General features: G+C 39.1%; 6 protein-coding genes across 10 annotated transcripts in view; 2 read left to right on the plus strand and 4 right to left on the minus strand.

Annotated features, from left to right (window-relative positions):
• The first annotated feature begins 16319 nt into the window (after positions 1–16319).
• Positions 16320–55918, plus strand: LOC139173949 (uncharacterized). The gene is made up of 10 exons (XM_070763924.1): positions 16320–16648; positions 23023–23373; positions 31717–32043; positions 33247–33351; positions 34287–34712; positions 45551–45859; positions 47322–47636; positions 50380–50691; positions 53897–54192; positions 55048–55918. The coding sequence occupies exons 1-10, from the start codon at positions 16501–16503 to the stop codon at positions 55048–55050; spliced, it is 2592 nt and encodes an 863-aa protein (XP_070620025.1). The 5' UTR covers positions 16320–16500; the 3' UTR covers positions 55051–55918.
• A 12886-nt stretch (positions 55919–68804) lies between these two features.
• KCNJ11 (potassium inwardly rectifying channel subfamily J member 11) lies at positions 68805–70032 on the minus strand. Its single transcript, XM_070735612.1, has one exon. It carries the CDS (start codon positions 70030–70032, stop codon positions 68827–68829), a length of 1206 nt encoding a protein of 401 aa, XP_070591713.1. The 3' UTR covers positions 68805–68826.
• Positions 70033–73410: 3378 nt separating this feature from the next.
• ABCC8 (ATP binding cassette subfamily C member 8) lies at positions 73411–152513 on the minus strand. 2 transcript variants are annotated; one of them, XM_070764169.1, is made up of 39 exons: positions 152091–152513; positions 149785–149926; positions 148732–148853; positions 145520–145686; positions 144313–144555; positions 143318–143500; positions 138107–138271; positions 133907–134062; positions 133457–133591; positions 132784–132946; positions 127749–127789; positions 126017–126162; positions 123239–123344; positions 122263–122373; positions 118486–118561; positions 118105–118210; positions 117645–117680; positions 117311–117346; positions 112703–112801; positions 111101–111185; positions 109546–109626; positions 108680–108817; positions 105764–105889; positions 98806–98905; positions 98447–98682; positions 97911–98071; positions 96836–96905; positions 93961–94118; positions 92782–92874; positions 86402–86504; positions 84402–84515; positions 83608–83728; positions 83328–83458; positions 80735–80813; positions 77254–77362; positions 76461–76564; positions 74417–74550; positions 74208–74270; positions 73411–73643 (listed from the first exon to the last, which is right to left on the minus strand). In XM_070764169.1, the coding sequence occupies exons 1-39, from the start codon at positions 152236–152238 to the stop codon at positions 73506–73508; spliced, it is 4725 nt and encodes a 1574-aa protein (XP_070620270.1). In that variant the 5' UTR covers positions 152239–152513; the 3' UTR covers positions 73411–73505. The 2 variants fall into 2 exon arrangements, with proteins under 2 accessions (XP_070620270.1, XP_070620278.1); XM_070764177.1 differs by lacking the exon at positions 122263–122373 and having other exon boundaries at positions 152091–152314.
• Positions 152514–163749: 11236 nt separating this feature from the next.
• On the minus strand, positions 163750–232992 carry LOC139174171 (harmonin-like). 4 transcript variants are annotated; one of them, XM_070764342.1, is made up of 21 exons: positions 232747–232992; positions 227519–227586; positions 223355–223498; positions 222359–222497; positions 215508–215616; positions 215158–215182; positions 214719–214776; positions 212052–212155; positions 211007–211091; positions 208416–208475; positions 206584–206640; positions 205002–205144; positions 202856–202921; positions 200307–200431; positions 199674–199747; positions 181145–181186; positions 180535–180588; positions 179401–179500; positions 177996–178105; positions 173347–173402; positions 163750–165886 (listed from the first exon to the last, which is right to left on the minus strand). In XM_070764342.1, the coding sequence occupies exons 1-21, from the start codon at positions 232780–232782 to the stop codon at positions 165874–165876; spliced, it is 1668 nt and encodes a 555-aa protein (XP_070620443.1). In that variant the 5' UTR covers positions 232783–232992; the 3' UTR covers positions 163750–165873. The 4 variants fall into 4 exon arrangements, with proteins under 4 accessions (XP_070620443.1, XP_070620436.1, XP_070620459.1 ...); XM_070764335.1 differs by having other exon boundaries at positions 199674–199750; XM_070764358.1 differs by lacking the exon at positions 202856–202921 and having other exon boundaries at positions 199674–199750.
• Positions 185176–197110, minus strand: LOC139156913 (harmonin-like). The gene is made up of 5 exons (XM_070733090.1): positions 196726–197110; positions 194587–194703; positions 192368–192889; positions 191222–191341; positions 185176–185196 (listed from the first exon to the last, which is right to left on the minus strand). Exons 1-5 carry the CDS (start codon positions 196816–196818, stop codon positions 185176–185178), a joined length of 873 nt encoding a protein of 290 aa, XP_070589191.1. The 5' UTR covers positions 196819–197110.
• A 5708-nt stretch (positions 232993–238700) lies between the features above and the next one.
• The window catches only part of OTOG (otogelin), a 114686-nt gene continuing 65028 nt past the window's right edge, over positions 238701–288358 (plus strand). The window contains exons 1-24 of the mRNA XM_070744041.1: positions 238701–238720; positions 240682–240736; positions 245650–245740; positions 247385–247483; positions 247802–247956; positions 248681–248799; positions 250133–250338; positions 250928–251061; positions 252274–252380; positions 254032–254141; positions 255069–255194; positions 257076–257184; positions 258590–258636; positions 260300–260445; positions 264739–264871; positions 265709–265886; positions 267895–268019; positions 269391–269603; positions 271596–271761; positions 277904–277978; positions 279929–279969; positions 280269–280419; positions 284900–285007; positions 285675–285813. Of these exons, the coding sequence (XP_070600142.1) occupies positions 238701–238720; positions 240682–240736; positions 245650–245740; positions 247385–247483; positions 247802–247956; positions 248681–248799; positions 250133–250338; positions 250928–251061; positions 252274–252380; positions 254032–254141; positions 255069–255194; positions 257076–257184; positions 258590–258636; positions 260300–260445; positions 264739–264871; positions 265709–265886; positions 267895–268019; positions 269391–269603; positions 271596–271761; positions 277904–277978; positions 279929–279969; positions 280269–280419; positions 284900–285007; positions 285675–285813 (2853 nt within the window). The remainder of the gene's footprint in view (positions 238721–240681; positions 240737–245649; positions 245741–247384; positions 247484–247801; positions 247957–248680; positions 248800–250132; positions 250339–250927; positions 251062–252273; positions 252381–254031; positions 254142–255068; positions 255195–257075; positions 257185–258589; positions 258637–260299; positions 260446–264738; positions 264872–265708; positions 265887–267894; positions 268020–269390; positions 269604–271595; positions 271762–277903; positions 277979–279928; positions 279970–280268; positions 280420–284899; positions 285008–285674; positions 285814–288358) is intronic.

Consider the following 288358-nt stretch of genomic DNA (forward strand, 5'->3'; position numbering starts at 1 on the left):
ATATAAAAAAGCACTGCTACAACCTTTTGCATTGCAAGACAGACTTGGAATAAAGTCTTAATGCAACACCCCGCAATCTTATGTGGTTTACTTTCAAGGGAATGGACGATTACCTCCCAAGGAATTATTTGTATTTTTAGGATTTAGGGGTGAAATGCTACCAGTTTGACCCAGTTCAGGCGTACCAGTAGCAGTGGCTAATGGTTGGTTTGGAGAACCGGTAGTGGTGACAGTGCAATGCTCTGTCCACCCACCCAGACATTGCCATTTTCTTCTTTTTAACTCCCTGTGCATGCACAAACTGTTCTACGCTTGCACAAAGGGTGAAAAAGCATATGCGGTAGTGGCACACACACACGCAAAGCGCATGCTTCCAAACCAGTAGAGAAGCTAAGTAGATTCAAACCCTCATATTGTTCTGAACAGTTGAAAACTATTTTTGAAAAATTGTACATTTGCTTACTGAATATTGTGTTTCCTCACTGTCTTTTGGGCCTTGTTAATAACCCCTATTTTATTCCCAAAAAATCATAAACTGCAGAGTTTGAAAAAGGCAGACAAAGTTAAGATATACTGGAAAATGATAGAAAAAATGTTCAAAGAGATTGTACTACAAGAAATAGAAAAAAACCCAGAATTTTATTTGTTAGGCATAACTAAGCGGAATTATAAAAAAGATATTTTGTATTTAGCAGTCCATATTTTAACAGCGGCCAGGATAGTTTATGCACAAAATTGGAAGGGGGAAAATATCCCCCAAAAAGAAGAGGTAATAAAAAAAAATTTAGACTGTGCAGAGATGGATATGATGACAAGAAGGTTGAATGACCAAGAAGAATCTGAATTTTATACTATTTGGAATAAAGTTTATAAGTGGACAGATAAAAATAAAAATTGAACAATATGAGAAATGTATGAATACATCAAAATGATTTTATATTTTCTTTTTTATTAACTTAACTTTTATATTATTATAATGTTTGAACAATATTCTTTTTTTCATTTAGATTAATATGTTGACTTAATGTATTAAGAACATATTCTTTTTCTGTATTAAAAATTAATCTTCTAAGATGAGAGGGGTAACTGTAACCCTTATTATGTGTTAAATGTTTGTATGTCTGTGTGTGAATTTAAAGAAAATTAATAAAGTTTTATTTATTTTTTAAATGAAAAGGGCAGATCATCTGTCTAAATCTCTGACCAGAGCAGAAATGCGTTATTATAGCATCCCAAAACTTTGAACCCCCAGCCTCCAATTAAGCAGAGCCCATCTCCCCCATTTCTAAACAACTTTTGCAGTGTTAAATATTACATTACTATTCACTTGGCATTAGGCCCTTACATTAATGGGACCTATTTAAATGTATTTGAATCTTAGCCATCTTTTAATATCCGTGGCCAGCCAAGATTATAATTTATAGCATGTGTATTGATTTTCTAATTGATTAACAAGGCATTAAGGTAAAAACAATTCCTCTGTTCTCTCGGAAATCTATTGTCTAGGAGTGAGGAATATTTTACCGCATCCATCTTGCTTCTCCAGATGGCAGGTGATTCCTGAATTTAGGGAATTCCAAATTCAGGTAATTAATAGGAGTTGACTTGGAGTCTACAGGAGCTTCGAATCTCGCATTTCTCAGCTAAGGAGAAATTATAGTTTAGATCCCTGCTAGGCACATGGTCTGTGGTGTCATATGGCCCTTGGGGTGCTTAATTTTGGCCCATAGGGCCGACCTTGAAATAGCATAGGACCGCCCATGGTGCCTCTGCCAGCAAAAATGGAGCTGTGGCGGTCATGTACAGCACCCCTGGGCTCCATTTTTACTAGCAGAGGGCTGCAGGAGGCTGTCCAGGCCAAAAAACCAAGTGCAGGGGAACGTGCATGGCGGAGAGCTATCAAAAGGAAGATTATTATGAGAGTGAAGGAGGGTCTCAGGGAAGCCCTGCCTTAGTACTTGGCCACCACAGATGTACCCAACTTTGAACCAGACTTTCACTCTCAACCATAGTTTCAGAAATCCATTAAACCACATTGAACCAAGCTGGTAGATTACATTTATAAGGTTCACTAAAAAGATGTTAATCCTGAAGTGGATTGATTACATTGATCCAACATAAAATTTATATGTTATCTACATTCTGTGTAATGGTGTTAATATTTATTCATTATGTTTTCATATCTTTGGTCTCAGGAAATGTCTCCCAACAGTTTACAACATCTAAACAATAAAAGACACCATAATCAAACCAAAACTATACTGCTCAAAAAAATAAAGGGAACACTCAAATAACACATCATACATCTGAATGAATGAAATATTCTCATTGAATACTTTGTTCTGTACAAAGTTGAATGTACACAAGAGCATGTGAAGTTGTCAAACAGGGTTGCTTCCTAAGTGGACAGTTTGATTTCACAGATGTTTGATTTACTTGGAGTTATGTTGTGTTGTTTTTATTTTTTTGAGCAGTGCATTTCAAACAATTCAATTTAGATCAGATTTACCGGTAAGTTTTAGATTCAAGACAACCACAAGGATGAACTGATCTATATAAGCATTATTTCTGCTCTGTTTGTTGGACAGTTCTTATTTTGGAACTAAAGCCTCAAAGTTGTTAGGATTGCTAGTAGAACAGATATAGTTATAAAGGCATCCCATTGATAACAGTACAATGCTGTTTTGAATTTGAACTAATGTTGGGCCCATGTCAACCAAATCACTTTTAATAGAGTGGGTGATAGCATTTCGTCATTATCCACAGAACTGTCAACAGGGAAAAAAGCAAAACATTGTTTTCTGCTGACCAGGTGGATTAGGAAAAACTGAAGATTAGGAAAAAATATTGTGATTATGATGAAAACAATAATGGAGTCACAAAACAAGATATGGCATTCAAACAGAATCTCGGCAATCATTTGTAGGGAAGCTCTGAATGTCCTATCCCCTGGTGGGATAGAAATCCTCCAAACCATGTCCATTTGATTATTGTATGTTTTGTTCTTATTCTGATTAAAAGAGAAAGGTTTAAGAATGGAAGAGCAGGCAGGAAAAAAAATGACCATCTTACATAGAACTGGAAGTATGGATGTGCATCCTAAATTTGTAAGCGATCAAACCATAATTTGAACGTATGTTAAAGAAAAATTAACTACCTTCTGCTGCACACCTCCCAGTGACCAATAAGAACCCTCAGAGTTGCCCTTCTCCAGGTCCCATCAGCCAATGTTGACTGGCAGGCTCTTTGTGGTGGCTCTGGCTCTATGGAATCAACTTCCTCCAGAGATTTGCATCCTCCCCACCTTACCAGCCTTCTGCAAAGCTGTAAGCTCTTCCGGCAGGCCTAGGGGACGTTGATTGAATGAGTTATTACCTAGATCCTCCATGAATGATGAATGATAGTGACAGCATGAGTGTTTTAGTAGGGTTCTTAATTAATGTTTTTATGTCATTTTTAAGAATTGTTTTTATATGTTGGAAGCCGCCTAGAGTCCTTCAGGAGTTGGGCGGCATATAAACACAGCTAATAAATAAATAAATATGTATGTTGAGTGAACAAATGCAATCACAATCTTAACTATAGAAGATCCCCTCATATAGGTTGGCAGAATATGTCAACCAAGATTCTCAGTCTTCTAAGTAGTGTTGCCTGAAAGTTTAGTCATGACAACAGGACTTATTTTCTTTTTGGGTTTGAAAAGTTTTGCTGCTTATCCAAGTAGCTTCCTTTCATGGTAGAAATTTTGTGTAAAAAAATTGCCACATGAAAGCATGCAACAGATGTTGAACATGACAGTTCCTACGGCTTAGATGACAGTTAATGAAGGTTGAAGAGAAGGAAACCACCTGCTATATTATTTGAAGATACCATCTGATGCAGCAGCACCAAGAGCAGGTTAACAGAGTTTGAGTGACAATTCCGATTACTGTATTTGTTTTTGTTCTGGTAAAGGTGGAGCAGTAGTTTGAAACTCAAGCAAGCCTGGAATCAGACTTCAGAATCACCTCAGACAAAATGATGATTATCTCTGTCTAAAATGAAGCCTCCAGAGATTTCCATGTGCCAGCTCTTAGTCTAGGACAATGTTTCCCAACCTTGGCAACTTGAAGATATCTGGACTTCAACTCCCAGAATTCCCCAGTCAGCATTCGCTGGCTGGGCAATTCTGGGAGTTGAAGTCCAAAAATATCTTCAAGTTGCCAAGGTTGGGAAACACTGGTCTAGGAGACTTATTCTGGATGATGTTCATAGTCCCCAACTACACAACTTACAAAAAAATAAACAAAAACACAACCCTTTAGCTGTATAAGAAGGAGGTGTAATCTGGGGATGGCTTTGATATATTTCCTGGGTGGAAAGATAAAAAAAATACAGGCCTAAGAGTGAAAAGATTTTCCATGCATACCCGTTCTGTTTATTTCTGGATTGCTACTCTTCACACTTCATCTGCTCTAAAGCTTCCCAGAGTTTTTGGAATTGGACAACTGCCATGTAGCAGGAAATCTCTGAAGAGGATCCCGAAGTTACTTTTGTCTTTGAATCTTTTCCTCAGATATTATTTCTGAGGACCATCTATAGCTAATAAAGATTGAAACTTCATCCTCCTGACCTCAGGAATGACGGAGAAAAGATTTATGAAGGAAGCAGAGCTGGTTTTTCCAAAATAAACACGAATGTTAGAACTTGTGACTTGCCTGTTTTCTTTCTTTTTTATATCACAAACAACTCCTGTGTCTAATTATACCTTTTAATAAAGGGTAAAATATATACCACCAGGATTGGCTAGTTAATTATTTAAACTTATTCAGCCTCTAGAATAAGGGGAGTTTGCTAGTAGAAATGTTCTTATTTTATGTGGTTTGAGATATGGAAAGGGAGCATGAGTTTAATTATCTACCTTTTATAAAATCCATTACATTAACCAATAATGTAAGTAATTCTATACAATTGTGTTCCGAAAGAAGTAGAATTAATATGTGGCCATTGCTAGAGCTTGGAATTCAAAAATAAAAGCACATCTATTACCTTTTGATTAAAGTTCTCAAATTCCTTAACCACAACAAACAAACCACAAAGTTGAGTATGAACCTACTATCTTTCCCTGAAAATAAGGCCATGTCTTTTTTTTTTAACCCTGACATAAGCACTTGGCCTTATTGTCATGCACTCAAAAGCCCGATTCAGCTTATTATCAGGGGATGTTTTATTTTGGAGAAAACCAGGTATTTAACAATAACTAAATAGAGGAATATTGTAGAAAGGATCAGCTGGGAAATTAAGAGTGCATATATCCCTAGAGCAAAAGGACACAAATGCAGAAATTGTAAACATGACATATAAATATAGTCAATTATACTAAACAACATGATCTTAATAGTACGCATTTTAGTATTTTTTAAATAAAATCACTTTTTATTTTGAGGTTATTGGTCTATAAAATTAACATGGTTTTGCCATTTTATTCCATGTTACAGACATTCCTGATTTACTGATGACATAAAAATATTGCCTGATGACATAAAAATATTACAAGTAAAAATGAAGGCATGCAATTTGTTAAATATATACATGCTAATTTAAATACATTAAGACTTTATCTTTGGAGTTCAATGCATATAGTATGCCGTTTAGTAAATAAAGTAACATCTTTTTAAAAAAATAACATCACCATGCCTAATCTTTAACTGCATACTTGCAATAAATTATGGAATTTAATGTCTCTAACTTTTGTACATCTTTTAGATTAATTACATTCCTGACCTATTCTGGTACATTGGTTAGTTGTCCCACCCCACCCCAATTTATCCTCATTCTGTACTAATTAATATAACATATATTTATTTTATTTCTAACATGCTTTCACTCCAAAGAGACAAGGCAGCGTAGATAGAACTCAGTGAGGTAGGTATGGCTACAGCAAAAGTCACTGGCCCAAGGTTAGCAGGGAGTTTCATGGTTGAGTATAATTTGAATCTTGGTTCTCCCTCATCCAAGTCCAACACTACAACAATAAGACATTGCAAGGTTTTGTTTTGTTTTTTTTAAAAAACACCTGTCAATTAAAATAAGTAAAATTTGATGATGCCATTTGATTAAATCATTAAATGATGCCATTTGATAGAGATGGGAATTCATCTGACAGTTAGGATTACAATGTAACCCGTAAATTGTCAGCACTACTGCTTCTATTTGTCAATGAATATTATTGGAACTGAAAGTCAAAGCAAGTAGGCAGATCAAACTAATTTCCTTAAAAAATGTCCATATTATTTTCAAATGTTATCCTTTTTTTAAAAAACTGGAAAGATCAGTTTTCGGTTATAACATTCAAACAGAAGAGTCTGCTTCTGCAGTTAAGTTACATAAAAGTGTCCCACATTAATTCAATATTATTCATATAAATAATATACAGCATTTAAGTAAAGAAAACATTGGGATAGCAGCAAGGGGTAACTATGACACTCAAAACCCACTGAAGTTAAAATCCTATATTCATTGATCACTTTGAACTCAGTGGAACTTACTGTTGAGTAGATCTGGATAGGATTGTACTACTCAGAAATTTTTTTCTTTTTTCCCCCAGACCACAACTGTGTGCTTTCCCTTCTAATTATCTATTTTTTTAAAAAATTCCCCAGATATCCCAACAAAACATGTGGAATTAACTTTATTATATATTCAATTGCATCCCATAAGCCAATATACCTCCTAATTCATTGGCAGCAAAAGAAAGCATGCAGTTATCATTTATGAATTGAATGGATACATTTATTCATTCAATATAGCATCACCACGTGGGGCACTCTTGCACCTATTCTGTTCAAAAGTATAAATAGCTGATTACAGTATTAGTGCCTTTTCATTGTGGGAAAAGAAATAATTCAATCCCAAACATAGAAAATAATTTCTCAAGAAAAAAAAGATGTTTATCTTCTTGAGAGGTTTATCTATCTCAAGTGCAAATACAGTACCTAAGAAAGCTCAGTTTTCCTTACGTTACCCTGAGTCGCACCACTCACATTAAAAATAGTCCATATTCCGATGGGGAACATGATTCTCTGGTCTGATGAAACTAAGATTGATTTGTTTGGCTTCAATTGAAAACATTACGTTTGGAGGAAATTAGGCAGCGCTCATCTGCCACCATAATCCCAATAGTGAAGCATGGTGGTAGTATCAGCATGCCGTGGCGGTGTTTTTAAGCCACAGGGACTGGGAGATCGCCAGGGTTAAGGGAAAGTTGTATGGAGCAAAGTGCAGGGATATCCTCAATGAAAACCTGTTCTGCAGCTCTTGGGACCAATTATAGTTTTGAAAAGTAAATGATTAAACACTGCAAACATAGAAACATAGAAACATATAAACATAGAAGACTGACGGCAGAAAAAGACCTCATGGTCCATCTAGTCTGCCCTTATACTATTTCCTGTATTTTATCTTACAATGGATATGTTCATCCCAGGCATGTTTAAATTCAGTTACTGTGGATTTACCAACCACGTCTGCTGGAAGTTTGTTCTAAGCATCTACTACTCTTTCAGTAAAGTAATATTTTCTCACATTACTTCTAATCTTTCCCCCAACTAACCTCAGATTGTGCCCCCCTTGTTCCTGTGTTCACTTTCCTATTAAAAACACTTCTCCCTTTAAACTTATTTAACCCTTTAACATATTTAAATGTTTCGATTATGTCCCCCCTTTCCCTTCTGTCCTGCAGGCTATACAGAATGAGTTCATTAAGTCTTTCCTGATAAATTTTATGCTTAAGATCTTCCACCATTTTTGTAGCCTGCTTTTGGACCCGTTCAATTTTATCAATATCTTTTTGTAGGTGAGGTCTCCAGAACTGAACACAGCATTCCAAATATGGTTTCACCAGTGCTCTATACCAGAGGTCCCCAACCTTTTTAGCACCAGGGACCGGCTTTAAGTTAGACGAGTTTTCCACGGCCCGGTGGGTGGGTGGGGGGCTTTGGTCATATGGGGGTGGGGTTATGGAGGGGTGGAGCTTAGTGACGCAGCCCTCCACACTTCTCCACAGGGCGGGGAGAATCAGGAGGCTCCTTTGGCGGCTGGGGGCTGCCTGGCTTTGTGATTTTGGCTGGGGGGGGGGAGTTAGGAAGGTCCTACTTCTCCCCCCCCAGCCAAAAATTCAAAGCCTATCTGCTGGATACGGGCGATGAGTGGGACAGAGCGGCGCGGAAGCCTCTTGCAGCAGCTGCCACAGCCACCGGCTTCGGCGCCGTTCGTCCCGCCCATCGCCCGTATCCAGCAGAAGCTGCTGCCCGAGTGCTCTTGGCCGGTGGGATTTAAAGTGCTGGGGTGGGGGGTGTCCCAGCAGGAGGCGAAGCACTGGGGTGGGGGGGCTGTCAGGACACCCCCCACCCCAGCACTTTGAATCCCGCCGGCCAAGAGCACTCGGGCAGCAGCTTCTGCTGGATACGGGTGATGGGTGGGACGAACGGCGCCGAAGCCGGTGGCTGTGGCAGCTGCTGCAAGAGGCTTCCGCGCCGCTCTGTCCCACTCATCGCCCGTATCCAGCAGATAGGCTTTGAATTTTTGGCTGGGGGGGGAGAAGTAGGACCTTCCTAACTCCCCCCCCAGCCAAAATCACAAAGCCAGGCAGCCCCCAGCCGCCAAAGGAGCCTCCTGATTCTCCCCGCCCTGTGGAGAAGTGTGGAGGGCTGCGTCACCGCCCGACGCCCCACCCCGTCCTGCATAATGTTCTCTGCCGGGAGGGCAGCGCCGCCGCGGACCGGCTGAAAACCCCCAACGGCCCGGTCCTGGTCCGCGGACCGGCGGTTGGGGACCTCTGCTCTATACAGCGGGATCACAATCTCCCTCTTCCTGCTTGTTATACCTCTAAGCTATGCAGCCAAGCATCCTACTTGCTTTCCCTACCGCCTAACTGCACTGTTCACCCATTTTGAGACTGTCAGAAATCACTACCCCTAAATCCTTCTCTTCTGAAGGTTTTGCTAACATAGAATTGCCAATACAATACTCAGATTGAGGATTCCTTTTGCCCAAGTGAATTATTTTACATTTGGAAACATTAAACTGCAGTTTCCATTGCTTTGACCATTTATCTAGTAAAGCTAAATCATTTGCTGTATTACAGACACCTCCAGGAATAACAACCCTATTGCACACTTTAGAGTCATCGGCAAATAGGCAAACCTTCCCTACCAAACCTTCCCCTATGTCACTCATAAAGATATTAAAAAGAATAGGACCCAGAACAGACCCTTGTGGCACACCGCTTATAACCTGTCTCTGCTCAGAATACTCGCCATTAAGAACAACCCTCTGATATCTACGCTTCAGCTAGCTGCAAATCCAGTAGCAATCACATATCTGAGTTCTTTAAGAACTTGGGTGGATGCCATCTGGACCCATTGCCTTATTTGTCTTTAATTGTTCAAGTTCTTCTAAGACATCAGCTTCTGAGATCACTGGAGCTGAATCCCTACAGCTGGAAGCAATGGTATATCCACCCATAGTATTATATTGTAAGATGCCTTCTGAGAAAACTGAACAGAAGTAGCTATTCAAATGGCCAGCGACCTCCTTATTCCCATCGATGTATGTATTATCTCCAGCACTAAGCTTTGTTTTTCTTCTTCCTATCACTAATTCTTCTGCCGGCGTGTTTCAATTGCCTGTAATTACAGGCTAATTAGTCCAGGAAGACACACACCACACAATAAAAGGAAAACCCAAATGTCTTTATAAACAGAAAAACAGAAATAGCTCCCTTTTTAAATGCCAAAGGGATTTTCTGGTACACACAAGGCACAGGTTAAATGTAATCCAATTACCCACCCAATAACTGGGAAATTGAGTCCAATTCTAAAGTCCAGAGAGTCCATACACAATCTTGAACAGCACAAAAACCACGATCTTGACGAAACAATGAATCAGATAAACTGCCATGAGGCTAAAACACCAGGCTGCGCTTTTATCTGTAGCACTAATTACAGCAGCCCCACCCAACCACAGGTGGCCTCATTTTCTCTTGTAATAATCCTTCAGTTGTTGTCTCCTATGCATCACTCTACGCATGCGTGGATGTGTCATTAATTCTGGTTCAGAATCCAGGGATGATACAGATGATTGATCTCCTCCTGGGCTGTCTGCCAAACTCCCCTCCTCCGTGTCACTCACGCCTCCTTGGTCAGAGGAGACTTCGTCGGCAGATTCCACTGGGAGCAAAACAGGCCTGCGGCATGTGGATGTCTCCTCCACATCCACCTCCACATTCCTTGGGGCAGGAGCTGGGCCAGAGCTAACCACAACAACCAGGGCTGCCGATAGGGCGGTACTACTGGGAGTGGTGTACCGGGCCCGGCCATGAGGGGGGGGGGCGGTTTTGCCCACCGTCGCACATGCACAGTACCGGCCCTCTCTTGCCGGCTGCCTGCCTCACCAATGAAAAAGGCGGGCCCTCTGGCCCTCGCGAGGCAGGACTCAAAAAAGCCCTGACGGAGCCTTTGGCAGCGCGGTCCTCCAGTCCCAGAGTAAAGCGTGCGGCGAAGGTAGGAGCCCCTTCGGGGTGGCGGTTGCAACTTGCGCTTGTGTTAAATTTTGTTTCTTTCCTAAGCAGCCTTCTGTGTAAAAAAATCCATTTGGGAACGAGTCGTTCCCAAATGGATTTTTTTACACAGAAGGCTGCTTAGGAAAGAAACAAAATTTAACACAAGCACAAGTTGTAGGCTTCGCACGCGTGCGCCAGCGTCCCCCAAAAGGCCCCTCCGCGCACCCTTTTCCCCGGGCCTCCCCCCGCGCCTCTAGCCCCCTCACGCCCCCCTGGCTACTCGCCGCTGCCCTCGCCCGCCCGCCCGCTCTGCCTCTCTTTCTTCTCTGCAGGCATTCTTACAGTGGGGGCCGCCAGCCGGCGAAGGCAATTTTCAATGTCGGGCGTGCGGACTGATGCGCGCTCTCTCCATCTCCCTGCTAGCCTGCCCGGAACATTCAAAGTAAGAGCGAAGGTTTTTCTTACTTTGAATTTTCCCGGTTGGGCTGGCAGCAGGGGGGTGGAGAGAGCGCGCGTCAGCCCACCTGCCCGACATTCCAGACGCCGTCCCCTGACCCCGGTTTCCTGGATTCCTGGTGGCGGCGACCGAGCCCTGACCAGCGGGCTCCCGACCGAGCCCTGCTGCGGGAACGAAGCGAGTGGGGCGCTCCCCGCCCGGCTGCGGCTCTTGTAACTTGGCCCGGGATGGGTGTGACTCTACGGGCTGCCCTCGTCGGGGAAAGGGAGGGGAAGGGAGGGGAAGAGAGGGCCAGGAAGACACAGAAGGGAATGAAGGAAGGAAAAATAGGGAGGGAAGGAAGGGAAAGACGGAGGGGAAGGAAGGGGAAGAGGGAGGAGAAGGAAACAGGAAGAAGAGATAGGTTGGTTGGAATGAAGGAAGAAGGGGAAGAAGGAGAAAGGGGAAGGGAAGGAAGGAAAGGAAAAGAGGGAGGGGGGAAAGGAAGGAAGGAGAGATAGGTTGATTGTAATTGAAAATTACAATTGAAAGTAATTGAAAATTACTTTCGCCAGCCTCCGGAGAACGAGAGAGAGTGAGAGCGACGAGAGAACAAGATAGAGAGAAAGTGAGAGAGAGAGAGAGAGAGAGAGAGAAATAGGGGGAGAGAAAGAGATAGCAAGAGAAAGAGAACGAGAGAGAGAAAGAGTGTGAGAGAGAAAGCAAGAGAGAGAGAGAAAGAAAACAAGAGAGGGAAAGTGAGAAAAAGAGAGAGAGAGAAAGAAGGGGAGAGATAGAGAAAGAGAGAAAGAAAAGAGAGAGAGATCAGAGAGGAAGGAAGAGTGAGAGACAGGAAGAAAGCAAGATAGAGAAAGAGAGAGAGAGAAAGAAAGTAAGAGATGAGAGAGGAAGGAAGAGAGAGAGAGAGGAAGAAAGCAAGATAGAGAAAGAGAGAGAGAGAGAGAGATGAGAGAGGAAGGAAGAGAGTGAGAGAGGAAGAAAGCAAGATAGAGAGAGAGAGAGAGAGAGAAAGAAAGAGAGAGAGGGGAAGAAAGCAAGATAGAGAAAGAGAGATAGAGATAGAAAGAGAGAGAGAGAAATGAGAGAGGAAGGAAGAGAGTGAGAGAGAGGAAGAAAGCAAGATAGAGAAAGAAAGAAAGAGATGAGAGAGAAAGGAAGAGAGTAAGAGAGAGGAAGAAAGCAAGATAGAGAAAGAAAGAGATGAGAGAGGAAGGAAGAGAGTGAGAGAAAGAGAAAGAAAGCAAGAGAGAGAAAGAGAAAGAAAGAAAGAGATGAGAGAGGAAGAAAGAGAGTGAAAGAGAGGAAGAAAGAGAGAGAGAGAAGAGTGGAAGGAAGAGAGAGAGAAATGATAGAAAAAGGGGAGAAAAAAAGAGAAATTAGAAAATGATTGAGGCAGAGAATGACAGAAAAGAGAGAGAAACAGAGAGAGAAGTGATTCTTGATTTAAAGCATATGGTAAAAGCACTTAAATAATAACAGAGAAAAAAACCCAGCCCTCACCTGTTTTTATTAATAGTTTTGCTGGTTGTTTTAGTTTTAATAGTAATGGATTTTGGTTTTTTAAAATTATTATTGACAAAATTGAACAGGTCCAAAGACGGGCTACAAGAATGGTGGAAGGTCTTAAGCATAAAACGTATCAGGAAAGACTTAATGAACTCAATCTGTAGAGTCTGGAGGACAGAATGAAAAGGGGGGACATGATCGAAACATTTAAATATGTTAAAGGGTTAAATAAGGTCCAGGAGAGAAGTGTTTTTAATAGGAAAGTGAACACAAGGACAAGGGGACACAATCTGAAGTTAGTTGGGGAAAAGATCAAAAGCAACCTGAGAAAACATTATTTCACTGAAAGAGTAGTAGATGCTTGGAACAAACTTCCAGCAGACGTGGTTGGTAAATCCACAGTAACTGAATTTAAACATGCCTGGGATAAACATATATCCATCCTAAGATAAAACACAGGAAATAGTATAAGGGCAGACTAGATGGACCATGAGGTCTTTTTCTGCCATCAGTCTTCTATGTTTCTAAGAGTTGGGAATGTGGAAAACTTCTCTGTTTCTATGTTTCTATTAATTTCTTTTAATAAAAAAGAAGGGATTTATTTATTTATTTATTTATTATTTCTATGCCGCCCAGTCCCAAGTTTTTCCTTATTTCCAGATTGCATTTCTTCTTGGTGAGGTTCCGCCCATTGCTTCTTGTACTACCTTCAGGTGGCATGGAGAATAAATAGATGCCATCTGCTCTGTGGCAGCCCTTTAAGGATTGGGAAACTACTATTATATTCCCCCTCAGTTTTCTATTTATTGAGCTAAACATACTCATTCTCTTAGCCCTTGTTCATAGGATTTAGCCTCTAGGCCAGGGGTGTCAAACTCAATTTCATTGAGGGCCACATCAGGGCTGTGTTTGACCTCAGAGGGCCGGGGGAGGGCTTGCCCAGGGTGTGTGGCCATGGTGGGCATGGCATCGGATTTGGGGGGCAGTAGTTTTAAAATGGCCGGGGGGGGGGCAGACACTTAGGCTGTATGGGGCCCCAAAATTCCTGATGGTGGCCCTGACAACAACTGATATATCTGAAAAAGATTTTACAGATTTGGCAATTTCTTCCTCTTTTGAGGCTTTAGCAGCATTTATTATCTGTTTCGCTTCCTTCTGTCTCATTTTATTCACCTCTCTGTCAGCTATACTGTCATGGGTCTTTAACCCTCCACAGTACTTCTGGTGTTCATTCTAATGTAAGAGAGCCAAATCTGGCCTATTCCATTCTGTTCCAGCTTTTATTCTACATACAGTTTATGGGTAAAGAATGGATCCACAGTGGAAACTCTTCAGGTCAGAGAAACAAACGATTATTGTACTATAAGGTGAAGAACATGCATGTTCTCCAGGAAGAAAAGGCCCAGTTTTAAAATTGATTTTGGTTTGCCCTTTTTCTCCCCAACCCATAATCCCTAGCAAAAGATGGGTATTCTCCACAGAATAGACAGACAATCCCCTGTCAGAATTCCTTGCCTCAGCAGTTACAAAGACAGGCAACAAAGGCCTATTGAAACAGTAAATTTGTACATACTGTCAAATCAGAACAATTCATGGTGGATTTACAAGTGAATCAAAACAAAACGCAACAAACACTGATCAGGTGTTAGGCTCCACCTCAAAGGCCCTATGAAAAAGTTTTTATTTTGCCCCTCATGCAAAATAATGCAAGGTAGAATCTGCAAATGAGGCTTCTAACAGATATTGTCCCACAAGATGGCAATTACTATTGTACTTCTGATGTTGAATGCTGCTACTGATTATAGTGTCTAAATTGATTACACTCAGGGAATTTGGCAGGAATTATGGAAAAGGTAGATTTTGAACTTTGAAGGTTGTTCAAGAATCTAAATGCCTCTGTCTTAAAAAAATCATTTTGACCCAGTAAAACATAGAACTTAGAGCAGAGAATAACATAATTGTATGGGACCTTGGAGGCCTTCTAGTCTAACCCCCTGCTTCAGCAGGAGATTATTATTTATTATTATTATTATTATTTATTAGATTTGTATGCCGCCCCTCTCCATAGACTCACAACAATGATAAAAACAATAAACAATGACAAATCTAATAGTTAGAATCTAAAATAACAATAATACATTTAAAAAGTCTAAAAAACAAGAAACCCCAATATATAAAAAAGCATACATACAGTCATGTCATACACAAACACCAAAAAAAAAAACCCCTACATAGGCAGGAGGAGATGTTTCAGTTCCCCCATGCTTGACGACAGAGGTGGGTTTTAAGGAGTTTACGAAAGGCAAGGAGGGTGGGGGCAGTTCTAATTTCTGGAGGGAGCTGATTCCAGAGGGTCGGAGCCGCCACAGAGAAGGCTTTTCCTCTGGGTCCCGCCAAACGACATTGTTTAGTTGACGGGACCCGGAGGAGACCAACTCTGTGGACCTAACCGGTTGCTGGGATTTGTGCGGCAGAAGGCGGTCTTGTAGATAACCTAGTCCGGTGCCATGAAGGGCTTTATAGGTGATGACCAACACTTTGAATTGTGACCGGAAACTGATCGGCAACCAACGCAGACTGCGGAGTGTTGGAGTAACATGAGCATACTTGGGAAAGCCCATGATTGCTCTCGCAGCTGCATTCTGCACAATTTGAAGTTTCCGAACACTCTTCAAAGGTAGCCCCATGTAGAGAGCGTTACAGTAGTTGAGCCTCGAGGTGATGAGGGCATGAGTGACAGAGAGCAGTGACTCCCGGTCCAAATAGGGCTGCAAGTGGTACACCAGGCGAACCTGGCCAAACGCCCCCCTCGCCACAGCTGAAAGATGTTTCTCTAATGTGAGCTGTGGATCGAGGAGGACGCCCAAGTTGCAGACCCTCTCCGAGGAGGTCAATAATTTCCCCCCCAGGGTGATGGACGGACAGATGGAATTGTCCTTGGGAGGCAAAACCCACAGCCACTCCGTCTTATCAGGGTTGAGTTTGAGTCTGTTGACACCCATCCAGACCCCAACAGCCTCCAAACACTGGCACATCACTTCCACTGCTTATAGCAAGAGATCCTATAGCCATGCTGGCGAACCTATGTCATGCGTGCCCAAAGTGGCACATGGAGCCATGTGGCCTGGCATGTGCAGTGTCAGCCATTCCTCTTCTGGGTTTCTGGCACACATGCATACGACGATCAGCTGGGCTTTGTGTGTGCGGCAATGCTGGAAACTGGAAGAGCTGGTCTTCCGTTTTCTGGCAGGAGCATGCATGCTGGCCAGCTTGCGCATGTGCGGCAGTAACTGGAAGACTTGCTGCACACTGAAAATGGGAATTCAGTTTCCGGGGTGCTCATGCCTCCTGGGCAGCTCCTCTTCTGGGTTGCAGCCAGTGAAGGGCTACCAAAATTTTTACTACCACACTGTGGGCATGACTTATGCAGGATGTCCTGCATTTTCTTTCAACTTCTTTCAATGCAAATTCTGGGGTGGAGCTCCATTTTCACTATCTCACTGCGTTCCTCCCCATCCGGGCAATAATTCACCCCTGATTGCAGCCCAAATGAGCACATACAAAGCCTATACGCATGTTCCCTTTTCGGCATTGGTTACCTGCACATCCATGTAATGTGTGCTCCCTTTTCGACACTTGGTGCCAAAAAAAAGGTTGCCATCACTGTCCTATACGTTCTGGACAAATGACTGTTTAATCTCTCCTTACAAATCTGCAATAATGGAGCACCCACAATTTCTGAAGGCAATCTGTTAACACTGATTACTTGTTTTTACTGATTGGTCCTCCTTTACTAAGCAGGTGCCTGGGTTTGCTGCCTTCAGGGTGTGAAGTTCAGACGGCACAAGTTAATTATTTTCTTACCCAGTTTTTCCGCAACTGAAAATCATTGGAAGATCAGAAGTGAAAATGGAAGTTTAGTCGTTCAAGCAAGAGATATAAAAAGCTGGGTACGGTCGGTTCTGCTTACTCTTTTGAGCGCCATTATCTGAAAACTATGGAAATCAGAATGGCGACTAACTCTGATCTCCCGCTGAGAAAACTGCCTCGATGTCTCCTCATAAATTTCCAGGAATTGAGCTCCCTTCGAAGACATTTTTTCTTTATCCTCTGGGCGTGTCTCATCTCCGCTCCTGGGCCGGCAGGTAAGGAAGCAAAAACCGAGCTCAAAAGCAGCCCCGCGCCTGTTATATAGCTTGTTATATATTATATTCACACACCACACACACACATATCATATAGTATAATACGCCTGCTATACATTGAAGGTGGCCGGGTCGCAAGTGGCAGAGCGAGGAGGGCGAAAATGCTTTGCTATCTTCTCGCTACTGTTTTGAGTGACGGACGAGGCGATGGCGCCTCAAGGGCAAATGCGATAGAAAGATGTCTGGCGTGAGAATTACTGAGGCGTCGGGGTACAGAGGATCTGGGGGCTCTTTGAGGAGGAACGGGGCCGACCTCCCAAGGCAGGTGGACACAACTTTAGGTCATAGATCGATCGGTTTCTGGAGGGGAGAAATTTTCCAACTAGGACCCTTTATATAGCGCTGACGCGTTTTGCAAACGGCGTTTCTCGCCCAGAGCAAAGGTAAACTCCTTAAGTCGTTCCTCACAGGAACGAGCGCTCTTACTAGGTAAACTAGGTAAATATATTATTCAGCTGTTATTTATACTGCATTAATTCCTTGTTTAGACTAACAATAGCCTGGTCTACCGATAACCCTGAACAGTAAACCGCGATTTACAATCTCAGTGGTTATGTTCATCTAAATATAATTCTAATCTAATAAATTCATCATTTAACAAAACCCAGCTTCAAAATGCAAGCATTATATTGATCTTTCCTTTAGTACTGACAAAAAGCCACATTCATTCATTAATTATAGAAAATTTTATAGAGAAATTTAAACTCCCCAACTTTGGACATTTTCAAGAGGAGATTGGACTGTTGTTTGGCTGGGGTGCTGTAGGATTTCCTGCTTAAGCAGGGGGTTGGACTTGATGACCTTCAAGGTCCCTTTCAACTCAGCTCAGCTCAGCTCAACTCAACAAATAAATGAATAAATAAATAAATAAATAAATAATATATAGAAGTTATAGAAATATAACTTTATATATATAATTATATATATAATTTATATATAGAAATTATATAGAATAGAATAGAATTTTTATTGGCCGAGTGTGATTGGACACACAAGGAATTTGTCTTGGTGCAGATGCTCTCAGCGTACATAAAATAAAATATACATTTGTCAAGAATCATGTGGTACAACACTTAATGATTGTCATAGGGGTCAAATAAGCAATGAAGAAGCAATATTAATAAAAATCTTAGGATATAAGTTTTTTTTTAAAAAATAAATTTTATTGATTTTATAAGTTTACAAAAAACAAACGTATAACAGTGCACAGTGCATGTGCCCATCACCAAACAACACACGCCCCCCATCACCCCCACCACCCCTATAGAAGGATTCAAAGACTTTTAAATTATTTGTCTATCTATTGATCTATCTTGAACGCTTTTTTTTTACTAAAAGAGTGATTGTAGTTTATTTTTCGTATTTACATCACAGATTCTACTTAACATATAATCTTTTACCTTGTTCCATCGCACCATCAGCTTCTCTAGTTTATTCTCATCAAAATTATTTAATCTTATTTCCATAATTTCAAAGTGTATGTAATCCACCATGTACCAATACCAATTCTGTAGTGTCCATTTTGTAGAGTCTTTCCATCCTAATACTATCACCGCTTGAGCACTTTCCAATGCTACAGTTTTAATTTCTTTAGATTCTCCTAGTTCCCTATATTTAATTAAGATTGCTGTTTCTTTTGTAATTATCCAATTAATATTTAACATTTTATTAATTTCATTCTGGACTACCTTCCAGAATTTCTGTATTTCTATACATTCCCAGATCATGTGCATAAAGATTCCTTTTTTCTGGCATCCATGCCAGCATTTACCTTTCTCTTTCCCCTGGTAGTATGCAAGTTGTGCAGGTGTATAATACCACTTATGTAAGATTTTTCTTCTCATCTCTTTAACTCTCGTGTTTTTAATCTTATATATGTTTACTATTATTTCTTCCATTTCTCTTTCGTCTATTTGTAAGTCATCCTGCCAACATCTTGTTAGACTTTTAACTACCTCTTCTTGCCTCTGCAATAGCATTCTATATATGTTACTGGGTTGTCCTTTACTTTCATTTATCTTTACCCTTATTATTTTTTCCAAGTTATTTTCTTCTCGTAAGAAGGCTTCTTTATTCTCACTTTTATTTAAACATGTACATATTGCATTAATCTGCAACCATTGCTGTTTACCGATCAGCCATTCCAATCTAGTTCTACTAACTCTTCCATCTTTCTCATATAGCTGTTCCATTCTCATTACCCCTTTACTATTTAATATTTTAATGATTCTAATTAAATTAGCCTCATCCCCTATATTCAGTGCATGCAACGTTGATAGCTTGGATAACTTTATTCCACTTGTCCTCTGCCATTTAAGCCATATTTCTAAACATGCTTTAAAAGAATCACTTAGGGTACTGATTTCAATTCTATTCCAATTTTTAAATAATAATTCTTTATTATTTATATTATTAATTTCTCTTTCTAATTCTACCCATTTCTTTTCCCCCCATAGCTGTAGCTCGATTAACCTTTCAATTTGAAATGCATTTCTATATATTACTAGAGATGGGCTTCCCCAACCTCCTTCTTTTTCTTGTGCATACTGCCAATGCTTCCTTATTCTAGATTTTTTCTCTCCTTCAATCCAAAAGTTTAGTCTATTATCCCATTCTCTTAATTTTGCCTCAGGAAAACTGCCCGGTAAAATTTGAAACAAATACATCATCTTTGGTATTATCATCATCTTAAGGGCCCTTATCTTAGCCATTCTTCCTAAATTTTTTCCCTTCCAATTTTTGATCTGCTTCTGGATTTTTTTCCATATTAAGTTATAATTGGCCGTTGTTATTTTGGATGGATTTTTAAATAACCAAATTCCCAAATATTTCATTTTTTTACAACCTAGTTTCAATCCTGAAATTTTTGAATTTCAATTTGCTCTTTGGGGCCAGTATTTAAGCATATTATCTCTGACTTTTCTATATTAACCTTAAGCCCAGATTGATCTTTAAATTCTTGAAGTAATATCATTATTTTTTTCATCATTTCAATTGGGGTTTCAGACATTACTATAGCATCATCTGCAAATAACTTTAATTTCAATTCAAGTTCCCATATTTGATAGCCTCTCCATTCCTTATCATTTCTAATTTTATTTGCTAAGGTCTCAATTGCTAATGCAAATAGCATTGGGGATAATGGGCATCCCTGTTTAGTTCCATTTTGAATTTTAATCATTTCTGTTCTATTGCCATTTACTCTAATTTGAGCTACATTATCCTTATATATTGTTTCTATAACTTTACAAAATTTATTTCCCATATTTAAATCTTTACATAGTTGAAATAGGTATTCATGATTAACTTTATCAGCGTACATAAAATAAAATATACATTTGTCAAGAATCATGTGGTACAACACTTAATGATTGTCATAGGGGTCAAATAAGCAATGAAGAAGCAATATTAATAAAAATCTTAGGATATAAGCAACAAGTTACAGTCATACAGTCAACATGGGAGGAAGTGGGTGATAGGAATGATGAGAAAAACTAATAGAATAGAAGTGGAGATTTAGTAGAAAGTCTGACAGTGTTGAGGGAATTATTTGTTTAGTAGAGTGATGGCATTCGGAAAAAGACTGTTTGTGTCTACTTGTCTTGGTGTGCAGTGCTCTGTAGCGACATTTTGAGGGTAGGAATTGAAACAGTTTGTGTCCAGGATGTGAGGGGTCAGTAGATATTTTCCCCACCCTCTTTTTGACGCTTGCAGTATACAGGTCCTCAATGGAAGGCAAGTTGGCAGCAATTGCTTTTTCTGCAGTTCTGATTGTCCTCTGAAGTCTGTGTCGGTCCTGTTGGGTTGCAGCACCAAACCAGACAGTTATAGAGGTGCAGATGACAGACTCAATGATTCCTCTGTAGAACTGTATCAGCAGCTCCTTGGGCAGTTTGAGCTTCCTGAGCTGGCGCAGAAAGAACATTCTTTGTTGTGCTTTTTTGATGATGTTTTTGATGTTAGGTGACCATTTTAGGTCTTGAGATATGATAGAACCTATAAATTTGAAGGTCTCTACTGTTGATACTGTGTTGTCTAGTATTGTGAGAGGTGGAAGGGTTTCTCCTAAAGTCTACCACCATTTCTACGGTTTTGAGTGTGTTCAGTTCTAGATTGTTCTGGTCACACCACAAGGATAGTTGTTCAACTTCCCGTCTGTATGCGGATTCATCATTGTCTCAAATGAGTCCAATCATTGTTATATCATCTGCAAACTTCAGCAGTTTAGCAGATGGATTGTTTGAGATGCAGTCATTAGTGTATAGAGAGAAGAGAAGTGGTGAGAGTACACAGCCTTGGGGGACACCTGTGCTAATTGTACATGTATCTGATGTGATTTTTCCTAGCTTCATCTGCTGCTTCCTGTCTGTTAGGAAGCTTGTGATCCACTTACAAGTGTGTTCAGGTACCGCTAGCTGATTTAGTTTGGTTAAGAGAATGTCCGGTACGATGGTATTGAATGCTGAACTGAAGTCCACAAAGAGAACCCTAGCGTAGGTCATTGGAGATTCAAGATGTTGAAGGATCTAGTGTAGAGCCATATATATATATAATTTTACACATATATATTATATATATAACACACACACACATGTGTGTGTGTCACATGTTTTTGCTGAATTTGAATATTAAGGGAGACTAGGATAGATCTATTTTGGCCTTATTTTGGCCTCATCAGCTAGCCATACCCTCACTGGGGCTTGAACTTGCAACCTTGGCCTTGTAAGGCAGAGAATTAACATATATATGTTGCCCAACTCCCTAGTGACTCAAGGGGCTCACAACAAACATGAGTCAGTATAAAAACATTTAAATGTAAAATAATTGCAGCCATCCATACATCCATGGCCCAACCTGCTAGTCATTCCCCCCTTCAATGGCCCCAGGCCTGTCAGAAAAGCGAGGTCTTTTTTTTTTAATAGAAAATTTTTATTTATAAATACGTATAACAAACAAAAAAACATTTAAAAACAGTGGATGTTATGTGACAGGTCAGTTTATATTTCTCATGATATTCATTAATACCTATTCATTCTTGTGTAGCTAATATTAACAATTCATTTACAGTTTGTCTACATCCTTTCAAGTAGTTCTTTTCTTCTTGGGTATAATATTAATCTAAATGAATGGCAGCAAATCTGGGACGGAAATAAAAAATGAACCCTAGCGACATCCTACCAGGAGAACAGGTACAAGATGTGTTTTAGGTGGCACCCGTCCAATTGGCAAAAACTGATAAAAAATATACAACAAAATGTTGTAAATGCAAGAAAGAACGGGGCTCGTATTATCATATAAGGTGGGGCTGTGAAAAAGTTAAATTATACTGGAAAGAATTAATATGTGGTTAGAAGAGATGCTAGACAAGAACATAGAAAAAAACAGAACCTTTTCTATTGGGAATAGCATAGGAGAAGCTAGAAAAAAGTCAATTATTGCATATAACTACAGCCGTGAGGTTAACTTTCGCAGAAGCATGGAAAAATGATGATATACTGAAAGAAGAAGAGGTAATCGAAAATATAATGGTGTGCACTGAAATGGATAAATTAACATACGAATTAAAAATAGAAGTTTAAATATCGGGGGGTAGGGGGGTGGAGAGAAAGAAGAAAAGCCAGGTCTTTATGATTTTCCAGAAGCCAAGAAGGTGGGGGGCTGTGCAGATCTCAGGAGATAGCTGATTCCAGAGAGTCGGGGCAACCACAGAGAAGGCTCTCCCCTGTGGACCCACCAGCAGACAAGGGATACTATATAGGGGAAGAATTAGTGTAATGAGCATTATAAGATTTACAGACTGCAAATGAAATGTTACAAACTGCTGATTATTGGTTTAAATTTAGTAAATTGCTCCATCTTGCCCTCTGATTCTTCACAGGGGCTGGGTTCATACATTCGATTAAGCCAGAACTGGGTGCTCCAGATTAGAGTTTTTTGTGTGTTTTTTATTGTCATACTGCATTGATGACAATTGACTCCTTACTGAAACATTCTAGCTGGACCACAGATGAACTGTAATTACCTAGGGAAAAACAACTAGCCATTGTAGTAATTTGCTTCTAATTATATATTCACAATTGTGACTGTGTAACTGCATTGTGCAACTCCTTCCCAAATTGTGGCTTACTCCAAAAGGAGTCAATTTTCCGCTTCATCTTTATGATCTCTCATTGTTCTCTGCCTCTTGCCCTTCCACCACTGCTCTTTCGCAATACTTCCTATGAAATGTGAGAACTGGGGGTGGTGAGGGTGGTGATAAGATACAATTAATCATAATAATTCTGCAATCCAATTTTTTTCATTTTTTTGCGAAGAAGCCTTGAAAGTAAGCATGCCAGCTCGGAAGACAGCAATCATGGGTACAACTGTGACACTTCCGTGTCAAATTTCTGACTACCATCCTGCAGAACTGGATATCAAAAAAACAATTTTCATCTGGTATTTGGAGACACCTGACGGGAATAAAAAAGAAAAACTTTATACAGTTGTTGCTGGAGAACATTCTTCAAATAGAGGTGGTTCAAGAATGGATACAACTCAATTAAAAAATGGAAATGTCTCCCTTTTACTTCCACAAATACAGCTTAATGAAGAGGGCAGATATATATTTGTTGTGATTGGTACTTCTGTTAGAGTTGAAGGAGCCACCATTTTAGATCTCGTTGGTAAGTGACATTTGTGGTATACCTTTCCAAGGAACAAACTTGTTCTTTTGGAATTCTTAAACTGTATTTAAGATTAAGCTGAATGCCAGTTGCATAAGATTGCATTCAAAATGGGGCGTGCATAAGTGAACCAGCATGCCTACCGTCCCTGTCCAATTGTTCCCTCTTATCAGTACCCATCTTGTATATATAAACAATGTTATATCTATGTATATTACAAATATGTACTTGACAAAATAAATAAAATAAAAAAATAACTTATGAAGAAGGCCCCCTCCAACTAGATCCCTGTAAGAAAGGGAAACCCTGAAAAGAGGGAGGTAGAAAAAAGTCCCTCCCCCATTTCTTCATTTTATATTCTCAAGAATCCCTGTGGTGTAATGGTTAAAGCATCAGATTAGAAACCAGGAGACTGTAATTTGTAGTCCTGCTTTAGGCACAAAGTCAGATAGACCAGTCACTCTCGGCCCTAGGAAGGAGGCAATGAAAACTTGCCAAGAAAATACTGTGGATTTCTCCCGGCAATTGCCAAGTGTCAAAACTGTCCATTCTCCACTGCACTGCTTCGGACAGTCCAACGTGGGTTATTATTTAGCCTTATTGGCAGGGACTGAGTTAAAAATTAACATATATAAAATTATGTCCCGCCCACTAGCTGCCCTTCCAGGCCAGTCAATAAAAAACGAAGGAACAGTGTAAAAACAGCCAAACTTTATTAACAGTAAAACCAACTGGATATCTTTGCATTAAACAGGGATTACAACCACAATCATCCTCGGTCATCCATGTCCTAGAATTTCTACAGAACGGTCTGGACAAGGGGTTGGCGCCAAATACCTTGCACAGGCAGGTGGTGGCCATAGCCACGGTTCTGCAGCCTGACCCCATGTGTTCCATTTCGCGTCACCCATGGGCGAGGGACTTTCTCCGAGGCATAGCAAATTTGTCTCCACCTGCTGTTCATCGTTTTCCATCCTGGGATCTCCCCTTGGTTCTACAGGCAATGACAGAACCTCCATTTGAGCCTTTAGTGGAAGTTTCTATGAGAATCTTATCATTTAAGGTTGTTTTTCTAGTGGCCATTACTTCGGCTCGCAGGGTCTCGGAGTTGGCGGCATTGTCAGTCAGTCCAGACTTGTATAAACAGGGTAATACTGAGGTTGGACCCTTGTTTCTTACCTAAGGTTAACACCACATTTCACAGGTCTCAGGACATTGTTCTCCCAGATTTCTGTACACAAGGTACTCAACCACTAGAGATAAAAGGACACATGGTAGATGTTCAGAGAGCTTTGGAGATATATGTGATACCTGATGAAGTGACAAGGCCATTGGAGCTGTGAGTTCCGCCACCTGTTTACTAGATCCGTGTCCCTCCTGGCTGGTTTCTGCCAGCAGGGGGGTGACACTGAGCTGTGTCCAGGAGATTGTCAATGCTTCTTTGCGGAGGGGATCCTTCCTGGATCCCTACAAGGAGACACTTGTGCGCCCCCTCCTCAAGAAGCCTTGCCTGGACCCAGCCATTCTTAATAACTATCGGCCAGTCTCCAACCTTCCCTTTATGGGGAAGGTTGTTGAGAAGGTGGTGGTGCTCCAACTCCAACGGACCTTGGAAGAAGCCAACAGTCAGGATTCAGGTCCGGCTACAACATTGAAACTGCTTTGGTTGCGTTGATGGATGATCTCTGGTGGGCCTGGGACAGGGGTTTATCCTCTGTCCTGGTGCTTCTTGACCTCTCGGGCTTTTGATACCATCGACCATGATATCCTTCTGCGCCGGCTGGAGGGGTTGGGAGTGGGAGGCACTGTTCTTCAGTGGTTCTCCTCCTACATCTCCGGTCGGTCGCAGTCAGTGTTAGTGGGGGTTCAGAGGTTGACCTCAAGGTTACTCCCTTGTGGGGTGCCTCAGGGGTCAGTCCTCTCCCCCCTGCTATTCAATATCTACATGAAACCGCTGGGTGAGATCATCCAAGGGCATGGGCTGAGGTATCATCAATATGCAGATGATACCCAGCTATACATCTCCACCCCATGTCCACTCAACGAAGCAGTGGAAGTGGAGGCTGTTGGGGTTTGGATGAGTGCCAACAGACTCAAACTCAACCTGGATAAGACGGAGTGGATGTGGGTTCTGCCCTCCAAGGACAATCCCATCTGTCCATCTATAACCCTGGGGGGGATTATTGACCCCCTCAGAGAGGGACCGCAACTTGGGCTTCCTCTTTGATCCACAGCTCACATTAGAGAACCATCTTTCAGCTGTGGCGAGGGGGACGTTTGCCCAGTTCGCCTGGTGCTCCAGTTGCGGCCCTATCTTGACCGGGACTCACTGCTCACAGTCACACATGCCCTCGTCACCTCGAGATTTGACTACTGTAACACTCCTTACATGGGGCTACTTTTGAAAAGTGTTCGGAAACTTCAGATCATGCAGAATGCATCTGCGACAGCAATCATGGGCTTCCCTAGGTATGCCCATGTTACACCAACACTCCGCAGTCTGCATTGGTTGCTGATCAATTTCCGGTCACAGTTCAAAGTGTTGGTTATGACCTATAAAGCCCTTCATGGCATCGGACCAGAATATCTCCGGGACCGCTTTCTGCTGCACGAATCCCAGCGACCAATTAGGTCCCACAGAGTTGGCCTTCTCCAGGTCCCATCGACTAAACAATGTCATTTGGTGGGTCCCAGGGGAAGAGCCTTCTCTGTGGTGGCCCTGACTCTCTGGAACCAGTTCCCCCCGGAGATTAGAACTTCCCCCACCCTCCTTGCCTTCCGTAAACTCCTTAAAATCCACCTTTGCCGCCAGGCATGGGGGAATTGAGATATCTCCCCCGGGCCTATACAATTTATGTATGGTATGTTTGTATGTATGTTTGATTAATAATGGGTTTTTTAAAATGGTTTAAATTATTAGATTTGTTATGAATTGTTCTATTGCTGTTGTGAGCCGCCTCGAGTCTATGGAGAGGGGCATCATACAAATCAAATAAACAAACAAACAAACAAACGTTAATCGCACTAAGACATTCAGGAGATCTGAGACCTTATTTGTCTCATTTCTCCCATCTTCCATGGGTGCAAAGGTTTCTGCAAGAGCTATTAGCAGATGGATACGATCTTGTATTATGGAGGCCTATAGAGTGAGTGGAACCCCCTTGCCAACTGGGGTCACGGCTCACTCTACTAGAAGCGCAGCTACTTCCACTGCTTGGACTACTCAGATTCCAATTGAGGACATTTGTAGTGCTGTGACCTGGTCAGCGCCCACAACGTTTATATGACATTATCGTTTGGACTCCTTTGTCTCAGCTGAAGCTGAATTTGGACGTAGAGTGTTGCAAGGGGTGTGTGGTTTGGCGCCCTTGGTCCAGCCTGTCCCGCCCTAATTCACTGGCTTGGGTATATCCTACATTGGACTCTCCGAAGCAGTGCAGTAGAGAAGAACCATTGAACTTACCTGAACGGTCTTCTCGATGCACTACAAGGAGAGTCCAAACCCTCCCGGCCTAATTTGGCCCAGGGGCGCAGGTTCTGGTTAGAGTGTACATTATTCAGTTGGTTTTACTGTTAATAAAGTTTGGCTGGTTTTACACTATTCCTTCGTTTTTTATTGACTGGCCTGGAAGGGCAGCTAGTGGGCGGGACGTAATTTTATATATGCTAATTTTTAACTCAGTCCCTGCCAATAAGGCTGAAGAATAACCCACGTTGGACTCTCCTTGCAGTGCATCGAGAAGACCGTTCAGGTAAGTTCAACGGTTCTTCTTGTTCACTTTCCTCATTTTATTAAACCACAATATAAAGATGACTTGGTAACACTTGTTATTAGAGCAACTAATTAGTTGCAGTCAGGCAATGCCAACGTTAAATTAAACAGATATATTTTCTATGTCATACCTCCATGCTATTGCCTTTACCCAAAGAATGAGACACATGTAGGTTATTCTTAGCCTTACAGGTACAGTATTTAAAAATAAATTTTCTTCAAGCTGAAGGTATGTACAAGTCATAATGAGGCTTTGTTACGTGCTGTCTTGTTGGCAAGGTTGGGTGATCAGCAAGAATCGAAAAGGTATTTATTAGCTGTTTCAAGGTAATCTAGGCATGTCTTCTTCCATCCTAATTGGGCCCTGCTTGGTCTTGTCTGTCACTGTTCTGCTATTTTGTACCTGAAGAGTTATTTATTAATTAATTAGATTTGTATGCCATCCCTCTCCGTAGACTCAGGGAGTTAGATATAATGGCACATGAAACACAATACAATTAAAAATATTTGGTGGGGTTTGAATGGTGTAACAATGAAATTGCAAAACAGGCTGAAGTAACATAACATTAGGGACCTACTTCTCCTGAGTAAAAGCTGGAGGAATGTGGAATTAACATATTAAAAAGAGAGAAAGATTTTGCATACAAATGTTGCTTGTGATTCTGCTTCATTGTGGCTTTGTAATTTATTTATTGTTACATTTTAAAGTTAAATTTGTATAGGAAGGAGCCTAGAGATGATGATGAATCATATAGACATTTCTTCTGCTCTGTTGTCATGTGGTTGTTTGTCAGTTGTATAAATTAGACTAGACTTAGAAATTGACACTTTGAGGCCCAAAGCTACTTTTAACAGGATGTTGCAGATTCTGAATTTCTTCCCTTCCTCTGTCTTTAATCTTCATATGAATAAGGTGAGAGGAGGCTCTTCAGAGCCTTTTCAAAAATATTAATTAAAAAATACTTCACAGGTTTTTTTCCCTATGCCACGTTTTTTCCCACGTTTTTGTCATATGTCATCGCCAAACTTTCGTCTGCTTTTAATAAATCTTTTTTAAAATAAACTTTAATAAATAAACATGGTGAGTAATAATCTAAATGGTTGCTAACACAATGGAAAATTGCAATTTAGGGGTTTAAAGTATTAAGTGAATGTTTGTGATGCTGTTCATAGCCAAAAATAGTGTATTTACTTCCGCATCTCTACTTCGCGGAAATTCGACTTTCGCGGGCGATCTCGGAACGCATCCACTGCGAAAAGTTTATGTTTATGTTTATGTTAATTTAGATTTGTATGCCGCCCCTCTCCGCAGACTCGGGGCGGCTCACAACAAAGTGAAAAAACAGTTTACAACAAATCTAAATTTCTACTAAAAACATTTAAAAAACCCCATTTTCTAAACACACATACATACACACATACCATTCGTAAATTGTATATGCCCGGGGGAGATGTCTCAGTTCCCCCATGCCTGACGACACAGGTGGGTCTTAAGGAGCTTACAAAAGGCAAGGAGAGTAGGTGCAGTTCTAATCTCCGGGGGGAGTTGGTTCCAGAGGGCCGGGGCCGCCATAGCGAAGGCTCTTCCCCTGGGGCCCGCCAACCGACATTGTTTAATTGACGGGACACGGAGAAGGCCCACTCTGTGGGACCTAATCGGTCGCTGGGATTCGTGCGGCAGCAGGTGGTCTCGGAGATATTCTGGTCCAGTGCCATGAAGGGCTTTAAAGGTCATAACCAACACTTTGAATTGTGACCGGAAGTTGATTGGCAACCAATGCAGACTGCGGAGTGTTGGTGAAAAATGGGCATACCTAGGTAGGCCCATGACTGCTCTCGCAGCTGCATTTTGCACGATCTGAAGTTTCCGAACACTTTTCAAAGGTAGCCCCATGTAGAGAGCATTACAGTAGTCGAACCTTGAGGTGATGAGGGCATGAGTGACTGTGAGCAGTGAGTCCCTGTCCAGATAGGGTCGCAACTGGTGCACCAGGCGAACCTGGGCAAATGCCCCCCTCGCCACAGCTGAAAGATGGTTCTCTAGTGTGAGCTGTGGATCGAGGAGGACGCCCAAGTTGCGGACCTTCTCCGAGGGGGTCAATAATTCCCCCCCCCCAGGGTAATGGAAGGACAGATGGAGTTGTCCTTGGGAGGCAAAACCCACAGCCACTCCGTCTTATCCGGGTTGAGTTTGAGTCTGTTGACACCCATCCAGGCCCCAACAGCCTCCAGACACCGGCACATCACTTCCACAGCTTCATTGACTGGACATGGGGTGGAGATGTAGAGCTGGGTATCATCAGCGTACTGATGATACCTCACCCCATGCCCTTGGATGATCTCACTCAGCGGTTTCATATAGATATTAAATAGCAGGGGGGAGAGGACTGACCCCTGAGGCACCCCACAAGGGAGAGACCTCGGAGTCGACCTCTGACCCCCCACTAACACCGACTGCGACCGACCGGAGAGGTAGGAGGAGAACCACTGAAGAACAGTGCCTCCCACCCCCAACCCCTCCAGCCAGTGCAGAAGGATACCATGGTCGATGGTATCGAAAGCCGCTGAGAGGTCAGGAAGCACCAGGATAGAGGATAAACCCGTCCCGGGCCCGCCAGAGATCATCCATCAATGCGACCAAAGCAGTTTCCGTGCTGTAACCGGGCCTGAAACCCAACTGCTGGGGACCTAGATAATCGGCTTCTTCCAAGGATCGCTGGAGCTGGAGTGCCACCACCTTCTTGACAACCTTCCCCATGTTGTGAGCCGCCCCGAGTCTTCGGAGAGGGGCGACATACAAATCTAAGTAATAAATAAATAAATAAATAAATAAATAAATAAATAAATAAAGGGAAGGTTGGAGACTGGCCGGTAGTTATTAAGTACGGCTGGGTCCAGGGAAGGCTTCTTGAGGAGGGGGCGCACGAGCGCCTCTTTATAGGATGATGGAAAGGATCCCCTCCCCAAGGAAGCGTTGATAATCTCCTGGACCCAGCTCCGTGTCACCTCCCTGCTGGCCGAAACAAGCCAGGAGGGACACGGATCCAGTAAACAGGTGGCGGAACTCACAGTTCCAATGGCCTTGTCCACTTCATCAGGTGTCACCAGATCAAACTCTTCCCAGACAGATGGACAAGTACGGGCCCCAGTCATCTCAACTGACTCGTTGTCAGCCGACTCTGTTTTCCAATTGGAGTCAAGGTCCGCCCGGATCTGAGCGGTTTTATCAGTGAAAAACATGTTAAAATCCTCAGCACTACTCTGTAAGGGCTCCCCAACTCCCCTCTGATTAAGAAGGGAGCGGGTCACCCTAAACAGAGCGGCCGGGCGGGATTCCGCTGATGCAATCAAGGCGGCATGATACGTGCATCTTGCCACCTTGAGCGCCACTTTGTAAGTCTTAATAAAAGTTCTTACAAGTGTTCGATCAGATTCAGACTTACTCTTCCTCCATCGCTTCTCTAGACGTCTCTTCTGGCGTTTCAACTCCCGGAGCTCCTCATTGAACCATGGAGCTCTACGGGGTCTAGCGCCACGGAGAGGTCGCAAAGGTGCAATCCGATCAAGAGCCTCCGCTGCAGCCTTGTTCCAGGCTTCCGCAAGAGACTCCGCCGAACTGTGGACAAGTGCATCTGGAATAACCCCAAGCGCCGTCTGAAAGCCCTCTGGGTCCATCAGGCGCCTGGGGCGGAACATCTTAATTGGTTCCGCCTCCCTGCGGGGAAGGATTGGAGCCAGGAAGTAAAGCCGTAGTAGAAAATGGTCTGACCATGACAAAGGCAGTGCTTCTAAGCCCCTTAGTCTCAGACCATTACTCAGTTGCTCGGAGAGGAATACCATGTCAGGCGCGTGTCCTCCCTCGTGAGTCGGACCCTGAACTACTTGAGTCAGGTCCATAGCTGTCATGGTGGCCATGAACTCCTGTGCCAACCCAGAGGTTTCGCCGAGTGACGGCAGGTTGAAGTCCCCCAGGACAATAAGTCCGGGGAACTCCACCGCCAACCTGGCTACCTCCTCGAGTAGCACAGGCAGGGCTTTTGACACGCAGCTGGGAGGCAGGTACGTGAGAAATAAGCCCACCTGAACCCCTAAGTCCAACTTCATCAAGAGAGACTCGCAACCCGCAATTTCCGAAAAGTGAGGGAACATTGTACTGTGAAAAGTACAGGGGGGGAAATAACACACAAAAGAGTATTGTAAATGCATGAAAATAATAAAGAGATATGTCTAAAACTAATTTATACCAAACCATTCACTATGTCTCTCCATATTATTCTACCCTTTCAAAACAACCTTGTTTACACCACATTCCTACACTTTCATAATTTGCCTTTTCCTCTTCCTTCCTTCCTTCCTTCCTTCCTTCCTTCCTTCCATCCATCCATCCATCCATCCATCCTTTTTCCATAGTTTTTGGAAAATATGTGGGGTTTTTTTTCTTTTTCCTTTAACTGTTATTTGAAATTGGATGTTAAATGCAAATGTTGTTTGGGAGGGTGAAAGGCAAAATAAAATACAACGTATGTAGAAAAATCAATAACTAATTCCATTTTTATTCAAATTCAATATAGTTGAACCAACTGTCCAACTGTTTCCCAAGGAACTTGAGATTGAAAAAGGAAATGTAAAGACACTGACATGTAGAGTGAATAAATTCTATCCTGATTCAATTGTCATTCTTTGGCAAAAACATTCTCAGTACATGTTGGATAAAAGCATACTTGAGGAGGATATTTATACAGGAACTTCTGTGAGAAATGGTGATGGCACTTACAACGCCACCAGTAAACTGAGACTTCAACCATCTGCACAAGATCAAGGAAACGTCTATAGTTGTATTGCGAAGCTTAAGTCATTTGCCAGATATCCAGTCTCCAATGTAACTTTAACAGTAACAGGTACTCTTTATGAAAAAATTAACATCTCTTTTGCTTTGCAACAGAAATGTTGGGCTCAATTGTGGTTGTAGGTTGAGGACGAACTGTACTTAAAAGTATTATATTACATAAATTATCCTCTTGACTTCTCAGCAGGGTTGATCTCAGTGGTGTACAACTTTTGCCTATAAATTTACAGTCTGAGGTAGAATCATATGCCCCTTCACCAAATAATTATGAAAATGTCTACAATATTTTATCTAAAAAGGAAGTGTTTATGAAAAAATGAGATAAGTAATAGATGAGAAATAGAAAGATAAAGTAAAGTGCATTGGAACAACAAGGCCTAGAATTCCAAGGTGGTTTGACTATTTTTCCACATGACCTCAAATTGTTCATGATGATAAAACATTCCACAAAATAAAACTTAAAGCATAGAGCATTAATAGGCAATAAAATGGCATCTGTGCTTCAGAGTAAGGAAATATTTATTATTTAGTACATTATTGGGGGCAACCCCCACCCCCAAATATATTGTATGCACTGATAGGCTTGTGGTGGCTGACTAGAATTGGTCCACATCTCATAAATTCTAGACATATTTTAAGATCCTGCTTTTAAAATCTACTGATGAAATATGAGATTAGATTATGCCCCAGACTCAACTAGATTGTGCTATTAGATGGTGCAATAATTTATTTTCATAACTTAATCCAGGGGTGACAAACTTGATTTCATTGGGGGCCACATCATGGTTGTGTTTGACTTCGGGGGGTTGAGATGGACGTGGCCAGCTTGACATCACTCATGTTGGGGATGCGTGTGGTGGCCCAAGCACTCTGCTAGTGAAAACAGGCTCCTGGGCATCTTTTTCAGTTGCAATAGCCTCCTGCAAAACTCTGCCAGTGAAAATGGAGCTTAGGAGGGCTGCTCAAGGGGGGGCATCCATTTTTACCCGCAGAGGCACTGTGATCCAGTCCTTCACTGTTTCCAGGCAGCCCTGCAGGCCAGATTTAAGCACCCCGTGGCCCGAATCCAGCACCTGGGCCTCAAGTTTGACACCCCTGACTTAGTATTTTGCTTATGACAGTCTACCCTGTTTCAGCATTATTTCTTATTATGTAATTACATGTAAAATGCTTGCTTATTAAAAGCAACAAGAGCAATAAATATTTTGAGTTTATCAGAAACAACATAATTTCTTTTCTTATTGTCTTTCTACAGAACCGAACTCAACTACTGGATTAATAATTGGGCTGGTTTTAGGTTTCCTTCTGATTTTTTCCCCTATAGTTGGATCATTTCTGTACATTCACTTTTTAAAGAAATGTAAGTCATTCTAAATATGTCTTTATCAGTACTGTTATTTGTCTATAAAATTGCAGCCAAAATTTCCATTTGTGAAAGTTAATTTTAAAGTATCATTATTGGAAAATTCTCAGAGCCACACAGAGGCAAAGACCAATAGAGGAAAATGGAAAATAGACTAAATATGTTGCATTTATTAAATTACAGGTAGTCATCGTTTAGTGATCACATTTGGGTCTGGTAACTCAGCCATTAAGTGAAGCATTCACTAAGTAAAATGGCATTTATGATCTTACTTTATCCTTCCTTTTACTTTATAGATCTGTGAAGGTCATGTATGTAAGAACTGATTACAAAATTATTTTCTTACCAGCATTGTAACTGTGAACGATCACTAAACAAGGCTATTACTAAATCAAGATTTGCTATATAATCTTTTTAGACACCATTTTTCCAGAACAGCATTAAACTGTTGTCCAAAAGAAGTCCAATTATTAGCTGGAACAAGACTCTAGCACCTGTACAGAACACAAGTACAAAATCAGAGCAAATTTTGGCAGATGAGTAAACTTGCCGGTCTGGCCACTTGTGTGAACTCACCTTCACTCTGCTCCCTCTGTCCAGTATTAAAAAAGAATGATGGAGGGATGTCTGTTCTTGGTGAAAATGAAAATAAAGCCAGAGAACCCAACAATCAGATTTCTTAACTTCTCTCCCCATCTTTTGTCTCATTTATGAGCCAGAGTAGGGTTTAGTTATTGGAGCAGGGCAAAGTGTCCCTGAATTTTTTGTTTGCCAATCTAAGAAATGCACACAGCAGTGAAATGCACTGGATAGATATGCATACTGTTTTTAATAATAGAATAATGCTTTGTAAAATGTTGAAAGAATAATTCTAAAAAATTGATGCAACATTTCAAACAACAGGGTTTCTTTTTCCATTATTTTTTTCATAGATCCGCCATCTGTGGAAATGGTTGGAAGTGAGGAACTGAAGGATTTGGAAGAAACAGAGTTGCATTGCTTGATTTCACACTTTCGACCCAAGCCTTTGCAAATAGACCTCTTCTTAGTAACTGAACTTCAGAATCCAAAACAGAAAATAGCCTCTTGGTCTTCAACTGCCAGCTCCCCTTCTTCAAATGAAGTTGAAGAACCTACGGAAGATGATGAAAATATTCCTCTCCTTGGGAACATGGAGCACATATTTAAAGTTTATCCAGTGTTAAAATCAAAACCAATGAACTTTTATGACTTCCAGTGGAAAATCTGCATGAATCCAGATATACAGAAGCTGAAAAAATTTGAACTTTTATTAGAAGTTAAACATAAGGGCTTTCAGCATGGATTGTGTACTAAAAGAAAATCATATAAAGTCATAGGTAAGTGTGGATAATGGCAGAATACTAAATGATGTTGAAATTTTAAAGTTATTTCATGGTTTTCTTATGAGAACTGCTCTGTTTCAAATTGTATGGAAATAGAGGAGGCTTAGCTAATTTTGGTCCAGCCAGGATCCCAGAAGATACCTTTGACTACAATCCATGCATTGAATATTAATTGTGACGTGGCAACCCACTGTTCAATGTCTGGGTCCAATCCTGGCCACCACAAGTGGCTTCTAGCTAGACTTTTCATTCTCACTATCCCTGGATGACCCTTGTGAAGAATTTCCATTACTCTTTTTCTTAGGACTGGGGGAATAACCACTATTTCCCCTTAGGATTGATAGTTCCAATTGTGTTGGAGTGCTCTATTCAAGATTGATTTGTAGTCGGCGCACACTCTTATTGACCCATCTGGCTTAAGGGGGGTCATGATAGGGGTCTCCCAGGGCACATAATCTACTGGAACTAGGATTCCTTGGCCTATAAGTTTGTCTACTTGGGCGTCGAGCTTCGGGAGGAGTGGCAGGGGCACTCTGTAGGGTTTCAGTCTCAGTAGGGTTATTGTCGGGTCTAGGTTAAGATATTGGGGGCCCTTTGTACGTTCCCAACCCAGCAACGAAAATGTCTGGAAATTCCTTAAAGTTGGTACTGTTGACTTCCTGTATCTTATGGAGCCCCATTACCCTTATATACAACGGTCTCTTCCATTCCATCCCCAATAGTGTATTTCTAGTCCCATCAACCACAACCAATGACAACGTTAATACCTTATTCTTAAAAGTTATTGGTACCCCACTCTCCCTAATACCGGAATCCCATTTCCCTGGAAGTCCCGTATAATTGTGGAAATAGGATCTAATTGTTCTCTTTTTAAGTTTGGTATATACAGGGGGTGGACAATAAAATGGAAACACCTTGCAGCTCTTCCGTAGAATCCAGATTTGTGAAGCTCCCTTCGAACAGTTTTTGTGGAAACTGGGTTCTGTACATGTCTATTGAGCTCTGCAGTGATTTTAGGAGCTGCAGTCTAACAATTCGCTTTAGAGTCCGACGGTCTCTCTCAGACAACTTCGACCAGACCTGTGCTTAGCTGAGGACGTTTTCCCTTCTCTTTCAAAAGCAGCCAATACTTTTGAGACATTACCTCTTGAAATGCCAAACATTCGGGCACTTTCTGTTACACTAGGCCTGCCATTTGAGCACCAACCATTTGGTCTGAGAGGTCTGCCATTTCTAGAAGGTTATAACCAATTTCCTTAAATTTCTGTAAAAAAAAAAGGTAGTTTTAAAAAACATATCAAATAACAGAATTTTTTAAAAAATTCAAATATGTCAAGTTTTGATTGATTTGAACATGTTCAAACATTATGATGCCATTTTTTTGTCCACCCCTGTATATTTTTAGTTTGTGCCAGGGCATGATGCTGTATCTGTATGTCGTGTTTTTCAGTGTGGCCCATGAAACAGAATTTACTGGGTCTGGATCTGTTAATGTCTATGCCAGATCATAGATATGTGAGCCGCAGTGATTTAAGAAGTTGGCCCTTTGCCTATTGCTTTCGGCATTCTGAAGACCGGATATATCAAATTTCTCCATATACGTTTGCCAGCTGCCCTTCTCTGGATCGAAGAATTCAGGGGCTTTTGCGACCAATGAGGCTTCCATTGTTCTTTGTGCGTTGGTTCTCATCTCTCGTTGCCAGTTGTTAGATCAGAATAAGGCAATAGACACGTTGTAGCCTGATTCGTTTTATTAGGAATTGGCTGTAATGGTAACAAACTTACAACAGAACAAAAATGGTGCAGTGAAGTAAAAAGATGAAGGCACGCGGCTGTGTTGTCCTTTTTAAATTTTTTTCCTGTGGAGGCGTGGCTTGACAGCCCCTTGAATTTTCTGGCCGCGGCTTACCCAGTCTGTGGCCGGTATGCAAATCCAGTGTATCTACATAAAATTGGACTTGATCACCTTCTTTCAGAAGGAGTTTAGTGGCATCTTTTATTTTATTGAAAGCCAAAAGGTTTTATGATTAGCACAGTCCTCATATAAACCCCTTCCTCATAATATGAACTCACGGTTCTGAAACATGAAGCAAATCCATTTGTTCTTTAAAGACTTGAAGACAAAGATTCCATTGCTTCTTATTGTTCCTTCTCCTGGCTCAGGTGTCTGCAACCTTAAACACTCCTTCTCATCTCTCTCTTCTTTTTCTCTCTCCCTCTCTCCTTCCCCCTTTCCTTCCTCCCATCTCTTTCTTTTTTCTCTCCCTCTATTTCCCTCTCTCCCTCTCTCCCCCTCATCCTTCTCTCCCTCTTCATTTCTCTCTTTCTTTCTCTCAGTCTCCTCCCCCCAATCTCTGTGTCTGTTCTCACTCTCTCAAAAAGACATGCATGTTTGCCTTGGGGATTGTTGAATGGGAGTGTGTGCATGAGAGGAAGAGGAGGAGGAGATGGGAAGCCTCTGCTGTTCATTCCTCAGCAAACTTGGATTTCTAAAAGGAAGAAAGAAAAATGGGTAGTGAAAAGAACACAAGGTTTCTGAGTGAGCAAGAAAGAGCGACACACACACACACGGATGAGCGTCTTTGGTGAATCTGTCTCTTTATAATAATAATAATTAATAATAATTTATTAGATTTGTATGCCGCCCCTCTCCGAAGAGACTTTATCCTCTACTCTCTCTGCCTGACTGGTGGGAAATGGTGGGCAGCTATAACCGGATCTTCTATCAGCCTCAGAGAGAGAGGGAGAGGAAGAGGGGAGAGAGAGAGAGAGAGAGAGAGTTGCCAGGGATGTTTGTGGCAGGGAAAGAGCTCCCAAAGGAGGAGGGGATCCAGTCTCCCTTATTGTTAAGCATGCTAGCTTTCGCTGTGCAAGGCACTTGAAGAACAATAGGCAGGCACAGAAGCTGGTGCTTGCCCGCAACTCTTTGGACTCTTCCAGACCCAGCTTGGTTGGGTGGGGGAAGCAGCCCTGACGCCTCTGCTCCCCCCTCAGGGCCCCAGACATCGCTGCTCGGGGAAGGCAAGGAAAAGAAAGGGATAATTGAGTGTGTCTCCCTCTCCTGTCATTTGCGGGCACTGCGATGAGCTTTACAAGCCCTGTGGGCTGGAAGATGAAGCTGATGGCACTCACTCTCTCCCCCAGCCCACATCTTCACCCAAACTCTCCACAGAACAGCATCTGGGGCAGCCAGGGATCACATGATTGCACTGCCAGCATCGCCTCATCAGCTGTCCCTCACCCGCCCACCCGTGCCTTTCAGCTTTATCTTAGCAGGGAGCAGACCCCCATGAGCTGGAAGATAACAGCAATGGCAGAATGGAGGCGGGGCTTAACCACTACTGTGGGTGGGCCAGATAGAATGTGTGGGTAGGCAATATCTGTCCCACGGGCCATAGTCTTGTAAGTGTGCTTTGTACGTTTTGGCCTCCAGCCCCCTAATCATTTTTATTGCTCTTCTCTGAACTCTTTCCAGAGTCGCGACATCTTTTTTGTATTGTAGTGGCCAGAATTGGATGCAGTATTTCAAGTGTGGTCTTACTTTGTAAGGCAGTACAAGGATTACATTAATAAAGGGACAGAATCAAGATCCCACGACACTCTGGTACTAGTATCAGATCTGAATACTGATAGAGATCCAGATCAGATACATTTCCTAACATTGAGCAACTGAAGATTATTGGAAAAATATTGTGGGTGATTTTCAGTTTAGTTTGCACACAGTAAATTCCAGGCAATCTCTTTACAGTGATCCCCCGGGTATTGCGAGCCCGATCATTGCGAAATGGCTATATGGCGATTTTTGAACCCAGAAGTAAAAACACCATCTGCGCATGCGCGCCCTTTTTTTCTATGGGCACGCATGCGTAGATGGCGTCAGGCAGATCAGCTGCTGGGCGGCTTCCCTGGGTCTTCTCCCTCTTTCTGGCGGGAGGGCGAAGCCCCCCCAGCACCCGTTCGCCCGCCCTTCGCCCGGCCACCCGCCCTTCGCCGCTCGCCCGCCCTTCGCCCGGCCACCCGCCCTTCACCCGCCCTTCGCCCGGCTCGCCCGCCGTTCGCCGCTCGCCCGCCCTTCGCCCGGCCACCCGCCATTCGCCCGCCCTTCGCCCGGCTCGCCCGCCGTTCGCCGCTCGCCCACCCTTCGCCCAGCCACCCGCCGTTCGCTCGCTGCTCGCCCGGCCACCCGGGTTCGTTTGGCTTTGGGACATGCCGGCGGCGGCGTTTTAAAACAGCCGCGCGGCTTCCCAACTGAGTCCCGAAGTCAAAGGCGAACTTCGGGACTCAGTTGGGAAGCCGTGCGGCTGTTTTAAAACGTCGCCGCCGGCATGTCCCGAAGCCAAACGAACCCGGGTGGCCGGGCGAGCAGCGAGCGGACGGCGGGTGGCCGCCGAAGGGCGGGCGAGCGGCGGGCGCTGTAGCAGCGAGGAGTTTGCGTGGGTGGGGGGGAAACCCCAATCTTCGGCTCCTCGCTGCTGGGAAGTAAAAACACCATCTGCGCATGCGCAGATGGTGTTTTTACTTCCGCAGCGCTACTTCACGCAAAACCGATCATTGCGAGGGGTCCTGGAACGGAACCCTCGCAATGATCGGGGGATCACTCAGTGATCCCTCGAGTTTCGCGATCTCGATCTTTGCGAAACGCTATATCGCGATTTTTCCACCCGATGACGTCACTCCCTTCCTTTCTCATCTTTCTTTCTCTCTCTCTTTCTCTATCTTGCTTCTTCCTCTCTCACACTCTCTTCCTCCCTCTCTCATCTCTTTCTTTCCTTCTCTCTCTTTCTCTATCTCTCCCCCTCTTGCTCTTGAGCGGCGGGCGGCACCCCGGCGTGGGCAACGGGGAAACCCCATCTTCGGCTCCTCGCTGCTACTGCGCTGCCGAGCAGATCAGCTGCGGCGGGCGGACAAGCGGACAAGCGGCGGACAAGCGGCGGGCCGGACAAGCGGCGGCCGGACAAGCGGCGGCCGGACAAGCGGCGGCCGGACAAGCGGCGGCCGGACAAGCGGAAAAGCGGCAGCCAAGCGGCGGAAAAGCGGCGGCCGGACAAGCCGAAAAGCGGCGGCGGAAAAGCGGCGGCCGGACAAGCGGCGGAAAAGCGGCGGCCAGACAAGCAGACAAGCGGCGGACAAGCGGCGGCCGGACAAGCGGACAAGTGGCAGACAAGCGGGCAGGCAGGCAGCTCCTCAGCTGCTGGGTCTTCCCAGCTGCGGATGTAAAAACACCATCTGCGCATGCGCGGCCATGGAAAAAGGGGCACGCATGCACAGATGGTGTTTTTACTTCCGCACCACTACATCCTGAAAAATCGATTATCGCGAGGGGTCTTGGAACGGAACTCTCGCGATAATAGAGGGATCACTGTATTCCTATAAACTGTCTAAAGTCATATCCATAATAGTCAGAATAACAATCCAAATATTATCAGGTACATAGTCTTTCTTACCAGTTGTCTTTGTCATAATCAACACAAACATATAATGAAAATAATGTTCTTCGGGTAATGTGCACGAATGCTCGAAGCTTGAGCAACAAGCTCTGTGAGTTAATGGCCATAATATCTAGAGATAATTTGGATCTGGTTGCCATAACTGAGACATGGTTTAAGGATTCTAATGAATGGGAAATATCCATACCAGGATATACATTGTATAGGAAGGATAGAATAGAGAGAAGGGGAGGTGGAGTAGCCATTTATATTAAGGAAAGTCTAAAAACAACACTAATTCAAAATACATGTAAAGATCTGGAGAGTCTCTGGATTAGCATGCAAAATAAAGAAGGTTCTGTCATTAGAATTGGGGTGGTCTATAGGCCTCCAGGGCAATCTGAGGACTATGACAACAAAATGGTGGATGAAATTACCCATATGGCAGTCAAGGGAGATATTGTGGTTATGGGTGATTTCAACATGCAAGGTAGGAGCCCCTTTGGGGTGGCGGCGGCGCGGCGTTGGTAATTGGAATTTGGAAACGAGGCTTTTGGGCGGCAGGGCGTTCGCCTCATCCGGGCCCTGGCCGGCACGCGCGGCATGAGTTGGGCGTCCCTGCTTTCCACCACCACCCATAGGCATATCTGCTGCTATACTTGATGCAGTGTTCCCTGTAGGCTGTGCGCGTGAGCGCGCGCGCACCCCAAAATACTGCCCCGCATGCCCTTTTCCATGGGCATGCAGTCCCCATCCCCCTGCCAGCCCGCGGGGGGCGGGGGCGGGGAGGCACCGGCAGTAGAAGGCGCTGCCCCCGTCTGATCCGCTCCCTCTCCTCCTCTTCCTGCCTGCTTCAGCCTTGCATTGCTCCACCCCGCTTTGTCCTGCCTGTCATCATCCGTTGTGTTTTTGGGGGAGAGTGGCGGGAAAGCCAGGAAAGCCGGGTTTCTTTCCTGCACCTCTTTCCGGGGGGGGGGAGTGGCCTCCTCCCCCCCCACAGGAAAGAGTTGCAAGAAAGCAGCGTGTTTAAAAGGCGCACTGCTTTCACGGAAAGCAAACCCGGCTTTCCTGGCCGGCACAGGGCTTTCCTGACGCTCTCCCCTTAAAACACAACGGAGGTCCAGGATGACAGGTGAAGCGGGGTGGAGCAACGCAAGGCTCAAGCCAAGCTGGTGGCGGAAGACCTCCGTTGTGTTTTTGGCTGAGGGGGGGCAGGAGGACCTTCCTGGCTTTCCTGGGCAGCTGGCAGCCTGGCTTGAGCCTTTTGCCGGTCAGCAAAGCCGGAGACGTGGAGAGAAAGGAAAGAGAGGGAGGAAAAGAGGAGAGGAAAGAAGGAGGGAGGGAAGGGAGAGAAAAGTGAACAAGAGGGAGAGAGGAAGGAAGGAAGAGATAAATATAAAGGGAGAGAGGGAGAAAGAGAGGGAGGGGAAGAGGGGAAGGAAGGAAAAGAGGGAGAGAAAGAGAAAAAAGTGGAAGAGAGAAGGAAAGAAAGAGAGAGAGAAAGAAAGAGAGAAGATAGGAAGGAAAAGAGAATGAGAGAGGGAAAGAAAGAGTGAGAGAGGAGAGAGGAAGGAAGAGAGTGAGAGAGAGGAAGAAAGCAAGAGAGAAAGAGAGAAAGAAAGAAAGAAAGAGATGAGAGAGGAAGGTAGATATTGAGAGAGAGGAAGAAAGTTTAAGTTTAAGTTTAATCAGATTTGTATGCCGCCCCTCTCCGGAGACTCGGGGCGGCTCACAGCAATAGCAATACAATATAAGACAAATCCAATATTTAAATTAATTTAAAAAACACCACAAATTAAAACCAATCATACACACTAGCGTACCATGCATAAATTTTATAAGCCTAGGGGGAGGGAACATGTCAATTCCCCCATGCCTGATGACAGAGGTGGGTTTTAAGGAGCTTACGAAAGGCTAGGAGGGTGGGGGCAACTCTGATATCTGGGGGGAGTTGGTTCCAAAGGGTCGGGGCCACCACAGAGAAGGCTCTTCCCCTGGGTCCCGCCAAACGACATTGTTTAGTTGACGGGACCCGGAGAAGGCCAACTCTGTGGGACCTGACTGGTCGCTGGGATTCGTGCGGCAGAAGGCGGTCCCAGAGATATTCTGGTCCAGTGCCATGAAGGGCTTTATAGGTCATAACCAACACTTTGAATTGTGACCGGAAACTGATCGGCAACCAATGCAGACTGCGGAGTGTTGGTGTGACATGGGCAAATTTAGGAAAGCCCATGATAGCTCTCGCAGCTGCATTCTGCACAATCTGAAGTTTCCGAACACTTTTCAAAGGTAGCCCCATGTAGAGAGCATTACAGTAGTTGAGCCTCGAGGTGATGAGGGCATGAGTGACTGTGAGCAGTGACTCCCGGTCCAAATAGGGCCGCAACTGGTGCACCAGGCGAACCTGGGCAAACGCCCCCCTTGTCACAGCTGAAAGATGTTTCTCTAATGTGAGCTGTGGATCGAGGAGGACGCCCAAGTTGCGAACCCTCTCTGAGGGGGTTAGTGACTCCCCCCCCAGGGTGATGGACGGACAGATGGAATTGTCCTTGGGAGGCAAAAGCCACAGCCACTCCGTCTTATCCGGGTTGAGCTTGAGTCTGTTGACACCCATCCAGATCCCAACAGCCTCCAGGCACCGGCACATCACTTCCACTGCTTCGCCAACTGGACAAGGGGTGGAGATGTAAAGCTGGGTATCATCTGCATACTGATGATACCTCACCCCATGCCCTTGGATGATCTCACCCAGCGGTTTCATGTAGATATTAAATAGTAGGGGGGAGAGGACCGACCCCTGAGGCACCCCACAAGGCAGTAACCTAGAGGTCGACCTCTGACCCCCCACTAACACCGACTGCGACCGACCAGAGAGGTAGGAAGAGAACCACTGAAGAACAGTGCCTCCCACTCCCAACCCCTCCAGCCGGCGCAGAAGGATACCATGGTCGATGGTATCGAAAACCGCTGAGAGGTCAAGAAGCACCAGGACAGAGGATAAACCCCTGTCCCGGGCCCGCCAGAGATCATCCATCAGCGCAACCAAAGCAGTGCTGTAGCCGGGCCTGAATCTTGACTGCTGAGGACCTAGATAATCGGCTTCTTCCAAGGACCGCTGGAGCTGGAGCGCCACCACCTTCTCAACAACCTTCCCCATAAAGAGAAGGTTGGAGACTGGTCGATAGTTATTGAGAATGGCTGGGTCCAGGGAAGGCTTCTTGAGGAGGGGGCACACAAGTGCCTCCTTGTAGGGATCCGGGAAGGACCCCCTCCCCAAAGAAGCGTTGACAATCTCCTGGACCCAGCTCCGTGTCACCTCCCTGCTGGCCGAAACCAGCCAGGAGGGACACGGATCCAGTAAACAGGTGGCGGAACTCACAGCTCCAATGGCCTTGTCCACTTCATCAGGTGTCACCAGATCAAACTCTTCCCAGACAGGTGGACAAATACGTGCCCCAGTCACCTCAACTGACTCGTTGTCAGTCAACTCTGTATTCCAATTAGAGTCGAGGTCCGCTCGGATCCGAGCGATTTTATCAGCAAAAAACGTGTTAAAATCCTCGGCACTACTCTGCAAGGGCTCCCCAACTCCCCCCTGATTAAGAAGGGAGCAGGTCACCCTAAACAGAGCGGCCGGGCGGGATTCCGCTGATGCAATCAAGGCGGAATGATATGCGCATCTTGCCGCCTTGAGCACCACTTTGTAAGTCTTAACATGTGCTCTTACAAGTATTCGATCGGATTCGGACTTACTCTTCCTCCATCGCTTCTCTAGACGTCTCTTCTGGCGTTTCAACTCCCGGAGCTCCTCATTGAACCATGGAGCTCTACAGGGTCTAGTGCCGCGGAGAGGTCGCAACGGCGCAATTCGGTCAAGAGCCTCCGCTGCAGCCTTGTTCCAGGCCTCAGCCAGAGACTCTGCCGAACTGTGTACGAATGTATCTGGAATAATCCCAAGCGCCTTCTGAAAGCCCTCTGGATCCATCAGGCATCTGGGGTGGAACAGCTTAATTAAGAAAGCAAGATAGAGAAAGAGAAAGAAAGAAAGAAAGAGAGATGAGAGAGGAAGGAAGAGAGTGAGAGAGGAAGAAAGCAAGATAGAGAAAGAGAAAGAGAAAGAAAGAAAGAGATGAGAGAGGAAGGAAGAGAGAGAGAGGAAGAAAGCAAGATAGAGAAAGAGAAAGAAAGAGATGAGAGGAAGGAAGAGAGAGAGAAATGATAGAATAAAGGGGAGAAAAAAAGAGAAATGAGAAAATGATTGAGGCAGAGAATGACAGGAAAGAGAGCGGTGACTCTTGATTTAAAACATATGGTAAAAGCACTTAAATAATAACAGAAAAAACCCCCAGCCCTCACCTGTTTTTATTAATAGTTTTGCTGGTTGTTTTAGTTTTAATAGTAATGGATTTTGGCTTTTTTTAATTATTAATTTCTTTTAATAAAAATGAAGGGATTTATTTATTTATTTATTGACATATTGACATATTGACATATTGATATATTGATATATTGATATATTGATATATTGATATATATATGCCGCCCAGTCCCAAGTTTTTTCTTATTTCCAGATTGCATTTCCTCTTGGTGAGGTTCCGCCCATTGCTTCTTGTACTACCTTCAGGTGGCATGGAGAATAAATAGATGCCATCTGCTCTGTGGCAGCCCTTTAAAGATTGGGAAACTACTATTATATTCCCCCTCAGTTTTCTATTTGTTGAGCTAAACATACTCGTTCTCTTAGCCCTTGGTCATAGGATTTAGCCTCTAGGCCAGGGGTGTCAAACTCAATTTCATTGAGGGCCACATCAGGGCTGTGTTTGACCTCAGAGGGCCGGGGGAGGCCCTGCCCAGGGTGTGTGGCCATGGTGGCATTGCACGGTATTTGGGGGCAGTAGTTTTAAAATGGCGGGGTGGGGGCAGACACTTAGGCTGTATGGGGTCCCAAAATTCCTGATTGCAGCCCTGAGTATAATAGTAAACTAGATGGACCATCAGTCTTCTATGTTTCTATGTTTCTAAGATATCAAGCCTAAACACATTTTAGCTGATATACATAACTACAAACAGTGAATAGCCATTAACAGTGAGTAGCCAGACAAAGAAAAACAGAGAGGGTGACTCAGAGAAATAAGCTATAATCTCTAGCTCCCTCTTGTGGCAGTCTGCAATATCTGCAGTCAATATATTGCCAATCCAACAGTTATGGACAGCGTCCTAACATACACCTTGCTTGTGTAAATAATCAGCTATGGAATAGCAGGCAAGGAAAAATAGTAAGAGATGTCATCAAAGCTTTGGAAGACTCATGAAATGGCTTTGAAGGCTCTTTACTAGTATCTGGGCATATCTCTGCACATCACATTTTTGCTGCTTGAACTGAAACCTTTTTGGTTTTCTTCCTAGCCTTACTAGTGCTTCATGAAATTCATTGTTCCACAAATGTGCCAAGATCAAATGAACTTCTCACACTTAGTTGCCAACTTCATTCTTATTTTCCGGAAACTCTGGAAGTCTGTTGGAATAATGACGATGGAATTCTAGAGAGTTCCTTTTCAACTTCACCCACAAAAGGTGATGATGGGCTTTACTCTTGTATCAGCAAGATCAACTATTGTCCTCAAGTGAAAGATTCTGGAAAGAGGTTCATCTGCAGAGCTAAGCTTGAAGGATCACAGGTATACAAAGAATCTTCGTGGCAGATGAATTCTGTGGGTAAGTGGAGCATAAAAACTACAATTTTGTTATTATCCTATATTGTATATTGCATATTTTTACTCTTAAGGGCTAAGGCAGTGATGGTGAACCTATGGCACGGGTGCCACAGATGGCACACGGAGCAATATCTGCTAGCACGTGAGCCATTGCCCTAGCTCAGCTCCAACATGCATGTATGTCCCGGCTAGCTGATTTTTGGCTCACACAGGCTCTGGGAGGGCATTTTTGGCTTCCAAAGGGCCTCCAGGGGGTGGGGGTGGGGTTTTTTTGGAGCATGGGAGGGCAAAACCCGAGTTTACTAGGTCCACCAGAAGTTGGGAAACAGAGCGTTTCCAGTCTCCAAAGGACCTCCGGGGGCTGGGGGAAGCTGTTTTTGCCCCACGCATTGAATTATGGGTATGGGCACTCGGGCATGCACGCTAGCACACACACATGCTCTTTTGGCATCCGAGGAAAACCAGGTTTGCCATCACTGGGCTAAGGTATAGGGTAGTTCAAGTAAAGTGCTGCTCCTTTTTGCAAAAATAAATAAATAAATAATCCTGTTCCTGATATAATTCCACTCTTTTAACAACTGATACTTCTAAACTTTTACTGCTGCTGTACTTTAATAGTCACAATCCCTTCAATCCCTTATATTTTACCTTGTTGCTCTGTCTTTCAATTATTCTCTTCCTACATTGCCACAAGGTTTGAATTCAATTAAATTTTTCTTTCTCAGAATAATATTCCCTACATCTAAGTAAGAATAAGACTCCTCTTACAATATATGTGTAAAAAATACATCTATCAATATTTAGGTTACAAAATTCCTTCCTTCCTTCCTTCCTTTCCCCCTATACAATTGGGCAGATGTTAGATTTCTGAAAGCTATAAACACCCACAGCAGAATTCTGAGCTATCACAAGGACCTACCTGGTAATAGAAGGGAAAGACATACATTCTCTCAAGATAGTGTTTGACTTTGGTATCTGAAATCAACTCAATTCTTTCATGCAATATTCTTCTGAAGCAGAAAGAGATATTACTGAGCAGGTTATTTTTTATGACTTATGGTGTGACTTTACTTCATTTGCCACTGCCAAATAGCTAGAATTTGGATGTGCAAAATGGGCAAATATATGCTAATAACATTAGTTGCATCTATATGCAGATTACAGGATCTCCTTTTTTAAAGTGTGTACATGTCCTCTTTCTGCAATGTTCCATAAATAACCAAAAATCTAATTCCTCACCAAATTAGAAATTTTCATCTGATATTATTTTATCATTGAGGCCATTTTCTATTTCATTTTTTTTCACCAGATTATATTCATTTGACACTTTATTGTGTTTGCATGATGACTTTAACACAGTTGTGTAAGCTAAACAGTTATGTGGAAAGAGAAGTTTGTGCTTTGACTTCACATCTCTGTATTGAATACTAACTCTGTCATTTGCTGTTGTGTTTTATTTACAGTTCTGACCCCCAAAATTTACAAAATTGAATGTAAGCCCCCTGTACCTGAGTGTGGGAAACCCCTCACACTGAGATGCTTATTGACAGAATACCATCCACCTGAGTGTGACATTTGTTGGACAAAGGGCTTTGAAAAGCTCACGGATGCTACAATTAAAACAGAGCCACCACAGTTGGACAGAGTATCAAAGTGGTACTCCAGGGCAAGTGAAATAACCTTTACACCCAGTGCAGAAGACCATGAAATGGACTTCTTTGTTGAAATACATCATTGCAACATAATTTTACGGAATGGGTATACAGTCCTGCTGAAAGGTGATTGCTATCATTGTTTCAAATAATCTATGTCCCTTGTAGTATCTATGGATATTCTCAGTCATCTAGGTCATGGTTGTCCAAAAGGTACTTTTTTCAACAGGCAACTGGGCTTTCTGGTTTTTCTTTGAACACATTTTGTTTTTCATTCAAGAAGCTTCTTCACTTCTGACAGGATGCTTGGAAATGGATTTATACTCCTTGCAGACAGTGGATTGTTAAGGTCACCTGGAGGTTTATCTGTATCATCAGAGTCACCTGACTGGTGCAAATAGGTGTGGAGCTGCCTTGGAACTGTTGAAATAACTTTGTTGTAGAAAGGAGATAGATGATGTCATATCCATCCCCCTCTGTCGAGAGAGGGCTGTTCAGTAAATAGCCTTTTTAAGTCTTCTTTCAAACTAGTGTTCCTCTCTGTCCAAAATATGTTGTCTTCAAATGAATGGCCTGTGTCTTTTAAATGCAGATGGACTGCTGAATCTAGTCCTGGTGTGTTTGTTCTCTTATGTTGTGCCATGCGTTTATGAAGTGTTTGTTTTGTTTCCCCAATGTACAACAACCACTTGTATAACTAAATCTTCTGTGCACAAAATCCAACCGTGCCTTCTGCAACTTCATAAATAACAAACTCAAGGACTTGAGATCCTTCCCATCATTAAAAAGACTGAACAACAAAGAATGCTACGATAAAACAGTCAAAGTTAACCTCTTCAACATGTTCTTTGGCTCAGTCTTTGTAAACAGCAACGGTTCATGCCCCAAATTCCCTGATGATTTAACCCAAATAGACTTCACTGAAGACAACATTGAAAAAGCATTGTGCAGCGTAAAACCTTCTCTGTCAATCGGACCTGATGCATTATGTGTATACTTCCTAAAAAAGCTCTTCATAGCCATAGGTGAACCACTAAGCATAATCTTTGAAAAATCTAATAGGACCTGTTCCAGTATTGGGTTCCTACCTGGACATGTGTGTGTAGTTTCAGTAGCAAAAATGGAGCTGCGCGCCCAGCTCCAGATGACCGGTGGGCGGGCACTTGCATCGGAGCAAGATTTGGCTTCTGTATATGCGCAGGAAGCAAAATTTTGTGAGAAGATGCATGACTACGAGAGATTTTGGTGATTTTTGGCAATATTTGCACAGAAGCAAAAAAATTGCTGAAATCATATGTGCCCATGTGTCTTCTCGCAAGATTTGCTAACTGTGCATGCTCAGAAGCCAAATCCCGCTCTGATGTGTGTGTGCACGCCTGTAACCCAGAACTGCATGCACATCAGCACCACTAGTAGAAGTAAGTTGCAACCCCCACCTGACCAATTCCCTACCAAACTTATGGTCACTAGCCATGGTCATCCCCATCTTCAAAAAGGGAGATCCCAGTCTAGTAGAAAACTACAGACCAATATCTCTATGCTGCATCGCATGCAAAGTCATGGAATCAATCATAAACCAATCCATTACCCTCCACCTAGAAACAACAACCTACTTTCAAACAAGCAATTCAGTTTCAGGAAAAAATTATCCTGCAATCTGCAACTACTACACTGCAAAAACATATGGACCTCAAAACCTGACCAGGACAAAACCATAGACGCAATTTACATAGACTTCTGTAAAGCCTTCGATTCAGTAGTTCATGATAAACTACTTCTGAAACTGAAATCCTGTGGCATCTTTGGACCCCTATATGACTGGATTACTGTGTTCCTGTCAAACAGATGACAAGTGGTTAAAATAGGGAGCACCCTATCTAATCCCATTCCTGTTAACAGTGGTATACCCCAAGGCAGCGTAATATGACCAACCATGACCTAGATGACTGTGAATCTCCATAGACAGTTGTTAAGGTAGTAACCTGATTGTTAAATCTGGATTTCCCATTAACTTTACTTGTCAAAAGGTCACAAAAACTGATCACATCACACTGGGATTCTGCAACTGTCATAAATAGGAACCAGTTGTCAAGATAGATAGATGACAGAGAGCAATAGCAATAGCACGTGGACAGTTATACTGCTTTACAGTGCTTTATAGCCCTCTCTTAAGTGATTTACAGAGTCAGCATATTGCCCCCAACAATCTGGGGCCTCATTTTACTGATCTCGTAAAGATGGAAGGCTGAGTCAATTTTGAGCCTGGTGAGATTTGAACTGCCAAACTACTGGCAACAGAAGTAGCTTGCAGTACTGCAGTCTAATTTCTGTACTACCACAGCTGTAGCAAGGAAGGAAGGAAGGAAGGAAGGAAAGATGACAGATAGATAGATAGATAGATAGATAGATAGATAGATAGATAGATAGATAGATTTATCAAATAGATGATAAATAGATAAACAAACTTTATGGTATTGTTACACATATTTAACTTCTAAGTTCATATCAATATACAATAACATGCCATCTATTAATGGGTGGAAACATACCAAATAGTGAGAAGCACTGATATCTTACTGCATGACCAACATATGTACACCAGAAGCAGGGAAACAGAAATAATTGCTATTTGCCTAAATCAATTGAGAGCTGATTTCATGTATTAGCACTGTTCTATGGGAAATAGTGTTGTTAATCATTTATAACAGCACAAGTTCTGGTTGAATGATGATTCCTTCTTTGTTGCGGTAACAATATAATGTTAACAATTATTCTTATCACATTTGATGCTCTGTATATTAGGGTATTGTTTGCATTTAACAGTGATTCCTTGTCTAATGTTGATTTCTCTGTTTTGTCACATTTATAGATTTTCCCAAACTTTCAAATATTGTTATTGAACCAAGTGATGCAGATTATGGAGAACGTGTAACTTTAACTTGTGATGTCACAGATTTCAATTCTAAAAAAATTGGTACTCAGTGGTTCCTGGGAGATAATTCAAAACTGAATGGTGTAATCACAGAGGATTTAACCATGATTTGTAAAGGAAGTTACAAATTAACTTCTATATTTGAATTTAAAGCTACTGCTTCAGTTTGTGATAAGGTCATTTGTTTCAAGGTGCACCATGCAAGTTTGACAAAACCTATTACAAGAGAAGTGTATGTAAAACTTCCAGGTATGTACCATTTTTAAAAAAATTAGTTTTGTTTCTGATGTTAATTGGTGAAGCTAGGTTCCTTTTATGCTTTTTAGGCTTTATTAAAAGGAATAGAATTTTAACAGGGGAGGAGTGTAGCACAGCCTCATTTCTTATAAGCTACCTTTGAAGAGTGTTCAGAGACTTCAGCTGGTTCAAAATGCAGCGGCGTGTGTAATAACGTGTATACCAAGGTATGCCCATATTACTCCAATTTTACGCGAGCTACATTGGTTTCCAGTTGGTCTCTGAACGCAATTCAAGGTGTTGGTTATTACCTTTAAAGCCCTAAATGGCTCAGGGCCAGACTATTTATGGGACTGCCTCCTCCCTCATACCTTGCTGCGGTCAATAAGGACTCACAGAGGGGGCCTTCTCCAGGTTTCATCCTCCAAACAATGTCGGTTAGTGGGGCCTTGGTGAAGAGCCTTTTCTGTGGTAGCTCCGACCCTTTGGAATCAACTGCCCCCAGAGATCCGCACTAAGACCTGGCTTTTCTGGCATGCCTGGAATTAGGTTGATTGTAAGTATGTATGGTTTTTTATGACGTTGCCGTTTTTATTGTATTGTTGATTTTATTACTAGATTTTAACTGTTTTTTATTGCTGTGGTATTTATTTCTGCTGTTAGCCACTCTGAGTCCATTTTGGAGTGAGCAGCATATATCTATGTCTATCTGTCTGTCTGTCGGTCTTGGCATATGTGGGTTTCTTCCCGTGTATGTTTCAGAGATTCCTGGCAACGTTTCGACAAGGTCCCACTCGTCATCTTTAGGCTGATGTTTTCAGCTTTATGCTCGGGCAAATGAAGTGTGATCTGAGCTGCCATCCCTCTATAAATACTGGTGGGTGGGTGTGGAGTGCTGGCTCAGCTGCTGTAGGCTGTGTTGAAACCTCCGGGTTAGTTGGTACTGGTAACACCTTGAGTAATTGATGCAATTGATGTATGCAGATTAGTTGAAGTTTACAGATTAGGTGTGACATCCTGAGTAGTTGTGGCAGTTGGAGCCTGCAGATTAGTCAGCTGTTTTTTGATGTCTGTGGTGTAACATCCTAGGTTTTGGTTTGGTTGCAAGTTTGTGGTCTGGTCATGTGTTTATGGTATGTGTCAGTTTGCTTTGTGTGTGTGTGTCAGAGGGGGGTGCAGCAGTTGGAGGCGCTGCTGGGGTTTGGCTTCTGGGTGGTGGTTGTATTTTGTCTGTAGGGTGGGTGTGGGTTTAGGTCTGGCGAGGGTGATTGGTGGTGGTGTCCTGTGTTGTTCTGGATCTGGTGTCAGTTTTTATGGCTGGGATATGTTTGTTGATGAAGGCTAGTTTCAAGATGTCCACAGTGGCCCAGATGTGACATCTCTGGAAACAGAGATGCTCAACATCACTCTGTGAATTTGTCTCATTTTCTTTGACCCTGCCACCTGGATCCCCTGGCTTTTTATCACATGTGGAAAAATATTTATGGGATAAGATTATCTTACTTACTAGTAAGATGATAGACAACCATTTCCAACCGCAATGGCACCCAAATAATGAAACATGATGACACAACACAACCCTTGTCCTTTCATACTCAAATTGCACATCCCAATACAAACCTACATTCTCCTTCCACTGCAGATGCCTATATTACTGTATGTAATACTGTTACTGAATTTCAATGAAGTGCTGGAAACACAAAGAAAACTGTAGAATAAGCCATAACAACATGTATATGTTTGTTTTTACTTCCTGCATATTTTTTGGTGTGGTCTTATTTAGCTTTATTTTGCCTTTGTATTTTTTCTTTTTTCCACAGTTCGTATTTTAATGTTTTTAATAAAATAAAAATTGAGACATCAACAACAAAAACAACAACAAAAACGTTTGCTATGTCCATCTTAAATGGTCAGTCATAGAGAAGGTTGCAGACATGATTTCCATTCTTTGGGTTTTGTTACAAATGGTGTAGAAAGTGTCTTCACTTTATGGTTGGTAAAAATTGTGCAGTTGGTCTTATGCCAAGTTCACATGCGATCGTTCCATTATGCAAGATTCCAGAGGATCAACCCTTAAAGTGTTTTCTTAAATTAAAAATTGTTCTTTCATTAATCATATTAAGCCAAGTCCTGGAAGCATACCGTGTTTCCCCGATAGTAAGACCCCCCCGATTGTAAGACATATGGGGGGTTTCAGGGGGGTCGGCTAATATAAGTCATACCCCGAAAGTAAGACATATGTCTTACTTTCGGGGAAACACGGTACGATATGCCGGAGAGCCGGAGAAGGGGGCGTCCGGACCCCCCCACCCCCAGCAGAAGCCAAGGGGGGGGGGTTTCCTTTCAAGCGACGTTGGGCGAAAGGGCGGGCAGCCAGCAGCAGAAGGCGAGAGGTGCCTCCTTCTCCGGCTCTCCGGCAGATCGAGCGCGCGAAGAGGCACCTCTCACCTTCCGCCGCTGCTGGCCGCCCTCTTTCGCCCAGCGTCGCTTCGGAAGCCGCCGAATGCCGTCAGGGGGGCGCTTGGTGACCGCCTCTCCGTTCGCCAAGTGCCGCTCGCCAAGCACCCCCCTGACGGCGTTCGGCGGCTTCCGAAGCGACGCTGGGCGAAAGAGGGCGGCCAGCAGTGGCGGAGGTGAGAGGTGCCTCTTCTATATGCCGGAGAGCTGGAGAAGGGGGCACCTCTCGCCTTCTGCTGCTGGCCGCCCGTCCTCTTTCGCCCAGCGCCGCTTGAAAGGACCCCCCTCCCTTGGCTTCTGCTGGGGGTGGGGGGGTCCGGACGCCCCCTTCTCCGGCTCTCCGGCATATCGCAGAAGCCAAGGGGGGGGGTCCTTTCAAGCGGCGCTGGGCGAAAGAGGGCGGGCGGCCAGCAGCGGCGGAAGGTGAGAGGTGCCACTTCGCGCGCTCGATCTGCCAGAGAAGGAGAAAGAAAGAGGTCGGGTTGTGTGAAAGAGGCCGGGGTTGGGGGAAGGGGAGACGTAAGATGTGTTGTTGTTTTTTTGCAACGCCGCTCAAAAGGTGCCTTGGCTGGAAGAGTAGCTGGTTTCCAGGGCATAAACTGGCTCGCTTCCGGGGATGGTAATGTAAGACATACCCCGAAAGTAAGACATAGTGGGGCTTTTGGGGGTAAAAAGAAAGTAAGACATGGCCTTACTATCGGGGAAACACGGTATTATTTACATTGTCATTTCTGCTCCATTGTTTTTCCTTCTCATTTAGACAAACGGCCTGTTTTGTCTGAAATAAAGGTGATTCCAGATCATCAGCATATCCTCCTTGAAATTTCTATATCACAATTTGCCCCTTGTGATGTACAAGTCAGATGGTATCACGGCTGGAGACAAATATCTGAAAATATCAATCCCAAGAATATTGAGATTGGAGAAGATCACTTATGTTACTTTGTTAGTAAAGTACACTTACATCCAAAAAACCTGGGCTCTGTGAAGACAATACGATGTGAAGTTAAACATTCAACATCTATTGAAGAAAAAAGCTTAACACTAAATGAAAAGGTAGGTTGGTTAGATTCATACATAAATAGTCTATTTATTGGAGTAGTATCCAGACCAGTGACTATTTTCCAAAAACTGAATAGTCAGTTGTCTCCCAATTGTTGTAATGAACCCAAAATTCTCACTAAATAATAACAATGGAAAGAGAAAACTGTAGTGTAAGCAGTGTTAGCTGTATAAAGAAAAGGGCTCTGTAGTGCTTATTAGTCACTCCATCATTAACATTACAGTATTCTGGTGAAGTCTCTAGTCCATAAATTTTTGTACCATGTTAATTTCTAACAATCAGAAGATTCTTAGTATGCTTGCTAGAATGGATTCTACTCAGAAGCAGTGGCATCTGCAATGATGCTCAAACCAATCCATACAGGGGCGGATTCCCATTACAGTGTTCCCTCGATTATCGCAGGGGATGCGTTCCGTCACCCTGAGTCTGTCAGGAGAGGGGTGGCTTATAAGAAAGAAAGAAAGAAAGAAAGAAAGAAAGAAAGAAAAAAGAAAGAAAGAAAGAGTGGATGGGTGGGTGGGTGGGTGGGTAGATAGATAGATAGATAGATAGATAGATAGATAGATAGATAGATAGATAGATAGATAGATAGATAGATAGATAGATAGATAGATAGATTTTAGACTTGGTTTGGCACAGAGAATTCCTTTTCTGGAAAGGTACCACCTGGGCTTTCAATATAGTCACAGCTGCTACCCCAGAGCAGAAGCAATGAGTCCAATGGCTAGAGTTGATTTCAGAGACCTCAGCTGTGTGGTTGAGCCAAGATAGGAATTCTTGAAGGCATTAGTTTGTGGCAAGAAGAGGAGCAAAACACAATTATTTTCCCACTGTTATTGCATCTGCAGTGAGCTGTCCAGCCACCTGACTTAGAATAGTTCAATCTTCCCTGGAGAAGGAAGAACCTACAAACATCTACAAAGGCCATTGCAACCATCTGTTGGATAAAATGTTTTGAATTCACTTTGAGTTAGACTTCAGCTGTGCAAGATCCTTGGACTGGGCTAATGTAGTTATATTGTGAAGAATTTGAACTTGCTGGATCACAGGAAATGGATAAAGTCTTCAGTACTGTAAGTGTAGCCAACTGTATACTAGATCCACGTTTACCTGGTTGGATTACGTCTTCCAAGTGGGGATATATAATTTTTCCCAGCAACAATAAATGTTTTTATTACCTTTAAAATAATAGAAGTTTTAAAGAGGTGGTAGTCCATCCCCTCAGCAGGCTGAACTTTACTGGGTGGAGCAGTATTGGACAATCATAGTTTACATTCCTTTTACTCTTAATCCCAGTTCGATGACGTGTGGGCTACTGCTTGGACGGGGTGGGGGAACTCAGTGGGGTAGTGAAAATGGAGCTCTACCCCAGAGCACCCAATTTGCACTGAAAGATATTGAAAGAAAATGCAGGGCGTCCTGCCTAAGCCACGCACGCAGTGAGGTAGTAAAAATTTTGGTAGCCCTACAAATTTTATGTTACGTTTGTATTCTAGTAAAACCAGAGACAATTTATTGAAATAGCTCCTTTTAAGTTTTTTTATTTTTAACTGATTATTGTACTTTTTTGTATATACCATTTTTCAAATCATTTGAAAAGATATGAATATGTTTTGTTTACAGAATGCTATCAATTTAAAATTTTGAAAAAAATTGAAAAGTAATTATATTTGTACTTTAAAAAAATTAAAAAATTAAATTTATACATTTATTTAAAAATTGCCACTTTTGTCCTCCATTCTTTTTTAATGGGCAGTTTTATACTTGTTTCAAGTACAGGTCATTTAATTAAAATTGTAAACTCTGTAATACAGTGCAAGATTTTAAATAGGAAGTACCAGTCAAGTGTCAGTCCTGGAGGCCATCTTTTTCTTTGGAACTTCAGGGCTGCCACACTTAATGCTGTGGGAAACTGGGAGGGGGAGTGCATGGAGTTGTGGGGATATCTAGTCATAACAACATTTCTGTCTCTGAGAGCCAAGGACATTTGGCCTGCACTTGGAGTGGCATGACTGTGAGGCATCTCCAGTTGGGATGGTGGCTTGATTGGACTATGTGATGGACATGTGGGTGCAGGGGAAGGGACTTGGGCTTTTGGGTGGGGAAAACCTGGAATCTTTCAGATTCAGGTTTTCCCAGATGTGCCAATATGACATCTCTAATAAAATGGAGGAACTTCTAACTTTGGAGTCTTCTTTCATTGGGGGTGTTACTTGGAACCCGCACATTAACCCAATCTCCATTAAAACTTTAACTTGCTCCTTGATTTCTGGGGTGCTGTCCAGGGTACTGAGTCCTAAGCACTGACCCGACACCGGGCGGCATTAAGACTCGGAGAAGATGGAAGAGAGAATTGCAATCATAGAGAGACCACCAAGACTAGTTCAATGATCTACATCAAGTCCCTTCATCTGTGGTGAAGACAGCAGAGGCTGCCAAAGCAGAACACCAACATATAAAGCTAATCAAAATTCTGCAAATTATCTAATTAGAACAGGAATAGCAGATGCTTTTTATCAAGCATCCATCCCAGCCTTGCCGATCCAGCCATCTTACTTAAAAAACACACATAGAGGAGAGGGGTGGGGTCAATGGCCGCAGCAACATGGAGCTGCCCTCGCCCTCTTGAGGGCAGCTCTGAATCCCCACCGTCCGGGGGTCTCGGTTCTGCTGAACCAGGCCCGATCCTCCCCAAAGGGTAGGTGATGTAGGGGATGCTATCAGGTGCCTGCTAGGGGGTCGGCAAATCCCCACCAGGTGAACCAACCTGGTTTCACGCCGGTGGTGGTGCAAGGTCGACCAGGCTGCCATGCCTGTGCCAACACCAGCCACGGGAGACAATGCAACACAGGAGATTGAAGAAGAGCAATAATATCTGGGAAGAGAAGAAAACTATAAGCATTGTGCTGGAGAGGTTGGAGCGCTAAGACATTTGAAAAGGATATTTTGAATATTTTTTACAAACGGAAACAGAATGCCGGAAATGAGATATAGCGGAAGCGTGGAAATTTTAGCATAATTGCCCGATATATTTTCTCTTCTTTTTCGAAGAGTTTTAAAGGCTTAAAATATCAAACTTGAATCTGGGCTCTATTCGGATATTATTTGGATTATGTTTCTTCTTTGTTTCTCGAAACTATTTCCCTTTGTACTTAAGGAAGAGAGGTAAGCTTTGTGTATGGTCTGCCATCTTCTGGATCTGAGGAGACATTACATCGAGACTTGAGATTTGTATTTGTAAAAGAACACAACACATGGTTTCGGCTTTGGAAGGATCGGCTTTCATTGTTATGTACTTTCCCTTCAAGAATGATATCAGCATTGTTTTGGAACAGAGGAACTTTGAGAAGGAACTTTGCAGAGATGTGGTTACATAATTTGGCAAGAGAATAAAACTTTACATAGTGTTCTTTTTTCCCTCTATAAAAAAACAGATTGGAGCACAAAATAACAGCAGAAAGACTTAAAGAAAAAAAATTGAAAGGATGATAAATTACTATTACGTACAGAAATTAAGAATTTTAAATATATGAAAAGAAGTAATGATATAAGGATGTAAAGGATTTATAAATATATTAATTATGTTATAAGGATGTAGTGATATATATTTAGGTGGGGAACAAAGGTATCTTGCAGAAATAGGCTTACATAAGAGGATAAGAGAATAAATTTTTATATATTGTTTTCTTTTACATCAGAGATAGCTTGAAATTATGTTTGGAGTTAAATTTAGAAAAAGAACTATGGGGTGAAATATGTCTGACAATATATAACAGCAATTTTAAGGAAAAAGTTTTAAGGATGTTACAATATGGTTTCTTATAAGAATTAAAAATATAAGTATAAAAAGATGTAATGATATTAAGAGGCAATGAGGTAAAGATGATAATTCAACAGGTTTTTATAATAAGGGTTTTTAGTTGTTTTATTAAATTGGATTGTTACATGTTGTTTTTTATCAAAATCCAATAAATAAATAAAATAAATCATTGTTGTTAGCCACCCTGAGTCTGCGGAGAGGGGCGGCATACAAATCCAATAAATAATAATAATAATAATAATAATAATAATAATAATAATAATAATAATAATAAATTTAATTTTCAATTGATTTTGACTACAAAACATTATAATGTCAAAGGGTCTTCTTTTCTTTTCCTCACTATTTGGGTTTTCTCTATTTTTTCCACAATTTTCCCTTTTTTTAAAAAAAAATCCTTACCTTAAATTTTTTTCTTTTACTTTTTCCTTTCATAATTCCTTTATAAAGGAATTATTTTTAATTAGGTTTAGTAATTTGGTTAATTTGGCAAACCGGCGGCAAGGGAAGTTAGAACCCACCCCTGCACTGTGGTTTGTTCAAGAAACCGTGGTTAAAATAACCCACTGGTTAGAGCAGTGTTTCCCAACCTTGGCAACTTGAAGATATTTGGACTTCAACTCCCAGAATTCCCCAGCCAGCGAATGCTGGCTGGGGAATTCTGGGAGTTGAAGTTCAAATATCTTCAAGTTGCCAAGGTTGGGAAACACTGGGTTAGAGCAATGGGTGACTTCAGCACCCAATAAACCTGGTATTTTGACTTTTTTCTAAAGAAGTTTTCTTGAATTATAAGCTTCAAACAGTATAGGACAGTGATGGCAAACCTTTTAGGTTTGGGTTGCAGTTTGGGTGTGACATTTGTTCTGGTCAGTGGCTTGCCTAGATAGAACACCTTTGTTTCTCTGATCGCTTCTCTCTTTCAAGGCTGAAGGAAAGCAGTTGAGCTTTTCTAGTAGGAGCAAGGTGAGCAGCAGGTAACATGAATTATTGCTGCAATATTTCATAATGAGGGGGAAAAAATCCAGAATGGAAGGTAACAGACTGGGAATCCAATTACGTAAAATATCCATGTGGTGACTTCTGAGGAGAAATTATTTTTGCTTTGCTACCGAAAATAAATCTGTTTAATGTTTAATGAAGGAGTTGAGTCAAGTTTAAATTTAAACGTTTAATAAAGGAGGCAGGAGTTTAGGATTATTTTCCTCAACCTCCTTATTGAGGAGTGTGTGCTTGTTTATCCCACCTTAGTTATGACGTGACTCAGAAGTCCATCAAGAAACAGCTGCTGGAATGCCCCCTGTGTGGTGAGGGCTCCTCTGACTAGAGGCCATGTCTTGAGGACATGCCAAAGTGTTTACTCACTCCACTGCTTTGAGCAACTCTGCTCCTATTACACCAACTCTGGATTCTTTGCATTTGCACCCATGAAGCACCAAGGGACTGTCTAGCCTGTGGCCTTCTAATACGTGCTACCTTTAACAGAAGGAAAACATAAGCAAGAAAACTTACCTTACCGAGGCAAACAAACTCTGCATCTCACCTTTTATTTGTGTTAACGTTTTAGTCAATTCTTCCTCCCTCACAAACTTTCATCTGTTTCTCACATGGCTGTAATTGTGTCACCTAATTTGATGCAGAGGGCCGTTGGATCATGTGGTGATGCTCTCAATAACTACCTAGTAAATGAGGCACCGTGTTTGGTTCTTATGGTTCACACATCCCTGCAGCTTCTTTCAGGAGTTGTCCAATGATCAGGTTGGCCATGGTGAGAGAGCATCTCCTTCACAAAGATCTCTCCCAAACATGCATAAGAAGACAAGAGTGCCCACTGCAATTCTCTGCCTCGGAGCTCAGCCAGAAACTCACACACAATAACTAACAAGTGAGAACAACAGAGATGCTATTGTGTGAGATCCCTCTCCCACCTTTGTATTCAGTTCCAAGCATACAAGTTGTTATCTTAACAGCCTGTCAGGCCTCCCTATTAGGGGACATCAGCTGTGCTGAACTTCCAAATATGGGAGGGTTTCTGGATTCCTGCATGACAAACCAGGTACTTACATGTTTCAGGCTCAGCCTTATTCAGCCCAGGAGGAATAGCAATAGCAATAGCATTTAGACTTATATATCGCTTCACAGTGCTTTACAGCCCTTTCTAAGCAGTTTACAGAGTCAGCATATTGCCCCGAACAATCTGGGTCCCAATTTTACTGACCTTGGAAGGATGGAAGGATGAGTCAACATTGAGGCTACTGAGATTCTGCCAAACTGCTGGCAGCTGGTGGTCAGCAGAAGTAGCCTGCAGTACTGCACGCTAACCACTGCACCGCCGAAGCTCTTTTTAAGTTGATGCCTACCTAGTAAAGGAGACAGGAAGTTTCAACCATGCCTCCTTCTCCATTCCATGACGCTCTCTGGATATGTCAAACTGCTATCCCAACAATTCAATGTGCTCAGACTGGTGTGGAGTGATGAGAGAAGTGATCCAATCGGCCTGAATGATTTTAGGTTGGGGAAGGCTGATTTCAACATTAATGGATATGCTGTGCCAGATGTAACGATCTTTCTCCAGGCAAAACTGAATCAGCGGATGGTGCTGTCACTAAGAAAGAATGCTGGTCTAGATAGCGCCTCCTACACTCCAGATAGATTAGTTCTGTCCAAGTGGATACGCCTGATCATCTTCTTGGCACTGTTTTAGGTGTTAGATTTCTATATATAAAAAAGCACTGCTACAACCTTTTGCATTGCAAGACAGACTTGGAATAAAGTCTTAATGCAACACCCCGCAATCTTATGTGGTTTACTTTCAAGGGAATGGACGATTACCTCCCAAGGAATTATTTGTATTTTTAGGATTTAGGGGTGAAATGCTACCAGTTTGACCCAGTTCAGGCGTACCAGTAGCAGTGGCTAATGGTTGGTTTGGAGAACCGGTAGTGGTGACAGTGCAATGCTCTGTCCACCCACCCAGACATTGCCATTTTCTTGTTTTTAACTCCCTGTGCATGCACAAACTGTTCTTCGCTTGCACAAAGGGTGAAAAAGCATATGCGGTAGTGGCACACACACACGCAAAGCGCATGCTTCCAAACCAGTAGAGAAGCTAAGTAGATTCAAACCCTCATATTGTTCTGAACAGTTGAAAACTATTTTTGAAAAATTGTACATTTGCTTACTGAATATTGTTTCCTCACTGTCTTTTGGGCCTTGTTAATAACCCCTATTTTATTCCCAAAAAATCATAAACTGCAGAGTTTGAAAAAGGCAGACAAAGTTAAGATATACTGGAAAATGATAGAAAAAATGTTCAAAGAGATTGTACTACAAGAAATAGAAAAAACCCCAGAATTTTATTTGTTAGGCATAACTAAGCGGAATTATAAAAAAGATATTTTGTATTTAGCAGTCCATATTTTAACAGCGGCCAGGATAGTTTATGCACAAAATTGGAAGGGGGAAAATATCCCCCAAAAAGAAGAGGTAATAAAAAAAAATTTAGACTGTGCAGAGATGGATATGATGACAAGAAGGTTGAATGACCAAGAAGAATCTGAATTTTATACTATTTGGAATAAAGTTTATAAGTGGATAGATAAAAATAAAAATTGAACAATATGAGAAATGTATGAATACATCAAAATGATTTTATATTTTCTTTTTTATTAACTTAACTTTTATATTATTATAATGTTTGAACAATATTCTTTTTTTCATTTAGATTAATATGTTGACTTAATGTATTAAGAACATATTCTTTTTCTGTATTAAAAATTAATCTTCTAAGATGAGAGGGGTAACTGTAACCCTTATTATGTGTTAAATATTTGTATGTCTGTGTGTGAATTTAAAGAAAATTAATAAAGTTTTATTTATTTTTTAAATGAAAAGGGCAGATCATCTGTCTAAATCTCTGACCAGAGCAGAAATGCGTTATTATAGCATCCCAAAACTTTGAACCCCCAGCCTCCAATTAAGCAGAGCCCATCTCCCCCATTTCTAAACAACTTTTGCAGTGTTAAATATTACATTACTATTCACTTGGCATTAGGCCCTTACATTAATGGGACCTATTTAAATGTATTTGAATCTTAGCCATCTTTTAATATCCGTGGCCAGCCAAGATTATAATTTATAGCATGTGTATTGATTTTCTAATTGATTAACAAGGCATTAAGGTAAAAACAATTCCTCTGTTCTCTCGGAAATCTATTGTCTAGGAGTGAGGAATATTTTACCGCATCCATCTTGCTTCTCCAGATGGCAGGTGATTCCTGAATTTAGGGAATTCCAAATTCAGGTAATTAATAGGAGTTGACTTGGAGTCTACAGGAGCTTCGAATCTCGCATTTCTCAGCTAAGGAGAAATTATAGTTTAGATCCCTGCTAGGCACATGGTCTGTGGTGTCATATGGCCTTGGGGTGCTTAATTTTGGCCCATAGGGCCGACCTTGAAATAGCATAGGACCGCCCATGGTGCCTCTGCCAGCAAAAATGGAGCTGTGGCGGTTATGTACAGCACCCCTGGGCTCCATTTTTACTAGCAGAGGGCTGCAGGAGGCTGTCCAGGCCAAAAAACCAAGTGCAGGGGAACGTGCATGGCGGAGAGCTATCAAAAGGAAGATTATTATGAGAGTGAAGGAGGGTCTCAGGGAAGCCCTGCCTTAGTACTTGGCCACCACAGATGTACCCAACTTTGAACCAGACTTTCACTCTCAACCATAGTTTCAGAAATCCATTAAACCACATTGAACCAAGCTGGTAGATTACATTTATAAGGTTCACTAAAAAGATGTTAATCCTGAAGTGGATTGATTACATTGATCCAACATAAAATTTATATGTTATCTACATTCTGTGTAATGGTGTTAATATTTATTCATTATGTTTTCATATCTTTGGTCTCAGGAAATGTCTCCCAACAGTTTACAACATCTAACCAATAAAAGACACCATAATCAAACCAAAACTATACTGCTCAAAAAAATAAAGGGAACACTCAAATAACACATCATACATCTGAATGAATGAAATATTCTCATTGAATACTTTGTTCTGTACAAAGTTGAATGTACACAAGAGCATGTGAAGTTGTCAAACAGGGTTGCTTCCTAAGTGGACAGTTTGATTTCACAGATGTTTGATTTACTTGGAGTTATGTTGTGTTGTTTTTATTTTTTTGAGCAGTGCATTTCAAACAATTCAATTTAGATCAGATTTACCGGTAAGTTTTAGATTCAAGACAACCACAAGGATGAACTGATCTATACAAGCATTATTTCTGCTCTGTTTGTTGGACAGTTCTTATTTTGGAACTAAAGCCTCAAAGTTGTTAGGATTGCTAGTAGAACAGATATACAGTGGAACCCCGACATAAGAGCTGCTCTACTTAAGAGCAACTCGAGATAAGAGCTGGGAGGGGAGAGATATTTTTGTTCTACTTACAAGCCCAAATTCGAGATACAAGTGCCAAGGAGCTGTCTCCTGAAGCCAAACGCTAACTTCCGCGTTCGGCTTCAGGAGACAGCTGCGAAGCGGCGCGCGTGTTTTAAAAGGTTGCAGCCGGCCTGGGGGGCTCGGGGGGGTGCTTGCAGCTTTCTTTCTTGCTCTTTTTCTTTCTCTCTTTTACCTTCCCTTCCTCTATTTCTTCTTTTCTTTCTCCTTCCCACCTTCTTCCCTCCCTCCCTCCCTTCACTCATTCCTCTCTTACTCTCCCCTTTCATAAGTTTCCTTGCTTCCTTCCTCTGTTCCTGTCCCTTCCCCCTTTCTTTCTTTCTTTCTTTCTTGCTTTCTTTCTTGCTCTTTTTCTTTCTCTCTTTTACCTTCCCTTCCTCTATTTCTTCTTTTCTTTCTCCTTCCCACCTTCTTCCCTTCCTCCCTCCCTTCACTCATTCCTCTCTTACTCTCCCCTTTCACAAGTTTCCTTGCTTCCTTCCTCTGTTCCTGTCCCTTCCCTCTTTCTTTCCTTCCTTCCTTCCCACCCTCCGTCCATTCATTCACCCATTCCTCTCTTGATCGCTTAAAGCCGGTCCCTGGTGCAAAAAGGGTTGGGGACCTCTGTCCTACAGGATTGGGTGGCAGAGAAGTTGAACATATGTAAATTTAAAAGTTTAAGAAAGTTTACAAGTTAAGTGAAAGAAACTTCATTATTCATTTATATGTACATGTACATTTCTTCATTAAAAACATGTCTTTCTGCATAATTTAGACTAACTTTGTGAGTTTTTTGAGGGCTGGAACCAATTAAAATTATTTACATTAATTCCTATGGGGAAAAGTCGTTCGAGATAAGAGCTGCTCGACTTAAGAGCCCAGGTCCGGAACGAATTAAACTCGTATCTCGAGGTACCACTGTAGTTATAAAGGCATCCCATTGATAACAGTACAATGCTGTTTTGAATTTGAACTAATGTTGGGCCCATGTCAACCAAATCAGTTTTAATAGAGTGGGTGATAGCATTTCATCATTATCCACAGAACTGTCAACAGGGAAAAAAGCAAAACATTGTTTTCTGCTGACCAGGTGGATTAGGAAAAACTGAAGATTAGGAAAAAATATTGTGATTATGATGAAGACAATAATGGAGTCACAAAACAAGATATGGCATTCAAACAGAATCTCGGCAATCATTTGTAGGGAAGCTCTGAATGTCCTATCCCCTGGTGGGATAGAAATCCTCCAAACCATGTACATTTGATTATTGTATGTTTTGTTCTTATTCTGATTAAAAGAGAAAGGTTTAAGAATGGAAGAGCAGGCAGGAAAAAAAATGACCATCTTACATAGAACTGGAAGTATGGATGTGCATCCTAAATTTGTAAGCGATCAAACCATAATTTGAACGTATGTTAAAGAAAAATTAACTACCTTCTGCTGCACACCTCCCAGTGACCAATAAGAACCCTCAGAGTTGCCCTTCTCCGGGTCCCATCAGCCAATGTTGACTGGCAGGCTCTTTGTGGTGGCTCTGGCTCTATGGAATCAACTTCCTCCAGAGATTTGCATCCTCCCCACCTTACCAGCCTTCTGCAAAGCTGTAAGCTCTTCCAGCAGGCCTAGGGGATGTTGATTGAATGAGTTATTACCTAGATCCTCCATGAATGATGAATGATAGTGACAGCATGTGTGTTTTAGTAGGGTTCTTAATTAATGTTTTTATGTCATTTTTAAGAATTGTTTTTATATGTTGGAAGCCGCCTAGAGTCCTTCAGGAGTTGGGCGGCATATAAACACAGCTAATAAATAAATAAATATGTATGTTGAGTGAACAAATGCAATCACAATCTTAACTATAGAAGATCCCCTCATATAGGTTGGCAGAACATGTCAACCAAGATTCTCAGTCTTCTAAGTAGTGTTGCCTGAAAGTTTAGTCATCACAACAGGACTTATTTTCTTTTTGGGTTTGAAACGTTTTGCTGCTTATCCAAGTAGCTTCCTCAGTCTTTCATGGTAGAAATTTTGTGTAAAAAAATTGCCACATGAAAGCATGCAACAGATGTTGAACATGACAGTTCCTACGGCTTAGATGACAGTTAATGAAGGTTGAAGAGAAGGAAACCACCTGCTATATTATTTGAAGATACCATCTGATGCAGCAGCACCAAGAGCAGGTTAACAGAGTTTGAGTGACAATTCCGATTACTGTATTTGTTTTTGTTCTGGTAAAGGTGGAGCAGTAGTTTGAAACTCAAGCAAGCCTGGAATCAGACTTCAGAATCACCTCAGACAAAATGATGATTATCTCTGTCTAAAATGAAGCCTCCAGAGATTTCCATGTGCCAGCTCTTAGTCTAGGACAATGTTTCCCAACCTTGGCAACTTGAAGATATCTGGACTTCAACTCCCAGAATTCCCTAGTCAGCATTCGCTGGCTGGGCAATTCTGGGAGTTGAAGTCCAAAAATATCTTCAAGTTGCCAAGGTTGGGAAACACTGGTCTAGGAGACTTATTCTGGATGATGTTCATAGTCCCCAACTACACAACTTACAAAAAAATAAACAAAAACACAACCCTTTAGCTGTATAAGAAGGAGGTGTAATCTGGGGATGGCTTTGATATATTTCCTGGGTGGAAAGATAAAAAAAATACAGGCCTAAGAGTGAAAAGATTTTCCACGCATACCCGTTCTGTTCAGTTTTATTTCTGGATTGCTACTCTTCACACTTCATCTGCTCTAAAGCTTCCCAGAGTTTTTGGAATTGGACAACTGCCATGTAGCAGGAAATCTCTGAAGAGGATCCCGAAGTTACTTTTGTCTTTGAATCTTTTCCTCAGATATTATTTCTGAGGACCATCTATAGCTAATAAAGATTGAAACTTCATCTTCCTGACCTCAGGAATGACGGAGAAAAGATTTATGAAGGAAGCAGAGCTGGTTTTTCCAAAATAAACTCGAATGTTAGGACTTGTGACTTGCCTGTTTTCTTTCTTTTTTATATCACAAACAACTCCTGTGTCTAATTATACCTTTTAATAAAGGGTAAAATATATACCACCAGGATTGGCTAGTTAATTATTTAAACTTATTCAGCCTCTAGAATAAGGGGAGTTTGCTAGTAGAAATGTTCTTATTTTATGTGGTTTGAGATATGGAAAGGGAGCATGAGTTTAATTATCTACCTTTTATAAAATCCATTACATTAACCAATAATGTAAGTAATTCTATACAATTGTGTTCCGAAAGAAGTAGAATTAATATGTGGCCATTGCTAGAGCTTGGAATTCAAAAATAAAAGCACATCTATTACCTTTTGATTAAAGTTCTCAAATTCCTTAACCACAACAAACAAACCACAAAGTTGAGTATGAACCTACTATCTTTCCCTGAAAATAAGGCCATGTCTTTTTTTTTTAACCCTGACATAAGCACTTGGCCTTATTGTCATGCACTCAAAAGCCCGATTCAGCTTATTATCAGGGGATGTTTTATTTTGGAGAAAACAAGGTATTTAACAATAACTAAATAGAGGCATATTGTAGAAAGGATCAGCTGGGAAATTAAGAGTGCACATATCCCTAGAGCAAAAGGACACAAATGCAGAAATTGTAAACATGACATATAAATATAGTCAATTACACTAAACAACATGATCTTAATAGTACGCATTTTAGTATTTTTTAAATAAAATCACTTTTTATTTTGAGGTTATTGGTCTATAAAATTAACATGGTTTTGCCATTTTATTCCATGTTACAGACATTCCTGATTTACTGATGACATAAAAATATTGCCTGATGACATAAAAATATTACAAGTAAAAATTAAGGCATGCAATTTGTTAAATATATACATGCTAATTTAAATACATTAAGACTTTATCTTTGGAGTTCAATGCATATAGTATGCTGTTTAGTAAATAAAGTAACATCTTTTTAAAAAAATAACATCACCATGCCTAATCTTTAACTGCATACTTGCAATAAATTATGGAATTTAATGTCTCTAACTTTTGTACATCTTTTAGATTAATTACATTCCTGACCTATTCTGGTACATTGGTTAGTTGTCCCACCCCACCCCAATTTATCCTCATTCTGTACTAATTAATATAACATATATTTATTTTATTTCTAACATGCTTTCACTCCAAAGAGACAAGGCAGCGTAGATAGAACTCAGTGAGGTAGGTATGGCTACAGCAAAAGTCACTGGCCCAAGGTTAGCAGGGAGTTTCATGGTTGAGTAAAATTTGAATCTTGGTTCTCCCTCATCCAAGTCCAACACTACAACAATAAGACATTGCAAGGTTTTGTTTTGTTTTTTTTAAAAAACACCTGTCAGTTAAAATAAGTAAAATTTGATGCAAGCTTATTAAATGATGCCATTTGATAGAGATGGGAATTCCGTAAATTGTCAGCACTACTGCTTCTATTTGTCAATGAATATTATTGGAACTGGAAGTCAAAGCAAGTAGGCAGATCAAACTAGTTTCCTTAAAAAATGTCCATATTATTTTCAAATGTTATCCTTTTTTTAAAAAACTGGAAAGATCAGTTTTCGGTTATAATATTCAAACAGAAGAGTCTGCTTCTGCAGTTAAGTTACATAAAAGTGTCCCACATTAATTCAATATTATTCATATAAATAATATACAGCATTTAAGTAAAGAAAACATTGGGATAGCAGCAAGGGGTACCTATGACACTCTAAACCCGCTGAAGTTAAAATTCTATATTCATTGATCACTCTGAACTCAGTGGAACTTACTGTTGAGTAGATCTGGATAGGATTGTACTACTCAGAAATTTTTTTATTTTTTCCCCCTGACCACAACTGTATGCTTTCCCTTCTAATTATCTAATTTCTTTTTAAATTCCCCATATATCCCAACACAACATGTGGAATTAACTTTATTATATTGCATCCCATAAGCCAATATACCTCCTAATTCACTGGCAGCAAAAGAAAGCATGCAGTTATCATTTATGAATTGAATGGATACATTTATTCATTCAATATAGTATCGCCACATCAATGGGCACTCTTGCACCTGTTCTGTTCAAAAGTATAAATAGCTGATTACAGTATTAGTGCCTTTTCATTGTGTGAAAGGAAATAATTCAATCCCAAGCATAGAAAATAATTTCTCAAGAAAAAAAAGAGACATTAATCTTCTTGAGAGGCTTATCTATCTCAAGTGCAAATACAGTACCTAAGAAAGCTCAGTTTTCCTTACGTTACCCTGAGTCGCACCACTCACATTAAAAATAGTCCATATTCCGATGGAACCAACCTGAAAAAATGAAACAGAGGCTGCCTCCAAGTCTCTACTGCCTGCCATCCCAGGCAAGTCCACAGAGTTGTCATGAGGTCTCCTCAGATATGGTAAATTTGGGCTTTAACCTAACAGACCTTTTCCTGATGGTGCCTTTGGGTGACAAGGCAATAGTGTTCATGATACTCCGGTCTTCTTCCAGCTGTTTGGCTGTGCAGTTTGGTGTGGGCACCTTCACCGTGTTGCCAAACTTGGAATAGTCTACGGAGTACTGTCCATCCTCCTCCGTCACAATAGGCACAAACCTCTGGCCCCAAAGTATCTCATCGGCCAAGTAGGAGGTCCTGGCTTGGGTGGTGATGCCGGTGGTTTCCACCACCCCTTCCAGGATGACAATCACCTCCAGGTCCTCGTGGTGGGTGAAGCTGCTGGGGGCCACGTCGTAGAGGGGGCTATTCTTGTCTATGATGTGGTAGATGATGAGCGGGGAGACCAGGAAGATGCTGTTGCCCCCCACCGGGTTCTCCATCTGGATCTCGATCTGGTTGAGGGGCATCACCTCGCCCTCCTGGCTGGTGGTCTTCTTCACCACCTGCATGCGGATGGTGGCACTGATGATCATGCTCTTGCGCAGGTCACCCACCCGGAGCATGAAGCAGAGCTTCCCACCACGGAGGGCAACCACGGCGTGCTTGCTGAAGATTAGTGTCTCGGCGCGGTGGTGGGCCTGAGAGGTCTTCATGAAGATGCAGCCCAGCATGATGGCGTTGATGAGCAATCCCACGATGTTCTGCAGGATGAGGACCAGGATGGCCAGCGGGCACTCCTCGGTCACCATGCGGCCCCCGAAGCCTATGGTCACCTGCACCTCGATGGAGAAGAGGAAGGCGGAGGTGAAGGACTGGATGTCGGTCACGCAGGGCACGAAGTGGGCCGGCGGCTCCCGAGCCTCCAGACCGGCCGCCAGGCGGAGCCGCTGGGCGTTGTGGTCCAGGTCTCCGTGGGCAAAGGCGATGAGCCACCAGATCATGGCGAAGAGGAGCCAGCTGCACAGGAAGGTCATGGTGAAGATGATGAGCGTGTGAGGCCACTTGAGGTCCACCAGGGTGGTGAAGACGTCCTGTAGGAAGCGGCCCTGCTCCCGGATGTTCTTGTGCGCCACATTGCACGCCCCGTTCTTGCCCACGAACCGGGCCCGGCGCTCTCGGGACCGGTGGCGCGTGTGGTCCGGGACGTCCTCCGCCAGTCGGGTCAACACGTATTCCTCCGGGATGATCCCCTTCCTCGACAGCATGGTCGGCGCGGGTTACCCCCCCCCCTCCGCCGCCGCTTTCTCCGGCTACGGCCAGGTGCCTGCCACCGCCGCGAGGAGGGGGGAGGACGCCCAGGCAGCGGAGCCCCCCAAGGCCTCTCTCGCCGGCGCTGGCGCTGCCCTGGCCCCGGCTCCCCTCTCTCTCAGTCCCGGCGAGCGCCCGTCCGCTTCTCCCGCCCCCCCCCCCTCCGTCCTTTCCCTCAGCTGCGCACGCCAATCACCGCGCGCTTCGACTTTGGTGAGGCGGCGGCGGCCTTTCGTGACTTCGCTCCCTGACAGCTTCGGGCGACGAGCCAAACGAAAGGGGGTCGTCCGGCTTTCGGAGGAAACCCCCGCGCGAAGAGCCGGCAGGTGGCGGCGGCCGCCGCCCTCGCTCGACCGCCCGGTCTCTCAAGCCAGAGACAAATTAAGAGTCGGCAGGGGGCGCTCTCGTGCAGGGAAATCCCCGCGCGAAGGTGCAATCCCCCCCCCCCCCAATTCCGCCCCATGGCGTAGTGCCGGCTCGCCGCTAACAGTCGGGTGGGTTGGAGAAGGTTTTTCATTCTTCTCCTCAGAAGCAACTTCGGCGGCCGAACGTTACATGCATGGTCGAATAAAGGGAAGCGACTTAGAACTAAGGAGAAATTTCCTGACAGAACAATTAATCAGTGGAATGGCGTTTGCCTCCAGAAATTGTGACTGCTCCAACACTGGAGCCGTGAGATTGGACAATTATTTGACTGAAAGGGTATAGAGTTTCCTGCTTAAGCAGGGGGTTGGACTAGAAGACCTCCAAGGTCCCTTCCAACTCTTGTTATTCTATTCCATTCCATTCCATGTGTTTAATGTGTAAAGTTTCAGTTTGCAGAATCCTATCCTACCACCTCTCACAATGCTAGACAACAGAGTATCAACAGTAGAGACCTTCAAATTCCTAGGTTCTATCATATCTCAAGACCTAAAATGGTCACCTGACATCAATAATATCATCCAAAAAGCATAACAAAGAATGTTCTTTCTGTGCCAACTCAGGAAGCTCAAACTGCCCAATGAGCTGCTGATACAGTTCTACTTTATTTATAGGATTATTTATAGGATTATTTATTTATATTTATAAATTTATAGGACAATAAGAAGACATTTTGGAAAGAACACTCAAGTATCAAAGCTTCAGTGAAGATCAGGTTGGAGCAGTCAAAACATTTTGCCCGGTACTTTTTTTTTTCTGCCCAAAGCCCAATTTTTGGCTCAAAGCAACAGCTACCCAGATCACATTAGCCACCTTCTATAGAGGAATCATTGAGTCTGCATTCCTGACCATTCCCGTAGGAGCCCATCACTGCTTCTATCCTTTTTCTCTGCAATGGCCACCCTGTGAGATGGGTTGGGGTAGTTGAAGGATCCTAGAAACAGAGTGATTCTGGAAGAATACAGAATATTTATTCTTCACCCTTTGTTATCCTTCTGACAGCTGATGGGTTTTAAAATCAGCATCTTTTCCCCTTGGCCTTTCTACTGCTTGACAGAATCCTACTTTATATTTTTCTGTGCTAGGCAGCAGGTGAGTTTTGACAGGCCAAGCGTGTTCTCTCCCTCAGGCATGCAGAATGTCCCCCAACATGCGCCTGGTTCTTGACCAAGTTTAATATGGGATACAATGAAAATCTTTCTGTCACATTTAGGGCATAATGTACTATGCTGGCTGAGAAAAGTGTGTATAAATAGCATAGAAATTTGTGGTTGGACAACAGAGCATTCAGGATGAATGGCTCATGTGTCTATGGAAAATGAATGAACCTTGAAGAGAACTTAAAGAGGAAGGATAGATAAGACATTAAAGGATAGATAATCCTTTCATCCATTAAGGATAGATAATACAATAAAGGATCAGCTTCCAATCTTCTTTGAAACCAGTCAAATAAAATGGCTTCAAAGAAAATTGGAAGCTGGTCCTTTACTTTTTTTTCTTTTTTCTTTGCTGTTGTTCTTGTATGCTAATTTTTTACTATTGTATAGTATTTGTAATATAAATTATTTTTAAAAATGGATGAATCTTCTGTCCATATTAATGGCACCTTTCTACATACTTAGGAACTATAAAGGTTTGGATAGAATTTAAAATTGAAATACAAGTGTGAGGACTGATATTTAACATGCCATATGATTACCACTGGTCAATTATGCAAAATATTAATAAGCTGTAGAATGCATATTTGACAGTTATAATCTGTAGTTTTATCACATGAGCTAAATTGTTAATAGGAGCTAATTGTTCACTTTTTGGCATATCATGTCTGCTTCTGGGTACCAGATTTTGCATTACATATTCATTCAACTACTTTTGACAAGTAAAGTTTGTCTCAATAATTTGGAAAATTGTTTTATGTTAAAATTGTCTTATTATCCTGCCAACATGTACAGGTAGTCCTCAAACTTTGTACAGTAATTCAAAGTTACAAGGCACTGAAAAAAGTGACTTATGACCGGGGTGACGCAGCAGGTAGAGTGCGGTACTGCAAGCCACTGAAGCTGACTGTAGATCTGTAGGTCAGCGGTTCAAATCTCAACACCGGCTCAAGGTAGACTCAGCCTTCCATCCTTCCAAGGGGGGTAAAATGAGGATTGTGGGGGAAATATGCTGGCTCTGTTAAAAAGTGCTAACATGTTGTAAGCCACCCTGAATCTAATGAGAAGGGCGGCATAAAAAAATGAATTAATAAAATAAATAATAAATAATAAATCTTCATGATCATTGCAGCATCCTCATGATCACAAGATCAAAATTCAGAGTCTTGGCAACTGTTTTGTATTTATGACTGTTGCTGGGTCCCAAGGTTATGTGATCACCATTTGTGACCTTCTGACAAGCAAAATCAATAGGGCATCCAGATTCACTTAACAACTAATGTTACTAATTTAACAACTACAGTGATTCCCTTAAGAACTGTGGCAAGAAAGGTCGTAAAACTCACTTAACAAGTGTCTCACTTAGCAAGAGAAATTTTGGGCTTGATTGGGGTTGTAACTCAATGATTACTTGTATTCCATATCCATGTGACATGGAAATATATATAATGTATATGACTACAGATATAGTTACAGAATTATTTTGCTGGTGTAGTTTTTGCCTGTTAGAGATAGACATGGCTTAATGTAAGGTGTTAACTTTTAAAATCTGTCAGAACATTAATTTAAATATCATACAAACTTGATTATATTTATTTTTAAATTTTTGATCCATTATGAAAGTTTCATATAAATCGGGGGGGAGGGGAAAATTTATGTAACTCAATAGCTACTACTGGAAAAGTAAGATGCTCATACTTAAAAGGTAAAACAATTGTACTTTATTTCTCAAGAACTTGTAGACTAAGCTTTTTATTATTAAATTTTTTTTTTATTTACAGAAATTTTACATAATTAGAAAATTGATAATAAAAATGTCCTTTCAAATGGTTTAATCACATATATTGCATCTATTTGTCTGCTTGAACAAAAGAAGCAAACACACTGTCTTCTCTTTCCAGCAAAACTTCTGGTTTGTCATATTCCAGAATAACTCCTCTCTTCATGACAATAATCATATCAGCATTTAGAATAGTGTGCACGCGGTGCTGTAAGACAAACAGGTATGGTTAAAATTTTAATTGCAACATATAACTATTTCTGAAAGATACTAAGTCTTCTCCAATATCTTTCACATATTTTGGAATGCAGGCCCCATAACTGCCCAATATACTATTTTGGCTGAAAATATTTTGCACGCTGGCATTCAAGTTGTTATCACTTTGTTTCATCAAACTACATAATATACCCACTTCACAGAATCTTATACTAGCTTTGATTTAGAAATTTTAAAAGGCAGCCTTGTTTGTCATTGTTAAGGAACAAGATAATTTAATCTCTATAGTGTTATGTTAATTTTATTTTCATATTAATTTGCTTGTTGACTTTATATTATTTTATTGGCTGCATTGCTGGAAAGATATAAAATCAGTCAGCCATATTCCATTGCTGTTGTCCATTTACAGAAAATTATGGATAATTTGGTTTCTTATTGATTTGCAAATGTGTCTATATAAATTGCAATAAAATGGAAACTGCTTTTAAAGCAAGAAATAAATAGGCTCAGAGTTACAAATCAATAACATTTCAGCAGTAAAATATAATATACTTACTGCAATTGTCACTACTGTACGATCAGCAAAGGCAGTCATTACAACTTTCTGAAGAATGTTTTCCTACATTAAAGTAGATAACAAATGTTTATATTAATGAAATCCTTTATATTCATGGAAACACTGAGCAGTATTTTGATAATTAGTAAAGAATTTTGCCTCCATATAAAACCATTATGTATCAGGAACATTTGAATCCCTGAACTTACAGTTGCCATATCAATAGACGCTGTGGCTTCATCCATGATTAAGATACTTGTTTTCCGTACAAAAGCTCTGGCTAAGCAGAACAGCTGTCTTTGTCCTTGGCTGAAATTTTCTCCACCTTCTGTGACTATTGCATCTGATTAAAACAAATATTTAGAAATGGAAGGTTGCATGGAAACTCATGGATATCTTCCTTATACCAATTCATCACTCTAAGTGTCACTTTTTCATATGCAAGCATTACTTATATTATGCAATCCTGTATTCCTTAATACATTATTTCCATCTAATTTTCAAATGTATGTATTATGTTTCTCTGTCCCTTACATACATGCCCATACACAATTACACTATTTGTGCAGATACAGATCTCTTCTACCACACCTAACAGACACATGACTGAGATTACAAAAATCAGTTTTGCCTCCTTTGTTTTGTTTTTTTCCTATCCCTACAAGTATTTTTTAAATTTATGTCTTATAAAGGGAGAAATGACTCCAAACTTCAGCTGACTGGATAGGCTTGAAATGCAGTAATAGATATCTTACTTGAATGCTTCCTGCACCATTGGGGATACTGTTGTCCCATTGCATCATGGCAAATGCAATGGATAGAGCAGTGATAGTGAACCATTTTTTGGCTCAGTTGCCAATGCCACATTCATGCCCTACCCCCTGTGCATGTGCACAGCTCCTGCACTGTCTCCTGCACATGTGCACAGGCCTCACCTCCAGACTTCTGAACCCTAGGGACGGCAAAAAATGGCCAAACAGGCCAACCAGAAGTTCAGAAGTCTAGAGTTCAGGAGGTTTTCCTGGTCTGGGAAGAGCGAAAATGGTTGAAAAGAAGGTCGAATATAAGCTGGCCAGTGTACGCATGCACACTGGAGCTGAAATATGGCAATATTTCATGTGCCCACAGTAACATTTTAATTTAATGGCTGCTATTTATTCTTCATGGGTCTAAGCTTCAAGGAAGTCAGAGAGCCATTGCAGATATAATTGCTAGGATTCTGAGGAGAAGCAAAGGAGCACTGATCTTCAGGTTTGGCTACCTACAAGCTCACAGATCCAATTCATGATAATTGCCTATGAATTACCAGATGCAACTAAATGCATGGATCCTTGGGTATTTCACCCTTAAATGCTTTTAAGCCCTAGTATTTAAGAAGGGGAATGGCCTATGATGTAGTAAACTTGAGACAGGAACTTCTTGATGGCAGCTCTCTGACTATTGTAGAAAGTTAGCATTCACCCCTATCCTAGAAGAATGAAATATTTTGAGAAATATTAAAAAGGCAGAATATTATATTTCCCTAAAGGAGAAACATACTCTTGGAAAGTAGCCTGCATCTTTCTTAATAGCTCCAGCAGGACTGGGCCAGTCTATCTACAAAACAAAAGACCTTCAGCTCCAGGGTGATGGGATTAAGACATGACCTCTCAGGACATAATAGAACCAGCTCTCTACCATCTAGCAGCAGAGGCATGGCACAACAAGCTCCTTCACTGCATCACCCAGCAAGCTTCAACCAAGCCTGGGACTCAGACAATCTACAAAGTTAGCAGTGACCCCTACAGCAACCAATAGTTTTCACAGGAACAGGTAGTTCAAAGGCAAGGCCCAAGAGAGGGTATAAATAACCCACACTCTCCACTCCATGTGTTCAACTGCACTAGAACCATGTGCTTGAAGGTTCTGCTTCATTAAACCATCTTTCCAATCAGCTTCCATGTTTCCAGTGTCTTTCTCCCTATTTGGAACTGTTTTTCTTCCAACATTATGAAGCTTCTTCCTTTCAGAAACATAGTGCCTCCTCAAAAAGTAAACCTTCAGATAAAACCGAACAATGGTAATATGAGAATATAGCTTGATCACTTGACTGTATTACTTTGAAATTATGTCTACAGTATCAACCATTCTCGGGAGAAAGACATTGAGTAAATTATAAATACAGTTAGCATTTTTAGTCTCTATCTAAAATAGATAAAATTCAAGTAGAAATGTTTTAAGTGCAGGGCTCTCCACAATTAAAGGAATTATTACCTAGCCCGCCAGGTAAGGCTTTCACCACATGTTTCAGTTGTGCTATTTCCAATGCTTCCCATAAGGTGCTGTCAGTGCATTTCTTTTCTGGATCCAAGTTAAATCTGCAAAAATAAAAATGTCCAAAGTGACTCAAGCTTGTCTGCATTTTTGTTAATCTATAGTGAGGAGGCACTATATTATTACTACCGATATATCTTATTTTAATGCAAGGTATGGGTCTAACAAATGAAACACTTTTTAAATGTAGTCACTTAACCGCCATATAGATACATTCTTCATTTCTGGAGAGGTTGTAGTGGGATACGATTAACAAAAGCCTAAAAACAACATCATCAAACGAAGAAAGCCATTGATAAAAATGAACAAAAAATAAACATACCACTGTGTTTATTTTATCGGCTGTAGAAACTGCTTCTTTGGATAGGAACTAAGAATATTCATTTTGTATTATAAATTATAAGTATATATTCAGATAAGCATAAGAAACAATTAGACTCATATTATATAGTAACATTTAGCAGAAATCATTTAAAATAAATTTCAAGAAGAGGCACATATAGAAAAATTAAAACACCCTTTTTGAGCAACTTGTGAATTATGGAACCAGGGGTTGATAAATCACAGTCTCAACCAAAAATGCATCAAAGCATTAAAATCTTCTCCCATTTCCTCCATGTTGTTCTTTATCTATTGATATTAATGGAAGAGCAACTTCCATCAACAATTAAATGTGTTTTTGTATATTATTCTTTATCCTAACTGGGACAAATTTGATCACTGAAACAGTTACCTGATCGTGCCACTGAACAAAATGGGGTCTTGAAGAATAATTGACAATCTGGATCTCAGAGTTTGTAAAGGAAGCTTGGCAATGTCTATGCCATCTATAATGATCCTTCCTGTTGTTATTTAAAAAAACACAAAAAAAAGTTAATACCGTTAATCATATTTTCTATTGATATGAGATTACACCAATGGTAAATACATACATATCACAGAACAATAATTCATTCAATTGACATGGAATGCTCTTATAGCTATAATTATTTTGATTATTCTCTATGCCATTGAGCCCTATTACAAAAAATAGAGAAATGAAAGCATGACACATCTTTTATCTAGAGAGCTATAGATTGCTTAATATAAACCAATGCATGATCCAGCCAAATTAAATGTTTTTAAAGCTTGCATAGTCTCAGAAACAGAAAATTCTGTTTTGGATCAATGCAATGAGAAAAGTTTCATTCAAAGTGAATGGTGATTCAAGGTTGTTGATGATGTTTGTTTAATCCTGAAAATACTGATGCTTGCATTATTTATGTATAAACATCTGAAGGATGAATCAAATCAATTTTTTAAGAAAATGAAAACCAAGATTTTCAGGATAGGAAGGTGTGCATGCAATGTCAAAGATGGACCCAAAGGTGAATGAATGTCATGATGCTAAAATAAGTGGATTATGTAATAAAAGCAGCACTAAAGTATTGATAATCCTGCTCATTTGGAAAGAAGTGAAACCAAATGGCTGTGCATACATCTGCACACGGAAAGAGCTAATTCCTTGCGTGTCAAATCACACTTGGCCAATAAAGAATTCTATTCTATTCTATTTCTATGACTAATTTCTGAAACAGCTGCAGAAATAAGAATGATGCGGTTGCTTTGATTTGAGTTGCTTTGATTTGAGAAAAAAATAAAGATTAAAAGCCATGAGAATATCTGCTGTAAAGAACTTATTTTAAATGTCTTATATGACCAAGAAAACGTTGCCGATGAAATGAACATCTTTGAAAAAAACAGCATGAAGTATTAGTGATGGTCTAAATAGCGATGGCTCAAGCATGATTCCTGGCCACTTTTCCCACCAGCGGTTAAAGGATAGGAATAAGATAATCTTGATTTGATTTTTACTAATGGGTAAGGCTTAGTAGGCAAAGCAGAAGGATAATAGTGAGAACTGATCACATGAACTTGAAATCCTGGATTTTAAGGGAAAATGAAGCCAAGCGTAAACAGAAATTTTTTAAAATAAATTTGAATAAACTGTGATAAATAGGATTCCATAGCACAGAGGTATCAAACTCTATTTCATTGAAGGTTGGGAGGGGGGGGCATGGTCAGCTTGACGTTACTTGTGTTGGGGGCTCCTGTGTTGGGTGGCCCAAGTGCTTTGCCAGTGAAAACAGCCATCTGAGCTTCATTTTCAGCTGCAATGGCTTCCTGCCAGTGAAAACAGAGCTCAGGAGGGCTGCCTGCAGGATAAGCTAATGGAAGAGGCAGGAGTTCTTTAAAAAAAGACATGTAAAATTATAGATACGTAAAATTATAGATAACTTCAAAAAGGGGGAAATTAAAAGATGTCATATGAAATCAATGCGGTGTGCAAAAGTTGAACTGTGAACATCAAAAAGGTCACACAAGATGTGTGAATATGGTAGATATAAAGTAGAGTACATGTGGTTGTTCTGGAGCTGTAGGGTTTATTTTAAAAGCTACAGCTCAGATGTGTTCAGAATGGTTGCAAATAATTCAAATAAATTGAAGAAGGGCTCCTTTAGATATATTCAAGATAAAGGGCTAGTATATCAAGTTTTCATTGAAGATAGCAAAAGGATTCAATCTTCACTGTAAGAGATTATGTACTCCTCCATACTTTTGTGAATAGCCATTGTAGGACCAGCAACCCAGTTTGAACTTTATATGGTTAGATAATGCCTACTGACCTCAAATGAGTACAAATATCCAAGATTAGAAGGATTACATCCTAGGATAGTAAAAAAAACTTGCTAAGGATTTTGTCCAAACTGTCAGTTTTGAGAAGTTCTGGGGTTGAAATATCAGATGACTAGAGGAAAATAAATACCAGCCCTATCTTCAATAAAGGAAAAACAAGTGTCAGATAGTACAGACCAATCAGAATGATACCAAAACCTGGGAGATTCTAAATTCTAATTATAAAATGTAAAACTATAATGTGATTCAACTGTAATTACCTAACCCTATGACATTCTGATTAGCAATGACATACCTACCATTTAGATCCCTAGCTGCCTACAAACCAAACTGAAAGAAGGCTGACCAATGATTTACTATCAAACAGAGATCAGGTAAATGACACGAGACTCACTCTTTGTACTCATCAGCATTTTTATTAATAATTTATGAATTACAATACACACTACTTAGTGCACAATCATCAACCCTGAAAAAATATGATGGGGAGATATGATAGCTCTTTTCAAGAACCTGAAGAGCATGACAAAGAAGAGTGAGAGTATTCTCTTATCATTTCTACGTGCACGTCAAAGGTAGTGGATCTTACACTCAGGTAGGAAAAATCCTATTGAATGTTATCAAAAAGGTGACCTCTTCTTTACTGGATGACTTTAACAGAGGTTGGACAAGAATTTATCCAATTAGATTGAGTGATCTCTTACATTCAGAAGTGGAATTCAGCAGGTTCCGATCAGTTCTGGAGAACCAGTAGTGGAAATTTTGAATAGTTCGGAGAACCAGTAAATACCACCTCTGACTGATCCTATTCTCTGCCTCCCGATTCCCAGCTGATCGAGAGGAAATGGGGATTTTTCAGTAAATTTCCCCTGGAATGGGGAGGGAATGGAGATTTTACAGTAAACTACTTTTGCAAACTACTCAAGACCTTCCTTTGTCGCCAGGCATGGGGGAGTTAAGATATTTCTTCCCCTAGGCCATTAGAAGTTATGCATGGTATGTTTGTGTGTATGGTTTTTTTATAATTAGGGTTTTTAGTTGTTTTATTAAATTGGATTGTTACATATTGTCTTTTACCATTGTTGTTAGCCGCCCCGAGTCTGCGGAGAGGGGCGGCATACAAATCCAATAAATAAATAAAATAAATAAAATAAATAAATAAATAGTATCTTTCCCCTGCCACACCCACCGAGCCATGACCACAGAACTGGCAGTAAACAAATTTGAAACCCACTGCTGCTTCCATCCCCATTATTCCAATGGAAAAGGCAGTAATGTGACATGGCCATTTTTAGCCATATACATATGCTACATATTAATTAACTTTAGAAATCAAAATTAGATGGTAACCCCTTGCTAATTTTGGGTGATTGAGGGAAGTAAATAGAACAAAATATATTTTATGTCTTCTTGAGATATTGGGATGGGGTGGGGGTGGGGAGAGCAAATGACAGATGGTCCCTTTGTTGTAAAAGAAAGCCAACAATGTTAAAATAAAACAAAAATGGGAGGTGTTTACTTTATCAGTACAGATTTACCTTCAAAGGCATCAACCATTCTAAAAAATGCTAGTGAAAAGGATGATTTCCCACTGCCTGTTCTGCCACATATTCCAATCTGCAAACAAAGGGGAAAAAAGCTGAGCTAGGAATGATACAGGAGTTAGTATTAAAAGTACACAATGGAAACAGATTGTCAGTGGCAGGTTAGATTCTTGTGAAGATGAGAATTTATTTCTAAGTAACTTTGCACTTAGAAATGCTACTACATAGAAAGTGCACGTACACATATCACGGATCCTTTTCATAGTGTTAATTAATATAACTTCAGTCTTTCTCTTTTAATTGCATAATTTCTGGAGACAAAAATTGGAAGATTATAAATATTATCTGTCCATGATTAGAATGACTCCAGTCCTGCTCTTATGCAAATTTTGAAAACTGGTCCAAGAAGTGGAGGAAGAATAAAACATATTGCATGAAATATCATCCCAAAGTGTGATCAGAATATACTGAACATTTAAGAACAGAATATAAATGGTATATTGTGTGATTTTTTAAAAAATGTTAATGAAAGGTTTTTAAAATGGGAGAGATTGATATTTAACTGATGTATTGGAAAAATGAAAACTTGAATGAAAAATCTTAAATGAAAATCAAAGGTATATGTGGTCTTGAGTCCTATATCTTGTGGGTCTACAAATCTATGCATATTTACCTAAAACTAATTATGTAGCTGAATTTACTAGGACTTACATCCAAGTAAGAATACAAAAGATATACAACTGAAAATACATTCATCAGAACAATATTGAATCATTTTTTAATAGGAGGAGGGCTATCCTATGTAAGATTCATCAGTTACTTCCATTATGTTCAGTGGAGTTCATTACCTTCAGATAGTTACGCATTGTCATCTATGTAGGAGGGGTGAAATGCTCCTGATTCAGGCATGCCTGCCGGTGGTCAGAGAACTGGTAGTGATGGCAATGCGAGGCCTGCCCACTGCCATTTGGGTTCTTTTACCCTCGGCGCATGCGCAAAGCATTCTGCGCATGTGCAGAGGGTAAAAGAACCCAAATGGCAGTGTCTGGGCAGATGGGCGAAGCCTTGCGCTGCCATCGCTACTGGCTCTTTGACCACAGACAGGCACATCCAAACCAGGAGCATTTCACTCCTGGTAGGACTATTTTATAATATTGTTGTAATATAATATTGTTATACTAATAAGAGAGACCATAAATTCTATTTTGGGTTTGAACATGAAGCCAACTGGGTGAGTTTGGCCCATTCACTCTCTCTCAATCCTGAAAAGGAGGCAAGTACTTAAGAATGTTGCCAAGAAAATTGTGGGCACTAATCCAAATTAACTCAAGGGACAAAATTTTCTCTCTCTGTTATTATCTTCCTCCCTCCCCTGTGGGACTTCCAGATCTAGATTCAGATGCACAGCAGACATCAACCAGTCATTGTGGTAGAAGAAAGCTGTGGTGTTATATGTAGCAGTGCCAAATGACAGCAACATCAGAATGAAGGAGCATGAGGAGAGGTACAAGGGTTTGAAAGAGCAACTAGAGAGTAAAAGCCAAAGTGGTCCCAGTAGTAGTACTCAGGGCTATAACTCTTAAGCTGGGAGAGTGGCTCCAATAGATCCCAGGAATGACACCAAGCTATGTCCAGAACAGTGCTGGGCTAGGAACAACTAAGGTACTGCCCACAACCCTCAAATTCCCAGGCCTCTGGTAGAGAACCCAGACTGAGGTAGAACCAGACCACTCATGTGGTAAGAAGGCATTGTTTTAATATTCACAGCTCTAATCTAAGGAATATGTTTCTTTTTACTAAATCTGCACTTCTATTTCTACTAGTTTTTCTCATCATTCCTATCATCCTTTTCCTCCCACTTAAGACTGCATGACTGTAACTTGTTGCTTGTATCCTAAGATTTTTATTAATATTGATTCATTTCTTATTTGACCCCTATGACAATCATTAAGTGTTGTACCACATGATTCTTGACAAATGTATCTTTTGCTTTTATGTACGCTGAGAGCATATGCACCAAAGACAAATTCCTTGTGTGTCCAATCACACTTGGACAATAAAATTCAATTCAATTCAATTCTATTCTATATTTGTCTGTTGGATGTAGTTTTATTTAAATTAAGTTTAATTGTTCTAAGGTTAGTGTACAACAGGGGTGCCAAGCTCAAGGCCCAGGGGCCAGATCTGGCCCATGGAATGCTTAGATGTAGCCCGAGGGTCCACCCTGGAAACAGCAAAGGCCTGGCCTGCAATGCCTCTGCCAGCAAAAATAGAGCTTAGTGGGGACTCTGGTAGTGAGTTGCAGGAGGTCATCACAGTTGATAATGGAGATGAGGAGGGCTGCGCTTGCCTACCCTCCAATCTGTTTTCTCTGGCAGAGGGCTTCATAGCTGAAAATGAAACCTGGGGGCCCATTTTCCCTGGTAGTGTGCTCAGGCCATCACAGGCGCCCCAACACGAGTGAAGTCAAGCTGGCCATACCCTAGCTACACCCTCTCTGGCCCCCTGATGTTATGCACAACACTGATGCAGCCCTCAATGAAATCAAGTTGACACCCCTGGTGTACAAGATAAATATTCATATTACCTTTTGTCCTGGAGAGATATGGGCACTGACATTTTTTAGCACAGGCTTCAGCGTACTGTCATAGCGGACACTCAAATTCTGTATTTGAATTTCCCCCTGATCGGGCCAGTTCTGAGGAATCTGCGCTGGAGCTAAATCCAAAAGAAAACAGCAAACATCTGTTTGCTTGTGTATATGTATATATTAACCATTGGGAGCAAACACATTTTTAAAAAAATAATCCAGTACTTTATTAAATATAATTAAACAGGTCCTTCTGAAAATCAGGTAATATACTCACAAAGCAGCCCTTCATAATTTTCAGCCTCTGTTTTTATAAGGCCATTGAGTCTTTTCACAGCTCCCAGTTGAAGCTCCATATCAGCCAGGTTGCGAACCATCCAATTTAGGTAATTAGACACCTAAAAATCAATACCTAAATAAGATTAGTATGTGCATATAAAATGGAAGATGTTTTGAAACCTAATCAACGCAATTATCTGTTCCCAAAAGAAAAGAAGGATTCTCCTTATGCAAGAGCCTGAACATTTTGTCATTCTTCCATACAAATCTATAGCCATAAGGCTGTTCATATGAATAAAATTACTGGAAATGTATATCAGCATTGTGGGTGTGTTCTAACTTACTTCACTGTCTGTTCGCTTCCTTCCATGCCGCCATGACTCATGGACACACGCAGATGCGCAGTGCCAAAAAATAAAATAAAAAATGTTTAAAGCCAAAAAAAAGATGGCAAAGCATGCACAGAACTTGGCTTCTGCACATGTGTAGAAGAAAAAAAGCCTGGGAAAAAATCTCCCATTTTAAAAAAAAATCAAAATAAGATATGGCAGCATCCATGGACTGGCACCGAGAGAACTGTTTCTGTGACGTCACCCTGACATCACCAGTGGTTTGCTACCAGTTCGGGCGAACCTATGCAAACCAGAGGAACTCACCTCTGCAGCATCGTTGATTAAATCAATTTACTCAAGTTAATTCAGCATGCAATATACTACATGCTGTACATTTGGGAGAAAATACACATTGCATCACTTTGAATGGAAAGAACATTTTTTTCTTTAATTCACTTACCATTAGAGCATAGGTTAATCCTAAACCTACAAGTCCCGAAGAGAAATGATTCTTTGGACAATTGGTAATGGATGTAACAGCTGCAATAAGCACCACACATGCTCCAATATATTCCTAAAGATATAAGAAATGTGTTGTAATCATAGGTTCTTAGGCACTGAACACTGGGATAGAATATTGCTGAAGGGTGATGTTTTAGCCTAATGGGTGCTGTATAAACATTATTCTTCCTCTATGGAAAGGCAGCAAAGTCCAGGCTGAGTAAGCAAGCTGCAGAATCCATGACCACATGGAAAACAATTAACTTGATATACAGCATGAAGGTAACATATAGCTAACTTCCATATAAGGAAATATATGCCTTACTCTCATTCCTTTGCTAATCACCAGTAAACACACAATCCAGGAAAAGGCAATGAATGGCGTTTCCATTAATTATCTATAGGGAAGTCACGAGGAGGTTGCCTTATACAGCGCATGAGTGAATGGTAGTTGGGAATGGCTTAATGTATGTGGCGTTCGCGGATTGGTTATTCTGTACCACATGTCAGGAAAAGTGAAATACAATAAAAGGAGCGATCTTGATTCAATCGATGCCGTCTCACAGAGAAAATATTCTCCGTTGCTTCATTTTGATGTGGCAATTATGGCATCCTGTGCCTTCCTAGAGGTCCGCCCACTGGGGCAGGGCAGATTCCCTTCAGAAATGAGTGAGTAATGCCAACATCCAAGAAAGTACTGAGGTTCTTATTCTTCATCACATTTTTACTTAGCTCTTCCACAAGATGTTTTAAGTAGGGAACTCAGTTCTTTTTCTGTTCATTTTATCTTGCCACAACTTCTGAGTTAAGACAAGAAGAGAACAACTGAAGAAGTTAACCCAATAACACTTGTGGTTGAATAAGGATTTGGACAAGTGCTTCTCCAATGCCAGTTGAACCCTATACCAAAGGCTCCAATGGTGTATCAAGGTTGCTGAAGGTGTATTTTCTGCAGTCAAGTTTCAAGTGGTTTACATTGAGTTTGAATCTTATTTATTTATTTATTAGATTTGTATGCCGCCCCTCTCCGTAGACTATTGTGCGCATGTGTGTTGTTGCAGTTGAAATTGATGTATTCATTGACAGGTAGGACATTGTGGTGGATGATTTTATGAATTACAGTTAGATTGGATCGCAGGTGACGTAGCTCTAAGATAAAGTCCAAAATTTCAACTCTGGTGGAATAAGGTATTCTGTTGCGAGCAGAGGAGTGGAGGACTCTTCTTGTGAAGTATTTCTAGACTCTCTCAATTGTATTAATGTCCAATATGCAGTGTGGGTTCCAGACAGGTGAACTGTATTGGAGGATTGGTCTGGCAAATGTTTTTTATGCTCTGGTTAGCAGTAGAATATTGCCAGAGAAGAAGCTGCACAAGATTAGGTTAACAACTCTTAGTGCCTTTTTGGCAATGTTGTTACAATGGGCTCTGGCACTTATGTCATTAGATATGAGTACTCCAAGGTCCGTAACAGAGTGAGGGTCTTCTACAAGGTCGTGTCCTCCAAGTTTATATTTTGTATTCTGATTATTTTTGCCAGTGTTAGACAGCACTTGTTAGCTGAGATTTGAAGTTTCCAGTTATAAGAATGATCATTGTAATCTTATAATAATCATTATAATTAGGGGCGGATTCCCATTACTGCTGCTACTGGTGAGCTGTGCGTGCAGATTCTGCTCTTCTGCATGTACATGTGTCCCAGCATGATTTTGCTTCTGCACATGTGCAGGAAGCAAAATTTCGTGACGGGACGTGTGTGCAAGATTTCTGTGATTTTGTTGTTTCCGCGCATGCACAAGAGCAAAAAATTATTATGATTATATAATCTTTCTTGTAATCATTCTTGTAATCATTCTTATGATTATTATAAGAATCATAAGAATGACCAATTTTGTGTAAAAAAAGAAAAGCTTTGGGCAGGGGTTGTTTATGTATCTTTACACAAGAGTAAGGTACTTGCCATGCGAACTTCCAGCCAACGATTGGCAGCTGTAAGGAAAAGGGAAGCGATGTTGTTAGAATCCGTATATTCAAGAAGCTTCTGCTTAAACCGGGATTCATACCTTTATATACATGCAAAAAAGAATACAGTAGTTATTATAAAAATTGTAGCATTTTAACTCTCTTGTATTGAAAGTATTCAATCTTGAAAATAGGACAATGAGATGGGAGAATTTAGAGAAATAAAACAAGCAGCGATAGAAAGCGCTCAGGTGGTAATAGTTTTGGGTTGGAAGGATGCAACAAAATGGACAATACAAAATTGGTACCGGTACATGGTGGATCATATTCAATTTGAGATTACGGACAAGAGGATGAACTCGGCTAACGAAACTGATTTGCGAGAACTGATGGGACAATGGGACAAGGTAAGAGGATATATATGGTTAGTAGAATTCGAGGCCAAGCTACAAGGAATAAATTGGAATCACTTTATAATATGTAAATAGATAGATTGCTTTTGAGTTAAAATGGTATATATAAGATATGCCCCCATTTTGGTGGAGGGGTGTGAATGTTGTCTGGTGGTGGGCAGAAATCACTGAGCACTTGTATGTTGTGTGTGTGTTTTATATTTTAAAATCAATAAAAAATACATATTTAAAAAATCTTGAAAATAGGACACACTATTTTAAATAATTATTTGTTTCATATTTTTCTTCTACTCTCTATTCATTTCATCATAAATAAATTATTGCTGGTTTTATGCAGCACCTACTGCATAAACACTACATTTATATGAAGAGGAAAGAGGTTAGAGGTTTGATAATAGCATGCAGAGGTGGTGAATTATTAGCCTATATTTGAAAACTGCAACCATCAAACTCTATTGTTAACATGAGGTTAACTAAAGCAAAGAAGTGCTAACTAGCCTTTTAACTTGTTTTTATTACTGAACTAATTTTAGAAACTCGAGATCTGAGTTCTTTGCTTAGTGATTAGAATCCAAACTTCAAATGTCACTTCTACAGCACATAAGGCAGTTGAAAAGAGTGTCTAAATATAGCTGAGTTCCCCACAGAGGTTTGATGGTAAATAAAATACATGAACTGATAAACGTCTAGTTCAATTTGGGCTAGAGGTGTGTCAGTGTGTTTGAATTCAATTTATAAGAGTTTGCCTTGCCAGCAATTATTTTAGGCAAAATCTGAAATCCGAAGAGGACATTCCAATGATAGCATAAGGGAGGTAGCACAAGGGAAATGACTTGTCCCATCAAAGGAACATACGGAATTTCATTATTGGTTAGGGAATATTTATCTTCTTTCTATAAGGGGAAAATTAGAAATTGAAAAGAGCAAGTAATCAACTATTTAAAAAATATAATGGAACAGTAGGTTTAATTTGCTTGTTGACATACAAATGTAAAAAAAAAGCTAATTAGCAGGGAAAAAATTCAATAGCTTAACAAATGTGTCATAATTATAGTAATTAAAACATAAATATAGAACTAATTTTGTTGTTGCTATTCAGGGAATTCATAAAACTGAAAATAATGCACAGGCTATGGTGACTCAGTGCACATCAGCATAATTACTGATGCTACATGTAGGATATAGGGTGCTACACATTTGAAAACTGGAATTTTCTACATCTGGCATATTTGTGCTGTTTCTAATTCCCTCCCGCACTGTTAGACCAGTATTGGTCCATAGCCCGTTGGGAATCGAGTCATGTAGGCGAGCACATGAAGCTCCATTTGCACATGCTGCACCACCAGAGTGGGTTTGCAGAATTAGAAAGGTTGGGGACAACTTCTCCTGTTCCTAAATTTAAAATTGAAGTAATAAAACATACATTTCACAAACGGTTCAACTGCAGGAACAGGAAGCATCATCTATGCAATTTAATATGAAGGAAAATATTAATGAATCAACATAGAGAAAAAAATATTTCCCCAAGAAAAATGTTGTCTCAGGTTAATGAAACAGAGGGAGTTCCAGAAATAAGATGCTAAATACCTAACAAGATAGAAGCACCTGTCATTTTTCTGTTCTTGGTATCCCTAACACCATAGTTAGTGTTTGCATGGTAACCACAATTGAGAGTAACAACTCTATCGCTAAGTGGACAAACACATGAGCCCCAATGGATTTATGACATTGTGGGTCATCAAGTCATCAAGTGAATTGTCATAATTCTTAAGCATAACAGCACTTACTGCAAATAGTAATTTTACTTCTATATTCCTGATTAACTCTGCTTGTCACAAGCTAATTTTAAAAATATACAGTGCTGATTATATAACTCTAGGACATTGCAGTGGTTATAAATGTATGCCAGTTCAGAAGCACCCAAAGGTGATCAGAAAAAGGTCGCAAATGTGAGAGCGGGATGCAAAGTTATTTTTTAAAACACCATTTTAAGTATGAGTAGTTGTTAAATAAGTCAGTTGGCAAGCAAGGGCTATCTATATTAGAAGCAGTTTGTGTAATGCTAAATTATCTGACATAATTCAAATTTTGGCTGTTTTAAATGTAATAGAATTATACTTTAATAAAAAAGGAGAAAGTTTTTTTTAAAACTCAGAGTATTATTCAAAGATAATACTTTGTTCTACATGCAAAAAAGATTAACCTTTCAGCAAGTTTGACACTATTCTTACATTGTGTTTAAAGTTTCAGATTAACTGTTAAACTAATATTTTATATTTTATATTTTTTATATATATATATATATTATATTTATAGTTTTTAAAATTTGATAAATTTAGATATTTTTTCTTATTGTATTTTAATAATCAAGTTAATCTATTTTAATTATTACTAATTTAATCTTAATATTATTGGGGGGTTTCTTAATGAATGGATGACTGGGGTGTATGTAATATTGTGCATAGGATGAATGATTGGTGTGAGTGTGATGGTTGGAGTGGGTGGGGTTATGGTATGCATGAGATGAATGAAAATAGCATGAATGACAGATTTGGCCCACCTGACGGTCGGGAGACAGGAGAGGAAGGGGCACCGATCTCTGGGGTGGCAGAGGGTCGGAATATTCCAGTGTTGCTGGGGAGAGGCAGACTATGGCGGGGGGCCACAGAGTTAGCCGTTCCAGGGGAACAAGGGATCGTTGCTTAATAACAATCCCTTGTTCTGGCTCTGTGAGCCCAATCTTGGGTACTGGTGATGAGTGTAACTCTGGCCCTGGGCTCAGGTTGCTGCTGCTCAATGCCAGGTCGGTGGTAAATAAAGCTCTCCTCATCCGGGATCTGATCCTGGATGAGGAGGCCGACCTGGCATGTATTACAGAAACCTGGCTGGGCCCAGAGGGAGGTGTTCCTCTCTCTGAAATCTGCCCAGCCGGGTTTCAGATATGGCATCAACCTCGATCCCAGGGAAGGGGGGGAGGAGTGGCTATTATAGCCAGGGAGAGCCTTTGCCTACGTAGACTCATTGCTCCGGAAATTGCGGGTTGCGAGTCTCTCTTGATGAAGTTGGACTTAGGGGTTCAGGTGGGCTTATTTCTCACGTACCTGCCTCCCAGCTGCATGTCAAAAGCCCTGCCTGTGCTACTCGAGGAGGTAGCCGGGTTGGCGGTGGAGTTCCCCGGACTTATTGTCCTGGGGGACTTCAACCTGCCGTCACTCGGCGAAACCTCTGGGTTGGCACAGGAGTTCATGGCCACCATGACAGCCATGGACCTGACTCAAGTAGTACAGGGTCCGACTCACGAGGGAGGGCACGCACCTGACATGGTATTCCTTTTCGAGCAATTGAGTAATGGTCTGAGACTAAGGGGCTTAGAAGCATTGCCTTTGTCATGGTCAGACCATTTCCTACTACGGCTTGACTTCCTGGCTCCAATCCTTCCCCGCAGGGAGGCGGAACCAATTAAGATGTTCCGCCCCAGATGCCTGATGGAGCCAGAGGGCTTTCAGACGGCGCTTGGGGTTATTCCAGAGGCACTCGTCCACAGTTCGGCGGAGTCTCTTGCGGAGGCCTCGAACAAGGCTGCAGCGGAGGCTCTTGACTGGATTGCGCCTTTGCGACCTCTCCGTGGCGTTAGACCCCGTAGAGCTCCATGGTTCAACGAGGAGCTCCGGGAGTTGAAACGCCAAAAGAGACATCTAGAGAAGCGATGGAGGAAGAGTAGGTCTGAATCTGATCGAACACCTGTAAGAGCTTTTATTAAGACTTACAAAGTGGTGCTCAAGGCGGCAAGATGCGCGTACCATGCCGCCTTGATTGCATCAGCGGAATCCCGCCCGGCCACTCTGTTTAGGGTGACCCGCTCTCTTCTTAACCAGGGGGGAGTTGGGGAGCCCTTACAGAGCAGTGCCGAAGATTTTAACACGTTTTTCACTGATAAAGTCGCTCAGATCTGGGCTGATCTCGACTCCAACTGGAAAACAGAGTCGACTGACAACGAGTCAGTCGAGGTGACTGGGGCACGTACTTGTCCACCTGTCTGGGAAGAGTTTGATCTGGTGACACCTAATCAAGTGGACAAGGCCATTGGAGCTGTGAGTTCCGCCACCTGTTTACTGGATCCGTGTCCCTCCTGGTTGGTTTCGGACAGCAGGGAGGTGACACGGAGCTGGGTCGAGGACATTACCAACGCTTCCTTGGGGAGGGGAGTTTTTCCAACACTCTATAAAGAAGCGCTCGTGTGCCCCCTCCTCAAGAAGCCTTCCCTGGACCCAGCCGTACTTAATAACTATCGTCCAGTCTCCAACCTTCCCTTTATGGGGAAGGTTGTTGAGAAGGTGGTGGCACTCCAGCTCCAATGGTCCTTGGAAGAAGCCGATTATCTAGGTCCCCAGCAGTCGGGTTTCAGGCCCGGTTACAGCACGGAAACTGCTTTGGTCACGTTGATGGATGATCTCTGGCGGGCCCGGGACAGGGGTTTATCCTCTGATGCTCCTTGACTTCTCAGCCGCTTTCGATACCATCGACCATGGTATCCTTCTGCACCGGCTGGAGGGGTTGGGGGTGGGAGGCACTGTTCTTCAGTGGTTCTCCTCCTACCTCTCTGGCTGGTCGCAGTCGGTGTTAGTGGGGGGTCAGAGGTCGACTCCGAGGTCTCTCCCTTGTGGGGTGCCTCAGGGGTCGGTCCTCTCCCCCCTGCTATTTAATATCTACCTGAAACCTCTGGGTGAGATCATCCAAGGACATGGGGTGAGGTATCATCAGTACGCTGATGATACCCAGCTTTACATCTCCACCCCATGCCCAGTCAACGAAGCAGTGGAAGTGATGTGCTGGTGCCTGGAGGCTGTTGGGGCCTGAATGGGTGTCAACAGACTCAAACTCAACCAGGATAAGACGGAGTGGCTGTGGGTTTTGCCTCCCAAGGACAATTCCATCTGTCAGTCCATTACCCTGGGGGGGGGGATTATTGACCCCCTCGGAGAGGGTCCGCAACTTGGGCATCTTCCTCGATCCACAGCTCACATTAGAGAACCATCTTTCAGCTGTGGCGAGGGGGGCGTTTGCCCAGGTTCGCCTGGTGCACCAGTTGCGGCCCTATCTGGACCGGGACTCATTGCTCACAGTCACTCATGCCCTCATCACCTCGAGGTTCGACTACTGTAAAGCTCTCTACATGGGGCTACCTTTGAAAAGTGTTCGGAAACTTCAGATCGTGCAGAATGCAGCTACGAGAGCAGTCATGGGCTTACCTAGGTATGCCCATGTTTCACCATCACTCCGCAGTCTGCATTGGCTGCCGATCAATTTCCGGTCACAATTCAAAGTGTTGGTTATGACCTTTAAAGCCCTTCATGGCACTGGACCAGAATATCTCCGAGACCACCTCCTGCCGCACGAATCCCAGTGACCGATTAGGTCCCACAGAGTGGGCCTTCTCCGGGTCCCGTCAACTAAACAATGTCGGTTGGCGGGCCCCAGGGGAAGAGCCTTCTCTGTGGCGGCACCGACTCTCTGGAACCAACTCCCCCCAGAGATTAGAACTGCCCCTACTCTCCCTGCCTTCCGTAATCTCCTTAAAACCCACCTCTGCCGTCAGACATGGGGGAATTGAAACATGTTTAATTTATGCATGGTATGTTTGTGTGTGCGTCTGTTAGTATATGGGGTTCTTTTAAATCTTGTATAAATTTTAAAGTTTTCTGATTATTTATGATTTGTTCTATCTTGTTGTGAGCCGCCCCGAGTCTTCGGAGAGAGGCGGCATACAAATCTAAATAATAAATAAATAAATAAATAAATAAATAAATAAATAATGGCTTAAATCCAACAATTTAATCTTGCATTATTATTCACATTGCTTCAGCCAACTGGTTCTATGATGACAAGAATTTATGCCAGTCATTAAAATCTGGGCACAACCAGTGTATTTCTTGCAATATTAGAATACAGACTTTAAAAAAAATACCTGAATGCTCGTATAGTTGTTAGTCCTTCCACTGTCTCTGAAAAGTGAGAAAGCAGTGGAAGCTGTGTACTGTCGTCCAATTGCTGCAGATCCCTAAAACAAACACAAACTAATTTGTGAGAAATATGTGAGAACATTTTTCCCTGTAATACTTGAAATTCAGAAGCATTTCACTCTACTTTGCAACCGAATATAAAATACAGTGGTACCTCTACTTAAGAACGCCTCTACTTAAGAACTTTTCTAGATAAGAACCGGGTGTTCAAGATATTTTTGCCTCTACTTAAGAACCATTTTCTACTTAAGAACCTGAGCCCAGAAAAATTTCTCAGGAAATTTGAGGGCGGCATGAAGGCCCGGCCAGTTTCCTGACATTCCTCCTTTAATCCTGGCCATCTCGGTCTTTTCTGGGCTGCCAAAGGAGCCTTTCGGTGGCACTTTGGCAGTCCAAAGTGAACGAAGCATTTTCCTTTCTCTGGGAGCTTGGAGAGGATATAAACCTCTGCCAGCGCCCAGAGAAAAGAAACACTCCCTTTGCTCTGGGCACCAAAGGAGTCACCACAGCGATGGAAAGGCGTTGGCTACAAAGCAAGTGAACGAGAGAAGAGGGGAGTCCTTCACCATGAGAAGGAAGAGGCAGCAGGTAGCAGCAGCAGCAGCCAGTGTATGGGAGACAGCCTTGTATTGGAGGCGCATGCTCCTCCTTGCCGCCTCAGAGTCCCTCTTTTTTTTTTTTATAAGCCTTAAAGTTTTGGATTTTTTTGATTCCCCTCACCTCACCTTCCTCCTTTAGCAGTGACTTTCCTCCTATCCAAATTCTGAGCTTTTATTTCTTTCCTAATGGGTTTGCACGCATTATAAGCTTTTACATTGATTCCTATGGGAAAAATTGCTGCTACTTAAGAACCTGGTCATGGAACGAATTAAGTTCTTAAATAGAGGCACCACTGTAACTTGGTCACCCAGAAATGTAGTTCTATAATGAGATCTTATTAAAATTGTAAAAATAATGATATATGGCCCAAAGGGAGTATTATTCAGAACAGAATATTTATGACCTCAAAAGTGATTACCGGTAGTTGTTAATTTTCTTTCATTACTGTTTCCAGAAGGATTCACACAGATACACTTAATAGCTTCATATTCTTCCCATACAGTAATATATTTTGGAATTCTTACCTTGATGCTACTCTAAAATATTTCTGGATGAAATAACACATGATGGCAAGAGGTACGAGTGCTATCACAAACATAGGTGTTACATATGAAATTACTGCAAGAGCTGATAAACACAGCAAGGTAGAACGACTCAGGCACTCCAGGGTGGCAGGGATATGCTACAAAAATAAAAAAAATAAATATTATCCATGATTTGCTTGAATTAAGTCTTTGAAATCAGCAGTTCTATTTGATCTTCTCTAGTTCAAAAAGAATTAAACACTTTATCTCTTCGCTGAGGTGGCACAGTGGTTAGAGTGCTGTACTGCAGACTATTTCAACTGACTGCTAGCTGCAGTTCAGCAGTTCAAATCTCACCGGCTCAAGGTTGACTCAGCTTTCTATCCTTCCAAGGTGGGTAAAATGAGGACACAGATTGTTGGGGGCAATAGGCTGACTCTCTAAACTGCTTAGAGAAGGCTGTGAAAGCTCTATGAAGTCTTATTGCTATTGCTACATTGATTATTTGATTTTAGATTTTTCAGCAAAATGCATTCTATTGAAATTTTGCACTCTTTTACCTGGTGGGGTTGCAGCAGATTTGAAAATAAATGAATCTGGTGCAAAAAGGAATGATTTCACTTGAAGAATTAAGACAGTTATCATGGGCACTAAGGATCTGTTGCAAAGGTCTGGAAGAAGTCACAAGAAGTGAGGACAAGGAAAAGATGAAATGGCTTCTTGTTAGACATCTTAGAATTAGGAAGGAAAACAGAACTGGAACTTAGAATTAGGAAGGAAATCAGACTTCTAGGGAGGAGGTGGATTACCACAAAGAGTTAGAGAGGCAATAAATGAAACTTAGACAAGTTAGGTGTGGAACTATGGGTACACCCAGAGACACAGTGGATACACACACCTGCAGAGGGTACGAAGGAGACGAGCAAAAGAATCTTAACCTTGGAGACAGGGGCAAAGAAAAAGAGGGGGAAAGGGGTAAGGTAAGCTAGCTAGAAAGCAGCAGCCTACAAGGTAAATTTAATTGTGATCACATTTTTTAATTTAGTTATATTTAAATTGAAAATTAATTTACATTTAAAGATATTTACTTATTGCATCTATATGCCGCTCACTCTAAGCGGCATACAAATCTAAATAATAATAATAATATAATTAATAATAATAACAACAACAACAACAACAATAAATAATAATAATTGGAGAAAAAGAAAGTATGGATCATCGACATTGCAGTACTCAGCTGCTGCAAAAAGATCTCACAGACTGACTACAAGCATAGACATAATGCTGTGGCACAGATGATCCACTGAACTTGTGCCCGAATTACCATTTCCCAGTGGCAAAGAACTGTGTGGGATCATAAGCCCGAAAAAGTAGTCGAAAATGAGCAAGCAAAACTACTGTGGGACTTCCGACTTCAGACTGACTGAATTCTGAAGCATAACACACCAGACATCTTGATTGTGGAGAAAAAGAAAGTATGGATCATCGACATCGCAATCCTAGGGGACAGCAGAATTGAAGAGAAGCAGCTAGAGAAATTAGTGAAATACAAAGGTCTAAAAATCGAGCTGCAACGACTCTGGCATAAGCCAGTGAAAGTGGTCCCAGTGGTACTTGGCACGCTGGGCGCAGTGCCAAAGGATCTCAGCGGACATTTGAAAACCATCGGAATTGACAAAATCTGTCCATCTGTCAATTGCAAAAGGCCTCTTTACTGGGATCGGCAAACATAATTCGCCGCCACATCACACAGTCCTAGGTGCTTGGGAAGCGTCCGACTGGTGTTGAAATACGAAATCCAGCATAGTGATCTTGTTTGCTGTGCTGTATTGACATAGTAGTAGTAGTAGTAGTAGTAGTAGTAGTAGTAGTAGTAGTAGTAATAATAATAATAATAATAATAATAATAATAATAATAATAATAATAATAATAGCCAAAGATTTAAGGTTATGGAAGAAAGATGACTACTGAATGATCAGGAGATAAAATCCACAAGCTTTCCCCCTTCAGCCTTTGCCCTCCTGAGATTGTAGCTAACAAGAGAGAGGGGCAAATGATTCAGAAGTATTCTCAGGAAGCTCAGCCAAGGGAGAGAGGGAGGGTGGGAGGGAGGGAGGACAGGCAGTGTCATCAGTGAATTGGTTGGGGGAGCTTTACAGCTAGAAGAGATGAAAAGAGAAGTGCATTGGAGACTAATCCAGTAGAAGAGATCAAGCAATGTTATTACATCTGTATTATGTACTGAAGCTTTCATGAGATTGTTTATCTGTTTATATATTAAACTACTAGCACTCCCGAGCAAGCCTTGCAGGATGCAGAAAGATTCATCCTGTTTTCTGTTCATAAGTAGAGATTGTAGTTGACTTGCCTTTGGTTATACTGCACAGTAGTTTTTAATGCCATCAGGTGTCCCAGGGACTGGCAAGAGATTCTCCTTTGACTTCTATGACAAGTGAATATGGACTGAATGCAGAATGCAAACTCCTATCTTTAACCAGCTACAGATTTGGAAGCAGTGAAGGAGTTGCCATTTTATTTACGTCTGTGAGCTCACTTAGGAATGTTCTGCACTATTTACAACAACTTCCAAACATATTTACTTAGAAACAAGATCCACAACATTCAGCAGGATTGATTTCTGAATAGTGTGATACTGTTGGGTTTTCATTTTAGGAATAAAAAATGAAGATGCCCTCATAGAATATTACATATCCATGTTTTGACAGTAACGTGATAGTAAATATGTGATATTAATTCACATGAATGTTATTTGTATGGTCCTAATATGATCTGATTGTGGCATACATTCTACTTATTTCTGAGGGGGGTGGGGTTGTATTAAAACTCAATACACTGCAAAATCTATTGTACCTGATCGATAGTGTTACAATCTGCTGAAAATCTATTCAAAATACTTCCCAGGGGTGTTGTTTCAAAAAATCTGTAATAAATAATAAAAACAGAATTTGATATTGAAGATTAAAAACTGATTTGTATGTATTTCAGACTTTCTTGACTAGGCCTTTTAGAATTATTTTATTTAGCAATAGTTACCGGTAATGAAGAGACAGCCAATATTCAATACATTTTGCAGAATTCCAAATAATTACGTTATTCTAATATTTCTACATTTTGCAAATACAAATCGTTGCTAGACCAAGGAAATGATTAGTAAATAGACTGCATCAAGGAAAGAAAGAACAATAAAAATTAAACATTAGGGATTAAGCAAAATAAAAGAATAAAAGCATGATTTTGCTTTTAATTAAATAACGATTCTAGGAAGCAGTCTAAATGTTCAAAATTATTTAAATTGTTTCTTGTTAGACATCTTAGAATGAGACTGGATTATTTCATCTTTAACTTCTAATTTATATCAAACATTAAAACAATTTAACATGTACACACACCAATATATAATATACTGGTGAAATGTACACACACACACGCACACACACACACACACAATATATAATACACTGGTAAAAAACCCTCTCTTTTAAATTCTATTTATTAAACTTACTGCCAATCTCCATATATACAATTGGCTCTTTAGTGGTTTCTATTCAATTCCATGAAGAAAAACATTAAAAGAGAAATGATAGATTAAGATTCGAAAACATATTGAGCTGGATTAAAATTACAGACTATTTGATTATGCTGTTTACATTAACTTGATTAAATTAACATATATTAGATTAAGTAGTAAATAAGGAGCATATAAACAGGTTTCATTAAATTATGAGATCATTAGTGATAAGGGCTCCCCAGTCATTGTTTATTTAATAAAATGAAACAAGAAAATGTATACTTTGTTAACACAATTCTACAGGATGCAGAAAGAATGAAATTAAATATATATAATCGAACATCATGGGTTATTTAAATATTGCACATAATTTTATTAAGATAGCACTCTGCCTTCTTGTTTCATATAATACAATACCTCATTGGGGCCAGAATAATTTTATTCAGCAGATTACAGTGAAGCTTCTTGGCAACTTTTAAGCCAGTCCATTCTATTGCTATGGATGTTACAAGGCATAATATAATCCCAACACAACAGAGAATGCTGAAGATCTTTGAATAGGAAAAATGGCTAAATTCCTAAAAAAGGAAGGAGACAAAAAAGACTATTGCAAAACTAAACAATTATTTATTCTGTCATAAGATAAGACCTTATGATTTCACTGATATATCCATACTTTCTTGGCAAACTATACCCAGGTAGTTTTGGATTGCCATCATTCTTTTTTCTTTCCAGACTGGCCTATAATTGTGATATTTTTTAATAGCCTGCCTACAAGTATTAACCAAGTTTAGCTTGGTCGCTAAGATGTACTAGTACCAAATTAAGTGAATCTAATTGGTAGAACAGAGGAAGGGAATTTATCTTGATAAAGTCTATGCTGTGAGACATTATAACAAAAGATGATTGGAAAAACAAAAATTAGAAAGGTGAGGTTTTTGAACCACAAGTACCTGACAAAAAGAACAGTTTTTCCCCATCTCAGAAGAAATAGCATTAGATGTCCACAAGACTAGCCAATAGTCAATGGACACCATGACTGAATGTTTTAGAAGTTGAGAAAAGATCAACAGGGGCAAGAAGAGAAGTCCTGCTGAGCTGAGATACTTTCCACATGCTTGCCATGACATCTCTGACCTTCGATGAAGGACAGAAGACAAGTTATCATCATCACTCTCAGGCATCTCATCTATAAATTGACAGGAAGAGCATTAATGAGTCATAAAAAAATTTCCTGATTTTCTATCATCTAAATACTGGCAAATAGTAAATGATGTTAATGAAAATACATTTTTTGGTAAAACTAATCTACCATCATCCTCTTCTTCCTCCTGGAGTAGACCTTCTTGAGAATGCACCGTATTTTTAATATTCTTCTTATCTAATACAGTTTTTCTTTCAATTAGAGTCTCCTAAAGGTAGGAAAAACAGGAGAAAAATAAACCCATTATTTTTTATTTATTTTTTCTGTCAATTATATTTCAAAATTGGTTGGATATTAAAAATTAAGTGAGCCAAATACAGGTAGAATTTATAATTCTATTGAGAAGAGGATCCCAGAACTTATACTTTATAAGGCTAATCAAGATATAATAATGGCTTGGTAATTAAAAAAGGATTTAAAAAAATCAAACTATTATATGAGTTTCAGAAGCTGGATTGGAATATCATTATTCTTGTGTTACCAAGTTTAAAGGTAATGGACAGGGATGAAACTGTGAGACATAGGTTGTGTATGTTAACATATGTAAACTGAACTATTCCAATATTCTGAGCTTTAGTTTATAGCTGAGTCACAATTTTGTATACTGTGTTCTAAGGGAAAAGAGTCATAGTAACAAGAATATCGCCGGCTGACTTACCGGCCCCACGGCGCTGTTGCGGAAGGGCCGGGCAGACTCGGACCCTTCCGATGGCGGCCGCCATCTTGTTTTTGGCCGAAATCTCGCGAGGCGAGATTTCGGCCGAGAATGCCCTGCCCACGTGGCTGGGCATGACGTCAGGTCCGGGCGGGGCCTGCTGGCCCTATTTAAGGGACAGCAGGCCGGGAAGACAGCCTTTTCGCCCGGACCTGGTGCCAAGAGTAGACACTTGCTGGTGCTGCTCGGCCGCCATTTTGGTTCCCCTCGTGTCGCGGCCGCCATTTTGTGGCCTACCGAGGGGGCGAAAAGTGCTGCTGCTTCGAAACGACGTTGAGGCCTTAATCCTCTCCACTTGGGAGCTGTTTTCAGCGATCCCCCTCGGGCCCGAGGGGGACTGGTAACCTCCTCCCGGCTGGGAGGAGGGCGCGGTGGGGGTGTTTGGTCTGGGCCCCCGGTCTTGGGCGGTTTTTTGGGAGGCCGGATTGCAGGCCTTTAAGGCCTACCTGTGCAGGGAGGCTTGCTAATAGCCCTGTGGGGAAAAGGAAAAGCATAAAATAAAATAATAACATAAAGGGGCCTAGGGGGTAGCAGGGGCTTCCCCCCTTTTTCTGGTACCAGGCCCTAGGTAGGGCCCTGCGGTGGGGGACCTGTGCCTGCCACTCAGTCAGTGGGTTCGGTCCTAGGTTGTTTTGGTGGCTCCTTGCATACTTGGGGAAAAGTTGGGATGGCTCCAAAAAAGAGGCCTGCCACTGCCCCTATGGCTCCGCCGGCGGCGCGCCCCAGGAGGGCCCTTAGGCCTTCTGCCCGGGCTCGGGCCAGTAGGGAGGGGACTGCGGGGGTGGTCCCTGAGCAAGGGGGGGTGGTCTCGTTGCCTCCTGCCCCTCAACCTGATCTTTCTCCTGCCATGTCTTGGGCCAGGGTGTTGGAGAGGCTCGACGAGCTCGAGCAGTGGAGGAGCGGTGCGGTCCCCGGAGCGTCCAGCGATCAAGTGCCCGCGGCGTTGGGGAGAGATCCGGCGGCGGCCCAGGCTGGGCAGATGGCTCCGTTTGGACGACAGGCCCCGGCAGGGCCGATGGCGGCTTTCCCGGGCCCTGCAACATTGGGCCCCCCGTGGATGTCATCGACCCCGTACGGGGCAGGTGAGGCTGCACCACACACTACATCACTGTCCTTTCTTCCTCCCCCCGCCCCGGGTTTTCCCCCGGCGGGGGTCGGGAGTGGGTCCAGCTTTTTGGGGTCCTCCGCGGGCACCTGCGGGCAGGTATGGGCTCCGCCGGTTCCTCCTCCGGGGCCGCCGGCGGCCGGCGCTGCTCCGCTGTCCGGGACGGGTCCTGCGGGGACACCTGCGGTGCCAGGTGCTGGGGGGTGGGTTCCCCCGGCCCCTGCTGTCATGCCCCCGCTCCCTGTTTTCCCCTACCCCCACGGGGCGGGAGATTTTGGTGTAGCGGCCAACTCGGTATGGGACCCGTTCGCTTGTATTAAAGCGGGGGCCATACCGTGCGGGCTGCCGTCCACCCCTCTAGGATGCCACCTTCACCCGTCGGTCAAGGAGGCTATTTGGCGGGGTGAATACGTGGATCTTTTTTCGCTTTTGAACCGAGAGGTTCCCAAGCAGGAGAAAGAGATTGTCCCGGGGGAGAAAACGAAGAAGACCAAGGTAACGAAATGCTTCAGCTCCTGGCTGTATGCTTTTCTTACTTATGGGTCTGTGGTGATCCAACGGCAGCCGGCTATGGCCTCTGCCATGTTTAAGTATATAGACTTGATTGCCAGGGCCCACTTCGAATATAAGGGCACCATATGGCGCCATTATGATAAGGGTTTCCGTATGAGGATGGTGGTGGAGCCTAACTTGCCGTGGGATATGGTGGTCCCGGACCTGTGGTTCCGGGCCACGCATATGTCTGGAAAGGAAGGGTGTGAGCGTACGGATAGTGGGCACTTCATGGAGGAGGAGCCTGGCGCGGCTTCACCGGCCAAGGCGACTCCTGGTGTGGCTGGCAAGGGGGCCTCGCCCGCTTGTCATGAGTTTGCTGCAAAAGGGGCGTGTTTTCGTCCCTTTTGTAAGTACAAGCATGCCTGCGGGAATTGTGGGGGGTCCCATGCAGCTTCAGTCTGTCCCCGCCCCAAGAAAGGGGCGGAGAAGAAGGACGGGGGTCCAGGAAAACCTCCCCCACCAGCTGGGGGAAAAGGGGCCCAGCCCAATTAATGTATCTGTGCTCGAGGGTTGGTTGTTCGACTACCACCCTCGCCCGAGAGCCGAGTTGCTCTTGAGGGGCTTCTCCGAGGGATTTAGGATCCCTTATGTGGGTGTTAGGAGGGCCTTCATGTCCGACAACCTCAGGTCGGTTGTCGGACATGAGGACATTGTACGGGCTAAGATTCGAAAGGAGGTGGCTGAGGGCAGGGTCCTTGGGCCCTTCCCGGAGCCGCCCTTTCCGAATCTTCGTGTGTCCCCCTTAGGTGTGGTCCCCAAAAAGGCGAGTGGTGAATTTAGGTTGATTCACCATTTGTCCTTTCCAAAAGGGGAGTCAGTGAATGACTTCATTCCTGACGAGCTTTGTTCTGTCCGGTACGCATCCTTTGATGCGGCCGTGGCCATGGTTAGGGAGTGTGGGGTGGGAGCCCTTATGGGTAAATGCGACATTAAGTCGGCATTTCGGCTCCTCCCCATTCACCCAGGCGACTTCGAGCTGCTGGGCTTCCATTTCGAAGGTGGGTTTTACGTGGATAGGGCATTGCCTATGGGCTGCTCTGTTTCCTGCTCCCTTTTTGAGAGCTTCAGTACCTTCCTGGAGTGGGTGCTCAGGAGGCGTAGTGGCCTGGGTTCCGTCGTTCATTACCTTGATGATTTCTTGATGGCTGGGCCTGCGCAATCGGAGCAATGCTTTGCTTTGATGCGGGACTTCGAAGCCCTTTGTGCTCAATTGGGGGTGCCTTTAGCCCCCGAGAAGACCGAAGGCCCTGCCACCAGGATTACCTTCCTTGGTATTGAATTGGATTCAGTGGAGCAATCTTCCAGATTGCCCCTGGATAAGTTGATTAAAATCAGGTCCAAGCTTGAGGCGGTCTTGGGCTGCAGGAAGGTTACTCTTCGGCAGCTCCAGGAGTTGGCTGGGATTCTTAATTTTGCCTGTCGGTTAGTGGTGCCTGGTAGGGCCTTCTCTCGCCGGTTGTATGATGCGATGAAGGGGCTAAGTTTGCCCCACCATCGTACCCGCTTATGTGCAGGGGTCAGGGCTGACCTCTGCGTGTGGCGGGAGTTTTTGGAACGTTTTAACGGGTTGTCTTTCTGGCGGCAGGAGCTTCTTTTGGAAGCGGAGCTGCAGCTGTGTTCCGACGCCGCAGGGACTTGCGGTTTTGGGGTAGTTTTAGGTGACCAGTGGTGCTGGTCGGCATGGCCTCCGGAATGGAGTGCCTGTTCATTGGTTAAGGACTTGACCTTTTTGGAGCTTTTCCCCTTAATAGTGGCCTTAGAGCTCTGGGGAGAGCAGTTCAGGGATAAGACTGTGCATTTTTGGTGTGACAATCTAGCGGTTGTCCATGTTGTGAACGCCCTGTCCTCTAAGAGTGACAGGGTGATGCGGCTTGTCCGCCATTTTGTGCACAGGTCCTTGTCTTTGAACGCCTTGTTTTTGGCTAGGCACGTCCCTGGTTTAGATAACGGGGTGGCTGACGCCTTGTCCCGTGGTCAGTTGTCCAGGTTTCGGACCCTGGCCCCGTGGGCCCGAGAGTCGCCAGAGGTGTTTCCAGCCCACCTGTGGAGCCTGGGCGGGCTCTTGAGAGCTGGAGAGACGAGGCCTCCAGGGCGATCGCCTTATCGGTAGCTCCTAGCACCCTGCGAGCTTATCAGCGTGCAGGTAAGGAGTTTGGGGATTTCAGGCTGGGTAAGGGTTACCCCCATTGCTGGCCTGCCCCGGTTGAGCACCTAGCTGAATTCTGTGTCCTGCTGAAGGGGCGTGGCCTTTCAGTGAGGACTATCAGGGCTAGGTTAGCCGGCCTCGCCTTTCTGTCCAAGGCGGGGGGGTTTGGTGATTTTTCGGGTGATTTTCGCATCCGGAGGATGCTGGAAGGTTGGGTGAGGGAGCGACAGGGGTTCCCCTCCGACACTCGTCGGGCCCTGACGGTTCAGCAGCTGTCTCTGATTAATCAGACATTTGGCAGTCTGTGTGCCTCTCTTTACGAGGCTCGGCTGTTCAGGGCAGCGACTTGTGTTATGTTTTTTGGGGCCCTCAGGGTCAGCGAGGCAATGGCCTCCTCGCAGTCTGACTTGTCGCTCCGCGCCTTCCAGCTCGCTGATCTGACCTTTAGACAGGGGGGTGTCTCTCTTTTGGTGAGACACTCCAAGACAGATCAGTTACACAGAGGGGTTAGACTTGAACTTAGCGCAGCCACCGATAAGTCTGTTTGCCCGGTGGCTGCTTTGCAGCAATTTTGTGTTTTGCGTGGGTCAGGGCGTGGGTACCTTTTTCTACACCAGGATGGCTCCCCCCTGACCCGGTATCAATTCTGGGCGATAGTGTCTAAGGCAATGTCTCAGGTAGGCATGGATCCCGCCGGCTATGGAACGCATTCGTTCCGTATCGGCGCCGCCACTAGCGCGGCACTTTCTGGTTTCCCGGCCCAACGGATTCAGGAGATCGGCCGCTGGCGGTCAGCGGCATATTTGGGTTATGTTAGGCCCGCTGAGGATTCTGGGCAGGGTTTAGGCTAGGTAACCTCTCTGTGTGTGTCCTCTTCCAGGTTCCCAGTCCAGGCAGAAACCGACGGCGCTGCTGTGTGGCCACAGCATGGTCTTCTGGGCCGGCCGCTCCGCAGCCAGAAGCGCCATCGGGACCCAGCTGTCGTTGGGATGGTGGGTCAATGTTGTTTGGATGGGCCGGAGGGGTATGCGGTGGGAGGGGCTCCTACCGTCGTTGCTGGGTACTCAGCATCTCAGGGCGGTACCCGGCGCTGCTGGGCGGGCGGCTACCCAGGGTCGCGCCCAGATGGGACTGGGTGGTCGGCAGCCCATAGCCGCACCCAGATGGCTGGTCTTGCACCTCGGTGGCAATGACCTATGCCTGCTTGGCGGTCTACCATTGATCGTCCAGGCGCGCGAAGACCTGCGGTGGCTTCGCACGGTATGGCCCACCACGCAAGTGGTGTGGTCAGAGATCCTTCCAAGGATCGTTTGGAGGGACGCCATTTCCCTTAGGGCCATCCACCGGGTTAGACGCAGGGTGAATAAGGCCGTGGGAAAAACTGTCAAAGAATTAGGTGGGGTTGTAGTGGCCCATCCCCTCATCACCGTAGATCGGCCTTGGCTTTACCGGGCCGATGGCGTTCACCTGTCAGAACAGGGGAACGCCATTTTCTTACAGGACCTGCAGAGGTCTCTGCGTGAGCTGGCGCAGATAGAGGGGGGAGTCGGGGGGCCAAGATAGAGATCTGACCCCCGCTCCGTGGCAGGTTAGGGGCGGAAATCTGGGTGGTTTCAGCAACTGCGCGTTCTCCCTTGGGCATCTTTGGGGATGATTGACAGGTTCTCTCCAAGCCCATGGTGGGTGCTACCTGCGCACTTGGGGGGAACCTGTCTTTGGGTCCCGCTATTGAAGTCCCAGGGTAGGGGTGAGCCGGCGGGACCCCCCTCATGCGAGTGTATGGCAGGGTCTCAGGTGAGGGAGAGGTCCCTCACCTGGACCAGCATTGACTACGCCCATAGTTGCCCAGGAATGTTGACCTTTTACGTCATTTCCGCCCCGGAAGTGTTTGTTTGACCCTGCAGGTCCACTGTTTCCGGGTCATAGTTGAGTATGTTGATTTATGCAAATTTATGCTAATTCATGCTAATTGAATTAATAAATTATGCAAATTTATTATAATAAAAATGACCCAAGTTTAAATCCAGCTCTTGTGTCCGAGTCGTTACTCCGTCTCTTCTGCAATAGGGCATAGTAACTAAGTCAGCCAATGGAAAATTAAACATATCTGAGTGTGCAGAGAATCAAAACTGAAACTTAAGCTGGAATCCTCTCTGTACTCTGTCTGCTCTGAACTCAAAACTGCTTGTAACTGCTGGTACGTTAAAGCAGTGTTTCCCAATCTTGGCAACTTGAAGATATTTGTACTCCAACTCCCAGAATTCCCCAGCCAGCGAATGCTGGCTGGGGAATTCTGGGAGTTGAAGTCCAAATATCTTCAAGTTGCCAAGGTTGGGAAACACTGCGTTAAAGAACTCTGCTACTGGTATTGTAAATACTCATCTAATATTATGTGTTTAAAGAAGTTAATGAGTCCAGCTGAATCAGTTTGTCTGTGTGTGCTTTCTGGATTTAATTTTGCAACAATATCTAATTATATTAAAATACTAGGAAAAACATTTTTGCCTATCGCTATTGAGATTAAGCAAAACAAAGCAGAACAGGCCTTTTCCAGTTCTTGGTCCTGGCGATTCATTAATGTTTTCCAATGTTCAAAGAGCTCAGATTCAGATTTCTGGATATCTTTCAGTGTGCCTTCTCGCTGAATGGTACCATCCTTCATTGCAATAATCTGGAAAAAGCAACCTTTTATTCATCACAGAAATGTTTTCTTTTTTACATCATCCATTAATAGCTGTTTTTGTTATATGGGGATTTAAATAAATTTTAGTTCTTCCAGAAGATGTAGGATTAGAAAGGCGGCATTAGTTCAACTATAGCAATCTTTTGCAATTTGACAACATCAACATTTAAACTCTCAAAATTTCTAATCACAGTACATCCTCTTCAACTGTTAAAAAAAAATTCAAGCCAAACAATAACCTAATAGCTATCCTAATCAGGGTACATTTTTTAAAAATTGCACCTATTTAAAGTGAGTGTTCTTAAAAAATTGGGGGAAATTTTGCAAGAGGAAACAAAGGATGATTGCATCTTGACCAAAAACTGCTGCATTATAAGGCAACCCAAACTTGTACTCCTAAGGGAAGGCAAATATTGATTATGTGTATAACTTTAAGTCAAGTCCGGTCATCTGTTTCATATTTAACACTTGTCGTTTGGAATACACATATGGATTTTAGAAAACACAGATTAATATAACCCTCGGCATTTTACAACATCCTTCTTGCTTTTCCTTTCCATTAGATACTTAGAAGGGCAACTCAGTTGAACCATAAATCACGTTAAGAAGTCTTTTCAGTTGTTTGTGTTTAGCCACCAATGCATTACAAGTGGAAGCTTAAGTGCTTTATTATGCTGGTCTGTAATCGTAATAAAGATTTGATTTGGTAAGTGGTTTAACCACAGAAAGAAATAGACAAGACCAATGGGGTTGTATGTCTTGCAACCTTGAATTACAAGCTCTGCCTATTTTGGATATGTATATGATTTGGGATATGTCTACAACATTATGAGGCCTGCATCACAATTCTGCAATACTGTTGGCATTGTTCTGATCCTCCTTGCTATTACTGTGGGAACTATTGGAAAGGATTTTTTGCTTTTAGCAAAATTCATTGGGCTTGGGGAGATTTCAGTGGTTCACAATTAAATGTTTGTGACTATTTTCATATAACTCCTTTTCAATCAATGAAATGTATACTGAAACCAAAATTTCTCCAAGATATGTGGTCAATCTTTTTTCTTCAAAGACTTTAGGCTACCTCTAAGGGTTCTCAAATTTCCCATGAAATGTTTGAAAGTATGTCAGATTAGTTATAATTTGAAATGCTTTCCTTTTTGGACATTTATTTTAGGATTCTTTAAAAATTAGGCCATCTTTTGATAAAATGCTGAATTTCTTTCCTCCAAAAATGTTTTATGGATAGGACCCAAATGCCAATACAGTAGTTCAATATGATTAGTGGAATTACTCCATCATTTACACACTCTTTGTTCCTACTTAGTGCAAGACAGTAAGAAAGACTGAAAAACATAGCACTATCTAGTGGAGTGGGATCAGTAAAGGGCTACCAAAACTTTTACTACCACACTGCGGGTGTGACTTATGCATCTTCTTTCAACATTTTTCAGTGCAAATTGGGCTGGAGCTCCATTTTCACTACCCCATTGCGTTACCCCCCCATCCGGGCAGTAGCTCACCCCTGAGTAGGATTCAGATTTTAATGATTGCATCACTACATCGCACTGCTTAAATTATTCATAAATGACAAGAAAAGAGATTGAAACACATTTCAGAAATCAAATAAATCGCTAGGTTTTGCTGCAGTAAAAAGCTTATTTACTTATTTATTACATATAACAAGAAGCAAATTTGAAGCCGCAAGAATTAAATAAATTGCGCAGGTTTTAATCTGTGGTCAGAGGCCCTGTCCATAAATCTAAAGGTGAAAGTGAGCAATAGAGTTGGTGAATAAGAGAGGTAAGGTAATCTCAGGAAGGCATCATAACTTTTGAATCTTTTCTTCCACTGAGGTCTTAGTATTTTAACAGTTTTAATGGAGCTTTTCTGAAATACATTGAAATTTAATGATGCTCTCATTTATTTATAATTATGCTTTTACATAGTTTGGGCTGAGATAAATAGCAACAGCAATGGCGCCCTAGACTTATTCACCACCTGGCTGATTTACAATGTCAATATATTGCCCCCAACAATCTGGGTTCTCAGCTTATTGACTTCAGAAGTATGGAAAGCTGAATCAATCTTGAGCCTGTTAAGAGAGTACTCCAAGGTGTGAGCAGAGTTTGCCTGCAATTCTTTAACCACTGTGTCACCAGGGCTGTTTATAAACGATTATTAACTTAGTTTAATTTTTATTATATATTTTCTTATCACTATAATTTTTGAAAAATAATGTAAATGTAGTGGGAGAGAGAGAGAGAGAAATGAACCCCCCTTCACTGTTTAATGCAAATAAATATAGTTCTAAACATGCAAATATGCAAATGAGATATGCATTTGTCTGTTTGTAGTTGTTTGCATTATTTAATGGAAAATAGTCAATAAAGCATGAATTTCCTTGAGAGTCTTACAACATTATCTGGGATAAGGTTACCAGGAACTGTAACAATTCCAAGTTACAAAACAAATACCTAGGAGGGGTATAATGATATAATATCACCATTAACAGCAGGTGGAGGCATAAAAACCAAAGTTATGTAGCGGAGGACACAATTTACCTGAGTTCATTGCCTTCACCCCCTCTCCCAACCAGTATTAAAAATACTCAATAGTACTTTTACAATTTAAAAGTACTTAATAGTACATTTACATTTTAAAATTTAAAACTTTTACAATTTAGAAGTACTACTTGCTGAATCACACCTACACCCCCATTTTGAATATTTATGAACATAATATTAAGATTAATAAATCAGTATAAAGAAGCTTCATTACCCAGTCAGCATGGGGCAGATACTGTAGTTTGTGGGTAACCAAAACAATGGTTCTTTTGTCTGCTCTTAGCAAATTCAGAATTCCTTCTTGCATGAGATGATCACTCAAGTGAATGTCTAATGCTGAAAACGGATCATCCTAAAAAAAAAATATATATATTAACCAACTAAAGATACATAGTGCTGCTGCACTATAGTTGTTCTGTTTTTAAAACATTTTAAGAGAGTTAAAATCAGTGCTTGCTGACAAGATTGGTTGAGATGGAATACAGGCATTAACCAATTTACAAAAACTAGGTAAAATAAGAGAGAAAGAAGAGAAATCAAGCTACAATTCTCATTTTTTCAGCACAAGAGAACGGGGTTATCCCTCTGTGGGATGGGTTTGAGTATGCCATTATTGCCTTTGGGAAACAGGCTGTTTAAGTGTAAAGATTAATACCAAGGAACGGTTCAGAATCAGTGAGCTAAGACTGGGATTGTTAATAAAGCCCACTTGGGACAGAGAAAACAAGCAGAAATGGAAAATTATTTCTATAATTCACCTGTCCACTGTGATCTTAGATGTATCAGATGTTGGGAACTGGCATCATACTGGAGAAAATATTCTATTGACATTGTGGATCCAGAGTATGTATTCTCGACAGATTTGGTTGTTGTTAGTTCAGCAATTTTGGAATGTTGGGTTTTTAGTTTGAATAATGTCATTTATAGATTTACTTACTTACTTATTTGATTGATTGATTGATTGATTGATTGATTGATTTTTTTTTTAATGCTGCCCTTCTTCTTAGACTCTGGGTGGCTTACAACACATTAGCAATAGCACTTTTTAACAGAGCTAGCATATAGTAACATTAAACCTACCAGAAATACCACATTTGTCTGTTGGTAAAGAGCTCTTGCTACACTGATCCTTTGGCGCTGACCACCAGATAAATTAATACCCTTGGGGAAAAGATAAAACAATTCAATTAGAAACCTATACAGTTTTGAGACATTATTATTCAAACTATGCTTTCCCCAACCTGATACTTCAAGGTATAATTAAAAGGTAAAGCAATCAAAAGTATAAAAAGGTATTAATCAAGGTAGTCAAAATTTATATACTCATTGTAAGAAAACTTTAATTATATCTGAATAATGTATATAGTATTTCTAAATTACAAAATGGTTCATCATTCATTTATTCATCCTACTAGCAGCTCCTGCAGTCAATGGTAATTATTCCCAGGATACAGCTGGAGCAGTAAGACTGAGGTAACAACAAGTTAAAATATAATAGTAGCTGTCCTTTGATAATGCTATGTATTAACATTGCAATTAACACATCAATGGTCAACCTTTATGGCACAGCTTGGAGTCAATGTCTTCTTCTTGGACATTCTCTAGCATTCTAATATTTCCCTTTACCTTTTAATAATGCATTTTAGCCATTAAATGCTCTATTGATACTACCTTGTCCATAAAAGAACATCAATTACAAATGAATAACAAATCTAGATTATTGCTGTTAGATGATGCAAACTATTTGAATATCTGAACTCTTAGATTATGACAGAATTTTCATTAGTAGCTAAGGCATGATTTTAACCTTCATTAAGAAAACATATTCCATGTTTATTAACAAATGGCTTTCTATTTCTTACTTTAATTGGATTATTCCAACACGACTTTCATAAATGCTTTCTAGATCAGCTTTGTTTAATAAATATACTTTCCCAACACAGTATTGCAGTCAGTGCCAGGGACCCTAGAGAAATTAATTACCTTCATGGCACCAGACCAGGATATCTCCGGGACCGCCTTCTGCCACACGAATCCCAGCGACCAGTTAGGTCCCACAGAGTTGGCCTTCTCCGGGTCCCGTCAACTAAACAATGTCATTTGGCGGGACCCAGGGGAAGAGCCTTCTCTGTGGCGGCCCCGACCCTTTGGAACCAACTCCCTCCGGATATCAGAGTTGCCCCCACCCTCCTAGCCTTTCGTAAGCTCCTTAAAACCCACCTCTGTCGTCAAGCATGGGGGAATTGATACTTTCCCTCCCCCTAGGCTTATAAAATTTATGCATGGTATGCTAGTATGTATGATTGGTTTTTAAATTGGGGTTTTAAATTAACTTAAACTTAAATATTAGATTTGTTTACATTGTACTATTACTGCTGTGAGCCGCCCCGAGTCTGCGGAGAGGGGCGGCATACAAATCTGATAAATAAATAAATAAATAAGTTGGATATGCAAATAGAAGAAAAGCTGTAACACTGTGTATTAACACCTTCATCCTAAGGATCTGAAACTGAGTTTGCTGTATAAAGCCGTTTGCTGTATAAAGCCATTTGCTGTATAAAGCCATTCTATAGACTTAAGGCTATGTGATAACATTTGGGTGCTTAATGTTTTCTAATTACACATAGCCACTAACCCTTTCTCCAATCTGTGTTTGGTCTCCATGAGGTAGTATGTCAATATCAGGCTGAAGACAGCAAGCATCAATTACTGCTTTATACCTGTGGAAACAAAAAAAGGGTAATTGTCAATTCATGCGGAGATTGCCTCACCAGCATATTTCATGTACTTAAAAGCAAGATTAATGAGATGGAAAAGTCACACATTGGAAAATGCATGCTTGCTAAGCACTTAATTTTTCCAATGGGAATCCCACCTCTTTCAGGCAAACAAATTATACTCTAACTAATAGCTCACTGTCAAATATTTTGAAGTGTGCCTTGGTCCTGTATTCCTTGGAGATTATCATCTATAACTGCCTACAGGGGCTTCAGGATCTAAATGATTTAAATCAGATTATTTGCAGGTTTAAACTTGTCAACATTGTAGGCCAAGAGCATTACATTCATTTATTAGTACAGTGTTCCCTCGATTTTCACGGGTTCGAACTTCGCGAAAAGTCTATACCACGGTTTTTCAAAAATATTAATTAAAAAATACTTCGTGGTTTTTCCCCCTTATGCCATGGTTTTTCTCGCCCGATGATGTCATATGTCATCGCCAAACTTTCGTCCACCTTTAATAATTTTTTAAAAAAATAAACTTTAATAAATAAACATGGTGAGTAATAATATAAATGGTTGCTAAGGGAATGGGAAATTGTAATTTAGGGGTTTAAAGTGTTAAGGGAAGACTTGTGATGCTGTTCATAGCCAAAAATAGTGTATTTACTTCTGCATCTCTACTTCGTGGAAATTCAACTTTCGCGGGCGGTCTCGGAACGCATCCCCCGCGGAAATCGAGGGAACACTGTACTGTAAAATGTAGATTACTATAAAATAAATTGGAAAAACATCTAAAATGTGATGACGGTATCTTAAAAAAAATAAACATTAAAAAAGAGGGAAAGGAGGGCTTAGGAGAAGGTGATATAATGACAACTGTGAGTTCTTTGTTTAAAGAGAGGGATTGTGTGTGTGTCCCCAAATTTAGCAACTTTAAGACTTGTGGACTTCAATTCCCTGAATTCAGGGAGTTGAAATCCACAAGACCTGTGGTTTAAACTGTTATTTAATAAAGAGTGATAAAACACTGTGTACATTAAAATTATTATTAAGAATAAGAATAATTGAGGTCATCTTGCCATGGATCTAGCATGATAATGATTCCATATTATTTCTGCAGAATCTGTAAGTATGACTTGCATTGCCTCCCAATATTAATACTAACATAAATAAATGACTTCTTAAAGAAGACCATCAGAAGCAAATGTGGTGCATTACAAAAATAGTACATAGTGCTGAATTGTAGTCAAATCCATTGGTTACTTATTTTATAAGTTATTTTTCAGGTCGGAAAAATGCATTATTTCAGCGACTTTTCAGGAAAAGAGAGCTCCCTGATCAATATGGATTGATGCTTCAGAACATTAAATAGTTGAAAGGTAACTACAACAACTCAACACCTGCACTATGTAGCTAGGAAAATAACATTGTCAGCAACGGTTAAAATGTTTACAGACAGGATGATAATGAGGACTGACTATAATTAGTTTTTACATGGCTCTTAAATACATTACCTTTGTTTATTGAAGGGGCTTTCAAACGTGATATTTTCTTCCACAGTAGCATTTAACAACCATGGTTTCTGAGAAGCATATGCCACTGGCCCTCTTTTTCTGAAAAAATAAAAGTAAACAACTCATCCAAGTGTTTCTATATATGATGTCTATTTACTTTCAAAGATACTGAAATGATTTTTCACCATAATGTTACTGTTATGTCTTCTTTCAAAGACAAGTTTATTAAAAAAAGAAGCAATGGTGGCTTAGTGGTGAGGATGCTCGCCTCCCACTTGGAAGTTAAGAGTTTAATCTGGTAGATACTTCTCTCCTAGGGTGCAAGAAAAAAATATTGAGAACTCTGCATGGTGTCAGGAAGGGCCTCCTGCCAGTAAATTCTCAGCTCCATTCACTCATCCTGACTCTATCCGTAATTAAAGGATTACTGGGTCGTAAAAAAGGAGTTCATAAAAAAGGAATATTGTTGTTAACTGATAAGTGCATTATCGGTTAAATTACAAATTGTAAATTTGTTTGCCTCAGCTATATGCAAGGTTGTAGTGAGATAACTTTGGAAGTCAACTTAGCTCCAAATTTGATATTCTTTACATATATAATTTTTTAAAAATTATTAAGAATTTTAATTATAATAGTAAAATCTTATGCAAACTAAACTTAAAGAAAAAAATATGAAAGAGTAAAAAGTGCAAGACAAAAAAGAGAAGAAAGAGAAAAGTAAGAATATAATAAACAGAAAAGAAATAGATGTGAATTCAAAATTTCATCATATCAAATATAAACCAATGTAGTACCTCTTCACCCCCTCTAAAGTTTCAAACATTTAATTCTTTCTCCCATATCCCATCTCTTGTCTAGAGTATAAATAAATCCATGGAACATCATCTTTTCGATTCTGGTGTCACTAGAATGTCCATAAAAGATTGCCAGAAGTAACAACCTTGATGCATTAAACCAACTTGTATTTCTTTCTTTTCCTTTATTTATTTCTTTATTGGATTTCTATGCTGCCCTTCTCTGAAGACTCAGGGCGGCTTACAAACATATAAAAACATCAAATTACAGTAGCATTAATCCAATTAAATTAAAATTAAATAGCTATCTAAAATTTCTAAATATTAAAATCAATCACACCCAGCTGTACAATGATCATACAATCATTCGTTGGACAGGGGCCAAGATCTAACCATCCCAAGTCTGACCACATCAATGAGTCTTAAGACTCTTACAAAAGGCGAGGAGGGTGGGGGCAGTACAAATTTCTAGGGGGAGCTGATTCCATAGAGCTGAGGCCCCTACAGAGAAGGCTCTTCCTCTAGGTTCCACCAAACGACATTGTCTACTTGACGGGACCTAACTGGTCGCTGGGATTCATGTGGCAGTAGGCGGTCCCACAAGTAATCTGGTCCAATGCCATATAGGGCTTTATAGGTCATAACCAACACTTTGGATTGAATCCGGAAACCAATTGGCAGCCAGTGCAGACTGCCGAGTGTTGGAGAGACATGGGCATGCCTGAGCAGACCCATGACTGCTCGCGTGTCTGCGTTCTGCACAATTTGCAATTTCCAAACACTCTTCAAAGGTAGCTCCATGTAGAGAGCATTACAGTGGTCGAACCTCGACATGAGGGCATGAGTGACTGTGAGTAGAGACTCCCTGTCCAGATAGGGCTGCAACTGGTGCACCAGGCGAACCTGGGCAAATGTCCCCCTCACCACAGCCGACCAACGATGTTCCAATGTCAGCTGTGGATTGAGGAGGACACCCAAGTTGTGGACCCTCTCTGAGGGGGTCAGAAGCTCCCCCCCAGGGTAATGGATGGTCAGATGGAAGTGTTCTTGGGAGGCAGAACCCACAGCCTCTCTGTCTTGTTGGGGTTGAGCTTGAGCCTGTTAGCACCCACCAAGACCCTAACAGCCTCCAGACAACAGCACATCACTTCCACTGCTTCACTGAGTGGACCTGGGGTGGAGATGTATAACTGAGTATCATCAGCATATTGATGGTAACTCACCCCGTGCCCTCAGATGATCTCACCCAATGGTTTCATGTAGATATTAAATAGCAGAGGGGAGAGGACTGACCCCTAAGGAACACCACAAGGGAGGGATCTAGGAATTAACCTCTGACCCCCTGCTAACACTGACTGCAACCGACCGGAGAGGTAGGAGGAGAACCACCATAAACGGTGCCTCCCACTCCCAACCGCTCCAGCCGGTGCAGAAGGATACCATGGTCAATATTATCTAAAGCCGCTGACAGGTTGAGAAGCACCAGGATAAACCCCTATCCCGGGCCCGCCAGAGATCATCCATCAGCGTGACCAAAGCACTTTCCATGCTGTAGCCGGGCCTGAATCCTGACTGTTGAGGGCCCAAGGACCATTGGAGCTGGAGTGACACTACCTTCTCGACAACCTTTCCCATAAAGGAAGGTTGGAGATTGGATGATAGTTATTAAATACAGCTGGGTCCAGGGAAGGCTTCTTGAGGAGGGGGGCACACAAGTGCCTCCTTGTAGGGAGCCAGAAAGGACCCCTCCCTCAAGGAAGAGTTGATAATCTCCTGGATCTAGCTCCATATCACCTTCTTGCTAGCTGAAACCAGACAGGAAGGTCATGGGTCCAACAAACAGCTTCCATGGCCTTGTCCACTTCATCAGGTGTTAGTAGCCTTAAACTTTATTTCATTCAAATATTAATATAGGATTAATATCTCTTTATTTTTTCTTTATTCCATCACAGAATACTTCAAGGCTTTAATAAGCCTTATTTGTAAACCCAGCAGGAAACATTATCAAGATCACTTTCTTGATTTGTCATTTGCATTTCATTTTTAAATTCAGTCGGTTTCTTTTATATATCCAATGAAACATCTTTTTCTAAGCCATTATCTTGGCCCACTGTAAATACACTTTTGTACCATCTCTAGCATGCCAAATAAAATTTGCTCAACAGTTGTCATTTTTTAAGTAACTTTTTAACATCCATAGAAACAACATTATTACTGATGTTGATATTATAATTACTATTTTCTCATTCCATTCCTCAAAAGTTTCCTTTGGTATTTATATTGTTATAATGTCTTGCAACATTTCAAAGTTATAATTCTTTACCTAAAATCTTTAGTTCCCCCTAGTGTCCAGTTTTTTAAATTATAAAATTGCTTATCTTTGAATTGCCTTGTAAAAAACAAAATATAAACAATTTCCCATGAGAAGCTGTTTGTTCTTTAAAATTAATTCCAAAATATTATTATAAAAACTTCAACATTTCAATTTTATCTGGGTGCTTATTCCATTGATAACTTTTTAAGATAAAAATCTCATTTATTTTTTTGTTGTTTCTTTGATCTTTGCTGTGGTCATTAGCTCCACTTTGTAAAGCCGTCTTTAGTTTGCCATATCTCCCTGGAAGATGTCCCAGTTTGGCATTTCAATGGTTGTAAAAGAAATGTAATTTATTAATTCCTCTGAACAACTCTGCGGTGAGTCATTCTATATTATGTATCACCATATTAATTAAATATAAAAGATGATATCTGTCATTAGATTGTCTCAAATTTGAAAGAAAACCTTTTCTTTCAAAAGTATTGTTAATGGACATTTTCAATTCATGTGAATCATGAATGCTTATATCCTCGACTTCTACTTATGACTTACATTGATAATCAAGGAGTTACTCAGATATCTAAATGAACAGAAACATTGATTAGCTATGCCATTTTCCTGAATTATGCATAATTTAGCAATTATCCAAATTATACACAATTTAGCAATTACATTGTACCTTTAGTTCTTCCCTGATTTTACATATCTCAGCCATTGAGAATATCATTTAGTCAATAATGCCTTTTTGTCTTGATATATATTCTTTGTCTTTTTCTCCTTTTTATAACTAGCTCCAGAGAAATGTCAGTCAACTGCAGCAAAAACTGAGTGATACTCTGTTAAATGTAAAACCTTAGCAGTGCAGACAAAAAGTATTTTTTCAAAGAAGTGTAGAAGCATCAGATTCCATTCCCACTCCACTCCAGGGTAAGGATACTGCAAAATCCCCATTTCCTCCCCACTCCTGGGAGAAGGATATTGCAAAATTTCCATTCTCACCCCACTCTGGGGCCAGCCAGAGGTGGCATTTGCTGGTTCTCCGAACTACTCAATATTTCCACTACTGGTTCTCCAGAATCTGTCAGAACCTGCTGGATTTCATCCCTGGGTTGTTCTGATTTTTGCACATCAGAGAATTATAATGATAAATGTAGATTTTCTATAACAGTGTTTCCCAACCTTGGCAACTTGAAGACATCTGGACTTCAACTCCCAGAATTCCCCAGCCAGCATTTGCTGGCTGGGGAATTCTGGGAGTTGAAGTCCAAATGTCTTCAAGTTGCCAAGGTTGGGAAACACTGCTCTATAAAGCAGAATTTCTCAGTTTACAAAGTTAGAAGAAATTATCTAGACATTTGCATAAACTTATTGGATATTTGGGATTTATTTCTCTTTTGACACTATATAGAAATCGTTGATCTTACAATTATGAAACTGTTTTGTAGACAGAAATTTTTGCAAGTTTCTTTAACACTATTTTTTTAAAGAATACTGTACCTGAACTCCATTTCAACAGTTGTTTCCATGTCGGAGCTGAAAAACAGGTACACAGTAACTTAGTTTTTCTAATGCAACTCATTAGAAATGCTTGAATTTTAAAAGCAAATGTATACGACCAACATTCATAGACTTGTGATATACAGCAATTCATTCTGGATTGAAGTCACTGTGGTAGGTCATCCCAAGCATCAAAACATTGTCATCTAAATAGCCTGTACAATTTTTTCTGATTAAAAAATATGTTGATTCTTTTTCTAAAAAAACCCCTTCTATTATATTAGATGTTTTTGCTTCTTTGCGTTGTATGATAGAATCAAATGAATTATCATACCTGACATCTTCCCCCGTCTCACTGTCAGGAATGCTGCTGTAATATCAGAAATAACAGAGAAACAATTATTATAACATTTCCTCTACAACATGATCTTATCCTATTTTGTCTGACACACTGAAGCAATTTTATATATTTCCCAGTTTAAAGGTAAATGAATGTTCTTTTTCAATTTAGACACAAAGTTACTGCAATGTGATCAATCTTCTTAGTTACAAGTACAATGATACAAAAAGATCTTAGCTGATTTTGACCCACTCAGAGACACATTGAATCTATAGTAGCTGTTCATGTAGATTAATTAAATAAGGAAAGCGAAGGTATTTAGCAACTATATGCAATATCAATACATTTCAGGATTCATTGCTGTAGTAATATAATTCATACATATTAAAGAAATGAAAAGCATGTACCATAAACAAAAAGCTACACAGCAACTAAAACAATAAACTAAAATTACCTGTTCCAGATTACATTCCCCGATATCATCTGCATCTCTCCAAGTATTCCTAACAAGAGAGATGATTTACCACAGCCTACTTGTCCCACAATCATTGTTAACTGACCTGCAATAATAGAAAAAAATTCTATTATTCTTGAAATGTTGATTTACATTTGCTCCAGTTGAGAGAGCAATTAGGCAACTGATATTTTTAATGGACCATTTTTTCTCATGTACATTGTTAAAATCATCCTCATTTATGGTACAATATATACAGTATACTGTGTTGTAGATATGGATGTGCTCTAGTTTCTGTTTTGTGCTCAAACATTTATTAATGCACAGTGCTTGATTGTTAACATTTGCAAATATTAATTATTGTAACAGATACATTAATACCTTGAGGAATTTGAATATCAATGCTGGATAAAGTTGGAACTCCTTCTGGTGTCCATGTGAAAAATCCATTCGTGACCTATGGTGGCAACAGCAACAAGAACATAAATGATCTATGTTGGTGCAAAACATCATACACACTTTCTCTTTTAAATTTTCTTTTTAAAAAAGTATTCATAATAGGCAACTGTCATATGGGGCGATTGGGGGACCTAGTTTATAGACAATAGAGTACACAATGTCCTTATCTGATCTATGAGCTCCTTCCCAGGTTTTTCTAATTCAACCAAAAGAAGCAATTTTAAATTTCTATTGCAACATCATAGAATGAATGATACAACATAATTGATCAAATAAATGTTTCTCTGTTTCATCTGTACGTTTCCTTCTGGATTAAGTTCATTGCATATTGATTTTTACATTTTTTTAAAAATGACTTTTTTACTTTACTATTACTTCTTGTCCTGCCCTGGAAAATAGCTTGACTCCCTCTTCTTTGTGGCAGCCCCTGAGATATTGGAACATTGCTATTGTGTCATCCCCTAGTTCTTCTTTTCATTAAACTAGACATACCCAGTTCCTGCAACTGTACATGTTTTAGTCTCCAGTCCCCTAATCACCTTTGTTGCTCTTCTCTGCACTTTTTCTAGAATCTCCACATCTTTTTACACTGTGCTGACCAAAACTGGATGCAGGATTCCAAGTGTGGCCTTACCAAGGCATTATATAGTGGTATTAACACTTCACATGATCTTGATTCTATCCCTCTGTTTATGTAGCCTAGAATTGTGTTGGCTTTTTTGGCAGCTGCAGTACACTGCTGGTTCATATTTAAATGGTTGTCCACTAGGACTCCAAAATCCCTCTCAGAGTAACTACTATTGAGCGAGGTACCACATAGACTGTACCTGTGCATTTTGGTTTTCTTGCCTATTGGCTATTCTTGCTAGCTTGGTATCATCTGCAAATTTGATGAGTTCCCATCTATCCCTTCGTCCAAACCATTGATGAAGATGTTGAAGAATACTGGGTGTAAAACAGAGCCTTGGGGTACCCCACTGCATACTTCCCTCCATGTAGATGCAGTTTCATTGAGCACTACACATTGAATGTGGTTGGTCAGCCAGTTTCGAATCCATCTTGTGGTGTTGCTGTCTAACCCACATTTTTTCTATTTTATCTAGTAGTAGGTTATGGCCTATTTTATCAAATGCCTTACTGAAGTCCACATGAATCCTATCAGCAGCATTCCTCTGGTCCACTAATTTTGTCACTTTGTCAAAGAATGCAATAAGATTAGTCTGGCATGATCTGTTTTTGACAAACCCATGTTGGGTTTTGGTTATTACTTTGTTTGCTTGTAGGTGTTCGCTGATTTGTGCTTGATTATCTTTTCCAGAATCTTCCCTGGTACTGAGGTCAGGCTGATAGGTCTGTAGTTTCCTGGATCTTTTCCAGTCCTCTGGAAGTTCCCCTGTGCTCCAGGATCTTTGAAAGATATATTTCAATGGTTCTGAGGTTTCATCTGCCAGTTCCTTCAGAACCTTGGGATGTAATCTAAAACTAAAACTAAACTTCTAAAACTGTCTGCCATGGACCTCACCCCATTCCTAAGAGGTCTGTAAGGGGGCATGCATAAGCACACCAGCATGCCTATCATCCCTGTCCAACTGTTCCCATTATTTGTACTATTTCTGTTTCTACGTTAAGATATTTTTATATGTTATATTCACACTTATGATTGTTTTTTCATGCATCCTTGACAGACTAACTAACTAACTAAATAATTCATCCAGTCCCAGTGATTTGAACTAATCTAGGGTATATAGGTGCTCGCTTACCATTTTCTTCCCTATTTTAACTCGTGTTCATAATCTGTTTTCTATTAACTGTTTTTTCCTTTTGTGTAAAGACAGATTCCAAAAATGAATTAAGTAGTTCTGCTTTCTTCCTGTTGCTTGTCACATTCTTGCCACTTTCTCTGAGCAATGGACCAATTGTTTAGTTGATTTTTTCTTGTTTTTAACATGTTGGAAGAAGCATTTTTTTGTTATTTTTTACTTTTGTCACAAGCTTTTGTTCATTGTGATCTTTAGCTTTCCTTCCTTCACCTTTGCAGGCCTGGCCTATTTATTGATATAATGCCTTAGTTACGTGCTCCTCTTTCCACTTTTTATACATCCATTTTGTCTTTAAATTTGTCAGACAGTTGTTTATGCAGCTATACTGGTTTCTTTTGAGAGCTATTATTTTTCTTCTTCATTGGTATTGTGTTAGACTGGGCTTTTATAATCTCACTTTTCAAATTTTCCCAAGCTTCTTGTTATTTTCTTATCCATGGAATCCTGTAGTGGGTTGTAAATCCCATCGCTACCAGTTCACTTGTGCGCACATGAGATGCTTTTGCATATGTACAGAAGTGTCCCGAGTGGGTGGGTGGAGCCTCTCACCATCGCCGCTACCTGTTTGCCAAACCAAGCTGAACTGGGAGCAATCCACCGCTGATTAAATCCTTCCCAAGTTCTCTCTAAGTTTATTGAAATTAGCTCTCTTAAAGTCAAAAACTATTTGGTTGGATGGCCTATAATATACACCTAAGGCACTGTCATTCCCCCAACTTTTAATATTGATCCAAATGCATTCAAGATAATTTCCATCACTGCTGTGCTCCAATTCTGTAGAGATGTAGTTATTTCTTACATATAGTGCAACTCCACCACCTCTTTTATTTGGTCTATTTATTTTAAATAATTTAAATCCCTCTAGTTGCATGTTCCATTTGTGGGTCTCACCCAACCAAGTTTCTGTAATGTTCCATAATTCATCTGAACTAACTATTGTTTATTTTTAACAGTTGATAAAATTATGTAGCATAACTAAGAGCAATGCTAAACATCAAACATAGGCTAGTTCAATATTGATCACAGAATAAAAATAATTATATATTTAACAATTAAATTCTATTTCTACTTTCTATAGACAGTTATCCTCATAAACTGCTGGAGAAATAAATTTTACAATTAGCTACATTTATTTTATTCATATGAAAATAAAAACAGATTAAGGAACAGAGATTAGTAAGTGGAGGTTTATACAAAAGGTGGAAGACACGTAACCCTATAATCCATCTTCTAGTTATCATATCAAATAGAGAACAACTTTGTGTTGAGATATGTCTGGAAACACCATTGTTTCCATAGAAGTCTTTTATTTTAGTCCGATACACCAGGATTCTCAGTACATACTTAATGTGAGGAAGAATACATAATGAATCTGTTGAGATATTTATTCATTCTTAATAAGATTGACATGAAGATTACTACGGATGCCACAGATGCCCTAACATAATTTAAGCCTGAAGCTTTAAAGAGTGGAAAGAGTAAATGGCTACACATTAAGAGTAAATGTTCACACATTATGTTAAGCTATAAGGTAATTTGCTTAATTTTGGTTATTGAGCCTCACTATTTTATGGCATGGTGTTATATTGTGAACATAAATTGTGATGTAATCAACAAATTATGGTTAATAAAGCTATATGGAAACTACTATATTCCCTCTACTAGCAATTAATCCATGCTCCCTTCAAGAGGCCTATCTTCCAATTGGATAATCGTATTGTCCAAATTGTTGCCTATTTTCTGTGTTAATGAGAAAAATGTTGGTAGTCTGCTACTGGAGGAGATAAATATGGATTGCATTCTTAGTTTGGGACTATAGTAGTAGAAATTTTATGCTTATTAGAAACAATATAATTAGAAAGAGTGACCTTATTATCACCTTTACACAAAAATCATCTGCTTCTGTGCTGCTAACAGATCTTCTTACAGGAGAGTTGTAATTGTTCCAGTCCTCTCTGGCAGGCCTCTTACGGTTAACAACTTTGAGGGTCTGTGCAAGACCAGGAAGACAGAAACATGGTGAGTGGGGACATGAATGCAGATGTCAGCAATGGACAATGAGTTAGTTTCCTAGTAGATGCACTCCTTCCCTAAGAGAAGAAAAGGTGGTTTCTATCACAAATGTTTAGTTTGAGTAAAGGCAGAGGTGCATGGACTTGGTCAGTTTTGGGTGGTTTTACATACTGTACTAAGCCATAATGAGGTTTTCTTTATGATAGCATAGTGTAAAATATCATCTCAGGTTTTTCTGGGTGCAAACCATAGTTCATGGCTTAGCAAAATACCTGAAACAAGATACTTTGGCTACTTAATCCCACCTCTTTCTTTCTTTCTTTCTTTCTTTCTTTCTTTCTTTCTTTCTTTATTTATTTATTTATTTATTTATTAGATTTGTATGCTGCCCCTTTCTGTAGACTCGTAATTCAGACTACGGTGCAGCATGATCCATGAAATCATTTTCTAAGTGTGCAGTTGTTGATTGTCTTGGATCTCTTACTGCTGCTGGGTATTTAATCCTGTTCCAGCCAGGGGATTCTAACAAATCAACAAACTGCATGCCTTTATACAGTGCTGTTGACTGAGATGCATCCCAAGCATTCTGATAAGGATTGGATTCCCCTGCCCGCAATTGTTTCACAATGCAGCTGACAGTTCCTACCAGCAAACCGTCTCATCATCCACTGCTGGCTTTAAACAAAGAGCAGCCACCATATAATCTACAATAAGTAGATGTTAAATTTTACTACTGTGGCTATTAATTAGAAGGCAAGTGACAGTTATTGGCATAACCGTATAAGCAAAGATTTAAAAATGGGATGTTGCCAGTTTCACAGTCAAATTAAAATGACACTTACAAGAATCTGATATTTGTTGTGGTTGTCTGGGCTTCTTGGCTCAGAACATTTATCGTGCTCTTCTACAATTTCTTCACTCGAGAGAAATTCACTTAACTTTTGGACACTATGAAAAGAGAAGAATGGTAAGCTAAATACTGCAACAGTAGTGTTCATTACTTTAGGAAACTTGATTTCATTTTGATTGGGTAAAGATGCATAATAATTCACTGAAATGATCCAAAATACGAAATACTTTTGCGAATCTAAATAAGAATATTAACTTGCTATATTTTGCAGGTCAGTTTTTAGGGTTTTTATTACTGTTTAAGTATTGCTTGACTATGGCATGTTTCAGTTTCTATGGAAAATAACTGAATCCACCAAATATATTTTGGAAAAAAGCAGTGGTATTGTCAAAATCATGAGCAGAAAAAAATTCATTATTTTATTATACTTGAAATATAATCTTGAAGTTTTGATGGCTTCATGTCTGCTGTTGATTATTTATTAGAATATTTATAACATGTATATGTAAGACCAGTATATTAGACCAGTACTAGCTAGTATTGATAATGCTACCTAGTTTAGGAATGGAACATTTGCAAGAAAACCACCAAGGTCAGATAGCATCGAGGACCCTACATATAACAACAAATAAGTGTTAAAAAGCACACTATGCCCTTTGATAGTAGGAAGGATTTTTAAAAAGCACAAAAGGGCCATAAATGAGAGATAAGAGTTTCTGAACACATAATAAATTCAGGAAATACTGTATAGTGACTCCATGATAAAATGTTATACTGAAATCTCCATATTGCCTTGTCCATAGATAGAGGGTGCCTCTTTTTAAATAATCTGCATAGATCTTAAAGATCTAGTCAAACTGGTTCTGAGCATGAGAGACAAAAGGTGCCTGAGAAGACACTAGTTACATGTAGTACGTACATGCATATAGCTAGAGACATTTAAAAGTATATTAATAAGTGATCATTTTCAATCACGTTTTTTGATAAAGACTCAGGATAAAGTACAAAAGCAGCAGATTCTGCATACACATTATATCATGGTAAGCAGTAAGGCAGACACTTCTAAGGGGATGCATATCCACAGTTTGAGCTATAATGTGGATTATTGACTTAATGTGGATTTGCAGTAATCATATAAGAGTTATGAAATGGTGATGAGAGGTAAAATTGTGTGATAGAATATAGTCGTCTGTGATAAAATGAGGGATGAGAAAATACAATTAATATTTTATGATATATTGTTTCATATTTTTTTTAATTCAATTTTTATGCCGCCCTTCTCCTTAGACTCAGGGCGGCTTACAACATAGCAATAGCACTTTTTTAACAGAGCAAGGCTATTGCCCCCACAATCCGGGTCCTCATTTTACCCACCTCGGATGGATGGAAGGCTGAGTCAACCTTGAGCCGGTGATGAAATTTGAACCGCTGACCTTCAGATCTACAAGTCAGCTTCAGTGGCCTACAGTACAACACTCTACCTGCTGCGCCACCCCGGCTCATTATCACGAATACATAACCCATTTTAAAATCTAGGATAACACTATTATATAAATTGTAAATGTTTTACTGTCATTGACCATTCCCCATTATATATATGCACCTACCCTAAATAGGTGTCATTAAATTCAAGTTTAAAAAATCTCTTAACAATATGGATGTGGCAAAATGCGTTGTTCTGGGAAAGGAATATTCCAACAAACAATAACACATTGTGTTCCTCTCTGTATCATCCTATTTCAGGCTAGTTTGAGGATTTCTGTAAAACAGTCCTCTAAACTAGAAGAAATGTAAGGTGTTCCATATGAAACAAGTCTTTTTCAGAGTTACACTACTCCAATGCAACCTTGAATTCCTTTCTTTATGGAGTATTTACTTCCAAAAACTGCTAAATATTTCCTGAAATAATGTGTCCAGAAATAACATGCTATGGTTCAGTAAAATATAGAATGATATGGAACAATCCACTTTCTTTACACCATTATATTCCTTATTCAGCAAATATTGGATACCATTAATTGATAATATCTCTTATAGGGTTGGATCAATGTAGCATTTTTTGTTTACAGTTCTCTACTTCTTCAGTCCATACGTAGTTTTCTAGTCCAACATCATATTCGAGGATGATACAATTGTATAGAGCTCAAATATATGATTAATCATAAATCCCATCAGCATTATGCTTGGATTTAATTCTAAATTGACATCAGTTGTAATACTACTAGCAAGATAGAGAAGATATATTTCTTAGTATTTAAGCAGAATCATTTGATTCCCCCTCCCAAACAATTAACAAATCTTCTATCTGTCTACCTCCATTGCTATCTCTACATATTCTGTTTGATCATGACTGATTTTCAGAGACTAAAAACAAGTCTGCAATTTTTAAAAAAGGTTTTTCAGGAACAGTTCACTCTTGTCTGCTTCCTACGGCCAGCTAACTTTGTGCCTAATGTGGAACTAGAACTCATGGTTTTGTGGTTTCTAGCTGGTGCCTTATCAACTACATCAAATTGATAATACAGTATACATTTCCTGCAAAAATCACAAGGCATACTACAGTGAATATTGGCAATAAAAGCTCCAGAGAAGCTGATAATGTAATGTAGGGAAATTTGTCATAATTTACTAACAGCAAAGGATCTTTTGTAGGAAAACCCACAAAAATGATATCCTAAATAAATCTAAATTGTTAATCTTGCTGCAATGGAGGTGACTATTTTAAACCAAGTGTCTTAACTTTTGGGGGAGTTCACTCATGAAACCTTACCTTACAAGAGCTTTGACAGTGGATCTAACCACACTGGAGAGTAGGAACAGGGGTGTCACAAGGATGTGGAAAAGGGAGAGTGATGCAAAGGCCACCGAAGGAGAAAAGTCAGCATTGACAAAGAGATGGGCATGGACAACAAATGTCTTATTAGAAAAACAAAAACAAAATGCATTACTTCAGATCATTTATATATTAAAGACATATTTTCAGTCAGATTTTTAACTAAACTTCAAATATCCAAAAGATCAGCAGAACTGCTATTCTTATAGAACTACAAATGATTAAGCATCATAATATATACAACTATAAATAGAATGTATGCATGTTCTTTTGTGGGGGTTGTTGTCACTTGGTGGTGTTTCTTTAATATTAGGTGCCCAGAACAATTTGGAATAGATGCCATACAGATTAAGTACATAAACTAAAATAAATCAAAGAAGCTTCTCTGAATGTAGAGTAAGTCCATGAGTTGTGACTTGAAAAGTACCCCATCTAAGACAATTAATTGTATTTTATTCTGGACTACTTCCAAAAGAAAGTTCTACCCAGAATCTGAAATCTGTCCTTTATGTAGTAGACAGAATCAGTTCCTGTAAAGAGATTCAAGAATAACAAAACAAAACCTACTATACGATATGATTTTCTATAGCTTTTGAAATAATATAAAGTAGCTGCTACTCTTTTTTTTAGCCCATCCATCAGACAATACATTGAGAATATAATCCATCCTAGCTCCAAACCAAGTACTATGGTACCTCTACTTAAGAACCTAATTCATTCTGTGACCAGGTTCTTAAGTAGAAAAGTTTGTATGTAGAAGCAATTTTTCCGATAGGAATCAATGTAAAAGCAAATAATGCATGGAAACCTATTAGGAAATAAATAAAAGCTTGGAATTTGTGTGGGAGGAGAAGGAAGAAGAGATCAGTCGCTGCCAAAGGAAGAAGGTGAGGTGAGGTGAATCAAAAAACCCCAAAATTTTAAGGCTTTAAAAAAAAGAAAGAGCGACTCTGAAGCGGTGAAGAGGAGACACACCTCCCATATACCTGGAGCGAGGCTGCCTCCCATACACTGTGTCAGAGAGAAAAACCCAGGGGGAATGGCAGGAAACTGGCCGGGCCTTTGTACCGCTCTCAAATTTCCTGGGAAATTTTTCCGGGCTCGGGTTCTTAAGTAGAAAATGGTTCTTAAGAAGAAGCAAAAAAATCTTGAACACCCAGTTCTTATCTAGAAAAGTTCTTAAGTACACGCGTTCTTAGGTAGGGGTTCCACTGTACTGTTTCTAGATGATGCTGATGAGTTTCAGTTCGGCATCATCTTGAAATCCTGAGGTGCATCTGCAATGGGAAAGTCCAGTGGATTTACACTGACCTTTTAAAATTTATATTTCATCTTTTGCTGCAGTCCTTAGTATCATGTTTCATGTTGTTCCTATGTTTCGCATCTCTCTGCAAAGCTTCCTCCACCCCCTGAGCTATTGGAGAAAGCAGTTGCTGAAATGTGATTCCTTCCTTCCTTCCTTAGACTACTATGCTACCCAATACCTTGGTACTTCCTTCCTTCCTTCCTTCCTTCCTTCCTTCCATCCATCCATCCATCCTCCCTCCCCACTTCTCCTTCCTTTCTGTAGCATGAACAAACTTTATGGACCCACAACTCCTAATAATAATTATCTTTATTTAAAAAAAATAAAATAAAATGTCATTTTAATATAAATATTTATACTTACGATAAGAACAGCTGCAATTGGTATTGCTGCATTCATGAAAACTGTAGGGAAAATGGGGTTTTTTTCTTATTACATTTACACACGTTTGTATCTAAATCTCTTTCATTCTCATGCATTTCATTTACTTTAGAAGAGTAGTAGTAACGGTTATAACAAAGTGAGGTATAAGAAAAAAATATGCCAATAATTACAGACATTCCACCCGATATAAATGATGCTTGTCTTAACAAAGTATGCATTTGCAACTCAAATTGTATCTTTTTCTTTTATATTGCTTGTTTTTAGTCAGATATAGCTGCAATACATTAATACTGTATTGTATTATTCAAAGAAAGACACATTGTGATTGTTCCAAGCAGATTTCATTATTGATCCTCACCTACAGACAAAATACTGCCACACTAAAGCAGACTACAATTCCGGTAAAGCATAAAGTCTGAAAACTGTTATAGAGAAGCAATTTTCACTCTCTTTATCTCACACAAATAATCTTAACTGAGTTGTCTCAGTTCTTGGGAATGCATTTTTTTCCTTCCTGGGAATCCAGATTATATTAATTACAGTTCTGGTTGACTTTCTCTACCATGAATACAAAAAATAATGACTATCAATTTCCAGGGTCTTTCTGGATAGATTTGATGTAGAGTACTGGGATCTTCTCTAGGCAAATGGTTTCCCTATTGTTCTGGGTGTTCTTTGTATCTGGCCATTAAAATATAAATTATCCATTCTATTACAGTAATAGTTATGGTTTATTACTTATGTTGCCAAATTTTCTTCCTAATTTGAACAAGTGATAACTGTCAAATTGTTCAATTTATTTCAGAAGTAAGATATTCTTATATTCCTTTCAGTTTCCTGGTTCACACTGCAATCTTACTGCAGCAGCCAAACAGGAAATATTTCAAATATTTCAAAATTGAATAAAATACACCACAGATAAACTTTCTGGGCTTAATTAAACATAAATTTGGAGGGAAGACAAAAAAAATTCATTATAAAATACATGTTTTAAGGCAAAATACTGAGATTTATTTCTTGGAATCTATAAGTCGACTTGATTCCTCCTCCAAGTTCTGGAATGATGGCTGTAGTGTTAGCAATAGATAACTACCATATTTTTCAGAGTATAAGATGTACCTCAAAGAGGGTGGAAATGTCAGTGTGTCTTATAAACCGAATACAGCCATTTCTTGCTGTCCTGAAGCCCCGTCCCTGCATTCCATTTTTGGACAGAGGGTCTGGGAAGCCTGCAATGATATTCTGGGTGCTGGGGAAGGCAAAAATGCTTCAATTTTTGTGAAAAAGGGTGAAAACCAGCCTGTTTTTCACAAAAATGGGAGCATATTTAATATCACCCAGCGCCCAGGAGCATCCCAAACTCTTTGCCCACCCAATTTTTGTAAAAAAATGGGTGAAAAATTGGCCATTTTTTGTCTCCTACTTACCCCATCTAGCATAACTGGAGGAGGAATTCTGGGAGTTGATGTCCACTAGTTTTAAAGCTGTCATGTTTGAAGACTCCTGGATTAGGGATTCGAGGTGCAAGAGTATTCAAACTTGGCAAGTTTAAGACTTGTGGACTTCAGCTCCCATTCCTGAGCTAGCATGACTGGAGGAGGCATTGTGGGAGTTGAAGTCACTAGTCTTAAAGCTGTCAAGTTTGAAGTTTGTAAAAAATGTATATAGTTGTAAAAAGTATAAATATTGGTAAAATGTATTCTGCTGCACTGGTATTTTATTAAATAATTTATTACTACACCATTTGGTTCAGAATACTTTTTTCCTTGTTTTCCATCTCTAAAATCTAGGTATGTTTTATAATCCGGTGCGTCTTATACTCTGAAAAATATGGTAAATTTAAGTGCTATTGCTATTTTCATTAAGCTCAGAACTGAAAGGTTAAATGTCCCGCATCCTCTGTACCAATGCCAATTCATTATCTCTATTAATTCATTAAAATATACCTTATTTGGATGGATAATTCTAAGATTAAAAACAATTCATTATCATAGGGTATTTTCAAATTTAATTTCTGGATGGCTTCCCACATCATGTTAAGCTGTACAGTTTGTTTGGTTTCTAGGCATTTTTTTTTACGTCTTTTACATCTTATGACTTAGCATAGGGCCTCAAAAACTCAACTCAACAAAGGAATCCCTTTTCTTCAAATTTCACCCGCTAGCCAAAAGCCAGCTCTTAGAATGGATCTGGTGGTAGGTAAACTGAACGAACTAGCACAGGTTCTGAAAAAGAATCATGACTTGTCTGACTCAGTAGATCTACAGATCTGAGCTACAAAAATCAGGACAATCATTAGATAGCATCAAAAAAGAGTCTTGTCTATTATTTTGTTGTCACCTAGAAGTTGTAGACACTTTTGCATTCCACATTTGTTTAATCACAGGTAACGAAACAAGAGGTGATGAATGGAAGGATGGGTGGATGAATATCCCTCCCTTATTTCCCATGGTCATATCTTTTGAAACCCTATTCTAATAAAAAAAAATTGTTCATGGTAATTCACAGACATCTGGAGGAAAGCAAGTGAGCGAATTCTGTTTTGAAGTAATGTTCTTCAAGTTGATTAATTTTAAAAGGAAAGCATTAAGATTGTTTATTCCCTAGAGAAAAGAAAATGAGTTAAAGTATTTATGATAATAAGTATTGCCAATATGCCATATGTTTTGTGTATTTGGTTGCTTATTGTTATAGGCCAGTGTAGCACCATCTCAAGAGACTTTTTTCATGATGAACATTTAGCATGATAAATAAGATCTCATAGGAGCTAAGGAAAACATGAGCAGCTTTCTAGTGCTAAAGGGTAAAATTAATGTCTTAAGTACAGCCAAATTTGAAAAATTTCCCATGGCCTTTTTACTTGCCCCTGCTTACTGTTTTCAGCTGCTTAAAAACAGATTTGGGTGACATATTATTTATCCTTTTGGACATAATTAGTGAAGAACTCCTATTTGTTATCAAATGTTTCACTTATAACCAGTTTTAATCATCTCAATCCACTGCATTTATTTACAGATGTCACAGTAATAATCTTTCTTATTATGGGACACTTGAAATGCTGCACTAGTATTAATTGCATAGTTACAATTAATATTGTTGTAAAATTACTGTTTTATTTTGCTTCTAATATAAATGCACACTTTAGAGACCAATTACATGTCAGGAATAGGTACTATTCAACCAAATGAAAGTTAATTCTTGGTAAATAAGCCTATAAAATCAGTATTAGTCTGATATTATATAACACAGGATTCTAGAAGATTTAACAATTGGCTCTCATAAGCCTCAGCAGGCCATTTATTTTATAATAAATTACTATTTTACAATGAAATTATTACTTTATTAAAATTAAGATTACTACTGCAACATATCTATGTACTTCATTTTGTCTTTTTCTATTGCTCAGTTCACTATTCATACCAAACAACTGTTAAACAGTAATAGTCATTTGGTCTGAATTATAGGCAACTAAATTTCATGGAGAAATGGTCTCCTTTGTATACCTACCTTTTTAGTTCTGACATATATAATACATTATTTACTATACAAGGGAGAAAAAAATTCAGTTATAGACAGCTACTAGCATTTAAATTGCTCCTCAGAAGATCATCTGGAATTACAAGTCAATTACTTCTGTATGCATTATTAAATGTTTGGTTCTTAGTTTTAACATTTGTCAAAAATAAAAAAAATATTTCAGTCTTAGCTTCATTATCTTAAGTGGAAGAAAAATGCAAAACTGCTGTAAATGTTTTATAACTACACACAATACTTGTCTGTTTATACTCTTTAAAGATGGGAAGAAACACAACAGTTTGATCCTAAGATGCACATATTCTCTATTATTGGTATAAAACAGCTATCTGCAATGACAGTTCCAATTCAGATGTAAAATTGATTAAACATGTTATCGGCCTAAAAGCTAGATGTATTCCCAATAGGAAAATAAAAGAAATTGGTCATCTCATGACACAGGACTGGTAATTATAGTCACTTTATCCTTATCTTGAGATAGTTGTTACCTATTATGCAAAAGAAAATCCATGTATCTACAATTGTACATTTGATTATTGTATTGACACTGATAAGAAGACGTTATACCATATTGGAGTTTGTTTTGGTTGGATTTAGAATGCTGTGTAAATTGAAGTTTTTAAATCATGATTTTCATATAAACCAGTCAATTTGAAAAGAGTAAAGAGTAGTTTAGCATAATGATAACATAACAGTGTCAACCAACTATTTATTGGAGATACAGCTTTCTATTTTGATTTTACTTCATGCAAGCAAATTAACTAATATTGATCTGGCTGCTTGAAAAGCATTTTAATTAAATCTTCAAGACTATTGAGAAGATTTTCACATTTTGTTCATTTTTAAAAATATTGAAAAATGGATATTTATCTCAATATCAAGGTGTTGCACAAATAAATTTCTAACATTAAAAAGATAAACTCAAGTAAAACCCAAAATACAGTGAAACCTTTTTCATATTTTAAAAAAAATAAATAATGTTTGTGTAATGGGATCTAATCTCTCTTCTTTTTATCTTCAAGAAAATTTGCCCAATCCATTGGACTGAATTTTTGAGGATTCATGGGGAATTTCAGGTGAAAGGAACAAATGATTTGATGACGAACTAGCAAGAGAAATAGACTAGACTAGACTGGACTTCTTTATTGGCCAAGTGTGATTGTTTTTGGTGCATATGCTCATAAAAGAAAAGATACATTTGTTTAAGCAATCAGAAAACAATCAATATTAATATAAATCACAAAGATACAAGCAACAGTTCATTCTATTGGTTGTTTTTATTTACATTTTTAAAAATACAGTTGGTCTTGCCTTTGAAAACCAATTTTTCAAAGACTATAATGCAGGATTTGTTTAATGCCTTGGGAGTTTTCTTGGTATGGAACTGAATCGTTTAAATATGTAGTAAACTAACTGAAAACCTATTTATATTTATATAAACATTTAAACTGACTTTGGGGACAAAAAGTGAATTACTTACTTGATATAGAGGTATAAAGAGCAAAAGATTTAAGACTTGTCATTTCCTTTTGCCGAGTCTCTTCCACACTACTATGAAAAATGTGTTCCCAGGCATAGAGCTTAAGTAGTTTTATGCCTCGAAGCATTTCATTTGTTTTCTTCAATCTCTCATTGGAATATTCCTGGACCATTGGCATAAAAAATAATTTTGCCTTACAGTGTGATCATAATTTTTATTTAAATACTTCATTTAAGGTTTGAAACAGAGTTAAAATTCAGCAGGTTTGGACAGATTCTATAGGACCAGTGGCACCGATTATGCGCAGTTTGGAGAACTGGTAAATTACACCTCTGACTGGCCCCTCTCTGCCCACTCACTCCTTCTCCTCCTCCTTCTCAGGCCCATATACACAAAGCAAACATGAGGAGGTGAGAAGCAGTCAGGTTGAATACTGCAAGACTTGGCCAAGCTTTTCTGTTGGTTCCATGGGCGTGGCTTGTTGGGCGTGGCTTGGTTGGATGGTGCCACCACACCTGTGATGCTGCAGGTCATGAGTGATGTCAAGTTGGTCACACCCACTCAGTCACATGACTTCACCAAGCCATGCCCACTGAACCAGTAGGGGAAAAATTTGAATGTCACCCCTGAAATTGTGAAATTGTATGGGTATACTAATCTTGGCAGAACTTACCAATGTGCTTCTTTGAGCTTGTGAAAGTTTTGTGGCTACAAAGTATTGGACAGGGGCTAGCACTATGATTACAGCTGCTCCAATTAATGCACTGATTCCAAGCAGGTAGTAGAGCAGAACAATTCCAACAATAATCTGCAATGATGAAAAGAGAAAGGACATTGATTTATGGAATCGGAGCTATTCTAAAATTGGATGGTAAGGGCATGCAGGAAAATGGGAGGATTCTAGACATGTCATCAATTGTTATTTTTGGAAGAGATATAGGCTGTCTTCCAAAAAAGGAAAGCATATTCCACCCCAGGATAACCACAAAATTAGAGCAAAAAAGCTATGAACATTCAAGTAACTTAGATCTCATGATCCCATGCAAGAGTAGTAGTTAAACATTTTACATTGACATCTGCTCCCCTGAGCTAACATTAATTAATAATCCATTCATTTTCTTACCTGTGCAGGCATAGCCCAGAGATTAGGACAGAGGAAGAAGAACCACATTAGCTGGTTTGTGTCTATTGCAACCAGGTTACAGATCTGACCTGAGGTCATTTCCCCCATAGACATGTTGGAGGTTGATAGTCGCATGATCTTATTGTAAATTTTTGTCTAGAATAAAAATGTTTACTTTTAATTAAGCAAATTTCCATATTGATAACACCTTGTTCTATATTGATAACATCTATAACCAATCACAATGATAGCAAAACATTATGATGATAAGAAAATTGAGAATGCTGAAATTATATACTAGCATCAGGACATCTAATACAAATAGTTTTATTGCAGCATTTTTATATAATTAAGCTAATCCCATGATATGAGAGTGTCTATGGAGATTCTCGGTCATCCAGGTCATGATTGTCTCAAATATGCTTTTTTTCAAGGGGCAACTGGACTTTGTTTTTTCTTGAAGATGTTTCGCTTCTCATCTAAGAAGCTTCTTCAGAAAAACAAAGAAAGTCTACTTATTTCTTGAAAAAATACCTCTGGGTCATGCTGTCAGTAGTAAATTGAAAATCTTTTTTAGAAAGGTCGGAGTATGTATTCCCAAGAAGATATTTTTGGTAATAAATATTTCAAATTAAATAGAACTTGAATTTTGATACAAATAGATGGCCCAAAAATCCTGTGGGTGTATGAGGAGAAATATGGGACTATCGCTGCTAGACCAATTTCCATTTTAAATGGAACTCCTATGTTAACATCTATCAGATATTTTAAACAGATTGGTGTTTAAAGGATTTTAAAGCAAATTTCACAAGAATGGATAGTTCCCCAAAGCTTTCAGAGCTTAGAACCGTAATGGAGAACCTATGGCACGCATTCCAGAGGTGGCATGCAGAGCCTTCTCTGTGGACATGTGTGTAGTTGGCAACTGCTCTTCTGGTTTCCAGCATGCGCATGTGTCTGAAAATGGCCCCCAAACACCCTGAAAATGGCTCAAAAAACGGCCTGAAAATAGCCCCCACACATGGGGGTACTGGCCAGCTGGTTTTCAGGTTTTCAGTGCTTCGGTGTGGACAGACGCATGTGCATTCCGGTTTGGGCACTCAATGCCCAAAAGGTTAACTATCACTGACTTATAATTTAGAATAACAGTGAGGGTTTCATGAGTCTTCTTCATTTGACATGAGAGGATAATTATAAACAAGTTTTTAGGTCGTGAGAGAACACGCCTTCCCACCTTCGTCGCCACTTTTAGGTTGTGAGAGAACACGCAGTGGTTTGGTCAGATTCGTTTATTAGGAATCAACAGCTTGCAACAAAGAAAGCATTTTGTAGCAACATGTAACAACACGCAGCTCGGGTTTCCTTTTGTTAAAGGGCTCAGGTTTTGGGAGTTGCGGCTTTGACAGACGTTTGTACTTTCCCACGCGCGGCTTAACCAATTATTTTAAACTAACTACAAATAGGTAATTTGAATAATGATTGACACCCCCGTAACCATGGATACAGAACACAAGTCAATCTTTATTTCTCACTGTTACCCAAGTGGAGCTTCCTGTTAAAATTACAGCTGTTAAGACTTTCCAGATCAACTGCTTTCCAATATTTACTAGAGACTATGTTTGAGAAAGCAGTGCATCATTATTTATTTAATAAACAATTTGATCTTAAAAGGAATATGGTTCATTTAGAAAAAGATCAGTAAAAGCCTACATGGTATATTTAATACTTTGATTCCATTCCTTTTTAAAATGGAAGGATCACATTCAACATGCATTAAAAAGGTGGTATCCTTTGACTTTCACACACAAAATCACACGTATAAAAACACTCCTTGTCACGCTGTGGGTTGACAGCCTTCAAAGACATCCAGAAACATCCAGTAGTTAAATAGTTAACTCTTGTTTGTTAATGTAGCTCCTCCCTTTCTATGATGTATCCCTGCTTTCCTCACTTCCTTTCCTACGCAGGAAGAGAAGGCTAGCAGACATCTTTCTATTCTAGTCTTTAAGATGTAAAGACATGCTTTTGGCTGCTCCAGGCATTACAGTGAACCCTCGATCATCGCGAGGGTTCCGTTCCAGGACCCCAAGCGATGATCGATTTTTCGCGAAGTAGCGGTGCGGAAGTAAAAACACCATCTGCGTATGTGCAGATGGTGTTTTTACTTCCACCGCCGCAGCGCGTTGCTGGGGAGCGCGCGCGCGTTGCTGGGGCCGCTCCCCAGCTGGGGAGCGGATCAGGGGTTTCCCCAAGCGCGCGCGAGTTGCTGGGGCCGCTTCCCAGCTGGGGAGCAGATCTGGGGTTTCCCCAAGCGCGCGCGCGTTGCCGGCTCCGCTTCCCAGCTGGGAAGCGAAGCTAGGCTGCCCCAAGCTCGCGCGCGTTGCTGGGGCTGCTCCCCAGCTGGGGAGCGGATCTGGGGTTTCCCCAAGCGCGCGCGCATTGCCGGCTCCGCTTCCCAGCTGGGAAGCGAAGCTAGGCTGCCCCAAGCGCGCGCGCGTTGCTGGGGCTGTTCCCCAGCTGGGGAGCGGATCTGGGGTTTCCCCAAGCGCGCGCGCATTGCCGGCTCCGCTTCCCAGCTGGGAAGCGAAGCTAGGCTGCCCCAAGCGCGCGCGCGTTGCTGGGGCTGCTCCCCAGCTGGGGAGCGGATCTGGGGTTTCCCCAAGCGCGCGCGCGTTGCCGGCTCCGCTTCCCAGCTGGGAAGCGAAGCTAGGCTGCCCCAAGCTCGCGCGCGCCGCCCGCCCGCCCACGCTGTTGCCGGCTCCGCTTCCCAGCTGGGAAGGGGAGCTAGGCTGCCCCAAGCTCGCGCGCGCCGCCCGCCCACCCACGCTGTTGCCGGCTCGCGCGCCGCCCGCCCGCCCACGCTGTTGCCGGCTCCGCTTCCCAGCTGGGAAGCGGAGCTAGGCTGCCCCAAGCTCGCGCTCCAGCCCACCGCCGCTGGGGTCTTACGGGGCAAGAGGGGGAAGACCCAGGGAAGCCTCTGCCCGGCGGGGAAACTCCACCATCTACGCATGCGTGGAAGGGCACGCATGCGCAGATGGTGGAGTTTACTTCCGGGTTGAAAACTAGCGAAATAGCCCTTTCGCGATCCTTGAGGACGCGAAACTCGAGGGTTCACTGTATAATCATTTTTTACTTTTCTAATAAAGTTAACTTCGTTATGAAGGTCTCCTCGTAGCTCAGTTCCATCGACCTCCGTGGTTAGTCTCATTTAAGCTCACGCGGGCTGATCCCAATTGAGCTCTTCCCACGACACTCCTATCCAACTTGAATCAAGATCATATTTTTCAAGATCATATTTAAAGTAATATGAATATGACAAGATAGTGTGACAGAATAATTCAAGTTTTTAACGCCCTTGGACAGTTTTGATGCCTGGTGGCAAATCCCTGCAGTTTTCTTGGCAAGAAATTTTTTTTTGGAAGCCTTTTGCCATTATGTTCTTTCTAGGATTGAGGGAAAGTGATGGGCCCAAGGTCACCCAGCTGGCTTTGTGCCTAAAGTGTCACTGGAACTCACAGTCTCGTGGTCTCCAGTCTGGTGGTTTAACCACTACACCAGGTTGACTTTCAATGTGACAATTATTGTTGGCAATTAACTATTGCTATTTCTGGTATTAGAGGTTCAATTTCCTTCTCTCTTTTTGTTTCTTTTTCTTTCTTAATAAAGAAACCCAAGCCATGATCTATTTGTGCTTAAATCAGATGAGCTATTAATTTCAGGAGCCATGCAGGACAGCTGCAGCTTATATAATGAAAGGAAAGGACATAAAAGTTTGTCACAGTGGAGTTTATTCCTTAAATCAAGAGCATTTTTAATGCTCTCACCATCATAGTAAAATGCATTGAGTACCAAATACTTGACATTAAATACTTTGAATATTTAAGATGAAAATCAATACATTTATTAAGGCATCAGATTTTTCTTTTATACATTGCCAGCTTCACTGGAAATTGTCATCTTCATTGATAGTCCCTTTTCTAATTCTGTTCTTTTTATTTTAAAGATATTTGAGGAAGTTCTTTTACTTATTCTCCGAATCCCCAATTAATATTAGCTCAATCTGAGTGTTAGCTTTCCTGATACCATACAAATATATACCACCTCTGTGGGGTTATACTTTATTAATAAGATGTTTTTCCAATAAATTAGCTGTAATATAGAAACCTTTCACAGCATGAATCTGTAGGATATTTGAAATACCTGTATTGCTCCTCTTAGGTTAATTCCTGTTTCAATGGCCACGTAGTATGATGCCTGGAGAAAAGTTCTTTGCAATAGAAGTGCAAAAAAAAGGAGGACTGATAACACATAAACATTAGCCAAGAACTCTTGAGAGGAGATGAAGAAAACACCCATTATTTTAGTCTGTAGGAAAAAAACGCAAATAAAACGCTTTTTAAAACTTATATTTTTAAAGAACTCCTTAAATGAAATAGAACATAAATGCACAATGGAAATGGGAGGAATAATGGAATATATTTTAGCAAGCCATAGAACAGTGATGGCAAACCTTTTTTTCCTTGGGTGCCGAAAGAGCGTGTGCATGCACTATTGCACATGCGCGAGTGCCCACACCCATAATTCAATGCCTGGGGAGGCTGAAAATAGCCTCCCCCACTCCCCGGAGGGCCTCTGAAGGCTGGAAACAGCCTGTTTCCCAACTTATGATGGGCCCAGTAAGCTCATATTTTGCCCTCCCCAGGCTCCAAAGACTTCCCTGGAGCCGAGGGAAGGTAAAAACACCTTCCCCCCATTCCCCCCCCCAGAGGCTCTCTGGAAGCCAAAAACACCCTCCCAGAGCCTCTGTATGAGCCAAAAACATCAGCTGGCCAGCACACACATACACGTTGGAGCTGAGCTAGGGCAATGGCTCGCGTGCCAGCAGATACGGCTCTGCGTGCCACCTGTGCCACCCGTGCCATAGGTTCGCCATCACTGCCATAGAACAATTGCTGAAATTACTTAACAAGGTCTTGCAAATAGAAAAGTTAGTAAATTTACAATCTAATTTTGCTTTACATTAGAATGCCAGGTTCTCTATAAAATAATTTTATGGTTAAAAATAACATTCATTGTATTTCATATTGAAGTCAGTCTTATTTGTCAAAAACCACAAGTCCTCATGGATTATTTCTATTTTCTAAAGCATTGCACTTCATTTTGTTGCTGAATTTTATTCAGGTATCTTAGAAAACGTGACAAAATGAGGTCAGTTTTTAAATATATACATTCTCATGCTTTAAAGCATATAATTTGAATCAGGGCAGACAATAAAATTGACAATATGTTTCTTCAGATGCAGAAATGTATTCAGAAAACAAACAAAGATGCATTAAAAAAATCCTCCTATAATCTTTTCCCAAGTAAATTTTGCAAAAATCCTCCTTTTCCTAAGTAAATTTTGCAACTAGCTCATGCTGGATATAATTTGGGAAATTTAAATAAAAAACAATTGTGTGTCAACTTTTTAATAGAACATATTATTTTGTATGATATGCTACATGATCATTTTAGTAATATTAGACACATATCTGAAAATGCCATTTTGCTATTTTCAGAATTATGCTGGTAATTAGAAATCATACTGTAGTATCTTCAAGTGCTTCATTTTGCATATAAGATTATCACTTGTCTGTTCTAAATACTAATAAAAACCAAAGTTAAAAGCGAAGAGGTAATAGTAATGATTAAAACTTAGCATCTGAAGTTTGCTTGTCCACAATAATGCAAGCACCCTTGGGTGAGGTTGAAGAGATTGTTTGCATCTGGTGATAGTTTTGTATTACAATGGAAGAACAAAAATAACCTTGACTGGAAGCAAAAGCATCAGGATAATTTTATTCAACCGACTCTTCTGGAATTTATTTGAGAAGCTGAGAGAAAACCAGAAGCCTTATGGCAAGACACACTAGAAAAAATGTAAAAGTTGACTTTAGCTGTGAGTTGGTCTCTTTCTCACCCAGCTCCAGAACTTTTGTCCATTCAACTGCTGATGAGCTACATGGAAAAGCTAGCCTGATGAACCATCGCCGGGGGGTCTTCGGACCAGAATCACCCCAAAGGATAGTGAAGAAGGAGAGGCATCTCAGATGACCCAGAGGAGCAGGCAAGTTCCTCGAGCAGTCAGAGACAGCTCTTTGGATTGGCAACAGGGATAACGGCCATTATTAAATGACCACTACATAGCTGAGACAATCTGCCCAATTTTAGATGCAGGAGCAGTGAATGAACAAAGTGCTGGAGCTGGGTGAGAAAGAGACCAACTTACAGGTAAAGGCAACTTTTAAATTTGGAATTTTAAAGAATTTTCCCTAAGTTAAAACAGCAGCTAATTAGCATTTGGGAACTGTACAAAGGGGGGAAAATGGAGCTAAAATTTTAAAGCCCAAGAAGGTCCCTTTTACTTTGGATACACATTTTATTTGGAGAAACCAAAATAACAGAAAGAAGAAATTGGTGAAAGGATTATTCGATTTTGTGGCTTTAATGCTATTATTTCATATTTTTGACAAACAGATGGGAGCATATTGTAGATTGGAGAGAGAGCCCTCTATGGGTGAGAGAAAATATTGCAACAATTGTAACAACTTGTAGATTATAAAAGAGAAAGTGCAGCTGTCTGAACTTGACTGAAAAGAAGATAAGAAGGAAAGCCTGAGAAATTTTAAGGAGTGTTAAGGATGGCATGTGGCACAGGAGAGCAGGCCGGATGGCTGGAGCTCGGCGGCAGTGCTGTTGCTGCTGGCTGTGGCTCTGCCGCTCTAGGCACTGTGGGGAAATTTGGCTGCTACACCTGTGCAGCAACCAAAATCTCGTGCAATCGTACTTATGCGAGTGACATTTTAGCAAAAAGCATTGACTTCTTTGCTTCCGTGCATGTGCGGAAGCAAAAAACCAGCAATTTTCACCAGAATCTCGCCAGTTGCGCATGTGCATGGCATGCACACAGCCGCTGGTGCTTAAGCACCGGAACAGCATCCCCCTGTTCTGGGAGCAGCCCATCACTGGTTAGATGTAGAAAGAATGCATAGCACGACATCAGAGGTGCTCATTAGAGTCCTAAGAAAATTATTTGCTACACATGGATTGCCAGATATAATAGTTTCAGACAATGGGCTGTAGCTAACATCCACACCGTTCGAAGGATTCCTAGCCAGTCTGAGAATCAAACACCTGCTGATCTCTCCCTTCAAGCCAAGCAACAATGGCCTAACGGAACGCACAGTTAGGGCCACCAAGGAGGCTCTAGGCCAGATCAGTCTGGGAGATTGGCAGGCCTGCATAGACAAACTCTTAGCAACACAACATAACACAACATAACCCCTACTACAGCCAAAGGCAAAAGCCCTATGGCATTTCTAATGGGCCAGAAACTCTGGTCTGTCCTCAACTAGCTACACCCAAGTTACTCAAATAAAAAGAAAAATTTCAATTCGGTGAAAATAAAAATATTTGAAATAAATGATCCAATATATGCAAGAAATTTCACCGTGGGTTCCCTGTGGCTACCTGGGAAAGTCCTGGAAATAACAGGCCCCAAATCATACATAATAGACCTGGTGAATGGCAGAGCCTGGTGGTGCCATGTGGACCAACTACGGGTGCGTTGGCCATTAAACGTCAATTGGGAATCTGAATTCAACACTCACCGTCAGAAAGTTCCTCCTTATTTCCAGGTTGAATTTCTCTTTGGTCAGCTTCCACCCATTGTTCCTTGTCTGGCCTTCTGGTGCTTTGGAAAACAGCCTGACCCCCTCCTCTCTGTGGCACCCTCTCCTCTCTGTAGCAGTCCCCCTGTGGCAGCCCCTCAAGTTGGTGCCCCTATTTTGATAGCATAGGGACACCAGCTTGATGATATATTTGCCCCCGCCCTCAGGCTCTGCTCTGTCATCTCCTACATTGGACTGTTTACATGTATATCTTAATATATTTCTTACTACGTGATCTGCTCTTTATTTTATTCTTACATCTAATTTTGGAAGCAAAGTGTATTCAAAACAAGCTCCATTATTAGCATATACTAAAACAAAAATAAATGATTAATACTGCCTAAAGCTACTACTAAAAAAAACTATTGTTAGCATCACATAAATTCTAAATCAATATATGGTTGAATAATATATTGAAAATGTAAAGCATTATCTTACTTAAAGAATTAAATTTCAAATTAATTATAGTTTGATATCATTCTTTATAAGGGCCCTTCTCTGTAATTTAAATGGTGAAGATAGCCACACTATATTAATAATGCTTATATAAATGATAAAGCATTAAAAGGTCTTGTGTTACCACAAAAACCACTAAATTGATCTATAAATCACTAATCTGGTTACTCCTTAAATATGTTATATGAGCTAAAGCAGCATCTCTCTATAATAAATTACATTATTTCTTTTTTCTTCCTAATCATTTTAATCTATAGTCCAAAATTATTGTTGTTTCCTCTAACTAAATACTGAGTTGATGAAGAAAATTGGAAAATATATTGTTTTAAAAGCTACAATTATAGAAATTAATCTATTTCCACTCTATTATACAAATGCCAACCTTTTACTACGGCATATCTACAATCAGCTGTTACAAAGATAACAAACCTCATTAATTAGAACAAAAATTGCCCATTTCTTAATTTGTTTTTATTTGAATTTGTATTTTTAAAAACTTTTTAGGGTGGAGGGGAAGCAGGTTAGCTGGGGATATAAAAACAAAGGGCATTTATTTTTAGTACATTTTTCTTTGTATGTATATATGTATGTATGTATGTATGTATGTATGTATGTATGTATGTATGTATGTATGTATGATTTTTTCTGTCAAATTTCATTATTAGCAAAAATTTTGTTTTATACACACAGACAGACACATTGCAATACCAGGTCCCTTAGTGGTTTTTCCAATATGATAGCCTTCAAGACTACCATGGAAATGTTTTGTCACAACAGAATCTATTTTTTCCTTAATTGCTTTGGAGGGAGAGCAAAAGAGAGAGAGAGAGCTAGAGAGAGCAAGAGAGCCATGATTATCTGAAAGATCTGCAGCTTTTTTGTTATAGGAAAATGATAATCCTGGGAATGGGAAAATGTAACTGTTGGTATAAATACTGTATTTTATTTTTTGACAGCCTTTTGGTCATTTCTTATGGCTTGGTGCCAGTTGGAACAGTATCAAGGCCACAACTGAGTGACTCATTCACTCACGTTCATTCACTCACGCACACAAAAAAGGAAAAGGAATCAGTTACCCCAAGGCTCATTCAGAGAACAGGAGTAAATTTGAAAAACCCACAGTCCCTCATATAATTAGGACAAAGACCGTGAGTTCTATAGCTTGTAGTTTAGAAAAAGTGAATTTAACAAGATTAGAACCAAGAAAAAGTTAGCAGACATTTTAAAAATGATTCAAAGGAAGTACCTCATTTCCTTTCCTCACATGAACAATTTCATGAACAATACCAGAGATGCAAAGTGGACCAGCAAATCCAAGCAAATCTGCCAGAATACGGAAAATGCTGCTTATAGCCAAAGGTCTTCCAAAGCCATGGCACAGGGCAGACCAAATACTTCTGGATCCTTGTGGGTATGGAGTATCTTTATTCTGCCCAGTAATTTAAAAAAAACATTGTTAAATTCAGCCAGCGGTGATATTTTTAAAATGTTGTGTTCTAAAATACATAACACATAAATATTTTTATAAATCCTGAAAAAATAACTGTTTTCTTTTCTTGGCCATGGAAGAAGGGGTTAAAGAATTAAAGTTACCATCCCAAGCCATGTCTTACTCTTCAACTATAGATCTAGCTACGTCTAACTCATAATTACTCTATTTTGCATTACGTTAAGTTAGAAAAAACATTCTTATAGCTATATCACTTAGTCTTAACCCTCTCTTCAGGTTTACAATGTCAACATATTTCCCCCAATAATACATATCCTCATTTTACCAGATCTGGAAAGATGGGTGGCTGAGTCAACATTGAACATTCCGGGATCGAACTTCTGGCAATGGGCAGGGTCAGTCTGCAATATTGCATTCTAACCACTGCGCCAATAGGACTGTAAAATAGATTTAATTTACAGTAGACTCACTTTGATTTTAAATACGGTATATCTTCTCTTCTATACCTATATCTTTTTCTGCTCTTCTCTCATAGTTATATTTCACTCCTTTATTTTCTCCTCTATTCTCCCTTTAATACATTCTACTTGATTATATCCTCTATAACCCTCATTGTGTATTATTGTGTATTGGACAAAACAAACAAACAAACAAACAAATAAATGGCAACAAAGAAACATTTGAACGATATTTTAAAAAATGTTGTTTAGAGAGGTGTATACGGTAGCTTGCCTGTGTTAAAAAGAGGGCTCTCTCTTTATACAATACGAAATTTATTTGTTTAGTCATACCTTTTGTGCTTGAAAAGCTTCATTAAGGCGCATGTAATTGGTCAGAGCTCTCATTGCAATAGGCAGTTTGCCTATAGCTTTCAAATCTATGGATTTTTTGTGGGCAGTTTTAATAAAGGTATTCATCCACCAATATGTTCCTTTGGACAGGAGGTTCACAAAAGGTTGCAGGAATCTGACCCCAAGATCCTGAAGATCCTCAGGAGGTTTTACTTCTTTCGTTTTTTTGAAGAAAATATATTTCTAAATTTCATAAAGTCAAAAAGAATCAGCAAATAAATGTGAAGGCAGATAAAATTACAATTATTCTATAACTAGTCCCCTGCTCAAGATGACCCAATAACTCATGAATTTTATAGTTTGCATTTATCAAGAGATTCTTTATTGCTGATTATTCAATCAGCAAAATGCATATTTTCTAAAACCAAATAATGTGATTTTAAAAAAAAATGCTTTGGCTAAATTACTTTTACAATGTAAAATATTTTTTTAAAACATAGTAACTAGAATTAATTTACAATAGTTTCATGACTGAGGATACAGTAAATATTTGTCAGATTAGTGCTATGTTTCTATTAGATGCTATTCAACCTAGCAGTCAAAAGTTAAGCTCAATTTGGATAGATAAGCATCTTTAAATTCCAATAATTCCAGAGTATTGAATTATAATTTCTATCATATGTAAGATTAATACATGGAAGAAGAAGGAAATTTGTGCATTTTGCCTCCTTTTTTTAGAATAAATAATCTGAATTATAAATAAATTGATTTAAGGCTAGACTTACACAGCTTACAACTTGATCACTTGCCAGCCCAAAACATATATATAATTTAAATGAAACTAGTTGGATATTACAAGACATCCTATCTTTCCATTTAACAAAATAGGTATATAAAAATCTCTGGAAAGTATCCATAGAGATTTTGAACTAGAGAATTGTTCTGGAAGTAACTGATGGTAAACACCATTAATTCCCACTAATATGAATCATTTATCTAATCTGATTCCAGACATATTTTTGATGAATGAGTGCCAGGCTGTTTGGCATCATCTTATGGAACAAGCTAATTTTATAAATCTTTCACAATTATTTCAGCTGGCTAAAGTTCTGGCCAGCAGAAGGCCAAAGTAGAAATAACCTACCTCTTTAGTTTTCTCTCCTATTGTTCTTCCCTGAGTTATCATGCACATACAATTAACTCTTACCCTCATTCGGATTACGTTAATTTCTACAATTAGCAGCATTCCATAAAGTACAACCAAGAGTGCTGTGAGGCAGAATCGAAGCTGGCGTGGTCCAATATTATTATCACAAAATTTGACAAACTTGATAGTTTTGGTTATAAAAGCCAAAGTCCAATAAAATAGCAAGGCTGTTGAAAATTTAAAAAAAAGGTAATTGAGATGCTGATAAGACAAATTACCGAAGACAAACACAATTAAATTATTTTTTAAAGAATCTACACTCTGTTCTGTCTGGGTCCCCCCAGACGCCAAAACCAACCAAAAAGAGTAGGCAGACACACTGGTAAAAAGCAAAGGCAGTTTATATAATTCAAAGCAAACACAGGTAACAAAAACTGTTCTTACAGACAGGAACGCTATGAAGCTTCACAGAGGTTTCACGAAGGCCAGGCAATAAAACAGGATTCTTGCTGGCAAAAACAACGCTGGAGATAATAAAACCCACACCTCCCTCAAGTCTTCCAGACTTCTAGGCCACAAGCCAAGATCAGAGATGCCGAGAATCGAAGCAAGGTCACAGGACTCCCAATTGATAACTCTTCACAAGACTGTAAGGGCGGGCCTGCCTTTTCAACCCTGCTGAGGAGAACCACACCCAAACCCAGCTGTTGCCAATTCAGGGATGGAAATACCTTTCTAATTGGCCCCGTCTTTGAGCTGCTCTTCGCTGCCTCATGTCTATTATAGCCTGTGCGTCTTCATCCAATGAATCCAGGCTACTAGCTGGGGAAAGCCCCCCCCGGGGATCTCAGGCTGCTCTCCCTCCTCCTCTTCCTGATGTTCCTCTCCGTCTGCCTGGTCCTCCCCCTCCTGTTCACTGTCCTCCTCCTCTGGGCATGGATCCGGCAGAGATCCAGCCGGTCTCTGAGGAGCCTCAGGCTGAATCACAACACACTCCAAAGATTATAAATATACACTGCACCCAAAAAATAAATGGAACACTCAAAGAACACATCCTAGATCTGAATTAATGAAATATTCTCATTGAATACTTTGTTATGTACAAAGTTGAATGTGCTGACATGTGAAATTTATTGTCAATCAGTGTTGCTTCTTAAGCAGACAGTTTGATGTCACAGACGTTTGATTTACTTGGAGCTATATTATGTTGTTTAGGTGTTCCCCTTATTTTTTTGAGTAGTATAAATAAATTAGATTATAATGGCTACTAGAAAATCTGCATTGTTTACCAGTGTTAACTAACCCTACCCTTTCCCACCTCTTCCAATATTATCAGATTTTTGGTTGTATCAGTCTACAAAACTGGTGGAGGCTTCATAGTATAAGGATCATCCGTCAGTAGCTGCAGGTCTAGTTGCCTTGGCTGGAGTCACAATGGCATAAGATTTTCTTCACAGCATCTTTGTTGTGCTTGCATGGACATTCTTGATATCTCCTCCCAGTCTCCAATATACCATAGAGCAGCTGGCAAAGCATGTAGTAATTGTTCCTTGTGATTATGTGTTCCACCTACCACTTCTGAACTTCAGTTATCAGGGAATCAGTGCTGTTGGACTTTACATGATCCAAGACCTTCATGTTGGAGACATAGTCTCACCAATGAGTGTGAATGTGATATTTCTCCAGTTGTTTTTTGTTGGTATGTGAGTTCAGGACTCATATTCATATAGGAGAGAATGGATAACCACAGACTTTCAGCTTTGTGAAAATACAGACATTGTGTTGGCTGTGTCTAGCACAAAGGGGACTCATAACCTAGTTTTTGTGATTCTGAAGTCAATTTCTTTGCACAGGGGCAGCCCCATTCAATTGGCAGAAGAAACCTAAACCTAATGGCATGAACAAGAGAGGCTGGTGACTTTTCTTGATGCATCAAGATCAAAATGCCTGTGTCTTCTTGTACTCTTAGTGTTCAAAAACACTGCAGGCCCTGTCTTCTTGATCAATAGTCAGTGTTGCCTCCTCAATCTGCCAGGTCAGACTATGCACACTGGAATAGACAAATTGAAATTGGCTATTCTTCCCTGGTTTGGCCCAATGCTGAGATGGTTTACCAGGGTGCGACTCCTGTATGTGTTAAAGCTACTTGGAGATACAGGTGAGACCTGAGAACCAAGTGGAAACCAAGGGTGAAGGAACAATCCCAAAAAAGCACAGCTGTATGTGCAGAAATGAAGAGAAGCTCACTCTAGCAAGTACATTCATGGATCATCCTGTTCTGAAGACATTATAACTTCAACTGTAGAAGAGATTACATTTCCCCAGATAAAACAAATGTGCAATCTGGATTTTTTTACTTGCACTTACAGCTTTCCTCAAATTGTAGACAACTAGTAGTTGTAGCCAGAAATGTACAGACTCTTCTGCTGTGCTACTTGTGTCCTTTTCTGGAGATGCATTATCCATAGTCAATCACATCTTAATTAGAGCACTTCATGGCATTTTACATGAGATGTCCTTTGAAAAGGCTACTTAGAAGCTATAAGTGTCCTAGACCGGGCACCTTAATATTGTTTGCTCTTTAACTGTTATGTCTCTCCCATGATCTTGCTAATTGTTTTGTCATTTTAATTTATTAGATTGTAGATTTTAATCTTTGTAAGTTACTTAGGATCATAGAAATCGAAGTAGGAAACAACAGGGACTTTGAGAGAATCTGAGCAATTGCATTATATAATGTTATCAGAAATCTCCCTGATACATTTCTGGTTAATGAAATCTTCATCTTTTATTCTAAGATATAACTAACAACACATGAAATTTAGATAACTATACGCTTGCAATGTGGAAATGAATGCTTTATGTAACTCTTTGAAAATGTGAAAATATATAAAGTATTATTTTTGTTATACATTATCTTGTACAGTGCCTAGAATTCATTGAAATGACAGCAAAACCCCATAAATAAATATATGGCATACAGCACTATTAACAAAAAATGCAGACGCATAAACGTAATGTTTCATGTTTTAACATCAAACTATATTACAAGAAAATATGTTATCTTGGAGAAGTAGGCACTTACTTTCAATTAAACCTGTGAGACAAGAATATTTCTCAGAAAATTAGGAAACTATTCTAAATTCTTGCAATGTTGCAGTATGCACTTTTGTCTTTAATACAGGTAATTTCATAAGAGCATATGAAGATCAAAGGCTTATCTAATTAAGCATTATGTTCCCAAGCTTGCTATCCACATTCCTAATACATACCTATCAATAATTTTGGAAAATTTGATGTTTCAATGTTGTGATAATAAACAATGGATGTGACAGCTGCCAAAAATGCCATCCCTGGTGGCATATATAGGTGCAAATGGCCAGATTTTGAAATCCTAAGTAAAGTGAAACATGTATTATTAAGTAGGTTCATTCTTTCAAAGAGAAATATTAATGCTTATACATAAAACAATTTGTGTAGCTCCATCTCTCTCCAGGTGGAACATTTTCATATTCACACATAAAGGAGCATATCAGATTTATAGTAGCTAAGATAAATATTATATAACCCCACTTTTTCCCTTTATTACTCAGAGTAAGGATGTGTTACACTTAAAACAATAGTTAAAAAGAAACTGTTATATTCAGTTTTAGTGGAGAATCACAAACAGATAAAGTATAATTTAAACATCAATAAAAAGCAGTTTGTGCAAACCAGACCAAACTGCTTAGATAATCCTTCTGCATGGTGTGATATATGGTGTAAAAACCCTACCAATAGAAGAAATCATTAGTAAAAATACACTTCCCCTGTCCCCAATGTGGATGGGATGACACTAACATAACTATTCCATATTCCTAGAATATCAAGTGTTTGTTTCTTCAGAATTACAATTTTAAAAGTTGGTAATCTTTGCCTTTCTAGCAGTGTGGTCTTATCATATATTTTAAAGTGAAGAGCATTGTAGGTTGAAGTTATTTATTGGGGGGGAAACTTTTTATCACACCGCCTTTTAAATAGTTTGGATTCAGATTTATACACGTTGAGACAAGTGAATTTCCTCCTCTCTATTTGGATATAATGAACTTTTATAGGTACGGAAATTACACTATAGAAAATATATCCACAACAAAGTGACAAGCAAAATAAAATTTAAAAATGTGCATTTTTTAAACTAATAACTAATACAACATTAGTTATTATTTATTTATTTTTGGAATACATGTCACAAGCTAATCACAGTGAAATTAAGATTCAATTCCTAACAGACAAAATAGTTCAACAAGTTATATTAGAATAAAATAATACCTATAATGTATTCTTACCCATCTGACACGATCCCTTCAGCTATTTCACAGACCAGCACAAACAAAAGGATAAAAGTCAAAATCCACCGTAAATTATGGCCAGGAAAATGAAGCCAAGTGCTATGATGGATATGAACTTTGGAACTTTGACTTCCCCATCCTAATATAAAATAAAGCCAAAAACCAAATGATCACCTTTATTTTAACATTTTTGTGCAAACAACGCATCCAGTTTACTGTCCTAACCATCCTAAATTCAGAAATAAATATATTAATTTTTTCTGGGAGTTTTTAGAAAATAAATTAAAAGAGATTTTTAAAAGCACAGAAGTCGGAAATACTTGATTATAGATTAGCTTTGGCACTGATACTGCATTGATACTATATTTTGTAGAAACCCCACCACCATAAAGCAATTTTTTTGTAATTCATACAGAAAATTTGTTGGGCAGATTAAAATAATGAACAAACATACATCATGATTATGAAGAACACTTTTTCTACAAACAAAAAAATGTATTATGTGGAGATGCTATAAGCCAGGGGTGCCAAACTCATGGCGTCAGTCATTACATGATGTATCGTGACTCCCCCCTCTTTGCTAAACTGGGTGTGGGTGTGGCGAGTGTGTGACACATCCATGGGCCGTGAGTTTGACACCCCTGCTATAAACAATCAGTGAACCACTAAGGGTGGAAAATGCAACATCAAAGAAGGTAGCCTTTGGTGCTCTTTATAAAGCATGCCTTATGCCTTATAAAGCATAAAAAGTCAGAAAAATAATTCTTGTCAAAATAATTCGTCAGTGATTATGGATTCATTAGCTCCAGAATCTAATTCAAAATATTTTATTAAAAGTTCTAACACTTCAAGGGTTCCTTGGAATATTTTGTTACATACTCACAGCAGAAATTATTAGTGTACGAACTGCAAAAATGTTTAATTTTATTGTATTTATTAAACAAATCGATATAGCTACCCATCTACCAAAAGCAACACTGTACACTTGTACAAATAGTTTAAAATTAAGAAATGCTAAAGAAAATATCTGTCTTCAGATAGAAAACTCTTTTTTACTAATTAAAACTGTGTATTCCATGCAGTCCTTCCCCAATAACTCACTCACTCACTCACTCTCTCTCTCTCTCTCTCTCTCTCTCTCTCTCTCTCTCTCTATCTATCTATCTATCTCACACACACACACATTGGAAAAGGTGGGAAAATATAAGGAAGCAAGCAGAAGAAATTATCACCTTAAAGATCCTATCATCTCTCATATATTGAGGAATATATCCTCATGTATTCATTAGAGTGAGTTTATTTTCTCTTATTTCCCTCTACTTTGGATTCTCTCCTTTAAAAGTCACCATAACCTTGTGCTCAATTTCATTTCACACTGCGGGTCATTCCATTCCATTTATGATAGGTGATAATACTTGCCGTTATTTGCAAAGAACAACATTTGATTCCACTCAACCTATTGGAACCCACATCCTATCCACCCCATCAGCTGCCAAAGAATTGCTTGGTGAGGAGAAAAGTAAAAGAAGAAAGCAGGTCAGTGGTGTCAGTAATACAGGTCATAGTTGTCTAAAAAATAGTTGGTCTTTTTTTTTCTTTCTCAAAAGGCATTTGGACTGCTTTTCCTTGAGGAAGAAGAACAAAATGTTTTGTTTTGCATCCAAACGTTTTGTTTTCCTTCCTCCAGGGAAAACAGACTCTTGAGAAAGGAAAAAAAAATCTAACTCAAAAAACTTTCTTTTGCTTTTCTCCTCTTCCCCAAGTTCTTCTTTGGCAACCAATGGCATGGATAGGATGTGGGTTCCATCCAGTCTTTTCGCTGGATCTTCAATTGGTTCAGTGGATCTTCAATAGGTTCAGTGGATCTTCAATAGGTTCAGTGGAATCAAATGCTGCTCTTTGCAAATACTGCAAGCATCGTCGAATACCATTCAAAAATAAATAAAAACGCAGCCTAGTTTTGGGTTTTTTTGGTTTTTTTTGGGGGGGGGGAGAATAGCTTTTGAGGCAAGAAAGCAGGTCAGCTCCATGCAGTTGGCTTATTTCAATTCGCACGTTCCTTGGAGCTGTGCGAACTAGCAGCCGGATCCTCCTGCTTCCTGCGCCCCGCTGGAGATGGGCGACGCCAAGGAAGGTGACCCAGAAACGCAAGCCCAGCAGAGTGGACCCGTCCTCCGGACACCAAGAGGACCGGGAACTGGGGAACGTGGGCGCTGCAAACGGCGGGAAGGAGGCGCACTCAAAAAGCATTTACACCCAAACGCACCCTCCCCTCCCCTCCCTCCTCCCAGAGCTGCGCTCACCTATGAAGAGAATGGGGAACGTGATGAAAAGCAGGAAAACGTGGGGCACCACGTTCAGGGCGTCCACGAAACAACCGTTGTTGAGCACCCCGTCGGTCACCTTGTAGGGGGTCGAGTTTTGCTCGCTGCCGCAGAAAGCCAAAGGCATGGTGGAAGAGGAGGAGGAGGCCGGACCGGACGGGCACAAAGTGCGGCTGAAGAGCTCCTGGCTTTTTTCCTGCCTCTTCCCGCGCCTTTACTTGAGGGAAGCGGCGGCCGGCCCGGCCCACCCGCGCGTGGAGAAAGCCATCGGAAGGCTGCCGGGTGGCGTTTCCTCGCGCGCGTGCGCGCACGCGCTGGGTACCTTGCTTAAGAAGACGCGCGCCGGACTTGCCTTTCGGTGGGTCGGCAGGTGAGGTGGAAGACAGAAGACATGCGCTAACCGGAGGCGCGAAAGCACCAGATGGTTAAAAGCGGCGCGCGCCTGCGCTTTCCCCCCCAAAACAATGGACCGGGCGCTTTCGTCTCGCCGCAGCTCCGGGAGCAGCTGAGGGAAAAGAGGAGGCGCAGCCCGGTATTTAAAGGAGCCGCTTCCTCTCACGTCGGCCGGGAGACTGGCCTCACCTCCTTTCCTTTGGGGTCAAGCGTTCGTGCGTGGGAAAGCCCGCGTCCTCTGTTTGTAAATAGTTTCAGTGCTGACGGGCGATTGAATTTGACCCTTTGGAACCTCGACTGCCTGGGGAAAACGTAGCCGCTTTGCAGAGAGGGTTAGGGAGAGAGATTAGTGTGCATAGTAAAATTGGAAGGGGGACCGCAAAGTGTAGTGAAGCGTCAATTGTCATTAGGATATTTCGGCGGAATTTGGCCCGGTGTCAGTGAAGTCCAGCTACACTCGCCACAGACTCACTCACTCACATGCACCTTCAATGCCTCGGCTGACTGAGGCACTATGAATAGCAGCACAATGAAACGCCACTGCCATCGTATTTATTGCTTAAGCGTTTTCTTGAGATAGTTGTTTTTCTTAAGAAAGAGGGTAGTGACATTACAAAGGCATATGATCTTACACACAGAGTTTTCAAAATGGAATCTCATAATAGCAATAGCACTTAGACTTCACATACTGTTTCACAGTGCTTTACAGCCCTCTCTAAGTGGTTTACAGAGTCAGCATATTGCCCCCAACAATTTGGGTCCTCATATTACTGATCTTGGAAGGATGAGAGGCTGAGTCAACCTTGAGCCTGGTGAGATTTGAACTGCCACATTGCAGGCAGCCGGCAATCAAAAGAATATAAGAAGATCCATGCTGAATCGAGCCCAACATTCTGTGTCACACAGTGGCCCACCAATTGTCCATGGGGATCTTGAGCAGAAAGAGAAGGCAAAACCCTCCCTTTCCCTTGACCACCAACAAATGGTACCCAAGGGAATCCTGCCTGCCTCAACCAACATAGAGGTGGAACTTGCAGTACAGTAGTACACTCTAACCACTGCAGCTCAATTAGGGCTAAATCAGATTGAATGTTGTTTGAAGAAAGTTCACTTTCAAAGCTTTAAGAAAATATATCTGATTTTAATGCCAGAAATAATCTGATATCAGATTATTTAGAATAATATTTTGATTATTTAAATTCTGTGTTAGAGTATGTTCTAGTACATCTTCAGTCATGGAAGTTCATTGAGCTATTTTGGGTTAGTCATTTTCACTCAGCCCAACTTATATAGGGGTTGTTGTGGGGAAAAAGAAGAGGGAGTATTTGTTACTGTATATGATCTTGAGCACTGAATGAAAGGCAAGATATTAAATAAAATTATGGTTAAAAGATTATAAAAGTTCTAGATTCACACTAAATTACTACACCTGAATATTCTAACAATATAGACAATACTTATAGAGAGCACATATGTGCTCTTTCAACAGTCTTTCAAAAACTTCAGTCATAATTTTTCTTTCTCAAAATTTCACATTGTGTTTTTGTTTTGCAAATTATGTTTCCCTTTAACAACTGAAGAGATATCATTGATGATGTATGGCTAATGCTGAAAACTCAGAAGCCATCGAAGCATTGATAAGATCCTCAGTGCTTATGGCAGCTCTTCGGTGTTTTTGGTGTCCTAAGACTAACATGACAGCTGACACTGCATATTCCTATCCCTGTTGTCAGTTGTCATCAAATGTTTCCCAACATACCCTCCATACCTAAAGTCTTGTTTCTTTAATTCAGTGTTTCTCATCCTCAATAACTGTAAGATATATGGATTTTACCAGAATTCCACAGAATATCACATGCTCTTTGGAGAATTCTGTAGTTCGATGTCCACGCATCTTAAAGTTCCTACAATATGTATGAGAATATGATTCTACCCTATTAAAATAAAAAATAAAGCCCACTTTCTTATAGGTTTGGATTAAATGCCATGGATCTTAGCAAATTCATCTGATTACATATCTGGTAAAAATTCAGCACAAAGGTCAGCTCCTTTCAGGCATCTTCATACTTTCTCATTTCTCTGATTAACCCTCATCAGTATCTTAATTCTTATCCAAAACAAATATCTGAATCCTAACATTTTTTAAAGAAAGAAATCAGATTTTTGTTGAATAAAACATAAGATTCTTAAATTCCCTTAAGTAGAACAAAATAGCTTTTATACTGTGACATTATATCACACTTCTCAATCCTTTTGCTCTCACAATCTGCTTCTGAATTTGGGAGTCCCGATAATATTGCAGAATTACTTCCAGAAAGCCTGTTGTTCACAGAAGGAAACATCAAATTATAAAGCTGCAACACTTTCAATACAGCAAAAACATTCTACGGATAGTCTTGGCATAATCATCCTTAATGGCCATCCTGCTCCAACTAACTGTTTAAAAAGATAATTTTAATTACAATACTAAAAGGTAATACAAACTAGAAAAGAAAGGGGGAAAGGTACAAGATAAAAAGAAGAAATATAAATTTAAAAATAATAAGAAAGCCTCTTCCCATCCTCATCCCAATAAGCATAGCTATCATCTATGTAAGTTTGCTAAATAAAATCCAAGATATTTGGTTTCAATTACTTCTTGTCAGGGTTCCAAGTAAGACCACCAAAGGGGGGAAAAAACCCTCTGAGGCTTGGATTTCCTCAAAGTTACAATTTATTAGAGATCATATTGGCACAACTGGGGAAACTCAAATCTGAAAGCTTGTTATTATTCTGATTCTAAAGTATGCTGTAGTTTTAAGATATTCCCATCATGCCAAGCATGTTGTGTAACTTTCTTATGACAAAATACTTAATGGTCTTAATTAGGATGCAGGAAAATGATTTTCTGGAACAAACTACAGTTCTTTTCACTTGTGGAAAATTTCTAGGAAGTTCCAGAGCTTGGACAGAATAAAGTCTTCATGTATGAAGTTAACAAGGCACTGACCTTGCAAAAGAGCAGGGTTTCTGATAGCAATGTGATAATTCAAGGGTCAGTGGAAATTTTCTGCAGTACCTTATTTAGAAACATATGTATATAAAAGATGCTGCGTCTGTTGGGGAGTGAGCTTGGCTTGCATGTTGACTCTGGTCTGTTTTTCATTTCTGCTGTCATTTCAAGGAGGTGTAAATAAGCTGAATCACATTGTATCCAGATGGAGAGCAACGTCAGCGTGATTACCTTATGACATGTGAGCCAACAGCATTCTTAATATAAGTTAAGCACAGTTTGTTTTCCTTTGGGGCTACTGTATGTTTTTGCATTTACTCTTTTTGCAGTCTTATGAAAGAGACAAGTAAAGTCTTAAAATCCAGGTTTTTAATAATCTGGCTCATTCTCTTCATACTTGCTGCTGCTTTAAAACATGTTCTTTTATTCAAAGATTTTTGCCAGCCAGTTTGTCTCTTTTGTATTTTGTTCCTTCCTGCATTTTTTTTTTGCCTCCAGGTTCAAACATGGGCTTTCAGAATACATTTTACCCCAAATGTATGTAAGATTACAATTCCTAGGGCTGTTCATGCTTTAAAACTGATTTGGTTCCCACGTGCATATCTTTACTACTCATGCATCTCCCTTAAGAGTAGATTCCTTGGATCTATTTTTGTCCTGTATCCACTCTTTCCTTTAAGAGAAAATGGTAAAGAAGGCAGCTGGCCTCCAGCTTTTGAAGACCAGAAAGGGAGCAGTTTTTCCCCCCAGGCTCATATGGAATGGAAAATCAAGGCACAACTTTAATACATAGTTGCTAAATCAGGGATGTCTGCAAAGAGAGAGTAAAAAAAGTCAAAGATGTTGCCACAACGATAGGATCAAAGCCTTGCATCTCTGTATGTGTATCATGACATAGCTTGTATTACATCTTGATTATTTTTCCTGCCTGAGATAGATGTCTTGCTTGGAAAAAGGTGCAAAGTATTTTTGAATCTTTTTCAAAATGCATAGTCCCAATAAGTTGGTTCTTATATTCCTGATTTCTATGACCAGCTTATAAACATATACCGTATTTTTCAAAGTATAAGACACACCTTAGTTTTGGGGGAGGAAAACAAGGGGAAAAAATTGTGCCTCTGCATCCCAGCAAATAGCAAACTGTACAGATGATATACACTGTTTGCTGTGTATATCTGTGCATGTGTGCCTGAACCATAGAAGTAGCAAAGAATTGGAGAAATGTATATTATGGTGGAGTATATTAATGCCAGAAAGTTTTCTTAACACTAACACCTCCCAATTATTTAAATAGATCTACTCCAAACATGACTAAGTAGGGTTTAACTCGGCTGCCTTATCTTAATACTAAACAGGACACTGTTACATTTCAGATTATACTTGTACAGATGCTGTTAAAATTGATGTGGCCTTCTTGAAGTACACATTATTCTGTGCTATTTAAAAGAAGATACAATAGCACTGGGCTTCTGCAGACCAAGCATTTATTTTAAAAAGTTTGTTCATTTCGTTAAGTTTTCTAGAACAATAATAAAACAGTCCTTAAAAAATAAGTCTAATAATTTGAACATTTTATACACATTTATAGTTATTGACTTATCTCCTTGCATCCAGTTTCAACTACTGATTAGCACACACACAAAAAATAAAATTCTGCCTCTCCCTCCTAGCAATTTGCCTCCTTGCAGTTTGTTTCACTTTTAATTTAGCTTGGGCTAATTAGGCTCTGCTCTGTTTGCTGCAAGGAGATAAATTGCTGGAAGGCAGAAGCCAAAGGGTGAAGGTGGCTAGGTGGGTGGGGTTACATTTGGTGTATAAGACACACCTAAGTTTTTATCCTCTTTTGGGAGGTAAAAATCTGTGTCTCATACTCCAAAAAATACGGTACATACTTAAATAAGGACTCTAGAGGTAGTTTCCAAACATTAAATAAATAGTGGTAAATGCCCAGTAATTCTTATCTGACTTTTGTAATCAATTTAACATTCTTGGAACCATGAGTTTTTAATCAGTTTAAAAGAAATAGCTCCAGCAGTGAAGGTTTAAGTCTGGGCTGTCATAGCCAATCTCAAGATTAAGTGGCGAACACCAGTATGAGGGGCTGAGACCTCTAGTCCAGAGGGTAGTGACAAGTCAGCTGCATGAGCGAGATTGCTCCAGTCCTGGCTGTCATGCCCTAGCTGAGCAGTAATGAAGCAAAAGCTCCCTTGGCCTTTTTAGTCCCATGAGTGCAAGGGCTACAGAGATCAAGCAATTAAAAAGACAGCAAGCACTGATGAGACCAGGCAGGCATGCCTCACACAAAGCCAGAATAATGTGGCCGGGGTGATTCTCAGAGTCTGAAGAGAGAGGGGAACCCCCTCAAACCAGCAGCCCTCAGCTTGGCAAACGGTGAGAGCTGAAGCTCCCACCTGCTCAACCCAGAGACTCTGGTGGTAGGTCAGCTGGGGAGAAAACTCACGTTTTGATCTGTCAGTGATAGATGGTGAAGAAACCTCAGAAGAATGGGAGCACTAGGAGAACGCACGTCCTATTCAGCCTGAGGACTGAGTCAAAAGAGGGGGAACTGAGGCAGGAGGACGAGGATATCAATTTGTCAGACTCAGTCCTCATTGGCTAAAGGGATAGTGTCATGCCATTCTTGGAGGTTAGTTCCACCCACTATGGAGAAAGAGGTGGAGTGGTGTGCCCTATAAATATTCTCTGCCTGTTTTACATTTACAAAACTGGTGTGTAAAATTGCTGGCCTAAAAAGCATCTCATTCTAATGCAACCACAATAGAGACAGCTGCTAACATAACAAAGTATGATAGTTTTGTCCTTTATTATCTAAATTATGTTTTTTAGCACCCATCACCAATCCCAAGGAAGGAAAAACATTATGAGTAATAAAATAAGTATAAAAACTCAACACACTTTTTATGTATTAAAATTATTTTATTTTTCCACCCCAAATCCTGTCAGTTTAATTGTCACATTAAAAAAAAAACTTTGAATGGCCCTTGGTGTTCTCTGAGCTTGGAAAAAAAATACTTTTCTTTCTTCAGTGTCCTTTAAAGCAACGAGTAAACAAAAATATATAGAAGCTAAGAGAGAATGAGTTCAGTGACCTGCATCCTGGAAAAGAGACAAGACTGGGGGGGAAAAAGACTGAAATCCAAACATTGCTTAGTATATCTCCTGTCCCTGTGATAGGTTTGCATAACTACTGGAGAACAATTAAGATTACTTTATGAAATAGTTTGCACATTAGAAAAATGACTCTAAGCATAAAAAAATTGTGTTTAGAACAGCAGTGGTATATTGCTTTGCGACAATTTTCATGTTATTTTAAAATCATATTTCTCAGTCACACAATGAGAAATTTGTTAACTTGTTCAAAAGCAGCACCAAGAGGCATTATCCTGCCATTCATTATCAAACTTACAGGTTTAGGAATTTGGTTGGTCTGGCAGTGGGAGAGAAGGGGTAATTTGTTCTATTATTTTTATTGATTGTTCTGAGGCTATCTAGGATCACTAGGATAGCCAGCTATGTAAAAATTACATAAATGGATAAATAATACTGCTCACATTTTAAAGTTATCAAGAATATCACTTTTCTACTGTAAGACTATGATTTCATTGGGAATAATTATAATTTATAAAATATGTGAACATTCTCTGAGGGGCAATCTAGCTGTCTAAATAGTAGAGAAAAACAAGAATTTATAGGATTGCTTATTCTTACAGATATCTGTGTTGCAATCAACATCTCAGGGTCATTTCAATGAATTTACCTACATCTGGGCAAATATGGTAAGAGAGAACTTAAAAACTCAGTCTCAATTGTGTCCCTGTCCCTGACATGTTAGTAAATTAGTCTTCTGTCTATAGAATTCTTGCCAAAAGAAGTTACGGTACTTAGCATTTACAGTGGCATATAATTCTTGTCTGTTTTCTGCAATTCCCATTTCCTTTCAGAGTTTAGTGAGGACATGTTGGAAAATGTGTAATGCTTCTACCATGGCCAAGAAATTCCTAAGAGACAATGACTGCTTTTTTATTATTGTGAGAAAGTTTTTCTCTAGATTATTGTCTCAAATACAGATGTGAAAGCTTTTAAAAAAACAAATAAAAGGTTAAATTAAATAAACTATCCTGAGAAATTTGAAACATTGCTTCAAGGAAATAAGCCTATAGACCAATAACAATCTCTTTGCCTCTTTGCAGCACTGTTTTGGCTATGCCTCTTTACATAGCCAGAACAGTACCACTAAATAATAATAATAATAATAATAATAATAATAATAATAATAATAATAGTAATAATAATAATAATAATAATAATAATAATACTTTATTAGATTTGTATGCCAGTCCTCTCCGCAGACTCGGGGCGGAGTCTCTTAAGAAGAAGAGAGATAATTAGTTAATAACATATAAGGAATTCAAATTTTATAGCAAAAAAAATCAATCCTAAAAAATTCAGGGAAAAAATCTTCTGGGAAAAAGAATTGCAAAATCAAACAATTAATGCCAAACAGTAGTCATAGAATCTCCATAAATCACACTTTTGAGACTCAGAGGTGCAAATGCTGAACTGGAATATTTTGAAAAAGGGTGGAGGCTGATTGCACATGACTATTCCATGTTGTACTAACTTGTGCACATCATATCATACGAGGGTCGCCCAAAAAGTAATGCACCACATTTTTTTTCTTCAACAATTATTTATTTAACACAATGAAACTTAAACACAAGAAAGAATGATGTTTCTTCTACACTCCCTATTTTTCCATGTAATCTCCATCCCGTTCTATGGCCTTCCTCCAGCGAGACACAAGGGCGTGTATGCCTGTCGGTACCACTCCTTGTTCTGGTAATGACGCCATTTTTGCACTATGCAAATCACCTTTTCATCATCCGCTGCTTGTAACATACATCACTTACAGACGCCATTTCAAAACACTGCTGCAGCTACGCTATCTGTCTGAAGAAATATAAAATTTACATACACACTCCTGACAATTCAAATAATGTTTATCTAAAGTTTCATATTCGTACCATTACTGTAGGCTAAGAAAAAAATGTGGTGCATTACCTAATGGATGACCCTTGTACATATAATACCAACAGCAGCACAATGGTTATACAACACAGTGACCTAAAAATCTTTGTTTTCCAATCCAGATTTAAGGTTTATTGCACCACGTAAGCCTGAAATCTGAATGATTGGTTTGCGGAAGCCAATTTAAGCTTCATGGGTTACATGTTCCAGTTTCCATTAATTCACTAGCAGCTGTTCTGGATTTGGATTATCAATAAAAACCACTGTTAGCTAAGTAACAATACATGACCAAGGGCTATTTTTAACTACATTATGTGAACAACCTATTTAAATGCTTGTAATGCTGTAAAATGTCCTGTAGTTGCTTTTAGAATGTCCATACTATCAAGAAAAGTTTCATGTGTTAAGTTACTATGAGTCCCATTGTTTTGTCAGTTTTCTATTTCTGTGCTCTTTAAGGTCTTTTATCACACAAAACTGCATTTGTCTATGGAGAAACTCAGTCATCCAGGTTATGGTTGTCCCAAAGGAGCTTTTTTCAAACTGGACTTTCCAGGGTTTTTTTGAAGACATTTTGCTACTCATCCAAAAAGCTGCTTCAGCTCTGGGAACCTGAAGAAGCTTCTTGGATGAGAAGAGAAACATCTTCAAAGAAAAACCAAAGTCCAGTTGCATCTTGAAAACAATACCTTTAGGTGTAACTGTTTTCCTCTTTTTTTCCCTGCTCTTTCTTCAGTTGGGGGGACTCAGTGGTCCGTTGCTTGTGGAAATCTTTATATTATTATTCTTATCTATTATCTTCAGAGATGTATGGGATGCTCAGGGAGCGGTAGCACCTCTGGTGTAGGGACATGTTGTGTCTTTTTTGGGCAGCTCATTTATGGCAGCTTTTTGGGCAGCTCGTTCACCTTTGGTCCCCAACCTGTCACTCAACTCTCACCTATGGCTCCTGGTAGCTGTAGCATGTGTAGTGGCAACACCCTGGGCAACAACTTCGGCAGGCTGGCCAAACCAGGTTAAGAGTGGCCGATGGGTTATTGACCTTTGGCAAGATAGGGACTTGTCTATCCTGAGCATGTGAAGACACATTCTGGCAGAGTGTGTGGATGAAACCTATTAGAATAGGTCAATGGTTATGAAGGCGATCTCTGCAAGCAATGTGGTACACTAAGAGCACGACAAGACACGAAAGGTGCCCTGGCCAACCACTAGAAGGGAAACTCTGACTGCAAACCTCCAGTGTCTTGTGGCTATATCCATCATTGGAAAAGGCTTCAGGTCTAAATCTTGAGGCTAAATCCGGAGTCCATGAACCGGGAGCAGTTCATGACTGTATACAGCCACTATTTCCTGTATTTTTATCTTAGGGTGGATATATGTTTATCCCAGGCATGTTTAAATTCAGTTACTGTGGATTTACGTGGTTGGTAAATCCACAGTAACTGAATTTAAACATGCCTGGGATAAACATATAGCCATCCTAAGATAAAAATACAGGAAATAGTATAAGGGCAGACTAGATGGATCATGAGGTCTTTTTCTGCCGTCAGTCTTCTATGTTTCTAAGTTAACTCCTGTGACATAGCTGTAGCCAATCGTATTGGCCTTTGCCATTCCATTGAATTATTTCAGAGACATGGAGAGGGGGGTTCTGCTGTTTGGGTAACAGTCTATCCTTCCTAATAACCTACCCAGACTTCATGCTCTGGGGAGTCCAGAGCATGATACCATGGTCTTTTGAGACCGAAGGATGCCAATGTATGTATCTGCTGCAATATGGAAAAGATGAGCTCAGAAACTAAGATACTTAATCATTTTGTCAAGGCAGCTTACTCAGTTGGACTAATATTTTATCTATTATAGATGGGGTAAAAAAAAAAATAGGGCAGAGACCTTTAGTTGAATAATCTGAAATACCAAGAACTGAATCTGGAAATTTCTATATCTGGATGCTTTTCCATGACTGATACACCCCTAGGAATCATATAAGATTGCAAGTTCAGACAGAAGTTCCTGAGAAGCAGGAAGTGGTGGCAAAGTACTGGGAGATAGAGGTGGAGTTGCCATTCTACTTGTCCTATATGTCCTAGCTGAGTGCAATGGAGAGTGTTCATCCTACTACAGAAGTGCCACTTAGTGGTGAGATTTGTTGTAAATTGTTTCACTTTGTTGTGAGCCGCCCCGAGTCTGCGGAGAGGGGCGGCATACAAATATAAATAAATAAATAAATAAATAAATAAATAAATAAATAAATAAATTGAATTTTTTTCTTCTACTGGTTCTTTGGGCGTGGTTTGGTGGGTATGGCAGGGGAAGGATACTGTAAAATCTCCATTCCCACCCCACTCCAGGGGGAAAGTTACTGCAAAATCCCCATTTCCTCCTGATCAGCTGCTACTTGGTCAGAAGGGAATAGATGGGGGCAGGCAGTGAAGGGCTACCAAAAATTTTACTACCATACTGTGAGCATGGCTTATGCAGGACACCCTGCATTTTCTTTCAACATCTTTCAGTGCAAATATCAATTTTCGCTACCCCACTGCGTTCTGGGCAGTAACCCATCCCTGGGGGCAAGTCCAGTCAGAGGTGGTATTTAGTGGTTCTCTGAACTACTCAAAATTTCTGCTACCTGTTCTTCAGAACTGATCAGATCCTGCTGAATCCCACCTCTGGTACTACTGGTAGTCCTCAGCAGTATCCACAGCCGAAGCTCTGAAAAATGGTAGATTTGTTGTCACAATAGAAGTCCACTTCTTTTGTACATGTAGTGACACTGCACCCTTTGTGTGGCAGATTTTGAGGCTACCCTGTGGATGCTCATGTGTTCAATTACTAGTCGGTTGGGTTTTTTATATGGAAACCTGAGGGGGTAGATATCATGTCAAAATACCTTAACATCATACCATTACTCTACAATACCAAACAAACAACTACATAAATGTGTAAGTCTTTCTTAATTGTGCTCTCAAAGGTTTTTGACTGTTTGATATATCAGCAATGTGAGTGGTGTTTCACTAAAATTCAGAATAGTTCATATATTTGGCAATACATATTTTATCTCAAAAACCTGCCTTATAATATAGTTTAAGAATTTTTTATCCATATCTTGTCACACTGCTTTAGAGTACTAGTTATTTAAGATCTATATTTTTGCAACTGCTGCTAATAATTTTTTTAAAATACAAGTAAATTAGAAAAGGATACTAAAGGCAACATAATATTTACAATAAAATTGAAATGGAACTGCAAATACTAAAATCTTATTCAGAATAAATTTGTATGACCCTTTTAATGAAAAAAATGTTTTGATTGACAATATAGGGCTTTGATTCCAAAACCCCTATATATTACAAAATTGCCTGAATATAAACTTTAATACATGTGGTTCCTATTAAAATTAAATACTGATATTTAAATATTGATCAAAATTTAAAATTGATACCTGAATATTATAATAATCTACAATAAAGTACACATATTTTATAATTCAGTATTTATAATATTCAGTATCTATTATCAGTATTTATACCAGTATGGAAATCATTATTTTTTGGCTCAATGTTATATGAAAAACTATTATGCAATTAATCATAATGTCACAAACTGATCTATATAAAGAGAATCAAATAATGGCAATTATTTGATTAAACCAGAGCAATGGCTTTTGCAGCAAAGTGTGAATATGCCAAAATGATAATACATGCATAGTGTTATCATCAAACAAATGCTTTTTAACTATTTAAATTAATTCAGTCACCTGATGAAAAAACATAAAATATGGCAAATACTTGATGGTAGCATCTTGTACCCCAACCTCTGCACAGGCCCTTGTCTGAATCAATAGAATTTCACTAGTATCATTCATCTAATACATGAATTGTATAATTGATTTTACCAGAACTTGGATTGCTAAGTTAGCTGAATATAGGAACAGTGTATCTAATTACAGTGGTACCTCGGTTTTCGAATGATTTACAATTCGAACAAATCGGTATTTGACCAAGAAATTCGAGAAAATTTTGCCCTGAAATCTGAACAAACATTTGGAACTTGAACACCTGATTGAGCTGAGGACAGAAGCCAGCAAGCTAGAGAAAGAGAGAGAGAGAGAGAGAGAGAGAGAACCAGGGACAGAAATGGGCAAGCTAGAGGGAGAGACAGCTGAGGAGGGAAATTTATCTTATGGGAAAAATTGTTTTGGTTCTCGCCCAAATTGGTTCTGGACAATGCTTCTGGAACAAATTATGGTCGAGAAGCGAGGTACCACTGTACTTAAAAACTGCCTTTCTAGCAATGAACAGCTTTAACGCTGATCAAAAGGAAATCTGCTGAAAATTAGTGTATACAAATGCAATTTAGGAATTATAGTTAGTTATGTGCTGACTGACTTAAAACCAGCATAATTTTAAAATAAAGCAATTCTGCAAGTAGAACTGCTCGAGTGAAATATAGCATACCACCCTGTTCAAATTATATTTTCTAATTTTCTAACTGAGAACTGAAGCTAATCTTCCTGCAATTTTTCTTTCTATTCAACAACAGACTGATGTTTTCCTACTCCACTCCATTTTTATTATTCCTCTTTTTTTATTTCTGCCATTCTTTTCATCATTCCTATAATAGCAATTGCAATCTCTTTTGAATGGAACAAATATGTTCAGTACAGTGCCAAGTTTATTATTTCTGATAAATAGGGGTTGTAGGTTTGCTGCTACAGGATTCTTAGTTGATCTAATTAATTGAAATGTCATCAAATAATCACTAAGATAATACTATATAATGTTAATTTCTTAACAGAGATGAGTTATTTTTGAAATTGAAATCAGAAAATGGGAATTCAGTTACAATTTGCATAGTAAAAAAAAAATCCCACTATATTTCTTGGTAATTTTGCAATAGTATATTTCTATATACTTTCTGGAAAATAAGTTCCACTGATTTTGCTTTATTTCTATTCAGTTGTGTATGGGACTATAAATATATTACTTACGGAAAAAATGACTTTCTCCATTGTAATGATGACAGTTACTACAAGATTTCCTATGAATTGCACTTTGTTTTAAAATTAGCATTTGTCTTTTTTATTACGTACAGCGAATTTTTACCTATACCCCATTACTGTATAACTGGGCAACACACACTAATAGTTTATGGGAGGAAATGACATGATATATTATTGTAAAACCATATTATGTCACTTGAATTATCTTGTGTTCTTCTTGTTTGTACTTCTTTTGAACTTTTTTTGTACCAAGATTTGTAGCTGGGTAAAAATGATGATTCATTGGTAGCTTTCTTCAAAAGATGTATTTGATATCTCTCTTTCTGTTAAAAAAATGTCCTGAAATTGAACAAAGTACAAAAATATAGTTAATGCCATCTAGACAAGCAATGATAACATAAAAAGCAAACTGTGAACTCCCAACCCCCTTCCTTTCCTTTCCTTATTCCTTACTTTTCACAATAAACTAATAATAATAATAATAATAATAATAATAATAATAACAACAACAATAATAACAACAACAACAACAACAACAACAACAACAGTAATAATGGTAAAATATAAGAGGAAGTAAAATGTTATTTTATAAAGTATGGAAAATATGGATTCGAATGAAATATATAAAATACTCTTAAACTTGAATTTAATAATATTTAAAGAATAGACATGTAAATAAAAGACAAATGAGCAGAGTTATGTATAAAGTATAGAAATAGAAATTTGTAAATTAAATGGAAAAATACAACAAAAATCTTTGGGGGGAAAAAACCTCAGATTAATCAGCATGACAAGACCACTAAATTACTAAGGATGAATGAGGGTTAGCAAAGATGAGGACGTGGGAATAAGAATGTTTTGTGGTAAAAGGAAAAAACCCACAATTCTTCTTAAGTTGAGTTGCACAAGCTATCTCTTCAACCAAAATACAGTTAGAAAATTACTCCCAGAGGACTTTACAACACAAGAAAGAGTGATCTATTTGTATTTTCCTTTTTCCTTTCTTAGTTCACATAATAACAGGAAGGGGCTTTGGAGGCAGTGGTGAAATCCAGCAGGTTCTGACATGTTCTGGAGAACTGGAAGTGGAAATTTTGAGTAGTTCGGAGAACTGGCAAGTACCATCTCTGGTTGGCCCCAGAATGGGGAGGGAATGGAGATTTTGCAGTAGTCTTCCTTTGTCATGCCCACCAAGCCATGTCCACAGAACCAATAGTAAAAAAAAATGGATTCCACCACTGCTTGGAGGTCTTCTAGACCAATCCCCTAGATTGGACCTAAGCAACTGGACTTGGAACTACCACATTAGTATGGATTTTCCCTCTTAGGTATCATAAATACAGTGTGTCTTTATGCATATTTACAAAGAAGGAAATCTAATACAGTGGTCCCTCGATTTTTGCGGCTTCGAACTTCGCGAAACGGCTATACCACGGTTTTTCAAAAATATTAATTAAAAAATACTTTGCTGTTTTTTTCCCTATACCATGGTTTTTCCCGCCTGATGACGTCATATGTCATCGCCAAACTTTTGTCTGCCTTTAATAAATATTTTTTTAATAAACTTTAATAAATAAACATGGTGAGTAATAATCTAAATGGTTGCTAAGGGAATGAGAAATTGCAGTTTAGGGGTTTAAAGTGTTAAGGGAAGGCTTGTGATACTGTTCATAGCCAAAAATAGTGTATTTACTTCCGCATCTCTACTTCGCAGAAATTCGACTTTCGCGGGCGGTCTCGGAACACATCCCCCGTGGAAATCGAGGGAACACTGTATATTAAATTTGAGTAACTCCCTTTCTTGTATAATTTTATGTTGCTTTTAACCCTGCTGTTCTGTTCGGGTTGTATGTGACCCGAAGCCAAGTTTGAGTCCCTGTAAAAAATTTTCCCTGCATATCTGAAACTTGAAATTCCATGAGTTTTCATCATTTCAGGGGTTCTCTCTATGAGAATTTTTTTTGGAGGGGTGGGGGGTTTCTTTCTTGCTGAAAAAAAACAACTCCCTAATGTTATGTTCCCGGGTCTATTTGACCCGGACTGCAAATTGATCATTTTAGGTACTTATATTTGGTCTTTTTGAAAGCTTTTTTCACCTGGAAACATGTTTGAACATTTCTGCACACAATGGAATGAAAATTGAATGGAAAAAATTAATCCTTATTGGTTTATTTTGCACATAAATGTGCCTCCCCCCCCGTTTTTGTGAATTTGTTTTAGGTTTATTGATAATTTTGCCTGCAAAATGCATTCTATTTTACTAAAGTTGGTGTGGGATTGGTAGCGTGAACATTTCTGAATATAAGAAAAATATAAAGGAACTGAAAAAAATGATTCTTACTGGTTTTTTAAAATCAGAAATAAGCCCCCCCCCCCCCCTCGGCTGCTAAAATATTTCTGAAAGCAATATCCTACATCCTTTGTCAATCTTTCAAACCATTAGAGGGACAGCTATATAACAGAGTGACCAGTTTTCAGTCATTCATCCAAGTCTATTTCTCTGGTAAGTAAAACAGCTATGTTTTTCTTTGGGATGTTACCTTCTGCTGCATGTGACATAAATGGTTTTTTTTTGCCTAGATTCAGTACTTTGCATCTGTTTCACAGAGTTTACCTTGGAAATAAACTGCATCTTTATCTGACAAACCTATTTTTTCCTGCTTTCTGTGGATTTTTTTTGCATCATTCATGTTCTCTTTTTGTGGGGGCAGATCTTATAATTAATGTTTTTACAAATTACAGAAAGTATGCCTTACAAAAGACCACTAACAGAAGCAGAACTTGAAGAGGTTGCCAACGCCTCTTCTGAGGATGACTTCACACAGGAAAACCTTTCTGAAGAGGAGGATCACATCAGTGATGGGGACAGCAGATTTGAAAACTCTGATTCTGAAGCAGAAGAACCAGAAGAACCAGAAACACCTGTTCCAGATGTGCAAGGAATCCCTTCCAAAAACAGGGATGTCACTTGGTTTTCAAAATATAACCACACCAGAAAACTGTCTGCTGCAAATGTAATTACAACTACTCCTGGTCCCATCAGATTTTCCATTTCTAGAGCATCTGATATATTATCAACCTTTCTATTATTCCTAAATGTTACAATTACAGATATGATAATCAAAATGTCCAACATTGAGGGAAAAAATATTTATGGTGCTAATTGGGATCCAATAGATACAGCCACCCTACATGCATACATTGGCTTGCTTCTTTTAGCCGGGGTGTATAAATCATACGGCGAATCGTGCAGAAGTTTATGGGCTGCACATTCAGGCCGCCACATATTCAGAGCTACAATGTCTGTAGAAAGATTCTACAATATTTCCAGAGTGTTGCGGTTTGATGATAAAAAAGACCGAAGTCAAAGAAGGGCTGTGGATAAACTGGCGCCAATTAGAGATTTATGGAACAAATGGGTTGAAATTCTTCCAACACTATTCAATGTAGGTGAGTGTGTAACAGTTGATGAGCAACTGGTGGGATTCAAAGGGAGGTGCCCATTTCGGCAATATTTGCCAAGTAAACCAGCAAGATACGGAATTAAAATATGGACATTGTGTGATAGTAAAAGCTCATATGTTTATAATGCGCAGGTTTACACTGGTAGGATCCCTGGAGAAGGTCCTACAAAAAATTTGGCTTTGAAAGTTGTTTTAGACTTGACTTATGGCCTGCAAGGGCAAAAGGTAACCTGTGACAATTTTGTTACATCATATAATTTGGCACAACTGTTATTGAAAAGAAAACTCACCATGCTGGGCACTGTTAGGAAGAACAAGCCAGAGTTACCAGTAGGCATCCTTGCCAAAAGAGAGGTATTTAGTTCCACTTTTTATTTCAGTAATGAAACATCTATTGTGTCTTACGTTCCAAAAAAAAACAAACACGTGATTTTGATGAGCACCATGCATCACGATGATAATATTAGCGGAAGGCCAGACAAAAAGCCAGAAATGATATTATCTTACAATGCCACAAAAGGCGCAGTGGATACATTGGACCAAGCATTATCCACATACACATGCAAACGAAAAACAAACCGGTGGCCCATGATAATGTTTTATAATATTATAGATGTTTCAGCATATAATTCGTTTGTATTATGGTCAGACATAGACCCAAATTGGAATAAAAAAAGGCTTCATAAGAGAAGACTATTCCTGGAAGAATTAGGTATGTCTCTAATACAGCCATATTTAGAAGCCAGAAAATATCAGCCCAGATGTGAAGAAGCATTAGCCATAATGCAGGCTACCCAGCAGCATGCTCAGGAGGAAACAAACCCCACACCCTCCACCAGCAGCACTCCCAGCACAAAAAGGAGGAGATGTGGCTTATGTCCATCTTCTAATGACAATAAAACTAATCTTACTTGTATTAATTGTAAAAAATACATTTGCAAAGCACATACCTGTTACTATTGTATTCATTGCAGCAAGCATTAAATATTTTCAAACGTTTTGTATATATAAAAGAAACTGTTTCTGTTATTTTTCATTTGTGGTCTTATATGTTCCATTTGTTATCAATAAATTTATAGTAAATTAAAACTGGCATGTTTGTTGTTTATGTGCAGAATGCAAGAAATCAATCATAATTTCACACAGCCGGGGGGAGGAGCTTTTGTGAACAAAATAAACAAGTAAACATAATTTTTTCATTTCAAATTTGATTTTGTTGTGATTAGCAATGTTCAGACTTGTAATATAACGCATAAAGTTTTCAGAAATGTTGGCAATGGCAGCATAATAAAGATATAAATGAACAGAATTGCACACAGCCGGGGGGGGGATGCTTTTGTGACAAAATAAACAAATAAGGGTCAATTTTTTCAGTTCAATTTTCATATCATTATGTGCAGAAATGTTCAAGCTACCAATCCCACACCAACTTTAGTAAAATAGAATGCATTTTGCAGGCAAAATTATCAATAAACCTAAAAAAAATTCACAAAAACGGGGGGGGAGGCACATTTATGTGCAAAATAAACCAATAAGGATTAATTTTTTCCATTCAATTTTCATTCCATTGTGTGAAGAAATGTTCAAACATGTTTCCAGGTGAAAAAAGCTTTCAAAAAGACCAAATATAAGTACCTAAAATGATCAATTTGCAGTCCGGGTCAAATAGACCCGGGAACGTAACATTAGGGAGTTTTTTGTTTTCAGCAAGAAAGAAACCCCCCCACCCCCCAAAAAAAATTCTCATAGAGAGAACCCCTGAAATGATGAAAACTCATGGAATTTCAAGTTTCAGATATGCAGGGAAAATTTTTTTACAGGGACTCAAACTTGGCTTCGGGTCACATACGACCCGAACAGAACAGCAGGGTTAAGAGTGGTAGATCTAACATTTCCTTGGGAATAAATTCCCTGCAATTATGTGTATTTCTAAATACGGTAGTATAGGATTGAGCTGCTGGAAAATTATATCAAATGGAACATATGAATTTTTTTAGATAAGTCATTAGAATATAACAGAAGAAATAGAAAATTAAAAAGCAAACAAACAAAACAAATATCCACTGTGAACAATATTCAAAGCCCACGGTGAACAGTAAGATTTGTTTTTGACAGTTCAATTCCAAGGTATTTAAATACTAGATTGATTTTCATGGAAGTTGAAAAGCAAGTGAAGTATAAACTGTGCAGAGATTGGTACATTCTGAAAACAGGAAAACTTAAGAATAGCCTTTTTTCTAAACTTTTCTAGAAAAATCTAGTACATGCCAGAGGTGGGTTCTAACTTACCTCGCTGCCAGTTCGCTTCCTCATGTGCCACGTGGGCACATGTGAACTTTGCATGTGTGTGCAGTACCAAAACCCCCCCAACAATCGAGAAAAAAGGCAAAAACAAGATTGTGTTGCATGCGCAGTGCTGGAAAATTGGCTTTTGCACATGCTCAGAAGAAAAATAATAATTAAAAAATCCAAAAAAACTTATTAGTTTTTTTTAAAAAAAATGGCAGTGACCACTGACTGGCACTGACCGTACTGGTTCTGTGACATCATTGTGACATCACCAGTGGTTCGCTACAAGTTTGGGCAAACTGGTCTGAACCAGGAGGAACCCACCTCTGCTACATGCACAACAGCACAATACATTTGTTGATGTGTGGTGTAAATGCATCAAATCCTGAGACGTGCTTGTTTGGAGGAAACACATGAAATAATAACCTAGATGGAAAATATAGCTTACAAGAAGTGGAAAAATTCACATCAAAGTTGAGCAGCTAAAGAAAATGTCACTATTTATACTTTATAAATATTTCACAATATAGGATTATTCTTAATACAGGATTATGGTTAGTAGAAATTAGGAAAATGTAATCCATTTTGTTTTATAGGCATGTTATAATAAAAAGAACATTTGATGGACTTATTATTGGCATGCAAAACGTAAGCAAATATATGTTTTGCAAAGAATTTGAAAAAGAGTTTAGGTCCATTATCACTCATGGGAAATGTTGTATAGTTTACAGAGGCAGGAAAAGCCATGCTCTGCACACAAATGCATGCCCTCCAAAGCCTTTCCATGTGTCTTGGGATTGATGGATTATTAATAATCAGCAGCATTAAACACACAATATGTGAAATATTAAATAAAGATGGAAGCTTTTTTTTTTATGTCTCTAAGCCTAAACTTATTTTTAGGATTGCAGTGGCTTTTAGGATGCTTTAGGATGCTTGACTGCATAGCTATAGGTATAACAAGCAGGAAGAGGGAGATTATGATCCCGCTATATAGAGTGCTGGTGAGACCACATTTGGAATACTGTGTTCAGTTCTGGAGACCTCACCTACAAAAAGATATTGACAAAATTGAACGGGTCCAAAGACAGGCTACAAGAATGGTGGAAGGTCTTAAGCATAAAACGTATCAGGAAAGACTTAATGAACTCAATCTGTATAGTCAGGAGGACAGAAGGAAAAGGGGAGACATGATCGAAACATTTAAATATGTTAAAGGGTTAAATAAGGTCCAGGAGGGAAGTGTTTTTAATAGGAAAGTGAACACAAGAACAAGGGGACACAATCTGAAGTTAGTTGGGGGAAAGATCAAAAGCAACATGAGAAAATATTATTTTACTGAAAGAGTAGTAGATCCTTGGAACAAACTTCCAGCAGACGTGGTAGATAAATCCACAGTAACTGAATTTAAACATGCCTGGGATAAACATATCCATCCTAAGATAATATACAGAAAATAGTATAAGGGCAGACTAGATGGACCATGAGGTCTTTTTCTGCTGTCAGACTTCTATGTTTCTATGTTTTAAAATGAGCATTTAGATTTGATTTTTTAAAAATCTGTAATAGCTTCCCTCCCTCTCATTGTTATATGAAATGTATATAAAATCAATGCTAATGTTTAAAAGTCAGTCCTATTTATGATACCAAGGAATCATCTTCTACTTCTATTGATACTGCGAATCAATATTTGAGATGAGTTTGGGCTTCAGTTGATATAAATAAACCATGGAACTCTACTGTTAAAGTACAGATGTATAAGTGCCCTTTAAGTTAAAGTACTCTCTACTTAGTTAATTTTTTCCTACCGCATTCCATTACTAGCTGGTCTTGTACATTTTTACTGACACATTTCCTCTCAACCTATTTCTTCATATGTCTCAATTTTCCAAATGGATTAGTAGCTAATTTTCCTTTGTTGAAAATATATCCAGTTTGACTACATTTTGCTTAACAGTTAACAACTAGAGGTGCACTGAACTTCAACTGAAATTGAATAAAATGATAATCTATTGTAGTTTATGTCTGTGAATACAGAAATCTTACATTTCATCCTCATAATCCTTGGGAGGGGACACTGCAATGACCAAGTCAATCCAATCCTGTGGAAGAAATGCTTAATCAGTATGGTATGTAATTAATCAGGGAATGAAAAATTGTATCTTCAGAGTAAGCTTTCATTATACAATATGCTGTATTAAGAAGGTTGCTTGTTATGAAAACATGGTATGGAAAACAGTGAGCATTCCCCACTACTTTCCCCCTTTTATAATGAGCAACATTATGGAAAGTACCGAAAGTTAGTTAGTTAGTCAGTTTGTTTGTTTGGGTTTATATGCCGCCCAACTCCTGAAAGACTCTGAGCCCGATTAATTCAGTTATGAGGCAATAAAAATAAAAGGGAATAATATGGATAATTCTTCTCTTCACTCTATTCATTCATTCATTCATTCATTCATTCATTCATTCATTCATTCATTCATTCATTCATTCATTCATTCTTTCATTCATCCCTATCCCGCTTTTGTTATTTTTACAAATAACTCACCCAACACATCTATTTTCTCCTCTTTTCCTACAACAACAACCTGTGAAGTACAGTGTTCCCTCGATTTTCACGGGGGATGCGTTCCAAGACCGCCCGCAAAAGTTGAATTTCCGTGAAGTAGAGATGCGGAAGTACATTTTTGGCTATGAACAGTATCCCAAGCCTTCCCATAACACTTTAAACCCCTAAATTACAATTTCCCATTCCCTTAGCAACCATTTAGATTATTACTCACCATGTTTATTTATTAAAGTTTATTTTAAAAAAAAGTTTTTTAAAGGCAGACGAAAGTTTGGCAATGTCATATGACGTCATCGGGTGGGAAAAACCGTGGTATAGGGGGGGAAACCGCAAAGTATTTTTTAATTAATATTTTTGAAAAACCGTGGTATAGACGTTCCACGAAGTTCGAACCTGCAAAAATCGAGGAAACACTGTACTGTAATTTGGGCTGAGAGATAATAACTGGATCAAAATCACCAGCTGGCTTTCATGGCTAAGATGGAATTGATTGATTGATTGATATTTCTATGCCACCCAACTCCCAAAGGACTCTGGGCAGCTTACAATAGGAATTCACAGTCTCTTGCTTTCTAGCCTGGTGCTTTAACCATTAGACCAAAGTGGCTCTCTTTCAACTTTCACTTCTATATAACAAAATGGACACAAGTATGATCTTACACACATTTTTATTTTTTTGATAAGTATTCATTCTTCACAACAGACCAATGGCCATAAACAAATAAGCATTTCTTCATCCTAACCCTAACTCTAAACCCATTCTAGTACTTTGCACTTCTGAAATTTTACTCATTTTGTCACATTCATACCCTTATCAGAATTCTGCCCAACATTTTCACAGGCAGATTTAACAAACTATTCCACCAGTAGTTTTTGCACTTAATCTTGGTACTTTCCCCTCCCCCACTTTGTGTAGGGAAATGATAACTTCATTCTTCCAAACTTTAGCAGATTTCACATGCACATTAAACAAATATGTCTAACTTTTCTCTAAATGAATCGTCTACATTATTTTCCATCATTCTCACATTCATCATCTCTTTTCATCCTTTTTCCCCTGGACATTAACAATTATTGTATAGCATTTATTTTAATGCCTCTTTTTGACAACTCATTGCTTACCTACTGCCTCATTTAGTAACCATTTAAATCTACCACAGTGTAAAAGAATAGCTTTGCAACCAATCCCCACGTTTACAAACATCCAGGTACTTTGCAATCAGTTCACATTTATGACTACTGAAATATCTCACACTCATATTATCATTTATAAATACCTGCTTTCCATCTGGCTTGTGACAAGCAGAGTTAAGCAGATGGACGTACATAAATCACAATCATGTCATGCCGCCCTTACTGACTTCAGTGACACATTCAACAACTAAATGAGAGAGGAGGTTATAAGTCGGTCACGATTATGTGATTCTACGGTTAGTCACCATGGTACAGTGTTGCTGATCCTAAATTGCATCACCAACATTTCTATACAAATCTCCACCATTTCCCCCCTCAAAGAAAACTCTAAAATACTCTTTACATTCTCTCATCCTAATTTAATAGCTCTTATTTACACTTCCCACTGGAGACTCCTTATTTAGTTCACTTTGCCAATTTCAGTACAATTTATTTCCTCCAATAAAGAAGTGATTCATTCTCTCTCCTCCATTTAATCTAACTCAGGGGCGTCAAACTCGTGTCATCATGGCATCATTATGGGACGTATTGTGACTCCCCTCCTTCACTAAATTTTATTTATTTATTAAATTTGTATGCCGCAAATTAGGCATAGGCATGGCCAGTGCCTGACGCACCGGGCCATGTGTTTGATAATCCTAATCTAAGTTGTTCCTTGCTGCTGGCTGTTACTTTTTATCAACTTAATATCTTTTCTACTATCCAATATCCTTCTCTCCCTCATTATCTAATACAGATTTTTCTCAAACTGTCCTCCTTTTGCTTTTTATTTCCATCAAGAGTCCTTTTCCTATTTCCCATCATGTTCTTAACGGCTTTCACATCTTCTTTCCTTATATCCCTTTTCCATTCCATTCGGGAGATTAATCATTTTGCCAGTAGGATTTATAAATTTTCTTCTAGCAGTGATTCCAGTTTCTTTCATTTCCTTCCATGCTCATTTTCCTCCAAGATCCATTTTCGATGCTACTAAAAGGGCCTCGACTCACATCCAGAAGCTTTCATCTCTCTTGCATTGTTCGCTAATCCCCTTTCATCATAAGCATCCCACCACGTCAGAAGAGCATGCAATGTACTGACACACATTCAGGAAAACTAAAAGAATGGGTTATATGCCTGAAGCATTTTGCTTAAACAGAAATGAAGCAATTTAGAATCTCTCTCTCTCGCTCTCTCATTCGCCAAGAGTAATTTCTATTCTATACAGAGTCTTGTCTGAGAAATAATATTTATTTATTTATTATTAATTAGATTTCTATGTCGTCCTTCTCTTGAGACCCAGGGCAGCTCACAACAAAGCAAATACAAAACATACAATAAATCTAATATTAAAATACTCTACAAACCTCAATACTAAAAGCATATAAAAATCTAACTTAAATTTATATTCCAAAACCCCAATTCATTTAAAAACTAATCATCCAGATTCATCCTGTCATATTCAATCATAGGCCGGGGTAGTTGTTAAAATTCAGTGGCTCCAGGCCTGTTGGCATATATGAATGTATATGAAAATATGAATATATGTAAATATATTCATATATGAATATATGTAAAAGATGAGCCACATGGCTATCATTGGGAATTTATTCCGAAGCATAGATGGGATGGAAATAATGCTGACTTATTATGCATATATTATAGCTTTCGTGTTTAAATAAATCAGTTCTTAACTGGTCATGTGAACTTTTTGTTCTTCATTGAAAAAGGGAATTTGACATTTTGCATATAATTATATTTTTTTGCACACCATCAATTATTTCATTATTTAGCCAATCTTAGTTTCTTGCAATTTGGTTAGAATATATTTTTTTATTTGATAAATAATTAAAAGGAGCAGTTTTTAATAAAATGTAATGACTGCTAATAACATCCATGAGCCTCAGTGGCGCAGTGGTTAGAGTGCAGCACTGCAAGCTACTTCTGCTAATCACCGGGTGCCAGCAATTTGGCAGATCGAATCTCAGTAGCCTCAAGGTTGACTCAGCCTTCCATCGTTCCAAGGTCAGTAAAATGAGGACCCAGATTGTTGGGGGCAATATGCTGACTTCTGTAAGAGGGCTGTAAAGCACTGTGGAGTGGTATATAAGTCTAAATGCTATTGCTATGATTACTTAGCAAAATTGTGTTTCATACAGGGTTTTAAGATGATAATTTAAAAAGTTTGCCCTGAACAGTCATATGCAACTCTAGAGAGTGGTGTTTATCTCTGTGTCTTAGTCAAGACAGCCAGCATTGTCTGAAAATTCTTCTGTGGTCATGTGGCTAGCTGACCATATGCCAAGATGCACAGAATGCTGTTACTAGTACTGTACCTATTTATCTACTTGCATCTGCATGCTTTCAAATTGCTTGCTTGGCAGGAGTTAGATTGTCCTTACATTTGTTACCATTCCTGTATACCATTGATGGTGAACCTTTTTTGGCTCCCATAATGCAATGCCCTCCCCACATATGCACACAACTCCTGCACTGCCCCCTGTGCATGCACATAAGCCCCTGCACTTCTCCCCGGTGCGTGTGGACAGGCCTCACTGAAGCTTCTGGACTTCCGGTAGGCCCAGTGGGCCATTTCTCACCGTCCCCAGGGTTCAGGGGGATTTCCTGAAGCCTGGGGAGAGCAAAAACAGCCAAAAGGGGCAAAAATCAGCCGACTAGCACATACATACATGCTAGAGCTGATGTAGGGCAACGCCTCGCGTGCCCTCAGATATGGTTCCGTGTTCCACCTGTGGCACCCATGTCATAGGCTTTCCATCACTGCTCTATACTATTCCTGGATCTATCTTGTATAATATCTATAACAGCTATAAGAGTTATTAACTTTTAATATAAACGTATCATTAAGCTAGACATTATTTATTGACACTTCTTGGGAAAAATGGATATCCGATATGTAATTTTGAGATGAGACTCATCTCTTTTAACTTACACCTCCCACGTTCCATGCTTTCGTAAGAGCTACCCGAGCTTCATTTAGTTTAGCATCCAACAAAATCTTGCCATTTACAGCCATTATTTCATCTCCTTTCACAATACCACCTGATAAAGGAAATAAAGGGCAAAAGAATAAGCAAATCCACATTATCTTTCTTCTATTGAAATTGTTATTTAAAATGAGATTCTGAATGGTAAGATCTGGATCATACCAAGCAAGATTATTACAGGGGTGGGTTCCTACCGGTGCAGTCCGATGCGGGCACTCCGGTAGCAGAGCGCTGATGATGCAATTTAGGTGTGACAGCTCTAGTGCTGTCTTTTGCCAGGAAAGATTTGAAATTTCCTTCTACACATGTGCTTAAGTAGAATCGGCACTTTTTTCCTGGTTTGGGTGGCTTGTGTTTCAGCTTGAAATGTCCTTCTGTGCATGCATGGAAATACAATCGCATGGAGGGACATGCACATGAATGTAGCATGTGTGCATGCACAAAATATGAAGATGTGCGTAATGAAAGGTAAGTGGAACCCACCCCTGATACTGAATATAGGAACTGTGACGCTCCTTCAATATACCAGGGTGATCCGACACAAACAACATATATGTTCCAATGAATGTCATGGATGATTAAGGATTTCAATCTCACCCTCCACCATCACTGTCTGATACTTTAAACACTAAAACATTTTTCAGAATGAATATAATAATAAAAATAGAGATAACTAGTGTCTACATGCAAAGTAACATTTATTATTTCTAATCCTACTATATTTTTGTTTTGTTTTCCTCTGATTTTTTTCTTCTTCCACAGAAAAAGAAGATAAAAAAGCTGGATAAGGTATTTTGTTTGGCTACACAATAATTTTTTTTTGTAAGCTGTCATTTTTTTCTACTAGAAGCTTCTAAAATTGAATGATCACAATGTTAAATTATGACATATGACACTATCCTTTTTTGATTATACCATTTATTATATGTGGTTCTTATTTTATGTTCTAAAATAGCACATTTTATTTTTTAAACTTTTATATTGGTGACTATCTCAAATACACGCACACGCACACACACACACATTATTGAGACATCTAAATTTTATTAAAGATTTTTTTTTATTTGAGCAGTTATGAGAACGCATGACAGGAAGAATTAATCATTTCCCAATGCACCAACAAATTAGATCATGCAACTTTGTTCTCACCATAATTTTTCCCAGAGCGTTCAGAAAATTTGAGAAAACTGTAAATACTTAGTCTTAATTTAAGTGTAAATATTTTAGAAATAAGTTTATGCCAATCTGAGGATATAATTTGCACTTCTGGAAAATGCCTAGTTAAAGCTAACTTTATTTAACAAATGTTGAGATGCCTTATATTCCAGCTTTTTCTTAACAGATACTTACCATGCTTGTCTGCAGCTCCATCCTCATAAATAGCAGACACTACTAGTTTTCCAATTGGAGAATCAATGCCACCTTCTACTGCAAGGTCTAATGATCCTTCCTATTAAATAATTAGGGGGGGAAATGAGTATGTAGTATTTGTCAATCACTATTTCTTGAATTAAACATTACATACTTTCCTAGTTAATTTTCTGTTATGAACTTACAAAATGAGTCCCCCTTCCAAATCTGGTTACTCTAAACTAGATTTGGAATTAAAGATTTGTAGGTAAAGGGAGTGCTTGTTTACTCATAGTTCTACTGATGGACAGAGCTATGGGTGTAATCTTTATGTATTACTTTTCTATCAAAATGATATTAAGCTTTACAATGGAAATTATAATAGAAAAACACTAGATAGAATAAATGAAAATAGCACAGTTAGCAGTGTTAACCGAAGAAAATACTTAAAATCTTATTAAGTGAGACGGAACAACTAAGCACAGCAGCAGATGCGATTAAAAGCTTCAGAGGGAGGGGAAAAGAACCTTAGCTAATTGTCCCAAAATTAAAGATTGGCTGTCCATCCTTATGCCATCTGGGAAAGATTCTATACAAATTACACACCATCACTGAAAAGACTTTATTGCACACTGTATCTATCCATTTTTCAAAAGTAAAGAATTTACTGAGATAAGACAGGTTCATTTAAAAGGTTTTCCCAGTATCCTCAACCTCAATGAAATGACAATGAATGAGTGTTAAATTGTGGAATTACAGACATGTATTCATGGGTTCATCTGTCACCCACTGCATGTTTGGGCAATTCTTCTATGCTTGCCCGGCTCACCTCATAGGTTTTGTTTGCTTGTTCTTTCAATGGCAAAATATTCCATGCCAATAAGCTGGTCTATGACCACAATAAAGATTTGATTTGACTCAAAGCCAATGAATGAAGAAACAACTAAGCTGAAAAATGAAGCTGTCTTTCATAATACAAGAATAAATGTATCATAGCTGAGGCTGAGATCAGAGCTTAATTTTCAGTGTTTATCTTTTCAGTGGGAAGGCTCATCTCTGAATTTTGTGAAATGGAATTCCTCTACTGAATGTAGTAATTATAGTGCAATATCTTTCTTCCATCATAAACAGTACCTTTTTAATATGAAGGAGTCGTACATCTTTTCCCATTATCTGCTCTGGTGAAAACTAAACACAATTAAACAAATGTCAGTAAGCAATCTCTATTACAAAAATGATAATACACAAATTCTGCCTTATACTGAGACCATTCATTAGCCCATGTATCTCAGTACTGATATTTAAGGGTTTGTCCACCCCATTTGAACCAAAATTACTGAATCAAAATCAGCTTCTTATAGTACAATTTGGTGGTGTTTTTCCTCAGAAGATGAATAAAGGGGAATCTTTTAGAATAGTATAAAAATATGGATGATGTGGAAAATGTGTTAAATATGAGAAAAGATGGTAAAAGGAAGTGAATTAAAGGGAATATGTTTTAATAACAATTTCTAGACAGCAATGTTTTTGTATCCTGTTAGGTAGCTTCCTTGGTACATTTGGATAGTCACTATGTCATCAAACTGGATGACTAGGTTTTTCCAACTGGATTGGTAGGATCTTCATCTAATCAAGCAAGGCTTTTCTTGGGTAGATATTGAAAGTAGGGGGCTCAGCAATTCATTGAGTTACCTCTAAGCCATGGATTGTTCCCCCTTGGTCACTTAAAATTTACACTTCTTACCATGGTGTAGGGATCAAAGTCCTCCACATATTTTTGGAAACCCTGAAAAATAAGGTTGGCAATTAAATACATGCATAGTAGGTTCTCAATAAAAATAGCGATCAAATGAAAGAAGAAAGAAAAGCCGGAAAGAGAGAAATAAATTGTATGTTCCTCCTAACATTAAACTATGCAAGCTTTTTAAGGTTAGATTTATTTTTTTAGCACACAAGAGTTAGATAATGTAATCTGAAGGCTTCCTGAATTTGGTCTTCACATTTAGTTTGACCATTTATTTTAATCCATCCAAACTGAAGGTCATGGGTTAGATAAATGTTGATTAAGACCTCTGTACTCTAGCATAGTTAGAGTAGAACATTAGGAATTAAAAGCAGGACATTAGACTGCTGACTGTCATGAGAAACCCAAAGTAGAAAGCATTTGTAAACCATATTTATTTAACTCATCGACAATCTTCTGTAGCAAACAAACATTTTAAAATCTGTGAAACATAAAACATCCTGTTTCACAGTTCAACTGCTTTGCTCCACTGAATTTCCTAGGCAAGGAATTTATGAACTGGGAGAGCCATGTTAGCAAGGTCAGTCAATGAATAGGCACAGAAACTAAGTCAGTCAATGGGAGCTAAACAGTTTTGAGTCTGTGCAGAATATCGAAACTGAAAACTTAAGCTTAAGGTTGGGCATGGCTCAGTCCACTCTGTATTCCCTCACCCACTCTGTGCTTGCTCCTCCTGGAAATGAAACTGCGTGTAACTGCTGCTACATTGAACTAGAACTCTACTTGTGGTATTGTAAATATATATATTATTATGTTTATAAAGAAGTTAATGAATCTAGCTGAACCAGTCATCTGTGTGTGCTTCTGGAAATTTTCTGCAAAAAACTCTGATAGAATTAAACTATGTCATGACATAACTGTGACTGGAATCCTTGTGCTAAAATTTCAGGCCACGGCTATATTTAAAAGACTGCAATTACAGATACCATAACTGAGCTTCCTATTTACAATAAAATCAGTAATTGATAGATTTACTGTCATTTTTTACTGTGGGCACACTGCCTGCTCTCAAAAGTGTACGCATACCTAACACACATATACACATACTACATACATACATATAAATGTGTGATGGTGAACCTATGGCACACATGCCCAAAGTGGCACAAGGAGCCATGTCACCTGGCATGTGTGACGTCTCCACTCTTCTTCCGGGTTTCTGGTGTGCATGCGCTCATGAGCAGCTAGCCTTTGTGTGTGCAGCAGTGCCGGAAACTGGAAGAGCTGGTCTTCTATTTTATGGCATTAGCTTGCCTTCCAGCCAGCTGATGAGCATGTATGCACTTGTGCCAAAAACTGGATGACTTGCTGGTCAGTGCACATGTGCACACCGTAAATTGGAAATTCATTTTTTTGCACAGGCATGCCCCTTGGGCAGCTCCTCTTCCTGGTCACATCCCAGATGAGCATGTGTGCGAATATATGGTATGTTTATTTATTTATTTATTTATTTATTTATTTATTTATTTATTTATTCGATTTGTATGCCGCCCCTCTCCGTTTGTGTGTATGCTTGCTTTTAATATGGGTTTTTTAGTGTTTTTTAAATTATTAGATTTGTTCTTACATTGTCTTTGTTATTGTTGTGAGCCGCCCTGACTCTATGGAGAGGGGCGGCATACAAATCTAATAAACAAACAAACAAACAAACAAACAAACATGATTCGACAAAAAAAATCACACATAACCCTTCCCTGGTACAAGCTGATACAGGAGTTGAGCCTGTAGCCTAATGGCTAAGACTTGTAAGGCAGAGGCCCCGGGTTCAAATCCCAGTAAAACAGGATGTGGCTACCTGATGAAGGCTAATAAGCCTGAAATAGATCTGTAGTAGTCTCCCCTCCTTTTCATTATCAGCAAAAATATGTTATTTAGGAAGAAATCCTAACTGCAGAACTGAACAGGAACAACACATTTTTCTAGAATAGAGCTGTTTTATTCATTTTAGTATGGCACAATCATATTTAGTTTTCTCCTTGCTACCTGCTCTCCTCATGAACTCCAGTTCTATAGCTCTGATTTATAGAGTCATTCTTTGGGAAATAAAGATGGTGCAGAGACTCATATGGCTGCCTTGGATCATACCAGAATTTCAAAAGCCCCAAATTGTCCTTGTGTTCAGCTCCCCTTGGGAAACAATGGCTTTTGTGAATCACTCACTTCATTCTTTCTTACCTAGTGTGTCTTACACGGTAAATATCTTTGACAGTTGGACATCAGGATTTAGCCAGCAACTGCCTGACATAATCAGAGGGTGTGATGCGGAAGGAACTGAAAGGACGGATTGGGCAGCAATTATGGTTTGGGAAATAAAAGCTGAGAGGAACTCCAGTCAGCCCCTGTTCAGTTCCCTGTGGTCTTCCTAGCACAAGCCTCTGGGTATGGCAGCCACAGTTGCTGGCAAAATATCAGGAAATCTATTTTCTAGACCCTGGTTACAATATCCTGAAGTCCAGCATTGCCCAACAGATATTAGCCATGAAAGCCTACACCAGTAAATCTTTGACAGTCTTTGGAAAAACAATCTAAGCATCCTTTGACAATTAACTAAGAATACTAGAAATGCTAAGTTTAAAAGAGAATATACTCTTTTACAAAATCCAACCTTAATTACAATCACTGGCAAAGACAGCTGCAACATATTTATTAATTTGAAAAGTCATTTATGCCACCTTGGCCATTCTGTGTGGATTCACGCAAGCCATCATTTTCCTCATTTTTTACCAAACCATATTTTCTGAGTGATATCAAATAATTTTAGCACAGGATCAGTAGTAATATTGAATAGAAAAAATATCCATATTCCTCATGCTATGTTATATTTGAATGCAAAGTTCTAAGAGTCACTAGTAATATCAAATGACGGAAGAATTTACAGCATCAGATTTTTTTGTATTCATAGCCAGTTTCTCTATAATCTAGCTAGCAGATCTGCATGAATTCACTGGGGAAAAAACAAAGCTTGCTATTTGCATCTTTATCTGAATATTATGAGACATAAACAAAAGGTAAAACTGACAGCTCACTAATATCGCACACATGCAAAAAAAGAAATAGGATTTTACTTGTTTTTTGTTAGTTTTAAATGATGAATTGTAAACCACCATCCTTTTAAACATCTCTTGAGGCTGAAAAGAAAGGAAAACAACTCACTGAATTTTCAGCTACATTTCAGCTGTATTTCATTATATATGCATCACTCCACTCCTTCATGCTCATCTGCATTTAAATGTTCTTCAGTTTTACATATTCTATTTATCTATTCAAAGTTAATTGGGATTACTGTGACAAATAATCCTGTAGGATGTACATGATTTTCAGAACTGTGGACAGGCAATAGATGATGCTTACAAAATAGTCCTGCTCTTCTGGACTATTCCAACTCTTAGAAACATAGAAGACTGACGGCAGAAAAAGACCTCATGGTCCATCTAGTCTGCCCTTATACTATTTTTTGTAATTTATCTTAGGATGGATCTATGTTTATCCCAGGCATGTTTAAATTCAGTTACTGTGGATTTACCAGCCACGTCTGCTGAAAGTTTGTTCCAAAGATCTACTACTCTTTCAGTAAAATAATATTTTCTCATGTTGCTTTTGATCTTTCCCCAACTAACTTCAGATTGTGTCCCCTTGTTCTTGTGTTCACTTTCCTATTAAAAACACTTCCTTGCTGAACCTTATTTAACCCTTTGACATATTTAAATGTTTTGACATATTTAAATGATTCTTCTTGGAAAAAGCCCTAGAAAGGAAAGCTAAGAAGCTGAGTGACAGCCATCAATGTTTAACTGAATTCTTCCTCCACCATTAATATCAGATTGTCCCATAAGAAAAATTTCTAAAGGAAGAAGCCAGAAATAAGGCTAACTCAAAGGCATTTATAAGCTTGGCCATATCACTGCAGTTGTCCATGTTTTCAGAAATAGTTTGCAATTGCCTGGGTCGGAGAGAAAATGATTGGATCAAAGTTATTCAGGGACTTCCCATACCTAATGGAGAACAAGAATTTATAGCCTTTAGGTTTCTAATCAAGCACCTTTAATTACTACACCAAACTTTCACATACTCCCAAATTAAGTATATTATTTAGGCATTTCTTGAAATAGTAATTTTACCATTCAATTAAAAAAGCCAAATACTGGCATCACAGAATTTGTTCTAATGCATATCCAACTATTTATTACAGAAACATAAGCATTTAATTATATCCTGCACTGAAGCACTTCCGACCATAGTTTCAGCAACTTTGCCGATTTTTGAACACCCATCTAATGCGTATAAATCTTCTGCGTCTCCATAGGATACATACTGGCATAATGTGTATGAGGTACAAGCTGTTGCCGACAGCACATACACTAGTTTTAAAAAATGTCCAATAAAAAACAATTATATTATTTGGAAATATTTCACAATGGCTTCTTGAAAATAAATTGTAGCTGCCTTTTCAGAAGCTCATTTTGAATAGCTGGATACATTTTTCATTTTATGCCTTGCATAAGATAGGCTAGAGTTTCATTTCATTCATTAATGTGACACTGTAATAGAGCCTTAGATCAAATTCAATTTCTTATAGCAGGTTTATCCTTATCAGTTCCACATATCATTTCATAACATGAGTCTGGAGCAGGCTATCGCCAGGGAGCTTAAAATTCAAAATCCCCTGGCAACGGTAAAGAAATGAGGCTGGATAACAATCTCTCAGCAGATTTGTCAGAATAGTAACTTAAATTGAATGTGCTGATGAAGCTACAGTATATCTACACCCCCTGTATATCTACATTGAAACAGTAGCTCACTTGCCTGCTTTAAGCTATTTGAAAAGTAAAATTGGAGTGGGGGGGTGTCATTTAAATTGAAGATTAAGCTCTTTTGATACTGTTTTCATCAGCAAAAATATTAAAGAGGTTAGAATGTGATATTTTGAGAAAAATACAAGATCTCCAAATAATCTGACTGAATTTATTACTGACTTATTACTTTCATTCTCTGAAGCCTTTGCTTGGACCAGCATACAGAATCTAAGTCTAGCTAATGTGCTCCTATTGTCCAGGTCCCATGAAGCATTTGGGAAATTAAAATAATGGCTATCAGTCACCTCATGCAGGGATGTCAAACTCGTGGTCCACAGGCCGGATGCTGGCTAAGACCAGTCGCCCACCCCCATTTTAGCAAAGGGGGGGGGGTTGGGATACATCACGTGATGACATGTTATCGAGAGTTTGACCACTCTGACATAGTGAGTTTCCTGTGTAAAGTCTCAGCTAAAGGTCAAATAAGCTCACAAGGACTGATCAGCAAAGGAATAGGTCCAGGATCTGGTACATTATTCAAGAACTTATGAAATTTCTAATCACAATAGCAATAGAGTTTCAACTTATATACCATTTCACAGTACTTTACAGCCCACTACTAGATTATTATTGAAGTGTTCATAATAAAAATATTTATTTTAAGAAAATAAATATTCTTTACATTCCCAATTTACTTTTTAGCTTTTCATAATTCCTTTTTAATATATATTAATTTAATTATTATTTGATTTATTTATTTAATAAAGGCCAGCACCAGCTAAGGAACTCCTCCTTCTCCTATTGATCCCGCTCCCCACGGAACAAACAAAAGGCCAAAAAAAGTGAAAAGGCTTCTTGATCGGCGAGCGCAGCTGCTGGGGGTGAGGGCGCGCGTGAGTGAGCGGGGAGAAGAAGGAGGAGGAGACAGAATGAACACCGGCAGCCAGGACCACAGCGCTGTCCCCCAGATCCAATTCTAACTGCATGCCCAAGAGTGGAAAAGAGAGCTGAGGCTGGAGAGGGAGGGAGTCTTCTCCCTTTCTCTCCTCCCCCAGGCGTGGTGGCAGCATTCGGCAGGCTACCCAGCATTTCTACCGGCCAGGAAACAGGCAAGGTGAGTTTGCAGATGGGTCCTTCCTTTCCAAGGACTCGGCAAAACCCTTTAGCTTCACCAAGGCTTCCTCCCTCTGTCTGCTTGCTCCCAAGAAAAGGTCCTTGGCTCTCTCTCCCTCCCCCCCCATCCCAAATGGCAGCCCTCCTCCTGCCCTGGCATTTCGAATCACTCCTCTTTTAAACGTTGGGGGGCCTAGTCAGACCTGGACAGGCTACCTGGCTTTTAAGGATAAGGACAATGATTCAACAGTCCAATTCGGAAACCTGAAGGGGCCCCAACTCAAACCGCAGCCTCCCACGACTCCTCTCCAGCTTCATCCCTGTACAGTCTGGGTAAAAAAAACAGGTAGCCCACCGAATGCCACCGCCGCCGCCACAGGAGGGCTGCCGTTTGGGATGGGGAGGGAGAGAGAAAGAAAGAGCCAAGGACCTTTACTCGGGAGCAAGCAGACGGAGGGATTGTCTGCTGGAGAAATGAGCAGAAGGTGTCTGTCTCTGCTCTGCTCACAACTAGAAGCGTCCTAGGCAGCCTGCTCGATGCACTGGGATTTACAAAAATGCGAGGCGGCCTCATTGTCTCCTTTTTTCTTTTTTGTGCACGACCAAAACTTCATGTAGGACAGGGAAAAGCAGAGTTAACAAGGAACTAACCAAGGAAGGGCATGCACAATGAGAATTTGATATACATTTTAGCTGCCTGGAGCTGCTCCCCCCCGCCCCCGGGTAACATTGTACAAGATTAAGTAAAATCCACAATTTCCCCAACTCTTTTCTCTATTATTTCGAAGTCCAGGAGGAAAAATATCATCATCTTATGAAACAGTTGGCATCAATGAAAGGCTTTTCCCTCTAAGCTTGTCGTGTGTATCAAACAATTGTGAAAGGCAGCAGGTGAAGAACAGATGGTGTTTTTTCCCCTCCCCAGTTATGTTCCTTAGAAGCAATCTACTACAAAGCTAAACCTAGAAGAAAGCTTCCATTTATTTTACTATTTACTATTTAATTTTTGTTAGATTTATAAGCCTCCCTTTCCTGACGGATTTATTTATGGTGTACATAAATAAAACAATAAATTACAATAAAACCCCCATGCTAGGCTGGAGCAGGATACTATGGCTCAATGACCCCAGGCCTATCGGCAAAGCCATGTTTTTAAAACCTTCTGGAAGGCTAGGAGGGTGGGGGCAGTGTGGATCTCCGGAGATAGTTGGTTCCATAAGACCGGAGCAGCTACAGAGAAGCTGACACTGTCTTGCTGATGGGACTTGGAGAAGGCCAACCCTGTGGGCTCTGATCGGCTACTGAGAACTGAGGCAGAAGACGGTCCCGTAAGTAACCTGGTCATTGACTTCAATCAATATCTGAAAACTGGAAAATAAATTCAGAATTTATTGCTCCATCATGGAGCCTCCATGAGGAGGTAGTAATCTAGTAATAAATAAGTATCTAGTATATATCTAGTAATATCGCAAAATATTTCTGATTACAACTGGCTATTTATTTGTTTGTTTGTTTGATTGATTGATTTTTATGCCGCCCCTCTCCTTAGACTCAGGGCGGCTTACAACATGTTAGCAATAGCACTTTTTAACAGAGCCAGCATATTGCCCCACAATCCGGGTCCTCATTTTACCCACCTTGGAAGGATGGAAGGCTGAGTCAACCTTGAGCCGGTGATGAGATTTGAACTGCTGACCTACAGACCTACAGTCAGCTTCAGTGGCCTACAGTACAGCACTCTACCTGCTGTGCCACCCCGGCTCATTAATTGAAAAATGCAAACCAAATATTTGCTATTTATAGTAACCTTGAGATGATATTTCATTAATTATTGAAAGCATTCAAATTACTTTAGCTGTGCTGTTAATTATAACTGAATAGACTGAATAAAAACAATCTGAAAGTCAACACTTAGAAATGGTAAACCACAATCTGATAAATTGGGTGATAATGCTCATGTTTGCAAATCAAAATGACATAATGAGAAGTATTTTAAGTGGGGAACTCTTTTGGTCAGTTAATGCTGATTTTTTTAGTCAACTCTAGTTGCACATTAGTTTTATGCTAAAATAAATTCCTTAAATGTTGGTTAATTTTAAATATGTTTTCAAATATTTTGCTTTAGGACCGATTTAGGATAGCCTTAAATCAGGGATAGTAATAGCAATAGCATTTAGACATATAATCGCTTCATAGTGCTTTTACAGCCCTCTCTAAGTGGTTTACAGAATCAGAATATTGCCCCCAACAATCTGGATCCTCATTTTACCAACCTCAGAAGGATGGAAGGCTGAGTCAACCTTGAGCTGGTGGTTAGATTTGAACTGCAGAAATACAGCTAGCAATTAGCTGAAGTAGCTTGCAGTGATGCTCTCTAACCACAGTACCATTCCAGCTTAATACAGTGATACCTCATCTTACGAACTTAACTGGTTCTGGGAGGAGGTTGGTAAGGCGAAATGTTCGTAAGATGAAACAATGTTTCCCATAGGAAACAACGTAAAACCGATTAATGCGTGCAAGCAAAAAAAAACCCACGCAAAAACAGCGCTCCGCTGGGTGCCGCTGCCCGGCTGTCACCTTTTGAAACAGCCGAGCGCTTCTCGGCATTCTCCTGAATGCCGAACCCGGAGGTTTGGCAAAAGTTCGGGTTGGGGTTAGGGAGAACGCCAAGAAGTGCCGCCGCCCGGCTGTCACCTTTGCAGAAGAGCCGTGGAGCTGTCGGCCGGTCGGGAGGCTCAAATGGAGGTGGGAATCCCAATAAGGAATTCCAGGGCAGAGCTTTGATGTCATGGAGATGTCCTTCCTGGCCGGCCGAAACGTGGACAGCTGGGTGGCGGCGCTTCTCGACAGCCTCCCGAACCCGAACTCTTGCCAAACTTCCGGGTTCGGTGTTTGTGGCGGTGGATTCGTAAGGTGAAAAAAGTTCGTAAGAGGCAAAAAAATTCCAAACCCTGGGTTCGTATCTTGAGAAGTTCGTATGACGAGGGGTTCGTATCATGAAGCACTACTGTATAAGATGGCAAACTCATGTTATCGTGGTGGCGTCACGTGACATATTTGGACTTCCCTCCCTTCACTAAAACGGGAACGGGCATGGTATGACCAGTGTGTGATGCATCTGGTTCATGGGCCGAGAGTTTGACAGCCCTGCCTTAAATGGTATAAAAATGATCCTCCAGCTGCTTATGGAAAGAATAAGAAATGATCTAATTGATAAATATAGAAAACCTTTCATTCTATTTTTATTTTCTGTTTTATTTCTACATTGTTTTATTTTCATTCTACTTTTCTGTTTGCCTAATTCTACATAGATATTAATATTTAATGCTAAATTTTACAATATAGAAAGCTTAATTTATTCAGTTTGCATCCTAAGCAAATGTATATGCCATCTTTTATTCTTACTATACTATTTTCCCAAGAAAACTGGAGGGGAATTGAGTAGGTTAAAAAATCTTATTTTTAGTCCTGCATTTTAAACTGTTGTTTTATAATCTATTTTGCTTGTAGCAACCACAGGGGGGATGATAGGAAGTGATCTCATATTTTATGTTAGTGGACACATTAAGCTTTTATTATTAAAGATTTTTATATGATTGGGTGACAGAAGAGACAATAAAAGATGGCAACATTGGGCACCTTGGGTGGCAACAGGAGGAGACCTAAAGGTTTGGGAAGGCCAGGTGGAAGGCCAGGCCTTGGTTCCAAGCCTGGAATCTAAAAATGCCAATAATTTCATGGCTACAATAGGCTGGTAAGGGAACAAATGGAAACTCATTTGTCCCCTTGTTCCTATGCTAAGCAAGTGTCTGTTCTGTTGCTTCACCCTACACAGTTGTATTACTTTATAGACTTAAGGGATTTCTGAACCTTTCAAGTGATTTAATATAGAGCAAAAGGATAATAAAATAACAACCACAACAACAACCACAAGCAGATTATGCAACAAATTCAACCTGGTGCTCATTGTGCAAAAGAAAATGTTTTAACATATTTTAATTTTTAAATACAACTGAATTATTCAGTGTACATTCAAGCTAGAACCACAGCAAGCGATAGTGGGACAGCTGTGCAGTATTCAAAGCATGCTATATCAGCACAGACTTACCAGAGCTTCTGTTTTGGTTGTTGGTCTGACTACAATATTGTGGTCAGGATGCAGCATAACAGGTTTGGACACTATAGGTACAGCTGGATGGCGCTGGGCAGGGGTACCTGGAGTAAATTGCTACAGGGGTTCCAATGTAAGAATGTTACAGGAAGGATGTGTATATTTTATGCAGACAAAACACTCTTTCTGGGTCCTACTAGATAATACACTTAATAAGAGGCTCTGTCCAATCTCACCAGAAGTGGATTCCTCACATATGTAGATCCTATGCCAGTGATGGCGAACCTATGGCACAGGTGCCACAGGTGGTATGCAGAGCCATATCTACTGGCACAGGAGCTGTTTCACTAGCTCAGCTCCAATGTGCCTGTGTGTGTCAACCAGCTGATTTTTGGCTCGCACAGACTCTGGGAGAGCATTTTTGGCTTCCAGAGAGCCTCTGGGGTGATGGGAGAGGACATTTTTACCCTCCCCTGGCTCCATAGAAGCCTTTGGAGCCTGGAGAGGGCGAAACACGAGCCTACAGGGCCCATCAGAAGTTGGGAAACAGGCCATTTCTGGCCTGCAGAGGGTCTCCAGAGGGTGGGGGAAGCTCTTTTTGGCCTCTCCAGGCATTGAATTATGGGTGTGGGCACTTGTGCATGTGCAATAGCACATATGCACACTCTTTCAGTCCCTGGGGGAAAAAGGTTTGCCATCAGTCCTATGCCATAACACAGGTATAACCAGCATCTTGAATTGCCCTTGAAAGCCAATAATCAGTGCTGTTTGCTCTGGGTTTGGCAATACGGTACTTTATTTTCTACCCCCTAAATCACCTCTGCCAACAAACAACACTACTCACCCTGAATCTTAGACTACACAAGATATTACCTAGCTCATCAGTAATATGTAGACAAGGGGTGGGGATGGATGGGAATTAATACAATTTATAAAAATGCTTCCATGCAACATAAGATTGGGGTGGGTGGGTGATGACATGACAAAGTAATTAAAATGCACTTATAGAAATTTATAAAAATGAGAAATACAACAGAACAGTATCATATAAGGTAAAAGACACAGTGGAAACATTTTCATATCTTGATAATGTGCAGCAGCAGAAAATTATGAGTGCCACAAAATATATATTCTATATCATACCTTTGGACTGGAAAGGTAGGTCTGTTTGCTGCTTTGTGCATTAACTGGACTAATCTTCCTGTCTTTGTAGTTTTTCACTTCCCAGTCATCCAGGGAATCTTCTACCCTGCCATGTTGAAAATTGTGGCAGCCACTTTGTTCATCCAAATGAGTGGACATTGGATGAGGGAGAGTGCCAACAGTCTGTATGGAAGGATGAATGGGTGGTGGAGATGGTGGCGGCAAAGGAGGTGGTGGGACATGTGTCCAAGGAGATGGAGAGGATGATGAAATCCATGAAGGTGAATTAGGTATTGGCGCTGATCCCTTAGTAGCTGGAATATTTGGTGGAGAAAGTGGGTAAGCTACTGAAGCTACAGACGTCGTATGGGGTAATGGAGGCAGAGGCGCTTGGCGTTTTGAAAGCTTGCCAGTATCACTTAAGTTGATATCATCAAGATCAGTGGTATGGAGTTGCAAGCCGCCAGCAAACCTTCGCATGGATGTAGCAGAAGCAGAAACAGCAGGACGTACACCTGTTTTCTAGTAGGACAGATTTGTTTTAATACAGCACTTGCTTAAAAATGGCTGAGTACAACTCCGCTAACAATAAATAGGCTCAAAAACCTAAATGCTGTCAATTCTTATAAAACAATCTTTATTATGAGAGACATTTTGCCTAGTTGCTTCACACCAATAAACAAGAATTTATATTAAAGGAAAACTTATGTATAAGACAACTCCTATAGCCCAAGGAACTTTTTAACAAGCAAAGGCAAACAAAGGTGGTGTGGGAAATGAAAAAATAGCCTATTGATCTATTAGAATCGATAAGGCCTAAGTGGAAAAAGCAAGCCCTAAAAAGCTACACGGACCAAAGTTTTAGATAGAAAGATTTCAAAGTGTATCAGAACTATTTGTAATCCTGCTGAATCATTGCCGTGAAATGTGATTTTTCAAAGTAGGTAGTTTTGCCCTATATAGAAGGATGAAATTGTGAGAAATAAGGAATTGAAAGTAGCTGATGGATAGAGGTTTAAGATTTATTTATTTATTTATTTTGTCCAATACACAATGAGGGTTTTAGTGGGTATATATCTATATACACATAGTAAAATACATGATGAAGGTTATAGAGGAGATACTCATAGTAAAATATATCTAAGAAATAATAGAAAAGAAGGTATATGCTCTTGTGTTGTTGTGGTTGAGGCTGAAGTATTCGCCGACAGGCAGGACGTTGCAGCATATGATCTTGTGGGCAATACTTAGATCTTGTTTAAGGCGTCTTAGTTCTAAACTTTCTAGGCCCAGGATTGAAAGTCTAGTCTCATAGGGTATTCTATTTCGAGTGGAGGAGTGAAGGGCTCTTCTGGTGAAGTATCTTTGGACATTTTCAAGGGCGTTAATGTCTGAGATGCGATATGGGTTCCAAACAGATGAGCTGTATTCGAGGATGGGTCTGGCAAAAGTTTTGTAAGCTCTGGTAAGTAGTGTGAGATTGCCAGAGCAGAAGCTACCTAGGATTAGGTTTATGTACACAGGTATATGTGGAGACTGTCAGTATGAAAGAACAAGGAAATAATTTCTGAAATGTGTGCAGAAAAGTATAAAAAGAATGTCTTGGGATGAGTTCAGGGCCACTGGCCAGAGCTACTCCTTGCTGGAGATAGCTATGTCAGTGGACCTCATTGCAATGGGTTATTGATATAGGTTGTGATGACTGTTCATGTTCAAATTGCTCATGAAACAAACCTCTGAATCTTAAAATAAGAATTATTATTTGTGTTGCTGTCTTCTGTTTCTTTTATTGGAATATTTTTATGACAGTTGCAAAATGGAAAAAAGGTTGGAGCTTCCCATGGGGTAGGATGCAGACTTCCTTAATCTACCCAAAGGGCAAAGCTGGGCTCTGCTTTCTTGCCAGCTAAGAGTTATCTTGTCCCACATAACCCACCATCCTGGTAGGTATACAAAGTAGAAAATAGATGGCCACATGTATCCCACAAGTCACACATTTGAGATCTTTGATGTGGGTCCTTCTTAACAACATGGTGTGGCTCTTTAACTGAATTAAAATGTATTTCTGCATAAGATCTGAAACGTTTTTCCCCCCATTATAATAGCCTGATAAAACAAGCGATTTGCTACAGATCATACGGCAAGCTACATCTTAAAAAAACAATTTGTAGGATTACAAAACAAATATTTTTACTGGGTGGGTGAGAATCTTATTTTACCTCAGGAGAATCATTCTCCACCGAGGAGATTTGTTCTAAACGAGTTTGACAGAGCTTTTCTACCCAATGCTGAGTCTTTTCTGATTCTTCTAAATCTTCTCGTTCAGTCTCAGACACCTGAGAGTTATAGCGTAATTTTAGAATAAAATGTAAGCTTTTACATTTATAGGCTTATATTCAAAGGCAGACTTGAAATTTATTTTGGCAATAAAATGTTGTGTGCAAATTTAAATATTTTTGTAATTCGTCTATTGCAATCTCAGCAAATTCCTGAACACATTATTTTAATAATCTAACTAAGGAACTAGTTCACTTTTACATATATTTTTCAGAGTACAGTGATACCTTGTCTTACAAACTTAATTGGTTCCGGGAGGAGGTTCTTAAGGTGAAAAGTTTGTAAGACGAAACAATGTTTCCCATAGAAATCAATGGAAAAGCGATTAATGCGTGCAAGCCCAAAATTCACCCCTTTTGCCAGCCGAAGTGTCCATTTTTGCGCTGCTGGGATTGCCCTGAGGCTCCCCTCCATGGGAAACCCCACCTCCGGACCTCTGTGTTTTTGCAATGCTGTGATTTCACTGAGGCTCCCCTCGCTGGGAAACCCCACCTCTGGACTTCCGTTGCCAGCGAAGCGCCCGTTTTTGCGCTGCTGGGACTCCCCTGCTGGGATTCCCCTGCAGCCTCACAAAAACATGGAAGTCCAGAGGTGGGGTTTCCCATGGAGGGGAGCCTCAGGAGAATCCCAGCAGTGCAAAAATGGGTGCTTCACTGGCAATGGAAGTCCGGAGGCGGAGCATCCCAGCAGCGGAGGTGGGTTTCTAAGGTGAAAATAGTTTGTAAGAAGAGGCAAAAAAATCTTAAACCTCGGGTTTGTATCTCGAAAAGTTTGTATGACGAGGCGTTTGTAAGATGAGGTATCACTGTATAAGATGACTGGAGTATAAGATGCACCTTAGGTTTGGGCAAGGAAAACAAGGAAAAAAGGCCTCTGCCTCCCAGCAATTTGCCAAACAGCCAACAGCACAGAAGATATACACTATTTGCTGTGTATTTCTGTGTGTGTATGTGTGTGTGTGTCTGACTCATAGAAATAGCAAAGAATTGGACAAATGTACTTTCTTTCTTTCTTTCTTTCTTTCTTTCTTTCTTTCTTTCTTTCTTTCTTTCTTTCTTTCTTTCTTTCTTCTTAGATTTGTATGCCGCCCCTTTCCTTAGACTCGGCAGTATATCAATCCCAGAAAACTTTCTTAAATATAATCAAGCTAGCTCTTCCCAATTATTTAAATAGATCTACTCCAAAAATGACTAGGTTAGAGTTTAACTCAGCTGCCTTATCTTAATACTATTACTTAATACTAAATCTGGACATTTCAGATTATAGTTTTACAGATCTTTAAAACTGATGTGGCTTTCTGGAAGTATTCTCTGCTATTTAAAAGAAGATACAATAGCACTGAGCCTCTTTAGATCAAGCATTTATTTTAAAAAGCTTCTTCATTTTGTTAAATTGTCTACAACAATAATAAAGCAGTCTTAAAAAATAAGTCTAATAATTTGAACATCCTATAGACATTTATAGTTATTGACTTATCTCCTTGCAGCAAAAAACAAACAGGCAGCTTCAGCCTTTGCCCCTCCCTGCAGCAATTTGCCTCCGTGCAGCTTTTGTTTCACTTTCATTTTAGCACATGGGCTTGCTGGCAACTTCAGTCAATAAGACGAGTGTTGGGAGAGAGATAATCAGTGGTTTGTGCTAATCTGCCTCTGCTGCTGTTTTCTGCAAGGAGGTAAATTGCTGGCAGGCAGAGACCAAAGAATGGGAGTGGCTGGGTGGGGCTATATTGGGTATATAAGACACACCCAAGTTTTCATCCTCTTTTGGAGGGTAAAAAAGTGTGTCTTATACTCCAAAGAAATACAATATATAGCTTGAATTATACTGTAACATTATGTTATAATCTACAGCTTTTAACTCATGTTCTCCATGCTTTGATAGCTAAGTCAGGTTAGTTAATATTCATCCTCAATAATGCATTCAAGTATACACATGTTCAAATATAAGTCCATATACCCAGGAGTATAAATGTTTTTTACTTTTTCATACAGGAAACAAAGATACAGATCACAAGAACATACCTCTTGAACCAATCGGCTGATTTTCAACTGTTTTTCTCTTTCCAACTTCTCTTCTTTTTCCTTGAGAAGTTTTAGCTCAAACTCCAGCTGCATTTTGCTTTTTTTCTGTTCACTAAGACTGTCACTTTTTGCTTTTTTTCTTTCTTTACCTTTCTGGATTGTTGTTATATTAATATTAATTATACATGTAAACTACTAACACGCCAGAATTTCTCCTAGATAACTGTGACACAATCATCCAATTATTAAAGCAGCAAGACATAAAAAATAGCCTCATAATGAGTAAGACAGGCACAAAGTCCTCAGGTTTTGAGGGAAATTGAGAGATAACAAGGTTCATGCATACTTGTTGTAAATTTCCCGGTACACTCATCTGATAAAAATATCTCCCAAATTTTGCATGCTTTTAAAGAATAGGTTCCCATATAAGAAATGGAACCATTTTATCAGGCAATATAATGCATAATGCCCAAATAATAAAGCCACAAATTGCACAAAGATCAAAACCAAAACTAAACAACACAACAAAACTCTTCAATGAATAACAAATTACTTGTTTGGAATTTCATTGAACAGCTTAAATGTCTCTATTTGATAACCTTAATATGAGTTAATAAAAGCCATTGTTTTTAATGGACTTAACCGAATTAGCTTTCTAGAAAGCATTGTCTACTATCTCAAAAAGAAAACAAAATATTTGCAGAGATAAGCCACTTAAGAGTCAGATGACTGAAATGGCATAAACCAATAGGCTTTAGTTCCAAATAGAGTACTGTATTTGCATTATTTACAGTTCTGCACACTACAAAGGAAAATGTATCTGTGTAGATATAAAGTATACTAGATAGTATGATACTGTATTTTTATTCACACAGAGGACAGATCCAATCTGCCTTCCTTTAACATCCCCTTGCATTACTAAAAACATATTCTTGAAGACTAAGGTTCTGCCAATTATGTGGGATAAAGAAAGGGAAGGCACTGTTATGGGATAATTGGCTCATTTGTGATAGGCAAGGACTGGAATGCTTTTCTACAAAACAGGTTTGGACATAAATCATTACAACTTGCACGCAGACCTTTCCTTCCTTTCATGCTTACCAAGATGACCCTCACTACAGGAAAATGCACACGGATTCAAATGCAATGATCACAGCAAACTTTTTAAAATGTTCAATATTTTTCTACCTTGCAAATAGTAGGAAATTTTCCCTCATACCGATAAAACCATCCAAAAGCTATAAGTATGCAAAAGAAAACAATGCATTATAGATATTTATATCAGCAGATTACAACATATCAGGATGGAAATTCTAGCAATGAAATGAGTACATTTTTATCTTAACTTTGAAACAGCCATAAATACTACGCCGACATCTCTTCTTCAGATCACGAGAGTTTGAACCACTTCACTTTCATAATCACTTTGTACACAGGTAACTTTCATTTTTATTCACTTTCATGACAAGTTTGATATATGTGCTTTAATTCAAATATTATAACTCAATTTTTCAGAAGCATACTGTATGATAAAAGTTTTACTAGTTATATTGATACCAAGCATCTGTTTCAGAGGTGGGTTCCTCCCGGTTTGCACTGGTTATATAGAACTGGTAGTAAACTGGTGATGATATCAGGGAGTAGGTTCTGTCAATGCTGATAAATGCATGCTGCCATTTTATTTACTTGTTTGCTTGTTTAGCTTCTGCACATGCTTAGAAGCCAAGTTTCCGGCACTGCGCATGCACCACCATCTTGTTTTTTGGCACTGCACATGCACCTGTGTGGTGCAGCCATGCGGTATACAATGCGCGCACAGCCAAGAAGCATGGGAGGAAGCAAACAGGTGGCAAGGTAAGTTAGAACCCACCCCTGATCTGTTTGGAGTTACTATTAGCTGGCGTGCACAAAAATCACACCTACTCTCCTCCCAACTATATACAAAATACTAATTTTGAAAATTAAAAGAAATACGATCTCGGAATGGGATGATAACCCAACATACTTCTTTCTATCAATAGCAGGAAAAATTCAGCTGTTATTTTTCCACACCAAATTGCAATGAATATTCATTTGGGTTTTTTAATGGAAAAATACATTAGCTGAACTTGTAATATCATTGCTGATATGGAAAACAATTACTATTTGTCCTAAAGGTATATTGGCATTTTGCCAGTTATACATCAGCTCAATACAATAATGCAACTTTTTTTCAAGCTTTAAATGGTATTTATACAATATAAAGTATGGGTACAATTTAGCAAGACATCTCCATGTGTTCAAATATCTTCCATCCCTTTAAAGACCAAATTATATACCTTCAGTTCTAGAAGTTTAGCTTATAATTAAATTACAGTTTCATACTTGGCTAGTCACCTGAATATTTAAAAAAGGCTAGTATATTCCTTGGATACCAGGTCCAAAATCAAACTTGTTAATTTTGAAAATAATATATTTTAATTTTTGTTTCTTGCCCAGAAATCTTTTTGATAGCACTCAAAACCTCACTTTTAAGTGGAATTAATTGAAGAAAATCTTTCGGTTTTGCTAGTTCTTCCTAGTTTCTGTAAGTCTTTTCTATTATGATTTATAGTAACTGTAAAAGGAAATTAAGCAGAAGATACAGACAAAAAGCACTTTCTTAGTTTTCTAATGACAAAAATCACTTAATTAGGACTATTCCCTGATCCCAGCTCTGTTTTCAATGTTAATGAGACAGAACATACAAAGATCCCATGTAAGGCCATTTCATGTTTTCCTCTTTAGTTGAAAAATCATACGAAGTTATATTGGCTATCACAGCAAATAAACATTAATGCTTTCCTTAATGTGAGAATTACAGGAAATCACAGAGAGCGCAGTGCAGTCCAATTTTAAGAGTGATTGTCAGCAAGAGAGACAGTGCAGGCAGTAAGAAAGTCAAGAGAAGTCAAGGTGCTACAGCAAACCTGTTGGCTTTCCTTCAGCTTCAATCCAGTTGTATCATTTGATGTAGACTGATCAAATGCAGTTTCCTCTAAATCTACTTGAGAAAGAAAGGAAGAATGAAATAAAGAAAGAAGAAATGACAATTCTTTGGCAGGACGCTGGTTCTTATGAAAGAATTTAAATCAAAAAGTCAAAATAGGCACATCTAGGAATCAGACGAGTTCTGTCTTCTTTCATGTTTTAGTATTATAAAATGATGCTCTGTTCTTGGGTGCCATGCAACGCCACTATAAATTGATCTGCAATGCCAACTATATATGTGTCCCAAGAATCATACAATAGCAGTTAAAATGAGTCTACATACTTGGACTAAGAAATATGGATTTCCGGAAAGTAATTCCCATTGAAAACAAAAAGAAAGAGCATTCATTCTTCCCTAGTTTGATGAATTATTTTGTTTTCCTCCGGAAAAGCCTTCAGAATGCACAGCATTTAATCAAAGTAACAGAGAGTGAGACAGTAGAAAAATCAATAATTGCCCTAGAGATTCACAGATCAAAGTTCTGGCTTCTCTCCATGCGGTTTGAGAAAGGCATTGTGCTGTAGTTAATGAAACGTATTTCTTACACATAAGAATGCAGCTTCTCACTTACATCGATGTTTAGGACGAGGTGGAGAATGTACTTCTGCAATTACAGTTTTGGCAGAATTTAGTGATTCTTTATGACCCCAATCTTCCTCCCACTCCTTTTTGAACTTCTCTTCCTCTGCCTTTATCCTGGAAAAGAGGAAAATATAGCTCCTTTAGAGAGTGTATGTGAAAGGACATGACAGAGCCACCTTAGTGTAGACTCTAGACTTAAATTAAATATAGTCTAGACCAGTGATGGAGTCATATCTGCTAGTACATGAGCCATTGCCCTAGCTCAGCTCCAGCACACATGAGGTTATGGGAGGGCGTTTTCGACCCCTAGAAGGCCTCTCGTGGAGTGAGGGAGGCCATTTTCGCCCTACCCAGGCATTGAATTATGGGTATGGGCACTTGCACATATGTGATACACACATACACACTCTTTTGGCATCCAACGGAAAAAAGGTTCGCCATCACCAGTCTACACTTAGATTAGTGGTTCGCAACCTTTTTTTGGCCATGCCCCACCTCTCTAAAATCCTGATGCTTCCCCCCACACATATAATTCTTACTATTCAAAAACTGAACTCCTACTCACATGAAGCCTAAAAGGCAATTAACTTGATTTAAACAGGGTTTTAATTGCCCCCATTGAAAATCAAATTGCCTCCCTGTGGGAACCACTGATTAGTCAGTCTCTGGACATAATCCAGACAGAAACATTCCTTGTTTTATTGTAAACTACCAGAAGACTTAGAAAGTTGGTAATTAAAACATTAACTCAATCAATATATAAAGCAACCAACTATTCTGAGCTTGATGATAGAAGAAAGTTGTGCCATAAGCATACCAAGCAAAGCTGAGTTTGTTTACTTTATTATTTCTCACTTACAACTAACCAAAATGTCAAAAGCATTAAAATAAATTGCCTAATGTAGCCAAAATTAAACATCCCCGATTCTTCTGATTTCAGAATATGCTATTTAAGCAGGTACTTAACTTTTCAGTTCAAAAGCTTTAACTATAGCTAGGTTTATGTTAGAAAATACCCAAGTTGCTTTGGTTAGAACAAGAAAGTGAATCTGCCATTTGAAAAAAAATAACTTATATTGTTATGATATTTAATGTTTATATATTTCTATACTGCTTCCTATAGAAATGCATCCTAAAGCAATTTATCAATAAAGGAGAATATTTGTAGTTTAGGGTTGAAATGAGGGGTCCCTTGTGCTCTCTGAGCTTAGTTGCTTTCTTGCAGACATTTCATTACCTAGTTTAAGTAATGAAATGTCTTAAAAAAAAACTCAACCAAGTTTGGATAGCACCAGGGACCTCTCAAAGTAATGTATACAAATGTATAAAATACAATAATGTAAACAACATAAAAATGTATAAAGTAAATTAAAGTAAAATGAATAGCTATTCCAAAGCAGTGACTTCACATCAAATGCTTTTGCAAAATTTGGTCTGGTCTAAATCTTAAAGTGTTACATATTTCCCCTGAAGAAATTTCTCTTTCTTATTTGTCAATAGGTATAATGAGTTCAATAATCTCAAGTGAGAAGCAGCAGAGAAGCAGATTCCAGGCAATCCAGTATTTATCAATGCGCAGTAGTCAAGTGAAAATTGCAGTTGTTAAAATAAAATTGAAATTGATCTGCAGAGAAAGAATATATATAATGGGCAGTTTCATCATACTGATCCCAGTGGGCACAAAGAATATTGAGAACTTCCTCACTTCCATCTTAGATCCAATTTTGGTAATGTTGCTCTACTAAAATAAATTGCCACAGATTCTCAGAAGAGGATCTCTGTAGTGATAAATCAAAGTGAAGTGAAAATCACAATGTTCCTTTACAGAGCAGCTTAGGAGCTGTAGAAATGACCAAAGGTAGATATTTCCTAAGCCAGGATCCCAGTGTGGATCAAACATCCTCCTGAAACTAATTTATGGAAAGAGAAAATGTGTGTGGTTGACATTTTTCTTTTGAAAATTAATCATTACTGTGAAACCTTTTGGCACACTAATGCCACAATTAGGCAGAGGGCATTTTTGGATGGATTACCAGTGTCCAGGAAAGAAAACTCCACCCTTCTTTTATCTCCTTCCTCTTAAACAATTCTTATACCTAATTAATTAAATTAATTTATTTTGAAAAGCATCACTTCACACCTTTATTACTCTGTTGGGAAATTCAACAGATTTAATTGAGGTGGGCATCATGAGCCAAAACTGACTTGTGGGTTGGAATTGTGCCTTTCCTGCTATACTGCATAATTTGAGAAGAGGTAGATAATCTGGTCTTTAACCAAACAATTCTTGACCTATCAGGAAGAATTTTTACAGCTCATTCAAATAGATGTTTCTACCACTAGTGATTTGATATGAGGCCTGATTCTTGTATATCTGTACTTTAAGGAAAAGGTTTTAGAAGTGAGCAAATAAACTTGAATGAATCCTAGATGCTTTTCTGTCATTCCCAAAGTCACTGTGCCATTTAAAAGCCAAATATAGGCATGTGGATAACATAACACAAAAGGAAAAGGCAGGCATGAAAAGAATGACTTAACTGTTCAATTTCTTTACGATATCGTTCTTCTTCCTCTAGAGCCTTTTGTGCAATCTCCATTTTCCTCCTAGAAATATATACCCCAAATGAAACTAGTGAATAATACTTAATGTACACTGCTCAAAAAAATAAAGGGAACACTCAAAGAACACATCCTAGATCTGAATGAATGAAATATTCTAATTGAATACTTTGTTCTGTACAAAGTTGAATGTGCTGACAACATGTGAAATTTATTGTCAATCACTGTTGCTTCCTAAGTGGACAGTTTGATTTCACAGAAGTTTGATTTACCTACCTACCAAGAAGCTTAAGATTTTTATTCCTTATTTTTTTCTGATTAAGAAAGATAACTAGTAGGATTGATAAACAATTGAACTTGGGTATTATTTACCAACATCCTTTTATGATTTAAACATGAAGGTGATGACTGAACAATGGAAGCCTAATGTTTAATATAACTACTTTGAGGCTATTTCCTGGCCTATTCAACAGATTTGAGCATGAACGGAAGACATTTCTTCTGAGGCTGTCTCAAAGGGTTTTTTTATGAAATGCTCATTTTGTTTAAAAATGCTCATTTTGTTCCGCTCAGGTGCTATTCCAGGAGTGCAATATTTCATGTACCATTTGTTAGTTTAATAGAAACAGAAACATAGAAGACCTCATGGTCTATCTAGTCTGCCCTTATACTATTTTGTGTATTTTATCTTACAATGGATATATGTTTATCCCAGGCATGTTTAAATTCAGTTACTGTGGATTTACCAACCACATCTGCTGGAAGTTTGTTCCATGTATCTACTACTCTCTGAGTAAGATAATTTTTTATCATGTTGCTTCTGATCTTTCCCCCAACAAACCTCAGATTGTGCCCCCTTGTTCTTGTGTTCACTTTCCTATTAATAACACTTCCCTCCTGAACCTTATTTAATCCTTTAACATATTTAAATGTTTCGATAATTTCCCCCCCTTTCCCTTCTGTCCTCCAGATTATACAGATTAAGTTCATTAAGTCTTTCCTGATTAGTTTTATGCTTAAGACCTTCCACCATTTTTGTAGCCCATCTTTGTATCCGTACAATTTTATCTTTTTGTAGGTGAAGTCTCCAGAATTGAACACAGTATTCCAAATGTGGTTTCAGTAGCACTCTATGCAGCGGGATCACAATTTCCCTCTTCCTGCTTGTTATACCTCTAGCTATGCAGCCAAGCATTCTACTTACTTTCCTACCGCCTGACCGCATTGTTCACCCATTTTGATACTGTTAGAAATGACTTCTCCTAAATCCTTCTCTTCTGAAGTTTTTGCTAACACAGAACTGCCAATACGATACACAGATTTGCCCAAGTGCATTATTTTACATGCACTTAATTATTTTGGGATGTGTTTTTTATAATACGTATTATGGGATATTTTTAATTTTTGTAGTTACTTTATTGCTGTACGCGGCCCTGAGTGCATCAGGAAAGGGGTGGCTTATAAATGTGATAGATAGATAGGTAGGTAGGTAGGTAGGTAGGTAGGTAGGTAGATAGATAGATAGATAGATAGATAGATAGATAGATAGATAGATAGATAGATAGATAGATAGATAGATAGATAGGCAAGCAAATTAATGGCACAGGAAGCACATGTTATTGCACCATTTTGAATGCCCTACCTTCTTAAATCAGAATTCTTCTTCTGCTATCAATATAACATATTTTGAATAATGAAATGTAACTTTGTTTTGTTGATCCTTTATTGGTCAATTCCACACTATTTTTAGGCTCTTCTAGCAGCATCCAGCCATTATACTGGCAATATACCAGTACGGAAGATTTATAATAGCTTATTATAAATATTATAAATCCCTAGTGTGGAAACTCAGAAAACAGATAAAAATTATACTCTTTTATTAATAATCATCTACACTTGATTGGTATTATGCTATTGCCTTTCGACAAGATAATGCTTCTATTTGAAATTGGGCTTGATATCTAAGAAATAGTAATGTTAAATTATCATGCTATATAATTACTGAAAAGCTCTGAAGCTTTCAGAAAAAATCAAGTTAACTAAGTCTTGATGACTACACAAATCAACAGTTACACATGATGTCAATTCCTTAATTGATGAGACCCTTTCTTTCTCAAATTCTTACAGTTTTTCTTTTTCTTGCTCTTCTTTCAGGATTTTGTTGGTTTCCAGGGCAAGCCACTTCTGACGCATTAACTCCTGGCGCTCCATCTCACGGTTATATGCTTCTTTTTGCCTCTCTTCCTCAGTCATAAACAGTTCCTTTCCCTAAACGTTATTTGAAATCCCCGTTAATCAACTTAGTCAGCCAATCATCATTGTAATTAACTTGAATGTTTGAGAAATGACATCTTTTGCAATATTTTCTACAGGGAGAAACCTAAAGAAAACTTGTTTCTGAAAAAAATGAAGACTAGTGCTACCTTGCATGTTTATTTTGGGAATAAAGAAACAAAATTTAAATTTGGGGATTTTATAGAACAGAAATAATTTTAAACAAATAGCTGTAACAAATGTAAAAAGGAAAACACTGGAAGCATGCTATGGTATAGTTGTCTGAATTCTGTTCTTATTTTTATGTATGCCACTGGGGCCTAGGTTCAGAGGCGAGTTCCTACTGGTTCTAACCAGTTCTTTAGAACCATGAGTAATTTGGCGATGATGTCATGGAGTTGATATGTTGTGTCGGTATCTGCGTAGGTGCCGCCATCTTGGACTCTGCTTCTGCCTATGCACAGAAGCTAACTTTTTTATTGCTGTGAGCATGGGCACGGCACAACCCTGAACAAACCAACAGCAAAAGGATCCAGAAGCCACCCCTGCCTACGCCCTCTGTATTTTTGGAACTCATTTGTAGAAATTTGCATTTGAGAACCTTGAAATCCATTTTGAATCTATTTTAGAAATATGAGTGTCTTATAAACTTAAACATATATGCCTTTTCATTTTAGTGCTGTTTATTATGGTTGATTACCATTGAGTAATATTCTCACTTCTATTTTCTGGTAACTGTCTATCTTTATACTGAAGGGTGTGAACACAGCACCAGAGGTGTTATATACAGCTAGTGATACAAGCAGTCTCTGTGGCTGAGCAGTGATCCAAAACAAATGTGAATGTATTTCTAGAATTAGGGCAGGCATTGTGTTGCTTGGTTTGCTTTTATCTTTCTGAAACGGATGATAAATTGTAGCAGAAGCTGTTCAGTTTCTACAAGCATTATCCTTACATTGTCCCTAGACTGAGCTTCTACTACAATGTACAGTATCATGTTTCAAAATGATAAAACAAATCGAACAACACTGTGCCTGTCATAGTTCTAGAAATGCATAATGCAATAAAATAAGCAGAGAAAATAATAATGAATTCTGAAAGATGATTGAAGGTAATATTATGATGTTTATAACTTAGCCAGGCTGTAATCCTATATCAATTTAGCCTTTCTGTAAGCCTCCTCACATTTTAATGAGACTTACTTTTAAATAGTTACATAGGGGTTTGTAATGTTAAATTACATAAAAGGTAAAATCAGGTAAAATCATTTAGGATTTTAACTACATGAACTTGGAAGTTAGGGAGTATCTTCTACCTACTTTTTCTGCTTTTGTGGATCCCAACAATATGTGCTTTGAGTGTGTTTCATTTCTTACAGCAGCCTTTTGACTTTTCACAAGTCTTTTGTTGATTGCTATGACATTAATACTTACAGCTCCAGTTACAACAGTGATTGTCAGAGTTTGACTGCTTTTCAACACCTTTACTGCCTGGAGGAAAAAAAAGAAAGAAAAGGGAGGTGATGACAGAAAAATTAAACTGAAATCTAAATATTGTAAACTTCTGCAGGACTAACTATGCAGTTAGAATGGCTTTTTATTCTTCTCAATATAGTATTTTTCAGTTATTATTCCAGAAAATAGGGGAACTTAATTCTAATCCCAGTCATTTGTCATAAACACTGTTGCAGAGTAATGTTGTTGAACATTTTCTTCAAGCAACATGATACAATTACTTTAGGAACTTCAAGCAAAAAATAAAATTTTGTTATTTTAACCATCTGGAAATGGTTTTTCAGTTTTGAAATGACTACTATGTTTTATGCAATTTTGTGCAGAATACAAAGGGAGTAATTCCCAAGTAAATATGTTAGTATTACAAGTATATAGAATTTTTGGCAAAGTTAACATAACTTTTAAAAAAATGAATTAAAATCATTTTCTCAAGTTCAACATCTTTGATTAATTTTTATCAGATAAAATTCTAAATGGTAGCTCTAGTGATATGGCACTATATGGACTTGAATCAATCAGTGGTATATTTATATTATGTTTTATTCAAAAGAACATTTAATAATTAATTTAGTTTATATGCCATCTGAATCTCAGTTACGCTTTATACTCCAAGTATACAATGGTTAATCAGTTTGGAAACAAAGAACAATATAGTAAACATAACATCAGGCCCAGAAATGATGTAGTGGAATCCATTTACTCCAATCATTTATTTGTCTGCAGCTAATTGACAGAATCTTGCAAACTAAAGTTATAATAGCACTTAGCACTAGAACCTAGACTTAAATACCACTTCACAGTGCTTTACAATCTTCACTAAATGCTTTATAGAGTCAGCATATTGTCTGTCCCCAACAATCTGGGCCCTCATTTTGCCAATCTCAGAAGGATGGAAGGCTGAGTCAACCTTGAGGCTGGTGAGATTTGAACTGTCTAATTATTTATTAAATTATTATTTATTAAATTTGTATGCCGCCCCTCTCCGTAGACTCGGGGCAGCATACAATTGCAGGCAGCTGGCAGGCAGCTGAAGTAGCCTGCAGTACTGCACTCTATCCACTGTGCCACGATGGCCACGATTTTGGAGGAACTTCATGCTTCCACCCCTAAGAGCAGTTACTGCTACAGAGAAGATGAGCTTCCAAAGTCCTGATAACTGCCATAATGAACTACTTGGACAGATGCAATGGAAAACAGGAACAGTCCCTCAAGTAACCAGATTTTATTGATTTATTTATTAGATTTGTATGCCGCCCCTTTCCGAGGACTTGGGGCTGCTCACAGCATATAATATAACAATACAACACAGAAGGCAAATCTAATTAAATTTAAAATTACAATCCCAAAATCCAATATTTAAAAAACAGTCATACCAATTCAATCATACAACATGCATCTCATTTCATTGGCCAGGGGGCTCAGATCTAATTGCCCCAAGCCTGGCGACGTAGGTGAGTTGTAAGACTCTTGTGGAAGGCGAGGAGGGTGGGGGCAGTGCAAATCTCCGGGGGGGAGCTGATTCCAGAGGGCTGCCCCCCCCCCCCCACAGAGAAGGCTCTTCCCCTAGGCCCTGCCAAACAACATTGTCTGGCTGACGGGATCTGGAGAAGGCCAACTCTGTGGGATCTAATTGGTTGCTGGGACTCATACGGCAGAAGGCGGTCCTGCAAGTAATCTGGCCCGATGCTATGTAGGGCTTTAATATACTGTATAGATCCTATGTCATGTAGGTTCACTTGGGTTTTAATTACCTCTTTATGATCCATATTAGAGAAGTCTGTACCATTTACTTCAACAATCTGATCACCAACCTAAAAAAAAAAATCAACAAAAGTATTTAATATCTTTTGCACACTTCTTGGTATAGTAAATGATGGCCTATTCCTTGCTTTGGAAAACTTTTGAAATAAGACAGATTCTTAAAGCTTTATTCTTCACTGTCCTTTCTCCTGTTACATATGTATGAATGCACAGATGCACATATCCACGTAGTTTTCTTGCAAGAAGGTTAATACTGGAATACTCAGCTTTGCAGGTGCTACCTAATTTATCTTTGACTTAATCCCTGGATAGTTCAATGTATTTACAGCTGGCTGAAGCTTAGACATCAGAGAGTTATTGTTAATGGCGAGTATTCTGAGCAGAGACAGGTTACAAGCGGTGTGCCACAAGGGTCTGTTCTGGGTCCTATTCTTTTTCATATGTTTGTGAGTGACATAGGGGAAGGTTTGGTAGGGAAGGTTTGCCTATTTGCTGATGACTCTAAAGTGTGCAATAGGGTTGATATTCCTGGAGGCGTCAGTAATATGGTAAATGATTTAGCTTTACTAGATAAGTAGTCAAAGCAATGGAAACTGCAGTTTAATGTTTCCGAATGTAAAATAATGCACTTGGGGAAAAGGAATCCTCAATCTGAGTATTGTATTGGCAGTTCTGTGTTAGCAAAAACTTCAGAAGAAAAGGATTTGGGGTAGTGATTTCTGACCATCTCAAAATGGGTGAACAGTGCAGTCAGGCGGTAGGGAAAGCAAATAGGATGCATGGCTGCATAGCTAGAGGTATAACAAGCAGGAAGAGGGAGATTATGATCCCGCTATATAGAGTGCTGGTGAGACCCCATTTGGAATACTGTGTTCAGTTCTGGAGACCTCACCTACAAAAAGATTTTGACAAAATTGAACGGGTGCAAAGACGGGCCACAAGAATGGTGGAAGGTCTTAAGCATAAAATGTATCAGGAAAGACTTAATGAACTCAATCTGTATAGTCTGGAGGACAGAAGGAAAAAGGGGGACATGATCTAAACATTTAAATATGTTAAAGGGTTAAATAAGGTACAGGAGGGAAGTGTTATTAATAGGAAAGTGAACGCAAGAACAAGGGGGAACAATCTGAAGTTATTTGGGGGAAAGATCAAAAGCAACATGAGAAAATATTATTTTCCTGAAAGAGTAGTAGATCCTTGGAACAAACTTCCAGCAGACGTGGTAAATAAATCCACAGTAACTGAATTTAAACATGCCTGGGATAAACATATATCCATCCTAAGATAAAATACAGAAAATAGTATAAGGGCAGACTAGATGGATCATGAGGTCTTTTTCTGCCGTCACACTTCTATGTTTCTATCTTATTTAGTGTCACAATTCAATATTTAAGAAATGAATACTGCAGTATTTTCTATTTAATGAAATCTGATAATAGATCTCCTTGCTTCCAAATTGTGATGTTGGAGAAAACTCTTGAGAGTTCCTTGGACTTCACAGAGATCAAATTGGTCAATTCTAAAGAAAATCAATCCTGACTGTCCTTGGAAAGGACAGATACTGAAGCTGAAGCCCAAATATTTTGGTCACCAAATAAGAACAAGGGATTCACTAGAAACAATCCTGATGTTGGATGACATCGAAGGCAAACAGAAGATGAGTTGGTTAGATCAGTGACTTTCAACCTTTTTTGAGCCGCGGCGCATTTTTTACATTTACAAAATCCTGGGGCACACCACCAACCAAAATGACACAAAATGACACTCTAACACAGTACATATTATACATATAGTTAATAATATAGTTTCTAAATGTATTTATACACACTTAGTGTGAAACCTGGGCCTGTTTCAATGAACACAAAAGGGATATCCTGGCAGAAATGATAGCTTGGGGACCCATGTTTCATTTTCCCACGGCACATCTGACCATGTTTCACGGCACACTAGTGTGCCGCGGCACACTGGTTGAAAAACACTGGGCTAGATACTGTGATTGACACAATGAATATGAATTTGGACAAATTTCAGAGACAGGGAGTCTGGCATATTATGGTCCATATTGTTCAGATTTAGTGACTGAACAACAACAAACAAGTAGATCTCCTCATTTGAGAGTCCTTTTTTCCTCTTGTGTGAAAAATGTTTTTATTTATCCTGTTAGATCGAGTGAAAGGTATGAAATGCACCCTTTGCTTGTGAGTATGTTTGCTTGCATTGGTGGGGGAAACCTCATCCTTTTTCTCCTTCTCTTGAGTTCTTTGCAACTCAACACACCCACATCTTGTTGCATTGAAATAATTATCAGAACTTTCTTAAGATGCTCATTATTTACTTAAACTTTACTTTAACATGACTGAATTCTCCTCCACCCTTATTTAATTAAATGATAATCTGTAATTACAATTAGCAATTGGTCCTCAACATGGCTAACAATTGTGGTATAAAATATGCTACATTCACCTGCAAATTAAAAATCAATTTCACAAACCAAACTTTTTATGATTAGAGAAAACCATTTGAATTTCTTCCAAATTAAATATTTCCATTAATTAGATTTTGTATCGTTTATATTCACCTCCAACCCTACTTCAGCAGACAAAGAATTTGGTTTAACGTTGCTTATGAAAATGCCAGGTTTTTGGGTAGGGCCACTGGAAATACTGAAACAAAACATGAAAGAAATAAAAGCACTAATTAATGGCAATCATATCAAGAATAGACTAATCACATTTCCCTCTCCGCAATCTTCCTATATACCAAATCTAAAATGGTAGATTGGGATTTTTCTGAAAAAAGGATAAGAAAGCAAAATATTCTCTTTCTTTATTTTTTAATACATTAAAATAAAATGAAGAACTTTATTGTGAAATTTGTGTGTTTAAATAAGGACTGCATCACACAAATGTTTTGTTTGGCTCTATATCTATGAATAGATACAAATTCAATGAAGGGAATTAAAGTGTTCTAATCCATATGAAAAGAAAACTACTTTTACAATGAAGTGACTCTTTTACCTCTTTTTCAAGTCATATATCAGTAATTAATTCAAACAAGTCCACAATGATTCATATGGATCAAAGGCTAAAGAACTGAAATGCCAATCCAGAGGGCAGACATAATATTTGTAGTTTGCTTTAGGGCTTAATAATTTGTACCAACCTTTTGAACAATAAAAATGCCAAAATGAATCTTTTTAATACTTGATTTATGTGTGAAAGCAAAATACATGTTTAACAGGACTGTGCAGCATTTCATATTCTGATCCCCAAAATATTTTTAAGTACCGGACCAGGCCTATCAAACTGGCAGCCTGCAGGCTGGATACGTCACACACAGGCCACACCTATCTTGGTTCCGCAAAGACAAAAAATGTCACCCTATGTCACAATCTGGCCTGTCACGCTATTGAGTTTGACACTCGTGTACTAGACTATGAACACAGAACTCTTCTATAACTTTTTGCTCCTTTTCCCAGAGCTACTTCAAAGTACCTTTTTGGAATCAAATCCAAAGCTCTGCGAGCGTATCACGTTTCATTGAAATTAAATGAAATTAATGACTCATTCCCACTAACTACATTTTCTTGGAGAAACAAGTGACAAGAAAATGCTGTAGCTCACCTGCATCCCATGCCCTTTGTACCAATTAAGCTAATGAAAACTTTCTTTTCTTTATGATGTATTCCTCCAGATGATGCAAGACCTGCAATGCTGTTTTGACCATCCTAAGATAAGAGAGAACAGGCTTCCTGAAATTGCAATTAGTTAAATAGAGAAGTTATCTCACTGCCTCCCTCTCCCAATTCAAATGGAATCCAATAAACATCTGCAATCCGGGATGAAAGACAAGCGTTGGATGATCTGTTTACTCATATTGGGGAAATTAGGTCTGAGATTAGGATAATGGGGCAGTTGCCTAAGAAGATAGTACAATGAGGCAGTAAGAACAACTCCATATCTGTTCACCTCTGCTGGAGAACAGATGTGCATGTTCCAGATAATCTGCTTGGTATTACAAGGGGAAGTTTTTATCCCATCTTCTTGCCTGAACCTATATTCAGCAGCAGCCAAGTTGATATGGGGGCACACCATTTCCCCCTCAACCAACAAAATGCCTTAGGTCAGTGATGGTGAACCTATGGCATGGGTGGCATGAGTAGCACAAGAAGCCATATCTAAGGACACACAAGCTGTTGCCCTAGCTCAGCTCCCCAGCTGATTTTTGGCTCACACAGAGGCTCTGGGAGGGCAATTTTTGGCTCCTGGAGGGCTTCTTGAGGGGATGTGGGAGGGAGCCTGGGTTGGGTGAAAAACAGGCCTATCAGGCCCACCAGAAGTTGGAAAATGGGCTGTTTCTGGCCTCCAGAGGGTCTCTGAGCAACAGGGAAGGCAATTTTTGTCTTTGAATTGGCATTGAATTATGGGTGTGGCCACTCGTGCAGGCGGATAGTGTGTGTGCACACGCTTTTGTCGCCCGAGGGGAAAAAAGTGCCATCACTGCCTTAGTTTGACCTTTTTTAAAGCATTATCTCATATGCTAAATATATTTAAATCCTAAAGCACCGCTCTTAATGGAACTGAATTAAGCAGCAGATTTTGGAGGACTTTTTTAAAAAAAAATAGAAAACAATAGGGGAAAAACATTTTTTAAAAAAACCCAAGAACCCACAACTCTAAGGAAGTCTGAGACTACTCAGGAAGGATGGAATATTACCTGGATGGGATTGGGAGTATGGAAAAAACAAAGTATGAATGGAATTTGGAATGGAGTAAATGGAGTAAAGAAAAGCTGATTGAGGTCATTCAGCAGAGCATTATTTGTTGAAATTTCCATATAATACACATATTACATCAGTAATAATATGTTATGATATGATGCTTTTCAGACTAGCATGGTTATCACGCATTTAATTATCAAAGTAATTCTATAGTCTTAGCTTTTCTAATTCTCAAAAATGGCTACATTTTGGAAGCATCTTCAAAAATCAAAATACAAATTGATACATATTTTCATAGATGTAATTGCTTCCACAAAAAGTGATACTACTACTACTACTACTACTACTAATACTACTACTGCTACTACTACTATCATCATCTCATTTATTCATTAAACATGAAACTCAGTTAACTGAACATTTAAAAAAGTGTCACAAATACCACCAACTAGTGCTAATGGTTGATATGGATTGCTGCCATCATCATCATTATCATCATCATCATCACCATCATCATCATCATTAAGTTGTACCACAGTGGCCGGTTGTTTAGCCGGATTTGGCATTAATTACTAGTTGAGCCCCACCCAGACGCATCATCCTCATTACCATCATCATCATAATCACTCCCGTAAAAGTGAAACCTGAATAATCTAAGGTTCTTTATTCTGTTCCATCCTATCACTTTAACTGTGTTATCAATCCTCTGGGTTGTAATAGTTAGTCTTGCATGCCTACTGCCAAGCTCAATTCTCATCAGATTATATTTATGGGAAAAGATGGATCTTAAGGGTTTCTACTCCCTAATCTTCATTTTAATGTGCATTTTAGCTAACTAAATTTAATGGAGGTTTCTTCATCACTCTTTTTCATACAAAGTTTGCCCCATCATATTCTCAGAATATATTACAGTGAGAAAGTGAAAAATTACTTTAAAGCCACATCTTCCCATTCAGACTTTTAGCCATTATATCCAATCTGCTTTTTAAAGGACCATTTAATTTTTGGAGGCTATTTACTAGGCAATTTCTTCAGCCAGTTCTAAGTGCTCCTATCTGGGCACCCTCCAGATAGTTGACCTTTAAGTCATATAAAGGTTGAACTCCACATACTTGGGTGGCATCCAGATTTGAATGGCTACAACAGACTAGACGACAAACTAGTCACTTAGCAACACACATATTATCAGTGTATCTTTATAGATTTCACCCCAATTAGTTATTCTTGCATTATTCTCATGTTTTTTTAAAAAACATTAAGAGTTAGTTGCAGAATTTTCATTGCCCCTTCTAGTATTTTAATCGTGTATTTTTCAATATGAGAGAAGGCACTGTTTCTATGAAGCTGTTAATTGCACCATCAAAAAGGTAAGTTGTCACTCAGTAAAAAATATAGGTGTATATCTGCCTCATCCCGTTAAATTACCCAGCAGTTTCCAGACATTTTTGATATCAACTTTTGTCAGTCTGTCAATCAATGATTCTAGTGGCAAGGAACGTGAGTGCAAAGCACCAGGTGTTTGAAAAAGAATTTTAAGATATAATTTGTGATAGCTGAAAGGGCAACTTACCCCAGGGTCAGATACAAATTGATCTACATATTGCCACTTGAGAGGCTCATCTGGGGAACTAAAAGAAAAGATATGCAGATGACAAGATATAAGATTGATATGCATCAAAATCAAATCAATGCCTACTAGGAAACTTATTTCTGATACATTACAGTAGTGTTTCCCAACCTTGACAACTTGAAGATATTTGGACTTCAACTCCCAGAATTCCCCAGCCAGCATTCGCTGGCTGGGGAATTCTGGGAGTTGAAGTCCAAATATCTTCAAGTTGCCAAGGTTGGGAAACACTGCATTACAGCATGTATCAAGATATTCAGGTTTTTTAGTTTTTTGTAGGTGAACTTTTTTTAAACAAACTGAAAAATAAAGCGGAAAATGACCACAGTATGTGCAATCTATTACTGTATATAAAAAACATATTTTCATAAAAAAGCATTACCTTTTGACAGGTATCATCCCGACATCTGCAATGAAATCATATTTAAAAGTGATTAACAAAATGTTCAGATTTATCTTATTTAATTAACATAAAATCATGACAAGTATATTACATATCAATTTGGTCTATTAGTTATGGCATCAGGCTAGAAACCAGGAGATTATGAGTTCTAGCCCCGCCTTAGCCATGAAAGCTGGCTAGTTGTCCATCCCTGAGACCAATCCATCCCACAGGATTGTTGCTGTGGGGATAATAGGGGGAGGAATGAGTATTAGGTAAATTTCCAACTTTGAATTACCTATAAAGTAACGAAGCTGGAATAAAAAATCTCAAAGCAAAGGTGTACTTACGTCGCACTTTTATAGATACTGTTTTCTTTGTGCATATAAGATTGATGACTTCTTCATGAGTGCATGAAGAAATAGAGTAACCATTTATTCGAACGATCTCATCGCCAAGCTTAAATAAAAAGCAATCAACCAATCAAAATTCAATAGCATACTTTAGGAGAACTATACAGTTGCAAATCAACATTGGAAAGAAGTTTCTTCCGGTACAGCGGGAGATATTTCCCATTATGAAATGGATAGAATGCATAAAAAAAAACCCTGCAAGCCACATAAAGTCCCTTAAACATGTTGTAGCTCACTATGTTTGCCGAGGAATAACTAACAAGCCTAACCTTCATTCAATTTCTGTACAGTACATTGGTTGGATCCTGGATGTAAATGGAATTTTCAGAACATAAAATGGTTGCCATAGCAGGGCCTAGTCTTCTCAATATGTATGTCATTGTGGTTGTGCCTTATAAGTTATCTAGCTTTTTATTACTTTTGTTACCATACAAAATATGAAGGTAACATGAAGGCAAGAGTCAGGGAAGAAATTTCTAATTCTTGGATTAAGTGAACACTATCAATTAGATACCATTACTCATAACTCAATTATGATTTTACAAAATCTAAAAAGTGCTATTACTGACAGATGTTTCTGGTGAAATGTTATCTATCAAGTCAGAAAGAAATGAATGTGACTGAGTGAATAAAGTTAGTAAATACATTTATCTACTAACAGACATTGAGCTGAGTTTACTCATGGACAATTCCATCTTTTCCAGCTCCTTTCCTCCCATCACCATACCATTAGCCAAATTTGCTCAGAAGAATACCATGGGTGATAGATCAAGGACTATAAGTGTAAATCAGTGAAAATCACCAACCCCATATTTCTAATATCAGAAATACTGACTGTGTCAAAATGGCTCCCATAAATGGAAGGCACCTTTCTGTTACAGAAGGATAACTCTAGAACCCTGCCACAGACTCGTACATTTAATTATAATAAAGGTTTCAGTAAAGAGCAATATTTTTCTAGGGAAAAAAAACAATTTTTTGGAAAATGGTGAACAGTACTGTACTCTCAACACAGCATTCCCAAGAAAAGTGGACCCCAGTGAATGGAAGCAATTTACAACAGCACAAGCCATCCCTTTATATTAACGAATACCTACATAAAAATAATAATTATTATTTATTAGATTTGTATGCCGCCCTTCTCCGAAGACTCAGGGCAGCTTACAGGATACAATGTAAACAATAGAGCAACAAATCTAATCAATTAAAAATTACAAACTAAAAGCCCAATAGAGTAAAATCAATCAGCCAATTCATTCACAACCACACATTTCATTTATTAAATGGGGTGGGGGAGGCTTGATCTAATTGCCCCATGCCTGGCGACATAAATGAGTCTTAAGACTCTTACGAAAGGCGAGGAGGGTGGGGGTAATGTGAATCTCCAGAGGAAGCTGATTCCAGAGGGCTGGTGCCGCCAGACGACCTTGTCTGGCCTACGGGACCCGGAGAAGGCCAACTCTGTGGGACCTAACCGGTCGCTGGGATTCATGCGGCAGAAGGCGGTCCCGTAAGTAATAAGTATGGATTACAAGAGAACATGTATGCGCCAATGATTTCCTGCTGCTGGGGAAAAGCTTCTGAAGAGTGGACCTTCGCCTTGGCATTCCATGCAGTTAAAAGTTGGATCTCTTCTCCTGTACATTAATTGGGATTACTTCTTCCATACATTAGTTAAAAGATACTTGCGCTGATACACCATTGGCAATGAATAAAACTACAAAAACTTTTCAATATCTTGAACATCACATGGAACATCACATGAAAGCTGTGATGCAGCTGACTTAGGAATGTGAATTATACAGAATAATTTTGTAAATTAGCCTGATGCTAGGCAATGTATTATTGACCTTGTCTCTGCAAATATTATTTCCCCATGTCCACTTTTATCTCAGGAAACAATTATTGCTCCTTTTAATTTTATTTGTTCTTCCTTGTTATCTGACCTTCTTGTTACCCTTAGACTTAACAATAGCCATTTTTCCCACCAAAGCTCGAAAGCTACCTCACAAGCATTATAATAGTTTTGCATCAGGGCTAGCAATACATATTATTTAGAGTTACTTATTTATAAAATTCTGAACATGCTTGTGCTTGGAAATAAACTGAAAGATCAGTAATTGTGCAAATGTCAATAATAAACACTGCTCAAAAAAATAACAACACTTAAACAACACAATATAACTCCAAGTAAATCAAACTTATATGAAATCAAACTGTCCACTTAGGAAGCAACACTGACTGACAATCAATTTCACATGCTGTTGTGCACATTCAACTTTGTACAGAGCAAAGTATTCAATGAGAATATTTCATTCATTCAGATCTAGGATGTGTTATTTGAGTGTTTCCTTTCTTTTTTTGAGCAGTATAAAATCCATTAAAAAATGGGGAAGATTACAAAGTGGTAAAAGGAAATGAGAGAAAAGGGGATCATCAACAGAAGATCACTGCAGGTTTTATAAATTCTTTTACAAATTACAATTACTATATATTCTCTCAGGCATGACTGTTACAGTTATGCAACCGATAATTTGGAAGACCTATATTCTTGTACATTACTTATTTATTCATGTTATACAGTTTTTTAAACCCAAAGGAATCTGCTGGAATGAATTAGGTAGCAACTATGTAGGGCATAGAATATTTTAGTTTAGATTCAAAGGATTATTTGTGGACCAGGCTGAAATAATGGAAGGAACAATTGTTTCTATAAATGTTACAATAATATGATTGCGCCATCTACTGGGCACAATTCTTATTGCTATTAAGCCTCTTCCCAACCCAAACCACCCATCCCTTCTTCTTTTAAGCACAAATCTCTAACAGGGAAATGTGATGCTGTTATTAATTAATTGATTTTTAAGACAATTGCAAGCTGCCCAAATTCAGGTCAATTAATGCAGATTCAACTGAATTAATAAATTAATAAGTCCATGGTTACAAAGATGTAAGGCAGAGCAAAGAGACATTGCACTTGCTTAAGGAATACTAGTAGTCCTCAACTTAACAACAGTTCACTTAGTGACTGTTCAAAGTTACAATGGCACTGAAAAAGAGATTTATGACAATTTTTCACACTTATGATCTTTGTAGCATTCTTGGGACCATGTGATCAAAATTCAGATGCTTGGCAACTGGTTCATGCTATGGACGTTGTTAAATCCCAAGCAGTGGTGACGGTGAAGGAAGCAAAACCCCCCCACTAATTTTTACCGGATTCATGCCAGTTGTGTGTGCATGGAGTGTGCACAACCAGCAGCAATGGAACTAGGCTATGCGCTCCATTTCCGCCACTGGAACGGCGTTCCCCACCATTCTGGATCAGGCCCATCCCTGAGTGGTGGGATTAAAATATTTTTACTACCGGTTCTGTGTGTGTGGCTGGCTGGGCATAATGTGGCTTGGTGGGCGTGGCAGGGGAAGGATACTGTAAAATCTTCATTCCCTCCCCACTCCAGGGAATGGGAAAAATCTGCAAGTTGCTTACCACCATAATTGAGCCCAACATTTCTTCTGTTCAGTGAGATATTTTTTAAGTGAGTTCTATGAACTTTCTTGCCACAGTTGTTAAATGAATCCCTATTTCCTCCCGATCAGCTGGGACTTGGGAGGCAGAGAATAGAGGGGGCGGGGCTAGTCAGAGGAGTTGGTAGAACCAGCAGTTTACTTGTCTGGTTCTGCAGAACTGGTCAGAACCTGCTGAATCTAATCTCCGATCCCAAGGTCATGTGATCTTCTGACAAAAAAGTCAATGGAGAAGCCAGATTCACTTAACAACCCTGTTACCAACTTATGAGCTGCAGTGATTCGTTTAAAAATGGTGGCAAGAATGTTTGTAAAACTCACTTAACAGAAGAAATATTGGTTGATAGTCCAAGGACTATCTTTAGCTGTTGATCAACAATGTAATCATTTAATAAAGGCAGAAAAATTAAGAGTAATAAAAATTTATTAGATTTGTATGCCGCCCCTTTCCAAGGCTTTGGGGTGGCAGAGTAATCTGTCCTTGTGATATTTGGATAATAATTTTGCTAACTTTGTGTGTGTGTGTGTGTGTGTGTAATTTTATTTGTGGTTTTTTTCTTTAACTTATATGAGTGCTTGATGAACAGTGTATTGTCTGGTTCAATTTACTTTATACACAATCCTAATAACAATGATACTACTGTTTAGGTATACATAATAATAATAATAATAATAATAATAATAATATTTCAACTTCTAATATTTACATGTATATTGTAATTATAATGCATTATATTATGTAGCAGTATACATGGTAATATTTTCCCAATTTCTACTTTCTACCTCCTAATAAAACAATAAAGATTTTGCTACCTTTTAAAGATAATTGAGAAGCTTATTTTGAAAAGCTCCCATTCCACATTTCGACAACTATGACTTTTCCATGACTATAATTTCTACAGGTTTCCATTGTTGTTGTTTTTAAAGAGAGGACATTGGTGCTGATGGTTATGATGATTTAGTTGCTATTGCTATCATTACCTTAAAAGAAACAATGAACCAGCTTGAATTCTCAGGTGTTTTAGAATGGAGAGAATTATAAGTTAGAACATGGTTTCTTTATGTACAAAATTATATGGAAGTACTTTTAGGAAACGTTTTATGTCCTGCATTTTCAGCATGTATTAAGCTGCTTGTATTGTTACTGAAAAACTATGGGGCTAAAGGGAAAAGAATCAAACAGATAATCCTTTGTTTTGGCTTTTGAAAACAGTCTCTTTACTAGCTGGACTATAGGAAGCAGAATTGTGGTGGTTTCAAATTTTCTATTTTCTCATTTTGCTGTACTTCTATTATCCATAATAACTTCAAGCTCCTTTTAGCCCACAACATCCTCAAAGATATCTGTATCTGGGAGAATAGAATTTTTGAAAAGGTGGATGACATGAAAAGGCCAAACACTATCTATTCAGGAAAAAAAAAATGAAGACATCACAGGAAAATAGGTCAGAGCTAGAAATGTTCCCCAGTTACAGATACATATGCAGGTAGTTTTAGCGGTATAGAAAACGTTCAATTTCTCATAGATGAATCAAAATAGTATGGAAAAAAAGGAGAGAAAACTGATATCTTGACTACTTATTACTTTTTTCAGACCACATTTTTTCCAGCTTAGAAAATGTGTGGCGTTTTAATGAAATAATGCAGATGGATGAAATTTCAGAAGCATTTGGCATTATCATGAGACAGCAATTTAGAACAATGGGCCTCCTGTCAACTTCTCTTATTTACTTGTTTTCAGAAAGTTTCAGAGATGTCCCTCAGAGATTATTATGAACACAGTTTATGTTAATACTTAAAATCACATATCAACAGAGTCAGGTCAGCAGCTATGTTTGTTGCAGATTCCTAACAGCTTTTTAGAAATTTTTGATTATAATAAGGGAAATTTAATATTTGTTAACATGCTTTCTATTTAAACATGAGTTTGTTCTTTGGGGGGGGATTCTTAAGTTAGTTTATGAGTTAATATATAATATTTATGGTTTTATAAACTATTCGTAATATAAATATGCTTTCATGTTATGAACATTTTTGGTGTGCTTCTCTTTCCCTCTTTGTATAATAGAAAAGCAAATTCTTTCCCAGTATATAGAAGATATTCAAAGAGATATAAAGTTTTAAGTATAAACGGTAACTTTTGTATGTGCTGACTCAGGGGTGGCTTCTAACTTCCATTGCTGCTGGTGGAATTCTACTGCTGTGAGCCGCCCCGAGTCTACGGAGAGGGGCAGCATACAAATTTAATAAATAAATAAATAAAATAATAAATAAATTCCTCCCATGCCTCGTGGATGCGCCTCGAGGATGTGCACATGCGCAGTGCCCCCCCAAAAAGCCAAAAATATGGAGTGTGCTGGAAACTCAGCTTCTGCACATGCTCAGACAAATTTTTTTTTTTTTAAAGAGAGCGAAAAATAAGATGGCGACTGCATGGACAGTACTGGATATTCAACTTCTGAACATGCTCAAAAATAAATTTATAAATGCATTTTTGAATAAAGAATAAATAATTTTTTTTTAAATTTTTTTAAAAAAAGATTGCGGTGTCCATGGACCGGCACTGACCGAACTGGTTCTGTGATGTCATCAGTGGGTTGCTACTGGTTCAGGCAATCAGGTCCAAATCTAGAGGAACCCACCTCTGTGCTGACTTGACTTGATTAATACAATCAAAAATCCTTTGTACTAATTGAAGAACATTGTGACTTCTTTTTGAAACCGTTTGGCTTTCTCAATTATTTAGCATTAGCAATATTGTCTCTTGTTCCTTGGCCTTTCCTAAAGTCAGATTTGAATATATGACATCTTCTTTTACATGTGGGGCTCTCGTTGGATTACCATTCATTTTATTTTGCTAGCATGTGAAATTAAAGATATTTCATGATAGTGCCAGTGGTGGATTGTTGCTGATTTGTTCTGGTTCTAAGAACTGGTAGCGGTGGCAGTGGGAAGCTTGGCCTACCCACCTGGGATTCTTCTGCACATGTGCAGAAGCATCGCAACACGTGCACGAACTGGTAACAAAGGATTTTAGAACCCACTACTAGACATGCCCAATTTGTTAGGTATCCATTCTTTTGTACTGGCATGTAGCACGATCTCTTCCAATGTGTTGGCCAGTATGTCATCCTCCATATTCGCCGGCATAGTTTGATTAGAACTTTACAAATTTTTCTTCTGATAAGGTTTCCCCCCCCTAAAATGCATTTTGGTTATGGTACCTGCAAGACTTTTAACTACATACATTTCCGCCTCACCTGGAGTCCAACATTGTCTGCTTGTCCTCCTTTTATTAGCTGTGAAATAAACAGGCCACAAGCAAATTCAACACCTCCTCGCACACTTATTCCAAGGCCTTCAGGATGCAGACGATCCAATCTCACTTCCTTCAGTTTCCTGTAAAAGTTGTAATATCAAATGATTAACAATTGTAGGATAAAAGTTCCTATAAGTCAAGCATATCCATCTTTCCTTTGTAATGATGTTCTAGGCTTTCAAAGAGTATGAATATATGACTCATATTTCATTATTCAGGCTTTCAATTTATTTTATGTTATTTTATTGGGGAATAGTCTAGTTATTTTAATTGTGGGAATTTTCGTCACTAGTCTAATCTGTGGCAAGGATACAGAAAGTTATCAACAACTGTTGTGCTGCTACAGAAAATTTCTTTAGCAAACATGTATACTGCAAAATTCTTTCTTCTTCATGTTCATTAATCTATGGCTATTGATTTCATTATTAGATGCTATTTTAAAACATACACACATTTTCCAATGCAGTGTAGTCATTGCTCTTCACCAACTCTCTAAAGATAAAACATATTTAATTTAACTGGGTTTTCTAAGGGAGCAGGAATAGATTTGAAGGAGGGAAACTCCTTGGTTGAATTGTTAATGCGTTTTAAATAATAGGAGCTTAATTATAAGAATTTCAGTCTGAGAATGGATTTTGGTAGCATTTAATCTGATGTTTTGCAATTTTTTATGAAGTAAATGATTAGCAGGGAGAAGAGGAAGCTATATCTGTTGTCATATTTTATGATCAGGAAAAGAGAAAAAAGAAAGGTCCTCTTAGCTGGTCAATGGTTTATAATAAAAAATAATTAGTTATTTGAAAAGTGTGCTTTGATATTAAATGAAGTTATACGGAACCCTGTTCAGAATGACCATATACAATATGCTCTGAGGTTTATATAAGAAGTTGCTTTTTAAAGCTTTTTTCTCATAGTCAAAAATATTGTTCAAACTTACCTTGTTCGTTTAGGTGTCAACTGATCATATTCCACTTGATGTTTTAATGGGATAAGAGGACAAATGGCCTCAAACAATGGTAGTCGACTTGGTTCATTGATTACATACTTCAGATCACCAACAAGCACTGGAAGATTCATTGATCTACAGAATTTGGGAAACTTGTGTTAGTCTGTCATAATAAAGAGCTCCCCTATGCACTTATAAAAAATGACAAAATATCAAAGAGCTCCCCTATGCACATGTAACATCTGACAAAATGTCAAAGCAGGTGATTACTACTTTTAATAATATTTGTTACTTTGAAAAAAGGCTACGGACTCCTTCTGATTTTCGGATCTAAAGAATAAAATTGTGGAAAGTTATAAAACAAATCTATAATTGGCAATTATGGATAATGCCTTTAACACAGAATATAGTACTGGCTGGTAACCTAATACAGTGATCCCTCGATTTTCGCGATCTCGTTCTTCGCAAAACGCTATATCGCGATTTTTCCCACCCGATGACGTCACTCTCTTCCTTCCTTTCTCTCTCTCTTTCTCTATCTTGCTTCTTCCTCTCTCACACTCTCTTCCTCCCTCTCTCATCTCTTTCTTCCCTTCTCTCTCTTTCTCTATCTCTCCCCCTCTTGCTGGCGGGCGGCGGGCGGGCGAGCGGGGGCATCAGCGAGGAAGACCCAGGGAAGGTTCCTTCGGCCGCCCAGCAGCTGATCTGCTCAGCAGCACCGCAGCAGCGAGGAGCCGAATCGGGGTTTCCCCTTTGCGTGGGCGGCGGGGAAACCCCGATCTTCGTCTGCTCGCTGCTGCTGCGCTGCCGAGCAGATCAGCTGCTGGGCGGCCGAAGGAACCTTCCCTGGGTCTTCCCCTTTGCGTGGGCGGCGGGGAAGACCCAGGGAAGGTTCCTTCGGCCGCCCAGCAGCTGATCTGCTCGGCAGCGCGGCGGCAGCGAGGAGCCGAATCGGGGTTTCCCCGCCGCCCACGCAAAGGGGAAACCCCGATCTTCGTCTGCTCGCTGCTGCTGCGCTGCCGAGCAGATCAGCTGCTGGGCGGCCGAAGGAACCTTCCCTGGGTCTTCCCCGCCGCCCACGCAAACTCCACCATCTGCGCATGCGCGGCCATGAAAAAAAAGGGCGTGCATGCGCAGATGGTGTTTTTACTTCTGGAACCCTACATCGCGAAAAATTGATTATCGCGAGGGGTCTTGGAACGGAACCCTCGCGATAATCGAGGGATCACTGTATACACATTTTCTATTTTACTGAAAAAAATGTGACCAAGTTACTGATGAGCGAATTTATCATCTATCAGTTTATCTTATAACTGTAGTATGCAGAATATCAAATTTGAAATTACAAATAAATGATCAAAATTAACAAATGAAAGAAATGAAAGGAAAATAGATATGTTATATGAAATGTAATAGATCTCATTTAAATGATCTACAGATTCAATGGAAACATGGATTTGCAAGACTAATATGGTATAGAGAAGTAGTGTGGTACCTCTACTTAAGAATGCCTCTACTTAAGAACTTTTCTGGATAAGAACTGGGTGTTCAATATTTTTTTGCCTCTATTTAAGAACCATTTTTCTACTTAAGAACCTGAGCCTGGAAAAATTTCCCAGGAAATTTGAGAGTGGTACAAAGGCCCGGCAAGTTTCCTGCCATTCCACTTCCTGGCCATCTCGGGCTTTTCTGGGCTGCCAGAGGAGCCTTCCAGTGGCACTTCAGGAGGCTTTGGCAGCCCAGAGCGAATGGAGCATTTCCTTTTCTCTGGGCGCTTGGAGAGGGAATAAACCACTTCGCTGTGGTGACTCCCTTGTGCTGCCTTCCATATACCTGGCACGAGGTTGCCTCCTGGAGCATCTGGACACGGAAAGGCAAAAGGGGGCGCTTCGCCCCAGCCTGATCAACTCGGCTCAGAGTCCCTCTTTTTTTTTTTTAGCCTTAAAGTTTTGGATTTTTTTGATTCCCCTCCCCTCACCTTCCTTCAGCAGGACTGTCCTCCTCTTCTTCTTCCTCCTCCTCCCACCCAAATTCCGAGCTTTTATTTATTTTCTAATGGGTTTGCATGCATTATTTGCTTTTACATTGATTCCAATTGGGAAAAATTGCTTCTACTTACAAACTTTTCTACTAAAGAACCTAGTTCATGGGACGAATTAAGTTCTTAAGTAGAGGTACCACTGTACTGAGGTTTCTCTGTAGGAAACAAAGTACAGCCTCTTGCAGAAAGAGTGAATTCCCTCCCATCTTTTGTGATAGTATATATTTATTTAATTATCAATAACATTTCCCAGTATAGGATAGATAAGAATTCAGCAAAGAAAATATGTTTGTACCTTCCAGCCATGTTTTAAACAATTAACACACCAGAATTCTTTCTTCTCTAAATAGCTGCTTTATGAATGGAGAAAAAATTACCATATTTTTTGGAGTATAAGATGCACCAGAGTATAAAAAGCACCTTAGTTTTGGGGGAGCAAAACAAGGGAAAAAGGCCTTTGCCTCCTAGCAATTTGCCAAACAGCAAACAGCACAGATGATATACACTTTTTGCTGTGTATTTCTGTGCATGTGACCCTGACCCATAGAAACAGCAAAGAATTGGAGAAATGTACATTATGGTAGTATATTAATCCCAGAAAGTTTTCTTAGGCATAATCACACTAACTCTTCCCAATTATTTAAATAGATCTACTCCAAACATGACTAAGTCAGGGTTTAACTCAGCTGCCTTATCTTAGTGCTAATACTTAATACTAACACTTAATACGAAAACAGGACATTGCAGATTATACTTTTACTAATCTTTAAAATTGATGTGGCTTTCTGGAAGTATTCTCTGCTATTTAAAAGGACATACAATAGAACTGGCCTCTTCAGATCAAGCATTTATTTTAAAAAAGCTTCTTCATTTTGTTGTCTAAAAGCAGTCTTTAAAAAATAAGTCTAATAATTTGAACATTCTATAGGCATTTATAGTTATTGACTTACCTCCTTGCAACAAAAAACAAACAGCCAGTTTCAGCAGTTGCATCTACCTGCAGCAATTTGCCTATGCAGTTTTAGTTTCATTTTCATTTTACCATTGTGGACTTTGCTGGCAACTTCAGTCAATCAGCTGAGTATTGGCAGGCAGATAGTGCTTGTTCAAATCAGGCTCTGCAAGGAGATAAATTGCTGCAAGGAGGTAGATTACTCTTTGGAAGTGGCTGGATGGGGCTATATTCGGTGTATAAGACACACCCAAGTTTTCACCCTAAAAGATATATCTTATACTCCGAAAAGTACAGTATATAGCCTCAACCGAAATGAGTTAGTAGCCAAAAGTACCAATATATAGCTTTGGGGGGGAAAATCACAAAGAAAACCAGCCAAATATCATTCTGCTCAGATGGTACAAATTACACTGTAAACTTCACTCACCTTTGAAATCTGGTATTTCCACTTACTCTATGCAAAACAAAATGGGCTCACACCTATGTCAATTATTAATGAATAGAAAATTAAACTATAATTGCATCTTATTTGTGTTGAGAAAATAAGGAAACAGAGCAAAAATGGAATACATATTTTCTTGCTGAAGAGGATGTACAGCACTATTATTTAAGTTATATGGCACTTTAAGGATAAAATTATTGTTTATGTATGCATGTAGGGTATACATTGAAACACCATCAGCACAATTGTTTTATATTTTTCATTTAATGCCTCTGATCTCAACACTCACACTATTTGAAACCCTTCTTGTACTGCTACATTTCCATGTCCATATCTATCTGCTATTTCAAAACACCTTTTCATAGATCGTATGAAATTAGCTCTGGGAATATGAGCTTGTGTTTTAATGCATTTGTATGTTTTTATCGAAATACACTGGTGACTTTCTTGTAAATGCATAAATGTGATACATTTAAGTCTACCGAAAGCTATATACAATAAAGCAAAGTTAACAAATGAATTATCTTTTTCCAAATTACTACAGTATTTGCCTTTTATTTAATAAAACAGTTGTTCAAGGAGGTGTTTGATGTTCCTATTAAATACTTTTAAGGTTTAACTATGAGTTAAAATAGAGGGTTTTTTTCCTATTTACCTATTAACTTCAGACATGTATAAAGACATCACAAAAATAAAAGCACTAACACAAAGACTTACTGGTGGTACATGCGCAGCACATCATACAGATAATCTTTCTCTGCTTCGTTATCGATTAAGAGGTCAACCTGAAAAATGAATAATTTCATTATAATGCTGTTCATAAATAGGAAATGCTGAAGATTTCCCCTCTGCCATTAATCCTGAAGCCATTATAGTATCTGATTCCCTTACCTGATATTGACTAAATACCTGCATAAATATTTTCAAAAACCGCTTAGGCCATTCACTAATGTAGCCCATGATTGCAAATGCAACTATGAAGGACTGGGCGGAAACCAGCTATTCACCATCTTCTCTGAAGGCAACCGTCTTCCTGAAGATGTGCAATCAAGTAAATTATTCCACCCCGCTTTGATATTGTGTCTGAGCTTGCGGTTAAATAGTTATCCTTTCTTCACTCTCTGAAACAGTAGGTTCAATTAACCTCGTGTCAGGTTGCAAGAGTTTCATTCTACTAACGGTTTCTAAAATAAATAAATAAAAACCTGACGGAATGACTCGCTTTTCTGGGTACTTTTCTGAAACTGGGAATCTGCACAGTCTATTCATATCTGTTGACAGTAAAAGTGAATTATTTGTGCATTATGCTAAGAGTTAAGTGGCTATAATATAATTTAAAGCCACTTAAGGGAGGAACATACTAAACTGCTTTGTGCTAAATCACAGCATGGGTTCATGCTCTGTAATGGGAGACAGAAGCTATTACGGTATCACTCCGTTGTTTTTTGTGTCTTGGAATGTGGTAAGTTTTTTATCCAATACAGCCTCATCTTACAACCATTCATTAAGTGACGTTTCAAAGACATGGCCCTGCAAAAAGTTATGTACGGCCAGTTTTCACACTCACGACTGCTGCAGCATCACCATGGTCACGTGATCAAAATACAGGCACTTGGCAACTGGCATGTATTTATGACAGTTGTATTGCCCTTGGATCATGTGATCACCATTTGTAGCCTTCCCAGCCTGCTTCTGAAAAGCAGAGTCAATGGGAAAAGCCAGATTTGCTTAATGAACTTATTACTCACTTAACAACTGAAGTGATTCACTTAACAACTATGGCAAAAAGGTTGTCAAATGACGTAAAATTCACTCAACAACTGTCTTGCTTAGCGATGAAAATTTAGTATGCAATTGTGGTCATAAATCAAAGACCACCAATATTTGACCTCCTCTTTGTGTCAGTTGGCCTATTTCCATCAGTCTTTTGTGTTATTACCCTTATCTGAGTTACCATGATGTTTTTCAGACGATGAGAACTAACGTTCACATCCAAATTAACATCGCTTCAATAGTCTTTGGTGTAATACATTTTAATTAATATTCATACCTATTCAGGTCAACTGAAGACCCCAAGGTATGTGGTTATAGCCATAAGTACTTGCAATAACAGCACTCCACAAAAGCAAATGGATTGCATACAAAAGTATTGAAAGAAGTGTCAACCTAAAGAAAAATAATCTGCAATGTACACTTACTCTCTACCGTACTGATAATTTTTATTATTTGTCTTGACGGGATGCCAATAAATAATGAACAAATAATTAAGAATCACTTGTCAATGTTTCATGTAATATATTAAGAACAGAATGTTGTCATGATGAAGGCAACACAGTCCTATATATTAATAAAATATTTACAAGTGCCTGAACATATTCAATGTCTTCTGAATATGAAATAGTAAATAGAGCATAAATTTATAAGCAATGTTAGTATTCCCTATTGCACTATTTTACCTTTCTAAGACATTAAAATACTTAAAATGAAAACATAAATAATGATGAATTCCACACTTGGAATTTAAGTTGTTCCTTTAGAATAATATCAGCCAATGAAGTTTGTTAAAAAAAATATTGTATCATCTTTTCCATCCATGACCTTAGAAAACACAGTGATACAAAATAATTACAAATAAACTTTTTGAAATTTCAATATTAAATTCAATTTATTATTATTAGATTTGTATGACGCCCCTCTCCGTAGACTCGGATGTAACAATGTAACAATGTTTATTATATAATAAAAATATTTAGCCTGAATAATACTAGACTTTAAATTTTTTATATTGAATTCTTTGCTTTAAATAAAAATATTTCTTCTAGAGTCAGTTACTGAACGTATTAATTTTATTTAGTCCTGGCAAGTGTTCTAGGTATCTGAATGATAGTGCTAATAAAGTAAGATTCTGAAATGGACTGTGTTTCTAGAAGACGTTTCAATAAGCAATTTCGATGTCAGAGTGATGTATGAGTATTATCAGCACAAAAGGTCACAACGTACAAAGTTCATGATCATAAATATATTTAACTGCACATGGTTGAAATGTGTCTGTTGCTCCACAGCTAAATGTTAATAGCTCTGAGATACAGACATAATGCTGTATTAATTAACTGGTATCTTTGGTAAAGAGCTGCACAAAGCATTTTAACATTTTCCACTACAAGGTACTCTGAAAATTTAGCCTAATTCTATGCTGGATATATAGTGTAGTGTAGTGTAGTGTACCATAGTGTAGTGTAGTAATACTATGTAGTGTAGTAATACTATCATAGATGGGCAGCACGGTGGCTCAGTGGTTAAGATGCTCAGCACTTAAAATGCAGATTCAAGACCCAAAAGCAATGCGATGGGATAAGTTGTCATCTTCACCCCAGCTCCTGACAACCTAGCAGTTCAAAAGTATGCAAATGTGACTAGATAAATAGGTATACACTACAGTAGGAAGGTAAGTGTTCTCTTTCATCATTGTGGCCATATGACTGCAGAAATGTCTTTGGACAGCGCTGGCTCAATGGCTTAGAGATGAGCACCATCCTCTATAATCAGCAATGACTAGCATAGAAAAATCCACAGAGATTCCTTTACTTTTATTTTTTTACCATATTGGACAATTTTAATTCTTAGGTATAAAGACAAATGATGGAGAAATGTTTTGTTGTACACAAGGAGCAATCCTAAATAACTTTTACTATAATCAAGTTCACTGATTTTTCCCTCTAGAAATAATGTATGCCTAGGAAAAGGAGGAAATCCATGAAAGGAAATTATGCCACACAACTTGTTCTTTAAAAGAAAACAAATATGGCTTAAAATAATAGCATGGATATCTTCTGAACGTTTTCTAGACAGAAGCAGTACTAAATACGGCTTGAAGCAGTTTTTTTCAAACTTAGCAACTTTATGATACGTGGCATCTTAAAGTTGCCAACTTTTGAAAAACTCTAGCTTAGAGGTTGCATGTGTTCTAATTTCTCCCCCTGATAAATAAGGGGGACCAAAAAGTACTGTCCTCCACTTTTTTTTTTTTGCGGTGTTGAAATTTGGTAGCTTTAGAGGACAAAACAAAAGATCTTCTAATGACATAAACATGTTTTTTGGTATCCATTTCACCATGTAACATTCCTCCCTAAATAGCCCTACTTACTTAGGGAGAATTTTAGCCCCTAGGATGCCACACAAAACATGATGTGTCCCTTCAGCCAATGCAAGAGCCAAACCCCTATTCTACACTGCAACCACAACCTTTTTAAGAGGAAAAAGGAAGAAATGTAAAGTTAGCACTTTTACAGTGGGGCTGTTTCGAATAATATTCATGATTTGTACCCTGCAAAAGAAGGAGAAGCTGCATATGAAGCATACTTGTTGGGAAAGAAGGCAACTGTAGCCCAACACATCAAAAAGGTAGGCTACAAAAGATTCCTTTTGGGGAGACCATTTAGAGGTAGCAACATACATGATGAATGAACAAAACTGGAAATTTCAATTAGTCATCCCTTCTGCAGTCCATCAATCTCCCACTAATGAAATCACATATTATATTTGAAAAAAGGCCAATGAATAAATCTAATTTTGTTTTTCCACCCACACTGGCTTTAGGTATTCAAACAATACCTCTGTATGGCAAGCTGTGTTAACTTGCTGTTTTTGGCAGTCCAGCTTTCTTATTCTTTTGAAAGAATTAAAACAAAACGTAAAGCAACTAGCTTTTCCAAGTCTTTTGCATGTCAGCAAAAGACGTCATACAAGGAGAAATTGAGGCAAGAAGAAAGAAGAAGAAGAAGAAGAAATAGAAGTCTTTTCCTTTTGAGCAAAGATAAGAGGTACCTTTTTAAAATAAAAATGCCTCCCGTAAACTCATTTCCTCAACTTTACACTGCTTAAACTAGTTCCCCTACTTCGACAGGTGTATGCAAAGGGGATGGTTTGGCTGCAGTGCGTGGATTTAGCAAAGCAACTTATTTGAACCCTGTGACAATCATTAAGTGTTTACCTCATCATTCTACAGAGGAATTATTGAGTCTGTCGTCTGGTTTGGTTCTGCTACCCAACAAGACCGACACAGACTCCAGAGGATAATCAGAACTGCAGAAAAAACAATTGCTGCCAACCTGCCTTCCATTGAGGACCTGTATATTGTAGGAGTCAAAAAGAGGGTGGGGAAAATATTTACTGACCCCTCGCATCCAGGACACAAATTGTTTCAACTCCTACCCTCAAAACGTCACTACACTGCACACTAAGACAACTAGACACAATAATATTTTTCCCAAACGCCATCACTCTGCTAAACAAATTATTCCCTCAACACTGTCAAACTATTTACTACTACTATTACTACTAGATTTTTTTCATCATTCCTATCACCCATCTCCTCCCACTTATGTCTGTATGAATGTAACTTGTAGCTTGCATCCTTATGATTTTTACTAATATTGTTTCCTGATTGCTTATTTGACCCCTATGAAGTGTTGCACCTCATGATTCTTGACAAATGTATCTTTTTTTTTATGTCCTCTGAGAGAATATGCACCAAGACAAATTCCTTGTGTGTCCAATCACACTTGGCCAATAAAGAATTCAATTCTATTCTATTTCTATTCCATTCCATTCCAACCCGCGGCACAGGCAGGATTTTCTCCATTTTCCCTCCCTTCTGAACCCCAATCCTCCAAATTTCGGCCCCCAGGCGGACAGCCCCCCCCCTCTAGTTCTGCTGAAAGAAAGTTTCCATCTCCCCCGCTTCTCCTCAGGCCTCCCCGCCGAGCCTGAGTTAATGGATACCAAGAGTCCAGAGTTCCAGCAAAATGTCTCTTCCTCTTTTCTGCTCCGTCAACCGACGCCGCTGCCGCTCCCATCCCGGGCAAGGCCAACCCCGACACATTCCCCCCCCCCCCCCAACGCCGCGGGGATCGTTTGGCGTGGAGCTCGGAGCGCTTCCAGCTCACCTTGTGCCTGAATTCCCGGGCCAGCTTCCTTTCCATGACAAAGGGAGAAGAGAGAGAGCGCGACCTTCCCGCGGCGCTTGCTTCGGCCAACCTGCCTCTTTGGGAGCGCCCGCTGCCGACGTGGTTTCCTCCGGGTGCTGGAGGAGAGATCAAGGAGCAAAACTCCGGACCACCGCTAGAAGGCGCGGCGTAGCACCGTGAGAAAAGCCGGCGGACGTCAAGGAAGGTCGAGAGGGAAAGGAGGCGTTTCCCTCGCTCACCTCCTTCCTCTGCCCTGACTTTTTCTCTTTTTTCCAAGCGTCGTAACTTCGCTTTTAGTTTCCGAGGCTAGAGATCAACAGACAGCGGAGTCTTTTTGAACCAGCCCTTCTCCGTTTTCCCTGTTCCTTTAACACGTAGTAACTCAGCTTTTTCAAGGCTAAATTTCGGCCGCGGGTTGATGATGCCCATCGGAACTGGGACTTGAAGGAAATGTTTACTTTTTCATATATATATATTAATAAGCCAGGCAATAACATTTCACTGAAACCTTTTAAGGCACATAGGGAAGTGATATCTGATATCTGAAAGTAATTTTATTTAGATGATCAGAGTAGAAAGAAAATGTATAAATGTATATATTGATCCATAGTGAGAATATAGAATTTTGTGAATATGACCATAAATGATACGTATATTTACAAACAGATAAAAGTAACGATATGTAAGGATTTATGATAGTATATAGAATAGAATTCTTTATTGGCCAGGTGTGATTGCACACACAAGGATTTTTTCTTTGGCACATATGGTCTCAGTATATTAAAAAATGATACATTTGTCAAGAATCATTTGGTACAACACTTAACGATTGTCATAAGTGTCAAATAAGCACTGAGAAAACAACATATAAGGATATGTATATTTACTAATACTGTAGATAAATGGATAAAAACAAAAGGAAATGCAGTTTAACTTAAATGAGATATACCAGTAAATGAAAATCTAACCTTATGACAATCCACCGTATAATTGTTAAAGAGGTTGTTATGTATATTTGTAAATGTGTTTTGTATCGTTTATATGTTTGTATTTATTTTAATGTTTGTAATGTTTGTATTTAATAAAACTTATTTTTTTTTTAAAAAGAGTAGAACATGGGAAAGTGCAGGGGTTTTGCAAAGATTTTGCATGGAGGGGGGAGAGACTTGGTTGCAGGATTTGGGTTTAGTCTAGAGAAAATAGCATAAGAATTAGGAGTGACATGGTAACAGTGTTCCAATAGTTGAGGGCCTGCCACAAAGAACAGGGCGGTGGTGGCGGTTTCAAATCATTTCCCAAAGTACCAGAGGGCAGGGCAAGAAACAGCGGTTGCACACTAATCAAAGAGTTAGCTGGAATTAAGGAGAAAGTTCCTAACAGTGAGGACAATTAACCAGTAAAACAGCTTGTCTTCAGAAATCGGGGTGCTTCCTCATTGGAGGTTTTTAAGAAGGGACTGGACAGCAACTTGTCTGAAATGGTATAGACCAGGGTCTCGTGCCAGAGCAGGGGACTGGACTAGAAGACCTCCAAGGTCCCTTCCAGCTCTGTTCTATTCTAATCTAATCTATTCTATTCTATTCTACCCTACCCTATTCTCTGCTTCCTCATCTCTTCCCACGAATACAACAATCTTCACTGTAAGCTGATATTGGATCCATAGCTTTTTTACTTTACTGTCACATAAGCATCTTGGGTCTTCAGGATTTTTGAAACACTTCTCATATTCTTTGGGTCTGTAAAAATGTTTCAGAGTGATAGTATCTGGAAGGGCCATTTGAGACTACTGACTCTAACCTGTGCTTAGTGCAGGAAGCCATTCAAAGCATCTGGTGGTCTAGCATCTCACAGCTGGCATAGTATACAAATCATCATTCACAATAGCTTCTTCCTCAACAGAGTTAGGTTACAGTAATATCACACCGCACAATCAACCAAGTAAGGAAAAAAATAATATTATAGCAATAGCATTTAGATATAAATTGTTTCTTTTTCAGGTAACACTTCTATTCCAGAAATCAAAACAGTGCTTTCCTTATAATCCTTTTCTCTTTCTTACCGTCTTGTTGCTTAGCTGTAGCACTTATGTAAAGTACCTATTTTTCTTCCTGCACTGGGACTGAGAATTTTGACTATTAAGAGAGAATTAGTTTGATTTAAAAGTAGGTCTTATCCTGAGTATCTTCCAAGGGTTGTTTACAGTGTGTGAAAACAGTCTAAAATAGTTTGGTTTAGTTGTTATACCAGGATAGAAAGTGGGAGATGTTGAATTCTAGTCCTGCCTTAACTATGAAGATCAGTTATTGTTGAGGAAAAGTACACTGCTCAAAAAAATAAAGGGAACACTTAAACAACACAATATAACTCCAAGTAAATAAAACTTCTGTGAAATCAAACTGTCCACTTAGGAAGCAACATTGATTGACAATTGATTTCACATGCTGTTGTGCACATTCAACTTTGTACAGAACAAGTATTCAATGAGAATATTTCATTCATTCAGATCTAGGATGTGTTATTTGAGTGTTCCCTTTATTTTTTTGAGCAGTATATGAGGAAGGTGTCTTGGATATGTTTGCCACCATGAGTTATTCGTTAAAATAATAAAGGTGAGAAATAAATAAATAAAATAATGAAAACTGCCGTCTCCTTTAATTATGATTTTCCCATTGGCACATACAACAGAACAAAGTTCTTGCTGAAGATGTCAGTCCCGTTTCATCATTTGTAATGAAATGAACCATTTGTTACAACAGGAAATATAATATATGGGGACTAATTACAAAGAGGGAATGAGATCTTTTTAATTTCTTACTGTTAACAGACGTACGGTAACTTTTTTTAAAAAAATCCTTTTTATCTGAGACAATTTCTCACCTGACATGGCCAGCTTTTAAAGCTTCTTGTATTTGAGAGTTGAAGGATAAAGTAAGAGAGATGAGGTAAGAGAAAGGATGGCAGATGGCAGAGGGAGGAGAGAGAAAAGGAAAAATTAGATAAAAGGGCCAAAAACGTTTTTTTTAAAAAATGTGCACATAGAATGGTAGCAAGAAAGAAAAAAGGGATTCCTAGTATTTCTTCAAACAAGTTCTGAAATCTCTCAGGATTATACTTAAAAAAAACAAGCTATGGGTGAAAACTAATATTGACATAGCTTTGAATATTTAGCATATTCAGAATTCTTCAACCAAAACAATTAACTTTTAAGCATATTTTAATGAAGCTTTCTTGTAGGATAAGTTTTGAATGTGATTGAAAAATTGGGACCTGTTGTAACGATTGCAAGGGAAATTAAATATGTTTGCCCAGAATAAGTAGAATAGGTAATACTGTAAATGACAACATTCAGAACAGGTGTGTAGTATGACAATTCTCAGAAATATTTGCAGTGGAAGTTTTCCCTTAATATCATGGGAAATATATTTATTTATTTACAACCTTTATTATTTTTATGAATAACTCAAGGTAGGAACATACCTAATATTCCTTCCTCCCCACAACATCAACTCTGTAACGTGATTTGGGCTGAGTAAGGGTGACAGGTTCAAAGTCACTCAGCTGGCTTTCAACCCTAAGTTGGGACTAGAACTCACAACCTCCTAGTTTCTAGGCATCCGGTAAGTTTTTTAAAAAGTTTTTTAAAAAAAATCTGTGGGCCTAAATAAAGAGGCATGCATAATGCCTGTTAGAAATTAATAGTCTTATTTTGCCTACTTGGGAGTTTTGTTTTGTTTTTTGCCTGCTACAAATAAGAACTAGAGAATGGGATGTAGTTCTTTCATTAGGTTTTACTAGGAACCACAGCTCAGCAGATGACATTTAATTTATATAGCTTGGTCTACCTGTTTTTCTATTTTAAAAGTACAAAAAAAGATGAAGACTTCTGCCTGGCATTGCTACCCTGTGTTTCCATAGTGCCAGTGTCCAGTGAAGCTGAGCTAATTAATTTTAATTAAGCTAATGAATGATTAATGGTTGGCTGAGGTCTTGCAGGAGTGCAAACAGAACTTTGTGATATTTTTTTGTAGAGCTGAAGGTTTTTCTCATTCACAAGACTTTCCATTTGACTTACCCCCTGAGATTTCCCTTTCTCTCCTGCCAGCAATGCTCTGGGCTGCCGTGCTATCATTCCCACAATTATTTTTGTTTGTGTTGCTTTAAGGATTGCTTTTCTCATTGCAAAACAAATGCAATGACATGGATGACAGATGATTTTTTTTCTGGGGCTCCCTCTTTGAGCAACTGGATGAAGCACTGGAATATAATGTACAGCAGTGAAGAAAGCAACAGGGCATGGACAACTAGCCTTGGACAATTCACCATGGCCAATTCGGTGTTTGGCAACTCCCCACGGCCAAAACATCACTGACAATTTGCTGTAGTCAACTTGCTGTGGGACAACTCATGAAAGCCAACTCACAACAGTAGGAGAGTTACACTAATATCCAAGAAATGATGGAATTAAATTGCTGCCAACCTGCTTTCCATTGAGGACCTGTATACTGCACGAGTCAAAGAGGGTGGGAAAAATATTTACTGACCCCTCGCATCCTACCCTCAAAATGTTGCTACACAGCACTGCACACCAAGACAACTAGACACAAGAGGTCCCCCCCCCCCCCCGAACGCCATCACTCTACTAAACAAATAACTCCCTCAACACTGTCGAACTTTTTATTAAATCTGCATTTCTATTTCTACTAGTCTTTTCTCATCATTCCTATCACCCATTTCTTCCCGCTTAGGACTGTAGGACTGTAACTTGTTTAGATTTTATTAATGTTGATTGTTCTTCATTGCTTATTTGACCCCTGTGACAATCATTAAGTGTTGTACCATATGATTCTTGACAAATCTATCTTCTCTTTTATGTACGCTGAGAGCATATCCACCAAGACAAATTCCTTGTGTGTCCAATCACACTTGGCCAATCTATTCTATTGTAGTCTATTCTAAAATGGCGTCCCCAAGCACCCAGTCTGTCCCATTGCTGCCGCCACCTTCACCCTCAAACGGAGGACAGAAGTCCTGTAAGGAGGTAAAGCGAGGCAGGCGGCGGGCCCGCCCCTCGCCTTCCCCCGCCCAGCAGCCGGCCGCGTTGCAGACCGCGGGAGACCTCCTCTGGCCGTGGGAAAGGGGAACAAGCGCGCTCCTCCTCCTCTCCTCCTCCTCCCAGGTTCCAGCAGCCGCTTCTGAAGAAACTTCCCGCCGCGACACCCAGATGGAGCCGCGCACCGGGCGTCTCCGGGCGCTTCTTCGCGCCTGGCTTCTTCACGGTGAGTTGCAAGAAACTGTGGGCTTTCGGGCAGGCGTGGTTTCTGCTCCGTGGGATGGATGAGCTGAGAGGGAGCCGGCGGCCCGAGGTTGAAGGAACCCCCCCAGCGAAGTCGCTTTCCACGGAACTTGGGTTCACGTCAGTTTCTTCTTTTTGCAGGATTGCTCTGGCGGGGTGTGGAAGCGCAACTGACCCCGCGTGGGGTTTCTGGGCTCTCCAGGTAAGAAAACGTGGGCCGTGTATGTGCGTTTTACTCAGCCGGTACTACTGCCCACTCGCCGAAATTCTCCCTGCCGTCTCTGGACCAAAAGGCGCCATTCTTTTGCTAATAGTTGCATTGCAAGAGGGCAGTTTATTTATTTATTTATTTGATTTGTCATACAAATATAATATTTGTATTGTAGTATGTTTAACATAATATAAATACAGTATAAAGTAGACATAGAAAAGATAAAAATACATTAGGATAGGAACCGTAGGCACTTATGCATGCCCCTTACAGACCTCTTAGAAAAGGGGAGAGGTCTATTGTAGATAAGATAAGGTTGAAGATTTTGGGGTTGGGGGAAGAGGCTCTGGCATCTTCACAGTCCTTGTGATGGGTAAAGTGATACCTGATGTGATTCTCTTCCCGCGCTTTGACCTTTGAATGCTCAGGATGGCCCTGGTCCATCTTGGGTATGTGCTGTGGTTGTTCCAGGAATGTGGCTCTGATTTGGAAAGTTTATCAAACCTTGTCACAACTAATAGAATAGAGTGTAATAACAGAGTTGGAAGGGACCTTGGAGATCTTCTAGTTCAACCCCCTGCTTAGGCAGGAAACCCTACCCAGTTCAGACAAACGTTTATCCAACATCTTAATTTGATTAATTTGGTTAATTTGATTAATTAAATTAAATTAAATTAAATCTTCTTAAAAACTTCCAGTGTTGGCGCATTTACAACTTCTGGAGGCAAGCTGTTCCACCGATTAATTGTTCTAATTGTCAGGAAATTTCTCCTTAGTTCTAACTTGCTTCTCTCCTTGATTTGTTTCCACTCATTGCTTTTTGTCCTGTCTTCAGGTGCTTTGAAGAATAGTTTGACTCCCTCTTCTTTGTGGCAGCCCCTGAGATATTGGAACACTGCTATCATGTCTCCCCTAGTTCTTTTCATTAAACTAGACATAGCTAGTTCCTGCAACTGGTCTTCATATGTTTTAGCCTCCAGTCCCCTAATCATCTTTGTTGCTCTTCTCCTCACTCATTCCAGAGTCTCAACATACTTTTTTACATTGTGGTGACCAAAACTGATTGCATTATTTCAAGTGTGGCCCTACCAATGCATTATTTGTTTGTTTGTTTGTTTGTTTGTTTACTTACTTACTTACTTACTTACTTACTTACTTACTTACTTACTTACAAACATGTTAAGGCTTTCTCTAGGTGTTAGACTATGACTTCAATCATTCTTTGCCTATGCTAGGAATGATGGAAGTTGAAGCCCCAAACCTCCTGAGAATACTAATCAGGGAACATCATTTTGTGTTGTGCTAAAATTTTCAGAAATGTATTTTAGGCAAAAGAGGGGCAACAGTCAAAATCTATGCAAAGGAAGCTATGAACCAAACCCACTGCAGCATTTTCTGCAAGCTTTGAAGTCCAAGGGTGAATGGACCACAATACACTTTTCCTGCAATGTTTGGGGGAGAAAGTCCCATTGAATTCTTCATGTCTAAGCAACAATATAGGCTGGTTCATCTGATTCATGTTGTGTGAATCAATCAAGAAGGCTTATATAGAAACTATATTTACATAAATAGGTACTGAAAATTGCATAAACTAGTCACAGATTGAAGAAATGTGTTCTGATCTATGAAATAAAAGTCTAGAGAGTCACAAGGTGTTAAGTATCTAATAATCATAGGCTAATAATATATCATAATTATATGTATATATATTTTGCAGGCTAAGAATGGGAATTTAAAATAAACTATTTCATAATATTTTAGCATCTTGTAGAATTTCATTGATGAGCCACTGAGCTTGAAAAATGTTTTAGTGTGCTAAATATTGAAAAATATGGAATGCTTTGGAAAATATATGAAAATGTAAGAAAATGAATATAAATATATCTCAATAAAAGCATTTTTCTGCAGAAGTAATTAGGGTAGAAGGATTTTTTTAAAAATTCCCAAGAAATGATTTGGTAGTTGGAATACGGGGTATTCAATTGGCTAGGAATTGCCACAAAGATATAAACACAGCATTTCTACCAATAAAATTTAAAATGTATTAAATGTATTAAAATATTCAACATCAACTTCAGAAGAAAAGGATACTCTTATTTCCTTTTAAAGTAAACTAACGTTCCTTAGTAATAGAAAAAAAAACCAGAATTACTGAAAAGACGCTAAAAAAAGTAAAGGAATTTGTTATTGCCGACTGAACAGTAGCAATCAAAGCTCTCAAAGAAAGGGCTTTATTTTCGGCAGCATCAAGAATTAAGGGGCACCCCTTAAATCCAATTTTTTTTGTCTACTGATTCAGTCAGGAGGCCTCAAATTGAGTGGAGGTGCAGCTTTCCTAAGTTCTGCATGAGTAAGAAAGGTGCAGATTACCTGTGCTCAACAAATCCAGCCTTGTTCTTTTCTTCCTTAGGAATGACAGCAGTGCGGTTCCTCAGAAACGAGATCCTAGTGTCCTCAGCGATCAGGTAAGGCATCAACTCTGCAGCTGTTTTTAGAATTTTAAAAGTTGGTGTGATAGAATGAACAATTCCCAGACTAGTTTATCCTGTATATACCTTTACGATCCTATGATTATTTTCCTTCAGTCTTTTGACACTGAGTTTTTGAACTCTTGATCTGAATGTCTTTACTACTTTGTATTTTTGGCCGGATTGAGGAAAAAAACTTGAGTTATAGATAGCTTTGCGATTCAGAAAGGGTTTACTTCCATCAATAGATGTATTTGCTAGGATACAATAGATGTATTTGCTATTGGAATGGTATGGCCGGATCATGTATTCATTCAGCATGCTTTCTCTTTATTTTGAATGGAAAAAATGTATTAAAATATAAGAATATGTCATACAACTGATTTAACAGATTCAAGAAAAAAAACGACTTTGTCATTTTAGAAGCAATTATTACACACATATTTAATAATACATCATACTTAAAATGTATTCTTCAAAAGCCTGGCTGTTCTAAAATTAATAAAAGTTTATAAAGGATAGGTTGGGTTGAATTTTTGGTTCATTTTATAATTAGATTCTATAAACTTCCTTTTATAAGATCTATAACAAAATAAATAATGTAAATGACCTGATAATCATTTTTTTCAATCACATTCCCAATAATTCAGAGCATTTGGCCTTAGGTTCTTTTCTTGCTTCGCCAGACTTTGATTATTAAATTTTAAAATGGAATAATATACCATCAGTTTTATTACAAGCAAGCAAGCAAGAATAAGAAAATAAACATCAGGATCAGTAATTTAAATGATTCCGTATTACCATTTATATATTTCCTGATTTTAATTGAGAGAAGGCTTGTTTAGCATTTAGGTCTCATTCAGAAGTTTAGGAGTGGTATTTGACAGTAGACAATATGTAGCTTACTTTTTTGCATTAATTCCCAATTAGTGAATACTTATTAAATCAAATTCCTAATAGTTTGGCTACATTTAATAAAAGTGTATTCATTATTTAATGTACAGTATTTCTACATTGCTTCCCTTGCTATTGAATCTTGCAGCTTTTACAATAAGACTAAAAACAATTAAAATACATTGCTTTAATTTATTATACTTTATTAGTTTAAATATATTTATTTAAAGTGAGAAGAAAACAAGTAAACAAAATAAAACTAAACTACTCATCTGTAACATTTGCAGAAAAATGCAATCTATTCATCTTTTTATTTTGTATAGCTTATTTAAATCCTCTAAATTCAGATTCTTTCTTTTGTTTCTCTCCAATTGTTTTGTTACTGAAAAGTTCAGTAGACAGAAAAAATATACAAAATACACACAGGAAATTAAATCAACTGGCAGTAAATCTGTGTTGTTGTTGTTTTTTAAAGTGAGCCCAAGAACTGAACGTAACTTTTTGTTACCTTCTCTTCAGGCTGTTGGTCTTAATTAAGTTGCTCAAAATACATGTACAATATTTGACAGGCATATAAGAAACCTTCTGAATATTATTAAAGCCATGTTACTGCAATTAAATGTCTACGAACATTAATACTAATGAAGATCCTTTCAATATTTTAGAAAGGTAGAAACTCTCAGACAAATATACAACCAAAAAGGGCTGAATTGATTATAGGGTTAGAGTCAGTAATTCACTATCACAACCTTCCCACTCCATTATTCCCATTGCTGCAAGTTTTTTTTCACGGTGCTCACAGGTACTGTTTTGTAGAACATCATGAATAAAACAATGCAAGAATATTCACACATAGATTGCTCAGTGAGAATCTTGCAGGAACATATATAGACTACTTTTAGGAGAACAGTTCCTGACTGGATCAGTGGACATCCTTCACAATTAAGAGGAACCACATTAGAGAAGCTTCCAAACGACCCTGCCGAAATAGTGGAATGAAACACATTCATGTTTGAGTTAGGGCACTGCACCTCTTTTTGTATACCTGGCTAAAATTAGTCATGGTAAGGCCAGATAAAAGACACTTCTTTGGATTCTGATTGATACTATCACACTATCTAGCAGTTCCTCACTCACCCTGAATAATAGGCGTAACGGTTCTAAAATGGACGTATCCATTTTTTTTAATCCACTCTTTCTTTGGTGGTGATAATGACTGACCCATCTTCTCCTGGGTTAATAGACCGGATCTGTTAGGGAGGATTTCAGCAGCTTCACCATTTCTTTTGTACTGATGTCAACCCTCCCAGGTAAACCAGACACGAAACAAGATTAGATAAATTAATTGTACTTTATTGTAAAGCTTCTACAATTTATGCATGGTATGTTTGTATGTATGATTGGTTTTATAACAAGGGTTTTTAGCTGTTTTAGTATTGGATTTTTACATTCTGTTTTATCACTGTTGTTAGCCGCCCCGAGTCCATGGAGAGCGGCGGCATACAAATCCAATGAATGAACGAACAAACAAACAAACAAACAAACAAATAAATAAAGCTACAGTTATATCATCTTGCAAGTCTAAAACTACAAACATCTGGCTGCCATTTTTAACTGCTTAATCCATTACGACAGATCCCTTCAAATAACTTTCTCTGACCCTTAAGCCACTAAAGGGTTGACTTCTCTTGTCCGATAGTCTATGAGGCAGTTTCTCTTCATCTCATTCCCTAAAGTCATCCACATATTCCACTTCAATTGGTTTTCTTGTGATTTTTTCACTCTCATTCCATTAAGTATAACTTACATATTGGCAGCAGCATCCATTCCATGTGGGTAAGGACCTGTATTCTCTTAGGCAGTTTCTTTTGGACCTGAGCCCGAGAAGCTGCTCCTCAGGAATCAAGGTTTATGCAGTCAACTCATGGCTGAAAGTACCATCAAGCTCACAGTCATTAAAATAATCTATATGGATATAAAACAGCTTTGTTTCTTAATAACTTTTTGAATTCACTCATGTTTTAATAATCAAAAGGAATATACAAATAACATACCAGTAGAATGATTTGGATAAATTTCTGACTTTGAATTTACAAAGAGGCTGTTTAAAGTATGGAGGATTTCTAGGAAGAGACAAAGCAAATAAATTCTAGGATATAATTTAAAGGAATTAAACATCAAGAGTGTTAAAATCCAAGTGAAGGAATATAAAGTTGTTTGATTGATCAAGGATAAAGTACATACTGCCTGTTTATGTTTCTTATAACCCCTAATGGAGTTTCCGTTCAGTACCAAAGATTTGGAAAAATAGATTTTTGTTGTAATTTTAGAGGAAATTATTACAGTATTAAAGTAAAGGGAAGGAATATAAAGTTGGTTTATTTTATTGTTAAAATATAAATTTGGTTTTCTGATCATTCTTCATAGACTTTTGCTGACTAGGACAGAATGACAAGGCTTTAAAAATTTGTTTATAGATAAAATATGAGATGAGATATGAGAGGAAGAGATGTTTTGTTGTATTCGTAGAGAAGGTGATAACCAGTGAAGGGCTACCAAAATTTTTACTACCACACTGTGGGTGTGGCTTATACAGGATGCCCGGCATATTCTTTCAACATCTTTCAGTGCAAATTGGGTGCTCTGGGGTTGAGCTCCATTTTTGCTACCCCACTGCGTTCCCCCCCCCCCCCCCCCCGTCCGGGCAGTAGCCCACCCCTGGTGATAACTTATGAAATTGTACTTGCAATCAAGAGGGAAATCATCAGACCAGGACTTCTGTTGCTAACCACGGTGGGCATTAAGTAGCTTGTGCCCAATTTTATGACTATTTTTGTCACAGTCATTAAACAAATGATCACGGTTGTTAAGTGAATCACATAGCCATTAAGCAAATCCAGTTTTCCCCAATGTTTTTGTTGTTTGGGAAGATTATAAATGCTAATTAAATGATCTCAGAATGCTAAGTAGGTGATCCCAGAATGCATCATAAATATATTCTGGTTGCCAAGTACTGTACCTGAATTTTGATCACATAAATATAGGGATACTGCAATAGTTGTAAGTGAAAGTGCAGTCATTAGTTATTTTTTGCAGTACTGCCCTAACTGTGAATGGTAATTTAAAAAATAAGTTGAGGAATATTTGTATTAGTTTTTTATCCTTATAACTGCAAGTGTTAATAAAACTATTATAGATATAAAACGTCCCTCTTCCTTCCTTCTGAAACCTTCTGAAACTTTTTGTAAGACCAGGTTAGACTAGGGCAGTGATGGTGAACCTTTTTTTCCTCAGGTGCCAAAAGTACATGTGCGTGTGCTATCGCACATGTCTGAGTGTCAAAACCCATAATTCCATGTCTGGGGATGGCAAAAATGGCCTGAAACAGCCCATTTCCCAAACTGGTGGGCCTGATAGGCCAGGTGGCAGAGGAAAAATGCCCTACCCCACTCCTGGAAACTCTCCGGAAGCCAAAAATGTCCTCACAGAGCCCCCAAGTGAGCCAAAAATCAGCTGGCTGGCACACACATGCACACTGGAGCTGAGCTAGGGTAGTGGCTCGTGTGCCAGCAGATATGGTTCCACGTGACACCTTTGGCAGCCGTGCCATAGGTTCGCCATGAGTGGAGTAGGGGGTGCAAGAGGGATTCCTATTGTTAAAAAAAAGAAACCCACAAACCCCACAATTTTTGAAACTTTTTAAAAATGTTAAAATTAAGTGAATGGCACCAAAAAGATTCTAATGCAGATAAATGAAGACGGGGACAAGATTGAAGAAATAATTCCAATGACATAAATGGCACTATGATTGTGCAACTACGGTAAATATGTTCAATAAAGCATATTTTTGAGGAGTTAAGCTTCTGCATTGTACTACACTGCAATATTTTAATTTGTAACAAAATAATATTATATCATAGCTTTCTTAATCACTGTACATTTTTCCAACCCATTTACACATATAAATAATGGACAATTATATGTTATGTCAAATTAATAGATTTTGTTTATTGCAGATATCTGGATTTTCATCATATAGTTCTTCCTCTACCACAATATCTTCATACAGGGAAAGAAGATTTCGTAACATATTTTGTGATTCATCAAGTAAGCTTCCCAAGCTATTTGTAAATTTTAAAAATCACTATAATGAACTTTACTGCAGTAAATTAAATCCAATTTCCTTACCAGAAATTATTGGAACAAAGTTGAACTTGCAAGGTGCAACATTCAGCAGCAAAATGGCTGATAGGACTATGCCATCCTTGTAAAATAATACAGATTTTGAACTATGTTGTGTGGTATTGTGCCCAGAATAGCATAACAGGTGATTTTGCTCCTGTTGCTTTATAAAAATAATAATTGTATACTAGAGTGAAGAAAAGGGGAAGGGAAGAAAATTTTTATAAAAGCCCAAAGATGAAAAGGAAGGGGAAAATGTGGGGTGAGATGTATATAAAGACCTTCCAGCTAATGGAATGCATAGATGATCTTGAGGAAGAGGAGATGCTACCTAAGAAACCAGACAAAAGAGGTAGGAGCCTACAATTGTTTAATAGTCAAAGAAAGAAACCTAGGAAGGATCTAATGGGCCTGGCAGTTAAAAGTGGTGGATGGGAACTTTGTATTTTCAGATTTGAAGGATTCTGTTAATGTAGCCTTACAGTAAATAGACTTAGCTCATCTATTCATGCTTCCATTCTTTACCTGGAAAGACTGACAGTGTAGTTCAGAGGTCTTCAAACTTGGCAACTTTAAGACTTGTGGATTTCAGCTCCCAGAATTGATCGGCCAACAAAGCTTAAAGTTCACAACTCTTAAAGTTGCCAAGTTTGAAGACCTCTGATTCTAGCTGGAGACTTCTAGCTGGAGGAATTATTTAATCAAGAATACTATTTCTATTAAAATTCTGCAGAGCTGATATCATAAGCAGGGAACAAAAACATTAATAAAACATTACAAGAAAAAACAATATGGAAAAATAGCCTGTAAATTGGCTATTGAAACTGCAATCCTCAAAGTATAGTAAATGGTTTTGACAATTGCTGAATGTTATTTTTATTTGGTTATGGAATTTAGCAGATGTCTAATTAATGGAAGCTGACCCGTCCCAAGAACACAGACTCGGAATCCCAGTTTTGTTAAGTTTAACTCCATCACATCAAATGTTCAAAGAATTGTGTCTCATCGAAATCCATAGTATGTCAGTAAATGAAGGTCACTTGAAAGAACTCTGGTGATGCTTTCAAAGTAATTTGGTCCAAGGTAGTTTCTACTTTGATGGAATATTACTGCAGTATCTAATGTTTATCCAAAGTACACTGATTTAAAGTCATCAAGCCTTTTTATGGAAATTCTCATTCATGGCTAGTCATGGCTCTCCCAAAGGTGCTTTTTCAAGAGGGAACAGGACTTTCTGGTTTTTCTTTGAAGATGTTTCATTTCTCATCGAAGAAGCTTCTTCAGCTCTTGGATGAGAGGTGAGATATCTTCAAAGGAAAAAAAAATAGAAAATCAAGTTGCCTCTTGAAAAAACACCTTTGAGAAGCCCTCTTAATGTATATTCAGAAATCATTGACATATAGAATATGAATAATAGAGTATAATAATTAGCTGAGAAGATTCCTAACATTAGTTGAAAAGATATGGTACATTCTAATGATTTGTTTTCATGTAACTATCCAGTTAGAATGTATGTAACTTGTAACAAAATTATTGCATGTTATTTATTTGTTTTTTTAAAAAACACAGATTTAGGTTTATTTGCTTGCTTCAATGGAGGTGAATGTGTACACTGGAAAATGTGCAACTGTAGTCGATATAACGCAACTGGATCAAGATGTCAGATAGGTAAGGAGATGATATCATTTTATGTTATGCTATAAGATGCAGAAATATCCTTTAGCATGATTGATAGATTTATTCTCAGAATCAATACAATTCCCCCAAAGACACAAGTCTGTATTTTGTAACTTTTAGGTCATATTCTAAAGAAGAAATGGAACCTCAACAACCATAAGTGCTATATATCACAATGCATATTGTGAAAATAAATATTTCCTCCCTTTTGGCTATACTGTATGTTTACTGTCATCACTTTCTTGGACCCAAGTTAAGCCAAGAGTGGTATTGCTTCTGAATAATTATTTCCCTCTTCTTTTGCTACAGTACATAACATGGGAACAGAACGAGACAACATTTGTCGAACATGGGGACAATATCATTATGAAACCTTTGATGGACTTTACTATTTTTTCTCTGGGAAATCTACATATGTTCTTGTCAGGCAGAATGAATTAGATGAACAGAGTTTTTCCATACATGTAAGTGAAAATAGGAACGAAGGTGTATTATGTAGTAAAGTTGTTTTTCTTCACTCTGGACTTTATGCATTAACTAGTTAATCTAGTAGTTGAGTTCCTTGCATAATGTGACACTTCTGACACTATCTGTTTCAGAGAATGTCAGAAAGAAGAGGGGTATATGATGGATGATTCTGTTTTTTTCTATTGCTACTTGATTGAGATTTCATGAACCTGTATGAAATTCTTTTCTGTGCATCTGGATGAAAAAAGCTAATACCTCTTACTCTTATAAACCCTTATGCATCATGATTTGTGGTCATGAAAATCTTTCTAAATTTGGCAAAGATTTGGGAGCAGGTTTAATTGGAGATTAATTAAACATGTTTCATGCAAATGTTAAAGGCTGCAGAGATCCCATTTTTATAGAGTTCCAAAAAATGTGGATCTTGACTGAACCTAAATATTCCAAGCCTCACATATTATTATTTATTGGATTTGTATGCCGCCCCTCTCTGCAGACTCGGGGCGGCTATACAGTATGTACTGTTTTGTATTTGGGAGAATAGAGTTGTTACTAAATGTGGTATCAAGCTAATAATCAATTCAGCAATAATTAAGATACAGGCAATGAACTAATGTTTATAATTTAAATGTTATTTAGGACCCTGTATCTGAAGTTGTATGCAAATTGTAATCTATTTTTTCTTAAAATTATTCTCTGACTTTTTTTTTTTTTTTTTAGATCCATAATGATCCAGAATGCAGTTCTTTACCATATTCCTGTAAACGATCTGTTAGCTTATATTTTTCTGGAGAAGAAGAAATCAGATTAAGTAGTGAGGTTACTTACAAAGGCATTGGGTAAGATAAACAAATGTACCTGTATGTTCCCATGTTCCTTGGTGTTTTTACCTACACTATTATTTTAACATTGCAGATTTAAGTATTCTTTGCAATGTCTAAATATAGACCAGGCTCATTCCTCTGGACAATATATAGTGAATACTTTATCATTCATTATTTAATTAATTTAATTTAATTTATTGAACTTTTATGCAATTGAGATCAATGTTTTTTTAAAATAAAAAAAACTTCTTTATAACTTTCTGCTGACTATTAGGTGTTTCTGGAATCACAGGGATATTTTCACCACACAGCTACACAGCTGACCAACTTAAGAAAAAGTTTCAGAAAGACACTTTAATGCCAACGGAGGATAAAAACAATCTAGAAAAGTCTAAATTTATATTTCCAAGCAGACTGTAGCAATTGCAGCGCGGTTTCTTTGAAATATTTCCATTCTATTCCATTTCCATTCTATTGGTTCCAGGCATATCTCTGGCCTTTGTTGCCTTTTCTCACACCAACTGAACTCCTCTGCTTACTTTCCACCTGCTTTTTTACAAAGCCCTCCTTCTCACAAGAAAGATAGCTAAGCAAAACCAGTTAAAATTGTTCTCCAAGCCATGTTAAGAATATTGTTACTAACAAATTCATCACAAAATGGTGTATGTATGTATGTATGTATGTATGTATGTATGTATGTATGTATCTATCTATCTATCTATCTATCTATCTATCTATCTATCTATCTATCTATCTATCTATCTATCTATCTATCTATCTATCTATCTATCTGATTTGTATGCCGCCCCTCTCCGTAGACTCGGGGCGGCTAACAGCAATAATAATACAATGTAAACAAATCTAATATTTAAGTTAATTTAAAAAAACCCAATTTAAGAACCCAATCATACATACTGACATACCATGCATAAATTTTGTAAGCCTAGGGGGAAGGAAAAGTCTCAATTCCCCCATGCCTGGCGACAGAGGTGGGTTTTAAGGAGCTTACAAAAGGCAAGGAGGGTGGGGGCAACTCTGATATCTGGGGGGAGTTGGTTCCAAAGGGTCGGGGCCGCCACAGAGAAGGCTCTTCCCCTGGGTCCCGTCAAATGACATTGTTTAGTTGACGGGACCCGGAGAAGGCCAACTCTGTGGGACCTAACTGGCAGAAGGCGGTCCCAGAGATATGATCCATTAATAGGAAAATGGCTCAGTAAACAGTTGAAGGCAGTAATTTTGTTTGATTTTCATTGGCTCTTATAAAAGTACAAAGCTGAAAATGGGAGTTTTGTAGCATTTGAAAAGAAAACTATGTTCCTGTCTTTATGGTAATGTTTTTCCCCCCTAGAATACAATTGCCGTATACCATAGGAAAATTACATATTCAGAAAGTAGCTGGATATATCATTGTTAGACATCAGTATGCATTCTCTTTAGCTTGGGATGGAGTATCTGCTGTTTATATTAAGATGGCTCCTGACTACTTGGGCAAAACTCATGGACTGTGTGGTAATAACAATGGCATTCTACAAGATGAGCTTTCCACAAGTTACGGTGAGTGATTACTTGAATTCTAATGTTTGCTCTTAGTACTGTATATATTGATGTCCAAGGAAATGAAATGTAAACAAAATACAGATTAGAATTAGTAAATGGTTTAAGTGAAATCCAAACATTTAAGGGTAATTTTACTTTGGGCAGCTCGGTATGAGATATTCTAATATAAAACTGAACGTAGGGAAAAAAAGATATACTGTATCTATAAGATTTGTTTGTTTGTTTATTGATTTGATTTGATTTGATTTGATTTGATTTGATTTGATTTGTATGCCGCCCTTCTCCGAAGACTCGGAGCGGCTTGCAACAATAAAACAGATTGTTCTAGTTTTATACGCATGGAATATTTATTTATTTATTTATTTATTTATGTATGTATTTATGTATTTATGCATTTATTTATTTATTATTTGATTTGATTTGATTTGATTTGATTTGATTTGATTTGTATGCTGCCCCTCTCCGTAGACTCGGAGAGTCTTTTTAAGACACAGGAACATTAGAACTAAATTATTTTAATGTAGTTTAGGAGTTAAGTAAAACTTCCTGTCTTTATGCAATGCACTTGTCCTTTTCCGCCCACTAGGAAAAATTACAGAAGACATTGAAGAATTTGTGGAAAGCTGGAGAGAAAATCCTCCCCAGGAAAACATCCGTTCCTGGAGCACATCATTTAGCTATGAACCACCCTGTGTGACTCGAACGGATCCATTTTTGCAGGTAGGTATTCAACACACCACACAAACTAAGATTTAGTTTTAAATGTGAAACCTTTTGGTCTATTCAGCCATAATCATTGCCGTTTTATTATATAAGTCTGCCATAGTGACTTCAGGGGTGGGTTCTACTTACCGTCACTACCAGTTTGGGATGGTGCTGGAAGTGCATGTTTTGCAAGTTAAACTCATCTGCGCATGTGCAGGAGGCTTTGCACATGCTCAGGAGGCTTTGCACATGAGCAGAGGGTTATTTTATCATCAATTGGGCTCTGGTGGATGGATTTCAAGCTGGAGGACTTGTTCAAGGGTGTGTCCAGGTAGTCATCGCTGCCGGTTTAGTGAGTGTGGGGAAATTCCCACTACTACCCCCCCCCCCCCAGAGATTAATAAGAAGCCAGTTCGTGGAGTGTAGGTGCTATATGGGTGTACCAAGGTACACCCATGACAGCTCGCGCGGCTGCATTCTGGACTATTTGCAGTCTATTTGTAGCCCCATGTAGAGCACATTGCAATAATCAAGACGGGAGGTGATGAGGGCCTGAGTGACTGTGCGTAGAGCCTCCTGGTCCAGATAAGGCCACAACTGGTAAATCAGGCGAACCTGGGCAAAGGTCCCCCTGGCCAGAGCTGGTTCTATAGCACTGGTCCAAACTGGCGGGAATCCTCCTCTGTCTGACTCCCCCCCCCCCATAGACTTAGTGTTGATAAGCCCTCTGGTCTAGAAGACTTTATAAATGCTGAAAGTATCATAGGAGCAATCAGTGAAATACGGTGAAGTGGTTATTGGATTTTGATTAAGAAGACCCACATTTTAAACTATGTTCAGAAGATTGATGGCACGAGAGGGGAGGGGGAGTGTCTCTATCTAGTAGTTTTGGCATTCTATCCTGAGGGGATGAGTTGGAACAGTTTATGTCCAGGATATGAGGGTCTGTGTATATTTTCTCAGCTTGTGCAATATACAGGTTTTCTATACAGGGCAGGCTGTTGCAGTTCTTCATTCTACTGTCTTAATTGTCCATTGGAGTCAGTACCTGTCCTGGTTAGTTGCTACACCAAACCAGACAGTTACAGAGGTACAAACGACTGACTCAGTAATTCCTCCGTAGAACTACCTGGGGCAGTCTGAGCTTCTCGAATTGCTTTGCTGTTTTTTAAAAATTTTGGTACTGTTTAAAAGAACTTTTCTCGTACTTTTTTCTTCTCTTTTCAGAGGACATACACATTATGCAGTGTATTGCTCTGGTCCCCCTTTAAAGAATGTCATGAATTTGTGAGCCCATTTCCTTTCATGGCCAGTTGCACAAATGATTTATGCATGTAAGTATTTATTTTTTGAAGTCCAGAGTTAGGAGTGCGTAGATAAGATCCAAAAAAAGCTCATGAATGCACGTGGGTTTATTTATTATATTATTATATCCAGTTCTTACCCTATTAATATCTCACATATCCTCATGATCTCTAGAAGCAGGTTCTCAACATGTTCAAGATGACATAGCATATATACATAGCAGGATTTATCTCGGCCAAGTATTTAATTCCCACCTGGTTCTTTTCCAATTGTTGTAGAGTGGCATTCATTTGTCCATTCCCGTAGAATTGGGTCAAAAAATGGAAAAAATTGATACAATTGTAGATCTAAAGTTATGTATTCCAAATTCCCGTTATCTGACTACATTCTGTTTTAAAATTAAATCACAGTTTAGTTCTATGATAATGGGCTTAAGCTGCCAGGAATAGTTGTTACTCACACCTTTGTCTTCACCTTTGAACTGTGAATTTAGAGTAATTTATTTTAATTTTATTTTTTTAAAACCACATGAGGGGGACTGTGGCTCAGCAGTTAAAGATGCCGAGCTTGTCAGCTTGGATTCAAGATGCGAGCGCCAACAGGGTGAACTCCTGTTACTTGCTTCAGTTCCTGCCAACCTAGCAGCTCAAAAGCATGCAAATGAGAGTAGATAAATAGGTACCACTTTGGTGGGAAGATAACAGTGTTCCGTGAACCTTGGTGTTTAGTCATGCTGGTCCCATGACCACAGAAAGGCTCTTTGGATAATGCTGGCCCTTTTGGCTAAGAAATAGAGATGAGCACTGCCCTAGAGTCGGACACCTCTAGATAGGGGGAACCTTTACTTTTAAAGTGACTTTATCTATGAATTATTCTGAATATCTTTCCCCAAAAAACTACAACATTGCTTTTATAATAATAATAATTAATAATAATAATAATTTATTAGATTTGTATGCCGCCCCTCTCCGAAGACTCCGGGCGGCTCACAACAACGATAAAAGCAATATTATAATGGCACAAATCTAATATTAAAAAACTAAAAACCCTATCATAATTAAAAGCACATACATACCAAACATAAATTATAAGGAGCCTCGGGGAAAGATGTCTCAAATCCCCCATTCCTTGCGGTATAGGTGGGTCTTAAGTAGTTTACGGAAGACAAGGAGGGTGGGGAGTTGATTGCAGAGTGCCAGGGCCGCCACAGAGAAGGCTCTTCCCCTGGGGCCCGCCAGACGACATTGCTTAGTCGACGGGACCCGGAGAAGGCCAACTCTGTGGGACCTTATCGGCCGCTGGGATTCGTGCGGTAGCAGGTGGTTCCAGACTCTGGTCCAATGCCATATAGGGCTTTAAAGGTCAACACTTTGAATTGTGACCGGAAACTGATTGGCAGCCAATGCAGGCCACGGAGTGTTGTAGATACGTGGGCGAATCTGGGAAGCCCCACGATGGCTCTCGCGGCCGTGTTCTGCACGATCTGGAGTTTCCGAACACTTTTCAAAGGTAATACAGTATATTGCTTTCGTTTTGTACATTGCCCAAAATAATAATAAATTAATGCATACTATTGTAAGTAATATCTCTTGATTGTTAATAACAATATTATTACCATGCCGCTCTTGTATAAAAATAGAGATAGTGATGTTATTTTATGTTAATTTTAATGTGTTCAAGGTCAGGCATTGATAATACCACTTGGTGTCGTGCATTAACTGAATATGCAAGGACTTGTGCTCAAGCTGGAAAACCACTCCATGAATGGCGTACTCACTTTGACCAATGTGGTAGGCTCCCTCCACAATTTGTTTTCATATTTTTAATCAGTTCAGCTAAGTTTGCTACATTTACTAACAGAGAACGGAAATGGTTAGATAAATTAGTAGCATACAAAACCAGCGAGAAACACATTTCTGCATGTATTGGTATAATAGAGAAATAAATAAAATTTAAAATCTACGCAAAATTTCATAATACAATATCAAGTTAGCAATAATAACATTTAAACTATGGGATTATAGGAGACGCATAGAAGGAAGATATAACTACTGTGCATTGTGCACCAAAATGAGGGCAGTGAGGAAAGAAATGTCTTATGGACTTACTTTTGCACAAGTTTGTAGTAGAGTGATGGCGAACCTTTTAGACGCCGAATGTCTAAACTGTATGCGAATGCATGCATAGCCGAGACCCGAAGACCAGCTGGCTGGCAGGAGGTGGCGCATCCCAACACCAGCAGTGTGGAAAGAGGTAAGATATTTTTCTTTTGTGAGCTTCTGTTTCGTCGTTTGCAGGGAAACAGAAGCTCATGAAAGAAACTCTACAAAGATCTGACCTGGGGCAATGGAGCCCATGCCAGCAGAGAGGGTTTGGCAGATACACATACCAGAGGTCCGCCATCACCACAGCTGTAGTGTCTTGCAGACATTATTTCAAATGTTAGGCAAATGTTTCTAATATTTGGTTCAGCTGTAGTTTTAGAAAGTATTTTAGACGCAAAATAAAATCTACATCAATGATTGGTTGCGGAGATGGAAAAGGAAAATAACACATCATTTTTAAAACCAAAAGTGCATTTAATATTGAAAAAAAATCTCAAGAATTAAAGCCTTAATGGATTTATAGAGCATGAACCTTTGAACAGGACTATTTTATTAAATGAAACTGAAGCAATTGCATAAATCAGGTAACATTCCCTGTCTTCTGTTTTGCAGTTGTTAAATGCGAGGAGCATCTTGTCTACAATGAATGCATTGACTGTTGCCCATTTTCCTGTCGCCAAAAAACTCTCTGTGTTGACAGTGAACTTCCCTGTGTTGATGGATGCTATTGCCCAGATGGTAATATGGCTATTGTGTGGGTGGCATTCTTTTAAATCTACAGCAGAATAGCAAAAAAACTATATTTCAAGAGCTTGCCACCCAAGTTAATGTTGTTAGTGAAATTGTAAATTGTTGTGGGGATAGATGAAATCAACCGAAAGGAATTCTAGGAATACTCTAATCCTCTGATGTGTTTCAAATTGCATTTTCCTCTCTGAATCTAAAAATTGTTACAGTCCTATTTGTTTGTAATGTATTTGTACGCTTGTCCTTCATGATAGGAACTAAGTAGTACCTTGCAACATAAAACGTTTCACATCTGAATTGTTTTGAATCTGAAATGTCCTCTTCTAAATGTGAATCATGTTGTTTTAATCATTTTATATGATCTGAAACTGGTGAAATTCATTTTTTTTTGCTACCGGTTCTGTGGGTGTGGCTTGGTGGGTGTGGTTTGGTGGGGGTTGTCTGGCTGAGTGATGTCACTCAGGGCAAAGTTGAGCAGCACCACCCCACCAAGCCATGTCCACCAAGCCACGCCCACAGAACCTACAGAAAGGTTTGGCCAAGTCTTCTAGCATTCAACTTGGCTGCTTCTTGCCTCCTCCTCATATTTGCTCTGTGTGTATCAGCCCAAGAAGAAGCAGCCTTGTTGAACGCTATAGGCGAGAGAAGCCAAACTTTTCCCCATCATTTCACAGCGGAGCCGCTTAGAAGGCAGCTTCTGTGCCCCCCTGTCCTTTATGGTTCCCCTTCCCCCACGTCAAAATACCTTAAAGACTGCAGCCAGTCTTTAAGGTATTTTCGACTGCCTTCTGACCAGGTCCACTGTGACGTGGTTCCTCCAGCTGCTGCCCTTCTCCTGGTCAAGTCCAGCTGTGAGTGGCAGCAGCAGGCAATAGCAAGTGTGCAGCCAGCACGAGCGGCGACAGTCACAGGTCTATCCCATGACTATCACTGCTGTCACCGCCCTCTTCACACCGGCCACTTGTGCACCCCATTGCTTGCTGCTTTTGGCCAGATGTGGCCAAGAGACAGCCGGAGGGACTGTGTCAAAGTGGAACTGCTCTGAAGGCAGCTAAAAACGACTCCTGATTGGAGTCTTCTCGTTATGAAAGATGGCTCAGCCTCACCGTGTCCCCCCTCCTACCAAGATGTGAAGGTGATTGAGGTGGAGGACGAGCAGACAGCAAGCAGGCAGTGGCTTCAGGGCAAGGCTGGAGCTGGGGAATGGCCTATTCCCTGACCTGGCCAAGGTGGGCAGTGAGTGGGGTCAGCTCTGGGATCTTAGGGAATGGCGTGTCTCTGAGCCCTGGCCGCTGACGCAAGGTGAAGAGTGAGCAGGCAGCATGCATTTGTTACCTTCAGTTAGCTCAGCTTAGCAGGTTTATTCGACTGGCGAGGCAATTAGCTGGACTGCATGGTGAAGGCAACATATATAGCTCGGGGAGGGTAGGCGGGACGAGCGGCCAGAAGGAATGAGTGGCGACTGGGCAGGCATGGGCAGAGCCAACCAGGGGGTGATTTTTACCGGTTCGGCGAACCAATTCAAATCACTTCTATTAGTTCACTTGAACCCGTCAGAACTGGTCAAACTTAAAACCAATGTTTTGCTAAAAAAGGAGGACATTTTAAATTTCAATACTTCCCCATCAAGCAAAATAGTTTCGCAGCCTAAAAATCTTTTTTTTTTTGCATTTGAAACAGGACATTTTATACTTAAATGAGGGCTTTCAAATTTGAAATTGTTCACATTTAAAACATTTTGTGGAACCTTAGTGCTAAACAATAATATTGGCATTATGAATACATGTAGTTTAAATACGAGGCAATCAAAATATATCGTTACCAATCACATGACTTGATAATTTTCTGCCTACTATTGAATATACATTCTAGGTCTTATTTATGAAGACAGATTATGTGTGAGGCCAATTGACTGCCCTTGTGATTACCATGGAACTATCCACAGAACTGGAGCAGTTGTTCAAGAGGAATGCAATAACTGGTAAATAACTTCCTGAAAAATTTATGCATGTCTTGCTACCTTCATACAACGAAATATATTACTATTAGATTATTAGACCTTCACCCAACAAAATATATTGCTATTAGACAAATAGTTGATAAAGTCGTATAAGTTTGTAAATTACATTTCCAAGGCAAGGGAGTTTCTTTCCCAAAAACATTTAGCAGAATTCCAGAACATTGGAAATTTTAGCTTACCTTGACTCTCAAAAAATTATTCTCTTTGGGAAAAGCGTGAAAGTAGCATTTATAACAAAAACAAGGGATGCTTTTCACTATAGCATCTTAGGGTAATTTTCTTGTATTGTGCTTCCATTTCCTCAGTTGTTTTTCTTTTTTTTAAAAAAGGTATTTTAAGAAGCCAAAATGGAATGCCTCCACTTTTAGAATGATAACACTTGGGGTCCTCTATATAGAAACATACGGAGCTCACTAAGGGGTACATTCTCCTTTCAAGAATGTAGAAAGTTTTTGAATTTGATAGAAGTCAAGATCCTTAATGCGTTTATAGAGATACATAATAAGAATGTATCTTAAAGCATATGGTCATTTGGATATTTTCTTTCCAAGAGAAAGTTGTTAAATTTATTATGAACAGAAGAGGAGGAGCCACATCTTTGAGAATAGAAAAAAAATGCAAGAGTGCTTTGTAACCAGGAACAAGATTGGTAATCCCACCAATTGTCTCAGATAAAAATTGGGTAATTCAAATTGGGTTGCTTTTTAATGTTTAATAATATACACTACAGAAAATCACCAGTGCTGAGTGTTTTGATGTTGCAACATACAAAGTGAGTTTTTACAGACTTCAGGGTCTGCTGTGGAAATGTTCAAGATTGTTTTGCAGATTATGTTATAAATAATTGTATTCTATATGCATTAATTTAAAAATGTATTTTTCTTAAATCTATATATTTATCTAAATATCATGATTTGTTATTTATATTGAGTTTAATGCCTAGATTGCACACTTGAAGAGTAGTTTTTGAAATAAACTTTATCATTTAAAAAAAATATTAACATGTCTATGATGTAATATGCTTTATTTTGAACATTTTGAGTCAAAGGAAATACATTCTTGTCCTTGTCCCAAGCATAACTTCCCCCTTTAATAGGAAGGGAAACAAGGAATCCATAGACACTACAATATATTTGATCAATATGAAAAGATCTACAGTATTTATTTCCATTAGTGTTTCCCTAGTGTAAATTGTTTCCTGAGATTTATAGCATAAACTCAACCAGAAATCCAGGTTCAGCTTTGGTTTCTGACTTTTTGTGACATATAAAAAGTTTTTATACATACTTTTTTATAAGTATAAAGTTCAGTATATGAGGCTTTCAGTATATAGTTTAGTATTATACAATGGCCTTTTCTCTTTCAGTACATGTTCTGGAGGAAAATGGATTTGCACTAATCTTACCTGTCCAGGTACATTGGTTTTTTGATAATTCATGCAAACCTTTCTAGCTTGGAATATTAGCAGTAACATTTTTGCAGGTTGTCACCCTATTATTATGAATTAGAATTTGTTTCTGACTGCCTGTCTTTTATAAACTGTACCTGTCTACCTATGAACATCATGTCTAAGTTTGCAATTTAGCTCCACTCAATTTTCATCCATTTCACATACCATGTACCATTCATTTCATTGCTCAGTAAGAATATGCAGAGCCCAATGACCTAGAATACCCATGTTCAGATCTTCCAACTTTAAAGCAAACCAATCAAGCCTTTTAAAACTTATTTAACTTTTCTTTGTGCATTATTTCTTAATGCCTTATTTTCCAAATATAAGTCATATTCTGTCCACTCAATGTCTATGAGCTTTTACTTAGTATCATAATTGTGCTGTGCATTTTAAAAAGATCCCTTCAATTTAGTGCTTTAATTCTGGAAAACTGCCAAGGAATAGGCTTAGATCATTCCCCTAAAAGAAGATCCAACACTCTTAAAAAATCTCGACATAGATAACTTTCACATAGACTAAATAGTGAATGATGAATATCTCCCACCCAGAAATTCAGCATAAAATAATATGTATGCATATATGTATTTCATTCAATCATCTCAGATTGTTTGAACGAGTCCCTGCAGTTTTCTTGGCATGTTTTTCAAAAATGGTTTGCCATTGCATCCTTCCTAGGGCTGAGAGAGAGAGAGTGACTGGCCTAAAGCCACTCAGCTGCTTTTGTGCCTAAGGGGGAATTAGAACTCATAGCTTCCTTCTCATTTCAAGCCTCATGTGTTCATCACTGCACCAAACTGGTACCTTAAGATTTATTTTACTCATATAATAAATCGGAACAATTGCTTTTTTGCATGTTTGTTTCTTAGGCCAGGTCAGGGGTGGGTTCTACGTACCTTCCCCACCAGTTTGCATCGTGATGGAAGTGCATATTTGGTGCATCTTTGGTGTGTGCACATGTGCGTGCGCCCTTCCTCATGTGTGCATGTGCATCACTTCCTGGAAAAGACCATCTGTGCTTGCGCAGTACTAAAAAAAATGCTTCTGCACATGTGCAGAAGAAAAAGACAAGATGGTACTGCCTGTGACACCACCGAGATAACTTGCTCAGGAGTGTAGCAGGCATGGGTCTCTGCCGCTTCCAATGAGCCAGGCTCCCATGTTACTACCGGTTCTATTGAACCGGTCCAAACAGGGAAGGAAACCAGCTCTGGGCCAGGTGAGGTATGATGAGATCTGTGCTATGACCGTGAAACAGGTTCTTAAAGGAAATAATCATTTGCAAAAAGTTGAAAGGGCTGTAGCATAAGCAAGACAGTTGTTTTATTTATCTTTGTAATCCTTGCATGGTTGTCTTAATATCATTTAGCATTTAACAGCAGACGTGGTAGATAAATCCACAGTAACTGAATTTAAACATGCTTGGGATAAACATATATCCATCCTAAGATAAAATACAGAAAATAGTATAAGGGCAGACTAGATGGACCATGAGGTCTTTTTCTGCCGTCAGACTTCTATGTTTCTATGTTTCTATGTAACATCAAATACAACATCACAAAACATTCTTGTATCATATTGAGGGGGAAAAATATCCTTGTTTTTTTCTTCATTCTTTGTTGCCAGCTCAGTGCTCGGTTTCAGGAGATATCCACTTCATGACATTTGATGGGCGCAAGTTTACCTTTCAAGCACCCTGCCAGTATATCTTGGCAAAAAGTCGTGTCTCTGACAAATTTGCTGTGACTCTACAAAACGCTCCTTGTGGACAGGTGAGCTGATAAAAGCAAGCATGCGGATGGCTTAGAAATTAAGTCACCTTTCTGAGAAATACATCTCTTGCTGCCTTCTGATTGAATGTTGATCTTCGGATCCAATACAGAGGTTCCATTCTAAAGACAAAGGCATGAGGTGCTGTTTGGATTTAGTGCAGGACAAATTAAAGGAAGAAGTGATGGATTTTTCTGACTTCGATTCACCTTCTACCAAACTTACTAGTGGGAAAAATAAACACTATTTGCCCTTCTTAGCCTGGAAGGCAGAAGTGAGCAAGCAGAGGTTTTAAATAAAATAGTGTTAGCTCTTGATTATGTTGCCAGGTTGCACATATAGAGATCTGCTCAGGGTTGCCTTGAATCATAAGATGAATGGCATAAAAGTTCGATAAATAACTCAAATCATAAAAGTGTGTGAAGCAAATGTCTGAAATAAGCTCAGCTGAGAATTCACCTATGGGAAAAAAAGAGGTGCAGAATGAAATGGGGAAAAATAATAATTAGCAAGACCTCTCTGCAAGAGAATAGCAATTCTAGCAGCAGCTGCCTTAGATCATAGTACAGTGTTCCCTCGCTTTTCGCGGGGGATGCGTTCCGAGACCTCCCGTGAAAGTTGAATTTCCGCGAAGTAGAGATGTGGAAGTAAATACACTATTTTTGGCTATGAACAGTATCACAAGCCTTCCCTTAACACTTTAAACCCCTAAATTGCAATTTTCCATTCCCTTAGCAACCATTCAGATTATTACTCACCATGTTTATTTATTAAAGTTTATTAAAAAAATATTTATTAAAGGCAGACGAAAGTTTGGCGATGACATATGACGTCATCGGGTGGAAAAAACGGTGGTATAGGGAAAAACCCCGCAAAGTATTTTTTAATTAATATTTTTGAAAAACCGTGGTATAGACTTTCCACGAAGTTCGAACCCGCGAAAATCGAGGGAACATTGTATCTGGAAATGGCCTATGAAGAAGTAAAATAGTATAAGGATAGGTAATATGGATCCCCCTCTCCACATAATAAAAATGCTTTAAAGCAGTGCCCCCCACCCTTTGGGGCACCTAGGATTGGTTCCATGGAGAGAGGTTTTTCTGCGGACCTGAAGGGGCATATTTTCACATGCTGCAGATGGGGCTTTGCTTGATTGTGAGGCCTGGTTTCCGGCATGCTGTGGCCATCTGCTGATTCAGGGACTGAGGATTAGGGACCCCTACTTTAAAATACAGCCCTGAGAAATTCCTTATGGACAGGAGAACCAGAAAATTTATACTGCATTTATTGGTAAGAGAACCAGCAACACAATGGTGTGGAAGAATCCATTTCTCCTTCCCGCTTTAAACATTTGAAATGTCAAACCTGTTCCTCAAAATAAAACAGCGGAATTATGTTGACTTCCAAAAATGAAACAGAATACGGCTTTCTTCTCGTTAGGTTTTGACCGTATTGTTTTCCTTTTAGCTTCTCTTATTTACTTGAGGTGGATGGTTTAATCATATTGTGATGCTTTATGCTCATCTGATTTCTTAGATTCCACTTTTTATTGAACAGTTTTAAAGTGTTTCATAGACTGTCATGTGATTTCTAGATAAAACTCTTTGGGTTTACAGTGGTTTCCTTTCATCATTTGACTGTGTATTTCAGATTGAAGATATGTAATAAAGCAGACTGTCCTCCAGTGAAGTATGTCTATCACCACTTTCTAACTAGTTGACCAAAAAGGTATAAAAATGGAATGATAAGATCTGGAGGCAGTAATTACCTGAGGTGGCTTAAATTATTCTGGGGAAAAGGACTTTTTACAATAGAAATTCAACATGCTGAGTTGTGAAAGCTAAACAAGCTGTAATTTCAAATATTTGGCTTCAAGTTATTTATGAAAAATGATACTTTAAAAAAAATCCTTAATAACAGCATCATTTCAACTGGATATTGTTATTTGAAAAGAGGACTCAAAATGATTCCAATCCTTTCATAGAGTTTTGAGGCTAAATTTTTTTTAAAAATTAGATTAATTTGTAAAAGTACATTGCCAGGAAATCTAAAAAGCAAGTTCAGATGTACAAAATTCATACATTTTCTAAACCTGAGGAGAAAAAGGAAGTGGAGCTTTTTGTGTTTTGTTGGTTAACATGGCTAAAATTATTTTATACGTAAGGTATTTGCATCTAGAAAGCACTCCATAGTTCTCAGTAATGCTCCAGTATGTCCATTATTACATTTATGGCTTGTTTTGAATTACTCAAACATTACTTTGAGATGGCAGCAACCCTTTATAACTAAGTAAAACGCTGAAATCAAATATCAGACTCTCAGGTTTATTAAGAGAGATTAAATATCTACATGAAACCACTGGGTGAGATAATCGAAGGGCATGGGGTGAGGTATCATCAATATGCGGATGATACCCAGTTGTACATCTCCACCTCATGTCCAGTCAACGAAGCAGTGGAAGTGATGTGCCGGTGCCTGGAGGCTGTTGGGGCCTGGATGGGTGTCAACAAACTCAAACTCAACCCAGACATGACGGAGTGGCTGTGGGTCTTGCCTCCCAAGGACAATTCCATCTGTCTGTCCATCACCCTGGGGGGGGGAATTATTGACCCCCTCAGAGAGGGTAAGCAACTTGGGCGTCCTCCTCGATCCACAGCTGACATTGGAACATCATCTTTCGGCTGTGGCAAGGAGGGCGTTTGCCCAGGTTCGCCTGGTGCACCAGTTGCGGCCCTATTTGGACAGGGAGTCATTGCTCACAGTCACTCATGCCCTCATCACCTCGAGGTTCGATTACTGCAACGCTCTCTACATGGGGCTACCTTTGAAAAGTGTTCGGAAACTCCAGATCATGCAGAACGCAGCCGCGAGAGCCATCGTGGGGCTTCCCAGATTTGCCCACGTATCTACAACACTCCGTGGCCTGCATTGGTTGCCGATCAGTTTCCGGTCACAATTCAAAGTGTTGGTTACGACCTTTAAAGCCCTACATGGCATTGGACCAGAGTACCTCTGGAACCGCCTGCTACCGCACGAGTCCCAGCGACTGATAAGGTCCCACAGAGTTGGCCTTCTCCGGGTCCCGTCGACTAAACAATGTCGTCTGGCGGGCCCCAGGGGAAGAGCCTTCTCTGTGGCGGCCCCGGCCCTCTGCAATCAACTCCCCCTGGAGATTAGAACTGCTCCCACCCTCCTTGTCTTCCGTAAACTACTCAAGACCCACCTATACAGCCAGGCATGGGGGATTTGAGACATCTTTCACCTACGCTCCTTATAATTTATGTTTGGTATGTATGTGTTGTCTGGTTTTAATATGATAGGGTTTTAGTTATTTCTTTTAATATTAGATTTGTGCCACTCTAATATTGTTTTTATCATTGTTGTGAGCCACCCCGAATCTTTGGAGAGGGGCGGCATACAAATCTAATAAATAAAAATATAAAATAAATAAATAAAATTTGCTGGTGGCCTATGACTCCTCTGGCTGGCCTTAATTACTCCAGGCATGCAGGCCTTATTCTAGGTTTGCACTTCCCCATTCAGGAGTAATGTGGAATCTAGGAGGAAGAAGAGGAGGAGCCTATTCTCAATGCACGGGGAGGCAGAGCTGGCAGCAGGAATGGTTTCTCGGGAAGAGGTCTCCTCGGGAGTAAGACTTGAGGCTAATTGGCCACTTCCCCAGGCTATTTAAGAGATGACAATGAAGGAGCCAATTTGCTGGAAACAACATATTCATATTCTTTTATGTCTTGACTCCAGAAATGTTTGATCAGCTCTTGTTTTCTCTCTTGGCATTTTTCCTGCAAATTGCTTCTGGGCATTTTGCCAACCATCATAAGATCTCTGTCATCTTTACAAAACTGTTTACTCAGAATTGAGTTATTATTTTGTGGACTTGTGCTGGATGTTAATGAAATTGAATTAAAAACTGGTGTTCAGAAAAGACTGCTTTAAACTATATTTGTGTTTGACTACTACTAATAAAGATCATTAGCAGTCCTTAATTAGTAAACTAAGGTTTGTACAGACTTTGTGTGCAGCATTCTTTGTGGTCCGAAGCTGGGGAAGAATAGTATTCATGTTTTATTTTTTATATTGTGAACCGCTTTGAGTCAGAATCTGGCAGCATCAAAATTGAATTAAATAAAGTGAAGCAGCAACTATCTCTGAGATCATAATTTATCTCATATTCATTTACAACTTTTCTCCCAATGAGAATTATTACAGTTTACACCTTCATCCATTATAAATTCCACTTTATTTTAAGGCATTTTTTGTTTTCATCATCTTTCTAGAATCATGATGGAACTTGTATCCAATCAATCAGTCTTATTTTCAGTCAAGATTTTAGGAGGCAAGTAACTCTGACCCATTCAGGAGATGTTTTGGTACATGATCAATATAAAGTTAATCTTCCATATATTGATGGTAAGTTAGAACAAATTCTAATAAAAATAACATTACAAATATGGACATTATGATTTTAGTTATATGTTGTTTGCTATGGAAGTCAGAGGTTTCATGGTCCTCTATTTGGTGTAGTTTAGATCACTTATTTATTTATTTATTTATTTATTACTTAGATTTGTATGCCGCCCCTCTCCGAAGACCTTTATGCTAAATTCTCTATTTGGCTGGAATTAGGGATGAGAAGTAAAGAAATTGACCAATATATTACAGCAGAATAAGTCAGTAATAGATCATCATTCAGATAGAAAAAGAGATATTGTATAAACTCCCAAATAAGCTGAGAATTTTAGGTTCCAAAATTCATCACCCATATTGGGTTCAGCCTTATTCGCAAGTGTTATGATTATTCATTCTATATCATCTGTATTATATCCCCTTGTTTGTATCCCAGCTAAGAATCACAAAAGGAATATTTTACTTTTTATTGATGGAGGAAGTGGCTTCAGCTCAAATCTGAAAGAACTTGTGTAAAACAAATTACTTTGGGAAATGTTCTATATAGCTTCAACATAAATACTGTAAAGTCAGTTGTACAGCAAATAATTCCATCCCTTCATCATTAAAAAAGTATGTAAAGTATTTGAAAAGGCATCCAAAGTTTAGATTTCCATTACCATGAACAATCAGTGCCATAAACCTGGAAATGAATTTAGTCTTGAAGTGGGGTGAACTTTCTGAAATGTGGAGTCTATGGATTTCCATCTCTAACAAGCTTTAAGCAAAGGGTAAAGTAAAATTAGCTTTTCAACAGTATTTGAGGTTACTATTGACATATTTTCTATTTTTGTCTTTTAGATTCCTTTGAAATTAGGAAACTTTCCTCTGTATTTTTACAAATTAAATCATACATTGGCTTACAAATACTTTATGATTGGAAAGGTTTAAGACTCTATCTTGAAGCTGACGCTCAATGGAAAGATGATACTATTGGTCTCTGTGGAACTTTCAATGGAAATACTCAGGATGATTTTTTGTATGTATAATCTAGAAATACATTTTCATAAATACTAAAAAAATATTTTTTAATCACTGGAGTTTTTCAATAAGTAAAAAATAATATCGAACAAGTTCATTATTAGAAGAAAAGAAATAGCCATATTTGTAAGTCATTTATTTGAAGTGATTTTGGGTGGTGGCCCTAGGTGACAAGAAAGTTAAAATGGTGATGGTCATACTAACTGACAACCTATTGCAGATCCAAACAGTATGGCCTTTTGTAATTGGCAGATAGAAATTTTGTAAGTGCACATATTTTGAAAGTGCTGTTCAAGATTTGTTAGCGCGACACCCAGTGTGCCAATAACCATTATGACCAGCATAGTGATTATTGGCACACTGGGTGTCTTGCCCAAAATGTATGGTTTAGGCCATAATATTTCAATTCTGATTTTCAGATACTTTGTGATCTTCTCCAATTCTTTGCCTTATTCTATCCCCATATATTCTTCTTTTAGCCACAGTTATATTTGGTGTGTCATAAAGCAAGACTTTGTCAGTCTGTATTTGGAAATCCCATAATATTTTAACCTAATCATTTTTTTTACTATTTTTTTCAACTATACTTTCAAGCATTCACTTTAAGTAACCCTTCTTTTTTGATCCAATTTACAATAGCAAGCCATAATGATGTGATTTTTTAGTATACTTATTGTTATGGTTCATTGCATAGTCAGCCAGATATTTAAACTGGATTGGCCTTTTTATTGACTTACCATATCTTTCCTATTGATCTGGGATAGGCAGATTATGTTCTTTTAATTATTAAAGGTATTAAGGGTGTTGTCACAGGATGCTCTAAATAAATAGAGCTAATGCTGCAAATATTCTCCATTGCTAGTAGTAATTTGTTTCAATCCCTTTTTCACAATGCTATGGGCACTGAATAGGAGCTATACAGTACTGCCAAACTAAAGCAAAGTATAGATCATATTTTATATGCTATTTGTAGGTATACTGTAGTATAGTTAATAATTGTCTTGCAGGTAAGGTGAAATAGTTCCCCAACTCACAGATGGTGGGCATTACTTAGCTTATACTTATATGTTATAAGTATAAGCTAAGTAATTAGCTTATTATCAGGAATAATTTGGCAATTCTGGGGTTTATGATGCAGCCTGTTGCAATGGCTTTTTTCTTCTTCTTAATTTTAGATATTTATGCATTGTTCATATAGAGTTCTAAACATTTCTAAATGTTTGGCTCACTTCATCAAATACAGGGTTGTTGGTTTTTTTTGTTTTGATAACCTCCTGATCAAGAGTTTCAAATGTTCAGGCAACAGAACTTGTTAGTCACCCCCTCCCTCCAAAAAATCTCTCAACTCCTGATTAAGAGACAAAACTCTGATGACAGCAAATTGGCTGTGTTTGAATGAACTTTTTCTCTTAACAGGACTTCATCTTGTTTTCATAGAATACTAGAATGATAGGGTTCTGTGTGGAACATAGTTTGAAAAACTTGTTCTAAATATGTAGTTTTGAGTGGTGTTTCTCAACCTTACAAACTTTAAGATGCATAGATTTCAACTTTGAGTAATTCCCATCCTGCATGGAGAATTCTGTCCATGCATTTTAAAGCTGCCAACACATGCTTAGAGCAATGGCTACATTAGTAGTTTTCAAGTCCTTCAATTTAAATTTAGAAAGGTCATCCTTAGTTATAATTGGATTGCCTAACGTTTTTATAAAATGAAATATTTTTTCACGCAAACTCATTGCAGATATATTGTTTAATTTGTCATACTATTTTCTTTTTCTGCACAAAAGGTAATAAGTAGTATTTTTGTAGGGGTGTAGTTTTAAAATATAAAACATTATATAATGTTTTATAATAAGGAGATTTATAGACTTCTGATACCAGGACCACATAACAGTTGATTCTATTAATATCACTGTATGCACCCAATAGTTGAAGTCTGTGTTTTTAATTGATGTTACTGCTTATTTTCAAAACCAATTATTTGCTAAAAATCAATAAAAAAGATCTCCAGTTGGAGTGCCAGAAACTACACCTCAGCTTTTTGGAAACTCCTGGAAAACATCATCATCTTGTAGTCCTGGGTATGACAGTTCATCAATAGATCCATGTGATGTTCATTTACAAGCAGGTGAGTATGATTATGGAGAGTAACTATGAGAAAATGTTTAATGTTTAGGGTTCATTTTGAGTTTCTGAATTTGTGCTGTTTGTATGCAGGCCCTTAAACCTTAATTGCCATTACAACATTAAGGAAATATCTGGCAATATAACCTAGGCCCAAATACCTATGTTAACACAATATCCTTATAAGAAGAAGATGACTGTTTTATAATGTTCTGCTCATGGTGCTCTATGCAGCACTATGGATATTTCGTTAAAAATTACAGTTACCATTTATCATTTAATTTCTGTTGCATTCGGTGTTGTAATTCAGGCCTTGAATACTTTGCTTCCTTCTATGGCTAAAGTAGATAAATGGATTCTAAATTGCCCCAAATCATTAAAAAATATTGTTTTTAAAAAATATAAATAATAATCGCAAAACTCTGATTAGGTTCCTGAGTAAATTTTGTTGTTGTTGTGGCTCCTGCAAAACAATAGAGGTTTAGAGGATACATTTTCTTGGTAATACTGTTTGCATTGCAATATTATTACCATTTTTATGTGAAATAACAGAATTTAAATTCATCAGCTAAACAGTGATTAATTGTTGAAGCAGATCATCCTAATGTATGAGGAACCTGGAGCCCTTCAGATATTGCTCAGATAGAATTCTCAGCATTCTTTATAAATAATCATCTGATGGAGCTACTGTAACTTATATCTCTGCAATATGTCTAGTGCTGTATGATCACCACAGTGCTCCAAATATAAATAAAGAATGAACTGTATGAAGAACAGAAGGAGATAATATTTATGGTGATTGCATTTCAAGTGTTCTTGAAAAAAATCAGCACAATTTACACCTACAAGTTCAGCTTCTCTGATAATGTTAATTATCAAACTTAATATTAACCTCTCCAAACTTGACTGTAAAAAATATGACTTTAACAATCGAGTTGTCGAAGCGTGGAACTCATTGCCGGACTTAGTGGTGTCAGCCCCCAGCCCCCAACATTTCTCCCTAAGACTCTCCACGATTGACCTCTCCAGGTTCCTAAGAGGCCAGTAAGGGGCATACATAAGTGCACTGATGTGCCTATCGTCCCCTGTCCAATTGTCTCTCCTTATCTCATATATCATATATTTTCTCTCCTTTCCTTCTACTTCTCTTCTTTCTTACTTTCAATCTTTATATATATTACTTAATGTCTATTCTCTTTCATATGTATTGTATATTGGACAAAGAATAAAATAAATAAATAAATAAATGTTGGTTATCAGAGAAGCTGAAATGGACATTTTTGTTCCCCAGGATAAAAAAAAAGGCTTTACAATGCTTTTAAAATTAAAGGATCCCACACTAAAACCTGGTTATTTCTATTTATTACTTTGACAGCTGCTTATGCAACAGAAGCTTGCAGCATCATTACCAAAGAACTCTTTGCCCCATGCTATACCTATCTGAGTCCTCTCCCCTATTTTGAACAGTGTAGAAGAGACACCTGCAAATGTGGGCAGATCTGTATGTGTTCCGCTCTCTCCCATTATGCTCATCTGTGCCACAGATTTGGAGTGGAGATCAATTTCCGGAGTAGTGTCCCAGAATGTGGTAAGTTATTTTTCAATATCCAAATTTAATGGTGCCATGACTCAATGCCACAACAAAACGTTTTGGAGTATAAGGCACATTTTAATTTTTGAGAAGGATAATAGGGGAAAAAAAATCTGCCTACTAGGTATTCATATGGCTAGCACCCTTAGTTCGGTCCTATTATTGTGTCTCCCAGATTAAGGTTAGGATGAATGTTTCATCATGAAACATTCCTGAATCAAGCTGTTCTGAGATCCGAATCTGCCTTTCTGTTGTCAAAAAATTATTGGAACGTACCATATTTTTTTGGAGTATAAGCCGCACCTTTTTACTCCCCCAAACAGGGTGAAAACTTGGGTGCGTCTTATACAGCCCCATCCAGCCACCCCCACCCTTTGGTCTCTGCCTTGCAAATTTACCTCCTTGCAGCAAACAGCGCAACCCAGATTAGCATAAGCAATTAAGTATCAGCCTCCGACAGACAGCCGATTCAGAAACTGTTAAGTCAGGAATTGAAAGTGAAACTAGCTGCAAGGAGTCAAATTGCTCCAAGGTGGACTGCTGGCAATGTTGGACTGCTGAAACTGCTAGGAGGTAAGTCAATAACTATATATGTCTATAGAATGTTCAAATTATTACACTTATTTCTATTGTTTTAGACAACTTAACAAAATGATGAAGCTTTTTAAAATAAATGCTTGATCTGAAGAGACCCAGTGCTATATTGTGCCTGCTTTTTAATAGCAGAGGATAACTATACATTCAGAAAGCCATATCAAATTTAAAGATTTGTAAAAGTATAATCTGAAATGTAACAGTGTCCCTTTTAGTATTAAGATAAGGCAGCTGAGTTAAACTCTGAGTTAGTCATGTTTGGAGTAGATCTATTTAAATAATTGGGAGGAGTTAGTGTGACTATATTTAAGAAAACTTTCTGGTATTAATATATTGCCGTAATGTACATTTCTCCAATTCTTTGCCATATCTATGGGTCAAACATACATGCACAGAAATACACAACAATAAGTATATATAATCTGTGTTGTTTGCTGTTTGCTGAACAAAGAGGCAGAGGCCTTTTTTCCTTGTTTTCCTCCCCCAAAACTAAGGTGCGTCTTATACTTCGGTGCGTCTTATATGCCGAAAAATACGGTATGCATGATTTCTTGCCATTTTGAGATGAGAGCTATGCAGAAATCCCCCTGTACATTCTAAACAAGCATCCAGGACTCATCCCCAAAACTAGGAGGGGGAAAAATTTAAGAAATCAATTCAAAACTGCACTGAATGTTGAATGTAATAAGCCATGCAGAACTTAATTCATAACTTATTGCTAATGAAACAGTTTTTTATGCTGAAGTCTTGGGCTTTACCTAAATCTGCATCTAACTTGTGAATAAGCCTACATAATACAGTGGTACCTCATCTTACGAACGCCTCTTCTAACGAACTTTTCAAGATACGAACCCGGTGTTTAAGATTTTTTTGCCTCTTCTTCCGAACTATTTTTACCTTACGAACCCAAGCCGCTGCTGCTGGGATGAAGGGGTTTCTTTCCCCCCCCTTTTTTGAAGAAAGAAAAGGGAGGGGCGGCTTGGAGGGGGTAAGAGTTTGCAGAGAACAGCGTGCTTGCACAGGCACTGAAAGGGTGTCTTTTGAAGAAAGAAAAGGGAGGGGCGCCCCCCTTGCCTTTCTTCCTTCCCACTCACCCTTTAGCCTAGCCTTGCTTCTTCCACCCGCCCCCTTTAGCTGCTCCTCCCTGCCCTCTGTTCGCCTCCCTTCTAAAGTTTGGGATTTTCCTGAAGGTTTTGCAGGCATTATTTGCTTTTACATTGATTCCTATGGGAAACATTGTTTCGTCTTACGAGCTTTTCACCTTACGAACCTCCTCCTGGAACCAATTAAGTTCGTATCATGAGGTACCACTGTACTTTGTAACAGCATCTTATGTTCAGTGAATGTGTGTGCATTTGGCTTGTAACCTGAGAGGTTTTTTTCTCATTTGAGCAGCTCTTTCATGTGAAGATACAAAGGAATACAGTACTTGTGTATCTACCTGTGGTGGAAGCTGCCGAGCATTCTCCGTGGCAGAGGCATGCGATGGTGACTGTGTTGAAGGCTGCACCTGCCCCTCTGGAATGTATCTAAACATCAGAACTGACAGATGTGTGCCACAGTACGTTGAATTATGTTAATATTATTCCTTTATAACTGTATGTTTTCAGAACTAAGCAGTCAGTGGAAAAAAATCTTCAAGCTTTCACATAAACGGACCTGAAACACAAATTTATGTTGGACATAAACCAATAGTGGGCACGAGAGACAGTAATGATGCCACACCCTACATTGTGCCAAGTTGGATATGTGGTCATTCACTCATAGAAACATAGAAGATTGACGGCAGAAAAAGACCTCATGGTCCATCTAGTCTGCCCTTATACTATTTCCTGTATTTTATCTTAGAATGGATATATGTTTATCCCAGGTATTTTTAAATTCACTTACTGTGGATTTACCAACCACATCTGCTGGAAGTTTGTTCCAAGCATCTACTACTCTTTCAGTAAAATAATATTTTTCTCACGTTGCTTCTGATCTTTTCCCGAACTAACCTCAGATTGTGCCCCCTTGTACTTGTGTTCACTTTCCTGTTAAAAACACTTCCCTCCTGGATCTTATTTATCCCTTTAAATGTTTTGATCACCTTTCCCTTCTGTCCTCCAGACTACACAGATTGAGTTTATTAAGTCTTTCCTGATATGTTTTATGCTTAAGACCTTCCACTCTTTTTGCTTTCTACTTCAAGCAACATTAGTAAAGTTTGCCCATAATTATATTTATCTCCGGAGTCAAATCTTTTCTAGAATTTTAATGAAACATTCCCCAAAAATAATTTATTTTAGAGTAGAATAGGATAACAGTGTTGGAAGGGACCTTGGAGGTCTTCTAGTCTAACCCCCTGCTTAGGCAGGAGATCCTACACTACTTCAGACAAATGGTTATCCAACATCTTAAAAACTTGCAGTGTTGGAACATTCGCAACCTCTGGATGCAAGCTGTTCCACTGATTAATTGTTCTAACTCTCAGGAAATTTCTTACTTCTAAGTTGCTTCTGTTCTTGACTAGTTTTCACCCATTGCTTCTTGTCCTATATTTTATTGTGGGCATAACATGGTTTTTATTAGTATTGGTTAAAAGTGGATTTTTTGGATTTGGAAAAAATCCAAACAATTATGGTATAAATGGCACGAAAACAAAGATTGAAAATGTAAAAGACAAAGTACCAGTATACAAAAGAAAGATAACAATTACCTTAAGATGTATGATTTCTCTTTCTATGTATCTCTTTCTACCCTAACAGTAAATTTTACTTACGATACTTATATATGAATGTACATGTATATATATATATGAAGAAATATATCGAAAAGGTAATAGAAATGGATTAAGATCTGTTAAACTAGAACAAAATATGTGAGAAATATTTTCTTTTAGTCCTTTTTTTCTCTTTTTTGGAAAACAATAAAGAAATTATTAACAGTATTGGTTAAAAGTGAATACCAGTTAAGTTACATCAAAAAAACCATTTTTGCAGATAGGAAAAATAGCAAACACATTGATTATTTTTTTCCAGAAAGGATGCTGCAGTTAAGCTTTACTTGATTTGATTAAGTCTGTAGTCATTGTATCCTTTTTGTCTGTGTCTGGATTATGTGAAGCTAATTTTATTATAATTTCTTATAGGAAGAACAGCGTTTGCACTCTTTTTTAAAAATAGCATTTTAAAAATAAAAATACAGTTGGTACCTATGTGCTATCATTTGTAACTCATCTTACTTTCAGATCACAGAGAAGGAGAGAGGAAGGTAGTGCTTTTTACATTTGTATCTTTTGAATTCAAGGGGGAGGGGCAGATACTACTGGCTGTAAGAGACAATTATATTAGCAGTTTGTGTTCAAGCACAGACCAATCAGATTAAGCTGGGGCAGGATTAGACTGGGAAGGATAAAAGGCAGGAAAAAGCCATTTTAATTTGCACTTTCAGATCACAGAGAAGGAGAGAGGAAGGTAGTGGCCCGCCGCCTAACGGCACTCGAATCATATAACTATAAACCAAAATCAGCAAAGTTTGGTAGCAATAGGAGTTGTGGATTTTCTTGCTAAGGACTTGTATTTCAATACACTGTTAAGATGACTGGCTTGGTGCAGTGTAACACTTGTTTGGCTGTTGTCTTCCGTAGTACCTTGTGGAACTTGGGGTACTGCCCTCTTTGCATAAGGACATCTAGGTTAGATGGCGAGATCTCTAGATTGCAGTCCTTAGTTTGTAGCTTGCAGTCTGAAGTGGAAAGATTGTCCCAGCCACGTGCTGTAATGCAGCCATGTGTGCAGCCTCCACTTCCACAGCGCCCCCCGAGGAGGAGGGCTGTGTGGACAACTGTCTGTTCAGGAAGATTGCGTGCAGTTGAGCAAAAACATAGCAATTTTGGTCTCTCTGTATCGAATTCCTATAATGTTCTTGCGGATTTAAATAGTAAGGATGTTGGAGATATTAGCAAGGTCCCTCAGGCAGAGAATGAGGGGATGTTCAAAGGGGAAGTTGTTCTAAGTGAGGTACATAGTGTCATCAAACCATCAAGTGCAGTTAGTAGAAATAAAAAGAGGACACATTTTCTTGTGGGTGATTCGACTGTTAGAGGTGTTGATTTGGGACAGAGTAAGGATGTGGTGAAGGAGATGATGTGTCTCCCAGGGGCCACTGCCAGCAGGGACAGGAGGCGGATTACAAACATTGTCAAGGCTGTGAGTAAAGGTAATAATGTTGATGTGGTGGTGCATCTTGGCACAAATGATTTGTCCCAGAGAAATGTTAATGTAGTAAAAAGAGATTTTCAATGTCTAAGTGTGGAGCTGGGTAAAATAACTGATTCAGTGACTTTCTCAGAGGTGTTACCGGTTTGTGGCCAAGAGGATAAAACAACATGTATCAGAGAGTTTAATGTGTGGTTAAGGCAGTGGTGTAAAGCTGAAGGTTTTGGCTATGTAAGTCATGATGTCAGTAGGTGGTCTAATAGGGAGTTGTTTAAGAGGGATGGTTTGCATCCATCATACAGAGGTACCCAGGTGCTCGGTGAGGAATTCAGAACTTTTTTGGACAGGCATTTAAACTAGGCAAAGGGGACAGAGATGTAACTGATGTGGGTGATTTCTGTCCCCGACCAATGAGGATAAATCAGTTTTTGGAAGCTTATGAAAAGGGAGCTGCAAATAAAATAGATGTAGTTGTTGATGATAAGGTGCAAACTAATAATGAAAATAATGTTCTTCGGGTAATGTGCACGAATGCTCGAAGCTTGAGCAACAAGCTCTGTGAGTTAATGGCCATAATATCTAGAGATAATTTGGATCTGGTTGCCATAACTGAGACATGGTTTAAGGATTCTAATGAATGGGAAATATCCATACCAGGATATACACTGTATAGGAAGGATAGAATAGAGAGAAGGGGAGGTGGAGTAGCCATTTATGTTAAAGAAAATCTAAAAACAACACTAATTCAAAATACATGTCAAGATCTGGAGACTCTCTGGATTTGCATGCAAAATAAAGAAGGTTCTGTCATTAGAATTGGGGTGATCTATAGGCCTCCAGGGCAATCTGAGGAATATGACAACAAGATGGTGGATGAAATTACCCAAATGGCAGTAAAGGGAGATATTGTGGTTATGGGTGATTTCAACATGCCTGATGTTGACTGGAATATCCCCAGTGCCCTTACATGCAAAAGTAAGAATATAGTAGAGGCCTTTACAGGAGCAGCTCTGGCACAGCTGGTTAAGACACCAACTATAGGGGAGAATATTCTAGATTTAGTTTTTACGAATGGGAATTGGGTTTCAGAGGTCAAGGTGGGAGAAAATTTAGGTTGCAGTGACCATCTATGTTTGTGGTTCGATGTAAAAACTCATTGTGAGCAATCCTATAATGCAACCAAAGTATTGGATTTCAGAAAAACAAATTTTAATACAATGGGGGAATATTTAGATAATGAATTAAAGGGGAGGGATAAAATGGCAGGAGCAAGAACCCAGTGGACTGTATTAAAAAAGGCCATCTTAAAAGCCCCAGGACTGTATGTAAGACAAATAACTAAAGGTAAAAGGAAGAAGAAACCGCTATGGTTTAGCAATGATGTAAGGGCTATAGTCAATGAAAAAAAGGCTGCCTATAGGAGGTATAAAGAGTCTGGAAGTATAGCTGATAGAGAGGTGTATAAAATGAGACAGAAGGAGGCGAAACAGATAATATATGCTGCTAAAGCCTCAAAAGAGGAAGAAATTGCAAAATCTGTAAAGAAGGGGGATAAAACCTTCTTCAGATATATTAGTGATAAGAAGAAGAAAAACTGCGGCATCACGAAGCTTAGTACCGGGAATAATACATGCATTAATGGGAATAAGGAGATCGCTGACCATTTCAATAGCTACTTCTCTTCAGTTTTCTCAAAAGACACCTTAAAAAATAATACTACTGTATAGAGGGATATAGCATTGCTTCCAGCTGTACGGATTCAGCTCCAGTGATCTTAGAAGCCGATGTCTTAGAAGAACTTGAACGATTAAAGATAAATAAGGCAATGGGTCCAGATGGCATCCACCCCAGAGTTCTTAAAGAACTCAGATCTGTCATTGCTACCCCGCTGACTGAATTGTTTAACCAATCCCTGTTAACAGGAGAAGTTCCTGTGGATTGGAGAATGGCCAGTGTTGTGCCTATCCACAAGAAGGGCAGTAGAGAAGAAGCTGGTAACTACAGGCCAGTTAGCTTGACATCAGTTGTAGTTAAAATGATGGAGACTCTACTCAAAAAGAGGATAAATCAGCACCTAAAAAACAATAACTTATTGGACCCAAATCAGCATGGCTTTACTGAAGGCAAATCATGTCAGACTAATCTCATTGATTTCTTTGACTATGTCACAAAGGTGTTGGATGAAGGTGGTGCTGTGGATATTGCCTACCTGGACTTCAGCAAAGCCTTTGATATGGTTCCACATAAAGAGCTGATAGATAAATTAGTGAAGATTGGACTTAATCCCTGGATAGTTCAATGGATTTGCAGCTGGCTGAAGCGTAGACATCAGAGAGTTATTGTTAACGGCGAGTATTCTGAGCAGAGTCAGGTTACAAGCGGTGTGCCACAAGGGTCTGTTCTGGGTCCTATTCTTTTTAATATGTTTGTGAGTGACATAGGGGAAGGTTTGGTAGGGAAGGTTTGCCTATTTGCCGATGACTCTAAAGTGTGCAATAGGGTTGATATTCCTGGAGGCGTCTGTAATATGGTAAATGATTTAGCTTTACTAGATAAATGGTCAAAGCAATGGAAACTGCAGTTTAATGTTTCCAAATGTAAAATAATGCACTTGGGGAAAAGGAATCCTCAATCTGAGTATTGTATTGGCAGTTCTGTGTTAGCAAATACTTCAGAAGAAAAGGATTTAGGGGTAGTGATTTCTGACAGTCTCAAAATGGGTGAGCAGTGCAGTCAGGCGGTAGGGAAAGCAAATAGGATGTTTGGCTGCATAGCTAGAGGTATAACAAGCAGGAAGAGGGCGATTGTGATCCCGCTGTATAGAGCGCTGGTGAGACCCCATTTGGAATACTGTGTTCAGTTCTGGAGACCTCACCTACAAAAAGATATTGACAAAATTGAACGGGTCCAAAGACGGGCTACAAGAATGGTGGAAGGTCTTAAGCATAAAACGTATCAGGAAAGACTTAATGAACTCAATCTGTATAGTCTGGAGGACAGAAGGAAAAGGGGGGACATGATCGAAACATTTAAATATATTAAAGGGTTAAATAAGGTCCAGGAGGGAAGTGTTTTTAATAGGAAAGTGAACACAAGAACAAGGGGACACAATCTGAAGTTAGTTGGGGGAAAGATCAAAAGCAACATGAGAAAATATTATTTTACTGAAAGAGTAGTAGATCCTTGGAACAAACTTCCAGCAGATGTGGTAGATAAATCCACAATAACTGAATTTAAACATGCCTGGGATAAACATATATCCATCCTAAGATAAAATACAGAAAATAGTATAAGGGCAGACTAGATGGACCATGAGGTCTTTTTCTGCCGTCAGACTTCTATGTTTCTATGTTTCTTACTTGATTGTGTATAGGATTTACTTGCTAGGAAGGCACTCCAATACATGATGCTTCCTTGGAATTCTTTGTTTTCTTTAGAAAAGTTAATATTTCCAGCCATATAAATTGTGTACCAATATTCTGTACTTATTTCCATTTTCTATAGAAATGAATGCCCTTGCTATTTTCATGGTATTGACTATCTCCCTGGAGAAAATATAATCACATCTTATGGAAAATGGTAAGTTACTCTAATATTTCAGATAGTTTCCGATGAAAGTTTACACATGTCTTAATTTTCCACTGACTGGCTTGTTTTTTTTAAAAAAATATTTATCATATTTCTTAACCGCCATCTCCTCAGGATATGGTTGGATGCTGAATTTTCTTCAACATTTTCTTTTTTCTTTGATTTATTTTTCTCTTTATTAAAGAGAGAAAGAAGGGATTTACATGAGGCACCATGTTGTCAAAGGTAAAGATTCTCTCTCCCACCTCCCACCCTAATTTCTCATCACAAGGTGGATGTGATGACTGGTAGTAGGAGTTTGAGATAGGATGGTAGCAGAGAAGGTTCAGTTCTGTAATATATTTGCAATCCAGCCACTTCCTTCTTTACCTCCTCAAATACGTTTTGAAACTTCCTTTTATTATTGACTGTGCTGTCATGATTGAAATACCCGTGATATTTTCAGAAATCTTGTTCATTCAGGATATCTACTTTATGTTTAAATATTACCTTCTATTCCAACACATAACATTGGACAACAAATATTTTGCTTCATTATCACTTTTGGATGTATTTTATAAATATTTGCCTGCAAATAACTGGTAATTTAATCTATCACATATATTTATTGAAATCTATTTTTACATGATGGCACCAGGACATCTTTTATTGGCTGTGCTACACACATGAATGCAACATATGGAAACATGGAATGTTGTTGAAACACATCCAGTATACTAAGTACAACTTGCATATCTATGGAGCTGTAAAAGTAATGGCTCTGCTGCTTGGAGTGCAGCTTAGATATACCAAATACTGTTTTTTACATACGTGAATGGGACATCCATGCAAGAGATGGTTGCATTACAATAAAAAGAAATGGACACTCTAAAAGAATTTGGTTCCATGACAGAAAAACATGGCACATAAACCACTTGTTGAACTTGGAAACTATTTTTGGCTTATCTTTACATAAAATTGAATGATGAAAAAAATTGTGAACACTATGAGTAAGGAACATGAAGGTTTTCATTATTTTAGACAGACTTTCAAAAAATAATTGATGCCGAGATTAAGGAAAGCATTTTTGTTGGTCTACGCATTGATATATCATCAGTGACAAGTGATACAAAGATCTGTTAGTGAAGCCAGACAAATCACTTGGAAAGAATTCAAGGGTGACATCAAGAATTTTCTTGGCAACTGTAGAGTACCAAACTACATTTAGCCCTGCAGGATACCTTTGCATCTCGCTGTGAACGTTTGCACAATGTTCTCAGAGATTCTTCCCATATTGATTACAATCATTTTGGACAGTTGCCTTCTGGCAGAAGATAGAGAACAATTAAAACTTGAACCACATATTTTCTGAGTAGTTTTTATTACAGAGCTATAATTGCACTTAATAATGAATTAAAGGGTCACCATCAATGAGCTGATGGAGAGTATTACTTGGTCTATTGTGTGGATGTTTGGATGGTTCAGGGTGGGGAATTTGTGGCGGGTGGGGGTGTGGTTTTGGGATTGTTATGTGTGTTTTATATAGTTAGTTAGTTAGTTTCCATGACTGCCCAACTTAACCAAATGACTGGGTGGCACTACAATAAGATTTATCAAACGAAAATCAGCAGCAAAACACTTTTGAACTCAAGCATTGTGTTGAAAAAATTATATGATTAAATACACTTTAGTCATTAAAAGTGAATTTCATCTTTCTCAAGATTCCTACAAGATACAGTAATTATACAAACTATATTTGTGTTCAATTTGAAGGGCTATCATAATCTCCAACTTTTAAAAAGAAATGGTTGTCCGGTGTAATCTATAGTATAACACAAGAACAGCTCTAAAGGTTATTTGTGAAACAACTGATGTTTGTTTATTCCAAGAGCCATACAGTTAGATTTCTAACTTTAAAAAAATGTTTTTATTTATATTACTTTATATCAATTTTTTCCACAGCCACTGCACAAATGGCATGATGAACTGTGAAGACAACACTGGTATGTAAAGTAAAACTAAAACAAATTTAACCCAGATCATTTTTGTCCAAACCTTAGTCTTCTTGCGGTCTATATATTCTTGAGGTCTATATATTCAGGAAGACTGGACCAGAAATAATTTAAGAAAGTGCTATTGCAATTAAACCAATTTATAATTTTGGTGAGAAATACAGGTAATAGTCATATACTCCATAGCCATAAAGTTGTGCAATCCACTTAAAATATGTTACTACTGTTAATAAGAAATTTATAGAGTATAGAAAATTGACTATGACATTATCTGTGTTGTATTTTTCTAGATCACAGCTGCCCTGAAGAGCAAATCTATGTTAACTGTGGCAATTCATCAACTATGGAGCTTGGCAGGGAGAGAACCTGTGAAAATCAACTGCTAAATATTACTATGTCTGCACAACTTTCGTGCTTTTCTGGATGTGTGTGCCCTATTGGGTAAGTAAAGAAACATGCAGATTTATTTAGTCTATTTAGTCTATTTTTATTATGCAACATAGCTTCTATTCCATCAGCACTGAGTAGATACAAATTCATCTATTCCCTTTTAAATAATTGAAAATCTTTCATAAACGTATTCAGCTGCAAAACTAAGGAACAGTTTTGTTCTCTTATTCCCTTTCTTATGTTGAGACAACATAGCAAGCAGCATGGGACAGCTCACTGCAGCCAACTTGCTATGGCCAACTTGGCATGGTGAACTCACCACAGCCAACTCACTGCAGGAGAGCTCTCAGAAGGAAGTGTATACTTTGTGTTTTGTATGATACTTCCTGTTAGTCGGGGTTCTCCATGAATGTCAGTATCTACGAGGGTCGCCCAGAAAGTAATGCACCACATTTTTTTCTTCAACAATTATTTATTGAACACAGTGAAACTTACACACAAGAAAGAATGATGTTTCGTCTACACTCTGTACACTCTGTATTTTTTCATGTAATCTCCGTCCCGTTCTATGGCCTTCCTCCAGCGAGACACAAGGACCTGTACGCCCTGTCGGTACCACTCCTTGTTCTGGTCACGAAGCCATTTCTGCACTGTAATGTCCTTGCCCTCTGTTCCCAGCGACTAACCGTACTTCTGTCAACTGCAGATTCTCCATAAACTGTACACAAACATTTCTGGACGTTCCCAACAGTTTCTTTCTCCGCAGTGAGAAATTCAGTGACGACACGCTGCTTGTAACAGACATCACTTACAGACACCATTTCAAAACACTGTTGCAGCTACGCTATCTCTCTGAAGAAACACAAAATTTATACATGCAGTCCTGACAATTCAAATAATGTATATCTAAAGTTTTGCATTTATTTATTTATTTGTTTGTTTGTTTGTTTGTTTGTTTGTTTGTTTGTTTGTTTGTTTGTTTGTTTGTTTGTTTGTTTATTTATTTATTTATTTATTACTTAGATTTGTATGCCGCCCCTCTCCGAAGACTCGGGGCGGCTCATACCATTACTGTAGGCTGAGAAATAAAATGTGGTGCAATTCTTTCTGGGCGACTCTCGTATATTTAATGTTCAGTTTCTGTCTAAAAATAAAAACTCATTAAAATCATAGATAGTTTTATCCTCCCAAGGTGCCAGACATGTTCCTTTCACTCTCTTCAGCTGCTATTTCTGGCAATGAATTTTGTGACAACATTAATGTTTGCTCATCATTCATTTTTCTATCTATGGTACTTTCCCAATGAATCCTGCTTCTTCTTAGAAATCACATCTACTGTATGTCATGGTTAGATAAAACAGAAAAATACCTGTTAAACTATGTTTTCATGATTTCTGGTTCTTTAATTTCTGGGAGTTAAAGTCCACAAATCTTAAGGTTACCAAGTTTGGAATCCTTTTGCCTTGAAGGTTACAAGGGGTAGAAGGAACAGCAGACTCATCTGCTATGTAATAAAGCTCTGTGTAAACTTCAGCACAATCAAAGTTTAAAATAACTCTGAGGATAGAGGATATCTCAAGTTCCTCTCTCCACTCTCAATTCTGAATATTGCAATCATCACTAGTACTCATTTGAAAATGAAATATTGAATCCTCTGTGGCAATCTGTATGTATGCCTCTTTTGCTCTAAATGTTTTTCTTGCCCTCAGTTTAAAATATCTTTTGGAACAGATGGCATAACAGATCAAATAACTTGTAAGAAGCTTAAATAAATTCCTGGAACATTTGCTAAAAAAAGAAAAGGCAAAAAATCATCACTTTCTAATTTACCCCACAAACACACATACAAAAATAATTTTAACGGAATCCAAGAATGTCTCTTATCAATGGCCAGAGAGAATTAGTGGAATAATTGCATAAAAGGAATTTAGTTTTGAAGCTATGTTTGAAGTCCTTTTAGGTTATTGTTGGAGTGAAATAATGAATAATTTTTGGTGTATTTTTTATTAAATAGGCAGCAGCTGCAAAATGTCATAACTCAAAATCATGCACATATATTAGAAATATAGTATTAAAATAACCTGGAGTATCTAATATAAAATGAAATGTCTTTTTTTTAAAAAAAATCACACAGTATTTCAAGTAGGAAGCCTCAAAGTTATAGATTGCATTCAATGTAACTTTAGCAGAAAAAGTACAATAGGCATGTTACATTTAGTGGTTGTGTCTTCATGAACCAGAATTCAACCTGAGATTTTTAGGGATATAAAGCCCTTCATGGCATCGGACCAGAATACCTCCGGGACCGCCTTCTGCCGCACGAATCCCAGCGACTGGTTAGGTCCCACAGAGTTGGCCTTCTCCGGGTCCCGTCGACTAAACAATGTCGTTTGGCGGGACCCAGGAGAAGAGCCTGACCCTCTGGAACCAGCTCCCCCCGGAGATCAGAACTGCCCCCACCCTCCTTGCCTTTCGTAAAGTTCTTAAGACCCATCTTTGCCGTCAGGCATGGGGGAACTGACACATTTCCCCCGGGCCTATACAGTTTATACATGGAATGTTTGTGTGTGTGTTTGCTTTTAATAATGGGGTGTTTAGTGTTTTTTAAATTATTACATTTGTTCTTACATTGTTCTTATTATTGTTGTGAGCCGCCCCGAGTCTACGGAGAGGGGCGGCATACAAATCTAATAAATAAAATAAATAAAATAAAATAAATTTTTCTAAATAATTTGTAATGAAATCTTTACTCTTCATCTTACTTAGAGCCTGTACTTCTGAAGCTCAAGAACAAAACATATGAAATAGTAATTCTGTTCTGTAAAAGTTTCTTTAGAACAGTGAAAATGGCTGTTAGTAATAAATATAGGTGTGGGTTTTCTCTCTCCACGATTTCAAGTGATCAACAATTAAGTGCATTTATCATTGGGTGGAGGAAAGGTGCCAGGCTATGATTATTGTTTAAATCTTATACTAAGGTGACTGTAAAATTAAATAGTATATTGGTCAAATGATGGTATTTATAAGTGAGTGCCTTCATTTAATTTTGTCTGTAAGTTGTGCATCAGACTTTGACATTTGTGAATAATGGCCATTCATAGTAAAAAGAACTCATTTGTCATCTGAATGGCATCCTCTTTTTTATGAATTCTTAGATCCTTGCAATCAATCTGTCTGCCTGGCTTTTCAAAAGAGAAAGCTGTTAGCACTTGTTTTATGTAGGCTTATATTTCAGAGATAGAACTTGCACTTTTGTCTTGCCTGGCTAAAGTGATGCTCTTTGTTTCTGAATGCGACCTCTTTTATTGGTAGTATAAACCAGTGGGAATTTTGTAGTTTAGAAAAGGGGTGGGGGCTATTTTGATAAGTTTTAAGTAAGACCCTAATGTTGAAAGGTAAGACAAACTATGATTTTGTTACTGATTTTTTTTCTTACAGAAGAATTTGAGAAAGTAAAAAAAAATTAATAAAACAGCTATGTTAAAGGCTTTGTTTTTTCCTGTTAAGTTTATAAAAGGTAACTTCTATAAACACAGCCAAAGAAATTCTATGTATGTATGTGAAAAGATTGATTGGAAAGAATAGTCAAAATCTTGCATCCTTTCACCTTTCCTCTTGGATTTGATATATTGAATTTATATATACAGGGTTATTCAAAAAGAATGAACTGATTTCATGATGCATTGCTTCAGTTCTCAAGCATCGTCATGTAATGAGTCAGTGACCATTTGAAAAAGGAGTTATCTAAGTTGTGAAGGCCACATTGAACACTTGTACAACAGGAAATAAAAGTTGATTGTGAGTAGATTGCTTGACTGATACTTGACTAGAGTTTTGTATTACTTTTCCTTAATAAAATATTGCATCATGAAATTAGTTAATTCTTTTTGAATAACCCTGCATATGTATGTATGGGTGTATATGTGTGTGTGTGTGTGTGTGTGTGAGTATGCGTATATCTACTGCTCAGAAAAATAAAGGGAACATTAAAATAACACATCCTATCCATCCATCCATCCATCCATCCATCCATCCATCCATCTATCTATCATCTCTAATACCCTGTTTCCCCGATAGTAAGACACCCCCGATTGTAAGACGTATCGGGGGTTTCAGGGGGGTCGGCTAATATAAGCCGTACCCCGAAAGTAAGACATATGTCTTACTTTCGGGGAAACACAGGGGTATTGCCGCCTCCCTCTCATCTAGCTGCGCACCGCCTCCTGCCCACGTCCGCACCGTCCCCCTCTCCATACGTCGCCGCGTCTGCCACCTCCCTCTGATCTTAATGAGCGCCGCCTCCTGCCCACGTCCGCGCCGCCCCCCCTCCATACGTCACCACGTCTAAATGTTAATTTTATGGTTAAAACAAAAAATTCGACAATTTTTTTCCAATATAAGACATACCCCGAAAGTAAGACATAGTGGGGCTTTTGGGGATAAAAAGAAAGTAAGACACTGTCTTACTTTCGGGGAAACACGGTAGTATTAAAATATAATCGACAATGAATGCCTAATGCTGTTTCAACAGCCTTTTTAAGTATGGTGATATGTGCTTCAAGCCAGATGAATGCCCATGTACTTGGAAAGGCAAAGAATATTTTCCTGGGGACAAAGTAATTTCTTCTTGCCATACCTGGTGAGTAGAAATCATTTCCTGTATTCTTTAATATTCATTTTATACATGCGTTCCTGTATTATATTTTTTTAATTTGTTTTTTCTTCTTAATGGACTTGAATTCCATTTGCACTAACACAGATATTTAAACAAACTTTCAGTGGCTCTAAAATGGATTAGGAAATAATGAATACAAAGGGACTACTATTAAAATATTTTATTAGGGTTAGATTCAGAAACAGATTCTTTCTCCTCTTTTACAAATTTAACTTTACATCCAATAAAGGGTGGGTGGGGGGTTTGGAAGCCACCAAAATTATTTGGGAAGAAAGAAAGGGTCAGACCCATGGTCTCACCATGATTTCTAAAGTATTTCTTGCCAAGATTATTCGTTCTTAATTTTTTTTAAAGTATACAATATTTTTCATATATTAATATGTAAATTATAGTTTATCTCCAAATCTCCTTATTTGTAAGGAATTCTGAAAATAAATTGCTTTACCTACATAGATTTTTTCTATTCAAATAAATATCAGCTTAGTTGCATGTACAAGTTCTGAATCAATGAACTTCTCAGTAATTTGTAGGAACATATTTTTAACAGAGTCATGCTCTTTGGTTAAAGATTATATAGAGAGTTTATGGTTTTATTTGATGCTGTAACTGTTACAAATTTGCCCTCTTTTAGCATCTGCAGTCATGGCTCATTTAAATGCAGTTTCCATCCATGCCCATCAATGTGTACTACGTATGGAGATCGCCATTATAGAACCTTTGATGGCCTGTCTTTTGATTATGTTGGAAACTGCAAGGTTTACTTGGTTAAGGTAAGACTTTATTTTAAAGCATGTTCAGTTTTTAAGTTAAATATTGTGCTTTGTGATTAAAAAGAAACCTAAACATTTGTAAACCAAATAGGAAAAGAATTTAATTAATCATAGTGAAAATAAGATTGTTTTATTCCAATTTTAATTATTATTATACAGTGGTATCTCATCATACGAACTTAATTGGTTCCAGAAGGAGGTTCGTAAGGTGAAAAGTTCGTAAGATGAAACAATGTTTCCCATAGGAATCAATGTACAGTGGTACCTCGAGATACGAGTTTAATTCGTTCCGGACCTGGGCTCTTAAGTCGAGCAGCTCTTATCTCGAACGACTTTTCCCCATAGGAATTAATGTAAATAATTTTAATTGGTTCCAGCCCTCAAAAAACTCACAAAGTTAGTCTAAATTATGCAGAAAGACATGTTTTTAATGAAGAAATGTACATGTACATATAAATGAATAATGAAGTTTCTTTCACTTAACTTGTAAACTTTCTTAAACTTTTAAATTTACATATGTTCAACTTCTCTGCCACCCAATCCTGTAGGACAGAGGTCCCCAACCCTTTTTGCACCAGGGACCGGCTTTAAGCGATCAAGAGAGGAATGGGTGAATGAATGGACGGAGGGTGGGAAGGAAGGAAGGAAAGAGGGAAAGGATAGGAACAGAGGAAGGAAGCAAGGAAACTTATGAAAGGGGAGAGTAAGAGAGGAATGAGTGAAGGGAGGGAGGGAGGGAAGAAGGTGGGAAGGAGAAAGAAAAGAAGAAATAGAGGAAGGGAAGGTAAAAGAGAAAGAAAAAGAGCAAGAAAGAAAGCAAGAAAGAAAGAAAGAAAGGGGGAAGGGACAGGAACAGAGGAAGGAAGCAAGGAAACTTATGAAAGGGGAGAGTAAGAGATGAATGAGTGAAAGGAGGGAGGGAGGGAAGAAGGTGGGAAGGAGAAAGAAAAGAAGAAATAGAGGAAGGGAAGGTAAAAGAGAGAAAGAAAAAGAGCAAGAAAGAAAGCTGCAAGCACCCCCCCGAGCCCCCCAGGCCGGCTGCAACCTTTTAAAACACGCGCGCCGCTTCGCAGCTGTCTCCTGAAGCTGAACGCGGAAGTTAGCGTTTGGCTTCAGGAGACAGCTCCTTGGCGCTTGTATCTCGAATTTGGGCTTGTAAGTAGAACAAAAATATCTCTCCCCTCCCAGCTCTTATCTCGAGTTGCTCTTAAGTAGAGCAGCTCTTATGTCGGGGTTCCACTGTAAAAGCAAATAATGCGGGTGGAAGAAACAAGGCTAGGCTAAAGGGTGAGTGGGAAGGAAGAAAGGCAAGGGGGGCGCCCCTCCCTTTTCTTTTTTCAAAAGACACCCTTTCAGAGCTTTTGCAAGCATGCAAAATCTTTACTCCTCCAAGCTGCCCCTCCCTTTTCTTTCTTAAAAAGACACAGTTTCAGTGCTTTTGCAAGCATGCAAAATCTTTACTCCTCCAAGCTGCCCCTCCCTTTTCTTTCTTAAAAAGACACAAGTTTAGTGCTTTTGCAAGCATGCAAAATCTTTACTCCTCCAAGCTGCCCCTCCCTTTTCTTTCTTAAAAAGACACCATTTCAGTGCTTTTGCAAGCATGCAAAATCTTTACTCCTCCAAGCTGCCCCTCCCTTTTCTTTCTTAAAAAGACACGTTTCAGTGCTTTTGCAAGCATGCAAAATCTTTACTCCTCCAAGCTGCCCCTCCCTTTTCTTTCTTCAAAAAAGGGGAAAAAAAGAAACCCCTTCATCCCAGCAGCAGCTGCTTGGGTTCGTAAGGTGAAAATAGTTTGGAAGAAGAGGCAAAAAAATCTTAAACACCGGGTTCGTATCTTGAAAAGTTCATTAGAAGAGGCGTTCGTAAGATGAGGTACCACTGTACTTGGAACTTTTCATATATGGATACATTGCATTGAATGCAATTGTATTTGATGAAAATATGTATTAATCAATCAATAAAAAACCCAGGTGAAATAAGTGCTTCTCAGGATAAACCAAATCATGATGTCAAACACCATGCAGAAGCTTCCCAATCTCCAGGACGAAGAGAATGATCAAATAGCAGGTGACGTGAATAACTAGCCGGCCTTGGGTAGCGTGAGCCTGTAATCCAGTGAGTGGAGGCTGAGACTGGTGTGGATAGCTTGAGCTCATGGGTTTGCGGCTGCAGTCCGTGCTACCCATGCACTAATTTCGGCATCAATTCCGGGAATTGTCGGCCACTGCAAGGGCCAGCCGCAGCTTGCCGTAAGTGCAGGGGGGTGAACCAGCCCATGTCAGAGATGCAGTAACGCAGTATGCAAATGCTCCTAAATGGGAGGAAAAAAATAGAATGTACAAATTTGAGCAGACATAGATATATAGCTTTGATTTAGCAAATCAGCACATCCTGGAACCAGTCTTTGAACCTCTTGGTTGCTTCCCCAATAATTGCTGCAATCTTTCGTCTCATTGAATTCCTCCTTATGGAAGAAGGAGTAGGCAAAACATACACTGCAGATGTCTGGAAAAATCGAGACAGCCAGCCTTAACAAGATGGCAGC

Source organism: Erythrolamprus reginae, chromosome 1, assembly GCF_031021105.1.
Source record: "Erythrolamprus reginae isolate rEryReg1 chromosome 1, rEryReg1.hap1, whole genome shotgun sequence".
Classification (NCBI taxonomy): Eukaryota; Metazoa; Chordata; class Lepidosauria; order Squamata; family Dipsadidae; genus Erythrolamprus; species Erythrolamprus reginae.

Bases quoted from the DNA above. Each gene is read 5' to 3' on its own strand.
- LOC139173949 (XM_070763924.1), top strand. From the start codon at position 16,501: ATGGAAATCAGAATGGCGACTAACTCTGATCTCCCGCTGAGAAAACTG. The intron at 32,044-33,246 runs GTACTCTTTATG...GTCTTTCTACAG, and splicing joins TGTAACTTTAACAGTAACAG to AACCGAACTCAACTACTGGA. The intron at 34,713-45,550 runs GTAAGTGTGGAT...TTTTCTTCCTAG, and splicing joins AAAATCATATAAAGTCATAG to CCTTACTAGTGCTTCATGAA.
- KCNJ11 (XM_070735612.1), bottom strand. From the start codon at position 70,032: ATGCTGTCGAGGAAGGGGATCATCCCGGAGGAATACGTGTTGACCCGA.
- ABCC8 (XM_070764169.1), bottom strand. From the start codon at position 152,238: ATGCCTTTGGCTTTCTGCGGCAGCGAGCAAAACTCGACCCCCTACAAG. The intron at 132,947-133,456 runs GTAAGTTCTGCC...CCAATGGTCCAG, and splicing joins AAGCTCAAAGAAGCACATTG to GAATATTCCAATGAGAGATT. The intron at 80,814-83,327 runs GTAATATGAATA...CTTTGTTTGCAG, and splicing joins ATATCTCTCCAGGACAAAAG to ATTGGAATATGTGGCAGAAC.
- LOC139156913 (XM_070733090.1), bottom strand. From the start codon at position 196,818: ATGCAGCTGGAGTTTGAGCTAAAACTTCTCAAGGAAAAAGAAGAGAAG. The intron at 192,890-194,586 runs GTAAAATAAGAT...CTGTCCTACTAG, and splicing joins TGGAGAATGATTCTCCTGAG to AAAACAGGTGTACGTCCTGC. The intron at 185,197-191,221 runs GTAAGTCTGTGC...GTTCTCCATTAG, and splicing joins CAACCAAAACAGAAGCTCTG to GTATGGGAAGTCCCTGAATA.
- LOC139174171 (XM_070764335.1), bottom strand. From the start codon at position 232,782: ATGGAAAGGAAGCTGGCCCGGGAATTCAGGCACAAG. The intron at 200,432-202,855 runs GTTAAGTCATTC...CCTCTTTTCCAG, and splicing joins TATCGTAAAGAAATTGAACA to GATAAAGGCAGAGGAAGAGA. The intron at 180,589-181,144 runs GTAAGAAGTGTA...AATTGTGTTTAG, and splicing joins ACTTTGATCCCTACACCATG to TTTTCACCAGAGCAGATAAT.